Below are 265,178 nucleotides of genomic sequence, written 5' to 3' on the forward strand. Positions count from 1 at the left end.
AGGCCGCAGCAACACCTCAGTGTGAACGCAGAGACCATGAAACCCACACACCATCCTCAGAAAGGCCTTGAAGGCACTGAATACCAATAAAGCAGGAAGTAAGAGTGCAGATCTTTTTTTCTTCTTAAACAGTTTCAAATCGTTACGAAGGACTTCTGCTGTGGCTCTGCGTCTGTGACAATGTACCGAGACGTGGGACAGGCTATGGAGCAGCTTTGTCGAGGTGGCAGCATCCCGGGTTCAAAAGAGTGGATACGTCAGTAACCTGAAACTGAGTCCGCCAGAGGACTGGCAGCGTTCAGTGCATCTACTGCCGACCTCGATGGCTTCCTCGTGGGAACATAAAGCCCTACATGTGACGCTGTGTTACTGTCTGCGGTGGATTTCTATAAAAAAATAAAAAATAGAGGGATGACTGTGCCTGCCCTCTGTGTGCGCGTTACATAACTAACAGCCAAAAATTCTCCCTGAGGATTAGACTCAGTAGTGTGATATTCACGCTTTAATGTGGCTGAAAATGAAAGCTACAAGACTGGGAGAGGCTCATTTCTGTTAATCAAAGGGACTAGGGAAAATGTAATATTTTCTGCTCCATGGCGACGCGGCGTATCATTAGATTACATTCGGTCACGCTGTGAGTGACGACTCACAGGGAGCGCCACAAAAAAGCAGCACCGCAGCACCTGACAGGTTGAGTGCAGCTCTTGTATGTTTGTGGTGTGTGAACCTGTGCGTGGATGAAAGTTGGAGCGTTGAGCAGAGCAACAGAGCAAGGACAGTGTGTGGGAGACGCTAAATGAATGTGTGTGTGTGTGTGTGTCTGCAGGCTGTGTAAGACCCCACTGAGCCCAGTGGGTTTGGGAGGGCGGGGTGACTCATCTCACCTTCGGGCTCTGCTTCTCAGAACACATCTATTTCTCTTTCACTTTCTCACCTTTTGTCCACTGCCTGCTCATTTTCATATCCTCTCAACAAACTCCGCCGTGACTTTTTTTTTTTTTTTTTTTTTTACGTGGAACCGATTCTGAAATCGTCTCTCCACGGCGCTGTATTAAGTGGGCATCCTCAGTGTTTGAAGGCAGAAAGAAAAGAGAAGGGGGGGTTGCTGATGAAGAGCGAGGGAGACAGGCAGACAGGCTGACAGACGAGCAGCGACGAGGGCAGAGAATAGAGCAAATGCTAAGGGCTCATTCATCCTGACAGCGTTCGTGGCACCAGTCAGGGGACCCAAAAGACAGAGTGAGGACAGACCAGACCACTAACACACACACACAGTCTATACAAGCAGCAACACACATCATCTGAAGGGAGGACTGCTTTTACAATCGTTCCTCTCTGCAACTGGATAGTACTAGAAAATTTGCATTAGCATACGACTTGGCTAGCCTGTGCATTTTCATATGGTTTGCATGAATTTTGCCTATCTGGAGGTCATGACAATGTGATATTGCCTCAACACTTTGTCTATCTGCACAGTTACAACTTCTGACTTCTAGTCTCTGTGTAGACGCAGTGGTTGCCTCGCGTAGCAAGAAGACTCCAGGTAGCTGCACAGAGTCACTGAGGCTAGCATGTAACGTCAATTATGTCTTTTTCATTGTTGTTTGTGCAGTGTTTTAATAAATCAGACTTACATAGAGAGGTTGGAGCGTATAACATTTACTGCAGCCAGCCACCAGGGGGAGCTCTACTTGCTTTGGCTTCACTTTTGAGGAGCTGTCATGGCGTCCACTTTTACTACAGACTATGGTAGAAACATATCTAGATAAAACTAGACTAGCTGCTTCCCTCTCCGCTTACAGGTTTTATGCTAAGCTAGGCTAAGCTAAGGTTTGTGAAGATTTTCAGTCATGAAGACAAAGGCAACTGAGCTTGTCTGAGCTTTCAGTTTTCTTGAAGACCTTACCACGCTATTATGTTTTGTCTTTGGATAACCTAAGCTGGTAATTTCCCAAACTAAGGTTACATTAATATGGTTGGTTTCCTGTAAAGAAAAAAAAGGAACATGATATACAAATATGTGACTGTGTGTGTGTCAGTGAGACTTTCAAGAGGACTGTGGACACTAAACGAGCTGCACGGCTAAGATAGGAAACTAGGCGAGCAAAGGTGATTCATCATTCCTAACAACTAGAGCTTGTACATCTTGTAACGCCAAAGAACAAGCACAGTCGGATAAGACAAGCAGAGTCAGATAAGGCATAGTCGGAAGACACACATGACACACACACTGCATGTCGGTCGCGGCCAATCACAGCTCTGTCTGTCGATGTCAACCACCAGAAAAAAAAGAATGCAGACTAACAAGGGTGCGAACGATGCAGGATGTTGGTCTCCTTGAAAGACACGCCGTGGACGTCACCGCATGACTTGATAGAAAAAGGAAAGTCCTGATCTTTCTGCCAGAAGTCACAGTTTGTTGTAGTAAAGTACCATTTAGTTTGAAACCATCACAAACAGCAAGAGTCTGGGAGGAAAAAAGCATTATATAAGGAATGAAAATCACTTTGGGTCACTCCTAAAAAGAGAAAGTTATGATGATGTAACATGTGACTTTTGAGTTTGTTGTCTTTCTATTAACGTTTTTACATTCTTATATTTCAAACGTTTTACATTAAAATTTGACTTTTTTTTTATTATTATCCTTCGTAGCATCAAAATATTATCTGACATTTGACGGCCGTACAATTCAGATCCTATAAACGTCACCTCTCTGTAGCAGGTAAAACAGATTGTGACAGGCTAGTCTGTGTGCAACATTGGTAGTCATCAGCTATGTTGAATTACAAGGCATTAAACAAGCTATTGTCATGTCAAACAGCCATTTTAGACAATTTCCATGTAAAATTGTCTTGTGTTGAGCCCAGCATTAGAGGGGCAGTGGAGATCCCATTTCGTTTGAATTTACATAATTTTAATCATCGCACATCGACACAAGTACAGTGTCAGCTGTGACGGCTCCCACATCTTGTAGCTAGTCTCCTGGAGAAACTCTTCTCCAAAATCTAGTTATAATACCATAACTGTTGTTTGTTTATATTCAGCTCATCTTTGTGCAGTTGTTTCATCAAATTGCTTCCAATTTTGTTTCCAAGTAATTAATACAGAAAGCCTGAGGCAGAATTTTACTATTCAATTTTAGAGATACAATAAGGCTGCAAGCAACAATTATTTTTTTACCATTACTGCTACGAGGAGACCCTGGTATGTTCATGATCACTAAAAATCTGACAGTTAATTCGCAGTGTAATTGTACTTCATTGCAACAGCTCAGTTATTAAAGTATATTTAGTATTCTGTACACACGTAACATTTCCTTTGTAAAGGATAAGATGAGTTTCATTTTGAGTTCTGTCTTTTCAGGAAGACTCGTCCACTGGACAAAGTGACTATTTATCTTCTAGAAAGGAGCTGCGGGGCCTTCGGACCAAAATCCATTTATTGACGACTTATTAACATTTACAGCACAAGACCTTCATCCTCAGCAGCTGTGAGCACCTCAGGATTCTGCCAGTATGTTTTCTTCATCCATTTCTTAAAATGAAATAGCACTATTTATTGCTTGTTCCTTGTTTCACAACGGCATAGATTACAGATTTGTGCATTTAAAGCAATAGTTTGACAATAGTATTCGATTTATTGCCAACAGCTACACGAGTAGACCGAGTTCACTCTTATGCTGCTTTAAACAGGGTCGGAAAAGAGAAGTCCTCGTGAGTGGTGCCCCCTTGTCGTGTTCACAATCTCATGACTGGAAATTTTCAGAAAGGTCCGAGTTCATAAGTTGTGACGAGCTTGCTGACATTTCCAGAAATGGCAGATGTGGATGGCAAGTTAATATGTTGTAATATTGTTGTTTTGGTCATTATAGAAGTACTTCGCTAACCGATTAGCTTTGTCTTGCCCCATGACTGGAAGCAAAGAGAAAACAGCTGGTATGTGTCTGTCCTAAAGTTGCAAAATAAGCTTAATGGCAGATTTCTTGTGGATTTATAAAACAAAATATAACAAGTTTATAGGGGACCTTTTTGCTACTATTGCAGAGACATGCTAGCAGTTCCCAGCTTTCTCGCAAAGCTAAGCTAACTAGCTCCTCTGTTTAACAGAGATATATGAGTGGTATTGGTCTTTTAAAGGGGAACTACTGTTTTTTTTACAACCTGGACCTTATTTCTGGCATAAAATACGATCGTTTACTCACCCATATAACTTTTGTGTCATTTGTAGTTAATCGGGAGATACTTAGATCAGCGTATATCCATATAGTGGGAGTGACTGGGGCACCGAAACGCAGCCTCTAAATAACGCATTATCTGCCACGAAACTCATTCATATCACCAATATTTTGTTATCGTACGCTAGTGCTATTCCCTGTTGAGTCTAGAGTTTCCTGTTATCATCATTCGGGGTCTTTAGATTGACCTACATACCCCGGATGACGTCTTCTGACCTGGACGATGTCATCTCTGAGCGTCGCACGCAACCATGCACCAGTTTACCTGTAATTTGCTACCGCTATGATCCGTCCACAACCTCAGAATCAGAAAAATATTCAGCCATGTTGCAAAATACTAGCAGAAGCAAATTACAGGTCCAGGTTGTAAAAAACAGTAGTTCCCCTTTTAACGCTCAACAACAAAGCAAATAAATGTATTTAAGATAATAACAATTTTAGTAAATATACGTTTTCAGATAGGGTGAAAGGAAGAGATCTAGAAAATAAATGCCAATGAGCCAACATATATAAATGTCAAAGACAAAACCAAAGTAAATGCTGCAAAATGCCATGACAGGAAAAAAGATTTGGGCGGAAAAAAAACAAACGGTGGAGTGAGTCTTCTTTGTCTTTGCCTCGGGCTCTTTTCTGTTGGAAGAGAAATGAGAGTGTATAATCAGCGTCTGAGTTTTTGTATGCATCGAGTGTGTGCGCTCAGTTATGTTCGTGTAGTGCGTGTAGCCAAGGCGAAGCAGATAAAAATGTTAGGGCAACTTGTACCAGTGGCCAGGCAATACAAGCTTGTCTTAAAAGTCTATTTGTTTAGCATTATAGTTTAATCAAGGCACAATTCAATTCAAATGAAGAAATTAGAGGACAGGTGCTCAGTGCATCACTGAAAGTCCCCCAGCAGCTTAGGCCTATTGCAGCATAACTAAGGGATGGGTCAGGGTCACTCTAGCCAGCCTTATTTCTAAGCTTTATAGTAGATGAAGGCTCTACCTCTGAGGGATAGCTTCACAAACACTGTCAACACACTTCACACGCACAAAGTGAGAGAGAAAAATCCAGTGGTGCCAGAGATGATTATCAAGGGAAGGGAGTCCTCACATCATATGAGGACAAAAACGAGCGAAGACGAGGAATGACAAAGAGTACGTGAGATCAGAGTGTGAAAATGATGTGAAGAGAAACACGAGAGGGGACAGAAATAGATGCCGTGTGTGTGCGAATCGTGGGAGACTCCAGCTGTGTGTTTATCCTGCACCAGGGAAGACTGTGTCGAGAAGACAGAGCAGACGAGGCCTGTGGCACGCAACGGTAGGCGACGTCCTAACAGTACACACGCAAAAGGTGTGTTTGTGCGTGTGTGTTCACGTGATTCATGCTGAATAGAATCCTGAAGAGAGGGGGGAGCAATTTCTACCTCACACGTTTGCCTTGTCGTGGTGAAAACGTGGCATTTAGCAAAGTCAGCATCTGCCTCATCACACCCGTGTGACCTTCTGTGAAATACACAAGATCACACACACAGAGAACCACTTGAACCTCATTTTATAGCTCTTGGCAGTATTTCACCTTGGAGGATCTCTATATATCTGTAAACAGACATATAGATATGCGGTGGTAGGTCGGTTGAACTGGAGCATCCAGGCCACAAGAGGTCCCGGAGGTTACAGTTGCAGTAGGCCGTTGATACATCCTCACCCTTTCACCCCTCACCCCCGTACAACCCTGAAGCCACCATCTGGCTTTCTTATATAACTACAGAGTTTACTGTAAAACAGTCCTGTTGGATTATGCAAACTGATGGAACAGACTTGTTCTCATGTTTGTGACCTTTACACACAATGGTACGGAGCTTTTGGTTATTCAGAAGGCAAGACCTTCGTGTTCTCGTCAGCGGCTGCAACCCTGAATTTTATAAAACATGTTGGCAGCTTGTTCAAAAGCATGCCAGTTTCTATTGCAGAGAATGAGAGTATGTCGTGTACTCTTTCTCCCTCTTACAAGTGAAACATAGAAAAGTTATAAAACATCACTGGTCTGTTATGAAAAGCAGCAGCTAATAGCTAATGCTAACCACTGTTAGCAAACTCTTGCTACGCAAATGACATTACAGAGTCAGCTCATGTCTAGGACATGGGAAATCCTATAGCCTACAGTAGTTTGATGTTCAGTTAGTAACAACAGTCTTATGTATTAGAAACAAAGCTGCTAGGCAAGGGTTGATGTCCTGAAGCCACTGAGACTAATGCTACGTTCAAACAACAAGCAACAATGGTTGCCGTTATGGTCGGTTCACACTAGCAGTGAGGGAGCGACTAGCTACAATACATATTCAGTGGAAGCCAGCGATATGAAGCGTCAAGTTGACGTCTGACACTTTCTTTTTGTTTCTTCCATGACGTTGATGCGTCAGCTAATCAAAAAAGATTTGCCTAAAGTTTGCTAATATTAGCAATAATTATCCATAGCTACAGACTATACTATCAGGAAGCTAAATGACATCTTTAAATGTGTGTGTTTATGAATACACATTGGAAAATCGATTCTCTTTCCATGCCTGTATGCTAAATGTGACACTACAAGCAGGAGGTGCCTAGCTTAGGCCAGTTTAGCTTAGCATAGACACTGAAACAGCTATCAAGGTGCTGCTCTGTTTTGGAGAAAACAAACAAACATGGCATATTGTTTTAGTCATGACTTCAGCTTAACTGCATGTAAACATTAAACTAACATGCTAATGAGTAAAACAGGGCAGATAGTCTTTCTTAAATTTGGAGAGGTTAGCTGTTTACCCAACTTCCCAGCCTTTATGTTTATAAAGTTGTTCACAATGCAGTGGTAAGAGAAAGTGTCTGGAGGAGCCTTAAACAAACACTGCATCAGTCAGCCTGATGAATGAGTGTTTAGTTTCAGGATGTTGGTCGTGAATACTGCATTCAGTGTTTAACAGTACACATTGTATTTCTTTCTTGTGTTGATGCTTCTGAGGTTTGGGCCCACGGAGGAAACACATTTTCCTTGAGCCACCATACTTCCTGTTGGCTCACTGCACACACGGATGGGATAAAATCAATCAACCATACAGCCATGCTAGGCTTTCCAAATCAAATATTGATCCCAAGACATTCATTCTGATAGATTGTTGACACTGTTTTACAGATGCTACAAGCAGGAGGTGCTTAGCTTAACACAGATACTGAAACAGCTATCAAGGTGCTAATGTGTTTTTCAAAAAGAACCTTACAAGCATGGTACACTGTTTTAGTCATGACTTCAGTTAAACTAACATGCTAATGAGTAAAACAGGGCAGGTAGTCTTTCTTAAATTTGGAGAGGTTAGCTGTTTACCTAACTTCCCAGTCTTTGTGCTAGCTAACTGCTAGCTAACGTGGTAGCTTTACAGTATTTAAACATAAATCTTTAAGTTCTGTTTTGCTTTTAGGGTACTGGGATGTCACATTTTTCAGTTTCTCATTTCAGTTCACAAGAAAATAATGATTCATGATTGGACTATTTCATTTGTGACCGTTTCTGTTTCTTCTTGCTCAACTGTGGGAATGTGCCATTATCTGTGGACGTGGTGACGTCAGCATGCTCACTGTCATGTTGGCCATTTAGGGTCAAAATGTCACGTCTTTATTGAGCAGTCAGTTTAGAGAGCTGGAATTTAGTATGAGTACACTATTTAAATTCAGTTTTATCACTCTGGACACAACAACAGTTGCTGGTGTCAAGAGGTAGCTCAAAATCAAGGCTGAGCTGATGACGAGGAAGAGAGGAAAAAAAAGAGAAAATCCAGTGTATATGTATTACTTAACCTCCTACTCCAGTATCATGACTGTGATCCATGACAGCAGGCTTTCTCCTTAGAGCCTGTGAAGAGATTAGAGCCCCTCTATCCGTCTGTCAGCCTCCTAAGCACCAGTTCAGCCTCATTCAATGGGCTGAAACCAAAGGCCTTGAATAGAACGGTAGTGGACCAATCACAGGCAGGGGAGGGGTGCTTCCGTCCTTCTAATAAAGTCACTGGGAGAGCAGTCACACATTGTGGGTCAAGCTCGCCATCTAGTGTCGGTAAAGAAAAGTGTATAGGCTGGAGAGGGGATGTGTGTAGCAGAGTATACTGACAAAAGACAGAGATTTGCAGAATAGGGAGATGACACATGAAGCGTTAAAGGAAGCGTTGAAGATTAATGCACCAAATGTATGACATCAATTTCAATTCAATTTTATTTATAGAGCATCAATGAGGATTCAAATTGTCGCCGACCCTGAAAACAAGCATTTCACCCAAGTCTTATGGAGGGACCCATCTGGGAAGGAGAGGGGTGACAGAGAAAGGGATGCACAGCTGGTACACCGTTGTAGCACACACATGCATGGATAATGGGAGAGGAGAAATTAGAGGATAGGTGCTCAGTGCATCATAGAAAGTCCCCCAATAGCCTGGACCTATAGCTGCATAACTAAGGGATGGGTCAGGCTCACTCTACGCAGGCTTATTTCTAAGATTTGTGGTAGATGAAGGCTCTACCTCGGATTCTACTTTTTGAAACTATATAGGTACCAGAAGAAGTAAGCCTGCACTTTGAGACAAAGGGGATCTATCGGGGTTATATGGAAATATCAGGTCCTAAAGATGAAACGGAGCTTGGGCTTTAAAGACCAAGTAATACGATCTCTCTTGATAACTGCTGACAATGCTCTCATTGCAGCATTGTGAATCAGTTGGAGGCTCTTTAGAGAGCTATTTGGACAGCCTATACAATAAACATCACAGCAGTGAAGGGTAAAACAGGACCCCTAGCAGCTAATTTATTCAACACCAGCAAAACGGAACGGAAAATTCTCCATCTGCATGTCTTGTTCATGTCACGTAACATCCAGATTTCTTACTACGCTTTAAAATAGAACCAAGTTGGCTGCAGCACACTTGCAAAACGTCAGATTTTAAGTGTGTAGCAAGTGAATGTTCATAAAGTTGTTCACAATGCAGTGGTAAGAGTGGAGGAGTCTTAAAGAAACGCTCTGTCAGTCAGCCTGATGAATGTTTAGTTTCAGGATATTGGTCGTGAATACTGCATTCGGTGTTTAAACAGTACATATTGTATTTCTTTCTTGTGTTGATGCTTCTGAGTTTTGGGCCCACGGAGGAAACACATTTTTCTCGAGCCCGCCAGACTTCCCGTTGGCTCGCCGCACTCACACGAATGGGATAAAATCAATCAACCATACAGCCATGCTCGGCTTTCCAAATCAAATATTGATCCTAAAACATTCATTCTGATAGATTGTTGACACCGTTTTACAGACACTGCCAGACACGCAATGAACTTAGAAGTCGGAGTAACGTGCTTTGGCGAAACTGTTGCCCAGATCAGTCTACCTTGGATTTCTACCACACTGTCATATTTTACTTGAGACTAGATGTGAATAGAAGGCATAAAAGGTCAGCTGTGATAAACAACCGTACTTCGACCCAAGAAGAGGAAAAGGACCCCAAAAGTGCATCAGAAAAAAATATCAGATTTAAAAAGCTGACAAACATTTGCCCACAAATGTTGCTTTAATTGATTGTTAAAAATAAGTAAGGCTAGAGATGCTGTAGGAGTACAGTAGACCTGGAGGAGAGGGAGCCCCTGCCAAGTTGATGAGAAGCATATGCAGATGAGAGGGGTGACACAGAGGTGGTCTGCAGAGGACTCAAAGTTTCCTCTGCCGCGCTGTGATGGGATGGAGCTGCACAGTCATTGCCTTAGAGTTCAGTTTGACTTTATTTCCCACACTGGAGATGGAAAGTGATTGTGTCTGTGGACAGGCTGCAGGCTCTCCACTTAAAAAAAAAAAACAAAAAAAAAACAACCCATCACCAACTCCTCCGTCCTCAGAGACCTGGTGCATAGCTGAGTAAAGTTACCCTCTGCAAAAACAAATTAATAATTCCAACAGCGACAATAAACCCGAGCCGTGTTTCATACATATATATATAATCATATATATATATTCATATTCAATGTACAAAGATACATCCTGAATTGCAAAGGCTCAATCATTGTAAATAAATACTGTAATGGCTAAACTGCAATATTTCTCTTCTCTCCTGGAGAGAAGGCACGCACACATACACTCGCTCCTCCTCTGATACTGTTCAATACAAAGAGGACAAAACAAATACCCAAAAACATGAGTGCCACAAACACACTCTCAAACACACCCAGATGAACATTTTATGCACTGTCCCCAGAGAGGACAGACTGAAAGACAGGCGTTAAAAAAAAAAAAAGTTCATAAAAAATAGACTTAAAATCTCTGTTGATCGGTTTACCACAGGGAGGAGATCTCAAATAATCAACGTAGCGGGGGGGGAGGGGGGCTGCGGCGGTCAGTGTTTGAGCTCTGACCTCTACATGTCAAGAGAAGGATCAGAGAGGGGCGGGTTAATCGTCAGTGCGGCTGCTCCTTTCATTCCTCTCTTAGTTACAGGCCCGGGACATTCTCTTCTATCACACCCTGAAAATAGTTCAATTTCCAAATATCAAAGTCTAAAAATATATCTTCTCTATACACTAGGATTTCTGTTACAAAAACTTTGCCTGTTATCGACATGGAGGCAAACACCCTGCTGAAAAGTGTTAGCACAGAGACACCGTTATTGTTTCAGCATGCGGCAAACTGTCCACCTATAGTTCTTTAACCTTTGGTAGCAAACAGGACATTCTTCTGAGAAAAAAATAAATACTTTGTCGCGCTTGAAAAGCTTTTCACTCAGACCTTTCAAACCTTGATACCTAAGGCATATTTTAAAGTGTCTAATGAGTGGAGGTGGTGGGTAGAATGAGAGCAGAGGACTGGTAAACATCCTCTTTGTGGATCTAATCCAGGTCAATAGTTGGAGTATTCCTTTCGTAAATCAGGGATTTGTCGATGGGATGTTAAAAAGGTAACCTCTACAGTACCTTTATTACAGCTCCAGTTAGTGAGTCTTGTGCATTACCATAACATTCAAGTCACGCTAGGAAACCTGCTGCGAACCCGTGACACTGTACTTAGAAATCTAAATCTAAATCTAACAGTGATAGTGCTGATGTTTATCATGTATAACGTGCACAATGTGTTAGCATGCTAATCCGTGCACTAAACAAAACAGGCAACTGAAACCAACAGAAAGGTTATTGGCTTTACAGGTATTTGGTCAAAAACCAATACTCTGGACAAACTCTTTACTATTCGTCTTCCACAGCAAACCATCCAACAGATATTACAATGAGCTAAGCTAACCTTCCACCATTTTCTTATGGTGGAAAGTTGGTCTGGAGTCTCTCTGATTCTCTCTGAACTGATCGTGCTCCACTAAATTATCTACTGTGGGATAAATTAAAGGATTATCTTATTTGGTGATGTATAAAAGAGTTACAGTGGTGTAGTTTAATTTCTTTACAACAAAATGGATTAGACTTTTTGTGTGATAACAATTGAGTCCGGATATACCAGACTGCAAAATTAAGAAATTTTGAATTGTCTGACCTGTTGGTGATGCTAGATAGAAGCGGAGTATTTCTTGTTTTCTGCGCACTATGAATATCTGACCAGGATCCATTCTATAGCTACTAGGCGTCATTTATAAATGTTTGGTTGCTGGTGTGAACGTATTTCCACAAGTCTTAAAGAGTTTTGACCGAGTAAAAATATGATTCCATCTGCTGCAAGATTAAAAATGATAGTGCAACTGTATTTTCTGTTCTATATAACCAGAAATTACATATCAGAGTTATTTTTCTAACATAGAAGCAGTCCACTTCATGTTTTCACTGACTATGGACTGTGGACATTCCTTCAGAACATCGATTCTATGGTTTTGAGACATTGTCGGATATTTTGGGGACGGTTGCGTGACTTGAATGCAATGGAAACACAAGAGGCACAAACTGAGCTACTTCAGTTACATAACGAATATTTAGATGAATCAACTCCCTGCTTGAACAGAAACCTACCAGTCGATTAAGGTTCTCGTCTTGCGCAATTCTCCAAGGATGAAAATTAAAATGAGCATGACATGTGATTTGAAACTGATCAGGAATCCCTCACGATTGGCTCCTACGACTGACTGTCTATCCTACATTATTAAAAAGGGCAACAGGGGAGCTCACAGGTATTGAACAACTCATTTAGCATCAACTCCAGCGAGAGCATACAATAACCGGACTGATTGGAGGGAACCTGGAAATGTAGATGGATTTGCTAAGCAGACATAACATAAGAGTGAAGGCTCTGTCCTCAATGACAGCGTGACCTCAAATAATAATAATAAAAGAGCAGGAGGCATTATAACAGATTGTAATACAAATCCATAAAATAAAATTAAATTAAAAAATAAAAAGAGAAAGAAGTCATAATAAAACAAAAACATGCATCCAGGTTATCGCTGAGAAAAAGCTTTGAGCAGTTTTTGCTTGTTTCACTCTTATCGTTCAGGACTGAGGAAGAGAAGAAAGTGCAGATAAACCCCGTGCCTGCAGAGAAGAGTCGCCCACCTCAACTCCTCCACTGTGGCAGTGGTTTGAGAGAAAAGGCAAATCAGGCCTCGACGGGTGAGAGGTCAGTCGTCGTTGACCATGACCTGCCAGACGATGAGGTGGCTGCGCTCGGCTTTAGCCAGGAAGGGCTGCAGCTTCAGGGGGGCGTGCTCTCCCTCCTCTGCCTCGCCGTCCTCGTCACCTGCGGACACGGACCGTTGAGTTCCCTACATCTGCTCCACCGTTTACTGTTCTGTCAGTACCCATTTCACGCTGTAAACTCACCCATTCGAAAGTCGATGTAGCCCTCTCCTCCGCTCATCACCAGCATGGACTTGTTTCCTTCCTGAGCGGTGGCATCTGTCGCCTTGTCACCTGCTGCCTCCCCTCCGCAGGACGCAGATGGATCTGCGTGGCCTGAAAGCACAGAAACGCAAACTGTAAATAACACCAGAGCACTCCAGATTGTGCGTCTGCTCATGCAATGTTTTTCCACATACGACATTTAGACCTTGTTAATTTATCGGTATGCCATTTTTAAATGAGATCTCAGCTGTTTGCTGCACTTATTCAGCTGTTTAGAGGTTATAATAGGCCAACTGAGAAACATAACATTTGTCAACTTAGTCTTTTATTGAATATTTGAAAAAAAATTAAATAATTCAACGTCTGAGTTGTTAAAATTTAAGTATGGTCGAGAAGACAGGCTTGTCTTTTCAGTTGTCTTACCTGGAACAGCTGTGAAGAACTTAACAGCATCCCGGTGACCATGGAAACAGAGCTGAGCATGAGCCATGGAGCAATAGGGCACGAACGTCCCGGCTGTCACTTTGTCACTGCTGTCGTCCCCGTAGACACGAACAACACTTCCTGGATGGTTACTTGCCGCCTTGGTTACCTTGTTAGCCGCTATAGAACAGTAGAGGTGTACGATTCAGACATGTGAGGTTGAATTTATCTGTATTTATCTAATTAGGAATAAAGTGTTTTCATTGTTCTTCGGCTTTAAAATCTGTTTTCCCAGACATGTTATTCAGTGGAGACAGCTTGAGGCTGCAGCTTCAATAGCCGTCAAGAGGATACGGCTGGAGGGGTCCATCCAGAAGTTGAGCTGCTGAGAGCAAACAGTAACTTGTGGTGCCTTTGCTCTCCAGTGCCAACAGAACCATCATTCTGCTGCCATGAATTACAGTGTGACCCGTCGGATGCTAAAGAGCACTGAGGAATATATTGCTTTAGCTGACAACAACTACAATCGAAACTGACGAGGAAGATCTACACCAGTGAGGCAAGTTCTCGCTTTAAAATCCAACTTCACCTACAGTTTTCCCAGACCTGTTAAAAAATAAATGAATGAATGAATGAAACAGCTCCAGCCCTTAAACTTACTCTCCGTCAGAGGGATGGAGATGATGACTCCGTTGCCAGTGCCGATCCACAGACGATTACACGACACCATGAGAGCCGTGATCCTCACGAACGAGAAGCCCAGTTTCCCCGTACCTGAGGGAAAGTCAAACGCGGCGATGAAAACCAGGTCCGAGTTGAACGACATCGCCGTACAACATCAGAACTGTGAACTGACCCAGCATCTTGCTGACGTAGGGCTCGATGTCAACGTCCTGGAGGTGCTGGTAGGTGTGAGCGTGGAACAGCCTTAGAGTGGAGTCCAGCCTGATGGACACCCAGATACCATCACCGTCCCAGGCCAGCTGACGTACCTGACTGTCCTTACGTGGGTGGGCATCAAAAGATTTCTGCAGAAGATGGAGACATGCAGTTTAAGTAGAGGATTCAACTTTGCCAATAAACTAGTGAGGACTTAATCTTCCTGTACCTCTATCTTCATGGCTTTGGGCTGCACCACATAGATCTTGTTCCTGTAGCCACACCACACCCTGTCATGCACTACAGTCATGCAGCGGATGGAGTAATGAGGCCTCCCCAAGTCTAACAGGTGGTAGTTTGTCAGGTCCCACTGTCCATCTGACACAATGCAAAGCAAAGTTTACATGGATTGATTGACTGATTAATGTCACATCAAATGATTCTGTGTAGAAATATTAAAAGAGGAAGTAGTAAAGTTTCTATCCTCACCTACTCCTCTGTGGAAAATGGCTAACGTGCCATCAGACAGGCCGACCAGCACTCGCCCTTTTACGTGCCTGCGGGAGAGAACCGCACGTTTAAACGAGCGCATGAAAGTGAAATGACAACCTACAGCTGCTATTTGTGTGAATGAACTTACACTATGCCGAGCACAGAGTCCTTCAGCTTTATTGAATGCAGACACTTCTTCCACTGGGCCACGGAGGAGTGGACGTACACACTGGAATCACGACAAGCGCATTTAATTAGCCAACAGTGGGTTTTTAAAAATCTGGTTCATGCGTGAACACGAAATCTCACCATCCGTTCTGCGCCCCCAGCCACATGGTGGGCAGGACGCTGCTCATTTTCTGAGCCTCTTCTATCATCAGGTCCTGCTCCTCTGCGCTGGGGTTCGAACTCACGCCGTCTTTCAGCAGATCACTCTCCCTGCAAATCAGAGACAACAGTAAAAACTGAGGATTATTATCATCAGAGATTTCACCACAAACAGTAACAAAGTCCTGAATTTAAACAGTAAAATTAGCCTTTATCCAGAACTGCCAATAAACCATGGGTTTCTTCGATGGTGTAAAGTAAATAAAGATTCATTATCATACCGTGCAATGCTGCTGAGACTCAAAGTGAGATATTTTAGAGGAAATATAATTTAGAATACCCCATTAATTTGCTTATGTTTATGATAATCTCTCTTGGAAGACACGGGCAGTGTTGCACTACCAAGGTCGTACACAACAAAATGCAGTTTGGCATCTAACCAGAAGTACAAATGGCAGAAAGCGAAAGGAACTCAATAATAGGGAACAAGCTACAACTACTGTACAGGTTCTGACTGTTGTATTAAGTAAGTAAGTAGTTTACAATTAGAAAATTGTGTATATGCAGTATGTATAGTCAGTATATCCACACATATACAGTATGCCTATGGATATAAATACACTCATAGTGTATCATCAAATGTATCATGGCTGAAGATTTGTGGTCCAAGTGTATGTTAAGACCCCATCATTTTCTCCAAATCAGAATTAAGCGGAGTTTATACTTCTGCAGGACATAGACGGTGTTAATTTGTGTTTCTACTTCCTGGTTCACTTTCAACAATGGCGACTGAAACTTTCGTCGCACACAAGTCATACAAATGTTTGTATCTCTGAACCTCCTTAGTTAACCTTTCCTCCATGTGTTCCATCTTTATTGATCCAAAACGATCAATTTGAAAAATTGTGGAGATAAAGAGGGAAACAGCTGGAAATACCAAAGCGGAAACACGCTACTACCAAGCGGACCAATGACATCTCTCGCGTTCTGCGTCACCGTGGAGCGTAGTTACATTTCTGGGGAGGTGCACGTCAGTTACGGCGCTAGGGTCTGCGAAGGCTCTGCCTAGGTGTCTGCGTTGTCGCCGTAGCGACGAAGTATAAATAGCCTATTATAGTCTGACCATTTAAAGCATCCACTTGGGTGAGTGGTAAAAAAAAAGTCTTCCAAGTACAGACGTTGTTTAAACCTTGTTTTAGATAATCAGACCATTTAAAAAGATTACGTTGTTCCAAACGTGACTTTAGTGTTGACTTGATACAGTTTTCTGTCTGTGTCTTAACACCCGGAGCTCCACGACAATGCAGCAAGCCATCACAGGACACCTCGTCAGATCTGGTTGCGGACACGGCCCAACGCTCATATTACAGCTGGAGAGGGGAACTCTGGAGCTGTTTGTTGCACATCTACAGATGCTGTTTAAAAGGGTACGCGTGGATGTTTGCTATGCATGCATTCTGTTTTCATTTATATTACGTTACATAATTGTTTGGTTGTTATGTATTGAGTATATTTGGAGCTCCCTCTTATCCAAATATGGTCACTTCTCCAAAAACAAATAAAAACATTAAAAACTAATCAGTGTTATATACAGTAGACATGAAAATAATCGTAAAATTGCTGAGTGACAAATAAAATCATTATCACAGCTATACAACCACCTGGCATGCACTCAGATTTACCAATCCCACATCAGTGACGTGGACTGACGACAAAACACCAGAGACGTGCCAGGATTGACTGGACCTTGGCTACGTTGGAGTGGCTGATGCCCGAGCCAAGGCAAATCAATCCAGCTTTAGAGTAAATGGTTATTTTCCACAGCTGGCTTGCTTTCATAGTTTTTTTTTTTTTAGTGGTGCCTGAAGTAATTTTTTTTTCAAGGCATATAACACACACAGCCAATAAGCAATGTAGACACAGCGCCTGACTTTAATGTGCGATCATTTTTTACCACTATACATATATTTAAACACCAGCTTCAGGAACAAACAGTAAATGGTTTTACGGTGAATTAATGTTGTTGCTCTGCAGTTTCTTTATGGGCGTCAAGATAAAACTGACACATTTATTAGAGCTATAAGATCACCGTGTCGGGTAATGCGCCTCCTGATGTTACCTCTGAGAGTAGTTGGCCGGAGCCTCTGCAGTCAGCTGAGCTCCTAATGGATCGGTGAAGACGTGTTCGGTGTAGACCCCCCTCAGGCTTCCTCGCTGGTCAGCGGGTCCTGCACTGGTCTCCGTCGCCTCAGTGGCTTCCTCTGCTGGTCTGGATTCTGTAGAGGAAATGCTCTCTTAGTGGAACGAATCAAATGTGTGAAGGTTTCTGTTTAGGTAAATATAAGAGAGTTGTGTTGCTGCATGAGAATGGCAGTCATCTGGATCGCTCTTACCTGTTTCTCCGTCTTTTCCTGGACTATCTGCCGTCTGAGGAATAGCCGACACTCCCTCAGCTTCACAGCCCACCACCGTGATGCCTTCAAGCACGCTGTCGCCACCCACCGAGCTGCTGTTGGTTTCTGCCGAGCCGCTGTCTCCCACTGGCCCGGCCTCAGAGTTTGAAGACACTTCTTCTCCAGCTGGGTAGTCCGTCTCTCTCGCACCTGAACAATAAGATAAAAGGAAATTAACTGACAAATCATGCTGTGCCTTACATATGATGTGAATTATTACTGGCACGCAAATGAATGATACAGCGTTCATTCTCCACTGACCCGGTACGCTAGCGATGCAGAGGACGTGGGAGTTACAAACAAAGAAGCTCTCCAGGATGTTTCCAGGCTGGTTGGCGTCAATGACAACGGCTTTAGTGGTGGACTGGGTGCTGGTGCAAATCCACACCAGGGACGACATTTCGTCCTGATGCCGCAACTCCTTCTGCTGGTCCTGCAATGACAACGCAACACAAACAAAGATGAGTGAAGCAGGATTTGAATCACTGTGTGTCCCTGTGGGGTTACTTGATGAAGTGTGCACCTTGAGTTCTTGATCCAGTTTTTCCAGGCTGCTCTGAGATCCTATCTTCCTTTTAGGGCTCGCCGGTCCCGTTACGTCGCTGTAAAACACACTGGCTCCCACTATCGAACCTCCGTCTCTGGTTTTACCTCCAGAGAGGTTCACACCAGCAGCACACCACAACTGAAAACACAGTAAAATGATGTAGCTAAAACACATTTACTTATTTATAAGACATTAGACCTGGTTAAAAGACTAGAAATATGACCATATCTTTATTTCATGATGAGATTTTAATCTACAAAGTCGGGGGAAACACCTTCATAGAAGCATCTTTCTCATCCAGTGGTCTGAGGAAGACGGGAACAGGTAGATTCTTCATCTTACTCTCTGCCTGACCCCCGTTGGCCTGAAAAGTCAAAGACACGGCATCACCGGATTACACACTTGCTTCCACAATAAACACAACAACAGGCTGAGGAGACAGTAAGTGCAGCTGCAGCAGGATTTGATTGATCGACTCCTTACTTTGTATTTCTTCGGCAGGCTCCAGCCGTACGCCTGCACTCTGCCGTCCTCCTTCCTGACGTGGGCTTTGACCTGCTCGTACTGAGCCCTCTTTTGTTCTCGCCTGGACACCACATTGTCAGTTGCCACTCTGTGGGACAAAAAAAATAAAAAAGACAGCTGGATGAAAAACATGTCTACTCTGGGGCATTATCCAAAATAAATGAAAAGATGCTTCTACATTGGAAAAAGTCTGTAAAATAAATTTTTCTGACGACATCATTTTAAATAATTCCTGCAGGTCACATCAATTAAACATGAGCCGTTGTTTTTTTCCCAAACAGTTAAATATGCTTGAGTGTAAGATTTAAATATCAACCCTCTAAAATTGAATGGGTTGCTGGCGTCACGTTTGTGAAAGCGCACTTTGGATTATTGTAATTATGTCATACGGAAAAGTGGTTTCTAAAAGCTGAGAGGTTGCGCTTTTACAGCTAATATGGTGCCATTATGGTAATTGCATTTGGGCCTCTCCCAGGTTATTACACTCTTATAACATGCAGTAAATTGTAATTAATTGCTGGATATTGAAAGTTCCAGGTATTCTTGAAAAACAGGCAAAAGCGCTTACTCACAGGACATTTTCTGACCTTTTTATAGTCAAAATAAACGAAAAAAGTGCAGGTGGACTTTTTGAGGCTTAGGTGTTAAATGGTTAACCAGGAATACCAACATGAAGAGACTAGCAGCAATGCAACGAGAACACGACGAGATTGGCAAAATAAGATGCGATGGGTGCTGGGCGGCTACCAAGGCGAAAAAACGTCAACTCTGAGTTGACGCAATTGAGGCGCAGAGAGCAGTGACGGTAAGGAGAACTGTTGTACAGCTGGTTGAGTCCATACACATTGTTTCTATATTTATTATCTGCTTGTTTCACTGTGAAAAATCTGTGGTGTGAAATAAACAAGAGGTGAGACATTCGTCCACAAGCTACTTGCTTTATATGTGAATATTATTAATTAGAATATTCATTCATTCCACCTTCGCTAATGCAAATATTTGATTTTTATTGTTTTATTCTGCTTAATTTTTTTGTTTAAGTCTGTTTTTTAAGAAGATGTACAGACTATTTAACAACAAACTACAGCATCTTTGGATTCTGGGCTTTTGGTTGGATGATACAAGCTACTTTTTATTATTAAATGAGAGAATAGCAGACAAATGAAGCAATTACAGAAATAATAGCTGTAGGATTTAGGAGTGTTGTCTTGTAGCACATGAGTAGGCTGTAATCTCAGCAGGTATACATCATGTAAACTTCCCCATCCTGACTTACTCCTCATTAAGGAAGTCGAAGGCTTTGCTCTTGTCGCTGGGCAGCTGCTGCAGGGTGCTGCTCTTCTTCTTGACAGACGGCTGGATCTGAGAGGTGGGCGCGTTGTACTTGACGTTCACCGGGGCCTCCGCCGGCTTCTTGGCTGCTCCGCCCGACGAGCTAAACAAACGGCTGAAACTGGAGGTGTAAGGGCGGGGAAGTGGGAGGAAGAAAAGGGGTGGGTGGGGAGGGAAGGAAGGAAGGAAAGAAGCAAACAGACAAAACGTATAGAGGGGTGGACACAACCGGGAGCTCCAGCAGCAGAAGTAGGGTTCAACATTTAAGGGTAAGAAGGTTCCCTGTCCGTGCCGACACACCAAGATAGCGTTCATACAGGCAGCTGCCACACTGAGACACATATTCCCATTAACTTCCGTCAAAATCAAACGGGTCCATCTCCCAATCAGCAAAGCATCAGAGCAGCTGTCCACTAAGAGTGTTAGAGGGCAGGGACTGCAGCGTTAGTACTGTTAATGACTAGGACGTTAGTCAACAACACAGAGCAGAACAGGCCTGACAGGAAACAACTTCACTTCCCCTTAACTCCACATATAGTATTTATCATTTTTGTTTAAGATGCGTCTAATTTACGCTTTTCTAACACATACTACAAGTCTCAACAATAACCCCGCAGCAACACACCTCCTACACACAGACATCACAACATCAGGCAGAATAAAGAGGGACACACAGAAACAGGGCAGAGAATGTGGATGTATCAGATGATGCTTCTCTTACATGCACAGCTGTTCCAATGCCATTACCAAAACACCAGGTAACACCCTTCAAACCAAACCCATTCCTTATGAAACTCAACAAAGGAGAGCCTGGACACATGAGAAGAACAATTAATAATCCAACATCAGCTCCCACAGAGGCTCCTGTCAAGACTGATGTTTACGACTTCCTTTAACTTGAATTAAAGTCTACTCTCACAGCTGAGGTCAGCCGAGTTACTGCCTCCTGGCTCGCTCTCCTCTGTTAAGAGTTTGTTATCAGGATGATAACGTCAAAAAGTCAGTCAAGGTAGACACGGTTACAGTGTCAGAGATTTACCTACATCCTGGAGAACACAACCATTTAACATGGAATACAAAAGAAACAAAAGTAGGCACATAAATAACACGGTGATGTCAAGGTAGTTGATATGTAGGACCTGGAATGAAAAGAAAAGAGGAGCTTACAATTGCCAGAGACTGGATTTCTTCTTCTCTGGAAGAGCTGGGTTCTCCTTTGAAGCGCTGAAAGAATCAAATAAATAGTTTTAAATGTTTTATTTTTTTTTTCCAAACTGCTCTAACTTTACTTTATACACCGATCAGGCATAACATTATGACCACCTTCCTAATATTGTGTACGTCTCCCTTGTGCCTCCAAAACAGTTCTGACTGACTGTGTTAGTGGGGAGCCTTTGGGTCCTATGGGGCCTCTGTGGATCAGGTTTGTTCCAGTGCATCCCACAGATACTCGATCAGTTTGGGATCTAGTGAATTTGGAGGCCAGGTCGACACCTTGTGCTGTTCTTCATGTATTTTTTAGTTGTTCCTAAACCGTTTTTGTGTCTGTGTCAGGCTGCATCCTGTTGGGGATGGCTGCTGTCATCAAGGAGTGTCATTGCTATGGGGTGGGGGTGTCTGGTCTGGTCTAGTCTAGGTGGGTGCTACATGTCTAAGTAACATCCACATGAATGGCAGGTCCAAAAGTTTCCCAGTAGAACATTGTATTGTCACAAGATGGTCAATGTCATTTACTTCTCCTGTCAGTGGTTTTAATGTTATGCCTGATCGGTGTATAACTTCGGAGAACATAAAAAAGGTGTATGCATTTGATGATTAATTAGTACTGCGCATATTTTATCAAATAAACAGTGTGCGGTCAATGTTATGGCTGATCAGTGTATGAATGTTTCACATGTGTTTTTTTGGAAACTCGTCGCCGCTCCTCTTATCTTACCGGATCATCTCCGTCCATCTTACAGCCTCCTGAAGCTCCATCAGCCTCTCCTTATACTGATTCCTCTCCATCAGGACTCTGGCCATCTCCACCCTGGTGAAGCGCTTCCTCTGGGCTGTCGGCACGTCGCTCTGCAGGCACGACACAAGACCAACGAGATGATATGCAACACATTCAATTGCAGATTCGTCCAGATTGAACCTTGAATCTACTGCTCCCATTCATAAATGAGTAAAACCACAACAAATATCAAGCACTCACATCGTCCTCGTTGTCGTTCTTCACCTTCTGTTTGGCATTCTCCAGTTCTGCTCGAAGTCTGAAACACGGCACACAACAGCGCACGTTAAAATGCAGTTTGTTGACCGGTATGTTTTGCATGCCGTGTTTTGAAACCAGCTCACTTCTTGAGTTCGTCTTCCAACTCTTTGTTCTTCTCCTCCAGTTTGGTCTTGGCCTGAGTGACGGCATCCAGCTCTCCTCGCAGGACCTCCTTCTCACACGCCAGCTCATCCACTTGCGCTATCAGATCGTTCTTCACCACGTTCAAAGCATTTCTGGAAACCAACAGGCAGTGATTTCTTTACTAAACACAAGGTGGCAGCCCCTGACACTGAATCAAGATGGATATTTCTATAAACCACAAAATAGCAGTCCTTCTGAGAAAAAGATTTTAACTTTAATTGTAAAAATCACAAACATTGCTTGAGTCGTGGGTCATGTTACACTCTATGTCAGTTAACAGCATTTGTTTGCCATCAGTCATGTCTATAAATCTACGCTGAGACAATGACAATGATCTAAATTGTCAGTGCATCAGTAGACACTCACAAAGCTGCAAAAATGATGCATAAAATATTTAACTTTTTGCCCTTTTCTTAACAAAAAAAATCCAACTAAACTCTTTACAAGGCTACTAATATCAATATTAGACCAATAGCCCCATTCACAGCAGGATTTATTCAGACTGGATGTGCCAGCACAGCCTCGCTCTCCTCTGTCCTTCAACCACATTAATCCTGTTTGCACAAATCCAGATGTACAGTATATCCAAGTCTTTCGTAATGTTTACTGTAAAAGTAGGCGTGTTTCTTATTCAGAGCAGAAATGTGGGCTTTTACTTTAGGAATCAATCTTTAACCCGGCCTTGCAAACAGAATGTAAGCAGACGAAAACCCCAGCTGAGATAGATAATCTGAATACACTGTGTACATGTGGAAAGAATGCTTCTTAAAACAGTATCTACTGAAACATACTGTCTAAATGATCCGTGACTACAGTGAGAAATAAGTGTGCGTGTAAACATATTAAAAGCTAGGATCTGCCAAACACAAATATGCACCAACAAATTAAATAAAAAACAGCATAAATAAAATAAAAAGATGAATGCTGGTGAGTCTATTTACAAGCTCACAACAGAGAGATGAATACTAACTTGGTCTCCAGCAGCTGGGTGTTCTCATGGATGAGATGTTCGACTTCCCGACCCATACCTGAAAATGAATGCTGATGTCATGAATCCAAACATTATTAAATATATTGCCATTACATTTTTCTATATTTCTATGGCTACCCTACACTCTAACATAAAACTCTCAGTCTTACCTAGAAAGTTGTAGTCTGAGAGCCGTGCAAAGGGGCAATCAGAAAGAGCTTTATGAGACTGTGTGAGTTATATTCTTATTTGAAGCTTTCTAGTTTGTACCTTTGTAACCTAAACTGCCACGTCGGGAAAGGAAATTACACACAATCAGGGACACAAACTAAGACTGGCTACGAGATCTGGGGTGGAATTTATTAATACACACCAGAAAACTCATCTGTAACGATCACAAGGCCCCGAAAGCCAAAGGAAAGACAATTCAGAGAACACGAGAAGAGAGTAAAACCGTTTGTAAAGGTGAAGCCGGTGCCCGAGTCATCTGTGGTTGAGGAGGAGTGAGGCTGCTTCTTACCCAGCAGGTCAGCGCCTTCATCCACGTCTGCGATGAGGTCGTTTCCCGCGGACGACAGCTCCTCGAACAGAGACTCGGTGTTGCGGTCGAACGCTAGGTTCTCGATGCCGCCTTTAGTTGGTGTGCTGGGTGTACAGGTAGGACACGGGAGGAAATGTGAAACGAGAGAGGGAGAAAAAGGAGGATTGTGTTGGGTCATTGTTTAACACTGATTATACACTGATACCAACTGGAATTTGAACATAATCATTTTATACACTGGGGAAAAACTGACGTAGAGTGGTGAATATTCATGTTTTTCTTTTTCCTCTGAGCCCACTTTATCTGAAACCTATTAAAACACATCTGTGGACCACGCTGTTGCTCTGGGTTACATGTTCCTTTCGCCGCATGAAAACACACCCCACCCTTATTACTCAATCCCACGTCATCCATCCTGCCGCTGTAGATACTCAGCAGAGCATGAAATGTGGATTAATACACAAATGCATTATTAATCCTGTTTGAATTTCCAGCTGCTTTAGGAAATTACAAACATATTTTACATAATTTCTCACAACTTATAACCTCATTCAGTATCACACTGTACACAAGCTACTGAACAGTTGGTTCTGGTGTTTTAATGGATATATTTATAGTAAGAGATCATTAAGGATGTGCAGATTACTCCTGTTTTGTAGCATGATAGTTAAAGTTTCACTTTTAGAAGAATTCCCAGATTATTATGTGATTGTAAATTTGTGTGTCAGCCTTAAGTCAGTCCTGTACCTTGTTCCTCTGCACCCCTCGAGGTCCATGTCCAGTTCAGGAGTGGACTCGATGATCGCCTGCACCTCAGACTTCTCCAGGTTCTCCGTTTCATCTACTGGAACCAGCAAGAAGACACAGTTACTGAGGATTTATTCACTGTCAACAAAGGTTGGGGTGTACAACGTTAACGAGGCAGACAAGTTGCTATGACTACAACACTGACCGTCAGCTATAAGAGGTGTAGTAGCCGACTTCTGACCAGGCTGACCCTGCTCTTCTCCCTGGACTGCTGCTATGTTGTTACTGCTCTCCGGCTTTCCTCTGTTCCAGTCCAGGTTCTTGTTGAGCCCCTCCAAAGACTCCTGTTGCTGTAGGGATGTGTCCACGGACTCCATGGTGACATCAGAAGCAGCGGAAGACAGTGGAGTAGCGTAGACAGACCCACCGCCAACACTGGACATGGGGCTCATGCCGCTGGACGCTCCGTCGCGAGGAGACAGTGGCGTGGTGGACTGAGAGTTACCGCTGTACGCCGATGTGGGGGTGTTTGATTTAGAGGTGCCACCCTGAGAGGACGTGGAAGTGTTGGATTTGGACCCTCCATCTTTTAAAGATGCAGGAGTTCCACTTTTGGAGACACTTCCCTGGTTGGTCGGCGTGCTGGACTTAGAGCCGCCACGGTTCACATGAGCCAACTCATCCTTAGGGTGGAGGAAGACGAGAGAGAGAGAGAAGGAAGACAGTTAAAATGACTGGTTTATAGGCATGAATGATGTACTGGCACTCAGAGGAGGATGCAAGGAGGACCATAGACTGTATATAAATATGGACAACGTCTCCCCACTTCCTTGCATTGCTCCTCTGTACCAGCAGTGAGTCTGTACGTATGTATTTTTCATTAAAGAAGCCAACCCCATTTTTTCTCCCTCTTTGTTGTTTTGCAGTTTAAGATCGATATAACTGGTTGAACAGATATAATCGTAACATCGTTGGTGCATCTCTACTTGTTTTGTTTCTTTTAAAGAATCATTTCAGCATTGCAAGTGGGCAGTTCATTGACATATATATATGCAAACCAAGCACACAAACATATCAAATAACACCATTAACACATTCAAGTACAACTCCAAAGAAAACTCCACTAGCACATACGAATCAACATTCCCTCCGTTTACAGAAAATTAGGTGCACACATTGGGATGCAGCTCAACCCCACACAAACCAAACACAACATGCAGCCAGGGAGTGAACATGAAACAACAACAGTGGGCTTATCCGTCTACAGTGTATTTTCTGTTAGATAAGGTTTTCTTATTTCACAAAGACAACTTTCAACAGGGGTAGATCAACCCTCTGACTTATGACTGCATGCTAACTGACTCATTAAATCAAAACTGCCAAAAGCAAAACCACTGACCAGTCAGACCACTCGAAAATTATTCCTCCATGAACAAGTTATGGAAGGCAGTAAGTCAATCTTTTTATAACATCAATAAATTTACTTATAATGTTGATTATATTTATCATGGTAGAGACTGAGGAGGTCTTGTTGCATAAGTGTAGCACTAGATTAAAACAGATCCTTACAACATAGAGGTAAGAGTATCCCTAAAATAACAGCCGCTCACCACTGGATATATTATCTTTCCTTTCAGTAGATATATCTTTACACTGTTATTGCATCGCTGCAAGCCTGGAGACTCAAGAAAAACAACTGAAACATCACTTTCTGTGAGAAATAAGACCCACACGGGTAATTAGATCTGTACATTACTAACTGAATATGTTGTCCAGACATTCTCAAGCACAATTTCTTTTATTGTATTATAAGAGTATGCAACTGTCTTTGTGGTTGTCCCGATTATATTTCACCTGACTTCTTAGTAATTGCTGCCGTCAGTGATCAAACGTCCATTTGAGCCTCTACTCGTGGTTTTAGGGTTGTTACTTGAAGACCAAGCTGCACTAACTTCATGATACATTTCCCAAAAAAGTCCTGCGTCTTAACAAATCTCCTCCACTCTAGCAAAATCTAACGATAATAAAATGTCAATAAACCCCTAATAATAAGTTCCACGGACCCATCTAATGCAAAGATGACAAGCGAGCATCATGCATTGTCACCAAGATACGAGGCGTCGTCGGTACGTTAGTACGGTCTAATATAATCACACAGGCAGCAAACTCTGCACCTCAACCACAACAAGAACACAGGGCACAGGACTGTGTTAGTCTGGTGGATGCCTGGATTATAGTCTCTCTATGAGAAACTGGTCTACCTGGTCCTGATCAGCCTCCTGGCAGGGACAATTCTCCTGTGAACTTTGACCTTCCGCTCTGATTGGGGAAAACAGTTCCTCAAGCTGAGGGATATTAAACACCGTGCTCATTAATCTTTCAATTGACAAATAAAGCTGATTTTCATTGTGATTGTACAATAATAGAGGAGTTAAATCACTCAAAGGAGGCTTAAAAGCTTAAATAATAATATTAAGGGGGTAAATGGTATATTGTGATGTTGTTTTAGAACAGGAAATTGTGATTAAATATTACAACTTATCTAAATTTATCCAAACAAAACTGTGGGAAGAGTCTGAACACCAGAAGCGCTATGAATTCTGGACCCTGTTTACAATTCCTTTGGCACAGAAGGTGACCCGCTTGCCAAAGGCCGCTTGCGTAAATAAATACAAGAACTGAAGTGGAATTTACAGTGCCTATCCGTGACTCTCAGGTTTCATCAGCTCTTAGCAACCTGCCAGATATTTCCAACTCTTGTTTTGATCTGCCAATACCAGCAGCCTTGGGGGCTATAAATAGCACAGAGCTGATGGAAAAGAATCAATGAGGACAATAACAAAGCATCGCTGTGTCACCTTCAAAAACTCACAAGAGGTGTTTCACCACTCGAGTAAAAAGAGGAGACGTTAAAGCTTTCACACACACTGAATGAGCTAATATCAGGGAATAAAAGTTTCTCTACACCGTCTGTGAACACCTATTCTCCTCCGTCTGCCCCGGTGGAAGTATTTCCTTTCACACGGCTCATCTGCATGCTGGCGTCACATTATTGTTGCTATAGTAGCGCTGCCGATAGTAGCTGTTGTCTGGCCCTTTAAAAACACAGACACGAGCACGCCCCTGAACATCCTGAGAGGGGATGATTAACTGTAATGTCTTGGAAATGTCAAGTCAGAGGACAAAACACAAAGGTTTTGCTGTGTAGCTGAGGGTAAAGTGTAAAACTGTCTTACAGTGTTGAATCTGAATAAATAAAACAAATAAAACAACATCTTTATTGTCCTCTAGGACGATGGGAAAGGTTTTCAAAATCTGTTTACTATTTGACCCTGTACTAGTGTAATAACTACAAATGAATACTTATTAGATGCTCATCAATATTCATGAAGGAGCCTTCCTGGAAGCAGGGTTTCCAACAGCAACAATGTGAAGACACTGTGTCCTTTCCACCCTCCCTTGAGGTTAAAGGCAGGCCCCCGAATGGTACCACTTCCCCTGCTCCCTGGGCTCCAAGCCACCCCATCACACTCACACACAAACAAGCTGCTAAAAATTCTGGACACACTGAGCCATCCTTTCTCTCCGAATAGAAATGTACTCTTTCTTTTGGCGTTTGCTGTCGGCATTTTGTTTCCACCGACTCTTTTATGTGGACTGGGGGGGTGATGTCATCCGTCTGAGCCGTGGGAAGCTCAATGAGTTTACACCTTTGAGCTGCTGACATGAAGAGGAGTCTTTACTTTAAATGAATAGAGACTTTAAAGTGGGACCTGCTAGCATCATACCTTGAGGCTAGTGTTGGACCGTGGATGGCTGAGGTTGTTGAATCTCCACGGTTCGGCCACGTCGCCAGGTTCCCTCTGGAGGTCGGGGGTCATACCGTCAGTCCCAGGAAGTTGGAAGATGCCCATGGAGATGGGACGTTCCTTTCTGGAGACGCAAAGAAACAGCGAAAGATGGATATTAGTCGAGTTACTTTTATGCAATTGTGCTAGTGGTGAATGTTAATGTTGACCCGCCAACAGCCTCGTAATGAAGAGGCAGATTTTTACCAAGTTCTCCACCTTAATTGAGCAAGTTAGGGTTGTCACACGACACAAAAAAAACAACGGATACTAAAAAGAACGTCATTCCTCTTGCTGATATTTGCTATTAATCAAGTTGCAATAATTTATCCTGAGAGAGGCAAGAAAACATGTACATATTGCAATCCGTTGCAATCCAGCCCATATTTGTCAAGACTTTTTACTTAATATCACCAACACCAGCTTTAATTAAGGTACTGCAGGACTAGGCACTGTAACCTAGGCACCGTAACCTAGGGACTGTAACCTAGGGACCGTAACCTAGGGACCGTAACCTAGGGACCGTAACCTAGGCACTGTAACCTGCACTCGTCAGTTTGGCTCACTCTGTAAAAACGCCACCCAAGCGCTAGTCGGTGCTGTGTCTTTTTTGCCAGTTGTCGGGTAAATTTCTGGTTCTACTTCCTGCTTCGCTTTCAACAACAGTGACTGAAACTTTCGCAGAAATTTCACTGTCATAAAAATGTTTGCATCTCCGAACCTCCTCACTTAAACTTAGCTCGATGTGTTCCATCTTTATTGATCCAAAACAATCAATTCGTTTGGCGATATAAAGAGGATTCATTTGCTCGGTATTATGAGCAACAATCCCAAATTATGCGGCAATCCATCCAATGGCTTCTGAGATGTTTCAGTCCGACTGATATTGCCAGTACTATGCTGCTGGCACTGCTACATAATAAGAATTTAGTAGTAGCAAAGGACATATTGGAAGAACATGTAATTTGTAGTGTCCAATAGTGAGTTCATTACATGGATACTACGGGGCACCTTCATAAAAAAAGGCTAGTGTGTGAAGTTTTCTTTAATAGCTACTGTAATTCCCTGATCCCGAGGCCACTCACATAACAGAGCCTACATTTAATTTGCATTTGCTAAATTACACAGGGATTAATGTTTCCATTCTCCAGCAGAGTGGAGACAAAAACAAACTGTGTGACTAAACTGAGGGGAGATTTCACAGAGAGGTGTTGTAGCAAAGAATTCCTTGGCTCTGAAGTAGGTGGGAGGAGAAATGAAGCTGATCTCCAAATAAACTCAATTACCTCTCACCTATTAGCTCAGGCATCAACATTAAACCCATTTGTATCAGCCTCTATAACAGAGATGTATTTTGTGATGTTTGTCATTAGAAGGTCAGCTGAAGGACGAACAGCGGCTTGAACAAATCAGCAAGAACAGACCTCTAATTATCTTTGGCTCTAATAATAGGACTTGCTCACTCTTGCATGGATGTGTATGCAAACTTTACCAACAACAACTTGAAAGAGCAATAATATCCAGTAAGACACTGCAACGTTGAAATAAACACAGTGCAACCTTCTCTTCATCAGAGCAAATGCACACCAGCAGCGTTTCTCACTCCAGCAACCTGGCATGAAAGAAATAAAGTGCCTAGTGGGGAGAACAATGGCTGCCATGGGGAATACAGCAGCCGGCAAGCAGAGATGAAAAGCAGCAGCCCCCAAAAAAACAATGGACACACCACCATATTGAGAAGAAGAGGTCACGTGCAGGCCACTGGACAGTTCTGCCTTTTGTCTTTTGAACTGAGCCGTACCAGGTTACTCTGAAAAGATTTGATTGAATTAAAGAAAGATACTGAAATTTCTAAGGTGATGCTGTCGAGATGTGACTCAGGAAACGCTTTCTCCTGACCTACTTTTAATGTGCAGCCTCACACTGTCTGACTATAACACACCCACATGGCAGCAACACTGCAAGTGCCAGGCTACAAGCCGGCTCTGGCTACAAAGATAGAAATTATAGCAGGAAGTACGAATTAAGATGCATCGATTTCACACACACACACAGTACCTGCTGGGTCTGGGTAAGGTGGGCAAGGAGGGCAGGGCAGGTAAGCCACCAGTAGAGACAGAGTAGTGAACGAGCAGCAGCACTGACAGAGAGACCAGTACAGCAGAGTTGATGACCACTGCTCCCCCGACAAAGCCAAAAACAAACAGCAGCATACACCCGGGGCTCATGGCCCCCCCAAATCATGGCCGAGTGCCTCACCGGGCACCAAGAAGTTAGGGGTGGAGGGGGGGGGGGGGGGGGGGGGGGGGGGGCTGTCGATAAAAGCGGGTTCACCAAATTCGCTCTGCGTTTTTGGCTGAACCACCGTAGGTAAGTCTACAGCAAAGGTAGAGATGCTGTATGCTAGCCGAGAGTCACCAGAGAGTGCAGAGCAGTGGGCTCTGACGTTGCAGCTCAGCGCCGAGAGAGTGGGATCAGGTCAAAGGCAGAACAATGTGTCAGCAGCAGTCACAACAACAGTAATCCCAGTGGCTTCAGCAGCAGGGACTGATTAAAGCAGCGGTAGCAGCAGCATCAGCAGCGCACAGCAGACCAGTAGATCATCCTCAGGGAGCTGGGAGAGGCTGGTAGCAGCAGCAGCAGCAGCAGCAGCAGCAGCAGCAGCACTCGTCCTCCTCCACTCTACTCCTCTGGCAAGTGATTCTGCTTTCCTTCCTTCTTCACTCTTCCTCCACCGAGATGCGACACGGCTGCCGCTGTGCAGTCTAGAACACTCTGACGCTCTCCCTCACTCACTGTGATCGCACCCACCACCCCTCCCTCCCTCTACGTCTCTCTCTCTCTCTCTCTCTCTCTCCCCATCTCCCTCGCTCTTTTGGATGCTGAGGCAGCTCGTTCCGTATGCCTCTTCTCACGCTGCTGCTTATTGGCTGCGGAAAGGGGAGTCTGATCAAAAAGTGTGTATTTGTGAGTGTGGAAGGGAGGTTGGCAGTGTGTGTCCCTTAACTGAAGGCATGGTGAGGGGCCAAGGTAATAAAGGAAACTGCCAGAATGCACAGACTTAGCCAAGGATACATTCAAATGCTAAACATCACACTATCTATTTAACGATTCTCACCTCTTGTACACTTTTTTGTTATTTCACAATAGAAATGATCAGTAGATGTAAAACATGACTAAAAAAAAAAGCCTAGGTGAAGACAAACTTTACAACTAAAAGTCAGACTTGTTTGTTGAAAGTGTGACTTTGCTGCGAAAGGAAAATCTGCCCTCCTCAAAAACTGTCTCTGTGACAACAGCACAAGATAAAGCCCCAGAGAGACATGTGGACATTGAATGGACCATAGATGGGAAACTTAAAAAACAACTGTTGCACTGCTGTTTAGAGACAAAGGAAAAGAAACTTGGGAAAAAAGACATCCAGAGCCAACTGGTAGTGTTTGAGACAAAAGGCCAAAATAACAGATGTGGTTAGACTTGTATAAACCATCTACTGCATGCAAAGCAGATACTGTGAACTTAATGACAATGGACCTGAAGAAGTTACTCGGATGAGTGGTGAAACGTCTTCTCTAAAAATCTACAAGTCCAGTTGCCTTTTTTTGAACCCTTTTTTGGATATACCATGACCTGGATGACTGAGAACCTTCACAGACAATGGAAGCTGATGCTCTTATTAGCTAAGGAGGTCTTTTGACCTGCAGGCTTCCTGCGGCGTGGCGCTCAGTCACAATCTGCTCTTCAAATGAGCAATAGACCACAAAGCTCATCATCCCATCGAAGCAGATTACTCTGACAACTACTGCCCTGATTAATACGACAACCACAGCAACCACAGTCCGTGCTGCTGGAGTGAAAGTGGAAAGCTGTGGGACAGACCGTCTTCCATATGGTCTCCTCTTAATGTCATCTAAAAACATGCAGCAGTTTTCTTTTCAAACATTGCTTCTGTTTTTTTGCGAAAACATCCAGGAAATCTGAAAATTATTGAAGTGAAAATGCAGCGTCAGCAGAAGGTGTGGGAACTGGCATTTGTTGCTGTATACGTAAAATGTACATGCTAGTCCTCTGAAGGACAAGACAAGTTCTGGACACATACAGCTGCTCAGTTGGTCCATGGGTAACGGACTGAGACCGCCTTCTCTATCCGGTCTCAGCTTGGTTGATTTGTTTACAGCAGCCCAAACGAACCAACTCAATCAAACGTCCTGGTTTTGAAATAAAAAAAACTAGGTATGAATGCACCCTCATTCTTTCCCTGCCGAGACAGGTTCTCTGACCTATTTCTGCCTCCTGCCTGTAGGGAAGATATGCTGTGTGTGTGGGAGTGGAGCTTGCAGTGTGTAGAGCTGCTCCACTATGGGCCTGAAAACCTTCACAATCACTCACATAAGCAAATGCATAAAACACAGCAAGCGTTCATCTTCTCCATGTTGAAATGCAATTTGTAGTGAACTATAAATTCTCTTACTGACGGAGTGGGGGGGGGGGGGTATGGCTGAAGTGCACTTTAATTAGAGGGAATTGCATCAACATGAATGACAAGAGTCAATATCTACAACATAAGGGAGAACATGGAAATCCACTCTACAAGATGTGAAGCAAAGACGTGAAGTAAACCAGTGTGGTTGTCTAACCGTGTTCTGACTGATGTGCTTGTATCAGACGTCTCTGCCGGCATCGCTGCATGCTGGTGCTTAGTCCGCTCCAGGTGCTCCATGTAGCTGTGGATCATCTGGAGGTGTGTGACAGAGAGAAGCATACAATTAGCGGCGCTAAACCCACCTCGCAGATGTCATTGTTGTTTATTTTTGCAATATGTAGGAGATAACAGTGACACGTGCAGCCATACACTGATGAAAGGCTGCAAATTAGAGCCAGAGAGTAGCCCTACCATCTTCTACCATCATCTCCAGCCACAACTGTGATGGTCAGGCTCACACAAAAAAAATAAAAAATATGATGTAGATGTGGTAACAGTGTGTGGGTGACAGCTTTCATGTCCTCCATTCAACATGATTCACATCTCAAGCCTGAGAGGTTTGTTTGGACACGGAGGCATCTGTTAGTGATACATAATGGATAACATGCAGAGAGAGACCAATGGCTCAGCAGAGGCATAAATCATCTTCAGATCCTTCACGTTTTAATCATCTTCTCATGGCCTGCTTCTCTAAAAGCTCCAAAAGCCTTTGATTTGCTGTAATGCAAAGGCCAGCTCTATACTTTATTCTGTTTCTCTTCAGCCTTTTATTTTTACTCTGCTTTGTTCAGTTTAAGACACTTAAAAGTGTCTCTTTCCTCAAGGTCTGTAGTTTTGAATGTTCTGCAAAGAGAGCATCGTGGCAACTAATGATTTATTATTTAATTTATAGTTTCTTTTGTGTTTTATTTAAATGACTCAAGAGCAACACAGTTAAGTTCCTGTTGTGTGCTTTTATGCACGTCTCTAGCCGATCATAAATATTTATATTGATGTCAATTAGAACCAGTTTAATTAAAGAATCTTTATTGATCTGCTCTGATCCTTTTTATACTGGACGCTTGTGATCTGTCCATTCTAGCTGGTAAGTATTTAAGTGTGTTGCTCTCTGATACCACAGCCGGGGCCTTTAATGTGAGAATCAATGTGAGCATTAATGTGAGAATTCTGGCTTCATTTTGTTAAAACGTGACCAAAACATTTGAGTGTATACAGCAGTTTGCGTATACAGTTTAACAACTAACACATAGTTTGATCTAATGGTCTGGAGGCGAGCTTGTCTGTGGTAAAATGCTCATCTGGGCTCATTTTAATATACAACAACTGGGATGAAAATGACTGAATATGCTGCACCTAGTAGCTTTTTAAGATTACTTGTAGTTCATTTATGCTGATAAGGCTACCAGGTAGAGTAAATACTAGTTCATGTGGAGGTAATGTGCAGATTTTGTCCTTCATCTAATCACTAGATTGAAGTGTGGATACTATTTCTTTCAACCAACATTTGTTTTGGATGACTACAGTCCTATTTGGACGATGTAGCGTCTGGCTGAATGTTTAATTGAACAGTCCGTATCAGCTCAGGTTCACTATCAGCAGATAAGGACCAAAAAACAGGATCTTAGTACATGTTTACAGAAATAGAAAATGGTACTCTTTGACTCCAATGTGCATTCCAATCAATTTACAGATGTCGCATCATGTAAAAAACTGATGTTGTTTAAAAAAATCCCTATACACAAGGACTCCTCATATGCGTTTTAGATGTTTTTTTTGTCATTATTATTTCTTCCAGACCAGCCTACCTCAGTGTGTCTCTGATGAAGGGCATTGTACTCCTTCTTGAGGTCTGCTTCTCTCTCCTCCAGTCTGCTAACTGGATAAGAAAGAAAACGTTCAAAGAATTAGAGACAGATTTCATGATATCCATATACCCACTGGAAAGTCCAGTGTTTTTAACATGTTGTATTATTCAGTGAGTTGATGCAAGAGTTATTTGCTGCAATAATGTCCTGGAGCCAGGAGAGGGCCACCATGCATTAACCAAACACTCCTGAGCCAACTGAGAGGACAAGACTCTTTTCACAGCTCTGACATAAATACATATCATCATAAATAATGATTCTACCCAGTTTGACATTTCAGTCAAAAACATTCATTCAACTTGATCAAAAGATGGCGTAATTGCTGCTCCCTGGGTCTCCTAGCAAACTCTAGAAGGAGAATGGTGATGACATTACTTTAAACATTAAGATACTAGCTAAAAAAAATTAAAACCATATTAGGGATTTAAAAAATGGGTTTAAAATATTAAAGCAAAGCGTTATATCCAGCTGGTGGACCGCAACATCTTACCACTGCTTACTGGTTCCAGTGTTTGTGGCTCTGCTTATTCGTAGGCAAAACAGTCGGACAGTTGTTGAGCGAGCTATTCAGATGCCAGCCATGCATGTGCACTCTCTCAGAGGTGGACACTAAAACGTCCCTTGTAGCCCGCCGCAATGAGGGTCCACGGAGAGCTGCCGCGACTAAATCGTAACACCTTCGATCACTTGACGCTTCACAGCACAGGATTTAAGTCCAAAAGAGAGCATTGTGGAGGAATTTAACACCAATGCGATGAACGAAGACCAAAGGATCAGAGAGCAGCTGTATATTGTGATGAACACTGTGGTTTTGAGAGGGCTTATAGAGGAAGTGAAGGTAAAAGAGTGAAGCAGAAATAACTCAGGTCTGAAACAGAGGTGTGCGGAGAAACATGAAGTGACCCGTAAGGAAAGACCCATATGCAAATCCTGAATGCCTAAAATAAAAAATCATATCTCGACATGAAATATAAAAAATGCATGATGTTGTGCAGACATCATAGTATGCTGAGATTTACAGAGTCAGACTGTAGGTGTGTCTTTCAGTAACACATTCAGACAGTGTCTAATCGTGTTAAGTGTGGCGAGGTCCGCAAATGTAATTACAGACATAGGGCAATAGTATATAAAACAAAAAAAAAAAAAAAAAAAAGAGGAAGTGTTACGAAAGAAACAAAAAAAAGAAATTAGAAGTTTCAAATCTCCCCTCAGGATGAAAGAGGCGGGTGCTGCGGTGGAACAAACAAGCCGTCACACACACCGTCACAGTGCAGTCATGCACGCATCATGAGGGGTTTCTTTTCATGCCCTGGAAACACGACCACACTCTGAGGCTTAAGGACTACACAAAGTTTTTCCTTCTTCAGAAAAAGAGTTTCTTTTGTTTGTTTGTTTGTTTGTTTTTTTATCCTCGCACATGCAGCGGTTTTTATCATCTGAAAACACTGATAAATGCAAATAAAACAAAAACCTCGCCACGCCATATTTAACTCTCTGAACCGTTCTGGGTTTGGAACACATCTGCTTTGTTCTATTAGAAGTTGTGTAACTCGCTAGGCAGGCAAACATTCACAGTATGTTACTAATGGCTTTTATTCACGAGGGACACGGGAGTCCATCTGGCCTCTGGCACATCAGGCTAACAAACAGTCATAAGACCTGCAGACTGTAAAAGCTGCTCACAGGTTATCCGACCTGGGCGTGCGTTAGAACCATTACAGTAATAACCATGTAAGAGACAGATGTTGAACGCGGCGGACTTACTCTGGTCTGCATAGTTTTTAGTTTTCAGCTCCAGCTGCCGTGTGTGAGACTCCAACGTCAACACTCGACACTGGAGATCCTTCTTCTCGCCTTCCTGGGAGTCTTCAAAGACGATGTACCTCTGCAGATAAACAACAGTGAGAGCAGACGTTTATTATCAGAGCAATGACACTGGTTGATGATTTGTTTATGACAGCGTTATGACACAGAAATGTCACACAAGCTTGTGAGAGGTCATGTCCTCTGAGCCGGTCTGGCGGCAGCATAGCTTTGAATGGGATCACAATCATCACCATCTATGACACGGGTGTAGATGGAAAAGAGTTACGAGTGAAAAGGACATCATGTGTGGACTAAATCCTGCATTACCAGGGGAAAACAGAGCATATGCTAGCTGTCTTCGGTTCATTATGAAAGTCATCCAATCTCCCTGCCCGACAGGTGCGCAGCGCCAGCTTCCCCGCCAAAAAAAGAGAAACGCTAACAGCTACGGCACAGTTTCCTGGGCAAGTCGGCAACAGTTGATATCAGAGTCAAAAACAGCCGTTACTTACTTGGCTCAGTGGTTCTCTCAGGGGATCCTGGGCCAAGACAAACGCGCACAACAAAGCATTACAAGAACACTGTATACAACATTACTGATCCCAACTGGATATCAGACAGAAAAATAATTCAACCAGCTCTTCAAACCACAACCCACCACCAAATCTATTCAATTTAACGCAGATTCAACCGCTGCTTGTTTGTAAATACGTTAGACTAGATTAAACTATGACGTGTGACGGGAAAGTGGGTCTCTGAACAAAAAATAGCAACATGATGAAGAAAAGAACGGGAACAAACCAAGTGGGGATCATAGTACACGCTCAAAGCACAGTATCAAAATTTGAGAAAGCGTGTTAGAGTGAGCCACAGAAGAATATAGTGACACTGTACATATGTTTAAGCATTGAAAACCTTTCTAATGCTGTTCTGAAGTGGGCTACGTTGCTACATGTAAACCCCTTTAACCACACAGCGCCTCTTTGAGATTAAGGCAAGCCTTCTTTGAGAGGTATGCGCAAACAATCCTGCAATTTAGCTACAGACCTCTCCCTTTACCTCCTCCCTTTTTGTTTTTTAAACCCTTGTTTAAACCCCTTAAAATTGCCCTCACACTAAGAGCCACAATGTCAGTGGCTGAACTGGAAGTCAGTCAAGGAGTATTTAACGGCTTCACACGGGCTCTTTCTCCAACTACGCGTCTACTTAAATCTGCTTTCAATCGAACACTTTTCTCACTCTCCATATAAACCGAGAGGGTGTTCCTGTTTGAAAAGAACACAGTTGGACGCATCCTTCAACATGGTCACAGTTTAGACGAGCAGATTTGAACCAGGGGTCAGCAAACTCCTTATTTCCTTGGCAAATAATCTGACAGTAATTTTCTCATTCAACTGGAAAATAATTTGGATTATAAAATCAGCAAACAGGATGCTAATGGTTTTGTGAGAGCATACTTAACGCAGCAGTGAGCTAAACCTGAATCAGCATAAACGTCTACAAAATGCTGTTTCAGTTCATTCGAAACCACAAGCAGGTACCTCTTGGTGGCACCAGAGAGAAAGGTCAGGGGATCACCAGAGTCACCTGGTTTCACCCTGTAGGCACCATGAATAAATAGTTATAGCTGAGATATATCAAGCCAGATGGTGGGCAAGCCAAATGATTGACGTTGCCAACCCAAGAGTAACACTGTAAAACTTCAGTTATGGTTCAGTCTTTCTAATCCCCTCTAGGCTACCACAAGGAAGTGACAAACAAGTAAACCAGTACTGAGTAAAACCAGCTAAGAAGCATGGCTTTCGATCTCATTGTGCAATATGTTTTATGTTTTTCAGTTAGCATGAGGCCATTGCTACTCTGGGACTGAAACTGAATTAGCAGCACACTGTGAATAAATGAATGAATGAATGAAGCTGGCAGTAGAAACATGGGTTGGTGCAGGCACAACACTATATTCAACAAGGATCGCTCACATCATGGTTGATTCAAACATGGTTAATAAGGCAACAAGGTCAGCGTCTGTGCAGATAATTATCTGGTGTATCAAATCGGGCCGTCTTAACAAAGGCCTCTGACGCCCATAAAGCTCTGCTGCTAGCAAGGCCAACAAAAATCTCCAATCGGTGCTTTTTTCATGTAAATATTTTAAAGAAAGACACGTTTTAAGTCGAGGAACAAAACAAAGTGTGAACTGTATTTCTATTCAAACATGTGGGAAGTAAGAAAGCATTCAAATTTAAAGTTTGCATTTACAACAGGACTTACTGAGATAAAAGATGAAAATCCCCTCACTATAGGTCTATTGTTAAAATACAATATGTGCTCCACTGTGGAACAATGAAAGACCGTGGAAGGCGTTAGCATTCAAACTGTTTTGACAAGCCAATGTTAAAGACTTTTGCCTTGAATTCTAATAATAGGATTTTTTACAGGGCCCCTAATCGGTTAGTTTGATACTTCAGCTAATCAGCTGAGTCAGGCGTCTAATGCCATGCCTGTAAACATGCAGTCTTGTGACTCTGGCTTCTCTATGAGGATAAGAGACCCTGCAGTCGGGCCCTGGGCTGGTGGTGGATGTCATCTGTTCAGAGATGAGTGTCACCTGAGCTCCTTTTTATGTATTTTTTTTACAAGCAGCCTCTTCTTCACACACACACGCATCACATTGAGACCAGCGTTGTCTAACCAAGGTATTTTTTCAATATGTCTTTGTGAATAAAAATAATAATAGTTCAGCCACTGATGAACTGTGTGATCTCTATTTGCCTGTGGATTCAAACTATTTCAGAGTAGAGCACTTGATGCTGCTTGATAAAGAGGGTGTTTAAACAAAACAGAGTCAGTAGATTTGGCATTATCGTAAAACTACAGTTAATATGCATGACATGCACTTTTACATACACCGATCTGGCATAACATTATGATGTGTAGGTCTGCCTTGTGTCTCCAAAACAGTTGTGACTCATCAGAGAATGGACATGGGCCTTCTGAGGGTGTCCTGTGGTGCCTGGCAACTAGATGTTGATAGTGGGGGCCTTTGGGTCCTATGTGTTGAGGGGAGGGGCCTCTGTGGATCATCCCACAGATACTTGATCAGTTTGGGATCTATTGAATTTGGAGGCCAGGTCAACACCGTGTGCTGTTTTTCATGATTTTTTGAGTTGTTCCTAAACCGTTTGTGCGTCTGTGTCAGGCTGCATCCTGCTGGGGATGGCTACTGCCATCAAGGAGTGTCACTGGGTGCTACGTCTAAGTAACATCCGCATGAATGCCAGGTCTAAAAGTTTCCCAGCAGATCATTGTATTGTCACAAGATGGTCAATGTTATTTACTTCTCTTGTCAGTGGACATAATGTTATGGTTGATCTGTGTATAACCAATTGTTTAGAAGAAGCCTAAACCGCCCATTACTCAGGGCCCAGTGGGACGTAGCGAGCCAAGTGAGCATCTTAAGAACTTAAGTATTTGTAGTAAAGCAGCATTTTCCATGTAAATCTATTAAGAGCATTAACATAGCATACGGCTAGACCACGGACTGGGGAACCTAACCTGCAAATGTACATAACTATAACATGGACACAAGATAAAAGAGTTAATGGACATGGTTTGTGATTGTTTAAAAGCCTGTTTGTCCTTCTTAGACTTTCAAAACTCAAAAGAAACACTATCTGACATGAATGACACATAATATTACACGTCCTCCCACTACATCAACGCATTCATTAGAACATTCCCAGCATCTTCCTCTCTCACCCTGCTGCTCCTCATATGACCCAGGAAGGAGGCTTGCGCATATGACAACGCTCCAGAGAATAAGTGTTCCAGCGTTTTAGCATGCTCTCTTCCCCCTGCGCTGCATGTATAATGCCCTCTTTGTCCCCGAGCGCCAACACACACTCTCACACGCACAAACACATGTGGATCCAGAACAAGTGTCCGCACACCCAGACAGACAGCGCTCCACTGTATCTGCACTCAATTGACAGAGGCTGAAATCAGCTCCTTTTCTGGTGTTTTTGGCCGAGGATTGCCACTGGGACATTTAGGAAATCTGGGGCGTGTGAGGCCATGGCCACCAGACACAATAAACTGACCGCTGCAGTGAGTCAAGAGGGATAACATCATTATGAATGTAACGACGAATCACTTGTCATTGAGACTGCACCATTTTGGTGGGAACATATTGTACGAGCCAATTGAACATAACAGCATAGTCATTAGCTGGACGTTCTGAATGCTATAAAACTGAAGAATGAGTTTCCCTTAGAGCTGCAGTATAATGGTAAGTTAATTAAATGACTAGTCTATCAAAACAATATTAACAAGCAATTATTTTCATGATGTATTTAAGATGTGAAACTATAGATTAGATAAGATTGTTCCGTGCTCTAATGAAACATTAGGTGAACTGATTATTAATGATAATAAGAAATAATCACTGGTTGCAACCCTAGTCTCTGCGAGGTTGTATTTATCACAGACACAGAAGTGCTTTGAGCTGAAAAGCTAAGGACAGATAGCTAAAACTTGCTACATACGCTGAAAAAATTTGTTGGGCTGCGAGAACAAGAAAAAAAGTTTGTTCTGGCCAGGTAATTAATACTTCATGAGAAACTCGAATGCCGAATTCCAGGGAAGTCCTCATAGGGTCTTAACACTGCTGCATAAGTCACACACACTATGCATTATGGGAAATGCAGGAGATGGACGATGAGAAGCACTTTTCTTATTATTTTCGGACATTGGCCAGTTGTGTTGACGACCGCATTCATCGAATCACGCCATTCGTTCAGCATTCACACTACGAATATTAGCATCTGGGAGCTCACAGAGTGGCCGCTAGTATTTAAGATTTTCCGAATTAACCACGCCCACTTCCAATTTATGACCAATCACACCAAACTGCGAGAACTAGATGCAAGAATAAACTTCTTGCTTCTCGCGGAGTATGTAACAGCCTTAACCTGTTGACGTTTTGAACAGATAATGACAAATATCGATTGAAACTGTTACCTGATGATGTTTCGAGATGAATTACACAAGCACCTATATTTCATCCTGATGTGTGGAAAATGTCATGTCAATCCATTCCACTGTCGTAGAGGCAGTTCACTGAGAACCTAAACTTAATGGTGGTAACACAGAAAGGGTCGGGCGATCACTAATGTCAGAAAGGTACAGGAACATGAATGTCACAAAATTCAGCAGCAGTTTAAAGACAGTAATATGCCCGATATGTATGGATAACTGATAACTTTGGCCTTATGGTGGCACTAGAAGGGATCACTAAAGAATGACCACTAAGAATAGCACTAGAGGAAAGGCTAGGAGATCACCAAAGTCAACAAGGATTAATCCAATGGAGACCATGACTGGCATCCATCCAATATTTATTGTAGTATTTCTCTCTAGACAAATGTGATGGACTGGTCATCCAACGATGTCATGTCATGTCATGTCACCAAAAGCTGCTCAATGAGCTCAAGTGAGGTTAATCTACACTACTCTGACATGAATCAGTCTGTCCGGTGTCTACTCTACGAGATGTTAATGATTCATGGTGATCAATCAGCTGGCATTATTTGTGTGTAGGATGTGGTCTTTTGCAGGTCAGCAGACAACCCTGACTGGACAAAGAACTGAGGGAAGTGCCGTTTTTCCCCAAGAATTTCCTGCCTTGCCTTTTCCTCTCCTCTACTGAGACAAACCAATAAGAGGAGGTATTCCTCTGGGCTTGATGCAGGGAAAACCAGGACTTGGCCCATACAGTGTGTTTGTTTGGTAAGATTAATCTGCTTCTTTGCTTCAAGAGTGACTTGTCGCCCAAATGAGCAGCTTAGTAACCGAATCTGTGCCACGTTATTCATTAGCTTCCTTTGAGCCGGCATTTGCTTTTGGAGGCACTTTGCATTTGAACAGAGGGAGGGATGTAATGAAATGATTCTTTAGTTGTGTCAGTTTAACCATGTGATATGCAACCAATATAGACTTAGTCACAGCAGTCGGAGTGACCTGGAGAAACGAGGGAGATGTGGGAGCGGTGGGAGAGGTAGTATGTTAGAAGTCATGGAGGTAACAACATTTCAACTGTTTTCTGCAAATCCTTCTTGAAACCTTGGTGGGTGACGTGATAAGGGCTGGACAGTCCCAAAGGTAGCTTTGTGTTAACCGAAGACTTTGTTGGTGCTTTAAAAGAAGCAGCTGGATCCATTGTTGATGGATGAAGAGGAAGAATAACAATTGCACCAACAGAAGTTCAAACTTCAGCAGCACGTCCAAGAGGAAACATCACTGAAACACTGGGTGTACTGTTGAGTGACTTTCTATTTCTCCCTTCCATATACGCAATTAGAAGTGAGGCAGCCAACATTTTTAAGCTGATTTTGTTAACAACTTCTATAGCTAGGTGTGCGCAAGCAACATGTCTGTAATCACTAAGATTTCATTAAGAGTTCAAGGAAAAGGTTTTGTTTAGAAAACTTATTTAAATCATCATCAAAACAGGAAGCAAAAGTTGTCTGTAATACGTCAGTTGCTCAGAAGGACATGGGCGGTTAGTGATCAAAAATAAAATTTACCATAAAGATTGAAGTCCTGTCCAAACACAACCAATTAGATGGGCTTTGGCATCAGCTGGTCATGTTTCTGTGATAATGGTTCCCTGTGATCAGATCTTTTGTACTATCTTCACTACAGGACCTGAGAACAACCAAAGCTCTTAGAACCAAGTTTATAGGGTCTTTTTAGCTCCTACTTGAAAGTAGGACTTTCTAAGCAATAAGAGGAACCTTGGGTGTTATCAGTTATGTTGAATAAATGCAGTGTGACATGGCAAAGCCGAAAAAATAAACCTTTAAAGCAGTCTGTGTGAACTAATTGACCTTGTTGGCCTTTTAAATTGGTTGCTGACCCACCAACCAGAGTGTCAACAACCAAGTGCTAGCCTAACAAGCCAGACTGAAGTCTGTAACACCACATATTAGCTTTTTCAAAACAAGCACCATGTCGATGGCACCGCAAGCAAACAATATCCAATAATACTGGATGTGGAGTGAGAATTTGAGAATTTTCTCTGTTCTCATGGATCGGTAACATTAATGAATTATAGATGTAGAATATCACATTATGTACGTAACGCTTCACAGCATATCGAAGACCTTGTTGTCTAACTTTAGGAGATATTTGACACCCCAGAAGGTGATACACAGAACATTAGCAACCGTGCTAATGTTAGAAGACATTGGAAAAATGACTAGTTTTTATGTATGGTTATTTCCTCCGCTGTACACATAGACTTTATGTTTTTGATGCAATAGTAACACTGGGAGATGGAGCTACACAAAAGGTTAATTAGACTTTGGACAGACGGCTTTCAGGTGACAACAGTAACAAAAAGTTATAGGCAACACCAGCAATGCCATAAAAGCTGCATAATGAACTATAAACAAGCTAAGCTCTCCAACAAAGAGGAAGTAACAGGGCAGGACAGATGACCTCACTCAAACATAACAACATAACTAATCACACCTACATGACGGCTAACTGTCTGTCTGTCTGAGTAAAGAGCTACTTTTGTCGTGATGAGGGATTTCACACTTAAGCCAGATGGAACCAGTCTAACATAAGGCTGCAACATACTCACGGAAAATCCCATGTGCACTGGTCTATCTGAATGGTCTAGCAACATGTTACGACATGACATAAATTATTAACACACTGCTTTGTGAACTGCTGGGCTTGTCAAGACGAGTGTCAACAACTAGGAAAATACTGTTAACTGGCAAATACAACACTGGACACACATGGTATTGTGATTTCCTAAACCCATCTCAAATATACAGTTCATTCTTTGTGTTATTTGTAACTGAATACTATAATTGTTGCTACACGTTCTGGTCTGTAATATTTTAATCCCCTTTCCAGTCTAAACCATGTTGGACACCAGTAATTTTGCAGGGATTATTAGCATGCTCTACAGGCTGGAAAAAATCAAACAGATTAAGATCAAACTCCTGCAGAAGATCAGGGTTGTTACAGATTAAAGAGAGAGACCATGTGTATGAGGACTAGGAAGGATTAAGAGGAACAATGTTGTGTGGTTTTAGGTTTTATATTTTTGTCTTGTAAAGTCTATTAGCTTCAAGTGACCAGAAGATGAAAAGAACAAATTGTCCGTCTGTGGTTTTATTGAACTGGAAAGTTTTTTGGGTTTTTTTTAGAAATAAATTTTAAACATGACAACTTGTGAGCTTGTGCCTGCAAATAGTGGATAATCACCACTTGATTCACATTTTGTCACAGTTCTGGCAATAATTCACAGAACCACATTAAAAACACAATCCAAATACAATTTATCAAACTAAAAAGCAGCATCAAATGTCTACAGGTGATGGATGTTTGGGTACATTTTCTAAGAAACAAATATCAACAGTTATCTGTCACCATGGCAAAGCACTTGAATCATTCACCGTCTGAATCCTAGGGAACTAAAAATGATTGCAATTGCAAATCCCATAATATGCCTGGTCTAAACCCCACAAAAATCCAATACTCTGTAATCTTTCTGTGTATTTTTTTATATACATCTAGACAGATAGATGATTACAATACATGCTAAGTTTTGCTGCAGGGCATAAAACACAGCTTTGCTCACGTACTAATATTCGTATTTGTTAAACAGCACCAACACAAGTGCACTCAATATCACTTTACAGTAATATACTACTACTCTACACTCGTTGAATCCGGGGTTATAATACATAACCAATGTTAACTGTACAGGTAAGTGCTGGTAGGTAGGTATGTTAGCCAACTGTTAACAAGGGTCTTTTGGCTCAAAGAAGTGTTGTCAATATGGTGGCAGTTGAACGAACAATGATATACCGTACATCAATCATGGCATAACATTATGACCACTGACAGGTGACGTAAATAACATGTTGTGACAATATAACATCCTGCTGGGAAACTTTTGGACCTGGCATTCGTGTGGATGTTACTTAGACGTACCAACACTGAAACCAGACCAGGCACCCCCACAGGTGTTAAACAGAAAAGTGCTTCAAGGACTTTCTTTTACCAAAGAAACAAAAAGAACGGCCGAATCAAAAGACCGAAGGCAATATTAGCTGCAGGTGTCACAAGATGATTCGCCGACACAGAAAAGAAAAACAACCGCTACTGCACAGCACTGCAATCCACAGCTGCAACGCTGTAGACCCGACCCACTTTGCATCCCCGCTGCTTTGACAAATGAGATTTCATTATCACCCCAGTCTCCCTGTATCATCACAACACTGTTATGCAGGCAAAATAAACATGTAGATCTGCGCGATATACTCGCCGTGTTTGATAATGACACGAATTCAACACAGACTTGCTGTCTGGGCGTTAAATTATTATGGATGCTTGTGTAGAGAAGCAATGACGTTCCAGCAACAGGTATAGCGGCAGATTCGCAGTGTGTAAACGTAAGGTCACGTCAAACAGACTGCAAGGAATTACTAGCGCAGAAGACCGGCTGTGACTTCACATCAAGTCGCCCGTGTCCAGACAAAAAAAGTTGAACTTGAAGACACTGCAAAGACTACAGCTAACAGCACCTGCGCGAAAGAAAAGAACTCTTCTTGGGGGAAACTGGAAAAGCTACTGTTAGCTGGAGAGATTGAAGATTCAAGTTGTGTTTATCGTCACTCCCAGAATATGTTGATGAAAGCATACAGAGCTGTGAAATAGTGATTCTCCTATAGTCCCACTGTGGAAGATGTATGCCGACAAGAGACACTGATATCTATTTCTACTACTGCTACTGCTTCTGCAACTCCAACAATACGTTTTCTAACTAGGAAGAGTCACAAACTTTTCTACAGACCTGGTCTCTCCTGAATCATGCAAATCAGTCAGTTTACAATTTATTTATTCGAGATCATCATGTCATTGTGAAAACATTCATCCGTTTGAGTGCTCAGCTTAGACGAACAAAACGAGACTCTCCTACGCTCACATTTGAACTTCACTATTTTGTTTACTTCCCGTTTTACTTCTCATGCAGCGGTTAACTAACTGAACAGCTGATCAGAGTCGATTCAACATGCTGATTTGACTGCAAAGACAGCAACAGGGGTCCGACTAGTGCCAACGGTGCAGGACACACCGGAAAAACCAGGGCCTGAGACGCTCACCGTCACCAGTACCGGCTTGGTGTGTCACAGCCCTAAGTCGCGGCGCACCGTCTCCACAATGAAACAGTCATAACATATGACACAGCTAAAGATTTACGCTCTCTACCGTGAAATTAGAAGACAGCGGTGAGTCAGCTGAGCAGAGGAGATGACATTATTGCTTTAACTCCGGCTCAGAACTTGAGAAATTCCTGCCGTACTGTACAACAGCGCTTTAAAACTACATTTTTAATTTTCAGTACGCATATGGCTCTTGAGCACCTGTGTGACTGTTGACAAGAGAAACCCTCCTGCAGGGACGGGGAGCACGGCAACTGGGCTGTCACTTGCGTGGAATCAAATGCAGGAGGTCCAGTCATGAAGCCGAGTGCGATCACTGAGATTCAGACTTGGAATTTAAAGGTGCAGCCACCAGATAAACAAATTCCTAGCTGGTTTTGCATTGGTTTGAGGCATGACAAACTACAGTGGTGCAGAAAACGAGCATTCACTGGAGCCAAGACTGTCAAACATGGTGACACAAACTTGAATCCCTGAGTACAGTTAAGTGGCTCTGGACTGACTGTCAAAGCAAGACTGTCTTATTGATACGTCCCCTTATAGTCTAAACTTTTAGGATATTATTATTTGAACAAAATCAGAGCAATCAGAGAAAAAAAACTTCTGTTATTCCCTAAGGTTTTCGCCAAATTGCCAGATATTGGGCTGTGGCATTTATCAACAAGTTATCAACAAGTTTAAAAGTGTAATTATTCCTCAAAAGTGTAGTCTGGAAGTATGCCGAATAAAATAATGCACTATGTGGTTCATAAAAGTACTAAATTGCAATAAATAAGATCTTATGTGTGCTTTAAGAATAGAAATATAGTTAATTTGGCGTTTTTTTCTACGGAGTTCTGCATTTAATCGCACCAGTTTTTAATCTATAATCCTGGTCCTACATGATCGCCCACCTCTTCTGTGTGTTTCCTCAGTGCCTTCTCTCGCTCGTACTGGGTGACGAGCTGCTCGTTGTCCTCCTTCAGCAGCTCCAGCTCCACTTCGTGCTCCTGGTTGACAGCGAACACCGAGTCCAAGTTCTCCAGCACGGCGACCACCAGCGGCATCAGCTCCTTCACCACGTCCTCGTCGTACTTCTCGATGAGCCGCTCGAACTCGCGGTATATCGAGCTGGCCAGACCTGAGACCCGCTCGGACATCATGGTGGAGTTGCCCGAGTCGTCCTGATACAGGACCACGTCGTCCAGCTCCATTTTCGCTTGCCTCCGCTTGCACTTCTTTCCCAGCTAACGTCAGTGAGCTAGCCGCAAGCTTCGGCTCTGCCAGAGGCTGTCCGTCCGTCCGTCCGCCTTGTACTTTTTCAGCGCGACAACAAAACCGTGCTCCTAAAACATAGCTTTGGACGTTGTTTCTCGCACAGAGGAGACGCTGTAACCACATAAACAAAGTCCGTGTTCCTCTGTCGTCGGGACGGCTGACTTTAGAGCCTTGCTAGCCGCGTAGCTAGCAGTCCTGAAAAGTCTTTACTTGGCTCCTGATTAGTTTCCCCCGTCCAACAGATGAGCTTCTGCTGCTGCATTCACGTGCAGTCGGAAATATGGAATACACGCACTTCCAACCACTCAACTAAATAATAAACACTGCAAGGGAAAAAAATAAAAAATACCTCAGCAGTTTTAGGATATTCAGCAATGTTGATTGGCAGATGGCAAAAAGTTCACACTAAAAACTACAAAACAGCTACAGAATTGCAATACTGCCCAACGAGTGGCAGCACATATAACTGGTAAAGTTAAATAATAATAATAATAATAATAATTTAATCAAATGTAGTGGTCATTTATAGTTACTGTAAGCTGACGTCTTTAGGGGGCGGAGAGCAAACGAATAACGGCTTAAAGAAATACAAGCCATTTTTTTTCCTTTAAAATGGGTTCAGCTTTGATTTGTCGCATTTAATCACGTCGCAAATTACCTTAAATCCCACGTCGCAAAATACCTTGGCTTACTGCATAGTATGTTCAAGCGTTAATTCTAAGTATTTACGTAGATGTTTGTTCTGTCGTAAGCTGACAGTCCAAAAAAACAAACAAAAAAAAACAATGTTGTTGAGCACTGTACTGTATGATAACAGTGATTGACAGTGTCCGAGTTTTGAAATAGGATCTTACGAGGGACACTTGAAGAGGTCATGTGTCGCTGACGGCGGGACGTCGCGCTGACGTCACATGCTAAAAAAAGGAATAGAGAGTAAAAACTAATCCTTACTGATCTATTTATTGGAAACATGTCATAATTAAGAACCCCCCCGCGTCCCTGACTCACATGGTTCAGTCAACACATTCATTAGTAAGGTTCATAAAAATCTTTTACTGTTTTACTAACATTTCTATTTACTGTCCCACATATCAACAGGTGTCAATGTCCCGTAGTTGTGTACAGTATTCCTTATTCTAAGAGGAACCACTGATAAATAAAAAAAAAAAGGATGTTTCACAAATGCTTTTATTTGCACCAATGAGGCCAATCCATTCCATTGAGGATGGGAAATAATTATGCAGGCATCAGCGGATTCAAATGTTATTATATAGGCCTTTATATATATATATAAAGAAAAAGGATGACTCGTCCATGGCAAGTAAACAGGTTCCCAGCGAAATGATGTGTAAGAACAATCCCTCTACCTCTATCATGTTTATACCAAACACCATGCATTAGTCAAACTGCAAAGAAGAACTTCCTGTAAACACGCTGGACTCAACAGCGCCTGTTCTTTTTTTTTTTTTTTCTCTGTGTGATGCATAGGCACTGATTCACCCTGATGTCTTGAGACATTAAACAACAAGACAGGCTAACTACAGTTGCTATACAATGAAGATGTACACCGATCAGCCATAATATTGTAACTATTTACAGGTGAGGTGAATAGCACTGATTATCTGGTTATCATGTCTCCTGTTGGCGTCAGGTGAACAAATTTGTCCCCAATTTTGATCTGTTAGACAAAAGATAAAGGGGCAAGTGGAAGGATTTGAGTGATTTTGACAAGGGCTAAGTTGTGATGAGTCAGAGTATCTCCAAAACTACAGCAATGGTGGAGTGTCCCTGGTCTGCAGTGGTTAATATCTAATAAAGTGGTTTAAATAAGGACAAAACTGGTGACAGGGTCAGATCCACCATGAGCTACTGCTCAATTTGCTGAAAAGGGTAATACTGGTTCTGAAAGAAATGTGTCGGAACACAAAGGGCATCATAACTTGTTTTGTACAGGGGCTGTGTTAGTATGGATTGCCAAAGCCGACCCTTGTTCACCGTTGAAAGCACCTACAACGGACACGTGAGCATCAGAACTGGAAGAAGGTGGCCTGTTCTGATGAATCACGTTTTCTTTTACATCACATGGATGGCCAGGTGCATGTTCTCGGCTTACTTGGTGAACATATGGCACCAGGATGCAAGGAACACCCCCTTCCCGTTGCCATGACATAGGGCTCGGGCTACAACAATGTTCAGGTGGTGGTACGTATCAAAACATCATCCGCATAAACGTCAGGACCCAGGTTTCCCAGAAGGACAATACTTTGTAAGAAGACCTTCAGTGTTACTCACTTCACACGTTTGTGGTCTTAATGTTTTGGCTGGCGTGTGTAAGTTCAGTTCACGGTTCTGAGGTAAAAGTTACCCTCATATCTCCACAAGGTGAATCACCTTCAAGGACAAGGAAGACAGGAGCGGAAACCAAGGCAGCCTTCTAGCGACAACACACACACACACAAAAACATAAAACGTAGAGCACAGACGTCACAGTAATACTGCAGCACTGTCAAATATTGTACACAACGCACATTCAGCGATCATGGCATGAAGTTGCTCATGGAGTGACTCATAAAGTCAAAATAAATCCAATTATTTAAATTAAATAATTAAAAAGTGCATCTGAACAAGCAAGTCCTTGTGCTCCAATGTGTTTCTCTTTACAGGTCAGGTGCATTCATGGAGATCACAACAGACAAATCTCCGGGTTTCATGTGATCCTTTACAATCGGATGGAAAATGTTGGTATGTTTGAGAAGCCTAATAACAAGGCTCGGGAGCCAAAGAAATATATACATACAAATGCGGAAAGTTTGGGATTGTAGGCCATGAGTCAGGTGTGGAGACACAAACAGAAGTGGGGTTTAGATACTGTGGAGTCTGGGAGCACAGGCGGAAGGAGTCAGTCTCTACAGTGCATTTCAGATAGTGTTGTGCTGGCTGTTGTTTGAAGACGAAGGGCACAGGGTGTAGGGCTTGTCGACGGTCAGGCTGTTGAGTGCTTTCAGCACATTGTCAGGCATGTGATCTGTGAGCATCCTGGGGCTGATCAAAATACTCCTGAACGTGTCGTTGGACCAGTCTGCACGGTATCGGACCTGGGAAAAACAGGATCTGAGGAGGAAAAATGACAGAGAAAAAGGAATTGGACGATCAGTTATGTCAGAACTGTTTTTCAAAGACTCTCTGCGGAACCGATAGACTGTAGATATAGAAGCAGTGAATTTTAAATGCCTGAAAGATGAAAGATAGAAACAACTGAGGCAGGTATCTAAACAATAATTATTGACTGAAAGTCTTAGTTTAAGTGTAACTTAATGAATAAAGCTGAAGCGTCACAGCGGTCAGGAAGTTGAAATGTCGGTCAATGTGTAAGTGACAGAAGCTAGAAAGGGTCCTGTCTAACACGAATAACATTGGAGCGCACTAAAAATCACTTGAAATTAAATCAATCGGAGTAGATTTTATTCAGAGTGTATGATTCAGTGGCATCTACTAGAAGAAATGGAATATAAGATTTATATTTATGCTTTCATGAGTATATATTATGTTTCTACAGAAGCCCACAGCAGGGACAGTAGTTGCAATGAGCAACTTCACCACTAGATGTCACTAAATCATACACACAGGTTCTTTAAATGGAATTTATAGAAATTTGGGTTCCTGTGCTCAGACCTTTTGACTCCATCCACACCACCATTTTGACTGATTTGTGTCATGAAACAGCAGTTTGTCAGTGTCATTTAACCCCTCCCCGTTTTTTACTGCAATACTATCAAAGTCGAGCTTGGAGAGGGCTGTCTGGTATGTACATTTTTAAACGGGCCCTGACATAAAAACTTCAATGAGGACTTGAACAACAGCTAAACAGCAACTCTGCGACTACGTAGCTGCTGCGCTTGGTTGTTTTATAACTTTGAACAAAGCACAGGGATGAGCCAATCAGTCATTAATGTCATTGTCAAGCTGCCTTGTAGTAGTGAGAGATTCGAAACAGAGCCCTTAGAGTCCTAAATCTGCTTTTCACTATTCCACACTGTAGAAGGGAGGCAATGACCGTGGGTGGAAACAAGTTCATAGTTCTGCCTGATATCAGATAAAATAAGCCCCAGAAAGTTGAGACTTTAAGTACAGAAAGGAGTTACGGCGAGAAAGAAGATATCATCTGACATTTGAAATGTCAGCTGATTTGTACTGCACACAGATCCATTGTAATTCACTGCACTTATCTGCTGCCTGTGTCGACAGCAGGAGAAGAAATCTTGGACAATCTGCCAATTCGATTTCATACCAATTTGCGGTGTCGTAATTTGAATCCGAAATTGTTTACTGCACTATTTCCACCGTTTTCCAAACTTAAATTAAACTAAGTGGTTTTAACGAGGGTCACTGTTGCAGGAAAACAAAAGAGAGAAAGGTGTGTGAGAGTGTGCAGCTTTTGAAATTTACTATTTATTTTTTAAGTTATCTAAGCAAATTCAATTAACAGCATTAAGTAGAAACATCTTATGGTCGAGGTTTTCCGTAAAAAGTAAAAGGTGAAGGGGAGATGTAACATTGAAGGGTTGCAATGCGTGTTGTGAACCAAAATCAACCTAAAATCAAAAGGTTGATTTTAAAAAACGCAGCCCATCTGATCAGTGATGGCAAATATAAGTCTACGCCACAGTCAGCATTTATACTCGCGCTGGTGATAAAAGCTGGCTGCTAATCAGATGTGTTGAGTTTCTCTGTGTGCTTACAACAATAGCGACTGGAAGGAAGTGTGTAGATCAATGATAATTATGCTAACAAGTGTTGTAACGGTCATTTTTCCTGAAATCACTGCCACACACAAAAGAGAGAAGACGCCTGAGATGACGCGTAAGAGGCAGGAGGAGGGCACATTTTGCTGCGTCGCCGCAACATGTAGTTATATTTCTGGGTAGGTGTAGATTCGTCTACGCTGCGTTAACACTGTGAGCAACAAAAGCTACAACACGGGCTAACGTGTTGCTAGCTACACTGGGCGTGAGATGGCGTTGCTCAAGGCGATGCTCAAGTGCTCGTTAACGTGAGACGACATTATCTATTTAAAAGTGGGAAATGTGTGTTTACACTGCGACATTAAAGCTTCTGTTAGATTCCACTTCTAATAACCACTGAGGGGCTCTCATCAACTCTTCTTCCTGTTTATGGTGAATCTGTTCGTTAACCGTTTGTTAGACTAACCTCCGTGAAGGTCCATCTTCAGTGATGTGGAGGATGCGTCCAGGCATGAAGAGGGGCAAGTGTGTAGCCGTGTGGACGGGCGAGTCGTCTGATCCGAGGGTCTGATAGGACGATGAGGGGCGAACAATCAGAGACTCCTCCCCCAGCAGCGGCCGGCTAAGCTCCTCCTCCCTCCTGTTGTCCATCTCGGTGGGGAAGTCGTCCGGCTCTCCTCCAAACACCTCGTACCAGCAGCCTCGCAGCAGGATGCGGTACTGAAACGAGTTCAGAAAAACATGTCAAACTACCGACAGCGGCTTCGAATGTTGCCAGACTGCGTCAACGCATAAACCCATGCCAATATCAGGCCTTTAAATGGTTCTTACTTTGGGCTTATTGCAGTTTGAAACTATTTTAAGTATCCGTTTCTTCAGATCCTCCATGTTGGGAATGCTCAATCTGTACAAAAAGAATACAGCGGATTAATTAGAAGAAAAGGTGAGTACTGCAGAAAAAAGAAGAGCGAATAAATGAGCATGTAAGCTGCTCTCATATTCTCCTCCTCTGTGTCTGTAATAACAGGGCAAAGCCAAATATAGAGTCTCCATCATGCAGCAGTCTATAATAGTCTGGTCCCCACAGCACATTCATACTGGCCTGTTTAAATCAAGACTCTGCTGTGTTGCTAACTCACAAACGTGTATCTACCTTTATGGATTCGCTGTGAATGCTGATAATTAGTGCCACAAGGAACTACAAAACATCAGCTAACAATGTTTATACGTTATGAAGATTTTAACAAATTCAAATAGCTAAGAAGTACACACGTTGTTTCTGTCTTACCTGGGTACCAGATCCTTTCCCAGCACCACTGAGACTACAAAGTTCTTGGAGTAATCAGCCAAGGCCTTACTGCACCCAGACAGAAAATACAAAACAGGAATCATACAACATACAAAACACACATTTTACACACAGTTTAATACATGGATGTAAAAATAAAATTGAAATCTTACCCTTAGATTAGTTTTTTTTTTAAAAATATCTGACATTTATATTTCTCATTTTATTATTTTTCTGCCTTTATTGGAAAAACAGAAGAAGAAAATGACAGAAATGAGAGGAAGCAAATGAATGCAACAAAGCACTCATGCTCACTTCCTTGTCCTCTACACCGTCAGTTGTATCCTTACGCATCTACACTATACGTCAAAACCCTTTCCAACAAATATGACCATATATCTCTACACACTGGCCGGGTGTTCACCGCCAGGCTGCGAACAACCCCCGGCCTTCTGCATCTCTTACCTCAGGAGTCCCCCTGGTGGAGAGAACGAGTAGCACTGCAGGGTGGGGAAGGAGTTGCGCAGGAGGACAGCGAGCACCGCGGCCGCTCCAGCCCCCAGACTGTGACCAGTGATCACCAGTTTGTACTCCTACAAACACAGGAAGACGCAAACACAGGGCCAACTTAGAAGGTTAAGAGGATATATTACCCCTGCAAAGTCTGCCTGACTACAAACAGATGTACTAGTCTGTACTGTAACATAAAGATAGATGGTCATTCCTCTCGTTATTTTCATATTCCTGTCTTAGGCAGATGGGTCCCTCCATGTGAGCTGGGTTCTGCTCAAGGTTTCTTCCTGTTAAAAGGGAGTTTTTCCTTGCCACCGTTGCCTTCAGGCTTGCTCTGGGGGTTTCAGGCCGGGTTTTTGTAAAGCGTCATGAGACGATTTGTATTGTTATTGACGCTATATAAATAAAATTGAATTGAATTGAATTGTCACAAATGCATCAGGACTGCACGGATACCCTGAGTCTGAGAAGCAATGAGGGTTGCACTCTAACCCTAAAGAAGCCTTTAGTAATGGCACAAGAAATGGTCAGTTTGCCTGCGTGCACGCTGTCATGAAAAATCATGTGGGCCTTGTGGATGTTGTTGGTCATTTGCAGACTGGTCTGCATCTGAGATGAGTTATCATCTGAGCTTGGAGCAGGTATATAAATTAACTAATTTAAAGGCATTCAAAGCTAATTTTAAGCATATAAATAATACCACAATTAATTCAACAAACAGCCCTGTTAATGGTTTTAAAGTGACAGCAACAGTGATCCATTGTTTTGAGACAGCAGCTGTTTGCAAAATATTTTACTGCAACTTACATCGGTGTGTGCAACTCCGATTGGACACTAGACACATGTGGAGACATATTTTCACGCCCGGCGGGGACACACGTCATTGCAGCTGCCCACATGTGATCAGATCACCCAGGATGAACGTTAACACCTGGGGCCTCATGTACGAAGGTCGCGTGCGTACAAAAACGTTACGTACGTACTCGCTCCCGGAAAAGTTCAGATGTATCAAGAGTGAAATGTCCGGGAACTTTGTACGTGCCTACGCCAACGACGTGGCTGGCGTACGTTGGATTCTACAGATGTCGATCCTTTGGCGACACTTAATTCATCAATGTACAGATCATACGTGATGCGCAAATGCAAGTAACCAACATTGTGGCAGCGTGCCAAAGAGGACATTTTTGCGCATCTCCACTCCAGTGAGTAGCGTCTCCAATTCGCTTTCTGTGAAGTTCTTCTTTTTTCCCCGTCTTATTCATTCTTATGTTTTCATTTTCTGATCGTGCAGAGAGGGGAATCTCAGGTGCAGGGTCAATTTATATATAATTCGCATTTTTAAAAGGGGCGTGGACAGGGAGTTGCATATTTAAAAGGGGCATGGACAGGGAGTTGCATATTTAAAAGGGGCATGGACAGGGAGTTGCACAGTTGCATATTTAAAAGGGGCGTGGACAGGGAGGGGTCGGGTACGCTCGACTGGGATGTACAAAGGTAATGTGCTTCTAAAAATGCTTCTAAATCTGAGCGTGCGCCACGTTTAAGAAGGAAATCCACGTGAGTCTTCGTACATGACGCCCCAGGTCTGAACGGGGCCAGAGACGTCTCAAGAACCGAAACGCAGCCTCTGACTCCTGTTTCGCTTCTTACCGGTGCGATGGAGAACGCCTGGTTCAGGATGCCGTCGTTGATCAGCTTCTTGTAGATGTAACTCGCCGCTTGGCAGATGCCCTGAGGGAGACACACACATCGTCACCTAGTGAAATACACACACTTGGCTCTGGTGGAAAGCTCCACACAGGAAGGCTGAAGAGCTCTGCGATCCGACGGACACCGACCTTGTGAGCGTAGCAGGCTCCAGACACTCCTTCGATAGGCAGGTCCTCGCATTCAGCAGACAGGTCTGTCAGGACGTCCTAAATGGAGAGACAAGCGAGAGGCGAGGAAACTGCATCAAACGACGTCAGAGGTGAAAGGTTGCAGATTACATTAAAGGCTGCGGAATGTTTTTCTGGTGTTCTTTGGAGATATGTGCTCAGTCATGACAAATGAATGAGATACTTCGCAATTGAATCCCCATCAGTTTCACTACTTGTCTGTGCAAACTCGCTTCCAACTTTGCAATTTTTCTCTACGTGACATCATGAAGACGTGGGGCCTATATTTAGCAGTCTAACCTTTCAGTTACTATTTTATCAGCTATTAATACAAACAGGGAAGTGATTCTAACATTAAGAGGAAGCAGGAGGAAAGAGAGTAAAGTGCAGAGATATAATAATCACAGCATCTTCTAAGGTTAAGTGGTGATTCGAAAATGGTCGTAGGCGTGAGTGTGAATAGTTGTCTGTCTCTCTGCGTTAGCCCTGAGACAGACTGGCGACCTGTCCAGGGTGTACCCCCGCCTCTCGCCCCATGACAGCTGGGATAGGCTCCAGCCCCCTTTGCGACCCTCCAGAGGAAAAGCGGTCACAGAAAATGAATGAATGAGTAACTCGGTGCATTTAGACATGTAGACATGATCAGGGCAGTCGGCTGAAGTTCAAACTAAGCATCAGAATGGGGACGAAAGGTGATTTAAGTCACTCTGAAGGTGGTACGGTTGTTGATCGAGCCGATAGAAAGACTACAGTAACAGTTACAACCATTCACAGTGGCTCTTCTGAATACATTAACTCTTTAAACCTTGAAAAAGATCGGCTATCGGGGCATAAAACCACACTGAGTGCCGCTCCCGTCAGAACAGAACAGAAACTGAAGTCAGAATTTGCAAGGGCTCGCCCAAATTGGACAATAGAAGATTGGGAAAATTGAGAATTTTGATTTCTGCTGTGACATTTAAATGGTAGGGTCACAGTTCGGCGTAAAAAACGAAAGCATGAATCCATCTTGTCTCATATCAGCAGGATATACAGTATCAGGATGCTGGCGGTGGTGTAATGGCGCTGGGGATATTTTCTTGGCAAACTGTGGCACTGACGGCTGCTTCCAGGAGGATAACGCACCATGTCATGAAGTTTATCTCAGACTTGTTTCTTGTACATAACAATGTGTTCACTCTAATCAAATGACCTGCACAGTCACCAGATCTCAATGTGGTGGAATAGGAAATTTGCATTTGGGATGTGAAGCAAATGTGCAGCAACTGTATGATGCTATCACGTCAGTGTGGACCAAACTCTCTCCAGCACCTTGCTAAATATATATATGCCGTGAAGGATTAAAGGCAGCTCTGAAGACAAAAAGGGTCCAGCCCTGTACTAGCAAGGGGTAATTTATGAACTGATCAGTAAGTGTACGTACAGGCAAAGATTATTGCGTTTTATTCCCAACTCACCTTCAGTGAGAGCGTCCCTCTGACAGCCACCAGAATAGCCTCCCTCTTATGATCGAGAGCCACGAAGAAAGGGATCTCATAGATCTGCAACACACCAAGAGAATACAAAAGAGTCAGAACCACACGATCACAGAGGAGCATCCTCAGCAGGTGGAAGTGATCGAACTCCTACCTGGTTGTGGAAGCTGACGTGGATGAAGTCTCTGTACTGCAGGCCGGTGGTCTGCAGGATGGACGAGAAATGGCAGCCGAGGTTGTCTCCTCCGACGATTTCGGACTCGGCCGCGCGACTACTACAGCTGACGCACAAATACACATCTGATTTAGATGACTGAACTCCCTGTACCTGAACAAAACTTTTGATTTCCTTTAATGTTTAATGTTTCTGTGAATTATTTTTAGGCCAGTTAATCTTGGGGACAACAGATAGAAACCACACTTTATTCGGGTGCATCCAACTTAAATAAGCTGCTGTCGCCCTTACTTAACATGTCTACCGTAAGAAATACAGCATCTCACCAGTCTCCACTGAGCTTGCAGGGTCCAGTAAGGGGGTTGGAGTAAACGTACAAAGGCCAGCCGTAAGCTGCTGCAGCGAACCGCATCCAGTGGGATGCTTTCTCCAACTCCGTCTCCAAATCTTCTCCCTTCAAATAGTAAGGGACGTACAAGTAAAGCCCCATTCACACTGGATAAGAACACGTTTAACAAACTCTGACTTTTAATCATGTCAGAGGTCAGTATTTTACCTTTAACACCAATACACTTTTTGACAGCTTTGATTACTTGGCAGAAACTCATCCATCTCATCATTTTAGATTTCGCTCCTCTGATAGTTATGACCAAGGAAGTGAAAATAAAATGCTGAATCAGACGGGATTCGTATTATCACCGGACGTCTAATTTGATAATTTGCCGTTTAATTCTTACTTTACAAATCGTGGACATGGCTAATTCACACGGGACTCACTAGAAGTCCCCACGTAACACTAGTCCCGTGCGAAAGGGGCTTTACTTGTTGGTTTTCCCGACATTCTCGTCTACTCGTTGCTCTACAGCACGTGACAGACAACTTACGATTGGAGAGGAAGGGCTGTGAGCGACTACGGAGTCTGGGTCTCTGCTCAGCTCCATCTTGTCCTGCTCCTGGTGCAGCAGAGCCAAGCCAGCTGCTATGTCGCTGGGAACCAGGTCCGTGTCCTGCAACATACACGGTGTGTTACTCGCCTTGAAATTTCACTCATATTCCAGCTCACTTCTTTTCATGCCGTTTGCAGTATTCTGATTAGCGTTATTGCTTCCAGCAGCTCTTGGCAGATGTTAGCCACGAAGGGAAAAATGGTGTTCCTTACAGAGAAGAAGCTGCCGAAGAGTTGCGAAATGCTGGAGAAGGCGGCTCGGTGGCTTTCGTCCTGCGGCAGACAGCAGCACAGGAGCCGCAGCCTGCTCTCCCACACCTTCACAGCCAGGGAGCGAGCGGTGGATAGAAACTGGTTTCCCTCGCTGCTCTGCAGGTCTCGCACTCCCAGCGGCTCCATGGGAGCAGGCTGGGGACGGGGGTCCCCCAGAGGGTCAAACACAATTACCACGCCCAACGCCGTGAACAGCAGGATGACCCAGCTGTAGCGACACAGGAAGAAAAAAAATCGAAGTACGTCTTTGACAAAAAAAAATAAATAAATAAATAACAAAAAACTTGAGCTGTGACGACTCACCTGGCAACCACTGCTGAAATGACAGCACCCACTGTTGCGGTATCACAACCCTGACCGTCATCAGACACCCACATAGCTCCCAGGCAGGCCCACACGAGCTCGGGAATATACAGCAGAGCTCGCAGGTACACCAGCGCAGGCATAGAGCGCCGCGGGCCCGGGTTTGTGATGGTACCTGGAAAAAAAAATTGGAAAATTAATAAAAATATTAAGAAAAAAACAGTGAAAGGTGGAAGTTTAATCAGTTTTAATACAATGTGGTAGATTATGTAACAAAGGATGGCAGGGTAATGTAACTGTTTGATTATTCAACTGTATAAATTTCATCAGAGCAGATTTACACAAGACACTGGGACGCCATGTAGATGTTGCTAAATAAGGCTATTTAAAACTAAAAGGAAATCACATAAGTGAAAACACGCAAAATAAACAGCGTATACACAATATTTGGCAAGCTTGTTTGTCATTGTTCTGGTATTCACAGAAAAGGCACTAGACTATAATAGACATATTAAATCATTTCATACTCTGGGACATACCTGTCAAGTTTTGGATTTGAAAATAAGCAGTCCCACCACCCCAACCAAGCTCCAGTATCCCTTACATTTTAAGACAGGTGTACAAGAAAGCTAAAATCACCGCTTGCCAACCACTTATAAACTACAACTGGCTTTGTGCACAGCTGCACTACTTCCTGAACTTCAGCCAGCTCCTTTGTTTCCTGTCTGCCATTATTTGACAAACTGATTAATCCAGGTGTGCCTGACCACAGTAGCCACAACAACAATGATCAGACACACCTGGATTAATCATATTTACATGAGGGTTTTGTTTTTTTGGCAGGAGGAGTGCCTTCTCTGTCATGTGGCATCCATCATCCATCTGTTTTTTTCTTTATTTTTTCCCCCTCGCGTTGTCACTCATATCATCTGATGTCACTCACTAACCTCGCGACAACTGCCACCTACAGTACCTGTAGTAGTAGTCGGGGTATTATTATTTTTTAATAACGCAGGTTAAAATACGGGATACTTGACAGGTATGCTCTGAGAGGTTTCTCCTTTTTTCTTTAAACAGTTTAGAAAGTTCAGAGCCGTATTTGGGAGGAGCTGAGGACGAGTGGTTAGAGAAGAAGCTTCGGCTCAACCCTCAAACTTAAAAGCGTCAAAACTGCTCTCTGGATGGGTTAAACGCAGAGAACAAATCCCTTGTACGTGTGTACACATATACACTCACTTGCCAATTCATTATTATTACACTAGTGAAAACATAAACTGGACATTAGAACAGTCGTGGAGGAGAATTTAACGCAGGACTGTTACATTCGTTTCCCGGCTGTTTCTTACAGCCGAGTTGTGTTGAGCGGCAACAGTCTTGCTGCTACTTCCTGCGTTGCATATTGGAGAATAAGCTGTATTTCCTCCTCTGCTGCCCTGTTCCCTTTACATATTATGTTCACAGACTTTTGAGGTGAAGAGCAGCAGATTAACAACAGTTCATTTACCTTGGGCACTGACATAGACAATGGCACACTGTGACAAGATGATGAGCCCCAGCACAACCAGCAGTCCAACCAGGTAGCTGTAGAGGACTCCTTTCCCATTACAATCAAAATGATCCTTGTGATAAAAGAACAGGATAATGGTGCCAATCCACCTACGGAGAAAGAAAAACATGTCAGCAGAGAAAGCATGTTGTTACAAAGTAAACTAGGCTTTACGTGTCAGGTTTTTCTCGTTGTAGCATTCACAAAAGTAAGAAACATACCAAAGCACACGGATAAAAAGTTCAAAACACCCGGGGAAAACGAGATCGTCACTGGCTATCCCCCAGCGCCGACCGAACACCACCATTCCAGGCATTTTGCAGGTAAACGAGGCGGATTTATCTCGCTGATGGTGATTGAAGTGAGACTTAAGCAGTGTGCAGGACTCTCTTGAGCAATAGGCACTTCACGTCACGCATGATCTAACCGACAAGGCGGCAGCTACACAAACTGGAGACGATCTTCGCCCATTGTTGTGACATTACACTTCCTGCATTGCGTAATTATCAAACTCCCAAATGTTTTTTTTCCCCTCACAGTGAAAGCTGGCTACAACAAAGCGTTAGCCATGTTCTAGCACATACGTCCGTCCGCCGACGTTTTAAAACGTAACTTTAGCCAATAAAGCTATCGTTTCGATGCCATGTCTGGCAGCTATTGGCATTTGTGCTGACATTAGATAATGTTGCTAATGCGGTTAACGGCACCTGGCAGAATGTGCACGGTTGCGTGATTAGCTTCTAACATTAGCTATCTTGCTAAAAATAACTCTATTCCGAAAAAAATGGTTACAAATCTCTTATGACAAACGCTGCTACTGTTTAGCTAAAAACTAATCAACGTGTTCCTTGTGGCACGACGATGCCTGATAACATAAACAGTTAGGCTAAGACAAAACAGCTAAACGTAGAACGCTGATTTGTTTTGTTTTGCTAGAAAACTAGCAGTGTCCCACTGCTTTTATCACCCGACTGCAAAAGAGCCTACGGAACAGAAGTTCCGGGTTTACAATAAGGACAGCGCCCCTATTTTAGACTTTGATCAACTTTATTGATCCACAAGGGAAATTGCGTAAACACATGAAATTGCTTAACACGGGAAATTTATTTTTCAACACTCTTAACCTCATCACAGACTTTCCACGAAATTATTTTTTTTCCTTTTTTGTTCCTGCTGTGAATAGGAGATTTCATTCAGTCCACACATCCCTATCAAGTAACATTTGTCAGCGTATTAGCATATGGAAAATGTTAAGTTGTAAGATGTGTAAGTTGTAGCCAGCTAATGTGGTCATTTGTATTGTAAAGTCGTGTGGTACTGTCGACCACAATAACAACATGATGTCTTTGACGGTTCATATAGTTAACATTTCAAAATTTGCGACATGTGGTTCCATGGTGTAATGGTTAGCACTCTGGACTCTGAATCCAGCGATCCGAGTTCAAATCTCGGTGGAACCTGACTTTATTTATTTTTTCCTAACTTCTTCCGTGTTAAATACTGCCACTTAAAATATCTGCTACTTCAGAACCGTTCAGAACTCACAAAACAACCACAACTGTCGCCCGGCAACAGATAACGCACGTAAAACGTTACTTCCCCGGTCATTACGACGTCACTCCAACATGGCGGCATGCATGGCACGGCGCTTTTATTTACTTTGTCGTACTACAGGGATAACCTTGATTCCACAGCATGTTTTATCAAGGAGTGTCGTATTAAGACACATTCACAATATTTTTCTGCCGAGGGTAAGCTACGGAACCCGAGGGACAAACGCCACACAGGTCAGTGAAGTAAACAATATAAAGCCCAAGAATGGTTTATTATTTAGGAAGGGATGTCACTAGAAGCTTCCTTAAAACTTTACAACGTTTAAATGCATGTTAACTGCCTCCAACTCGTGAACTCACCTGACAAACTGGACTGCCATTATAAGAGTTTATCTCTCTGACTTCTCTCAGTGTGCACAGTAAAGCAAATCTCTATTTTGACTTTTTTTCAGGATGACCAAGTGCACATTCCAGTAGGTAAATACACACACACACACATCTGTTAAGATGAATAATGTGAAGAACCCATTAACTGCCCAGGTTTTATTCATCTCTTCTTGTCTTGTGTTGCAGACCGTCTGACAGTGTCCTACAGCAGAAGCAGCGGTCCTGGTGGTCAGCATGTCAATAAAGGTTATCAAAGTTCATTTTTATATTAAAGAAATACATTTTGATGCAAACAAATAATAATCTTAATTAATCTTGCCTTTAATCTCTCCTTCCGCAGTCAGCACAAAAGCAGAAGTCCGTTTCCACGTGCGAACAGCCGACTGGATCCCAGAGGATGTGCGACAAAAGATCCTTGAAAAGGTTTGTATCCAAATACAGTGCCATCAGGAAGACGTGTCGTTGATGACAGCTGGTCATTTGTATGTTGTATTCATCTGTCGCTGTTTTATTTTACTTTTTTTTTTTTTTTTTAACTCTGCAAAGAACAAAAACCGCATCAATAAAGCTGGAGAGCTGCTGGTGACCTCGGAGCTGAGCAGGAGTCAGCAGAGGAACCTCTCCGATTGTGTACAGAAGATCTCTGCCATCATAGCTGAGGCCAGTGAGAAGCCCCATGAACCCACGGCCGAAGACGTAGCTCTTAGAGAAGCCAGGTATTATCTAGTAGTAGCACAGGATGACGGTGTTTACATGGACAGTGTTACTTCAACCCGAAGTAACACTGTGTCTCTGTGTGATTGGAAATTCCTTTCGATCACAGCTGTATTTTTTTGCCTGAGGTGGTTACAAGCAGCATTCAGCTAATATCTGTATTACTAGTGGATCACTAGTGTTCATGTAAACGTAGCAACTGTTCCTTGGTGATCCTTTATCAAAAAATGTGTCTTATGTATAACTTTGATGTTGCCCCATGTTTTGCAGGTTACAGAGGAGGGACAAAGAGCGGCTCAAACAGAAGAAGATCCATTCAGCTATCAAGCACAGCAGACGGGTGGATTTTGACTGACCTAACGTTTCTACCTCACATGATTGTTTTGTCAGCTACCTTGTAGATGTAATGTATGTGTTCTGTGTTAATTATTTTGTATTTCCTTTTCCATAAAATAAATGCAGAAATGCTTTTTTCATGCAGAAATATGTCCTGCTTCTTTTTAACGATGAATAATAATAGACAGAGTGGCACCAAAAATGATATGTCGAAAACTGTATGTGGTGAAAAACACTTAGCAGAGGATGGTTTCGATCCATCGACCTCTGGGTTATGGGCCCAGCACGCTTCCGCTGCGCCACTCTGCTCACACATATGACGCCTCCCCCATGTTCGTATTTAAACTCGGCTGGACTCAGGTAATGGTTGCATTATATGGAGGATTGTTTTAAATTAGCACTTTAAAGACATATGTTCTAACGTTATTTGTGTTTATTTATTTTTTTCTGTTAGTATGGCTAAATTGTCCTATAGCTTTTCAGCCTATGTGTAGATTCATTTAGCAGTTAACAGCTAGTGAGGTTAGCATAATATTAGGGGTAGCTCAATGCGTGTTGGTGTTTACGCATTAGAAAAGTGACATGCGAGACATGCGCATGTGCTTCAGCTAAATTGTGGATCGACGTTATCGACCTAAAATGAACCGTTTTAAAACCTTCATTAAAAATGTGGCAAAAAGACGACCACGAAGGGACTCGAACCCTCAATCTTCTGATCCGAAGTCAGACGCCTTATCCATTAGGCCACGCGGTCGGATTGACATAGACGGCGCTGTGTTCCACTGAAATAATACCACATATGTGTATGCTGATTACATTTGCTTGATTATTTGAAGTCAGTTTTTTGGCGTTTTCCGAGACGACTTTCTATTTTCCTTCCTGCCTTTCATTGCTATCAAGGCCTCAACTGCTATGAATTTATTGCTGTAGTCGGTCGTTTTTCCATTTCCCCATTTAGTATAAGTATAATTATAACATTGTAAAAACAACACAGCACGCATATATTCAATGCTTTATTAACAGGGCAAAGTAGGTCTTGGTTCAGTAACGATATGAACTAATATCAGACCAGACTTAACTCATATATCTTACAAACTTATAATGCACACCTTTAAACTTGATAATAAAAGAAATTAAATAAGTTTATTCCGACAATATGTTATCGACATTCACATGTAGGCACTGACAAAGTAAAAAAACAAAAAACAAAAACAAAATACACAAATAAATACACAAGTACAATCTAGCTAAATATGCAAAAGATGAGGCATAAGACATTTTCAAGTGCAATAGGTAAGACATTACAGTATAGAAACCTCATGAGCCTTTAGAAAATAATAATAACAGGCTCTGGTTTGGCATCGTTTCATCTATGCTAACACATACTCCCCTTTCCTTACACTTTAATCACTCTAAAGCCACGAGCGCTGAATTCAAATGCACTTCACACTACAGTTACCCATTATAATTACAATGCTGCAATCTTTACTTCAAGAGACCTTCTCTACGAATCCATCTCTTCTTTGCAGAAATCCATCAGACCTCCATCACACACCTTCCTTTTTTCTTTTTACACACTTGAACACTAGTGTAGGTTCCCTCAGTTGTCAGCTGTGCCACAAAAAGGTTTCAAGCTTGGTTATGTCTTCAACATTACTGTAGAATCGGGTATAAAATATTAGCTGGAACAACATTCATTATAACAAAGGTTTACATACAGGAAGTTACCCAGAAGAAAAGGCATAGGTATTGTATATTGTGAAAAAGGTGCAATATGTTTGCAGGTTAGTTTTATAGTTTGGTAAGACTGCTAGGTGTTAGACAAAGCCCTGGTTCGAAGCCTTATACTGGTTATATTTTCTTTATATGGTTTGTTACTTCAGTTAGAAAAAAAAACTGCCATAACACTTGTATTAAAAAAGCCCCTCAGGTTATTTTATTCAAAACCATTCCGCACAAACGTTCATGTAGTCTACATTAAGTGGCCTTTTCTCGCTCTCCCAATAATGTCAATGACAAAGCTCATTTGCTTTCATATTTCTGCTTTTTCTTATTGTTTGGTCTGTCAGTTGCAGAAACAAAACTGTCTCTAAAATAGTTTATAGTCTACGCTATATATATCCTATTCTGTAGGATGAGTCTTCATAATGCCCAGAAATAGTGAAAACAACTATCTGCAGAGATTGTCCTTTGCATCTTGTCTCTAAGACAGCAGCTTTTAATAATTTACTGGGATAATCACTCGTAGAACTCAACAGCTTCCCTATCTAAAACTACAATAAACTCAGCTCGTATACTATAGATATCACTCACTACTCTATATTAATATCAAAGGCACTTCAGTACTCGTAAGAGAGTTGAAGTGACACACAGTGGAGGGAGACGGTATTCAATTTATAAATGTAAAACCAGTTTCAGTCTCATGCTGCCTTCAAATGGAACTGGTGCACTTGTGGTTTACGACAGGGGGAAGTCACGTACACTGTAAATGCTTGGTGTTCATGGCGAAACCCTCACCATAAATTGTGAGTTGCTAGGCAACTGTCAAAATCTAGGAGCCGCCGAGGCTAACAGTCAACAAGCTAGCAACAGGAGGACTTAACATAGAAAATGCCAAGGCCAAATGCAAGGATGAGGCCGTCTAGAATATCATCGGTTTCATCATACATATTGTAAAATTACAAAGAAAAACGCCATGTGGCTAAATTACAATATACTGTATTAACTATCCACTAAAAAAAAAAAAAACTTCCATGTCCTCCACCAGTTTGTCAATAGCCGTCTGCTCATATGTACACGTCTTGTGAGCATGGTAAAGACGACCCCCATTTGAAGGCATAGTCAGTTAATTTACTAATGTTAGCGTCACAATTTCATGTCACATCCAACAAACGCTGTGTTCGTAAGCTAGATATGAAGCTAGCTTAGCTTAGCTTAGCAGCACTGGGAGTGGGAGTGGTGAGTTAGCCTGGACTATTCCTGCCGAGGCACTATAAATCTTAAAATAAGCAGAAGATGCAAGACTGTAGCAACCTCATACAGACAAAAGGTTTATTAAATTCTCAGCAGTGTTAATGTGAGTAGTGATATAAGTAGTAGGAGGAGAGTTCTTAGCACCTCAAGGTCTTTTTTTTTTTTTGTAGACAGACAGCACTGTGGCTTGAGAGCCAAGCTCAAGCTTTGTGTTGGCGTAATTCAACAAATGTTAGTACAGTTGCTTTATAATAAACACAAGATACAGTTCATGTTAGTATTAGGTTAGATTTAAACTCATATTCTTGTCGGAGATGCAGATTTTTTGTGTTTTTTTTACTTTTAGTGCACTTATGAGTGGCATATTGCTACTGCTGTGGTACTGTAAGTGTAGTGTATAAGGTAATAAGGCAGTGAAGCCAGTATAGATTTAGTTGGAACAGAAGAATATGTGGGGATAGGCCTCAACAAATTCATTAATGTTCTATATGCTTATATGCATCTGAATATCGCAAAAATTCAATCACATGCGAGCCAGATTCTTTTTGAACTGTACTTGAATTTATCAGTTTCTAAAGTAGCACCCTCTATAAGAGTGTTTACCCCGATCACAAACTCGAGCAATTAACACTCAAACGTAGTCATGATCTCTAGAGATAATCAGTGTAAATTTAGTGTTTACTAGATTTGCCTGATTTCCCAGACTTGCTTGCTTTAGCAGCTTTGGTAGCTTTGATGTCCATCTTGGTCTTCTGGATACGAGAGAAGATCTCCTTAAAGAGGGCCTTGTACTCTGGAGTGTTCTGCCCCAGCCGCTTATCCACTGCCTCCACCTGCTTGCTGATGCTCTCAATGGCTTCAGGTGTGGAGGGAGACTGGGTGGGAGTAGGAGGTGGTGCAGGGGTAGAGCCCATGGCACAGTCTTTCATAGAAGGGTCTCGTGAGACGGGCCGGGAGGTCTGGACCCCAGCGTGACACAGGTTCTCCTCGTGGCGCCTACACTTCCCCAACAGCTCCTCGTATTTCTCCAGTAAGGCGTGGTACTGCTCGTCCACCTCCCTGAGGATGGACATCCCTCTCTTCCTCACACTGTTGGCGTGGAGAGCGTAGCTGCCTCTCCTGCGGCCGGACGCATCCCGGGCCACGATGGCGTTGAGCGCCGTGTCGCTGCAACTTTTCCTCACAGGGCTGGACTCGGGCAATGCCTCGCCTCCAACACCCCTTCCACCTTCAGTCTCTTCCCTTACGCCTCCTCCCGTCTCACCGACCTCCACCTCCAGGAAAGTGTCGGTCTCCGGGGTGATGCTGAGGACAGTCTGGGTAAGAGCCACGCCGTCGTCCTCGCTGCTCAGCAGGAAAGTCCGAGCGCGACGTAGCTGCTGCAGCTCCTGCAGTTCCACCTCCAACTCCCGAACCCTTGCCTGGCAGCTCTCAGCATCCTGTGAGAGAAATACAAATAAACAAATTCCGCACAATTAGAAATAGTTTCTTGATTGTTCAGTCTGTCATTATATTCATGATATGTCTTGACAGGATTTAAGTCAAAATAGTTTGGTCTATCATACCTGAACCCGCGTCTGCAACCGAGAGAACTCCCCAATCAGGAGGTTGCACTCCTTCTCCACCACTTCCCTACGACCCCTCTCAGTCCAGACAGCTGCTCGCAGAGCCGACACCGCCTCCCTCAGGTGCTGGTTCTCTTCTTCAAATGGCTGACGCTTGGTTTCCACAGTAAAGCTCTCAGCCCTGCCCACTACAAACTCATCCTCATACCTGTAAAAATGAAAGAATATAATTTAGATGCTTTCTTACTGGAAGTATAAAAGTGGTTTGCCACCTGCTCTCCAGTCGTTCGTACTGTGGATGACATTATAAGTACCTGGGTGCTGTACAAAGCTCCCTCAGGCAAGGGAATGAGTGGATGGTCTTGCGTCGCTCCCTCTTCTCTCTCCTGACTCGAAGCTGCTCCATGGACCGAAGCTGCTCCACCTGCCCTGACAGAGATTCCACCTGGTTCTGCAAAACCTCGATAGTCCCTGTTAATCTGGTGCACAAGAAAGAGCAAAGCCTTATGAAGGAATGTAAGAGTTTAAAGTGACGGAGAAAAGACAACTCCCAGTTAATCTCTCACCTCTCAATCTTTTGCTGTGATGCCTTACTGTCCGTCACCAGTGTGAGATTGGTGCGTTCCAGCTCTCTGGCCGTCCCGTCCAGCTGCTCGTACACTTTGGCGTGCTGCTCATTCATGTCCCGAAGTACTTCCAGCTGCTTCGACAGGTACTGGAGGACAAACACATACATGTATTTGAGAGGAACACCAAAAATACACGCTGTGGACTGAAACAAACACTTTCATATAACTACAATCTTATGACAATATTGTGCAGGTGAAAGAATGCAGTTGTGGGGACTTGTTTTGTGAGAGTTAAGACAAATCATGGTTCTCATTTAGTGCAGAACTCCCACTCTTTTTTTTACCCCTACTTTAGTCAATTTAAATTGGAAGGCTAAATACTTAGTTCGCTAGAGTATGCTTGACTGCACATGCGTGGGGAGATCATCTACCCGCACTACCTTTGCGATCTACCAGTCAATTGCGATAAACGTACTGGGCACAGGTGTTAAGGGCCAAATACAAGTTTTCTGTTTTGTCTGAGCTAAGTAGAAAATTACAAGTCATCCACTCCTTTATGATTTTAATACAAAGCTAAAGTAAATGTATCTGGCTGTCATGTACAAATATATTCTAGCTAGGGGTAATTCGGTAATCATAGTAATGAAAATCCATGCAGTGTTTCCTAATAATATGGCCAGAAGGAAGCATCTATATAGTGAAAAGAGGTGGTCCTAGCACAGAACCCTGTGGGACTAACTTCTGTGTACGTGGAATAATTGTTGTTGACATGAACAAACAAACTATCTCATATATATGACTCAAACCAACCAAGTAAAATGTCTTATTGTTACTAGCTGCCTTTAGAAGACATATGATTTAGCACTATGTAAACTGGATTGGATTTTTTAACACTGATAGGGCTCACTGAGTATACCTCAATCTCCTGCACTTGCTCTTCATTGGTGATGTACATCTGCTGCAGAGAGTCCTCCAGCTCCTTGTTCCTCTCCAGCAGAGTCTTGCCCAGTTCTGCTGCCAAGTGGAGATCTAGAAATCAGAAACAAATTGAGTAAAAAAAAAAAAGAGGACGAGTGTAGAGGGCAGAAATAATGAGGAATAGATTAAGAGAGAATGCATTAATATTAATGCAAGAGGATTGAGAAGAAAAGATGAATGGGAGAAGTTAATCTTCCAGAATAAAAAGTCATACTGCAGCCACACTATTTAGATGACATTTGTCACAACCGATAGAGAGCACTGTCCTATTTTAAGCAAGGTTATAAAAGGGCCAGGAATGATCAAATGGCTAGTTCAATTATAAAGGGAGGAGATCAGGAAGAGAGGGAGACAGTGCTACTTCCTGCAGCCTGTCCCCCTGCAGGTCTCCTCTCTGCTGACTGAAAGTGAAGGTCAGAGATAGGTGCCAAGTTTATTTGAAGAGACACCTCTCCACTGAGATTAGGACAGGAATAGGCTGACATTCAAGACACTGGGGTGCTGGAGGCTTTCACTTACCTGAAGGAAGGCAAACCTACATTTAAAATATTGAGTAAAAGTGCTCGGTGTTCCCTGTTTTTGTTTGGATCTGCAGACTGCTAATGCACCCACAAAGTAAGATGAGTCACTGCCATCACTCTCTGTTCTTCCTGTGCTCTGACTCAGCAGTACTGATGGCCTATGTGGCTGGGTTTGAGTCAGCAAGGTGTGGCTTGTGTGACCTCTCAGAAAACGAGGGACTGAAGCAAACAGCCGATGAAGCCATCTCTCACACAGTCCTCACTCTGACTTCAATAATGAATGAGGCGGATGCCAGGCCACAAGCAACTTACAGCAACTCCTGCATCACTGAAAGTGCAATGTCGGAGTAAACACAGAAATCCTCACTCATTTATACTATGAGGATGTTATTGTCAGATTTTGTGTGAGTTTTTTTCTGTATTTTCTATAATTGTAAGTTTAATGTGGATGCTGGTTGAACACCCGGCAGAGATTTGTAAGCATGGGCTATTGGAACCTGTGACAGGAATTTGTCAGCAAATAATTTAGCAAAATAATCTGCAGTTAAAATAGTAAAACTATTCTTCTCATTTTACAAACTAACACAATTTACACAGTGTCCCAGTGTAGGGAAAAGAAGCTGGTCAATATTAGCATGTTGCTAACTAGCGTACCAGGTACTGCTTTATCAATCTCTCAGTGCTATCTAATTATTTATTCTTCAATCTTATTTATCAGTAGATCACTTAATGTGACAAACCCAAAGAGCGCTACAGAACATTTGTGTTCTTTTTAGCTTTGGTCTAACACTGCTAATAGTTGGTGGAGACCAAAAACAGTGCTAAAAATTTGTGGCCAAAGCAGTGATTGTACATTAATACTGATATTTGCTGCATGTATAAAAAAAATACTCTTTCTTACATGCTTAAATGCTGACATTGGTGTTGGCCTCAAACACCCAACACAGTTCGAGCTCTACTTCTCAGTATTCAATTTTGTGAAACCACACACTCCTCTTCTAATTCACAGTCTTGTCTTAGACTAATGAGTAGCAAGCTGGGCCTGCTGCGCCCAACAGCCCCATATGGACCAATTCACACGCTTCCTTCTGTGCTGATAGCGTAATGAATTCCTGCGGGGCCTTGCTGTCAGGAGCTCAGGTACTACTAAGTGGATGCCTCTTTAACGCTGGAGTCAGTGCTTTCATGAGAACATGAATAGCCCATGGCATGTGATAACAGTAGGCATTAAGGCCTCAGAGGTGATAATAAATAAACACCACAGTAGAATGATGGGGTGACAAATTTATTATATGACTGATTATTGATTTCCCAATTAATTTCCTTAAATGTCCAGTGACTGTCATTGATACAACATGACAACAATCTCGTAATACAACCATGCGATAACAATGGCAGGTGTTTGTATACTTCAAACGCATCAGAAATGTATAGGTCATGTGATGATAACTGGGCAAACCCAATCTACTTAGGAAGACTTGGAGGAGGTTAAAAGTATTTAAGATGACCTTGAGTTAAAATCTTTATCCATTTTTACCTGAAGTAGTTAAAGTTGCTATTCACAACAATGTTATATTAACAATGGATAAAATGAATATATGTATGTGAAAGGGATTGCTGGCAGCGGCAAACGTGTCACCCAATTTTGCAGTTTTCTCAGCTTTTAGAGCTTCACTAGACCTCACATCATTAGCTTTGGGTTTAAAGGTCTGCAATATTATTGTTTTGGTTCAGCCTTATTCACTTTCATCCACATTAATTACAGCACCAGGCTGGATTAGCTGACAGGATGCTATCTGCTAAGTTCAAAAGGCCAGATGTTAAACGTCAGCTAGTTTAACACTTGCTATTTGGAGAAATATATTGGTGGAGACCAAAATATAGCCACAAGGAGACCAAATATTAGACTTTGGTTGCTGGGTGTACAGAAACAAGTTAAAATTGCGTAAATTTGCCAGTGTTGCATTTACAGATTGTTGCGCTGCCCCAACTGGCCAACAAGAATAACACAAGTTTAAAGTGTATATTTGATGTTTTTTCTGATCTTTATTTTGCTGCAAAAAAATCTCCTGACACTAAGAAAAGAAGGAGTAATTACTTTGAATGATGTAGTGTGCAGTTAGCATTGCCAGTGTTAGCAGCCGTGGCAACCAACAGAAGCCATGATTTTGTCACAACAGAAAGTAGTTGATGCAGTAATTGTGTTGCTGTCAGGACAAAGCCAGCCTGGCTAGCATTCCTCTCATAAATAAAAAGAAACTGAATTACATGAGCAAAGGTTGCTGCGGTTGAGGACATCTCAGTAGTTTAAACCCAAATACTACCAAGTAGAAACACGCCAAACACTTTCTCAGTGTCAGCATTCACATGTCGAATTCTCTTTGGCTGCCAGAGTGGGAAAGTGAACACTGCACAGACCAAAGCCTCTCTGAAAAGAGAATAACAGAGGAGGAGGAGGAGGAGGAGGAGGAGGAGGAGAGAAGCTGAGAAGAAGAAAACAGTGAGGACAGAGAGCCAATCGATAGAATTTAATGCACAAGCAAACAACTTTGCAGGTCAATACTCGACAACTGACTGCTGTTTGATCCATGCAGACCTGAAATTGATCCTCACTGGATGAAATCAGCGAGGCTGGAACTCCGGCGCACAGTAATTACATCATGTATGAGGAATACAAGCATTTCCTGCGTGCTCCTTGAAGGCAGCTGCAACCAGCTGTGAGTGTGTTTGTGTGTTTAAATAACTCGGTTGCCCAAAAGACAACACCGTTAATTATTTGCCTTGCAGACAAATATAATAGTGTATGTGGCGGTGGTGGTGACGTCTTTCACAGGCCGTGTTTTTAAGGTGCGTGTCACCCATGGGATTCACTGGAATGTGAAAAACAAGACTTCTCCTTTTGCTCTTTTCCTGCGTCAAATCCCTGACTTCAGAAAAGGCTCTAGAAACACTCAGTGGCCTGAAATTAAATATTTAATGCTACAGCAGAGTGCTTTTCTGTATCATCAGCAGTACTAACTCACAATGTTTCAAAGCACCAATATCTCGCAAGATTTCTTCATTCCTTCCTGGGAACTTTGCTCTTTCATACTATTTCCTCGAATCGCATAAACACTTAAGATGTGACATGAGAGCTTAAACAGTCAAGGAGGCCTATCATCAAATGTGAGTCAAGCCGACAAGCCTCCAGTCTCAGCTGGCAGAGCCACGCATTCACTCCTTGGTCGCGAGCCAGGAGAGGCTCTGGCTAACGCACAATAGGCCCAAACAAAGAAGCATCCCAATTACACGTCTGCATCCCTGCTATTTTTTTCAGCTTTCAGAGTTGAAATGCGAGCTACAGCTACATCGTAACCAGCTTTTACATTCCACAAGAGGTCTCAGCTTTCCAAGTTTGACATCTGCCAAAGAAATTGAAGGAAGCAGTTTATGTTAGGAACTCGTTCATATAACTACATGCTTTTTTTTTTCTTCAATAAAATGTCCGACAATCCCTCTCCTATAGCACTTGTATAGTCCCGATATTAGTGGTTTGCACAGAACTGTACATGGCATCACAATTAAGTTGCTTAAAACATGCTATTATCAAAGCCCAGAGTTTAAGTCCTTGTGCTGGTGCTTAAAGATAAACACACCTCAGCAGCATCTCTTTATGTGGCGTACAAGTATTTGGGTTCCCAGATTTAAACTATAAACTGAGCCATGAGCAACCAAAGACAATGAATTGTATTTGCTGATAACTTGATTTGTCAGTTTGAACTAGGAAGACGGGTCTCCATAATTTTATTTCCTTTATTTATTTTTATTTTTTTTGTTTGTTAACTGATGATAGCTCATTTTTTTGTGGATAGGAAACAGACAAGATAGCAAACAATTTTTCCGGCACACCTTTCCACTTGCTGAACATTCTGTCCCCCTCATGTTTCGCCACAATGCCTTGCACCTCAGATAGAGACACTCCATTCTATTGTCTTTACTGCACATTTGAAGCTAGCGCCAGCAGCTAGTTAGCTAAGCGTAGAGGCTATAACAGCTGGGTTATCAAATTGCGTGCAGAAGTCAGTTTGAACTGGGAAAGTGGTCTGCACTATACAAAAGATCCTTCACTGCTCAATCTTTTAACTGAATTGAGAGATTATTTTATATATTCCATTTTTTCTCTTACTTAGGCTACTAATAAAAAATAAACGACTGCTAGCTTGTGTTTTGTCCTCCTTATTCTCTCCAGATAGAGATAGAAACCATTCTACTGAACCTATGAAGCTAGCAGCTAGTTAGCCTAGCTTAGCTAGCTAGCCTCACGCTCTCCGTACATGACCAAATGTATCTACGCTCCAGTTACATATTGAAAAAAACAGATGTAAAGTGTTAATTAGTCAGATTTATTTGTTTTGTTAGCTTCAGACAAACTCAGCTATATTTATGCTAAGCTGTTGTCGGTATATTAACGTTAGCTGCTTTATGTCAGCAAATTCAAAATTAAGCTGCAAACAGGTTCAGCCATTTCTCTGTTTTTCTGCTGTCTTTGAGGAGGTTTAGAATTACAGCTTTTTATTTGGAATTACTTTTCTTATTGGGTGAGCTCAGATATAGGAATAATTTAAACTTACTGCTAAAAACTACTTAATTTGTAGCTAGCTAAACAAAGGTAAGGCTAATTAAACCAAATTCAGTTTCACCTCTTAGTTTTTGTTACAGTATTCAACATTCGTGATTCCAAAGCAATGAGATGACCTCAATGTTTCGGCAGAATTGCTCTTAATAATGAAACCATGCAAGGAAGCCTCCCGACAGCCCTCAGGTCAGCCTGATCCTATAGAACACCCGCTTCCTAGTGATTCATGCATGACAACAAAGTAATACAATGACAGCGGTGTCTCTCGGTGAAGGACTCGTGGCCTCTAGAAAGGCCACATGACTGAAGACGAGCTGAGGCCGTGGGCCCAGCGCCGCTCAGAGCGCTCTGACATCCTCTCCTCTCTGCTCCATCAAACACAGAGCTCTGTCTTTCTCTCTGTCTCTGCGTGGACACACACATATGAAGACATGGCGCTATTCCTGACACCAGCCATTTTGACTTCCATTTCATTTCTCCACCGCTGTCGCCCGATTTAGGTCCATCTTTCTTCTCTGTCATCTTCACCGTCTCCCAGAATAAAAAGCTAATCAAGAGATTTATTTTTACCCTCAGGTTCGCTGACGTATGACGCTTCGAGCACAGGAAAGAAGTTGGCCCATTAATCCATGACATCATGATGCCAAGTACGTGTGTGCATGTGTGTTTCTAGTCGGCATCAGCACCACTTCCCCACAGCCAAAAAAAAAAGAGGTACCATTATAATTAGATGGTGATCAAAACGGGATATAGAGGGATGAAGAAGACAGGAGATGAAGTAAGGGGTGCAGGGAACATTATGACTCATTAGACACTTTTATGAAATGTAAAAGCGCCTGCAGGAGCCATGCAAATAGAAAATAAGATTATATAACTGGCATTTAATGTTCTATGTCAAGCTGTGCATGATATGAGTTTAACTAGCATGGTTGCAAATTGGTCAATAAATGCCTTTGCAGAAATTTATAGCAATTTACACTGAGTAAAATCATGCAAGATGTTGCTGCCTTTGTAATCAATAGATATTAGTTCTGAAGCCTTATATATGTCCAGTTTGATGATATTGCCTTTAAAAAGTCAAACTATATAAATAGATTAAAACATTAGGACCATTAAGGTTTGTGTAAATCAGACAGATTTACTTCACTGATAAAGTTAATGTTCTGGGCTTTGAACACGGCCCATTAGACAACAACATCCCTCAGCGAATATGAATTCAGTCACAGTACCCCGCTCTCGAGCTGTTAGTTGACACGTTTTTGTCATTTTTGAGAACAAATTTCTGTTCCAAGCTTCTCGAGTGTGAGAATCTGCTGGTTTTCTTGAATTTCTTCTCATCGTTTGCCACTGTTTAGATTATGTGACATGTCTGCAAAGCACCGAGCAGATGAACAGTAACAAAAGTACATTTAAATGTATTCATTCCAATATTTAAACAGCAGCGGCACAGAAGATTTTCAAGTATCTTTAACTGCATATGTCAAGAAGTAAAAAGATGGATTATTTTGACATTAAACCGTTTCCATTTAGGTTAATCTTATGTATATTCCAGCTTTGTGTCAGCAGAAAACTTAGGTCAGCATCACTGAAAATATGAATACAGCACTTGAAAGGGCTCTGTGTACTTCCTGAGCCTCTCCCTAATAACTGGACCTATGAATTTGTGTCAAATAATAAAAAAATATATCATCTGAGGAGCTTTTTGTCCATCAACCAATAATTGCAAGACTACTATACTGATGACTTGTTAAAGCTTCCACAAACCACATGCCTGATTGCAGCCTGATAACATTGTTAATGTGGATAAACCACTCTGTCTGATGCTGACACTTTACAGTAGAGTAAAGGCCCTGCTTGGCATGCTTTCAGTGCATTGTTGTCAAAGAAGCTCAGCCTGCTGCTTGGAAACTGCTTCAGTGTTTAAGGGATTGCAGGATTGAAGTAAAAAAGCTGCAGATGACGTCTCTGTTGTCTCAGAGAGTCTTTGTTGAGAGGAGGCCAGCTGACCGGCCGGCGCCAGCAGCTGACACAAGAAGGGATGCTGCGGGAGGGGAGGATGGTGTCTTGTCTTACCCTGCTCCAGGTCCTGCTGGTCGTACCACGGCTCTTCCTCTTCGGTCACGAATTCCTCCATTCTCACTGAGCTTAGCATGGGGGACCCCCTCCTTTTAAGCCAGAGAAAACCGCAGGGGTAGCCCCTCTCTGTCTGAACAATGAACCTCAAGGAGCAGCAGCAGCAGCAGCAGCAGCAGCAGGCAGGACCCTCCAAAAGGCAGCGCTCGCTCCTTCAGGCTGGAGCCGCTCTCCCGTTGTTGCTCTACGTGTTTCCTCTTTCCCTTCCTCTCCAGTTTCCTCGGTCACTCCCCCTTCTTCCTCTCATCCCTCTACCACCGCCCAGCACCGGCCCATCCCGGCGCTCCGACCAGCCGGCTTGTTTCTGCTGCAGAGGAGCCTACAGACGTGGCAGCGGCGTTGCGATGACAGCACTTCCTTTCTCCCTGCTTCCAGCAACAACACGCTCAGGATGCCTTCAGGTGCTGCTTGTAAACTACGCCTTTATCTCCCAGCTTTCGCTCAACTGCGCCCTCTAGACCGATGCCAAGGCACACGGCAGGATAAGGCACAACTGATTAATTTGAAGGCACTTCTAAAATTAAAACTGAAATTTCGGACGGCACTTAAACGCTGCATTACCTCATACATTATCCAATAACCAAGAAAGCCTGAAAAACTGTAAATACATATAAGGATAAGAATAAATCAAATCATTTTATTATACTATAAGTAGTAGTAAATAATAATAATCAAAACCCCTCTGCTCATTATAATGGATGCACCCCTTGCTGTCTACCTTGCTGTCATTCTGCCTATAATCTAGTGTGCAAGCTACACGGGAGATCCGATGAAGTGTAGAAGACAGTTGCTTCAGGACTTAAACTGAGGCAGTTAACTGAGGGGAGAGGTAATTTATCGCACTAAAGAATGCACCATTCAAATTTTCGCTTGGGTCTTGTGTTGTGCATCCAATTAGACTGGGAAAAAATCTCAATTACTCAATCTAACAGTGTTAGTTCACATGAAAGTTCATGTTCAAATAGCAGATTGTATATATATATATACAGGGTTGGGTCAGATTACTTTGAAATGTAATCCATTACTGACTACAAATTACATGGCAATTTTTGTAATCAGTAACGTAATCAGTTGGATTACCAAAAACATGTAATGTAATCTGATTACTTTTAGATTACTTCAATAAATATGCACCTTAAGTAAAAGACACCGTCACAGAATTGATCAATGAATTCTCTTTTTATTTTTCTCTTTATTATTTCATTACATCTAAGAAAACTTTTTGTTCTCAGTAAATCTGAGAAAGCATTCCTTTGTGAATGAACTAAAAACTGTATTAACTAAAAACTTTAGATTTATTACTAAGTACTTTCTTTACTCTGAACATATCCGTTTTTCAGACCATATCCTCATATCAACCTGTTTAACTCTTTTCTCACATCATACTGAATGTTTACAACTAAAAACATTCCTAAAACATTTTTCTATCTTTTCTCATATTTCTGAACATTTCTCATAACATATCCACAACATGTCTTTCAAAATCTCAAAATAAGTCTGTAAATAAGTCTGTAATCATATCATAGAACAAAAGTGAACATGTTCTTTTTACAACATATTAGGATTTTTTCATGCCCAGGCTGTCATAAACAAGTTGCATTGTTTGCATGATAAAATGTAATCAGGTAATCCCCAACAATGTAACTGTAATCTGATTACACAATTTTTGTATTGTAATCTGGGCTGATTATAGTTACTTGATTTTTGTAATCTGATTACGTAATCCAGATTACATGTAATCCATTACTACCCAACCCTGTATATATATATATATATATATATATATATATATATAGACCAGCAAATTGTGCTGGTGGCCACTTACACCACTAGAGGGCGATCTGGTGTTTCATACTTGGTCATATTAACGCAAGTGGTCCTTTCCGGCACTTGAGCTTAAAATACTCCTGAAATGCTTCTGTTGAGCTCTTTACAAGCCCCAGGGAGTCCCTTGAGTGGTTATTCCATAATACACTGCCTCAAAAAAAAAAAAAAAAAAAGGAAAATTAAAGGAACACTTTTTAATCGGAGTAGAACATCAGGTCAATTAAACTTCTGGGATACTGATCTGGTCAGTGAAATAGAAGAGACGGTTGTTAGTCAGTTTCTGCTGCTATGGTGTTAATGAAATGAACAACAGCTGCACTACAGGGGCAACAATGAAACAGTAATAGTTATACAGTTTAGGCCACTGTCGTTTTTCCCTCCTCATCTTTTCTAACTGTTTTGCATTTGGCCAGGGTCGGTGTCACTACTGATAACATGAGGCAATACCCCGCAGAGGTCTCACAGGCGGTCCAGCTAATCCAGGATGTCACATCAATACGTGCCAGAAGGTTTGCTATGTGTCCCGGCACAATCTCGAGAGCATGGGTGAGATTCCCAGACACAGGCGGTTACTCTAAGAGAGCTGGACAGGGTCATACCCATCAGCAGGACCAGTATCTGCTCCTTCGTGCAAGGAGGAAGAGGATGAGCAATGCCGGAGCCCTACAAAATGACCTCCAGCAGGCCATTGGTGTGAATGTCTCTGACCAAACAATCAGAAAAAGACTTTGCAAGTGTGATCTGAGGGCCTGAACATCCTCTAGCGGACCCTTTGCAACGTGGAACTCGACTGGCATTTGCCATAGAACACCAGGATTGACAGGTCCACCACTGGCTCCCCGTGCTTTTCACAGATGAGAGCAGGTTCACATGAAAGGTCACAGACAAGCCGTGGAGAACGTTACGCTGCCTGTAACATCATGACCGGTTTGGTGGTGGGTCAGTGATGGTCTGGGGGAGGCATATCCATGGAGGGACGCACAGACCTCTGCAGACTAGACAACGGCACCTGCCTACTGATTTGCTTGAGTTGTGGATTTGTGATGTGTTTTATTGCCTTACACCTTTCTTTTATGTTTCTTTTTTGTACTTTTTGTGGCATTTTGTGTAAAAACACTTCATAACTCTCTTTGTAAAAGTACACAGTATCCCAATTTAACTACCGTCCCTACTTCTCAGTACCGCCTTTAGAAAACCACCCAGCTGGTGAACTGCAACTAATAAAAGCCATTTCTGCCTCACATATCTGTGAAAAGTGGGTCATGAAATCTCCTGTAGGAAGTCATCTAAATGACGAGGAGTGGGATGGAGTTAATGTGCGTTAATGGTACCGGAAGATGTGCCGTTTGTCAAAATAAATGAGACATATTTTGTTTCCTGAATTATGAAAACATGCATAGCGTGCTGTACGTTTCTCTGCTGCCGCCACAGAGATGAAAGCGATTCATTTATTTGTCAGAAATCTACTGACACCCATTGTGTAATGTAGTGATACGCATGGCCTGGATGAGACACTTCAGTGCAGATGGTGGCCAGACTCAGACTGGAGTTAGATAGAGGAGCTGTTTTTACTCCTTCTGACAACATGACATTCTGGTGTACTGAGAGCCGACTCATCCTCTGAGGATCGTGGTTGAACTGGGCGAGCAGTTTCCACGCACACACACACTGAAACAGTTGCCTTATCGATAGGGACTGCTGGCGTGACGACTGGAATGGGGAGTTTTTATGGAAAATGTCACTGTGCGTTGATAGCGCATCACATTCACCATAAACAGCAGACTTTTGAGAAGAATCATCATCCTCCGCAGCTTAATCACTTTGTCACACATACATATAAATAATAACTCCGGTTTCACTAAGCAGGAAAAGACTGACTGAGGGATAAAAATGACTGATTAAAAGCAGACATCTGCTCAGTGTTCAGAGCGGATTTCTGTTGATTGAAAGCAGACGGAAAAGGGACGGTTTTGCAACTCCAGTGGATGTTTTGTAAGAAATCAGTGTGTGTTTTTAATTCCTAATCATGAATTATTATGTAGAAAGTGCTGTCAAAATTGGGTAAATAACTGAGAAATATGGGCACCCTGGATGAGACTACTCTGATCGTAACCATGTTGTTAGCAGTGCGTTAACTCTCTCTTCCCTCCCTGAGCACAAAATCTCCACAGGAAACCATGCACCCATAACCACACATCAGATACACATGCACAAATGATTTCTGCACTTGCGCACAAATACACTGCAGCGCAGATCTGTTTTTCTGTGTTCAGCTCTTCTAATGTTGACAGTGATGATGGCACTAGAGGGTAACAGAAAAGGCTGAGATGCAAAAAGCCCTATGTTCCCGACATCTGTTCCATTCCTGCAAATAAAAGAGAATTAAAAACTGAAATAAATACACTCAAAACCCTGGTATGAGGCTGGGATATGGCCACATGTGGTCAAATTATTCACATAAATTATTATTGTCATTTACCGTTAAGTGTGCACTTAGCAACCTAATGCAGTGCAGGTACTTGTGGGATCTCATTTCTGCGAATTTCTTCTGAATTATGCAAAGCCAGCAACCAAGCAGAACTTCATTTAATTTAGATAGCACTGTTTCTTTAAAGTAAATTACTTCACTTTGCTTTGAAAGCAAACATAAGACAGCATACCAAAAAGAAGTTCAAGCAATGACATGCATTATAAAGGACAACCAAAACAAAACAAAGGAGCATTGGAGCAATCGGGAAGCCTCTGTCACATCAGCTTAAGGAGTCTGATGTTCAATCAGGTCAAGAAACAGAGGACAGCTGTCATGTGTGCTGCTGCTTATGAGTGAGTTCAGTGCTATAAATTACCCCAATGATAAGAGCATTTTGTTAGTCTAAGTGAATGCATGAATGCATTAATGAGTTTTTCTCGCATTCATCTGTGACAAGAAGCCGCTTACTTTCCATGCATCGAATTGTCAAAAGCTTTTACGTATGATCACAACTAGGGGGGTACACTAGGTTTTGTCACCAGTGTGGTACTTTCCACATCTGTACTTAAGGTTTAGAATTTTTTTATTTTTTTTTTTTGTCAGTGGTGAGTTTAAGGACATTATGGAGCATCCAGTTTTGTCTTTAGCACATTTAAGACATTACTTACAGTAAGTGATATAGTCAGGCCGAACTTTCCAGAAACAGGAATTCAAGCAGTGTGTTAGTATGTAGTGACATAAACTGTGTCTATGGGTGATGAAACGTGTATAAAACAACCGTGGACCAAGAGTTGATCCCTGAGGGACTCCAGATATCAGCATGTGTTATACAGAAAAAACAGCAACACCAAGAAACAGAAACAAACACTGAGTCAGTCATGCTTCATCACTTCCAAGGCCTTCCAGTTTACATCTTGTGAGAAAGAAATATCTTCAGTATTTACTCCTAAATCACTGATTACTATGGGAGGTGCTGTTTCACACTTGCTGGTATGACATTGTGCTGAAACAAAAGGTTAATCAATCAGTAAATTAACTAGTCAGTAACTTATCCAATCTGTTGGTTAAGTTACTGTTGTTGATCAACTGATTAATTTCATCAAGAAGTCAGTCAACAGAAAATTACAGTGATGCTTCTGTAACTCCTTAATACTTGAATATTAAGTGTAAGAGACCTACTAATGATCTCATGTATATTACCGTAAATTAAACACGTTTGAGATTTGCGGTATTGATTGAACAAAACAAAGAGAATCTGAGAAATTAACACTGGAGCTCTATGTAAAATAATTACTGAAGCCATTTTGTTAAATTTTCAAAACTTTGACAAAAAATTTACTAATTTACTAATTAATTTCTGTGTATGTGTGTCAGTCAAGGTAATGAATGAGGCTGACTTGTTTGGGATGTAGAGGGTGCAGAGTGCGATGTATATCTGACAGCATCAGAGGGGTCACAAGGTTAAAATGCTATCACGTTACTCACTACGTCTGCCTACAACAAAGTTTGAAAGGAAACAGGTTGAGCCAGTAGCCTCTGTTCACAAGACCTCCCCACACAGAGCGTCAATGCAAATCAGCCCATTGTTACACAATGTGCCTCTTATTTACTCCTAAAGAAATTATCCTTTCCATCAATATCAGACATAGCCCTACAATAAAGCAGTCCTGATGAAGTCTTTCCTTCGGTGAGGGTTTTCTCTGTTTGTAGGCTGGAATGCAAACATCACTGCTGTAACAGCTATGGCATGTTTCTAACTTTGTTTTAATACTTGACATATTTTTGGCTGTAACACATTCAGTTCCTTTCAGCGATAAAAATGCTGGAAATAACCTGCACACTCATACAGAAGATGTCAGAGTAGGTGCTACATTACAGTTGGGAACTAAAAAGGGAAAGTAACAATGAAATCTAATATTCTGTTATGGTGTCTTTCAGCTCATCGTTTTGGTTTTCTGGCAGTTTCTTCCACCTTATGGTTCTCAAGCCATTATTTTCAATGACAGCAGTAAACAGCAGACACACAAAAGTAGTTCTAGGAACTCTTTGAGGGTAACTAACTACTGGTGAGTTTGTATTTATTGGTTGGATGTCATAACCAGCCCACTGGTGATGGTGTTGCAACACTGCTTAGCTCTGGGTGACATAAAACAGCCTTGCATATAGGTTCAATAAAGGCTGGACTTCAGTTTTCTTCCTGTTTTGTTTCATGTTTTACACCTTTACCAGTTGTATTCGACCAGTCACTAAAGTTTCCTCTTGTGCTGGCTAAGTACCAAGGTAGGATTTTCAAACACCCTATAAATAAAGCTCTGTGGCCACAGTTGTTCTCAGTTCCTTCAGTGCATACGCACAAAAAGAGGGGTACTTTCTGTCCACCAGGCAACCAGAAAAATAGCATCGCAAGATCAGTAACACAGACCTAGCTACTTATCACTTGTTGGCCAATTGATTTATCAGATCTTGATGTGGAAACACGTTAGTCATATCTGCTTTAAGCCGTGATAATGGGTTTTTGGCTGAGATAAAACACATTTCCAAGATTTATTGTTTAGGTTGCTGAAGCACAACTCTGTAGTTATTAGTTAATTCTTTTTCATACCATAAAATAGACCAACTTTCCAGCACAAACAAATTGTGGTGGAAGTTGGTGTGGAGTCTCTCCACTGGGAACTGATTATGCTCCGCCAGACTCACTCGCATTTTGGTGTAATTAATACTAAGCTCTGCTCTACCTCCACCAGTTATAAGGAAATTTTGGATTATACACCTACCTATTTAAAAAAAATTTTTTTACAACTCTCAAGGTCCCACAGGACCACTTTACTGAGTGGTTGGCATGGAAACTGGTGGTCGCCATTATGTCACTTCCTGTTTCTAAGTAAAACGAAACTTTAAAAAAAAAAGACACTTGAACATGCATCAACATGCATTAACTACCAAAAATGACAGAAACCATCTTTGAAAAAAAAAATAATATTTTATGTGTATTTTAATGTTTTAGTTTGGCACATGCCCCATCCACTAACATGGAGGGGGTGGAGCTTATGACCTATACTGCAGCCAGACACCAGGGGGAGCTCTACTTACTTTGGCTTCTTCGCTTTTGAGGAGCTGTTCCACCTACATCTTTATACAGTCTATGGTCATGGACCTTTCATTTGAGCACCGCAGAGTTGAATTCACTTACAGCAAAATGGCTCTTATTGGTTGTCAGACTATCCAATTGGATGCGGAGGGATTTTTTTCTCTTTATCAGTTGAAACACGCCATACGATGAAATTCAAATGGATACACCAGGCTACCATAAACAAGACATGGGCTTCAAAAATTACAAATTGGGAAAGAAAAAGTAACGTCCAATGTACAGCCCATGAAAAGCAAACACACTATATAATGTGCAGGCAGACGCAACAAGTAACCAAGGATGTATTTATTCGTCCTGGTTATGGCCAAAGGTGAGAAAATGTTGATTCGAAGCTCTCAAAGAAGCCTTCCACCAGGGTTTTCCTAAACATGCAAAACCAATCCTCCTAGATGTACTTTCAGGTTCAAATCCTATTAGTGGCCGCCATAAAGTGTATTACAATTAAGCAGCTGAAACCTGAGCCTCCATTAAACAAAAGAGAATGTGGACTGTATGTGATTCATAACAAAGGAAGCCACGTCATGTCCCCAGTGTGACACATTATTCATTCTTTCATACTCTAAACAAGTCACATGCTAGCCATTCATGTGATGTTTCTATTAAATGCCTCTTTCTTCTGTTACGCAAATTTTCATTTAAGTAACATAAACAGTCAGTGAAACTGCTCTATTGTATCTCTGTTTTTTTATACTGCGCCACAGTAGCAACTCTGACCAAGCCTCGTTGTTTGAGGCTTGACATGAGACATTCGACTTTAACACCTGTTCATTGTGTGACCTCTGCGTCTGTGTTGTGATTAAGTTTTGGGAAATGAGTAACGGCCACTTGTTGAAATGTCGAAATATCCTCTGTTGTGGACACCCACACAAGTGACTTTCATCAGCGCTTCCTACACCAGGCCCATTTTTCCTGAGTAAAATGCTCCCCGGAGAACACACATCAGCCAGGCTGCTATTTTCAGAAAATAAACAACAGCAAAAAGCCTCGCTGTTCTTCCGTTCATTCTCTGAGAGACCCTTTCTGTAGTTAAGGACACCCCACCTACGACACGGATGAAGGGTGAACTCGCAGTAGGATAATCTGCTGCACCCGCCCCAGTCTTGAAAACGTCTCCAACAGCAATTCACATGTGTCCACAAGGAGGAAACATTTACAGTAAATGAATCAACAGCTCCATGGAAAGGAAACGCTCTTAAGAAATATGGGAGTTAGCTGGTGGGGTAGCAGACGGATGCACACAAGGCACACAGACACCACCCCCTGCTCTTTATAGAAGGAGCCTCGTCTCCACGGTGACTGAGGACAAAAAAAGAGGCCCTGGCACAGCTGGTCTGTAGCAACAGAGAGAGAGAGAGAGAGAGAGGGAGGGAGGAGAAAAAAAGCAGTGAATGAGTGTTCAGATGTACAGACAGGACAGAGGGTGAGGGGGAGTGAGAGACAGCGTAAGCAGCAGTGAATGAGTTGATCTGGAAAAAGGTTGGAGGAGGGCGAGAGGGAGGGCGAAAGGGGAGGAGGAGGAGGAGAGGGAGGAGAGGGAGGAGAGGGAGGAGGTGGACAAACTCCCCAAGAAACAGGAGGAGAAAGTGGACGCACTCGGCAGGAGGAACAGTTGCAGTGGCGCAGGAACGGCTGCTGATCTGGAGAAAGAGTCAAATTACCTCCAAACATCCAGCGCTGGTGTCTCTCAAGAGTGAACGGGAGCAGGCTAATTAGATGAAGAGCTGGAGACCAGCAGGCACCACAAACAAACTCAGAGAAACGGAGAGAGAGAAAAGGGGGAGGGTGAAAACAAGAAGGAGTTGAAGGCTGTCGTAAGGGAGAGATTACTGTTCGCTCTGGTTCTCTTTTCATAGAAAACTTAACAAGTGGAAACAGACACTCTCAGAGTGAAGTGAACACTCACTACAGAGGTAAGACAATGTTTTTTGCATGTGTCAATATAAACTATATCATCTTCATACTTTTTGGCATTAGAAGACCCGACTTTGGTTTGCACTATATATGAGTTATAGACGTAATACTTTATTTAGTTATCAGTTTGTAAATCAGAGATGGTAAGAAGGGCAACTAGACTGACAAGAATTCGGTTGCATGTTTTGCTCTCTGGCTGTGTTGTGCTTATGAAACATGATGAGGGATTTCCGTGGAAGGACAAAGACAAGAGGAGACTGCAATGTAAAGAGGGTCCACAGCAGAGGTCACCCATTCTTCAGAGCAACTCCAGCAGGTGGTGGAGGTTTCACAGTCAGCTAGAGGAGCCTCTAGAAACCAAAACAAGTATATATATACAGCACATCCAATGTAAACGTGTATATACACTCACTTACTAGTTCATTAGGTGCACTACTTAAAATTAAATACATTATAATACATAACATTTCTTGTCCGCACGAAGGTTGTAGCATACCAGCATTCGTTTCAAATAGCAGAGAGAGCTGTTGATTCTACTGTGTTCTCATCGTGGAGGCTGTGGTCTGTTGTACCGACACATGTTCCAGTTGTTATTGTGACAACCACATTTTAACCAGTGGGCTAGGTTAAATAACAGAAACAGATTTTAGTGCTTAATTCGATCCAGTTTAACAGCACTACAAACTACAGCCTCTAGAAGTTCTAAAATTACCATCCTATGGCACTGTTTCAACACCAGCTATGGGGTGGGAGTGTCTGGTCTGGCCTAGGTGGGTGGTACATGTAACATCCACATGAATGAATGCCAGGTCCAAAAGTTTCCCAGCAGAACATTGAATTGTCACAAGATGGTCAATGTTATTTACTTCTCCTGTCAGTGGTCATAATGTTATGCCTGATCGATGTATATACACACACCTGTTTAACCGCTCGTTAAAGCAAATATCTAATCAGCCAATCACATGGCAGCAACTCAGAGTATTTAGATATGTCAACATAGTCAAGACTATGAGCCGGAGTTCAAACTGAGCATCAGGATGAGGAAAAAAGGTGATTTAAGGGACTTTTAACCTGCTGATCCACTCAGATTCTCCTGCTCAACGATCTCTAAGATTTGCCAGAACATATCCAGTGATCCAGAGCTGTCTGGGCAAAAAGGCCTTGTTGATGTAAAAACAAAAGTGTGTCCAACTGGGTATTAGCAGGGTGTAGTCAACAAGGTGATCAATGAGTGTATGTGCAGGTAGTTTAAAAAACAACAGTATATCCTGTTTACCTGCCTGTGCACCCCAGTGTGCTATCGGGGCACATGGTTCTTCCTGTAATAACTGCAGACTAGACGGATGTTTCAAAACAGAACAACCACAAGAAAAAAAAAATATATCTTTTTAGGGTGACAGACATGCACTTCCTGAACTGATCAGACATGCACGTCCTTTCTTCAGAAATTCAATTTCAGATTCAGTTTCAGGGGCATGAAAGTGATTGGACAGCTGTTTCATGAACAGCGGGATTGAGGTTGAGCTAAAGATACTGGCAAAAGCAGCAGAGCGAGACATGATTCACACAAAGACAGGAAAACAGTCAGAATATACATTTGAACTAAGGCAAGAACAAAAAGGACAACAACGCCTGTAACGTTAAAGCGCAAACAAATACATAATACAGTGGTGATAAATACACAATTATCAGACACATCAAGTAGAAATGAATGCAAAGTAGATTAAGTTAAAAACCCAACAAAAAAAATAAATAAATTTGATTATTAAATAGAAACATGTATTTTTTGAATTGTATTTATGTTGCCGGGCAACAAGTCGGCAGGAATTCTCAGGTACACAAGCTTCATATCTTAAAAAGTGGGACACTACTAAGTTATTAAGGTAAATGCAAAACTGAATGAATGAATTTAACTACAAACAGGATTTTGTTGGTGATACAAGTAGTTTAACATTAATTTAACAGCTTACTAGCATCTTATGAAGTGAAACGTGCCATTAGCTTAGCAAGTGGCTAGCATTAGCTAAATTTAAATATTGATTTCATGCTGTCGTTATCTGTTGAATCACAATCTCTGTCGTTTGGTTCCTTATTTTACATACTGTAGCAACAGTTAAGTGCAAGTGAAGAGGGAGAATTATATTTTAAACTCTTGTTAAGTTAGCTTAGTCGCATAGGAGCGTAATAGCAGCAACTGCCATCCTCAGTGGAGCTAATTTGGCTTGGTTAAGCTAACTAAAATAAGTTACCAGTTTAAAACATACTTTATCGCAAATATATATGTAGCATATGTATCTATTTTAATGTAGGAAGCTAGCAGAAAATGTGATGGTAATTAGCCAGATGGTAAAGCTATCTATCTATCTATAAAAAGAAAAAATTAAGCATGAAAATTGAAAGAACATTCTGAGCTACCGCGCAGGTTAGATTTATTTTAGGTAAAGTTATAAAAAGTTTTAAAATGAAGCTGCTGTATGTTTAATGCAAATTCACTGTTTCCTGAGTCGTTGCTGACTCTATAGGGAAGTAAAACATTTGTATGACCAAGTGCTCTGTTGAAAATCTTAATTTTGGTTATGAAATATTACAAGGATTGAATCTGATTGAATCGAATGAAATTACTTCCTGTGTTCGTCACTGACACACTAATCACCATTCAGCATTTATCTCTGATGACTGGCTGTCTTCAGTGTCGAGTGCTGGTGCCACTTCACAGCCCTGTGCCCTTACCTCCAGCACAGCCTGTTTAGTATCAGACTTGCGGCATGTCACCCACACACAGCTGCTCCAGTGACGATGACAGGCCTCGGCCTTGAAATGCCAGGCCTGAAATAGTTAGCCTAGTTTATAATTAAACCAAACGTGCAGGATGGTTTGTCCTGTGTGTGGATATAACTGCACCCCGCCCAGAGCAGGGGGCTCCCACTCAAGTCTACCCACTAACATACGCAATGTAGACACCTTGGGTGCCCACACACTAACACGCACGGGAAGTTAATCAGTGTGTGCTGATGTAATAATGAGTGAGTACTCGCAAAGCATAGAGAGTATTTATGGTTCAAGGGCCGTACATTTTGACCAGGCTTGAGGGGTAATTGCAGGGTGGGAGGATAAAATCACAGCAGTGAAGGGTGGAGTTAAAGAACTTTTTAATTTGTACATTCAGAGTATTTTAAACCCTCATTCATCTGGGACATCATTTTGTCTTTTTCAAGTTCTACAGAGGCCATTTTCCTGTGGAAGAACAGCTAATTTTGCATCTCACCTTGATCGCCGGCACCCAAAAGGCACCATGGAAGTGAAAGATGAGATGATGGACATCCTTCAGAAGGCATGGATCAAACTGCAGGATCTCCCGCAAGCGAGCCCGCTGGAGCAGGGAGCCTTCGCCGTGCTCATCCTCTTTGTTGGTGAGTTTTGTCTGTTATTTTAAAGCGGCATTCAGTGCGGCTAAAATTTAGACATTTTGTTCCTACAGTTATAGCTGTCCTAATGAGTTCCTCTAACACACTCCCACCAGCAGCAACTTTTAACCAGCAATGTCTGTGTCATTTCTGCTGGCCTGAAGGTCATTAAATTCAAACCTGTGTTACTTTTTTTCCATTTGGGGGCCACCAAACAAGCTGTACAATCAACCTTGGCATATTACCAAACACTCAACCTAAGTTCTGCTAAACGCTGCTCTGTGTTCACTGTGTTATTGAAGCATTTTTTTTTTTTTTTTTTTTTTAAAACGCTGCTCGTTGCTGAAAAAAAGCTGAGGTAAGGGCAAATAACAACAAAGTTCATCAGATAAAGAATGACTCATCAAGAGGAAGTACCTGCTTTAAACAAAGCAGTTTAAACGCTTCACTGCGTAGTTAGTTACAAAAACGATAAGTCCATTGACGCTAAGCATTTGTTCTCGGACAAAAAGCTTGTGCGTGGAAAAAAGTTACTTGTCTTACTTCATTACATATAGCTCTGCTTTTTTTTAATATAATATGAACACCTGCAGCATAGCGTTGGAGCGCATATTCTTTCACCCACAGCACAGTGCGAGGAAAGTAGAGTGGCAGCGAGAATGCGTGGCTCATCCACGTTATATAAAGGAAAGTTTAAAGTGGGGTCGTGGTTCTTTGTAGGCTACTAACAGTTAAGGCGCTTTTAGAGTAGCCTACTGCGGGACCTAGACGCAGTAACCTACGCACGTAGCCTGCACCGATGCAAGCCATTTATACTTGTGTGCTGGTTGCTCTGTAACAACGCCACTTTCAACAATGGCGACTGAAACTTTCGTCGAAATTTCGCCAAACTCAAGTCATACAAATGTCTGTATCTCCAGACCTCCTCAGTTAACCTTCCTGATTCTTTATTGATCCGAAACAATCAATTCGAAAATTGCAGAGTTCCAGTTGCTATGTTGAAGCAACTGGAAACACTAAAGCAGAAACACACTGCTACCAAGCGGACCAATCACAGCTCTGCGGTCTGCGTCGCTGCGGCGCGTAGTTGCATTTCTGGGGACGTGCACGTCAGCTACAGCGTCAACTTAACGCAGAAGTCTAAACTGCCTGTTAGTGGTGGCTCAGACTAGTCTGACTGAGCTTACGTATAACATCGCTCAATAAGTTAATAAGAGGACAGTGCTATTGTTAGCCAGCATACTGTTTGTACAGCAGGAATGAAAAGTAAAATATTTCACTGCAGGAGAGTCAGTGAGGTAAAACTACTGGTAGGACGCTTCTAGTAAGACGCAGATGTATAGTTGCAGTTCATAAAACTTAAGCAATGAGCACAATGACTCTACAATTCACACGCAAAGCCGCAGGAAACTGCTGAGTCAAAAAACATTTCTCTGTGGGTTTTCACTCAAGCAACAGCTTTAATCCTAAGCACACATTTTTTATCTAAATCTGCTGTAGACTGGTGCAGCTTTAAATTATGCTCCACAAAGCTACCCCGGCATGCGTTGACCTCACCCCGTGTCTCCTTTCTGCCCCGTGTTTCCTGTCTTTCCTCGCAGCCACGTTCCTCTTCATGATCGTGCTGTCCTGCACCCACTGCTGCTACGGCGGGAAGCCAAAATACCAGGCCTCAAGAGTTCAACCTCTGCAGCCCATCTGAAAGGCGACCAACAAATGCAACGTCCGTCCTTTCTTCAGTCCTTCGTGTCGTCACCCGCATGATAAAAGGCCTTCACAGTAACCAAATGGGTGAACAATTCTTTACAAACTCTTTAATTGTTTTCGTTGGGATCACGCGGGCATCAAATGGGATCAATCTAGGGAAGGATGGGGACTCATAGCCGTGATATTTCCAGTACTGGGTTAAAGATCAGCACCCAGAGGATAAGCATCCAGAGAGCCACGCCACTGGAATCCATGCAAGTCAGCAGAGTGGCACGACTCGTCACGATTCATTACAAACCAGAACAATAAAACACTGTGTGGCAGGGTTTTTATGGATGAAAAGATGAAATGTCACAGAGACTCTTGTTATTATGGAGCAGTTTGGTATGCAGCTGACATCCATCAAGAACGAGAAAAACAACGTGGAATAGATGCGTCTCTGTCGTGGACTTGAATTTACTGTACATGTTTTTACCAGCATTTGAGAGAGAGAGAGAGAGAGATCGCCATCTGCTGGCTCAGCGAAGATAATGTGGTTTTTGCAAATATGAGCTGTTTATTTTTTGACATAAATGTATTCCCGTTGACATGTAGGATAAATGCACAGAGATAATGCAATGTGTCATTTGCTTAGGTCATCCAAGCTGTGTGCTAAAATGTTTGTTTGTTCTTATTTGTAATAAATGCCTTTTAAACAAATTAGATGTAATAGGATTCATTGTCAAGACGACGTTTAAACATCCAGCTCTGTGTGACCTCATTCCAAATAAGCTTTGGTCTAAATCCCATCAGTGAAACGGAGCACTGTTGTGTGCGTGCCTTATCATCACATTTCTGTTTTGCCTCTACAGGACGTTAACCTGAGTGTAAACATTAACCAGGAGCTGTTACTTCCCTCTGCCGTGCCCACACAGAACAGGTTTCACTGCCACCCGGAAAACACAGTAGCTGTCGTTGAGTGTTTGGATTTACAAAATGAGCACAAAATGATGGCAAGCTGCAATGTTTGGGCTGTTTAAATAGTCCTGGACAGAGCTGTGGATCAAGAACAGAACAACACACTACAGTATATTCTGTTTGGAACCGCTGAGCCGTGAGAGGATTATTTAGCTGGACATAACCATGGACAGGTGAGTTTTTGAACTGGAGTGAGTTTGGAGACGAAAGCCGTTCACGTCAACAGATCACTATAGAATTTACTGATGAAAACACATCTTTCCTTTCTGAAAAACATTTTATCATTAGCAGATTAACTGCTTCTGGCTCTAAAAAGCATTCTTAGCGGGCAGCTAATGGCACCAATAGCATTAATTATCAAGGATCATGTTGCCATTGAGCTTTTATCTGGTTTATCTCTTCCCATGCAGCATTCAAGATATGCTAAAACCCACTGGGTCGCCTGAGGACTGGCTGGAGTGGTTCCTGTATCGCTTGCACCACGAGCCGTGGGCCCTGGGCGGTATTGTGGTCATGGCGGTGTTCGCGCTGGGAGTCCTGTCTCTGGCGCTCTTTGCGCTGGTGTTTGGATGCTGCTGCAGCCAAATTCAAGTGAAGCAAAGGAAGAAGAAAAGGCCGGCGAATTCAAATAATACAGTGATTTAGATTGCGAAGAGCACTGACACATATACTGCAGAATGAATGTTGACATAAGGGACAATCATGTCATTTAGATGTGGTGGAAAGCGGACTTTGGGAGTTTTTACTGCGACACACCTTTTTTAAAAAATATCAGTTTCTCCAAAGTAACTTTAAATTAAATCAAAAATGTTTGAGACATTGTGTTTGAAGTGAATCACAACATTTCAGCTTGTTGTCTACATGTACTTTAAAACCACAGACAGGTGTATTGTATTGTGTATCAGGTGTGTGGTTAAGTGTGTGTTTCAAACAAATGATTGTAAGTAGTGAAATGTCAACATGGTGCAGATTCAGCTAAATAACACAAACCACAGCTTTCTTGGGCCAGCAAGTTTTTTTGCCAAATTAATTTTAGAATAAAGGATATAACAGTAGTACTTGTTATGGGTTTTAAAAGGCTGCTCAGTGTAAAATAAATACATCAGTAGATGTAGGTGTAGAGATGGATCGGAGCAGGTATAGTCTGCATAAGTGCCAACCAATAAGTGTTCTGTATTTTTAACAACAATGATTAACAGGCTGAATCCAGACTCACTGGTAGGTTTTGATGCTTCATGCTCCAAGGGTTCATTGCAAAAAGTGAAATACAATATATTGTAAAATGGCAAATTATGTGTAAAACAGTCAGTAATGAGACACTGATGTGAAGCAGAAGTGAAATGTCTTAAATGGGATTTATTTAATAAAATGCAAATAACGCAGCAGAAGGATGTGTTAACATTATTTATTTATTTATTTATTTACATTATTTAATATTCACATAAAAATACTACTGTCAGTTTTAGGTCTAAAACATAATTTAATAAAAATTGGGAGGTGATATTTACAGCCTCCCTTTGTTAAGTCTTCGGGTGAAACAAAAGGACTACATCTCCCGTTGCTCTGTCTGTTCCTGCGCACTGCGCACTGCGCAGTAGCGGTTTCACTCACTGACGTTATCACTCTGCGACCAAACGTTTACGCGACTCACACAGCAATGGCGAGCGGTAAAAAGAGCGCCCTACTTTCCTCTTTGGCAGTTTATGGAGACGATACAGAGCCCGACTCGGACCCCGAACCGGAAGAGTCAGGTATAAGATAACACATTTAACGAATTAGCGGCCGTTGAACACTTTCTATAGCTGTGCGAGTCTTTATCCGGAACATCATGTGTTAGCTACCGTTAACCTGCAGCTAACCTAGCTAACCGACATTGTTCAGGATATGTTGACTTGTTGGGTAAAAAAAAAAAAAAAGTGAATATTAAAAGTTTCAGTGGATGTGTTATTGTTTTAAGTCTAACCGGCGTTTATGTTTATTTAACCGTGGTCGTTATATTTCAGTGTTTCATCAACTGACGTCTTGTTTTGCTTGAATTTGCCGGGTTAAGTTCTTGAGTCCGGGTCTCACACGTCAGTGAAATGTTAGCTTTGACTCTCCAGCGCTTTTGTAGACGGTGTGTAGTAAATTTCGTATGGCTTGTTGTTGGTATCTTAGTGTAGCTCTAACTCATTTCATGCCGGGCTGACAGATACACTAAAGCTACTGAATGATGAACCATTATCTGACCTGTTTCTGTCTCATGTCCCCAATCACCAGCGGGCACAGGAAGTGGAGGAGGACTTGTGTATCGCTACAGTGACGATGAGCTAAACCGAACTGAAGACGCGGGTGACAAAGTGTCTCCAGATGAAGACAGCAGAGAGAGCAACTCGGTCAGTATTTCGGTAACGGATTAATCCCTCTTTAAGTTTGTTTTGTTATCCGTATTATAAACCAGTCTACATGCTGTGTGGTGTTACAAAATGTGGCGCTTCTTGACATTTTTCATAACCGAATACAATCTGACACACTGGGTCTTTAGCGAATGGTAGATGTGGCCGGTTGATGGGTTTAACTACATCACTGTACACCAGTCAGCCACAACACTAAAACCCGGTTAAGTGAATAACACTCATGATATCATTATGATTTTAATGTTCCTTCTGGGAAACTTGGGACCGGGTTCCAGCATGAACACCCAGACTGATCGAAAACAAACTGGACCAGCATTTGAGCTGCAGCAGCTCATCTGTTGGATCCGACCACATGGGCCAGCCTTGGTCGTCCATGACTCTGTCGCCAGTTCACAGGTTTTCCTCCGTTGAACCACTTTTAATAGACACTGAGAACGTCTCACAAGGCCCGGACGTTTGGAGATGCTCGGACTCAGTCATCTAGCCATCGCAATTTGGCCCTTGGCAAAGTCACTCAAGTCCTCCCACTTGCCCATTTCCCTGCTCCTAACTCATCAAGGGGCTAATTTATTCGCTAGCTCCCTGATATATCCCACCCTCTGACAGATGCCATGATAGTGAGACAGTCAGTGTTATTCACCTGTTATAGTTTTTAAACTACTGAACATGCCTAGAGTCGTGTATGAAAGTATTTTGCCTTTGAATTCGATGGTTTGGGAAGAGAGTTATAGTTTACCCATTCCCAATATGAATTTAAGATAAATGTCAGTGGTTAATCTTATACAATTTACAATATACAACAGTTTGTTAAATGTTTAAATCTTTAAATGTTAGTGTTCTGTTTTTTTGGGGGGAATGTGCAAAAAAAAAATGGCAAACAGCTGAAACGCCCATATTGAAATCCAAACGACGCATTACCAGCCTCATATTCTGATAAGAGCCGGCTCCGACTAATTTAGCTGTGACTCATAATATTAGTATGCTATGGCTGTATTGTCATTATCATGGCGTCCCTCAAATATAGCTCCGTGTGTGCCAGTTTCGTTTTAATTATTAACGTGTTTATCTTATCATTCATTTTATGTATTTATTAATTCATTTATTTTATTCGTCTCATTTTGTCAAAGGTTAGTTTGAATCGGTAAAACATCGGTGAACCTCCGTACAAATTTCCTGGACTTTTTTTTTTTATTATTTGTTGTCCACCTCGTTGACATATGACAGTGTTCCACGGGTGCGTCTTTTACACTACATTTCACAGATAAGTAGTAATTACGGTGTATATTGGAGCACAGTCTTTCTTTTTGTTCGGTCACTCTGTGTGGATGAGTGAAGAAAACAAGAACTCAGAGCTGATCAGAGAAACAATACAGGCCCAAGCCTTCATAGATGGAAGAGTATTTTAATATGCCTTTTAATCTTCATTTAATGTGGTATTTGTACCTGCCTGGTGTGTCTCATTATGTATCACGGTCCTGTTCAGTTTCAAATTCTGACAGGAGATCATAGGGTTGAGTACTTTCACAGCCTTTGCTTGTTGCTGCTTGGTTTCCCGTCCACGTCTCCTCCTCCTTTTGACCCCTACAGTGTTAACCCTCTGCATTTTTGTTTTATAGGAAATGGAAGAATCTGACGAGGGGAGGGACGCAGATGATGTTGAGGTATTTGAACGCCCACCTGCTGTGGGATGGAGTGGATTTTGGAAAGCCTGTTGAATTTTACGTGACTAACCAAATTCGGAGGGACGGCAGTCACCACGCGCTTCGGAGGAGCACTAGAGGGTGCTGTGGGCTCACACATGTCCCGGTGTGGTGAATGTTCAGCTCGCTAATGAGACACTTGACGTAGGTTAAGACCCGCTGAGTGACCGGTATTTGATGCTTTTACTGGTGCATCTTCATGTGTGTCTCAGCCCTTCTCTAAAACGAATAAAAAGAGCCAGCGGCGTTTTCTAGAGCACACTGCTTGGTTCTTTCACGCCATGCTAACCCCACCCAGCCAGCATGGGTGTGTTTTAAAGCTGTATGAGCCAGACAGCACTCCTGCCAGCTTCCTGCTGCTCTCAGCGAGGTGAGAGTTTCTCACAAAGCTAACAAGCAGAAACAATACATCAGATGTCTACTTAGGCTGACTCTTTGTTTTACAAGCTTTCTTTGATTGATAGTAATCTGATAAGAGTAGTTTTGTCGGCTGAGTGTGCCGTGTAATGAAGGGGAGATAAGACACTGGTAATGTATAGATGGTAATTATAACTTAATGTCATACTGGGGTTTCTCAACACTACATGCATCAACATGCCGAGCATTAAGGTAGTGAGGAACATTTCTAGGAACAAACCGTTTTTGTTTACTTGGTAGCATAATACTCACTACACTGTATATGTTGTGGTGTGTTTTTTTTAGTATTATCTGTAGCACCACTGATGTCAGTTTTCTGGGTTTTTATCCCAGTGTAGACCTGTATGCGTTCAGAGTCTATGGCTTTCACACTGCCCTCCCACTTTATTATTTTTTCTCTTATCAGTTAGCTGTGAAAGGCAGCCGCTCGTTGGTGTTTTGATAAGTTCTGTTTAACTAAAGATAAGAGTTTCGATGTGCAGCCTGGACCTCGTTGAATCAGAGAGACTGAATTGTCAGGAAGTCTTTGAAGTGTTGCTACAGCCCATTTCCAGGATGCATTGGGTAAGAGTCGACCAGATTGCAGATAGTGGTGTAATCTCCACCCTCAAACCAGCAGGCCTTTGTGAAATGTTTGAGTTTTTGATATAGTTGACGCCTCACTGTTTATGTTATAGTTGGCAAGTAGGGCTTCCTAGCAGTAATAATACAACCAAGAGGTTTACGTGATGTGTCTTAGCAAGAGTGCGCAGCTGAGAGACTTGTCTGGCAGCAGCAGCGCGCCTTCTCATCATGTGTATGTAAGCGTAGTTTACTATGTGTAGTCTATATGTCCTAGATCAACCCAAACAATAAATGCCAGTGACCACACTCACTACTAGGGATGCACCGATCCGACTTTTTCAGTCCCGATACCGATACCGATGCCTGGGCTTTGTATATCTGTCGATACCCGATACCGATCCGATACCGTTGAATTAATATAATAAACTGCATACCTTCCACCTTATACCTTCCTTCCACCATGTAGAAGAATCTAAAGGCACCAGACTTTCCTAACTAAGACAAAATAACATAGATGTAATGTATTGAATACTTATTTATTTGTTATTTGAACAATTGTGCATCCAAATTGAAAATAAAATGTAATCAAACTTCTTAAAATAAATTTAAATAAATAAAATGTAGTAGTAGAAACAAAACAGTAATCAAAACAAGTTACCAAACACTGTAAACATGTAAAACATATATTAAGTGCAAAGTACTGCAGGAATTCAAAATACAAAAGCAGCTGAACCTGAGAATATAACCCGTGAAACGCCTCCACACACCCGACTCTTTCGCTCGCTCCATGTTAAACGCTCCAGCTCGTTCTTCTTCTTCTTCTTCTGTTTAATGGCGGATCATATCTTTACGACATACCGCCACCTACTGGACTACTACAGGATCTCCAACTCGTTCCACCATGCTGCTAACGAATGACGAAGGATTTGCTGCGACGGAGGAAAAAAAGAAAAGAAAAGAAAAGAAAACTGGATCGGCCCGTGGATCGGTTAATTTTACCGATACCCGATCCAGCTATTTTTTCCAATATCGGGGCCGATACCCGATACCAATATCGGATCGGTGCATCCCTACTCACTACTGATGCTCCATTTTCAATAAGATTACTTCCTGACATCCAGTTTTCATGCGAAAATTATGACTAACCATAAAAACGCTTGCAAGTGCATCATGTTGAGGGCCTGTTACAACTTTGTCTCGATTGAACACGAACCGAACCACAGTTAAACACAACGTTATAACAGTGTTAAATCAATCAGTCCCTAAATTGGAATGAAATATTGGTGTAAAAGTACCCTTGGCAGAAATATCAGGAGCAGTAAAGCTCCATTTACTTTGATGATAGTGACTTTTTTAACAGGCACCCTTAATTTAGCCTGAAATAATATCAGTGCTCCTCTAACCCTCCTCCAGTAGCACCATCAGGTCACGTAACTAAATGCCTTTCTCGTCAGCCGTAGCTTTGTTTTAGGGCTAATCGTTGGTTAACGCTAAGCAAAGGCTGCTAACATCAGCATGTTAGCCTTTAGCTCAAGGTACCACTGTGTCTAAGTAAATCCTCACAGAACTGATCATGTGCCTGAAGGCTCTTTGTATTTATTTGTGCAGGAACAGTGTTTATCTCTGCATGAATTGAAAATGTATAACCCAAAGTCCTACAAAGATGCACAAAACCCCTCTCTCTTCACACCAGCTCAGACAATTTTGTGTTAAAGTCTAGTCTGTGCTTTAGTTGTGAACTTTCATAAAGTCAGAGGTCACATAACAGTTGGGTAAAAAAATTCTGGTCCAACTTGACGATATCCCATATTATGGTTCAAGCTCCATAACGCTGGTTAGAGTGGAGTCCACGTGGCTGTGTTGTTTATCTAGAACAGCAGGCTAGATGACGTGAGCAGTCTGATTTTAGAAGTGGTTCTTTACTGATAAAAATAGACTATTATTTTTATTAGAAGTTAAATGTCTGATGAGGTTTCATAAGAGGGATGAATTAAAGTTCTGCCTTCAGAAAACCCTTGAAAACAGCTCCAGCTTCGCCGTCTTATTAGTTTCACCGTGACCTTTCTGTGAAATCGGCCAAATGGGGGAAAGAAACGTCGGGTGGTAAATCAATGAACAGTTGACTGTTTATTGGCTCCGTCTCAAACTGTAGGTGTCACTGGTTTGGCTTTTTTCCCAACGAGCTGGGCTGTACTTCACGTCTCTCTCTCTGTCCTCCTCTCGCCTCCTCCTTCAGGCCAATTCTTTGATGGGGCCGTGCAGTTGCTAGGTGACGACGCGATTCCCCGTGAATAACAGCACTGTTCTTTTGTGCTGAACCTGTGTTATGACCACAATGCTGGCACCACAGTCGGCATATTTCAGAGGCTGCGCAAGACTCCTCCTCCTGCCAGGCCAAGGCATTCTCTGGAAACTGCCTAGATTTGATTTGATTTATTTTTTTATTACTTCTTAGAAACTATTCTCCTTTGTGCTTCAGTCAGCTATCATTAGCATCTGTGATTTGTAGGTTTGAGACCCATACGTGGAATGAGATTTTGTCTCCATCTCCACATTGTTCACCAGTTTGCTGGTTTGGACTGTTAATCTCACCAATCTGTCTGTAATCCACCATAATTAACTATACCAATTAACACCTACCACTTGTGCCTTTTTATATTTCCTTATATTTCTTTAATGATTCGATTCTCCTGTCTAGAGGAGACCTAAATATGCCATGTGTCTCTGTTTCTCTCCTCTTCCCCTCTTCTTTTTTTCTTTTACAGATCCCAGAAGCAGAACGGAAAGACCCCAATGAGCTTGTTGGTGAGTACGCCCAAAAGTACACACAAAATTGACCAGCACTTAAAAGATAAGGGTGCTGTTTATTGTCAATGACTTAATCCGTCTGACAAGTATTGTTTGTGTATTCAACACATCATAAATCTTGTTCTTTTGTGCCAGAGAGCTCCATTGTTGTCCAAAAACTATTAAAAACACCAAATGGGTATCTGCAGGTCTGGAAAAGACTTCACTCAAAAAATGCATCAGGTTATCTTTATGCATATTTATATATATCTTTATGTTTTCCGGCATCTGCTGAGTGATTGAGAGTAAAACTATGGCTTTAGGGATGCTGTCCAAGAACAAGATGTCGGCAAACGTGTGAATCACTAACTAGACCTTGTTAAGCTGTAAAGGCGTCTTTGTTCGCTGAGTGATAGGTGAAGGTCTGGCAAGGAGCAGTGGTTAGTGAGTAATGACTGACCAGTATAGGTGTGTGTGTGTGTGTGGTTTTTGAATATCGCATCATACAACATGTGAGTGATAAAGGGAGTGGTGTTTTATTCGCTGCCCTGTTAGATTGTAAACTCTCAGCACTCGCGGCTTCCTCCTGATATTTGCTTATGCGTGCCCCTAGCTGGCTGCACATGATAGCTGAGATTATGTAACGCGCCACTCATCCCCATTCTTTATTTAACTGCAAAAAAACACAAGGAAATGATACATGTGGTAACGTGTTGCAATGAGGGTGATGAGCTGATTCTAATAATGAAAATATGATTCCTCACAGAGAAAATATTTAGCTTTTAAAAGGAATGTCACATTGAATCCAAGTGGAAGATGATTTGTTGGGCTGACTTGTTGCCAAGCTGGATGGAAGTGATTGTCTTTGCATGCTGCTGTTGTGTTCTGAAGGTGCAGCTGCCAAAACGCTTTCCTCTGAAATGACTCCAGCGCGCTCCGTGTGAGAGAGCAGTAGCTTCTCCCCTCAGACTCACTCCCTCCATCATCACAACAGCCACTCTTTTGGTTTGTTGCCGTCGTAAAACGGCAGATTTAGAGGAAAGGGACATGCTGTTGAGCCATTTTTAGCTTTTTCAAACGGCTTCCATTGCCATCAGTGTCCTGTAGTGTCAAGAGTGTGACTCATAGTCTTTGGGCTTGGACCCTTGGCATTCCTGCAGCGGAGCTCGGCTTTTCTATCTTGTCTGTCAGTAAATGTCACCGTGCGTCTGGCAAAAAGCCTCCTGTCAGCAAGCTGAAGACAGCTCTTTGTCTGTTCGCTGAAGGGACGGACACTGTCTGTCTGTCCAAAAAGGACCCTCAGGGCACAGATTGCGACTTTCTGTCTAGATCTTTGGGCAGCCAGATGGTAATTCAGAAACCGAATATAAGCTTTTCTCTGTCCGTTTATTACTGTGTTTCCCCGTGTTCTTCCTGGCCGTGCTGCTATATTGGAATATTCCCCACACTTGGTACAGACTGTGATTTATTCACATGTTACGGCTACTGTGAAGTTACAGAGTTTAAATCAGGGTTTGTCCAACGAGACTTCAAATTGTCAAGTGAATCTAAGGTTATTTTGAGCAGATTATCACTTATCTTCCTCAGTCGTAAACCCGTGTTGAGCCCGTGTGTCTGTGAGAGAGTTTACTGAAATACCAAGCTGCCACTTAATCCCTCTGAGTCATCAGACCTGCCTTGTCAGGTTTTATTTTTATTGTTGGAGGCTACAGTATTTTATGTGTTTGTGTAATATACGGACTAGTGACATGGAGCCCTTCATGTTGGATCTGTTATAGACGTGCTTTGTGTTACTTCTGTGTCTAGTGGCCAGCACAGGCAACGCCCTGCCCCTCCTTTGCCCCGCTGGGGGAGGTTAACCGTGGCCATATCAGCTTTGGTGCGAACTGTAAAAGGGAGTTACTGCTCCTCCTCTGAACTTTCCAGACATAAGGGAGATGAGTGTGGCAAGTGAGTATCCACATGTGTGAATCTGCGGTCCCACATGTTCAGCAGACCAAGGAAAACAGAAGAGATACTGAAGGGAGGGTTCACTGGAAACAGGCTGCCGGTATAGGATGACAATCTGTATGCACATAAACACTTAATAGCTTGAGTTCTGGCACGCCCCCCCACATCCAGGGGTTGCTCTACCGTGGAGCATTGAGTTCTGGCCAAGTTTATTAAACAGTTTTAGAAGAATGTGGTGTGCATGCTTTGATTCCACTGTGCAATTTCTATGGATATATATTTACACACTCTACATTACGTAGTTAATCCACACTGACAAGGAAGAAAGCCCTGCTCAATATTAATCTCCTCTTGCAAGGCTCATGCAGCTGCACCCTCGAGCTGTCTCCACTGCATAAAATAAATACTATGTCTGTCCACAACAGCCATGTGCTGTGAAAGGTTTCTCGTTCTCTTTTAACAGGCAATCCACATGATGTTGACAGTAGTCACTTCAATGGAAGTGGAGTATTTCTTCTGTTTTGTAACGTGAAATGTTCCACAAGACAAACGCATCAGTTCAGAAAATGATCTTCCAGTGTCCATTCAAGTTTTCACTTGCCGTTCACAGCTCCTGCGTTTACGAGCGCACGCATACTTGCAGAACTTATTCACATTGTGACTGACAGCACTGAATGATTGCAAAGGCCGTGCGTCGGAGTTGGGTATATAGAGTGACACTGAAGAATGCTTGGCCTGCAGTCAGAGAAAGCAGAGTGAGGCGAGGAGAGCAAAACAAGGGACAGATCCAAAGGGGTGGAAAGGAGCCTCCCTTCTCCGTACAAGCCCCGACAACAGCCACTCCCTGCCTGAGACGTTCACTCCTCATACCACACTCCCCTGTAAAATACACTGGCACACAATTATGGTTGAGATAAGTAACAGGACGCTCAAGGCTTCACCTGCAATGTTTGCTTACCACACTAACTAAGTTGTTTTCTAGTGCGTAACCATATCCCACCTCCCTTCTAATTTGTCATCTGTCTCGTTCAGATCTCATGTTTCTCTACCTTTGTATCACAGCGGTTTCTTAGTTAATGCTTCTTCTGCATGTAAAGACATGTAGGGCATAGCAGAAAGGGAAAGCCACTGTAGTGCAAACATAAAAGGGCTCATGTTTACGTTTATGTCTTCTTGACAGCTCTATTCTCGGAGAAGGTGAGGAACATGTCACCTGATGAAATCAGGATCCCCCCAGAGCCTCCTGGACGCTGCTCAAGCCAACTACAGGTACACACCACTACTGTTATAGGTTTATTTAAACACATACATTGTTACTTGTTGCACACTATTTATTGAGCACAATATAAAGTGTCTTGTGCAGGCAGTTTTTATATCACCACCAAGGCCACAGTTATGTCTGCTAATCAGACCAGAGGACCGGGAGTGTGAATTTATTTGGGGTTGTGAGTTTTATGAGGGCTTGATGGAATAGTTATGGTGCCCTGTGTTGTGTATTTTAGTGTATCTGAAGGCTTTTTTATAGGGTGGATAAACACTTTCCAGGTATTAAATTCATCTTACCAAAAGATTAAAACTTGCCATCAGCTCCTCGGGCAAGATGTTGGTTTCATAAGCAGACACACAGTCTGCACCCGTTTAGAGTTAGAAATACTAGATCAAGTCTTAATAAAGTGTTAATGGCCAAAAGCTGCCTCATCCATACACAACTCAGATTGGATGTTGATGCACTCAAAATAACTTGTTCTTGACGCCAAGTGAATAATTTAGCAGTTTCACCCGTTCCCTCTGTGGTTGGAAATAAATTCCGGTGGCTACATAAATTCTGGGACTCGCCCCTGTAATTAAAGCAGCACACGGTGTCATCCTCAGTCAGTATAGCATCACCACCGCCACCATGGCTTTCTTTCTGCCTCTCTGTTGTGCAGCGTCTCTTCGAACGGCAACATAGTTTGTTGTGTGAGGAGCTAAGGCAGGTCAGGACACACAGCTGACTTCTAAAGTGAACAGCTCAGCAGTATTCCCTCTAGGCTGGCACTCCCACCTTTCAGATGAACACCTAATGAATCACCATCACCTGAAAAGTCTGGCTATCCCTGGCCTCAGGTTACATTGGAACAGAGGCTCATGTACTTTCCAAATGAATTTTAATTGAATTTCACAAATATTGTGTTTTTTTTGCACTTAATTGCCCCCCTCCTCCCCCTCTTCATTTCACTGTTGCTGGAATGTGTCAGTTTTCTGCCTTTAGCAATCGTTCTCTGACATTAAGATTAAAGCAGCCTGTTGAGCTCAAGCCATACCTTAGATCTGTCTTTAGAAGACTGGAATTCCAAGAAAACGGACTATAGTGTCCAATTTTGTTTGTGAAAGGTAAAGGTGGAAGTAATATTGTAAACAGCCCCACAATAAACCTTTTAACCTACATACAGTTGCCATGAACATAGAAATTAGCTAGAGAGACCAAAATTTTGGGATTGACTCTCTTTTAGAGTCAGCCTCGAGTGGCCATTTGAGGAACTGCAGTTTTGACATTTCCACGCAATTTGTTTCAGGCTTCCTCTCATTTCATTTTAAACATTTAAAGGGGAACTACTGTTTTTTTACAACCTGGAGCTTATTTCTGGCTTAAAATATGGTCGTTTACTCACTCATATAACTTTTGTGTAATTTGTATTCCTTCGGGAGATAATTAGATCAGCGTATATACATGTAGTGGGAGTGAGTGGGGCACCGAAACGCAGCCTCTAAATAACGCATTATCTTCGGCGAAACTTGTTCATTTCACCAATATATTGTTATCGCACGCTAGTGCTGTTCCTCGTTGAGTCCGGAGTTACCTGTTATCATCATCCGGGGTCTGTAGATTGACCTACAGACCCCGGATGATGTCTTCTGACCTGGATGATGTTGTCTCAGAGCGCCGCCGTGACGGTCACCTTATTTACCTGTAATTTGCTACTGCTATGGTTCATCCACAACCTCAGAGTTGGAAAAATATTCAGCCATGTTGCAAAAAAACTAAATCTAACTAATATCTGTAGAAGGCCAGAACGCCGTCGTATCAGTCATGTTTGTGTCATTCATTTATAATGGTTTTAACCTCGTTGGCCAGCCAAGAGGGATGTCTGGGCTTAAATATTGGCTGTAAACATAGTTGGTAATGTAATGACAAATAACAGGGACGTGAAGGAGTTGCTGATGTTACAACAGACCAGCGGGATCAATATCTTCTCATTTTTAGCAGCATTTGCTCTTTCCATGTTGTTCCGTGTCCCTGGAAGCTTCCTGTGGCTTAGTGGTACCTAGTTGTCAAATATTTCTCACATGTTTCAGACACATCATATACAATAGCTCCATTCACACTGACCCTTACCTGGCCAGAACAGATCACATATATATATAAATAGGTTTTGTATATTTGATAACACTGACATTGTGTCCTGCCAAATGTCGAGTGTGCACGTAGCCAAGTCAAAGCAGAGGTGTTGATCTCCTCGCATTCAGGGACTGACCTCCTGTCTGGCCACAACCTTTCGCTGATTTGTTTGTTTTGTAACAGGAGAAGATCCACAAGCTGTACGAGAGGAAGCTCCATGGAGATTTTGACACAAACAGCCACATCCAGAAAAAGAAAGAATTCAGAAACCCAAGGTATGTGGCTCAGCCAGAGAACAAACCCAAACCAGTTCAGATACGCTTTGTTATAGACAACACAAGTAAACAAATACATTAGTATTTCTCAACTAGATTACAGATGATCTACACCAGTATCCAAGTTTCTCAGTGAGGTTTTCTTTGTTTTTCTTTTAGCATTTACGAGAAGCTCATTCAGTTCTGTGGTATAGATGAACTTGGAACTAACTACCCAAAAGATATGTTTGATCCTCACGGCTGGTCTGAAGACTCTTATTACGAAGCTCTCGGTGAGCCACTTTACTCCCTCTTCACATGTCGTCTTTGTGTTTACAGCTCAGCGCTCACTATTGTGTTTTATTCTTCCAGCCAAAGCCCAGAAAGTGGAGATGGACAAACTGGAGAAAGCTAAGAAAGAGCGAACCAAGGTGAGTGTAACAACAAATAAACGTGGATTACTTTGCCGTCAAGTGTTGTTCTCTGTCTGCGTCAGGGGCAAGTCTCCACCAGCTGCACCTAATTTCTACTTTATGTTCTTCATCAGACACTCAGAAATCAGCGCTGCCAAGTTCAGATCTTGTAACATCAGTTCAGGCCCAGCCCCAGGCAGATTTACAGCTCAGCTATGCCCATTCAGCATTTGCACTAGGTTTCTACGCAAACATTAACTTCTGCGGTGGAAGTAAACTGAGCGAATCTTTCTCTCGAACTACTTTTTTTTTTTTTTACCCGTGTACATTTTCAAACATTCTTCCAGAGGTAAATGGCGTGCCAGTGCTGAGACCGAGGAAATGAGTGATTGTTTTCTAACCACACATGCACGTTCCTAAGGGATACCAACGTGACAGATGCTGCCGTCATCATCGGCTCCATTATTCCGGCAGTTTGCACAAAGTGAAAACCTGGACTTGAATGAACTTGTACTCTACATGAGCTATTCTGTGAAATGTCGTCAGTGGGCTTCAGACTGTAATAGTGTCAAGATAAAAAAATACAAGAATTGACTGTGTATGACGTTGTTCTCAGTTGCTATTAACATACATGTTAATAATTGAAAGCCGGGATATTCATGGGTTTCACCAGGTCCCTTTCCACAGGTGTTTAAAATCAAGCACCTAGATTATGAATGTAGACTGCATGGTGCTTGATTAAAACACCTGTGGAAAGGGACCTGGTGAAACCCATGAATAAATCTAGCAAAACTCTAATATATATATATTTAGGTATGTAACGGTTTAATCTTTTGGTTGTTGGTTGTAACAGCTCAAACAGTACAAGGGATTTAAACCACTGTTGGATTCTGTTTGTGTCTTCTCCAGATTGAGTTTGTCACAGGGACTAAGAAGGGCACCAACGCCTCCAGCACAGCAGCCTCTACCACCAGCAACACCACCACCACAGCCACAGGTAAGCTCAATGTTTAGATAGAACCTTTGTAGATCTAAAGTTTGACGCGCTGGATCTGATCCCCGCGTCCTTTTACACCTGCAGACGCCCAGAAGAGGAAAAGCAAGTGGGACTCCGCGATCCCCGTGACCCTGGCGCAGCCCACTCTCCTCACTACCACGGCGACCCTGCCAGCCGTCGTCTCCGTGACAACCACAGCTAGTGGCACCAAGACCACCGTCATCTCTGCAGTGGGCACCATCCTGAAGAAGGCGAAGCAGTGAACAGAGCCGGCAGATACTGGAGTGAGTGATTGAAACAAGCTCAAAGACCCGTGTTGTGTTGCGTTCATTATAACGTGAGAAAGCTGCAGAGACAAATGGGACAAATGACCTGATGGACATTGTCAGAACCAGCCCACCATCACTCTCGGCTACACATGGACTAATCCAAAGACTAAACTGCCTTCTATCTCTGGGATTGTGTCTGCACCTACTGCATCATGAAGCCAAACTGATGCATAGGCCCTCTGTAAATGTGATGCATGCAGATCTCAACACGTACGATTTTTTTTTTATATGTTGGCAACAGCTGTTTAAAACAGTTAAAAGACAATGGTTGAACATGGAAAAAGCTCCTGATAGAAATGTCTGAAAAAAACAGTTTATTTTTATACCTCTCGTTCTGGTGCAGTGTTTTCTTGCTCCCTGTAGTAGTTGTGTGTTATAACTCAATATATTCATACATTTTTGAGCATTCGTTTTTCTTCTGTGGCAAAATGAACGACTGAGGTAAGATGTTTTTGCACTTGTACAATATGTATTGATGATGATAGGGTGAATAAATGGATCAGGTGTTGCCTTTTCACTTGGATTCTTTCCTTTTCTATTTGACAGCGCCTCGTCATGCTGTTGTGATTTAGGAAAACCGTTTATATTGTTTCACATATGGCTGTTTTTAACAAAGTTTTACACCTTTGTGTTTTACTGTGGAAATAAATGGGCACTCCATTTTTACTGGGAGGGGACGTGGTTTATTGAGTGCAGGCACTGACCTGAATCTGGACCAAAGAATCGACACACACAGTTTTTATCCTTTCTAACAGATACAGCATGTGTGTTCCAGGTGGCGCTTTCAATCGCCTACTCTGTCTGTACTCTGGGGTTAAAGTTATCCATAGTCCCCCAAGTTGCTTTGAAGACAAGTGAAAAGTTGTTTAAATATAGAGTCCCATTTATTCACTTTTACAAGCTGCACATATTTTTCATAACCTTTTATACTTTTAAAATTGGGTGGAGTACTAACTAAACAACAAAACTATGCTAAAATGACTTCCTTGTGTTCTTATGGTGTTTATCTAAACCTAACCCTGCATTCTTAGTTGCATAATGGCCACCAACAAACCTGTGGTATTAAAATACAAAAATAGGTTGGCAATAATGCTGGAAATCCATGTATAAATAGAAAAATTATATATTTTCTGTCTATATATAGGATGGAGACGATCGCAAACAACTTATAAGCTTCAGTGAGCCTGAACCCAACAGTTAACAGAGCACAGATTGTGGCTCAGACCTGAGTCATTAGCTGAATCATGCCCACATTGGGCCAGTCATGCACATGGTAGACAGTATTAACAAATGTCCACGTTCTTTCTCCTTGTATCTCAACATGTCTTTACAGAACCTCGAATGCCAAACAGAACAAAAAACTGGTGGCCTCAGGTGGTGTCATAGCATATACAATCAATGTTGTAGACTTGGTTTCTCTTTGGTTTCCACTGCAGAATAAATACCCTCCCAAACTGGAGTGACTGAGAATGGAGAAAATACAACAGAAAGCAATGAAATACATCCTCTTTTAGATTTAATTTGTCTGGGAATTATTTATTTAACAAGGTAAAACATAGCTTAAGTTCCTTTCAAAGTAAATGAAGCTGGAGGCACAAGTTTCTACATCTCCACATAGTTATATTTGGTGAAACACTTTCACACAAATCTACCAGGAGCAATAAAGTATAATAAAGAATAAAACAGGATCAAGTTGCTATATGCAGTCTAAGTGTATACATACTGCAGTGTCATATATAACTTTCAAACGGTAGTATACAAAAAATATACAGACTTTATCGAAATATGGAAGCTATATTTTTAAGATAAATGGCTAGTTCATCAGCTACCATAAAGAGAAAAACTATATAGTATATATATAGTGTATATACATGCGGTGTATTTATACACCAGCATAAACTACACACATATATATATATATATATATGTATGTATGTATACGTATGTATGTATAAACTATAGTTTATACACAATGTATATATAAAAACTATAGTTTATATATAGTTTATATATAAGCTATAGTATGTATACATAACAATGATTCGGGATGATTCACCGTTATGAGGTCCGCGTGAGTGCAGGTGAGCGCGAGCCCACGAGACACACCCAGCGTACAGCGCGTTCCGAGCAGGTCACAACTTCACCTCATCCTCTCAGAGCGAGCTACCGTCACGGTTCCACTGCAAATGTGTCTCCGCAAGACTTTTCTTCAGGAGACACGATAACAAGGTATTCAACTGTATTTATCCACCAGCCCCGGGGCAACAGTTGGGTTTGGTGCATTGTAAACACAGGTAGCCCAGTAGTCACGTTAAAAAACACACTTCTGCATTAGATGTTTGTATAGCATAGCATAGCTTTCTGTTGCCATATAAAATACCGCTACTTAATGGCATTTTTTTTGTCATAATACACATTCAGTTGAAGCCATAATATTTAGCATATAGTCTGGCGTGCTATATAATAGGTCTTTCTTTAAAATTTCTGCCCTCCGTGTGAAATGTCTTGTGTTCAGTAGTCTACATCACTGTGGAAGATTTATTGGTGGGTGACTAAAGAAGGGGGGGGGCGCCATTCTAAGCAGTGAATGAACCCACTGATCCAAAAAAGCGCAGTTTCTTTTTTGTTTTTTTGTCATGTAAATTGGCGAAAAGTTGGGCACACACGGATTGAGATGTAGCTGTGAGAGGGGGAACTTGTCGTTCTTCCGAACTGAAAAACCACAAACTTGTGTTTTTCTTCACTTTTCTGGATTGTTTTGGTGTCCCAGCAGCCTGCGAGGGGAGTGCAGCTCTTTTTTCCTCTTCTGCTGGTGGTGAGTCCGGTTCACTGCGACTGCAACAACCTGCTCCAAGTAAGTAACGTCCTGGGACACGTAGTTTATTAGCTGAATGTAAAATCTGCTGCAGCATAGTTAAGACAAAGTAGCCCACTCCTTTGTGTGTTTGTCAGTCCCAGCAAAGAGTTTAATATGTTTAATAATTTAATATCATTAAATGCAGTTTTAAAAGCAGTGATTTAATATTGTGAGCCCCTTCCCACATGTTCAGTTGTCCCATTTAACTTCTGGGAGCCAGCACCTGCGGGAAGCACGAATATTTATATATATATATGGTGCAGAACTTCATTTATTTCACACAGCAAAAATTAGTCAGCAGGTGAAACACGCCCTTCCGTTTCCTCCTCCGACATGTGTTCAGACTGGCATCAGTAAGTGTCAGCTGTGTTCCCCCTCAGAGAGTAATCCATTGCATCAAACAAGATGCGGTTGTTCGGAGCATGACTGGGCGACTGCTCGGTGTTGCATGTACAGCGCAGTTGGGAGGAGGAGAGCTGCTTTCACCTAATCCAGCTCTGAGTCTGACTCAAATCACGGAAGTGGTCCCGCATGGATCATTATCCTCATAAGGTGATTCACCTTTCACACCTTACGTGTGGTCTGCTGGGGTTCGAGAAGAAAGACCTTTCCAGAGAAATACACTTAAAACTGTTGCACTGACACAGTAGTAATGCATGTCAGGTAAGAACACAACACAATTAAACTTTTAAACAATAAACAGATTGAAGAAGTTTTTAAAGATTTGAAGTTGCAGTAAGAAGGTAGAGGATAGACAAAAAAAAACAAAAAACAGAAACAGATCTGATTATTTGTGCCAACTCTTACGTATAGATTAAGTTTTGTTCACAGGAACAATTAAGTTTTAAAGGAGTGTTTGGATGGAAGTGATAAGCGTTTATCTGATTAGAAGTCCAATATAGAGAGCCACTGTAATGATAGGACTGGGCGGACTTGATGAGTAACAAGCATACAGCAACATGCTTTAAAGATGAGAGGGAATAGCATCTAGTAGGTAATCTTGGTGATAACAGATTGACTCTGGCGACACTAGTGTTATAATTAGAAAAGGCAGTTCAGATTTCAAGCTGGTGTCCAAAGGGCCACGGCTGGATAAACATATCACAAGGCCTCGGGCCAGATTAATTGCTTTTGGGCCCCCCTCCACCCAACCCCTTTCCCTTGTGCTCTCCCATTAAGTATAGAGGAACACTTGACAGCTTCAAGATGCTTTGCTCCAGATCCCAGGAATCAATCAGTACTCATAAGGTAGAATAATACGGAACCTAGTGTGTCATTTATCAAGTTTGATAAAGAAATGTATGCTTTGAATCATTACAATAACAAGGAATACCTGGGATTTTAGTTGGAAAAGTGTCCTGCCCTGACATATTGACAACAGGTATGTTAGCTAGTGTTCATTTAGCATGAAGTGGCCTGTCTGCCTGCACAGAGCACACACACAGCCTTCATGGGGTTCAGCTTGTGGTGACAGATGGGTTGAAACTGTGCGTTGTACAGATTCTGTGTGTGTGTAGAGTGTGTTTCATAGACGGTCCGGCAACTTGGGTAGCATCAGACAAACCTCACACAACTTATAGATCTGCAGTATGTGTGATGGTGATTCATAATAAATGGGAGCACGACCAGAGATGACCTTAGCAGCCATGCGACAACACATCTCTGTAGTTTATACAGTTGTCCGTTTGAGTAAAATGAAGCTAATAAACTCATTTTTTTTGTGGTTTTAAAGCTTTTTCTCTCAGTGATGTTGCCCTAAAAGCCCTAAGTTTCACTTTCTTATACTACCGCTATCACTTTTTATTTTCAGATAGCTAATTTTTCACAATTAGGTTTTTAAATCTTTGAGTACGTCGTCCTGGCTTTACAGTCTGCAGCTTTGATGCTTCGGCCACCGCTCTCTTTGAGTTTAAGCTCTCTCAAGCGTACAGATTTACAATTTCAAATGAATGCTGACGTTACTCCGGGTCTGATGGACGTGAATAATGATGCTGCTGCTGACAGGTTTGCAGCAGCAACTCAAGAAGCGCCATCTTTCTTTCAGCAAACACAGGGATCAATCTTTTCTTAATTCTTCTTTTTACGGTGGGGGGGTGGATTAGTTATTGAGAGTAGCGTTGAGAGGATATTTAAACCTTTCTCCTCCCTCTAGTCAAAACCTGCACAGTGGCTGTGTGAGCTCCTTTGTGAAAGGCTGTAGGAAAACAATTAAACACAGTGCGCACAAGGATCTAGTGTCAGGGTCACTGTTCCATGTGGGTTCCTTCGTCCGGGAATGCACACCCCCTCCTTGGTGGGACTGTACCTCTTCTATCAAACACAGGAAACGGCTGAGTACTCTGGAAAAAAGGAACAACAAACATGTCGCAATCATAATGATATGAAATATTTGCCAAGAAGAAAATGTGCCCGTAAGTACGATTGTGTAAACACGAATCACGGTACTGTTTCCCATAGCCTGCAGGCACTGTTCTGCTCTGCCACTCCCAAGAGCTTGGGAGGAGGCCACTGAAGGAGGGGCCTGACTCCAGTCTCAAGCCCACACAGGTGAACTCCTGTCGGGGTGGAATGCAGCAAGGAGGGGGCGGGGGGGGGGGCATGACACACAGAGGTGTGGAGCTTTTAATGTCTAACAGGGTGGGGACGAGATAGAGGTTGAGCGGAAGGGAGTGAACTTTCTCCGTCAGAGCTCCTCACCTGGATGTGTGTGTGTGCATGTGTGTGTGTGTACACGCAGAGGCTAAAGGAGGGATCAAGTCGCAGCACTCTCAGTCATATTCACTCAGTTGCTCTGAGTCTGACTGCGTCTCATATCCCTGCTCAGTGCACACTTGCAAACTCTCTGAGACACACACACGCACCCGACCGAGCGGACTTTAAGGGCAAAGAAGTCAATGTTTGACCAGACCAGACTGTAAAGGGAAGAAGAAACAAGAAGACCAGAAGAGAGAAATAGGAAGCCTGTACTTTTTTGTTTTTCTTTTTTCAACACATCTGGATACAAAGTTTCCCCAAACACCTGGGTCAAACTAAGCAAAAAAAGGAAATAGTTTTGTTTTTTTCTTATTTGTTGTTGGACTTTTGGACTTGGACTGGGCGCGAGCACAGTAAGAGGTTTGTTTAATCAGTAATCTCCGTCATTAATTTCCTAATTGCTCCATTGTTTACAGTCCACTTTTATCAGGATCTTCAAATCCTTACACTATTGGCTGTTTTGTTTGTTTTTTTGTTTTTCTGCTGGGTTGCGTGTGTATTTGAGCGAGGTGTATGGCTGTAAACTGCGTGGTATCTGACTTTATATGACACCACGTGTGTTTTAGAAGTGCATGCCAGTGTGGAGGACGCATTTGGATTTAGTTTAGTGGTTGTTTTTATTGTCTTGAATCTAATTTTAATTGATTAACGTGGCTGCTCTTTCTGCATGATTGCCCACATAAAGGCACAGACTACACAATGCAATGCAGGTGAAAGTTGCTGTGTCACAACAAACCGTAAAGATAATTTGTTTTTATATAGGCACGTTTTGCAGACATCTATTTATATTTGATACGCACTATTAAATCTACAGAACTGCTTTATTAGTTTGTGTTATTTGGGTTTTTTTAAGGACTAAATGCTAAGATGAATGAAATGATTTTTCTAGGAGGCTTTAGTGGTTGTTCATTTTACTCTTCAAGGTCCTTAAGTGTGACCCCCCCCCCCCCCCCCCCCCAAACCTGTTACGAAAGACCCTGCTGATGATGTCACAACAGGGTCAGACCCACACCCAGTGGAGGTATGTTCACCTGGCAGGCATGTTGTTGTCTGCGGAGAAACGACTGCAGCTTTGAACTCTGGGAAACATCCCCTCTGCTTCAAGCCGCAGTCCCGTTTAGACCAGAGGAAAAGCAGCATGAATGACTCAGTTCTATTTTCTGTCTCTTGGAAGCTGTAATTTGTGTCTCCCAGTTTATTGTTAGTGGCCTACACGCCTGTGTGTCTTTGATTTAGTTTGAGAAGGAGCAAAATGCAAAGTGCTTTATTTATATATTCCTTGGTGGGTAATCACGTTGGAAGAATAAGAGCTTGTTTGATCTTTTTTTCTTCCCTCCCCCACCCCTTGAGCGGTGATTTACAGTATGTGACACCTTCTGCCATAATCTCTCCCACGCATGCACACACCTGTAGCCAGCTCGAGTTCACAAATGGATGCTAAGGTGTCTTTCCCATGTGTTTTCGGGCTGTGTTTTTAACTTGGACGGGTCGTTCTCGCGCCTCAAGGAGAAATTCCTTGTTGGAGTTGTAAATCTTCCGGGCACAAATCGCCGTCTTTTCTGCACTCAAATTGCGGCTGCCTACCGAGACAATTACTGAGACATTTCGTGCCACACAGCGCCCTTTTGTTCACCCTCCACCTCCTGCATTTAGTGGAGATTTTGCGGCTTCCCATCCATCAGACTGTATCCCATCCAAGATTCCAGCATGAAATTAGAAAGCGGTTTTATTGTGAAGAGTCTACGCGGCGTGCTTCTCGGAAATATTTCCCCTCCCACCTTGTGTCAGCCCTTTTATGTCATGACTCCCCCCCATAACACTATCATGCCTAAAATATTAAAACTGTATCAAAGGCGCACTATATCAGATAATGATTAGGATCCTCTGATATCTCTGATGTTTCTACCTCTGCCACATTATAATGGAAGTCAATGTAATGCACAAATATGTTGTGCTCAAATTGTTGGAGGGTCGCATCCATAAATCCAAATCCATAGCAACGGCAGTTTCCAGATTAATCAGTATTCTCCGTAAGAGACATCAGAAGGGACTGTTTTTTTTCCCCCGAGAAGCTAGTTCCAGAGAAATTGGAAATTCCCTTTACCTCCATTAATCCGATGTGTAGCAACATGTTCTCCGATATCTCAAAACCTGAGCACCAAAACCACGTGCATGGCTGAGTGCAACTAGAGCAAATAAAAACAACCCTTGGTATCTGTAATGTGGATGAAACAGTCACTTTAAAACTGTGTATAAGTGACTCATTATGACTATAGTCACGTATAAAAGTAAAGTTTACCTGTTGCTTTTTTTTTTTTTTTTTTTGCTGTTTTCTGAACCGCTCTTAACAGTAAGTTGCCGTCTCTTCACTTTCTCTATGCTTTGGCCAAGTGAAAGTACAGGTGGCTCGAATTACACCTTAGTCTGGAGACATATCCCGAGGGTCTGGTAGCCCTTTTTCTGGCTCCTTTCCCTTTTTTTTTTTTCTCTTTCTCTGTAACAGTGGATTTTAAGCACATTTTTAAATCTGTATGTTTTTTGTTTGCATTGCAGGAAGGAGATGGGGAGATGGACGTTACATCTCTCAGTGGGTCTCTGGCTTCTAGCCGTCCTGTTGACCTGCTGCTGCGCTGAAGGTAACAAAGACAAAGCAATTTGAAAATATCGATTTCTTCTACCTATTTCTGTCACTGTATTGACTAAATAACTTATAAATAAGATATAACTGGCATTCATTAATGTTTAAAATAAGATTTGGATGAAGTTCTACATTTAAGAAAGTTCAGTTAACCCACTATTTAGACAGCGTATGGCATATAGTAAAATGAAACAGGCTGCAGAGTATGACTGCTTTCATCATGCACAACAGGAGAAACAAAGATATGCCAAAATCTGGTTAGTGTTACCGCTGGTATTCTAGCTATGCTTCATGGGTTTAATTCTCTCTTTATTATCCCTTCATGACTCTGACTCTTCTTGACACTGTTCCCTCACGATTTCCCTCTGCCATGCCCCAACAGAGAACTACTGCTTTGCTGCCAGGACCAAGACCTGCTCAGATTGTGTGCAGGCTGGGAAAGGCTGCGCATACTGCTCTGATGAGGTGGGAGCACAAATCTGCAGGGAATATGAAGGGGTTTATTCAGCATGGGCATACTTAGTTCAGATTCTTTAAATTCTGCGTGGTTTGTCAAATGCAAGACGACAAAACTAACAAGTGAAATTCCCTGTTCACTCAGAAATTCAGTGGCCCTCGCTGTGACCTGTACGAGAATATACTCGCCCATGGCTGCAGTTCTGCTGGTGTCATTAGATATAGTAGCTCTATGCTGATAGAGAAAGTAAGTCTTCATCCCTCTCTTTTCTCTTCCATTCAGTCTGCTGTTCTTTCAATTCAGTAAGTGACCGATCTTAATTTTCTCCGGTGCTGCCTCTTCATTACTCTTCTCATTGCTCAGAGCAAAAGCATTAACACGAGGATTCAGCGGTCTCAGGTGACTCCGCAGCAGATGAGCATGACTTTCCTACCGGGAGAGGAGAAACTGGTGGATGTGGAGGTGTTTGCGCCAACCAAAGGCCCTCTGGATCTTTATATTCTCATGGACTTCTCAAACTCGATGGCTGACGATTTGGACAACTTGAAGAGAATGGGCAAAGAGCTGGGTGAGCACATTTCCAACAGCGATGTGTCGTGATGACTGCAAGTCAGGTACTCGTCAGTCGTTGTGATACTGAAGGTGAATGTGTTTTTCCTGTAGCTTCGCTGGTGGAGAGGCTGTCAGATAACTACACCATTGGATTTGGAAAGTTTGTGGACAAAGTGGTCGAGCCCCAGACTGACATGAGACCGTCCAAGTAAGAGGGGAAAATGTGACACATTGAAGAAACTTATACACACATATACCCACCATGCCATGCTCAACATGCACGTGCCGTTTGTTCTCCCTCTTTTGTCCATCTTCCTTTTTACATTCTTAGACTTGCGCAGCCGTGGCCCAACAGCGATCCTCCCTTCTCTTTCAAAAACGTCATCAAGCTGACAAACGACTTGGAATTCTTCAACAGTGAGCTGCAGAAGGAGAGAATATCCGGCAACCTGGATGCTCCCGAAGGAGGATTTGATGCTATGTTGCAGGCCGCAGTGTGTGGGGTTAGTACAAATACAAAACGGATCCTGTTCTGCCTAAATTAGGTTTGAAAAAAAAAAAAAATAGGTGCAGTAGTGTGCATTAAATCCCACATTTAAACTGTCACCCAAACTTGCTAAAAAGCTAAAACTTGTCTTTTAATCCTCCGCACTGTAATAATTAAAAAAAAATGATATACATTTTCCTATTACAAATTAAATGTTTGTTTTTTTAATCAATGTAGTCCACTCAGGAGTCTATCACTCTGATATCATCAGTAGCTGAACTAATGTTGGCGTGCTCCAGATATGCATTGCAGCCAAAATATAGTGACTCGTCTCTGTTTACAGATTAGGATTTCACACATTTGCCTAATTCTGTTGTCATTAATCATCTTTAATTCACATTTTATAACAACATCAAGCATCAAATTGCTGTGATAGACACTCAGTTTTAAGCTTTTTAGCACATTTTCAGCTCATCGTTTTGGTTTTGCAGTCTGCTACTTTAATGTTTCGGTCAAACTGACGGTCAACATCTTCATTGTACTGTACATAGCTGTAACCCCCAAAGAGTATAGAGAGTATAATATATTCTCAGCACCAAACAACAGACTTTTTAGTAGCTTGCTGTATGTTCACCGACTAAATAGCAGATGCTACGTCAGTGCTATGTACACAACTTTGTTTCTGCTACCCCCAAATGCATGATAAATTACAAAGAACAGATTTATTAACTTTGTGAATGACAGGAAATTCAGTATGCTGTCAACTTTGTCCTCATTTTCTGATATAGTGTCTTTTCCCTACATGTCCAAATTTTCAACCAACCACTGTTTTTATTTTACTTGTTTACTAGGATAAGATCGGCTGGCGCCCCCTTAGCACGCATCTCCTGGTTTTCTCCACCGAGTCAGCCTTCCACTACGAGGCTGATGGTGCTAATGTGCTATCGGGAATCCTGCCTCGCAACGATGAGGCCTGTCATCTGGACCAAAACGACAAATACACAATGGACACAAAACAGGATTACCCTTCAGTGCCCACACTGGTCCGCCTGCTGGGAAAACACAACATCATCCCGATCTTTGCCGTCACTAACCACTCCTTCTCATACTACGAGGTTGGTGGACTTTAGATCTTCAGCTTACGTTGAAGTCATCCTCCAGAAACGTGGTGTTTTGGTCATAAACTGATTTTGGTGTAACTCTCTGTCAGAAACTCAAAGAGTATTTCCCCATCGCTGAGGTTGGTCTGCTGCAAGAAGACTCATCCAACATCCTACAAGTCATGGAGAACGCCTTTAAGGTAAAAGCCTACAGGTGCTGGTACATTATAGACACTTAAGGCAAGTGGATCAACTCCTCTCCGTGTGCTGATCTTCTCATTTGCCCCTTTCAGAGTATCCGTTCTAAGATGAGCATCCGTGCAGAGGACAGACCCAAGGCTTTTGAGGCTCAGTTCTTACACACCAGCGGACACGTCGCAGAATATGGGAATTTCAATTTCAAGCCCGGAGCAGTTGTAGGTGGCAGAACAAGATGGAAACAAATGTTTTTACACAGCAGTCCACTGAAGTGACAGAAACATATGTTGATTCTCTCGCTTCTCTCGTGTTTCTCTCTCGCTCATCAGGGCAAGTTCAAGATGCGACTCAAAGCCCAACGGATGATTGATGAAGAGTCTGTCTGCATGAGGGATTCAAAAGAAAAACAGGGGCTGATTAGGGTCAAACCTACGACCTTTAACACTGCCGTCCATGTGAATGCCACAGTTCTGTGTCCCACCTGTGACTGTGAACAGGTTAGATGCACACAACAAAAAGTGAAGTAACTCGCTCATATTTGTTAATGGCAGATTTGTCCCTGACAGTTTTTTATTTTTTAAATTTGCCAGAATCCCATAAGAAATGCAGAGACATGCAATGGCCACGGAGACCTGGTGTGCGGGAAGTGTCAGTGCTATCCAGGCTGGTAAGACTTGAATGATGTAGTTCCTGGAAAGAATAAAAAAAAAAAAAAAAATAAGTAACGTATGTGAACAGTTTTTTTAGTCCTCTAGGTTTAATAAAGTCTTTGCTATTATTTCCGCACTTCTCCTTCAGGCTGAGTACTTTCTGTGACTGCTCAGCGAGTGCTTCAGCTCAGGACACCAACCTGTGCAAAGGTCCGGGCATTGACGAGCCTTGCTCAGGCCGTGGAGACTGTCTGGATTGTGGAACCTGCGTGTGCTACAACCCGGAACAATATGAAGGACCCTACTGTCAGTACGACAAGACACAGTGTCAAAGATTTGGAGGCTTCCTCTGCAATGGTACGACAGACTAGCAGTGTTAATATGGCCTTCTGCATATACTGTACAGTTAGTACTTTCCTGACTTGACTTGACTTTACAAATTATTTTCATCATTCAGCTGTTACAGCAGAGGCTTTAGTTACAGACTGGGATATTTCCCTCAGGATACCTGGTGTACCTGGTGGATACAAAACTGAACTAAAAGCCGGTTAAATATTGTGTGCCTCAGGTGGCCCAAAACAAAAATCTAGTAAATGTTAATATTCTATTTGTTAGTACCACAGATACTACCCATATTAACTTAAAAATGATCAATATATGTTAATGTTGCGTTTACAACTTATATCCACTTGTATTGAAGCTACAAGACGCTGTTCATCTCATTTGACACCTTCCATCCTTTTTCACTTAGTGACAAATCCTGTTATCGCTATTCTTTCTTGTTAAATCTTGTTCTTTCGCTTGTCAGAGCGCGGCTCTTGCATTATGGGACAGTGTTCATGTATGGAGGGCTGGGAGGGAAGTGCCTGCGAGTGTCCCAAGAGCAACCAGACCTGTCTCGACGGCAAGGGGGTGAGCAGAGCCAACAATGTTGGTTGTAGATTAAGTTATAATTTCACTCAACGTTCAGTCTGTGTCTGACAATATCTTCATGTGAACCAGGGTGTCTGCAACGGACGAGGGAAATGTGTGTGCGGCCGCTGTGAATGTTCAAACTCTGGTCTCGAGATGACATCAACGTGTGAACCAAATTTCCAGGTGTGTGGATGTTTAAATATTTGTATTTGTGCCTCTTATGTCTGTATAGTCTTGTCTGACCTTCTTTCGGTGCATGTCCTGGCTAGGCCCAGTTAGGTGTGTGTGAAGGCACAAGGAGCTGTGTCCAGTGTCAAGCCTGGAAGACAGGAGAAAGGAAAGGAGAGGAGTGTGACAAGTGCCCCTTCAAAATTGTCTTGGTGGACGAACTGAAGAAACGTAAGCACACACAAACGGGGCAAAATGACTGCTACTGGCTTTTCACTGAATGGGGGGAAATTCATTTTCTGGAGGACATTATGAAATGTTCAAAAGCAGTTAGTTCACGGTACATGTGCGTGCGTGTATCTGTTTTCAGGCGAGAAAGTGCTTGACTCGTGCAGTTTCCGTGATGAGGACGACGACTGCACATACTACTACACTGTGGAAAACCCTGCAGATCCAACCAAAGACTTGGAGGTTCAAGTGCTCGAAAAGAAAGGTGAGCTGCAGGTTGGACTTATGCTCTGTGCCCTTGTGGCAACAACTGTTGATATGATATGAAATCTCACCTTTGCTTTGTATGATCGTTGTGTTTCTAACTTTATTTATTTTGTCCCTTCAGATTGTCCCCCTGCTAGTCTCCTGTGGTTGCTGCCTCTCATCTTGTTCCTCTTGCTACTGTTGGCACTTCTGCTGCTCTGCTGCTGGAAATACTGTGCCTGCTGCAAAGGGTGCCTTCAGGTATGAGCACTCACATTTGGACCCGCAAATGACAGATATCTCAGTCGCAGATGTTTGTAGGTAACGGCTTCTGTCTTTTCTCGACACAGAGTTGCCTTGCCCTGCTGCCTTGCTGTGCGAGAGGTAATACGCGTCATATTATCATGTTACATGTGACAGCGTTGCTTTAAATCCATCCATTCATCCTCCCACCATCTTAAATATGAGTCATCTTATGTTGTGTACTCTCCAGGTCGCATGGTTGGCTTCAAGGAGGATGAGTATTTGCTCCGTCAGTCTCTGATCACCTCAGACCATCTGGACACACCAATGGTGAGGACCGGCCCGCCCAAAGGAACTGATGTGGTTCACTGGAAGGTCACAGATAACGTGCACCGCGGACCCAATCACCCCCAGGCTCTGATGAAGCCAAACCCAAAAGAGACCAGTGAGTCCTAAATTGTTTTATATGCAGATTTCTGTACAAAATACTAAAGTGAGCTTTTAAAATAAACAAGTTGTTTTTTTTATCTTAACATTTTTTCTCTTTTATCATTTGCAGTCCACTTCCCGATCTCCCTCCGTCTAAACAACTTGTTCTCTGAAAGCCTTTCTCGTCCTGAATCCAGAGATGCAGAACGACTCCGCAATGAAGTGGCTGAAAATGTGAGTGTGTTTTTTTGTTTCTTTCTGGGCACATGTGTAAATGTATGGACCATGACAGTGTTACTAAGTACTGTATTTGTTCTTCCGTTCAGCTAAATACTGTGTACAAGCAGATCCCCGGGGCACAGAGGGTGCAGAAGACCTCGTTCAGGTAGATTAGCACACCGTAGTCATATCACTGTCTTTGTTCTGGTAATAAAAAATGTAAATGAAATGTCTGTTCTCGCACAAATTAATACGTTTCACTTCTTCTTGCAGAATGCAAAGAAATGCCGGAAAAAGGTAAAATTCTGACTGAATAAAAGACACCAGAGTTCATTTTCTTGTTAGGTCCATGCATTCGCTGACTTTTGTGAGTTCTCTGTGCTTTTCAGGCAGGACAACACCATCATGGACACGCTTTTGGCAGCTCCTCGAAGTGCTTACCCAGATATCATTAAACTGACTCAGAAGCACGTACAGTCTGGAAACTTCCATGGCCTCAAAGTGGTGCCAGGCTACTACACCGTGGCCTCAGACAGAGGTGTGTGCTAGCGACGTGTGTGTGTGTGTGTGTTTTCACTTTGTAGCAGTAAAGCTGATGATTTTTCCTTCTCTCTTATTAAATCTGCAGAGGCTGATGGTGCCATTGAGTTTCAAGAAGGTGTGGAGACAGTAGACGTTCACGTGCCACTCTTTGTCAAGGATGAAGATGATGACAAAAAACAGCTTAGGGTGGAGACCATAGATGTTCCCCTGGGCATCGCAAAGATTGGAAAACCTTCGGTTGATATCACCATCATCAAAGATAAAGGTGAGACATCTCAGATTTTATCGGTTTGCTTTTAAAAATACAGTTGTTGTGTATACAAACTTAAAACTTGAATCAAGGAAAAAGACACCTTCAATTCATTAGAATCCCAGAGACTTGAACTAATGGAAAGTGTTTAATCAGTTGACATGGATCACACCAATCTGGTAACCCAAGTGTATTTGTTGTCTGTTGAGAGACAAACCAACAACACTGAACCCCAACTAACAGCACGCAGGCCACATCCGTTGTGCAGAATCCAAATGTCTGGACCATGTATTGTCATGATAAAATAATAACGTGTAACATGTATAATAAAAGACGCACACTGCTTTGCTGTGTTGCTGATAGCTGTCTCTGTAATAGCTGTCTCTTAGGACACTGTTTTTTTTTTTTCCACAATTAGCATTTGTTGTTATTGGTGTTATGCAGAGTTATGTTAAGCCTTTGAAGAAAAGCTGGCATGGTTATCTTTGCCTCAGGCTTCTCCTTTCCTGCTGAAAGAAACAGGATGTATTGGCTTTTGTGGGACCCTGACCTACAGGCAGACAAAAAGTTTAAAACCGCTGCAAGGCACACTTACTGATTCTCACCTCTTTCTCCGCAGCCACCAGCGTCTTCTCATTCCTCCAGCCGGCGTACACCTACAGCAGGCAGGACGGAGTGGCCAACATCCCAATCAGTCGAGAGATCTTTGAAGATGGACGCACACAAGTCACCTACTGCACGCGGGATCTCACCGCCAAGGATACCAAGGTGAACTGAGTGTTGTTCAGCTCTATATTTAAATTTGACTTGGTATTTTTATACCTGTAAAGATTTTTGGGCGGTTTCCAATAATTTATGTGTGCACTTTTTTGGACTAACAAGTGAACAAGCCTTTCATGGGCTGTGGTGTCTTGTAATAACCAGTCAGTGTTGTATCAGTAACCAGTAGTACCAATAATTACAACCCTGTTTGATGTATTGTAGGACTATGTGGGTGTAGACGCAAACATGAGCTATGGTCCTGGTGAGACCCAGAAGACAGTTCCTGTTCGTCTGCTGGAGCTGGGTGAGAAAGATGGCCTTCTGGAAAACAAACAGGTCAAGCAGTTTGTCATGGATCTCAGTAACCCACAGCAGGGTGCCAAACTGGGACGCTACCCAAGAACCACTGTCACTATCGCAGACCTGCCAGGTGAGTGAAGTATTTCGGTATTTCTTACATCCTTGTTTCCCAGACAAAGCGCCGCTTTATTTTATGGAACCATACTAAACGGCTAAACTTGCTTCTCTTTTATCCTCATGATCTTTGTTTGACTAGAATCCAGCGTGGTGGCGTTCAAGAAGGGCACCCAGAACTTCACCACCTCAGATCCAACTTACACCATCCCCGTGGTCCGCACTCGCAACTTAGAGAGTCCCGCCACAGTGAAATGGCGTACCAAGAAGTCCCAGCGCTTCGACCTTTCTGGCGCCCTGAAGTTTGCTCCTGGTGAAACAGAGAAGAACATAGTGATTGAACCAGCCAACTACCCAAGCCCGGTCCAGCCAGAGACCTTCCAAGTGGAGCTGTTTGACCCCAGCAATGCTACTGTTGGGGAGCCGAAGACCACAAATGTCAATGTCACAGGTGAAGAGACTTTAAATAAATTTGTAGTTGAACAAAAACATCAAGCAAAAGGTTTAATGAAACGGCATTTGTGGACTTTCCGGAATCACATGCTATTTTTGCTGAATGCTTGTTTTGTCCTCCAACTTCCAGGATCTGCAGAGATGCAAACGAAGGGCTACATGACCCAGAAAGCCACCTCCCCCGGCGGTCACCTTCCCTCACCTTCAAACGTGAGGGCAAAAGCAACTGGACCCAGAAACATCCGTTTGAACTGGAACCCATCACCTGGTAACGCCATGGGGTACAAGGTACGTCCAATCGGCACGTTCACGAGCGTCAACGCGATCCGATTCCTTTCATTTACGCCGTGCTGTATTTCTCAAACGCTGTAAACTTGTTTTAGGTGAAGTACTGGATCTATGGAGACCAAGAGAAAGACGCCCAGGTCTTAGATGTGAAGACTCCTCAAGCTGAGTTGACCAACCTGTACCCCTATTGTGACTATGAGATGCGAGTGTGCGCCTACAATGTAGTGGGAGACGGCTATGACACCGATGTCGTTTCCTGTAAAACACTGGAGGATGGTAATTACTGACAATCACAGTTCAACCACAGTTCACCTCTACATAATAGCATACAGGCACTGTGCTGTTCTATAATAAGAATAAGTTTGAACTTAAAGCACTTCCTGTTCCTTTTTCCTGCAGCGCCTGGTGAACCTGGTCGTCTGGCCTTCAACGTCATCAGTCCGACTGTGACTCAAGTCAGCTGGGCAGAACCCGCTGAGACCAACGGCATCATTACAGCTTATGAGGTCATCTACACGCCAATCAACGATGGACTGGGTAAGACACCTTCCAAGAAATGGGAACACTCGACATTCGAGGATATAATTGTCATCCTATCCTAATGCTCGTTACTTCTCACAGTGCCAGTGGGAGCGGAAAAGAAAGTGAAGATTGACAACCCGAAGAAACGAATGCTGTTGATTGAGAATCTCCAAAGTGCCCAGACCTATCAGTACAAGGTCCGTGCCAAGAACAGCGTGGGTTGGGGCCCTTTCAGAGATGCTACCATCAACTTGGCATCACAGCCTACCAGACCTCTGTCCAGTAAGTTTGTTTTGAACGCATTCCTTGAATGCTGAGCCTCTGTCTCCTGAAAGAGAGATTTATTCCTCCCTCTCTCTCTTTCTGCTCCTAGTTCCCATCATTCCAGACGTTCCTATCGTGGATGCTGAGGCAGGGGACGAGTATGATGGCTACCTGATGTACAGCAATGATGTGATGAAGTCTCCTGCAGGCTCCAAGACACCCAGTGTCTCTGGTGATGGTGGGTACCCAGAGCCAAAACCACTGTTTGCTCAAAAAGGCTTACACTCAATCTGCCAGTGCTCTTTTCTGACGCATTTTTGGCTCCAGCAAGACGCATGTGCCTGCCAGACTGCAAGAGTGAGATATCACTGTAATATGGATCCAGTTATTTCAATCTCAATGCTCCGGGGCATCTTACTTTGATCCTGTGGCAAATGTGTTTTTACACAGTGCTGTGGTGTCATCGCTTCGTCAGAAGCGCAGGGGATGGAGTCTGTGATGTTCTAAAGTCAGCACGCAGACTATCATTCGTCAACTTGCTAAGATCATCAGGATCTAATCTCCTTTTCTCTTGTTCTCGCTCTCTCTGAGTATTCAGATGTTCTATGTGAAATGCCTGAAAAGGTGGACATAGATATCCTTCCCCACTGTCAGCAGTGACACTAAGGAAAAGCTGCGACACTCACAAATGGCATAATTGTCACGGTTCTTTTATCGCTTCCATCTGGCAGGCGTTTTTCCTGAAGACTACGCCCCAGCAAGCCACAGCAGTAATATGCTTCCAATGCAACCCTTTGTAAACACTGAGTGCTTTACGATCACTAACAGCAGGGCCTGCCCTCGATAAGCCTGCTGTCACTCCTCTGCTTTTTGTGGTCTCACTCTTAGTTTGTTCAGGGACCCAGTGCTGTCTGTCCGAGATAATTTGGACTAGAGCGATATAAAGCAGTATACAGTATATACAGTATATCATATGATCCTTTGAATGTGTTCCAGTCTTTTTGTACAGTAATGTGTAGTAAAACAAGCACTTCTTCCTTACAAATCTATCCTTCGCCTGCTGGCTTCTCCCCCTGTGACCTCGAAAATCAAGGCTGGAAATTTGTCAAGCTGGTGGGGTCCAGCCTGGATCTGCGTAAGGTGTCATGGAAAAAGCGAGTGGACGTCATCCCCAGTCGGCTCAGCACAGACACAGAGATGAGCTCAGATGATGCTCCCCACCCCAGCAACACCCAAACGCCCTTGCCAGGTGAAGACCCCTCCATCAGACCCACAGATAGACAGACAGGCAGACAGACAGACAGGCAGCACGCATGCCCGCTGCAATGCACGGCCAGTCATGTTCCCAGCAAGGCAACAACGTTTCCCTCTACCTTCGTGATTTGATCCGCTCAGAAACTATTTGCCTTAACATTCGGTTTCGGTCTTCAGTCCTTGCCTCCTTGCATCTGCTTGGCATCTATCCCACTTTTCCTCCCACCACCTGCCCAGAGAGGAGCACCGACATCAACTGCCCACCTCCAGTTGATGATCGGCGGCGGGCTTTTTTTCTCCCAGGTGCTACGTCTACATCCCACTGTGGATCTGAACGCTGCTTTTCGGATGTGTGTGAAGGCTTAGTGACGTCACGTGGAAGCGACGGGTTCCTGATTAAATGCAGTCTCATTTCTACAGGGGCGGTTTCAAGGATGACACTTTCTCTTGCAGCCGTGTTTGCTTTTCACCTTCAGGTCGGCCGTTTAAGAAGCGGAACGCCTCGTGAAACTGCTCTGTCGGTCGCAGGCGCTCCACAAGAGGGAGCAGTTTGAACAGTGTTAGAGAAGTTTTCCAAGCAGCAAATGAAGCCATGTGGATGTCGCAACACATGCTGCATATAGACAGAAATTTTTATCTGTAAATGTGTGGCTTAAATATTGTTGATCTGCAGGTTTGTAAAAAAAAAATAAATAATCCAAATAGATAATCTCAGTATTATGTGGCTTGGCTGTAATTTTGGATGTCAGGTCGTGGGCCCCAGGGGATGAATCGTCATGACATTTCATATAAGGCCAGTCTGAGGTTTGTATTACTGGTTTTTAGTGAAGGAACTTGACAATTATTAGATTATCTTGAAAATATATCATCGGCATCCAAAGGACAAATCCTGAGACTCCTTATTATCCTGCGGCACCGGAAAGTTATTCAGTGAAACGTCTCAATATCTCCCAGATGACTAGTCCATATAGCCTAATGACGCTTCTATCAGTCAGTGGACATGCTACTGCATTTAATTGGAGCAAATAATCTAAATCCTTTGCTCTTCCGCAAGTAAACAACAGTAATATTTTACAAAGCAGCTACAAACAGAGAACCTGCGGTTAAAAAGGCCCGCTGCCTGCAGGTTGACAAAAAGTCTCTCTTTGCTTGGAACTAAAACAGAAGCTGCTGGTGCTTCCTCTCCGTAGACAGTCTGAGGCTGGTTTCGGGTGCTTCACATCAAAGTGCACTGTGCCGCCGCTCCGTGTCGGTGTAAGAATGAACGGCGGCTAACTCTAACCGCAACCCCGTCTCTCGTGTGTTTCACAGATTCCATGATGAACGGGCGGTGGGAGCAGAACTTCCTGTTCCCGGGGGGTTCGGGAACGCGCAACCTGTCCACGTCATCCTCTCCTATGTCCACCCTGGGCTCCAACTACAGAGGCGGAGGCGGCTCCTTCACCACTGAAACGACCACCAACTACATGTCCGGATCAGGTAGGACGGACACGAGCGACTTCGCCGAGAGGGACCGGAAGGGTCAGGCCGCTGCGCGTCTTTAACCGCCATCTGCGTGTCTTCTCGTAGGAGGCTCTCGTCGACAGGATTTCATCGGCGGAGGAGTGCACGCATCCGAAGTCATCATGAGGAAGCGCTCAGAGAGAGGTTACGCCGACGAAAACATCCGGGACTCCATCGTCATGGGAAATATGCCGGGCGCGTTCCCAGATCATGGTTAGTGCCTTGCAAAGCTTTGAGTTCATTCCAGTGTAGTCGGTGTAAAAGAATTATTTCTGACTTTCTGGACAAAAAAAGAAAATGTGACTTTGGAGTGGAGTATTTATGACGCCTTGGCAGGTAAACTGCAAGCGCATGAGGTCGATGGCTTGGACATCTGTTAGCAGGGTTGGGGCTGTTGGCTGCACAGCAATCTTATCCACATGGACTTTGCAGGAGCTATGCTGACTATCGCTGTTTCTCCCTCCCTCCCCTTGTTTCCTATACTTTTTTTATTTATTTTTTTTACCTCTTATTTACTCCCTACCTGCCCTCCTCCTCCTCCTCCTCCTCCTCCCCCCCTCCCCCTATTATGCTACTTCCACCATTTTCTTTGCCTCTCTTCCCCATCGTCCCGGCACCCTCCTCCTTTGCCCCCCTCCTGCTCAATGGGCCGTCAGGTGGTTTTGGCTACACTGGGATGCAGAGCAGCTCTCAGAGCCAGTTCAGCTACAGCCTCGCTCAGGGTTCGAGGGCCAGGACCAACTCTTCAGACGTCAATGAAGCCTTATATAATCTGGACAGGGTGCTCCAGGGTAAGTCTGCCGCGTACGAGCATGAATGCACTGGATGAGTGTGCTGGATGTAAGGCAGCCCGCGATGTCATCTTAACTCCCGCTTCTCTGATTGACTGATGCTTTGTGTTCCTCTGGATCTGGTCGTACTTGCTTTTTGGGGTGTTACAGCAACTTCAGAACCGTTACATCACTGCCAGCGTTTCTGCTTTTTTATGTCTTGCAGTATCATAACTCAGTTAGGGACTTTAGAAAACCTCTCATTAGTGTAGAATGGTTTAAGATTTGAGAGTGGGCTACTTGTGAGCTGATTCCTGTGTGGCCCACCGCTCTCTCCAGGCTAGAGCATTTCGCAACTGCAGACCCAAGTATTTCCTGCAGGAGTTGGTGGAGGCCAAACCAAAATGAGACAGAATTATGGACATGTGGGGGTTTTGTGGCCAGGACCGCGACTCTAAATCAATGCCAGCGCCGGTTCTGCGCTCCTCATCTCCGTGAGGCAGGCTTTGCTAATCTCTTTCCCGAAGCAATTTTGTGAGGCTGTCATATTCTGCTTCCCCGCGTGGGCAAATCATTCTCCAGGGATAGCGGTAGAGTCTTCACACGTAAGTCGCGTCAAGTCTGCAGTGTGAAAAAATGGCAGACATCCGACTCAGTATTTCTCTTTCATTTAGATTAAGTCTACACTTCTTTTTGATCCACATAATCTGATTTTAACCCTTCTCTTTTCCCGTCCCATCAGATGCGCGTATCTCTCCTGGGATCCCTGAGACTCCCAGCAGACTGGTGTTTTCTGCTCTGGGACCCACTGCCCTCAAGGTCAGCTGGCAGGAGCCTCACTGTGAGAAAGACATCCTGGGCTACTGTGTCCTCTACCAGCAGCTCAACGGAGGTAAAGACAAAGAATCTGTCCCCCTGCGTCAGTCGTGCGTGCGTGCGTGCGTCAGCGTCCTCTTTAGTCTTTACTCCTCTGTGCCCCGCGAAGGATCCCTCTATGCTGCACGTTCATGTGTGTTTCCAGCGGATCTTTCAGTATTTATCGTCCTGATCGATGGCTTTCTCTTCTCCTGCAGGCGACATGAAGCGTATCAACGTGACGAACCCAGCAGAGACCTCTGTGATCATCCAGGACCTGCTGCCCAACCACTCCTACGTATGTAAGGTGAAGGCTCAGAGCCAGGAGGGCTGGGGTCCAGAGAGAGAGGGAGTCATCACCATCGAGTCGGCCGTCGACCCCATGAGCCCCCTCAGCCCCATGCCAGGTGCCGATTCTGTTCATTCTCTGATCAAACCAGAAAAAACGATGATGATTATGCGTTTCACCAGAAGAGCAACGCTTCCTTCCTCATTGTGTTTTCTGTCCCCTCCAGGTTCACCGTTCACTCTGAGCACTCCCAGCGCTCCAGGCCCGCTGGTGTTCACGGCCCTGAGCCCTGATTCCCTGCAGCTCAGCTGGGAGAAGCCTCGCAAACCCCACGGAGAAATCCTGGGCTACGTAGTCACCTGTGAACAGGTGCAGGGTGGAGGTGAGCCCCTCCCGGAAAGAACAATCTGCCCCTTTTCTGATCTGCGCGTCTCACAGGTCGAATAAAATTCTCAGCTTGTGTCGTTTCCTGACCTCGTCCGCGTCCCGTCTGTTCCAGGTGATTTGCGATCCTTCGAGGTGAACGGCGACAGCTCTGATACCAGTCTGACCGTCACAAACCTGACCGAGAACGTCCCTTACAAGTTCAAGGTCCAGGCTCAAACCACGCAGGGCTTTGGCCCCGAGAGGGAGGGAATCATCACCATCGAGTCACAGGACGAAAGTAAGACCACGCCTATTGGAAAACTGACTTTTAATGCTCCGATATTGTGAGAAATTTAAGTCACATGGAAATTTCAGCCTGTCAGTCTGACCGGTTATTGTTGAGATTTCTTGCGTCAGATCAAACAGATCATCATTTCTGTCCTTCCTTGCCTCCTGTAGGTTCTTTGTCTCAGTACTCCAACCAATCCCTGTCGAGGAGGGAGGTTTACCACATGCCAACGATGCTCGACGAGCCCTTTTTCTCAGGTGCATAAATTAGTTTGTTTCGTTCACGCGCTCCTTAGAAAAACTTGTCATCGCTCGCCACTAACACGTTCTGCCTCCTCTCTTGACAGACGGGATGATGATGACCACACAGCACACAGAGACCAGCGGCATGATGACCCGCCAGGTCACCAAGGAGGTGGTCCAGAGGAGCGTCATGGGAGGAACCACCGTCACAAAGAAGATGTTCTACGAATCTTAAGATCTTATTTAACAAATCAGCATCCGTGGGCCCAACGTGATGAGCAATCGTATCCGAGGATCTCTTTTAAAAAGAGTACTGAATGTTTTTAATGTGTGTGTGTGTGTTTGGGTGAGATGCCGGAACTAAAGAAAAACCTTTCGTATAATATATAGATGGAGATGAGACCGTTTTCTCTTGTCTGTTACACGCTCTCTGAACACTTTCCCGTGAGCACGTAGCTTCAGATTCTGATCTGATTCAGACCTGCTAACAACCACAATGGGGCTTTAAAGCACGGACCAGTAATCTGGCTGCTGTTCACTCATCCAAAGTGACCCCCCTCCTCTTTTCTCCACCTGCATCTTGTTTGACGTGTTCGGATCATTTCAGGTTAAACTCACCACGTTTTAACCCGCGTTTTGACTGAAAACGATGACGCATTCGTTTCCACAGGCTTTAAATGGTTGTGGATGCTCTGATTAACTTCATTCACTGGTGTCCTGTGCTGTGTGATCAAAGTGTCCATGTGGTGTATTTGGGACTTTTGTTCATAGGTTTGTATTATATATATAAGAGTGATAATGTTTTTTTTTTTTTCAAGCGTATTTAATACTTTTTAAGACTTTTACTTAAGCAAACTGATGTTGAATTTAATTCCAAATATAGAGGTCGTTTGACTCACTTACGTCTTGATTTCCTGCTGACGAGATAAGAGCATGGGTTCACAACACATGATCAAAACCTGTTCATTTTAACGTGTTTCCGTATTTTTCATGTGTCCGTTTACTTTGCAAGGGCCATTTCCATTTGAACTGAGGAGAAGTGGTGCGCAGAGACGGAAAGATTGTATTTGCTTCTTACTGAAAGTCCTGCTGTATTCTGGCTTCACATTGAGTCGAAAATATTTTTAGAAAAGCAGATGTTTTTAAATGATAAGGACAAGTGGATGAACATTTCACCAGAAACTGTGTAGTACTTTTCATCGACGTGTATCACATACTTTTAAGCAGTTGAACTATTTTCCTTCATTTCATTTTTCATCACATCTATTGCACTTAATAAAAGATTTTAAAATAAAAAGAAAACGCCCCGTACTGTGTATGATTTAAACAATCTAACCACTGAAGGCACTAGAGATGGGAGTATTTAACATTAATTTATTGACATTTGGGTGAATTTATATTTCACAAAAACACAGTTGCAAAACAAGCTCATGCCAGACGAATGCTTGCAGGAAGCCTGAGACAAAGAATCAAACAGAGTGAGAATCCACTATTGACATGCAACAGCCCAGTCTGCAATTATTTGCCTGCGTGCGTTATTAAGCTCTCATCAGCTCCACTCTTTGACGGCGCTGAGGAAGTAGCTGCACGGCCACACAACCTTAAGAGTGCCTTCAACGCTACAACGTTTGTAAAGTTTGTTTTTCCATTTATAAGTAATACAAATTGTAATAAAAAACATCTCCGTGTCACCGAGTGACGTGAAAACCTCTTAACTTGTGGAGTCAAACCTTACCGACAGTGTGACAAAAAGCTTTTCGACTGAAACTAATCTGATATTTAACGTTTTCACCTGACGCCATTAAAATATTCATCTTTACAATACAAATACCGAGTGTCTCCATGAAGGCAGAGTAACAGAAAGAGTAACGCAGAAGAACGACGGTTCTTGTTCTTGATCTCACGAGGCACCTCACAGAAAGACTTTTAGGTCCAGGACCGGCACACACAATTCAGACTGACTAGAATAAAAGCACACACTCTGTGGGCTGCTGACGATCAGGACTGAGGAGTGATCGGTGCGCGAAGCAGTTCAGTTCCAGAGGCAGGGCCCGGGGCAGAGGCACGGCTGTCTCACATTCGCAGGCCTGATCACCAGGTCTTTGACCACCTCCACAGTCCCAAACACAGGGTACAGTTCCTCTGTGAACTTCTCGTTGTAGGTGTACAGGTGCGAGCGCTTCTCCACGTCGTAGAAGGACACCTGGCCCTGCTCATAGTCCAGATACACCCCAACCTTCCTGGGCACCGGGCTCTGGGGTAAAGCGGTAGTGGGCACCGTGAGGGCCTTCAGATCCGTGCCCCTCTCCAGGCGGAGGGTCAGGTAGCCCGTTTCTGTGTTGAGCGAGCGGTAGCCCTGCCTGACGGCGGACGCCCGGGCCACACCCAGCCGCCAGTCCCGCTCGCCCACCTCCACCTCCCAGTAGTGGCGCCCGGAGGTGTAGCCCTCCCGGCCCACCGCGCACCACCAGCCGTCGAAGCGCCGCTGGCTCCGCGGGACGTCGCAGCGCTCCAGGCCGCACCGCATGCGTTTTTCATCGCTGGAGATGAGCAGGTCTGGGTTGGCGGATTCTGGGTCCAGGCTGACGTCCTCTGTGGAGAGGAGGACGGAGAGATTAGGAAGTGGACAAGTTGATATAAGAGCAGAAAAGAGAAAAGAGATTTTCATACCTGCTGCATCGCAAATCCAATTCCACACTGTGGAGAAAGAGAAGAGAGTTTATTTACTTTTTAATGCTGCTATAATGCTTTTATTTTTATTTTTTTATGAATAATAGTGCAGTCCCTTTCAGCCATAGTGAGTTTTTCTGCTCATTGTTTCGGTTTTATGGCCTGCAGCTTTAATATCATCCAATCAAATCAAACAGAAAATAATAATTTATCAAGCGTGATGCCAAAAATGATCTGATTTCAACTCCTCTGCTGTTTTTAGACAGGAATTATTAAAATTACTTTAATTTACTAAAAAGAACTCCCCGACGACAACCAGTGCTGGACGTCAACTGTTAACCGACACAAAATAAGGCAACATAAAGCAACGGCGCATCACAAAAACAACATTATCATCGTGATCACTGCAGCGTAGATGCAGCGTGCCGTGCGGCAGCATCACGGGGTTTTGATTCAATGTCTGTTCGGTTCAACAACAGTCTGCACTTACCGCCGTGAGGGATGTAGCGGACGGCGTCTGAAAGCAGAGCGAAAGTAAAGTGATTACCGTGGTGACAAGGAGACAATCAAGTGTCACGTCCCCGTTCTACGTGCTACGTTCTCGACACGGCTCCATTAGACACGAACCGATACGTACAAATGGGAAATCAACTTTCACTGCCACTGCACAGATACTGCACACACTCAACTTTAATCAACAGCACTTCACACAGGGTGGGTGCCCTTTCAGCACACTGAAGGGTCAGGATGTGTGACTCCTTTACACTGACGACATCTTTAACACTCACACTCACCGATCCTCTGGTTCCTCTGCTTCTTCACCAGCCACTGCTTTGTTACGTCCTCCTACACACACACACACAGACAGAGACACAAAGGCAGCTCAAGGTGAGTTGAACAATGGGATAAAGAGATTACAATGACTGGATGTCACGCAGCGTATACACAACATGCTTCACAAAAAAACTGATCTGAAGGCATCAGGCGAATGTCTCATCTCATCAATCCCTTGTACTTAATTTAATTAGTGCTCTCTGGTGCTCAATGGCAGTTAACACAAACAGAGACGGGAAAGTTTCCTCTTGATGCAAGATGCGTTATTCGGCACGATCTAATCTAATCTAAAAAAGCATCCAGACCTTCACGGGGCTGTCGGCATTCAGCACGGCCAGGATGACGAGCTCCATGGCCGGGAGGAGGCTGGGCAGGCGGCCCCTCTTCCACTGGAACTCCAGGTCGTCCAGCATCATGAGCACGGGCTCGCCCGGCCAGACGGTGGGCTGGACACAAAAAACAATCAGCGCGGTGAGTGTTTATTCTGTTCCGAGCCTTTAACTTGTGATCACAGCTCCGGCGCACTCTTGAGTGTGACAGCGGTGCTCGTGAAGGGCAGGGTTTAGTCTAATCATCTTTATCAGATGCAAGGAAGGAACTGGGTCAGACTTTAATCACCAAGCAGCCACCACACATATTATCCTCGGCGTCCGCCATCGTATAGTCACCTGTGGCCCGCTTTTAATCTCCCGTGTCCAGTCCATGATGACCCTTTTGTGGGGCCCCATGTCGTATTCGCCCCCGGTCTCCAGCATGCAGAGAAGGTGTCCCTTCCAGTCCCTTTTCTCCTGCTTCTCATACTGGTAGTCAGAAGGGAGGATCTTACACTGGAGGGGGGGAAAAAACAACAACACACATCTCAAAAAACACAGTCCCACCTGGAGTGATTCTGGAGAGAAAGTGAATAAACGGCAGCTATTTTGCACCTGTACTTTTTTCTCCAGCACTGCGGCCCATTCCACGATGAAGTCGCGGCACACGCTAGGCGGCCAGACGTCCTCGCTGGTCCAGATGTGGCCGAGGACGTTTGACCTCTGAGGTGCAAAGAGAGACGCAATTGAAGTGCCTGGGACTGCAAAGGGGCACCAAATAAGACGAGGTAAGAATAAGACCTCACCTGACAGATTTTGTTGAGTTCCCGAGCCAGCTCCATGATAAACAACTGACTTTCCACCAGAGGCTCCTTCTTCTCAAGCTTCACTCTCTTGCGAGACTCCTACAGAGGCGACAAAACACGACTTTAAGCACATTTTTGAGGAAGACGCAGACGTAGACACGAGTCCTGTCAAAAGAGAGCGGGCGTATGTACCTTGAGTCGGATCTTGAGCTTCTTGGCCGGCTCGATTAGGAACTGCAGGCAGTCTTTCATCATGCTGGCAGCTGGATAGCGAGGCCGATGCCCTGTGCTACGATAATAAAACAGCTTTAGCATGCTGGCACTAATTCTGTCGAAGAGCCCGGAGCCCAACTGCGGCTGACCGAGCTCCCGTCGCCCACACAAATCGATGAGGGAGCAGAAAAGGCAAATTTATGAGAGGTGGCAAAAAGGCAGGTACGTGTGTGTGTGTGTGTGTGAGTGTGTGTGTGTGTGTGGAGAGGGGCACTGCAGAACTTTCATCACAGCTCTGCACTCAAAGTCCACAGAGAGCTCATTATTAGACACTCTGAGCTATCATTAGGAGAGTAGGAGGAGGAGGAGGAGAGGATGCACACACTGACAGAGGAGTGAAAAGAGGGAGCTCGCCCACTCCACGCACACGTAGGACAACATAGTGGGTGGAAAACAATGTGGGAACAGGGGAAAAAAAATAAAAAAGAGAGATTATTGCACAGTAACAGGATTTCCTGACGTGCGTGGGTCGATGCATCTCGGTCACGGCCTTGAAAATTGGAAAATTTATTCCCAAGGAGATGTGAGGGAGCACTTTTAAAACACTGCGGAGGGTGTGCGGGGGATCGTTGGACCGGTTTGCTGTTGATTCAGCAGTCCGCCCCGTTTGATGCGATGAGGGGGGATTTGCTGTTCTCTCGGCGGCGATGAGGTGGCAGCTGAGCCAAAAAAAAGGGATGCTGCCGCCGCGTTCCCAAACGCCGGGCGAGCAATTATTGCGTCGGGAGTGAGGGAAACAGCAGCAACGTTTGGGGGAGAGGGTCGATCAACATGTTATATTGTTTGTTTAATTCAATCTATTTTAAAGCGCCACAAAGTACATCCTCCAAACTGATCACGCAGCTGAATGACCTCCTCTCTAACACTGTTTAAAGTGAACATCACAACAGTCATGATTGAGGACTTAGCGCAGGACTGTTACATTTGAGTGCATTAGTTTCCACCTGTGTGCCTAATATACATAGATCCTTGTCTTTATGCAGAGCACTTTTGCATAAAACCACCTTGATTGGATTAATTTGGCTGACACCGATGATCTGTTGACTGCAAACATTCACTGTGATGAGCTCCTTCACACAAATCAAACACAGGAGCAGGAGCCCTAACTCAGCAGCAGCAGCAGCAGCAGCAGCAGCAGCAATGCCCCGTGTTAACTTTAGCCCACGGAGGGCCATGACACGTGCTGGGTAGTGGGAGGACAGGCCGGGCTGTGACACTGAGCCTGTTAACTCATTAAACAGATACACAGCCGGTCAAATCCAAACACGTTTCAGAGACAATAAAGGATCGGGATGGGGTGGAGGAAGGAGGAAGGAGGAAGGAGGGGGCTGCTTGTCTCCCCTAATCAAACTCTGATGGCGTGATAACAGCGCACACTGATGACTTCTCGGTTAGATATTAGATTAGATATATTTCTTTCTGGTCGTGGTGGAGGCTGAGGGTGCACTGTAGGTGGTGGTGGAGGAGCAGGAAGATTAGAGGAAATCCAGGATTACCACTGCTACAAACCCCGGCAGCGACTTTCTATATTGGGAGCGACAGACCAACCTCTGCCTGCAGGTTGGCATCAAAACAAACTGACTATAAAACCCACAGCACAGCGTATAATAAGCGATTAAGTTATTGTGCAATGACAACAACAACAACAACAAAATAATAATAAAAAAACATTCGTCGTCAAAATACATCAGTTTAACGTGAGAAATGTAGAAATTATAAAGTGCCCTCGCGCGCGTGAGGCTACGTTTTTACCAATTATGGGCAACAGCTAGCAAGCAGGCAAATTATTTTATTTATTAATTACGCCCAACACACAAAACAGACAGTATTCGCAAATCTAATGCACGTGCAGTGAAAAATAAAATAAAATAAAAATAGAGTGTTACCTTGTTTAAAGGGTGAATTTTCTTTTCCGCGGCTCCCCTTTGATGTTATTTATTTATTTATTTATTTTTTTTTTTGGTCCAAACTGATTCAGAGCTCCGCCATCCTTCACGCGCCCCTTCTTCCTCTTCTTCTGCCACTCATCCACAACTGCGGCGCGAGCGGCAAGGCGCGCGCTCTTATCCGCCACTGAGCGGCAGTGTGAAGGCGGAGCCGCTAGAGGCCGCCAAAGATGACACCGAGGACAACACACACACACACATACATACACGCAGCTCCCCCGTGTCCTGGGAGATGCATATACACTCACCTGCCAAAACATTAGGCACACTAGTAAAAACGAATGCCCTCTAATATAGGAGTCCTGCACTAAGTTGCTGCTCCACTGTTTGGTTTGTGTGAAAGAACTCGTCATAGTGAATGTTTATAGTCAAGTTTATAGTCAGACATAATCGGTGTCAACCAGTCTGTCCAAATCAAAAGTAGTTTTAGTCAAAGTGCTTCACATAAAAACAAGGATTTGGGTTCATTAGGTACATCCGTGAAAACTAATGTATTCCAATATAACGATACTGGTCTAAATCTTAGCTTCATGACTGCTATAGTGTTCAGTTTATGTTTAAGCAGTGTTAGAAAGGAGGTAATTCAACTGGACGATCATTTTGGAGGATGTAGATTATGGTTCTGTTAAACGCTGAAGTGTTTGTGTTACTTTGCACGGCCTAATGTCAACATAACAGAATCAGAATAACAGAAACATGTGCCATAAAGAATTCATTAATACACAGGATTAGATGTAACAATCCCTTGTGCCTGGGCCTTCTGAGGGTGTCCCGTGGTGGCAACAGGATGTTGTTAGTGGGGGGGTCTTTGGGTCCTATGGGTTGAGGGGAGGGGCCTCTGTGGATCATCCCAAAGCTACTTGATCAGTTTGGGATGCCAGGTTAACACCTTCTATTGTTCTTCATGTTTTTTGATTTTTGTTTGTGTCAGGCTACATCCTGCTGGGGATGGCTGCCTCCATCAGGGTGTATCATTGCTATGGGGGTGGGGGTGCCTGATCTGATCTAGGTGGGCAAGATGTTCAGTGTTATTTACTTCTCCTGTCACTGGTTTTAATGTTGTGGCTGATCGGTGTATGTTGCCTGCACATCAACTCTGCGCGCTTCTTATCTCTGTGTAAACTACGTTTTAATCCCAAAAGCCAGTGAAACAGGTCAATTGGAGGCGACCGCCTTAAGTCTACACGGGAGTAAGTGTCAGTGAAGGCAGCACGGCCGTTTTAATGTTAATAAGCAGGACAGCAGATGTCACTACAGTCAAGCAGGAGGCTGCATCTCTGGCTATTATTTCTGACACATAAAGCGCCTTACAAACCCGCCGCCGCAGCCTTGACAGTGTTTGCTTCACAGATTAAATTAATCACGCGGTGTTTAATCCCCGCTGCGCAAGTAAAGGCACTGAGGAATGAAAGGGTGTCTCGGCATGTAAGCGACGCGGAAGTGCGATTCCCCCGGCGTCTGAATGACCGCAGGAGGCTGGCGGAGCGTCTCTTATCAAGCCCGGACTCTGATCACAGCTGGACGCTCAACATGGCACCCAGAGACCCTCTCCTCGGCACCCTGAAAGGTAAGACTCATCACCGCGGGCTCATCGCGTCCGGATCAACCGGCAGCTGGTTGCATCGCTCGGTTTCGCTCAAACAGACGACGGATGTCAGCGCCGTGTTAACTGGGAGGTTTATTTTTCACCATTTTATATCACCATCCACACACCTTCCATCTTTATGGTGTTGATGGGAGGGAGGGGGGTGTCGATGATCGCTCAGTGCGCATTAAAAGGTGTGGTGTGTACACATTACTGACAGACAGCAGATGTCAAATGCCTGTTGTGTTTTTTTTTTTTTTTTTTTGTCTCTCAGTGTGTGTGCTGAACCTGCAGTCAGATGGAGAGACAGTGACAGACTCCAACCCTCACCTCGCCTCCTGCTGTGAGCTTCTTGAGCTGGTCCTCAGGAAGGGGCTCCAACGTCAGTATTAATAATATGCAGAAACTATGCAATCTATCTTTTTACATGCTGTACACATTCATTCATTTGTTTTATTGCAACCTGGACAATATTTGGCTTTTTTTATATATATATATATAATAATCTGAAGCACCATGTCTGAAAATGCACTTTGCTTTCCCTCTAGAACCAGTTCTCAGTTTGGTACAGAGAGATTACTGGCACTGCTTTGAACAGCTTCCCCATCAAGATGCGTGCGGCAGGTAACAATGTTTAGATCGACTGATAGGACAGAACTTTTTGTTCTCGCAGCAGTTTTTCCACGCCTGACGTCCCCGCTGGTGTGCCTGTCCGCAGGCTGTCCGCTCTGTCGCTGGCGGTCGAGCAGACCAGGGCGTGCAGGAAGCTGCTCTCGGCTCAGGGCCGGGGCCGCTACCTGCTCCGGCTGGCCCTCAGCCGCAAGGCCCTGCCGCAGTTCTTCACGCACCTGCTGCACACGCCCAGAGTCCTGGAGGTCAGCCCACGGGTCATTCCCTCCGCTGTAACATACATAGAGATAGATGTATTTTTGTTTTGAAGTTGTTCACCTGACCTTTTGACCAGTCTTGACCAGATTCGGCTCATTTTCTCCTCCCCCCCCCCCCTCCAGTGGTACAGCCCGGCTTTATCAATCCTAAGGAATGAGGAGTTTGCGGGTGAGGCTTTTTAACTCAGTCAGACTGTTTATACTAAATGCAGACGCTTAAGCAAAGCTGAGGAAATGTTTGTCACCACCGCCGACATCAACAGCAGACTTTAATGGGCTCTGTTCTCCCTCCCTCCCAGAGCCTTTCATGTCGCTGTTGCTGGTCCTCTCTCACATGGAGTTCAAACTGAACATGGATGTGAGGGCTACAAATTCACTGTTCATTTATTCACTCGTTATAAGCCACAAGGGTTGGTTTAATGCCAGTGATTTTTTATTTTTTTTGTTTTCTTTACACAGAATTGCAGTTTTCTGGATGAGAGCTGGCTGCTGCCGGTACGTCTGCTTTCCTTGCATAGATACATGTAGTTTTCAGAAGCAATGCACCAAGCGGAGGTAACTCTTGAGTCTACTGGGGCCCTAGGAAAAAATGTCCACACTGGACTTTATCACAGACGACAGAGCTAGACACACTGCTCTGCTAGTTAAGTTGATCACCGTCATACTTACTGGGTGACCCCTACTGACTTTGGGCCCTATGCAGTGTTAACAAGCTTCACCTCTGGTCTGACGACTGTTTGTGTATGTTTCTAGGTGTGTGACACGTATGAATTAGTGCCCTGTCGGGAGGTAGGGATGGTTTTGAGGTTCGTGTCTGCAACTCCAAAAAATAAAACTGTTTTGAATTCGACCTTCTGCTCATGAATAGACCTGTCTAAACCAACATCCTCTTCCTCCGTCTCAGGTATCTCAGCGGGCGTGTCTTCGTCCTGGAGCTGACGCCCGGGAGCCAGGCTCACGTCGACAAGTTCGTCTCTCCCGGGGACATCATCGACGAGATCAACGGGACGTCGCTGAGGAATTCGAAAAGTGGACAGGTGGGAAAGTCTTGGACAAACAGATAGCTGAATGAATAAAGTAATCAGTGACATTTAATTCATGTTACGGGTTGTAGTTAGTTATTATGAATTTCCCTTCAGAGAACAAATCTCCATGTTACAGGCTTCTTCAATTAGACGTTGCACCACCTGGAGCTTTACATAAAGACTTTTCATGTTATGCTCCTTTGTTATTGCTTACATACTAGCATGGTAGAAAAATCATAGGCGCTGCAAAGCCAGCATGAACAATAGCAAGACCCTGAAACTGTGGCGGCTAAACAGCCATCAGCAATTTTGTTATTTTTTTACACCTGTGCTTCTTTTGTCTTATATAACATGTCTTTAAAGCAAAAGAACAAAAGAAAAAATTTGCCCGATGTTTAAAGTTACTGCATGAAACCTGCACAGGTGTTTTCATATAGGTCACCCGGTTAGTATACCTGCAGTGTGTTTAATATCCTAAGCATGCCTTCACGTAACTGTGAGCTCTTCCCTAATCAGCCAGAGAAACCGCAAACGCCTGCGTGGGTGAGGGGCAGAGACCTTTCTTGTTAGCATGGTAAACAGGACCACACTCGAAGGCATAATAAGGACAAAATCTGCTCCAAAGAGGTGCAAAATGAGAGTTTATACGTTCTTAAATTAGCTAGATGTAGTCACCGGGGAAATAAGAAACAACCCTGGAAGATGTTTCTCCATTTCTGACAGTTAGGAAAAATAGTATTTGACTATGAGTAAACTCAAACCAAAAATCCCTTTTAGCGCAGAGAACCAGTTCAGCATTTCTACAGACGTTTGCAGTGCACACACATAATCCTCTGTTTGAAACCAGTCCCTTGACCTTTGACAACCTTTAATAACGCGCCACTATCAAACTTGTACTTACAATTTGCCACGGCGCAAGCCTAGACCGCAGTCAAAGCAAAGACACGTGTTTCTCCCCCAGGCCGGTGTGGTTCTGTCCCGGCTCAAAGGCAGCCCCCTCTCCATGCGCCTGTTGAGGTGGAGGGCGCAGGATGGGACGGTGTACCGACCCCTCATCAAGCTGCTGCGGGCCCTGAGGATGGAGAACCCCACCCTGCAGCTCGGCCCGGCTCCCGGCCAACAGGCGGCCGGGAAAGAGCGGAGCCCCCCTCCGTCGCAGTGTCTCAGAGAGGGAAGGTACGTGTGCGCCGATCTACCGAAACACATCCTCGTGGTGTAACGCTCTAGACACATGCTACCGACTGAGCAACCTCTCCCCCACAGGATCGTGTACATTGTGGAGTTGTTGGGGAAATCAAACATTGGAATGGTAAGTAATCATCTGCTTTAGACATATATATTTTTTTTTGGTCTGTGTTTAGATCTCCCTTTAACTGATTTCCTTATTGACAATTTCTTCAGTTTGGAGGCAAGGAGGTGTTACAGCATGCAATACCACAAGTGTTGCAGAAAAACCAGCCTAGCAAGGTGATGAAACCATTGTCCTTCCTGGCAATACTTTGCCCCATCACATGCTGGTGAACTCACTCCTTCACTTTGTCTTACAGGAAGTGCTTTTAGATATGAAGGAAACACATCTGACATGCACAGACAGGGACAGTAAACTAGTAAGTAATCACATTTTTTCCACAAGTGTGTGTTTGAGCACCCCTTTGCTTTTTTACTTAAAACTCCCCTGGATGTTTTTTTTCCCCTCCCTCCTCAGGAGCTGTTCGAGCACCACTACCCAGAGATTTCATGTGTGGGGAGACTTGATCGGCCAGACTACACGATATTTGCATTCTGCGTAGCGTGAGTATAATATTTACATATAGAACGGCGGCGTGACAAAGCCGTGACTCTGTTGTAGATGCTTCTCCACCACCCTTGGTTACCTAGGTGTTTTGTGGTTAAGGTCACACCCCTCCAGAGAAAAGAAACGGTGATGCAATGAACAGCTCTGCAGTCATTGGCCGGGGCCCAGGTGTCTTCTAAGCACGTGATTGGTTCTTTCCACAGAGATTCCCCAGAAACCCCCCAGACTACAGGCTTCTGCTGTGTCGTGTTCAAAGCAAGCAGCATCAAGCAGTGTGAAGAGATCGTATGCCGCATTGGTGAGAGACTGCATTAACGCATTTTATATATAAAAGGAAATAAAATTGCTCAACATGTTCACACATCTTCTTTTACAGCTACCGGTTTCAAGCACACAGAGTGGTTTGTATGACACATGCTGTGGTGGACTGTTTTGTAAATAAAAGATGTGTAATAACCAACGTTGAGTTACTGTCTGGGAAATTACAAAAAGTGACCGCAGGACACATTTTTTTTTTCTACTCATAAAGACCTTTAATAGAAAGACATGTGACAACAGTTCATAAATAGTATTAAATGTAGCTGCCAAGATTTTATGTTGGAAAAACATGTAAAAAGCTGTCCAGAAAATACAGAGGGGTCTGTCGTGCTCCGTGTCACCCAATTTATAGAGGTAGCCAATACCCTGACACTGCTGTGAGTTGAGCACGACCGGCTGGCATTGAGATAATGGTAGATGGCTAAAAAGAAACCCCCGTCCCCCTCCCGTGGAAGATGTGAAGACCTCGCGCTCACGTCAAAGACTACTCCACCCCCAGAAGGAGCACCCACGAGTGGTGCAGTAATGTACATCTAGTATAATAATGAGCCATGATGGAATTACGCAGGTACTCTACCCTAAGTGTACTCGGGCGTGTGGAATGGTCGATGTTTTGTCTCGTCTAAAATACAAAAATTCGAGGAGAACTTATAAAAACCCGAAAAATAAAAATGTCCACAAAATGGTTATGCGTGATAAATAGGATCATATGCGGCGGCGATGACGCTTAGGCCCTCTCTCCCCTTATCCTACGTGCCAGCTGGATGTCTTTGGGCATGATGGTGACACGTTTGGCGTGGATGGCGCACAGGTTGGTGTCCTCAAACAGACCCACCAGGTAAGCCTCACTGGCCTCCTGAATGACAGAAAAAAGGAAGGAAGGAAGGAAACATCAGTACAGCTCATGTTGCTCCTATTCGAGATGTATGAAACGCTTTCTTCGCACTTACCTGAAGAGCTCCAATGGCAGCACTCTGGAAACGCAGATCAGTCTTGAAATCCTGGGCGATTTCTCTCACCAGACGCTGGAAGGGCAGCTTGCGGATCAGCAGCTCAGTGGACTTCTGGTAACGACGGATCTCCCTCAGGGCTACAGTTCCTGGCCTAAAAAAAAGGTAGCAATTGTTAGCTACTACACATTTAATGGCTTTGGAAAGAGTGGAAAGCGTAACCGAGCACTACGAACCTGTAACGATGGGGCTTCTTCACTCCTCCGGTGGACGGTGCGCTCTTCCTGGCTGCCTTGGTGGCGAGCTGCTTCCTTGGCGCTTTACCTCCAGTGGATTTACGGGCGGTCTGCTTGGTACGGGCCATCTCCTACAAGCTAAATACGATAACAAAAAAAAAATTTCAGCACCTCGACGGTTACAATTTCAGCTGTCAGCGCAGCAGAGCAACGTCAAGCTAACATGCTAACGTAGCAAACAAACCCGACTCGGCGGCTCCCCTCCCCCAACGTAGTAGCCGACGGTAGGCGTCTGGTTTGTTCCAGAGACGTAAGCTCCTCTCGCTAATTACTGAAGCTACTCAATGTTTACAATATTTCAACGCACGTAAAAAAAATATTTCACACGTGTCATCTTTTTTTTTTTTTTTAAACTGGCGATTTTGACCATTTCTCGGGCGCCATTTCCACAATGGCGTCAAAAACACCAGGCGCCCGAACCAGCTATTCAAGCTTTGACTTCGCCATTTTCCGTTTCTCGTTTCATCTAAAGCGACACTGCCTCGATTCGGCTCCAGCGTCGTTAGCTCACACTTTAATTAGCTTAGCTGGCCGGTTTTTGACATCGACCCCAATTTTACGACAAATTCAGAACAAATTCCCTGTGTGTGTGTGTGTGTATTTATTTTTTCTTGATTTCACATTAGCGTGTTAACGGCGGCGATCACCGACAAACGTTACAACCGTAGCAGAGACTCCCATTGTTCTATTTTTAGCTAATGCTACCGTTAGCAAGCCGACATGTTAGCCTGACCCAGCCGTTGGGAGAAAAACGGTCGCGGTACACGTGTCACCGAAACGACACTTCATTCAACACGCACATTATCGACACAGTGAAGCAATCACGTTACCTTTAGGATGTTGGTAGATTAAAATAACTGGCGCAAGCGACACTTCGACGGCGACAACCGCTGAGTACGAAGACGACTTCTACCCGAGGGGAGACGAGGCCGAGTATTAATACTTAGTCGTGACGTCATGCTCGTAAAACACTACGCGCTCATTGGCTCGTCGTCAAGGTGACGTACGGAACAGCCAATGAGATCCAGCAGACAAAAAAAACATAAACGTAAACTCAGTTGTTCCTTATTTTCCTATGTTTCCATTTTTACACAACTACTATACGTGGCCCTATCGAAATGTATGATGTAATTTCATGATGATTTTACGGTTTGAATTGTAATTAGTGTAGTTTTAGTTGAACTTCATGTCCCATAGTTCCGCGTTGCCTCCTCGCTACTACTTCCTCTTGCCTTGCGCAAGCTCACATCGTCGTAGAATGCGGATTTCGAAGCTAACGAGAATAGCTAGCTAGTAAGCTAAAAACAATCTTTTCCTTGTACGGCTTTAGACGTGTAAAATGTCTAAAACGCACGCACAGTCCCCGTCGTCCTCGGCAGCGACGGCTACCGGGGCTATCTCCTCGTCCTCTTCGTCCTCGCCCGCAGGGGGCTCGACATCTCCCGCAACCGTGTTGAACGTACAGCCCGAGAAACCTCAACATTACACGTACGTAGCTAGTTAGCTGGATAAGCAAGCTAAAGTGTACACAGCCTCACGTGTGGTTGTGTACTCCAAACAACAGCTGCATTTTTTTTAAATGGTTGCATGACAAACTTAACATTGTTTAAGATGACTGAAGCAAGTCTATTCAGTGTTAATGTGTTTATTAACCGGAGCAGGTATCGATAAAGAGGCCTACTATACTCAGTAACTGTAGCCATTTCTTAGGAGATCTGTTGTTCAGCTGCAATTAAGTTCTGTGCATATGTGTATAACTGGTGCATAAACTTTATGCTAGCTAACCTTTATATAGCAACACTTATAGAGAAATAAAAGCAACAGATAAGTGATCCCAGGAAAATCACTAAGAAAGGCAAAGAAAGAAAGTACTTTCAGTAAATATAAATATGCTCTTGTTAATATCATAGGCTGTAGCTGACTGTAACCCTGTCTACATATATTTCAATTTCTCCTTTTGGTTCCATCTCTCCCAGATACCTGAAGGAGTTCAGAACGGAGCAGTGTCCCCTTTTTGTACAACATAAATGTACGCAACACAGACCCTTCTCCTGTTTCCACTGGCACTTCCTGAACCAGCGGCGCCGCAGGCCCATCCGCAGACGGGACGGCACCTTCAACTACAGCCCAGATGTTTACTGTACCAAATATGATGAGGGATCAGGCACCTGCCCCGAAGGAGACGAGTGAGTGTCAAGCGATGCTTCGGTTTTGTACAAGTCTCCCGCGGGTCATGTTTGCATTATTTACCAAGGCCTCTGAAAATGAAGGACCTGTGGAAAGGGTGTGTGTTGTTTTTGATTTTGTAGTGAATTTGCAAAACTCACCTCTCTCAATACTGAAACCTCTCTACTGAGTTTCGCTTAATGCAGTGGGAGCCTTGTGTTTAAAATTTAAAATGTAAACAGTTTGTTGTGGTTTCTTGCAGCCAGTCTGCGTATAATTTTTTGTTCATATCCAGAACTTCATCTCTGTGCTCTTGAATTGGTCAGACAGAATTTGTTGGTCATAGCATGACAAAGGATCTTTTTCATATGTATGATCCTCACTGTGAGCCTTAGCGCGCAATCACTCTCTTGGTGGATCTCTCTTCCCCTGAGATGTGCTGAGCCATTGTCGCCTTCACAACAGCCCTGTTTAACATTTACGCATAAAGAGAATGCAAGTATAAAGGCTGTCGGGTGAAAGCTGACTTTGAAGCATGCTAATGAACTATTTTGCGGTATGCAGAATGTTCCTGTTGCTTTGTTCATGTCAGCATGTTTAGTTGTCACCGTTACCCAGATGTGAAACCGTACTTTTTTGCACAAATGAACCTTCAAATTACTGCTTGTTATGTCAAAAGGACAGAATGCACACAAAGCTGCAGTTATATCTAAAGTGAAGTGATAGTTTAGCCACTAAACACTCAGCTTTGTGATGTTTTCTGTTGCAAATTGTTGTATATTACTAGCATCATAGAGCAGTGCCAGTGCTTTTCACATAGTTGTTTTGAGCCTCATATCTCCAGCAGTTGTACCTCTGAAGCTAGGTTATATATTATTGTATAGGTATATGTTATTTTACTTATATCCTTATTGGAGTAGCAAATACAGCTGCATTTTAAATAAAAAGAAATAAGCGAGAAGAACTCATTTTGGACCAATTTTATGTATGAGACACTTTCCCTGCAATACTTTCACAACATTTTCTGGTTCCAGCGTCACACTCTTTTATTTTTTTAATACGATTGTTTTAAAGTGGCATACTTTGGGTTTTTGGAGTCAGAGTACTTTTTTTGCATTTTGTTGGCAAAACAGTTAATCAGTAATAAAATCCCAAGTGTTGGTTATATACAGATTGTTTTAAAATGCTTGTTTTTATGTGATTTTTTTCCCAGATGTCCATTCCTACATCGAACAGCAGGCGACACAGAGCGTAGATACCACCTCCGCTACTATAAGACTGGATCTTGTATCCATGAAACAGATGCAAAAGGCCACTGCAGCAAAAACGGCTCCCACTGTGCCTTTGCCCACGGATCGCATGACCTGCGCAGCCCGGTTTATGATATCAGGTGCACAAAATGAAACTTAAACGTGCGAGCAAACCAATTTTACATTTGTTTCTGTGTGTGACTGTGGGCGGCATTTGTTAACGCCGTGTGTGTTTTGCAGAGAAGTGCAGGTGATGGAGACTCAAGGAGGCATGGGGGCCACAGAGGGAGGAGGAGGAGGAGGGGGAGACGGACAGTCGGGACAGGCAGCCAGTACAGCACTGATAGAGAAGATCCTGAGTGAGGAACCACGCTGGCAAGGTAAGTCTGTGCTACAACATTCAAGGAATATCCCCAGGAATCGCATTCAAGGACCTGAAAGGTTCCTTCAGACCCCCTGGTTGTCTGTGTTTACACCGGGCTACAGACACAGGTGAAGATTAGCCAGATTATTCCACTGATGTAGAGAAAAGCAACTACTCTTTTTACTCTTCTTTTTTGTGTAAACATTTAACAACTTACTCCAGTCTAGTCCAGTAGGTGGCGGTAGCGAAGTAGGCTATACAGCAACAATTAAGCTGTATGAACAGCAGACACACATCAATGTGACTCTGCAGCAACAGATTCAGGCCAGCTGCTGTTGATCTCCAAGGGTTATTACAAAGTTTATCCAGTGGAAATGTTCCTTATGGTTTCGGTGCAGGACTAAAGTTGGTCTGAACTTGGCTTTACATTTTCAAAGTTGTCTTTGAGCGTCTCCAATCATTCTGCAGTCTGATAATTCCCCATATGTCCTTTGAAAGCCGTCAAAATCTGCCTGACACAATGTCTCTGTTTTGCCTCTGCACCTCCTCAGATAACAACTATGTGCTGTCCCACTACAAGACAGAGCTCTGTAAGAAACCTCCTCGCCTGTGTCGTCAAGGTTATGCCTGTCCGTACTACCATAATAGTAAAGACCGGAGGCGCAGCCCGCACAAGCACAAATACAGGTGCTCTATGACTGTATCCTAAAGAAGAGATTTACAGATCAGTGTATTATTTTCCCTCAACTGGGGGATATATTTGAGAACATTGTTGTTTGTTGTTGCCACCACAGAGCGTTGCCATGTCCAGCAGTGAAACAAAGCGAAGAGTGGGGAGATCCTAGTAAATGTGAGGGAGCAGAGGGTTGTCAGTATTGCCACACAAGAACAGAACAACAGTTCCACCCAGAGGTTTGTCTATCGCAGGAAACTTTCACTCATTAATTTTCACTCTTAATGACTGAAAATCAATATTAATGTGTTTATTTTTTCACAGATCTACAAATCCACCAAGTGCAATGATATGCAACAATGCGGTAGTTGTCCCAGAGGGCCCTTCTGTGCCTTTGCTCATATTGAAAGTAAGTCCCAGCACCAAAACCTTCATTGCGTCTTAACAACCCTCCAATGATTCTGTTTGTAATTTTATTTTGCTGTTTTTAAACCTCCTCCAGAGCCCTTTGTTTCTGAAGAACCATCATTCCCCAACCCCAGCTCCCCTCCTCCCCCGAGACCTCCCGATCCTCTACCTGTCCAGGAAGCTTCTTCTTCTAGTCCCAGCGGTCACAACATGGGTCCTGGGATGTGTTCTGTGCCAGATCCTTTCTCACCCTCTGCAGGGTCATGTGTAGCAGAGCAGGGATTACTAGGTAGCGTTTTGTCTCTGTGTGAGGACATGAGCGGAGGAGCCGAACCTCTGTCTCCTTGGGCCGGAGAAGGAGGGTACGGCAGAGCACCTGGATTTGAGCGAGAAGATCAGGTAGGAAGGACAGATAAATGAAACGTGGACATCATGAGTTACTATTGAATTAAAGATCCAGTGTGTACAAGTTATAGTGCCAACAATGCGGCCAAGAGAGTACCCCTCCCTTTCCAAATGTGTTGGAGGACATAACTGATATTACACTTTACTACACTATGTTTGTCCTGCATGTATTTGGGTCACAATTTTATTTTTTTTATATTGTTTGTGGTTTCAGGCCAAGCAAAGGAGTTTTGCTCTTGAGCATCGGAGCAGAGAGATGGCATCATCACAAATTAAACAGGTACAATCACTACATCTTTCTTACGGCTCATTTAAAGTAAACTTGTGCGCTGGCTCGCAGATCTTGCTCGCTCTGTAAAAACACCACCCAAATACTAGTCAGTGCTGTGTCTTTTTAGCCAGTTGGGTTAATTTTTGAAGCATTTCCTGCTTCACTTTCAACAATGGTGACTGAAACTTTCGCAACTTTCTGATTTGTTGATGTATACATGTGCACAACAACAGGAGACTTCAAAGAACTGATCACGTTCTCAGGGTTATGTTACGTTTTGGTTTTCTTGTCGGTTGTGAGATTTTGATGCAAGGACACAAAAATAAAGTTGCCGAAAACCTTTCCCTTCTCCTTCAGGACTTGTTGGTGTTTCTGCCAGTTGGCAGCCCTTTGAGCCTGTCCTCCAGCATCCCTTCCAGTCTGGCCGCAACACCACCCAGCCCCGCCCCTCTTGGACCTCCAGGATCTAGCATCTCTTCAGGCATGAACGCTAACGCCCTGCCCTTTTACCCCACAAGTGAGACTGTGGAGTCAGTTGTAGGTAAGTAAAAAAATCAATCCACGTTTAAAGCAGTGGTTATAAAAGTTGAAATTTCTAATTCTAATACGATATGTGTCACAGAGTCAGCCCTGGATGATCTTGACTTGAATGATTTTGGTGTATCTGCGTTGGAGAGAAGCTTAGAGAGCAGCTCTGCTCTGCCCAGCGTGGGAGTTATGCTGGGTAAGTCAAAGCATCAACACACTGAACTATAATCTACATATGAACATGCGCACAACGTATAGTAGTATGCTCATGCACACACACAAAAAGCAAATCAGCTTAAACATTTTTTTCTTTGTCTTTTTCTAGGAGGTAGCCAGCTCCAGAGTTCTGCCCCAGTCAACATCCCAGGATCCTTTAGCAGCTCTGCTCCTTTTAGCTCCCCTTCACCGTCTCCCCCAGTCAGGCCACACACTTCACCATTCTTCTCTACTCATTTGTCACAACCCAGTCAATCAGAGAGCGCCTTCTTGGGACCATCTCACAGCTCATTAGGTTGGTTAAATTTAATTTATAATAGTAAATGGTGTTATGAACGAGTCAAGCGCTCCCCTTCACAAGGAATGTTTCTTACAGAATGAAGCCTCCAGCACACACATTCAAATTTAGTAAGACGTGAACATATTTAGGACTCGTGTCCCTGTAATGTCAAGGTGTCGCTTATGGTTGGGTTGAAATTAAACCATTTATCTTATCTTAATACAACAGTTCATTGAGGATCATTTCTGTCGCTGTGTAGATTCTACAGAGCAGCTGCTGTTGATCTCCAGGGGGTGAGGCAGTTGCAGGAAGTTTTGATGGTTGTTTGGAGAGTTCAGAGTGGGTGTAAGATGTGAAAGTGGGCTGTTCAAATCAACAATAAAACAAACTGCTGTTGTCAGCTACTTGTTGGTCGCCTGCAGAGTTGGGGGTGGATTTCTTTCAGGCCTTTTCATGACCTTGCACTGACATCCAACATGCGCAGTCTGAACGCAAATGTCCGGCTTTAAGTACGTTCGTTCACACTTGACATTAACATGCGTCTCCACATGCGTCCCCGACCAGCACTTCCTGTCCTATCTGAGTTTTGTGCTCTGTATGCAAATAAGCACCTACATAATTTGTGGTGTTGTAGAATATTGTAACCACTACTGCCGTATCAAAACACAAACAACACTGCCGCTTAAAAGTATTTGCACCACTCTGAATTTTACTAATTTCTGCATAAAAATGACTCAAAACGGTGGATTTAACAGAACTGAAATTATACAAAAAGAACACGTTTAAACAAATGAAACAGAAATATTCTAATTGTACATTTATTTATTCATGAAAATTAATCATTTGCACATATGTGTGAGCTGCAAAAGTAAGTAAACCTTTGTTTTCAGTGTGTTTTTTATTTGAGATTTTGCTCCCTCTTCTGTAAACACTTTCTCTAGCCAGACAAATCAATCTGAATTACCAGTGTGAGTTAAAATGATTCAACATATATTTTTTTACTTTTCTCTGTAGGTCTGAATGGAATGAGCTCTAATATTTGGGAGCACTTCCCATCGGGCCAGGGTTCCCCTGGCACACCCCCCACCCTGTTGCCTTCAGGCCCCTGTGCTGAGACGACGAGGCTCAAACAGGAGCTCGAGGAAGCTCATAGGACGCTGAAGCAGTGGGGTCACAGCTGGAGACACACAGCTCAGGTAGGTAGGTAGTGGGGCATGTGTGCGTGCATGTCTGTGAAATGACTGTTAGTATAATGACTGGCATATTTATGCGGTTTGGAATAAATATCACATCATACTCCGCCGTCTTTCTCTTTTAGTCGTGGGCTGCGCTTAAAGCTGATGCCGAGGAGTCTCGTGCTCACGCGGCACGGTTAACCATGGAGGCAGAGAGAGCCAAGCAGGCTGAAGAGGAGGCGCAGAGGCAGGCTTCTCTCCTGCAGGAGGCGCTGGAGAGCTTAAGGAGCGGAGACAATCCCCATCTTGCACTGCACCAACTCCAGCTACTGCACAGACTGCCGTTGGAGTCGGTTCTCAGTTTACAGGCTCAGCTCTGTACCTGCTTACACGCTGTGGAACAGGTAACGCCTCCCACTCAGAGCTTAGCCTAGACCCTCACAGCCCCAACGTGGTTTGTACTGAACTGTGGACCATGCAGCACACTAGGGTCCACGCTAGCATGGTACTGCCAGGAAGCCGTTATGTGTCGATCAATTTTTTTTGTATGCAAAACTCTATTACAGTGACTATACTTGTTAGTCTTAGTTGCTCTGTAAATAGTTCCAACTCATCACTCTCCAGCTGAAGAGACCTAAACGTTTCACTCTTGTGTTTTCCAAGGTGGTGTACAAGAAACAGAGACAGTGCTGCGTGACATGTGGAGAGCAGGGTTCAGTGTCCCTGCCCTGCGGCCATGGACTACAGTGTGAGAGCTGCTCGTCCTCTACAGAGTGTCCGCTCTGTCCCGAACAGACCCTGGAGCAGCAGCTCTCTTGACCTCACAACTCAGTCGGACCACCGCAGATTCCAGACCAGTTAGTCCTGATTCCACAGATGCCAGCCTTTTTGATCCAGACCGCCATTCAAATGTAAACAGAGGTCACTTTGTATCATGGTAACAACACGAGCTCTGATCTGGTTGGGTACTTTTAAAGATGTTTAGTGAGCGCTAGTCACCAAGAGAAAGCTCTTAATGTGGAGTCAGTAACATTTTAGGATGAATAATGTTTCCAGTGTTACACCATACACCAGTACATTTAGCTTTGTATTGCTTCTGACCAGCAACACTGTTCTTTACCTCTGCTCTTGTGTTGTGAAAATAACTTAAAGACCTGCTGTAATTTTCTAACGCAACTATGGAACAATCACACAGATAGTCTGTAGAGTGTTATGCATCCGTTTGGACAGTTTCACAGGTCAAGGTCAATAGCATTTGGATTTTTGGGAGAAAAACATCTTTCCAGAAATTTAGAATAAGTAGAGTGGGTATAAAAACTTTTTGTAATTTAAAAAAAAAACTCAAAGATAGATCGTATCAGGACATTCGTACCTTTGTTTTAAAATTGCATACAATCACATTGAAAACCAGAGAAGAAAATATTTAAAAAAAAAAGTAGAATAACGTAATTGCACAAGTGTGTACACCAATGACCTAATACTTAGCTGAAAGGTCCTTCAAGGATTTTACCACAGCAGCTTGACACTTGCTGGGAAGTCTCAAGTCTCTGACAAAATGTTTCTGATCTGTCTAATTATGAGGCCACAGATTGTCTAGAGTTTTTACGGCTGAGCTCCGCCATTCTAAAACTTACATCTCTTATTGCTGAAGCCATTTTATTTCTTCATTTGCTTGTGTGGTTTGGATCGCTGTCATGCTCAGAGAGCATTTTTTCATTTTCAGTTTTCTAGCAGAGATCAGACGGTTAGTACTTAGGAGCTTTTCACTTTTCACTAAAGCCCCAATCGAAGAAAGCTAGCTCCAAATTGGGATGCTGTTTTTACAGCACAACAATTCCGGGCAAGAAAACTCAATCTTAGTCTCGTGAAACCATAAAACAGTTTTCCATGGATAGTTTAAGGGGACTGGGAATGCTTTTTTTTTTTTTACAAATTTTTCCCGTGCTTGAATGCGTTTTTCACACGTGCAAAAGTCATTATAGAATATAAAAGTCCATATATTTTTTTTTCTCCACTCATTGACCCAGTTAGTCTGGCTTCCAGGCTACTATTTCACACAGTATTATTGAGAATTTGATTCTCAACACAGCTACATAATCACTTATGAAAGGTTGTACACTCTTATGCAATTATGTTATCCCACGTTTTTAAATCTTCTTTCTCTGTAACGTTGGTTTTCAGTGGCATAGCAGAGGTGATTTTTAAAAAAAAAATACATGTACAAAAGCTCTGATAAGACTTGTCAGCAACGATCTCAAAACTGTCTAGATGGATGACTAACAGGCAGGTGAGCATTTGAGGTTTTATTTTTGATGGTGTTGAGCCATCTTAACAAAATCTACAGGTCTGACTGAAAACACTTAAAGGGCATACGTTGTTCCATCCAGACAATGATCCTATGTTGCTACAGCCGACAGGACGCCATCACACCAGTCTTCTGGTAGCACTTATCTAGATAATAATGAATTTGTTGTTTCAATTTTTTTCCATAGTTTTCTTTTAGTAAAGGAAATGTACAATGGTTAATTACTGTTCAGTAGTAACAGAAATATTTAAAAAAAAAAATAATTAGTTATATTTGTTTAAATGTACAACAGATGGCCTCTGTTTAAAACACTCAGGTTTGCTCAAATATTCTTCTACGTAAAACTGGAAGAGGAAGGCATGTCAAAACAGTTGAGGCAAATGTACTAAGTCAACTTGTGTAGTCTTTGAAATTTTTTTTTTAAATCGTTTTTCATGTTTGCTCAAACATTCATATTTTTGTCAAAACCGGCTCTTTTTGCAATGTTTAAAATCAATGTGCGACAGGTTTCTCTGCCAAAATTTTTACATTTGTAGTAATCTTTGACATTGACGGTGTGTCAAATGTAGTCTAATATATATATAAATACATATATATGTATACACACATGGTTAAGTGATGCCGTACTTATCTCTTGCACTGATTAGACAAAGCATCAGGAAGCATACAGATATGTGAAGCTGTGTGAGGTTTAAACACAGGTGTGGAAGTGGTCATGATCACTGTGATGGTCTTTGGTGAACCCATTCTCGGCATACTGTCCACACACAACTCATGCAACACCAGTGTTTCCTTCTGAGTGGATTTTTTCTTTGTTTTTGGTACAGATCATTAAAACAAATTGTATATTTTTGGAGGAAGAACTTGTTTCTGTGTGTTTCGTTACGGCTGGAGGGCCTCCTGGGACTGTTTCTCTCTCTGTCTTCGCTTCTTCACAAAAGCCTGCGCCTCCCGCTCTCCTTTCCTGGACTCCAGTAACTTCAGGATGCTGTCGTCTGGGAAAACGTACACAAAGATACAGAATTGATGTATTAACATGAATATACATATAGTAATTAGAGTGTAGAAAAGTATTAGCACTCGGCTACATCTTTAGAACCACTATTTGTTATCCCATATTTACATGTGTCTTGTAAAAGCATAGCTACGGTGGCTGCCCCCTCCCTAAAAGCCCAGTCTGCTCTGATTGGTCAGCTCAAATGGCCAGAGTTTTTGGAACCATGCAAGCTAGCTAGCTAGCTACTACCTAAACACGGAGAATAGCCGCCTCAACCAACACAGACGCAGATTTTATAACCAACAAACTGGACAGGGATGAAACCGAAGAAGAGCAGTGCCATGACATTGTGTCTGGAGCCAACGCCCATGAGTGCAGGATGAGTCACCAACTTGAAATGACCAATTCTAAAACGTTATTAAAGATACCCGCTGAATATTTTTTGTTATAGTTGGACCAGATATTGATGTACAGGAGACATGCAGTGCAAGACAAATAAAAGCACTTAAACATAGAATTTGATTTCAAGATGACTTTAAAAAATGTCGCAAAAACCTATTAGCGGTGTTATTCATTTGAGTTTTTGGTCACCTGAAAGAACTGCAGACCTCGAGGGAAATATTTGTCTCGCTTTACTTTGTCCAACAAAATAATTACGGGCCACAACACCAAAGCAACAAGCTTAAAGATCCTAAAAAAGCTCCTTAGGGAACAGTGAGTCAATTAGTACGAACCCTAGAAAGAATGTTAATATGGGAATATCAGACACAATGCAGAACCTTTTTGTCCCAAGGTCCTATAACAAATGTATCTGGCCATGGCCTAATTTAAAAATCTATACTCTATACGTCACTGGTCCAAAGCCTCTGACATATCCTACCATTAGGTTTAGGATGCATCAGAGACAGCCGTATCTGAGCAGGTATGACATCTGGCTGTAGGCTGAGTTCGTCTCCTTTCCTTTCTCCAGGAACCCCCGGTATGTCCTTGAGGGCCAGGAAGGCCTCGCCTTCAAAGTCATCTGGCCTCAAATTGTCATGATCCAGGACCGTGATGACCAGGCAAGCCGCCTGAGCCTGGCACTGCTCCAGGGAAACCATACTGCAATATGGAGGGGAAACAAAGGAGGTCAAACACTTCTGGAAAACAAACAGCAGCAGCAGCACGCGCTCGTTTATTAGTGTGGGAACTGAGTATAATGGCAAATAAAAGGGCAACAACTTACAAATCAAAAGACTCTTCAAAGAGGGGATTGAGTTCACAGCGTTTGATTTGAGTGCAGCGAGGCTCGATCTCGGGAAAGACGTGGTTAGGCTCCAGACAGAGCTGCACAAACGGGTCGCTGGAACCTGGAAAGAGGATTCAAGCGTTAGGTCGCACAAGTAAAGGTGATGCAGCGCCGTGGCTCTTCTGTAGTTCCGTCTCTTACAGTGGACAGCTATTTTGATCCAGTTTTACTATATATTTCATGTGATATTCATCTGGAAGAACGAGGCCATGGTAACGACCATGTTGGTAACGAGAGAAAGATGGTTTGAAAGAGGAGTAATGGAAGGCATCTATGTAGAGGTGGTAGAGTGGGATATAATATGCCATCAACAAACACAGTCTTAACATCTGTCTCTAAAATATTTACCGAATAAATACAGATTCCTCCAATTACAGGTAAGTATGTGGTCGTTAACATAGCCATGAGAGTTCCAGGTGGACAACACCCAAGGATGTTCCTGTTTAAACCCCAAGTCTCCTTTTAGAAGCGAAGAAGCGGCCTCGTTTCAGCTTGTTTTTAGGACAAGGAGCAACTGCGTCTACTGAAAGGACATGACTTTTTATCGTTAGCATGGTCTTACCATTATAGTCCATTGGTAAGAGGTTGACTGCATTCAGCACCTCGACTCGGAGTCTTTGGTCTGATCTTTTGTAAGATGCGAGGAGGGTGACTGCGCCGTACTTCTCTCCACTGTTCACTTTCTGTCATGCAGACGGTAGAGAAGGACAGACAGTCTGAACAAAGCGTGAACTAGTGTGAGTTTTTGCAAAAGTCAAAGAAGCGTTTCTTGCGAACAAACCTGCTCCCACATTTTCCTCTCAAGGAACTTCTCCACGAGCTGTTGGCTGCTCAGGGAGTTGTGAGTGAGATGAGCTTTAAGAGCCTAGGGGCAGACAGGAGAGGAGTCAGAGAATGAATCATGAATGAAGTGCGTTCATTCTGCTTTCATTCTCATTTTCAGTCTTGCATGAAAGAGACACAGACGCCTCCGACTGCTGTCGTCCGCAATTTCTCACCTTGTAGTCGTCAGAGTGGAGCGTTTTCAGAGGAAGTCCGTTTCCCTCGCCGTGGAAACACTGCTCTAGGCACTGAAATGAGCAGAACAGGAAATACAGTGTGCCATGAAACTGGGGCTGTTCCTCTGCAAGTGTGTAAACACTTAGCACTGATTAAAATGCTTCAGTCACTTTTTAAAAGTCTTAATTTTAGACTGGCGATCACCAAACATTTGCCAGCCTAATGAGACTGATGCATCCTCAAAGTCTACTCATGTATTGCACGTCTCTATTTGGACTTTTGGTGCCAGTACTTGGTGTAAAAGTATTCCATATTACAATCAGAATGAAATGGGTTTTAATTGGTATTCTTACAGCATTGTGATCACCAGATATGTTTAATGTGTTCTTGATAAGACAACACTGTTCTGCCCTGGAAGTCAAGCCAACTACAGGGCTGTGGACCGACCTGCAGTGTATACAGAAGTCTCTGGCAGAACACCATGAGCCCCTCTTGCATTGGATGCTGAGTAGCCACCTGGTAGAGGATTTTCACTGAGTTATTCCACAAAGGAGTCAAGAGGCTGCACATAGGGGAGAAAAAAAAAAAGAGCAGAGCTTAGTATTAATTAAACAAAAATGCGAGTGAGCCATCGATATCGTGGCTCCAAGTTTCTCCACTCTCGTCCAAAGTCACAAGATGGCGCTGCCCATATCCCCGGAAAAACAGCGTCAGTTTGGCCATTGCAAGGAAGTGGGGGCGCGTCATCCATATTTATATACAGTCTATGCCGTGTACCTGTTGAAGTTCTCCTGGACCAGGTTCTCATTCATATACTGCAGCTCCCGCTCTAGGTAGCGCATGAGAGGGTCTGCAGCCTAAAACAGAGAAGATGTTTGATATCAAGCAAACATAAAACGCTTCTGTATTGTTGATAAAAACTTTTCGTTGGGTCTGATGATCACTTACATCCTCTGTGGACTTGGAGGGAATCCTGCGCCTGGTTGACATGTTTCTAACGTGAGTCTCAATGTCTGTGTTCAGCTGGTGAGACATTTCACAAATAAAAAAGGTTCACAGAGCGTACATACTGCATTATGTATAGGGCTTTTCAAATGCAATAGCTTTTCTTCTTTGCTACCTTCTTCCCAAGAGTGTCTAAAGCGGATCGGATTTCTCGGCTGAGGATGCTTTGGGCTTGCTGAAGCTGTGAGTGCAGCGTGTTGCGGAACTGGCTTTCCCCGATCACGTTCTGGGTCCGATCTCGAAGCCCCGTCCAGTTCAGCTGCGTAGGAAGCCGGGTCAGCACTGACCTCAAGTGCTCCAGGTCGTTCACTACCACACACAGCTGCAGAGGGAGGACAGACTCTTGTGTATCATGTAGCGTCGGAGGGATTTCTCGTTTTCGTGTGCTTGCGTGTGCTTACCATGTTGATGGCGCTGCCGTGGTCAGAGTTCTCAGACAGCACCCTTACCCTGTCCTTAAGGGACTGACAGTAGTTCACCACGATCTTACACACATCCTGAAAACACACAGGAAGCAAAGGTAGAACAACCTCCAGTTTAATCTGAGCTACTCTGGATTAAGACAGCAGCACACAGTACCTCCGTGAGTTTGACCATGAGCATGAAGGCCTCCTCAGGGTCAGGCCAGGACAGCTGCTCCCACAGCTGGCAGATGGGCTGGATGCACGCAACCAAGTCTACTGCTGAGGAGCTGTGTTTTATGGGCACGGCGCCAGACTGCAGAGGCTGGAGCTGAGAGGAGAAAAGAGTTTAACCTTTTCAGGATGAAACGTCCGTTATGACGACAAAACACAAATTCAGGAAGCGTCCAGAGGTACCTGGTCCACCTGCACAGCCCTCTCCACCCTGTCCTGAGTGGTGCTGAACGCCTGGTTGAGCCAGTAAGGAAGGGCATCTCTGAAGCCCTCGTGAAAATTAGTCAGCTGGAGTAATCCCCTGAAAGAAAGGCAGGCATTTAACTTAAACAAAAAACAATATTTTAGCCAAACGTAATGGATGAATACACAGATCGGCCATAACATTATGACTACATTAGACTACATTGCTTCTTAAGAAGGAAGGCTACACTAGCATAAACACTCTGGGTGGCCAAAGTGCTGAACAAAATATCGGTCTAATATTTTGGGTGGTTTTGTGTGCGTTCTTTTGAACAGTTGTTGGGGCTGGAAAACCATCGGCTGTATCTGGCAACGCTGGTCGATGTTATAAGCAGGAAAAAATGGGCAAGTGGAAGGGTTTGAGGGACTTTGTGATGGCTAGACGACCGGGTCAGAGCATCTCCAACTCTTCGTGTGGTGACTAACAGCGGTCCAAGGACAGAAAAGAACATGCAGTCCATTACAGTTTGTTTTTTTATAGAGCTGCGTAGCTGCAGACCAGTCAGGGTGTCCATGCTGACCCCCTGTCCACTGTCTGATAGAACTGGACCGCGGAGCAGTGGAACAAAGTGTCCTGGTCTGATGAGTCATGCAATCTGGGGAACATACGGGAACATCAGGTGGCGATGCATATCAAAGTAACATCCACGTAGATGCCAGGACTCAGGTTTCCCAGAAAAACATTACTTTGTCATGAGACCATCAGTGTTACTTCGTGAGTTGGTGGTCGTAATATTGTGACTGGTGTATGTGGAATTGTTTTGTAAAAGAAAACGGTAAGCTAAATGCTAAATAGAAGGTAGGACATTGCTTTCAACTCGCTGGAAGTAATGAATGAAACGATTGGAAACACCTTCAGTTGAGCCTGACCTTTTCTGTAAGAAAGCCTTGTCTTTGTGGATGGCCTGCAAGCTCAGATAAATGGGGAAGAGGCTGTTGGCTAGGGGCTGCTCCATCTGGCCCTCCATCAAGGCCAGCGTGTTCCTCACTTCTTCGGCCAGCTGCGGAGGCGGAGGAGGAGAAGAAGCGGTGGAAATGCGCTGAGGTGAGTTTTGTCGGGCAAATTACGAGTTGGCGGGACTTCGCTCGCCACTTACCAGAGCGTCAAACCTCTGATAGACGACAGTGAACGCATCGACTTGGACAGCACTGTTGGGATAACAAAAACACATTCGTTGTTTAAAAAACTACTCAAACAAATTGTATTTACAGCCGTCAAAAAAATGTATTTATTCTATTTTTATCCAGAAACCACCAACATGAGTTCTACTAGTAACACTGACTTAGGGTTCTGCACAATATCATGGCCCTCTTGAACAAAATACAGCTGCGATTCATGCTCATTACTTGCAACTGTGTCACACTGGCTAGTCACAGTGAGAAAGGAAGGTCAAAAGTAATTTTAGATTGCCCACCTGACAAATACTCTATTCCAGACATCCTTGTTGTGTTTTATGTCCTCCTGCACCTCCCTAATCAACCTGGAGAGGGCACTCCCAATCTCTGAGAGCTCCTACACGTCAGCAGAAATAACATTAGTGGGGAGAAACCACGTAAGCTTCAAGCTGGAGTCCATTCACGACGTGCTTTACCTTAGTCATTGGCTGATGTAAACCCTTTTTGATGGTAAACCACTCCTGTGTGCCTGTCTGATATAAAAGCCATGTTATGAGTAAATAAAGATGTGCGATATATTCTACACACACAGCCGGAAATGCTCTCACGAGTGTGACGACTGACCTGTATGGCATCGCTGACCTCATCATGAAGCTCAAACTGAGCTGGGTTCAGCTTCTGAAAGGCCCGAGTCTTACAGATCTGGACCAAGATCCTGAAAAACATGCACAGTCAGGTGCGACACGATCGAAGCCAACAGCTCTGTTGGAGCACTTCTACCTCTGTGTACCTGAGCAGCGTGTGTAGTTTTGGAGTAGCACTGGGAGTCGGGGGGAAGATGTCTCTGTATTTGGCCACCAGGCACAGGCCGTACTGCAGGAAACCATGAAGAGAGTCCCCAAGTTCCTGTTTCTGAAAACAGAGCGCAACACCTTTCTCAACGCTCGTCTGCGCTCAAATATCAGCTCCTGTTTTCTGTGTTTAAGGTTTTTATAAAGGGACCAGGAAAATCTGGCATGAGCTGGCTGGTCAGCAGTCGACAGACAAAAACACTCCTAGCATGTGACAGAATCTTTTTGGAAAATTTGACAAGTTTATGAAACAGAAGTGCTGCACGAAGTAGTAAGAAACAATGGAGGAAGTATTCTAAACCTTTGACTGCACAATAGCAACGACCTGATGTAAAACCTCAAATATTTGCTTATTAGTTGCACTCAAGAGCACGAAATAAAAGTAAACAGCACTACTTTTTATAGCCACCAAATCAACTTGCGTCATTTTATTTCTGAATCAATTGCGTAACCGAACTATTTTTAATAATGTTGGACAGCTCAGTGTGTAATGGATTATAATTTTATTATTTTTGATCTGATCACATGTTTACTGTGTCTAGATGCCAAATAAACGTGGTAGAATTTCCTCTGAAATGTCGTACGGTGAAAGTACAAAGTAGCTGGAAATGGAAATTCTCTGAAACAAAATGGTATTTCCTACCGCTTGAGCGCTCGTACCTGTTGGTGAGGCAACTCCTGCTGATGCCAGTGGTATTCTATACTGGTGAGCTGCTGGAGCAGAACAGACGAGTCCACCTCTAAACTCTGGTACAGCTTGCTGTAAGCCACCCACTTACTGTCAGGGGACACATCCACACTTATTGTAAAGAGAAAGTCGGCACAAGGCAACCACACTTGTTACCCAGTGGTTAGACAGGGCTGAGACACAGAACTGAAAGCACAATAGATTATAAAACTGCCTGAGAGTTAAAGCAAGACACATGTGAAATAACTATTAAAATGCTAAAATATTTAAAGGTGCATTGGTTTCCATAACAGTGTAAAGCTAAATGTCTGAAACAACTCATTTGCAAGTTTCACTTCAGCATTTGCTTGGTGTAAATCATTTGAATGCAGAAATATGTTCATGTCACCACTGCACCTGACAAATCATTGACCTGACATTAAACCTATGGTTTTTCAATGTGCTGCCATAGCTTGCCTCACACAGAACTTCAGGACAGGTCAGCCTGCGCATCAGCCCCCATAAACCCTCACATAAAATGCCTCAAGTCCGCGAAACGTAAAACTCACGCCAGGTCTTGCAGAAAAGGTGAGAGGTCGTTCTGCGTGGCGTAGTGCTCGAGCAGAGTCTGAGCCTCGCCACACAGCGCCCCTTTCCACGGAGCGGAACTCTGAGTGGGACGAAACAAGACGAGGGGTTAAAGAGTGAAGACAAAAGAGTAAGGGAGTTTAACGAGATTCTTTAAAGAACTGAAGATGCTTTACCTGTTGTTTGGAGATGTAAGCCTGAACAAACTGCTGCAGAATCCCGCAGTAGTTGATGTAAGCGTTTCGACCGGCGCTCAGCGTCCCGTCTCTCTGTCGAATACAAATCAAGTCTGAAAAAGTGTCCCAAACCGACCCGTATCCCTACAACCGTCCTACAACACACATTTGTTACTCAAACCTGAGCAGTGTGTCGTTACCTCCACTGTTAATGGAGTCCATAAATTTCCCGCTTCCTCTTTTTTGTGAACACTTAACCAAGATATTTCATTCTCAGTTCATTTTAGCAAACGTTTCCCTGCAGGAAATCTTCATAACTTCACGAAGCCGGGAAAGTGTGACAGAAAAGGTGACAGAAGACATTCCTTTACCGATTTATGGATGAACTTGAGGTTGAGGTGGCACTGGCCTCGGTCGGGGTACGTCTCCGTTCTGGGCTCCAGATTATACCAGTTGTCTTCGGTACAGTGGAGATCCTGTGGTGTGATGATATAAACAATAATTAGACTGGGAAGACAACAGAGATCATAATAGCAGGTAATAAAAATATGAATATTGACTACCTGTAGCTTTAAGATAACATTCCCCAAGAAGTCATCTGTGCCTTTTTCCTTTTTGGCGTCCTTGATCATCCTAAATAGGCACAAGTTGAAACATTTATGTGTTCGTTCAAATAATAGTGCATACCAAGAATGAATTGGGAATTTACTACCTTCTTAGACTGTTGAAGTTGGTTTTGATCTCCTCTAGTTTCTGAGTGAGGGACACCTCTTCATCCTTGTCCCTGTGACAGATTCAGATAAGGCACAGCGAAGGTGAACGTAATGAACTTAATTTAAAGAAGACAAAGTGAAGTTCTCTGAGTTCTTCTCACCACATTTCAAGGTGGAAGCTGGAGCCGGCGAGACCTCCAAACTCTCTAAAAAATAAAAAATAAAAGAAATTGTCACAAGCAAAGCACAGTTCAGTCAGATTCAGCTGACGTGACGAAGACTGCCAACTCACAGTATGAAGGTCTGGTTCCAGATGGGGTTGAGGGTCTGCTTCTTTATGTCGGACTGGTAGACTTTGTCATGTGATGCGGCGTCCTTCACGACGGACTTGCAGGGTTTGGCTCTGTGCTGGCGCGTCCGGCTCTCCTCCTCGTCCTCCAGTATGGTCAGCAGGCAGTACGGGTCGCTAAAACCTGTTCAGAAACATGACCAAGGTTTGTGGTGGACTCAAGTAAAAGAGAGATAACGCCACGGGATGACATGGGGGGAAAATGGTTGCTGGACACAGTTCAGTTAAAAAACCCCAAAAAACATTCAAATTACAGCTGATTGTATTTAAATGGACATTGTAATTCCTTCCTGGGCACAGTGTCTGCTATATTCTGTAAGAATAATCAGTTTGAAGCTACTGTTACGTGCTAATTTTAGATAAATTTGTATCCGTCCCCACTTTCCATCCTGCACCACCGGAAGCTCAGTGTTTTTTCAATGTGTCATCATGGAGTGACACCGTTCTAGTCTCCAGTTGCTGAAATGCTGTGAAATCCTGTGTTAAATGTGGTGCTAGCTTCAATTTAATGAGCATACTAAAATCCCCACAGCGCGAACAGGATAATCTTTAGCTTTGAGCTCTTTTTATCATCAAGGGAAACTCTACTGGACAAACCCTTTTTGAAGTTGGCATTTCAACACGTGGAGGCAATGAATATCTGTTTTTGTGGCATTTTGTGTTTCCGTTTTTCATTATGGGAAGTATTTCAACGGATACGGATAATAAAAAAAAAAAAAACACCTCTGCATGTCCTAGTCCCACAACCAATCAGAGTTATAGAATAGAAAGGAGAACTGGTGCTGACCAAGGTTGTGCACCGCTTACAGAGCAGAGATGTTGAGATTTTTTTCTTCTGTTGACAGCACTTTATATCGATTTCATCCATAAACTGATGCTTTAACGTGACTAAAACCCTCTGACCCAGAGCTGTAGTGAAACCAACCAATCGAGTGTGAGTGCAACGGCCATCCTTAGAGACGCTGCGGCCAAAAAGGGTGAAATAAAATGAGCCCCAGTCACCACATGGTCGAAGAGAGCCACGTCTGCAGAGGTGAAGCAGGAACTCACCACTGACGTCTTTTCCCAGGATTCCTTTGGCTTCCTTCACCGTTGCCATCAGACAGTATACTGGGGGCTGTACAAGTCAGTCAGACAGTTAGATACTCGGATAATAATAATAAAGCCACGTACGTGCGGCCTCAAAAATGCAGATTGCATCATTTCCCCCACAGGGAAGGCGGTGGAAAAATTGAGATTCATCGTATGAAATCTATAAATAGAACCTAGGGGTCTCTGTCGGCGCATTCGTTGGAACAAATGAGCGGACATCCTTTTCTCACCTCTGTGCTCTGAACCCTCTCCATCAGAGTGTCGTGCTCTGACTCTGTCATATTGAAAGCCTGGTAGATAGGATGGATAGGAAAGAAATCTCTGTAATCAGTCATACACCAACACAGTTGCAAGGTTGCATGAGTGGCGTGATGCATCAATCTGGCCTTTACCTCCTTTATGTACTGGTGAAGCTGACTGTCTGTGAAGGCCTCGGGTGTCGACGGTTTACCCATCTTATGCGCTATGGTGTACAGCAGCTCCTTATACAGAGGTTTCAGCTTTAAACAGAAATAAACGGAGTGAGAACGTGGCTGGAAAATGACATTTCATATTCGGCGTGGCCAATGAATGACGGTACCTCCATCTCCTTGTGTCTCCTTGCCTTCTCCTCCGGATTTTCATCTTCTTTAAGGTCCTTAGAGAGACAAGCAGTACTTCATGATTCGTATTGGGTGATTATGAAAAAGTTTAAATGATAAATTTGAGGTTTTTAGCGGTCATGCAGCGTCACCTACCCTCCTGTCTTTCAGTTTCCTCGTCCATCCCAGTTTGCGTGTATGCCCAGGTGAAAACTTGCAAGAGAATGATCAATAATAGACTGTTACAAGTTATGAATACGTCACATTACTGTTGATTAGTTTCTAAAACTAATGTACAGTCTCATATTTGTATTTTCTGGGCTGTCATTCTCTCTTTACTCCGGCATTACCTCCATTAATTGCCGTGCAATGTGAAATACGGATTGAATTAGGATGGGTTGCCATTAGATTTTGTGCAGACATTCAGGGTCCTCAGTTTTCCTCTGTGTCTCCACTATGCCTGAACTCCTCTAGTAAACTATCTCAATAAAATCTTGACATTTATTCTCCCAAGAGGATGTATCTTGATGGTCATCCCCTGACTTTTACTCTAGCAACGCCAGCAGGCCATGTTTTGAGGGGAATGTCTTCATCTCTGTTTGTTCACTTGTCAATGGCTGAGCTTGAGGCCTTAGTGTCTGCTAACAGAGGGCAAACACACCTTTAGCTACTAGTGTGGCTTTAGTTAGTCAGTCTTTAGTGTTTAGTTCATGAAGACAAATCTGTTGCAAGTGCAACGCGACCACCCAGCAACTGACATGCTTTACCTGTCTGAATCTTGGTAAGCTCTGATCCTGAAAGACAAAAGAGAAATGTGCTTTAAAGTGTTGAAATACTGGGAAGTTATACATTTTGTCTAAATCTGGTCAAACCAAACAGATAAAAAAAAACAAAAAACAGGAGGTGATCTGCCTTCAGTGCTAGATCACTATACAAAAAATACCCCTCACTGCTCTTGAGATACACGCATGTTTTTTTTAATATCTAATGAGGCCTGTGTAAGGGACTTCCTCTATTGCTGAGAATGAAACTGACCTGGAAGCTACAACCTACTCAATATTCAAAGCAGGAAAATCGCTTGACATGGAATGACAATTAAACCAAGCTGAAAACGTGTAAATACACCTGCACCCGCCCCCACTACATACCCACACACACAAATACGGGCATTTCCATTGCATTTGCATATAGCATGAATGTTACAAATGATACCCTGTGTTTAACGTTTGGAAACAGCAGTCAAAATACGGCACAACGACAACACCGTACGGCTGTGACAACTGTTCTTCATTCTACATCATCTAAGAATACATCCAAGAACAATTGTGAATCATAGTCAGCATCTCGAAAAAAGCTATTTAGAGACAGTGACTCAGTCTCTGAATGAAGACACACTGTTGCAACTGGACTTTTATGTTACTTAAGAAAGCAAAAACATTTGTTTAAGTCTGAGTGTAAATAATGAAAAGACAACCCAGAGTTCCAAGCCTTTCAAAGACAAGTTTAACATAGCTGAGGTCATCATCAGTTTGGTTATCATCCCATCGCGTGGTTCGTAGCTAGTTGAGAGCCAGCACTGAACAAATACTGAGTACATTACAACGTTGCCAAAACGCTCCAGTGGACTGTGGACCCTACCTGTGCAGGTGCCTGTAGTAGATTGTCCCCCGTGCTGATGGGCTCGGTATGACCTGCCATATTGATGATAATATCTGATCATCAGCAGCCTGTCTGGCGAGCCGGAGTGCTCTGCGTGCGTGAGATAGGGAAACTGTGTGAGATGTGTTGCGATGAAATATCACACAGCAGCCGGAAGTCATCACTTCCTGTAGAAGGTGGTACCGTCAAGGACTGTGACTTCTGACTTTTTCTTCATCTAGTGCCCTGTGTGTTTGACTAACAGAACAACAGACCTCGCTATCTTGTATGTGTGCGCGCACAAACCTGAATACGTGCACATTGTTTTTAACCTCAGTGCATCTTTGTTAAAGCTTTGCAGTCCTTGTTGTTGTCTAAGCCTTCTGTTATTATGTTACTGTCAGCGTTATTACATGGAACCCACGTTGTGTCATATAAATACTTGCATACTATATCTGTATACACACAAAAAGGGATAAGCTTGTCCACAAACTTGTTGCATAGAAAAATTAACATTATTATTTATTTCTTGTAAGTTGATCAAACAACAGTTTATGTAATATTATGTGCACTTTTGAGTGGGAAGTTGATTCTGTTTAGATATTTTAGCTTTCGTTTGTTTAGATAGTTTAACTTAGCACACTGTAATAGTAATGTACACAATATACATACATACATAATATGATATGTAGAGGAAAATAAACTTAAACGATTTCTTGAATGTGTACACATCTTTGTATTATGAATTTGAATTAGATTAGCTAGCTAGTTAAGGCAGCCGGTTTAGCTAGAACTTGTGCTGTTTTTACAACAAAAGGTAGTGTATAACAACTTACACTGCCTGGCCAAAAAAAAAGTCGCCACCTGGATTTAACTAAGCAAATAGGTACATGCCTCCTATTGGATAATTACTGCATGGTGATTATCTTTCAGCTGGCAACAAGTTATTTAACCCCAACTGATGCAATGAGTGGCTTCTCATTTCTTAAACAACCATGTCATGTCGAAAGACACATCCCGTGGTCGTGGGTAAGATGTTGATCTGTTTGAGAAGGGTCAAATCATTGACATGCATCAAGCAGAGAAAACAGCTAAGGAGATAGAAGTAACTACTAAAATTGGGTTAAGAACTGTCCAACGCATTATTAAAAACTGGAAGGATTGTGGAGAACTATTGTCTTCAAGGAAGAAATGTGGTCGGGAAAAAAGTCCTGATTGATCGTGATCTGCGATCACTTGAACGTTTGGTGAAAACAGGCTAATCAAAGAAAAACAACAGTAGAACTCAGGGCTATGTTTAACAGTGAAAGTAAGAGCATTTCCACACGTAAAATGTGAAGGGAACTCAAGGGATTTGGACTGAACAGCTGTGTGCAGACAGTTCCAATATTAAAACTCACTGGGTAACTAAACATAATACATTAAGATTACCACACAACTTGTTTTACAGTGTACAAAATGCAACAGTATTGCTGCATCTTGAGTTGGTTGATCAAGTTGGCAATACATGTTAAATTTTGAGTTGTATTTGTGCTATTGATCTTATAATTAGTGCAATAATCTAATATGTCATACTTTTGATTAGCTGAGATCCAGGTGGCATCATTGCTTAATAACATCTTCCCTCCCTTCAGTTGCAAACTTTGACATTAAGGTTAGTTACTTCACATCCTATGCATTGCAACATGGGAAAAGTCATTACATTTGATTCAACTGTTTGCATTAACAACTTTTGGTACTCTGTTGTACCTTCTTTCTATCCTTTGCACAAATAATGTCAGTGCGTATAAGTGTATGAATGTATGTATGGTCAGAGAAAGGACAGTCAAAGACCTCCACTGCCTTATTAACATCATGAATTCTCAGTTTGTTGCATCTTGCACAAGCTTGTCGCTACTTCTGCAACTTGACCACTCTCCTTTCCTGGCTTCATTCTGAGAAATGCTGTTACTTATTTTAAGAGGCGCTGAATTCTGTACAGTCCTGCGACAGACTGGCGACCTGTCCAGGGTGAAACCCGCCGCTCACCCGATGACAGCTGGTATAGGCTTGAATAAACTAATACCAAAGAATTATATTTCGTTTTTTTGTTTTGTTTGTTTGTTTGTTTGATTTGGTTCTCTATGTCTGTTGTCAGGACTTATCTGCTGATGGTTTTGGTCATTTTTATGTCGAAATGTTGAACACATTCCTAGTTGTGTTTTAATATTTATATAGTAGTATAGTGTATATAGAGAAAAATGAATCACCAAGCATATTTAACTAGTGTTGATTTAAGACACAAAACAAAACTGGTGTACACTTGTTAGTCATTTTATGCACAAATGTCCAGTCATTCAGCATGTGGACATTTTCATTATTACAAAACGCATTTTTCTACTATAGTTATGTTAGAACCCCGTAGAAATTTCTACTGTGCCATTTACATCACGCGTTATATAACAGCATCCAATCAGATGTCTGGGCAGCTAATATAAAATACTACTTCCTAATGAATTTCTTAGTAATTTGAGTCAAATGTGCTCCTGCGTTTCGACACGAGAAGTAAAATTTCGTTTTTCATTAAAACTCGCAGTTTCTTTTTGTTGCGACTTGTGACGTCACTACGTGGGCGTTTTTTTCACGCGCATGGCGGAAGAGCAGGTGCGCCGCCGAACCCAGGCCAGCAGCAGCAGCAGCAGCAGCAGCAGCGCTATCACAACAACCGTTGTCTGTGCAGGGTAAAAAGGCCACCGAGGCTGAAGGAAGAAGAGGCCTGCGGATAACGTTTTCCTGACAGAGCAACGACAACTCTTTCATCTACTCTCCGAGCCCGACACAGAGAGAGAGAGAGTGTGTGCGCGGAGGGCCGTCGACATGACTCTGAACCAGAACCACTCGGAGTCCGGCGGAGTCATCATCAACAACAGTGAAAGGTAACGTTAGCTGGGTGTTAACTGGCTAGCTAGCGCCGGCCGTTACTCGGGCAACTAATACCTTACACCCTGCCGCTGCTAACTCATTTAAAAAAATAATGTGCTTTTCAAAATTCATGAAGATACTTTATATACACATTGGCAGTAGTGCGAATGTGTGCTTTCATACTACGTTTATACACACACACACACACACACACAAGACAGTCACAATGTAAACTAACTTCATTGAACTTATTTTTCATACAGTCGTATTCTGTCAACAAATGCCGTAAAAAAAAAAAAAAAATCACTTGTCTTTTATTCTTCAAACAACCCTTTTATTTGTATCTTATGCTACATTAGCCGACTGGTAGAGTGCCTGCTAATCAGTGCAAGACGACACAAACACACACCCAGCTGCTGTCTGACCACAAGTCCACATTAATTGCTATAACGTCGTTTTTGTTGTAGTAAACAAGGCGCCTCGCACTCGCAACCCCAAAACGTGGCCTTCAACCTGTTATATCATCACTGCAGCGTCCCTCGCATGTCATTACATAAATGTTTACACGTTTTAAATGCTATATTCACTCAAACGTGTCGAGGGTAAAACTGTATATATATTTTTTTTTTTGCTTTGCTGCAGTAGCATAGCACATCATCTTCTCAGTAGCCGCGTAGCTCACGTCCTTTGCCATATGGCCTGCTCTCCTGTGAAAGGTCTGTTTAGTCCCATTAAAACACATCTATATGGAAAAAAAAAAACAGATTCTTCTAGAAAATACTGCAGCGAGATGGTAAACCCGTTAGAGCTAACCAGGACCTGCTGTAAGCTCTGTCACTACACGGCATGCCAGCTTAATCCTTTTACTGTAGTAGCTACTATGTGGTGACAGCAGCTGATGGGCCCGTGTTTAGTAACTGGACAGTTGCACAATAACCCAGTGATCTCGTTTTAACCTGTTTAGTCACAGGTTATGAAAGTGAGGCATGAGCCGTATATAGACTGTCTAGATTTTCTTTTTAACGTAAGGTGAAAATGTGTCTTGTGTTTGTTCCTGTGACTAGCGTGTTGATGAACTATGATAACGTGGAGCTGGTGTTCTGTGATGCGGACAGTCTGCCTGAAGCCTTCAGAAAGAGCAAGAAGGGCAGCATCTACCTAACTCCATACAGGGTGAGAGACAAGACCCAGACTCTTTTTTTTTTTTATAGCCACAGCCTTGTGCTAATATGAAGTATAGAGAGCCGAAGTCCCGCCCCCTCTACTTCCGGGTTATGGGACCTATCTTTCGAAAAAATATGAACGGCAGTCTATGGCGAAAGATAAATTATTTTCTGGTCCCGATCGACTTGTGCCTTGGATTATACATATGTTGTTTTTCAGAATAAAAAATGATTTTACATGTCAAGAATGTCACAGTTTGTCGCAAGATAGTTCAGTAAAACGCTATGGAAAATACGTAATTAAACCAACTACAAGTCCCGCATGCTGGCGCGTACAGAACCGACCAAAACTCCCTTGGTGTAACTACAGCTCTCGACATGACCCGATTTATAATGATTGTCACCTCGTTTGATGCTTCTGCCTTCGTCCTGGAAGAAGACGGTAAAGCTCAACAAGGAGACAGCCATAGTTCTCAGACGAGAGATGTAGTTCACTAAGCGATCTCATACAAAACCTAATGTTGTTCAGCTTATTTACGTCAAATAATTTATCTCTTGACGTGAAAAATTATCTTTTAAATTCACACACATCATATGTGAAATTCATGCCACAATTCGATCGGGACCAGAAAATAATTATGATCTCTCCATAGACTGCCGTTCATATTTTTTCGAAAGATAGGTCCCATGACCCGGAAGTAGAGGGGCGGGACTTCGGCTCTCTATTGAGAGTGAGGAGTTGTCGTCATGGTACAGAGCCCCTCCCCTCGATATCGCGGTATCTCGCAGGATCCTCACCCTCTCCGCCATGTTGGCAGGATACCAGCGGCAAAACATGATTGTTTACGTGTGTTGTTAACTCGGTCGTAGAGGAGGTTCTCGCAATTCCGCACTGTTTGACCGTGCCTGGAACTCACTGCTGCGTTAAAAACTGCTCCAGTACCTCACACGATACTTATGGAAAACATAGGAACAATATGGAATACAGTTTTTTAGGTTACCGAAATGGACACAGCATCAGGGAGAGCAAGTCTCTGACCTGACGAGGAGACGCCGGATTGCTTGGTTGGCTGCAATAAGAAGAAAGGACCTTACTTTCGATCTCACCCCTCAGTCGATGAGAGTGTGTTCTCTGCATTTTCACTCGTTCTCTAAAAAATGTCTTTATGTTGGTTGTTAAAGCTACGAAGTGTAGGTTACCTAGCTGTTAATGTTGTTGCAAACCCTGAAGTGCATCTGAAGTTTGCTGCCTAGCTAACTATCTAACAAACTGTTGCCTCTTCGAAAATGCTCAATGGCCAACCATTAATGTTAACTAAAAAGTAGTTGAGATTCTGCTCATGACATTATGCTACCTTGTTGGTAGCATAATGTCATGATACATAATAATACAGTTTTCCTGCGCTGTCTCCCTGCGCTACAGTGTGAGAGCAAGTTATTTGGAAGTTTCACGAGACTGACTGTATGCTGTCCTGCCAGGTACGGCGAATAAATCAACGAAAACAGTGGTTCGGTCTCTGTTGGTCTTAATAAACACAACGCTGTTTTGCGGTAGGTGTAAGCTTGTCCCTGTCAGGTCCATTTTCTTTCGCCTTAACTTTCTCCATTGCTTTACTTTCTTACTTTTCTTGTATTCGTAGATCTGTCCCGCCGAAATAATAAACGCGCAGGAAGAGCTCTGGAATGTTTAGTCGGACTCTGTTAAGTTCTGAAGGCGTTGCCCCTGGCAACCGATAGCGTCTCCTACCATCATGGCCGACCGGCTCAGACCCCGCCCAAATCAACCCAAATCGGCACGTGACTCCTCACTCTCAATTCACTATCCGGGCTGAACACCAAATCTATTAATGGACGTTATTTGGTTTAGATAAGTCTTCAAGGTTTGTACGGGACAGTTGAGAATGCGTTTTATAATTCACTTGCATGTTGTTTTGATCCCAGGTGATCTTCCTGGCTAAGGGGCGGGATGCGCTGCAGTCCTTTATGATGCCCTTCTACCTGATGAAGGGGTGTGAGGTCAAACAGCCCGTTCTGGGGGCCAACTATATCAAGGGCACCGTCGGCGCGGAGCCTGGAGGTTGGTATGAAAGCGTGTGCGGGTACATTCGTGTCATCTAGTGCCGGATGAACGCTCGGTTTTCCTGTGTCGGTCAGGAGCTACATGGGTTCCTCTTTGCGGTGTCTTTCACAGGTGGCTGGGAGGGCAGCGCTACGTTCAAGTTTGTCTTCGCCGCTGGAGGAGCCATAGAGTTTGGCCAGTACATGCTGCAGGTTGCAGCTCAGGGTACGGCCTTGAAGCAACACTGACAAACTCGTGTAATTGTTGTTGTTTTACTAACATCTTAATTGGTTTTCTTTACATTTCAGCATCCAGAGGTCAACCTGTGACTGCAGGCTTTGGCGGGTGTCCCTACATGGCTAACGGGGCCTACACCTACCCTCCTCCACCCGCCAACGGAATGTACCCTGCGGGACCTCCTCCTGGCTATTCCTACCCCAACCCTCCTCCTCCAGGTAGGAGGTGTAATCAATGTTATTGTATAATCAGCGTCACATGGAAAATTGTTAGCAGCCCCTTTAATTGACTGTGGTCCTCCACTCCAGGTGGATTCTACCCGAGTCCTCCAGCGTTTGATGCCTCTGCGGCCTACATACCTCCACCTCCTTATTCTGCTCCTCTGGGTCAGCAGCCACCGCATGACCCTGACCTCCCCTCCTCAGCAGCAGGTGGGTCAGTTGCTTACGATGGGAACAAAAGTCCAGCTATTGGGATTTCACAGAGCACGTTTTGACGTCTTATAGCACAAGTGGAATTGAAAACCTCAAGGGCTTAGTCCATTAAGTGTCCCAGTGAGCCAGCTCGCGCAATAATCGCTTTGTTTTAGTGCTAAAGTGATAATACGATCATGTACCATTCCTTAAACAAATGATTCCAAGCAAACTGAAAACAGAGAAAATTAGTTATTGGATGCTTTATATTGAACCTTCTCTAAGGTTTGTCTAATTTAAAATACAATCTCTCCTTATGGATATTGATCCTCATTTAAACAGAGTAAAGCGATAAACTCGGAAAAAGTACACATAAATAACATTTGGGTTTTTTTCAATTTCACATCCGGGCGGCACAGTGGCTCGGTGGTTAGCACTGATGCCTCACAGCGAGAAGGTCCCGGGTTTGAATCCATGGGCCTACTGGGTCCTTTCTGTGTGGAGTTTGCATGTTCTCCCTGTGTCTGCGTAGGTTCTCTCCAGGTACTCCGGCTTCCTCCCACCGTCCAAAGACATGCTCATTAGGTTAATTGGTGATTCTAAATTGGCCGTAGGTGTGCGTGTGAATGGTTGTCTGCGTCTCTGTGTTGGCCCTGCGATAGACTGGCGACCTGTCCAGGGTGTACCCCCGCCTCTCGCCCGATGACAGCTGGGATGGGCTCCAGCAGACCCCTGCGACCTTTGACAGGAATAAGCGGGTACAGAAGATGAATGAATGAATGAAATTTCACATCCATATGATCAGAATCAGGAGTTTCAGATCATGTGCCAGTGATCTGAGTAAAAATTAGACTGATTGATTATTGACCTCTGACACAGTCCTCTTTACTATTGAAGTGTGCGGCGTCTTTGTGCCAAGAACTAAGAAAAAAAAGACTTGACTAAAAGAGGTCTACAGTAAACCTTAAAAACTCTTGAAGCTTTGGTGCCAACCTGAATGTGTCAATCAAACAATCAAACGGAGATTGCAGAAAACTTTACTCTCCAAAAAGAGCATTGTAGCTAAACTACAGGTTTACCGCATGGATTGGCTCAAATAGAAGAAGTGGGATGTAATGGAATAGGCCAGATTTAAATTCCACTGAATTGTGGTGGACTTTGAAAAAGGAAGCGCACAAGGCAGTCGAGTGGATAGAAATGCTTAATGCCTACAAGAAGTAATTTTTGCTAAATAAGGACGCGCCAGCTTCTGATGCCGAAGGGGAATTCCTTTCTTTACTGTCAAATATATACATGTATTGATATTTCTGTTGAATAGTTTCTTTTTGGTTGTGCCTCCTGTGGAACAACTGAGCGGTATTTGCCCTGCTGACAAATTTGACAGAAGAAAAATTCCTTCACGCCTCACTGTACCAGTTTGATTCATTCAGACCACAGAATGATGCCTTTGTTTCTCGGTGCTCTGCCGCCTCCTCTGCTGACCGCTGTGCTCTCCTCGCTGCACCAGCCGTCGAACCTCCGTCTTGATTAGCTCCGCTCGTCTCGTATATCCCAGGGATTAACGGTAACACCCATGTTTAATTAATGCCCCCGTCCCTTCTCTCTCTCTCTCTCTCTCTCTCTGTCTCTTTCCCAGCGGAGGCCAAAGCAGCCGAGGCGGCAGCGAGCGCCAGCTGTGCCACGCTGCCACCTACACATGTGTACCTGCCCCAGGTAAGCTGAGTTTTTGAATTTGAGGACTCTCTACGAAGACTAGTTTCACTATTTTCTCACATTTTAATCAGTTCATCAAATTCAATAACTAATGAAAACAGGCAGTAGTCAGCAGCGCCGAGCATGTTAGCTGCTGCACAGCAACAGCAGTGGTGGATCATATAATTTTAGTGTCTCAGCTAGTCCTCATTAATAAACCAGCTTTCAGATATTGCTGTCTCAGACCCAGTTAGCAGCACAACACGCGTTCCTATAAATACGGCAGATGCTTTTTGGCGCAAGGTGGCGTGAATGTGCTGAGAGTGGCGCACACAAAGCCACGACGGTGAGCTCAAGTTACCATAACATCATTCTGTGTGATCGAAACTGGTTTGCCATAGCCCCCCTCTCTCGTACAACTAAATTCATAAGCAGCCCAAGGTTATAGTACGTCCTTATAGTGCACCTTAAACCATCTCTTATTAAAAGGCCTTTCACTTTACAGCAGTGTTGTCTCACAACACAACTCTCCTCTCTTTCCAGGACAAGCCTCCTCCCTACTCCCCTCCAGAAGACAAGAAGAACCAGTAGACCTGCTCGATCTCACCCTCGTTCCTCTTTATTCCCATTCCATTAACCGGACACCAGGAGGGCCAAAGTATTCTTTTCCAACATCGTCTCCTCTTCTCTCGTCTTCCCAGTCCTCTTCAAACTCGTTCCTTTTTCTCATTCCATTGCTTTCCTGTGTCAGCCTATAACCCTTTTGCATTCATGTATTGTAATCGGCTTCTTTCTCTTCAAAGCACCTTTACTCGCTGGAAATCAGGAAAGTACAAGTATTGGTAGCAATCTCCAAAGGAGACAAGATTGCTCAGGCCAAAGTTGTCGGGCTATTGGGGGATTTTTGTGATGAAATCTTTGTAACCCGATTAGCTAGTTTAGTCTCTATTGCCTTCCAAGTGTCCCAAGAATCAAACCGCCACCTTAAACTTAGATTCAGCAATGGTGTGAAGCTTATAATTTTCTACGACTGTCTGTTAAACTAGACTAAATCTAATGAAGCCAATTACTTTGCTAAACTGTCCAGAGTCCAGCTGAATGCAGTGTTTTATTTTTCTATTATTTGTGTGTACAGGCTTTTAATATGTAGACTTTTAAAATTAGATATTTTCTCAAGAACACTAACCTAGGGAATAAATAGCTTTTGTAAAGAGAGCAGATTGCGGGGCGGCCTGGTCTGCTGTGACATGTTTTAGTGGACGAGGGGACCACAAAGATTAGAGCAGCGTCAAGCCCCAGCTGCGAATCTCTGATCCTGGATTAGAGCAGAGAGCAAGGGCGGCCAGGGCTTGGAGGGCCGAACCGCCAGGAGGGATTATCTTTATAATGTGCAAGAGCAAAGCAGTCAACCAGTGATGTCACTTCCTGTTTGAGTCGCGTCACTGAACGTTAGAGAGAACACATGATCAGACTCACCGCCAGCCTGCTTCACGTCTCATCCTTCCGACATTATACACACAAGCAGAACCCTCACGCAGTTTCTACTTTCTGTGGTTGTGATCTTAACTCTCTAGTTTGGGGTCCGTCTTTCAATCTGATCTGAGCACCTCAGTATCTGAGCCGCTATTCTTCCTTCCTCCGTGGTCACTAATCTGTATACTGTATCTGTGGCACATCCGTGGCTGATTCTTTGCACTTTTAGAATGCTATGCATCGGGCTCCCGTTTGCTCTGTCATGGCTGTGTGTAAAATAAAAAGTAAAGCTCTGTATTATTTCAAACTAATTTATTGAAGAATTCATGAAAAATGGCTCAAGTAAGAAAACGAAGCATGATCTCAACTAATGCATGTATGCATTGGATAGGATTTTATTAAACGGATCTTGATTCATGTGGAACAGATGTGTCTGTCTTTATTTCTACGCCGGGTACTATGGTCACATGTTTTAAAAGAATGGTTTTTAAATGATCACGTACAGCGTTGTGCATCAGCATATCTGACAGGAACATATTCCAGAGTCAGCAGGAGGGGTGATGTTTTCTTGCATCATTGGGCCCAAACAGCCTGAACATGTGCTTCTTCTTTCTCCAGCAGTCAGTAGTCCTCGTCTGCACTTTCGGACAACTTGTGCAAATCCACAGCAGTTTCCCAAAAGCATGCATGATGTCCTGAGTCTCGAGTACCTCAACTATACATTGCAAGTGCTCACAATGTTTAAAAAAAAAAAAAAAAAAACAAAGCAGCCAAAAGTCTGCTAAAATCACATGGAGCCTATGGCAGATCCCAGCACAACACCGTCAGCATCAGATGTGAAAGGCTGCAGTCCGGGTGATTTGTTTGTGCATTCATGCTCAAGATCCCAAGGTGATAAAACGGCGTTCCATTTTCAGTTGTGTGTTCTCAGTAGTAATGTACAGCTGGTTTATCTACACTGGCTACGGTGGGAGGATTGTGTCTGAACAGGGCAAAGTCACTTAAACTGAGCCGTGGCTTACAGTCCTGTACACATCACATGATACCCCAGCTCACATCTTCCTGTGTTTGGGCATGAGCATAATTGTCATGATACGTACATATTTTATGGCCTGTGTGCCTTAACTTAAAAATGTCAAGCTTGGCCAGGAGAACCACCACATGTGGTTTTTCATAGCGTTTTCTCTTCTCGTTTCCCTGCTTTGACAAAACACATACGGAGTTTCATCAGTTTCTGTCTGGCTAGAAGAGTAAACACACTAGAAAGGGAGCCAGTGATCACAAGCACTGGCAAAAGATATGAGGAAAATAAGACATTTGAAAAAGAAAGAAATGTTATTTGATTGATATCACTCCTTCTTTGCAGTGACAGCAAAACCACAAGTAGTAGCTCATTAGCAAAAAACATTAAAGGCCCAGTGTATAAAAATGTGGGAGATCTATTAGCAGAAATTAAAAGAAGTATTCATACTTATGTTCATTAGTGTATAAGTAAGAGATCCTAATTTAGAATGAGCCATTCACATAAATGTCTTCTTCCACAGGGACACCATGTTTCTACAGTAGCCCAGAAGAAAGAACTTAAATGCTGGGCTTTTCTTAATACCAAGTACACAAGCTAAGGACTTGCATACCTGGTATTTTGGACTTTATAAGTTCCAGCCTCTGGAGGATGGCGTGATGCAGTACAGTCATTCTGTAATTGCAACAGCAGGCGAAATGCATCGTGGGATACCTGGCTGTCCTAAGTCCAAAAAAATGACCTCCCAATGCATCCTCGATAAAATGTCAATGCACATTAAGGAACTGGTTCTAGAGAGGGTCTCTAGATATGGCCTTACATATCTTATTTCCAATACACTTGGAAAGAGAAGGGCATTCACTTGGTTACAATGTGCAACCTCACCACTAGATGTCACTAAATGCTACACACTGGTCCTTTAATCCGTCCAAAAAATTGTGTAGTTTTAGGTTGTTTCTTTACCATTCTAGTATCAGAGTGATAGTGTCGTTTAATCTTTTCTGTCTTTAAAGCAGACTAAGCTCAGGCAGAAACACAAACTGGCAGTGAACACTGTCTAAACTCCCACTCACACTCTAAAAATCTGTGTCTAAAATGCTCCAATATTGTAGTCTGGTTGGTTCTAGTCCTGCAATCCATCAGAACCACAACACACTGGATTCACTGTCAGTGATACTCACTCTCGCCTGCCTGTGAGCTCAACCACCTGTAGTGAGTACGTATTGTGTTTCTGTAAAAAATATTTTATGTAGTGAAAGTACAATAACCTGACATGCTGAGTTGACACTGGTCTTTGTCGACCTGAAAGTGGATATCCGTCTAATAGTAAATGATACGTATATGGAAGATAAAACCAACCAGAATGAAGTCGTGTGAACCAGAACTGTAAGGCCCTTTTAGGAGCAGTTTGTCACCATTTCCTTGGCTACTGTATGTCGTAACAATCCGATACCAAGTGAAAGTTTTTTAGGAAAGGAAAGCTCATCACAGTGAGTTCTTCTGATTAAAACAATGATGGAAGGCAGTTGTTATAAAGGAGAAAAGATTTTGAAAAGCTCCTAAATGGGTAAGAGTTTGTACTCATGGTGCTTCCAGTAATCCAGCTCCCTTCTTCGCCTCTTTTACGAGTCAGCTCATGTGGAGCAGAGGGTGATGCTGACCCCCTCTCCTATCCAGCAGGCGGGAAACAGCTCCTGGGTGAAGGCACAGTGGAAAGCGTGCAGCCTGGTCTGCCCGTCTCCGTAGTAGGTGAGCGTGCCCGCCTCGTAGTCCAGCAGCATGCCGATGCGGCTGTGCTGGGAGTGGCCGGTCAGGGTCTCCCGCCGGCCGTTGTGCCAGGCGCTGAGCTGATGCTCGTCCAGCTGAAGGCTCCAGGAGAGTTCGTTCATACCCACCATGCACCTCTTGCCTTTCTCCTTCCTGGGGATGGTCTCGTAGGTAACCTGATGAGAAGCAGAGCAGAGGATGTGTGTGAACTAGGGGTTGCAGGACTTTAAAAACACAGTAGAAAGTAATGCTATGCAACAATGAAATCTATATTCTTGACCTGAATACATATGCTGAGAACAGACAGCTCATGTGCTACATACTGTGTATAAAAACAGGCTATACATAGGCTACCAGGGTTATACTGTATAGAGCTGAAGCCTATGCCAGCTGGGAGTGGACCAGAGACAATGCTAACACCAACATGTTAGCATTGTCACTGGAGGCATGCTAGTACCGCTGTGCTTAAAGGACCAGTGTGTAATATTTACTACCATCTAGAGGCATAGTTGCATATTGCTACCAAGTGAATATTCCTCCTTCTCCCCCTGGTGGTGTTCAACACTTCAACAAAACAAAAAGTGTAAGGGCCCCGCGTTTGGTTTGATTATTCTGGCCTCATGGAGGCCTCTACGTAAATGGTTTCTTAATATTGTAGCTTTCGTGACCAGCTCATCATAACACGCAGTCGTTACCCCGAGATAGGCCCAGGGCTTGGACACCTCCAGCTCCCAGTAGTGCTGTCCGCGGGTGAAGCCCTGAAAGCAGAGCACCTGCCAGGTGTGATCAAAGCGGGCTTCGTGGGCGGGGACGAGGCGTGGCCCGGAGGTCAGGTGCTCCGCCCTACGGTTCTCCTGGGACAGGAACAGGTGCCCGTTGGCTGTGCGGGGGTCAAAGGTCAGAGAGCAGCGATCTGTAAGGAGGAAGAATGGAATGAGACAGACTGAAGCTGGATCTGAGACCTCCGAAAACATACTAGAGGAGCGTTGTAAGAAAGTCTCTCATGACTCACATGCACTGAGGCCTTCCTTCCCACCGGGGTGGCACGGAACAGCAGGACTGGGAACCACAGCTAGTACTGGCCTCTTATCTTGAGGAGAACCTGGAGACCAATGAGGTGCATGAGAACACGGAGCACACACTGAGGAATAACTTCCTACAGAGGGAACATCATTCCAGGCGGGTTACCGTCTTTGTCCTGACCCACAGCGGTGCTCACAGCTTTCTCCAGGTCCTCGGACACCAGCTTGGAGACTCGGGACAGGACGTCTGTGACGCCACTTAGTCGCTCCTGCAGGTTTGGCGTTAGGCTCGTGGGAATGTCCTTGAAGCGTGGGACTTCTATGTCCATTGATTCCTGTGAAGACAAATCTATTTCAGGCAAGGCCTTGATGACGCTGTGAACGTTTGATGAATCACATAAAAGTGAAAGAGCGCTGACATTTTGACTGATTACTGGAACAACTCTCTACAGTATAAAGGTTGAGTACAGGATGCAGATATAAATCTTCTAGTGTGCGTGTGCTGTTCTGTCATTACGCTGTTGGCCATCAAACCAAAAGTTCACGTACATGACACTTTTTGAAAAGGCACCAGCGAACGTTGGCATAAATAAGAGCTGGGAGATGTATGGATACTGTGTTAATATTTTCATACAGTATGCCTGGATACTGTCACGTATGCTGCAGAGATTTAGGTTCTTGTCTTACAAGCTGCTTTACAGTTAAGTGATAAAAGTCTATTAATATATCTGTCTTCTCTAGCTGGATGAAATAATATGCCTACATGTTTTGTCATAATCCCCATGATTGCTTTACTTAAAACATCTTCTCTGAAGGTAACACAGGTTTTTTTAAACTGTCACAGCATTGATAACACACTCTCACAAGAAAAGGCACAATGACACAAGCACTACCTCTACATTAACAAATTTCAGTGTTGGATGTTGACTGCCTGATAGGACAGGCGTTACAGATTTTTGTGTGACACAAACAAATTAAAATTACACAAGGAAATAAAAATGATTCTGCTGCCATCTAGCAGTTGAAACTTGGTGAAAGCTCTTCTCTGCTCTTGGGTGTGGTTACTTCTTGAGATGCAAGAAAGCCATATCAACCCTTCTGTTTAGACGCCATGACAGCAGAGCTAAGCTAAGCTGAGGATATGGTAAATGCACAAGTACAAACCCTGATGAGCTCCGTGTCAGAGAGGTTACGCAGAGCTGCCATTTGGCCTTGTCTCTCTATGAGCCTCTTGGCCCGCTCTTCGAGTTCGTCGAGGCGGACCTCCGCCTCCCTGATGGCGGCCTCCTTCTGCTCCTGGATGAAGAGCTCCGTCGCCTCCTGCTTCTCAGCCAGGATTTTCATCAGAGAGGAGAATTTGACATTCACCCAGGTTGACGTCTGCTCAAAAGTCACCTGTTGGTTGAAAGTGCTCAGTTAGATGCTTTGTGGAATTTAGGAACACATTGCTAGAGGCATCCTCTCCTCATTCTTTGACCCACACAAAAGCTTTACTAAAGGCCTAAACTAGTCAGGCAGCCATAGTTGTGTCTCTTTGAAGCCTTTACGATTTGTCCACATACAGTACGCTTCAAGTGAGAGTTTACCTTAGCTTGATTGATATTCTCAGCCAAGTCATTTATACTTTTCTGTGTCTCTTCAATGAGCTTCCCCATCTCGTTGTTCTTTCTTTCCAGTAGCAGCTGCAAAGAAAACACATCAAACTGAGAGGACAGTCCCAATAATTTGATGCTGGAGTCAAGTTGACAGCATAAGAACAGACAGTCCGTGTTACACTCTCCACTAAGCATGTGTGGTGGAAAGGTTTTAAAATACCTCTTGGTTTTCCCTTTCCGTCTCCAACAAGACCTTCTCGTGGCTCCCACATTCTGAGATGCCGCACTCGCAGCACACAGACATTTTGTCCTGCCTGCAGTAATACACCAGAGGCTTTTTATGTCTATCGCACAGCAACATGGCTCTCGCCCCTTCATTTCCCCTCACGAGCGTCTCTCTGCAGGAGGGACCGGTGCTGTTTGGAGCCTCAGTCAGGACTGACAAGGACACGTTCCGCTTGAGAGCGGGCCGGGTGGGAAACGGCTCATTGCACATGGGGCATTGGGGGCCGATGTCGGACTTGCTCTTGGTGTCCCAGTGAGTGGTGATACACTCTTTACAGAAGGTGTGACCGCAGGGGATGGTCACAGGGTATCGGAAGCGGTCCAGGCATATGGCGCAGGCTAGAGTCTGTGGCTCCATCCCTGAAGAAAGAGCAGACACCTCTGTGGGGGGGGGGGGGGGGGGGGGGGGGGAGAGACAAAACAAGAGATTGGTCTTGATGTAACAGACTGTAAGATGCCAGTTTTGTATTTTGTCATTTTGAGATATGGTATTACTTCCAGCACATTGAACACTGAAAGCACTCAATAAAATAACTAAGTAAATATCCTTTTACATGCCCTGTATGTGTTACAACGCCAGTTATCAGACTGTGAAACAACAAAGCCACACGGAAGCAAAAACACAACGCTCACTGCAAATGGTAACGTTAGCTAACACACAATAACTTAGCCAAGTGGAAGGCAAAGCTAACGTTAGCTAGTGTTAGCCTACATTCAAGTCATTTAACGTTAGCTAGGATCCTTCGGGAAAAACACCAGTCGCAATATTAAATATGTACCGTGGACTGTCTTTACATTATAACACGTTTACACACACACACGCCACGCAAATGTTACCTAAAACGGTACAATATCCATCCTTACCACTTCAATAGATACATTCGTGCACAGTATCTGTGAACACAGAATAACGTCAGACGGAGCTTCCTTGATGACGACACACGCAAAAATGATGCGTTCACGCGCTGTGGGGAAAGTAATAAACTCGGGACGAACAAACTAGACAGTCTCATTACTACCGTGCAACACATAGAGCTATATGTAAAACTAAACGTTTATAAAGATAATGTATATTTAAGAATAAAAAGTGTAAATGTACATACAATATAGAACTGATAGTGCCCCACTGTTATGTTAGAAGTGACAACGATGCCACAACTCACTTGTGTCAATTTGCTCCTCACATTGTGATGTTATAACAGTTGTTTGCGATGATTTTACCGATGGACAGTAGAGGTCTGTTGAAAATAAACATCGTTTCTCGGTACAAGTGAATTAAGATGTTATTATCCGCCTCTAGTTGTTACTGAACAGAAACAACTCAAAAGCGTACGGAGTCAGTTGGGTCCCTTCGGCCACCGTAGCTTATGAAAAAAACAGGAAGTTGTGCTCATTCCAAGATGGCGCTACGCACAGTTTGTGCTGCTGCCTGGCGAACAGGGACAGATTTAGGGGTCAATAATACGAGGACATTTATCACTACAGGTAATGTAACGTTACAACAAAATTTTGTAATGTTTACATTATGAAAATTTGCGTAGGGCTTCTTGAATGTGTGTTATGAAGGTTATATTAGTTTGATGCAGAGCCTCGATGCATGCTGCCCTGTGCATGATATGTCAGACCCATCGCCAAACCGGATAGATAAAATGTGACAATTAATCACGCAGTTGTGTGCCAAGCTAAGCATTTTTCAGGTTTCAAGTTACGAGAAACAGCTCAATAGTTGTTATATTTTGCTATCCGCCTCAGAGCGTTTACATACACATTTGAAGTTGTATTTTATTTTGACATTGAAACACAGTGTCAAAATAAAATGCGAATATGAAAAGTGAACCGACCCTTATGAAAAATCCTGAGGAGGAGAAATTTCTCACTCAGGCTTAGTGTTGTACTGCGCGACCTCTTCTAAGTTTTACAGATGTAAAACTATCAAAATTTTGAATGGAGTTTCGTGTGCACAGAGGAGCTATCCCGCTGACATAGGGAAGATTGATAACAAAACAATATACGGGAAAAAATGTAAACCACCTTGTTCAAAGGGAATAAAAAGGTCAAATTATACACGGGTAGAATATAATGATCTATAATCCACTGTCAAGTTAGTCAATCAGTATGCATCACCTGAACAAATGGCAAGAATTGATATGTTTCCATTTAAAAACGTTGTGTGTAATTCCAGAACTAAAAAGTCAACATGTCCAACGTGTATTTTTTACTGTGCAACTAACTGTTGGGGTTGTTTCCACATAACAGCATGTCTCTACAAACGAGTGCCTCCTTTGGGTCCAATGCCAAATGAGGACATTGACGTTAAAAAACTGGCATCATTGGAGAAGTACCGCAGCTACAATCGTTACTTCAAAGAAGCTGAGGAGGCAAAAAACAAACCTGTGTGGTGGAAGACTTACAAGAGCTATGTGGAAAAAGCTGATCCAGAGCACGGTGAGAAATAAGTGTGAAAGCTGCTGTTCACAGGTTACGATGGCGTGAATGGCAAACAAAGATTTTATTTTCTGACCCCTCTGCAAGTTCACAGCATCACAGTTTTATTTTGTTTTGTTTTACAAAGGTGCTGAGCTTGTGGATATTGGACTGCCATACGATCAACCCAAAAGAATCAAAGAAGTGAGGGAGAGGAGGCAGGTGATGAAGGACAACAAGAAGAACGTCGAGCTGGAGAGAATTACTCGCCTGCGTACTTGTAAGTCGAATTAAAACTTCAGCTTCTGACAGATATGCGAGTTACGCTGTTTTCTTAACATTTCTCATTTTCTCCAACAGTTCGGATCTCACTGGATCGAGTGCAGGAAACCTGGGAGAAGTGCAGCGGTCCGTTTCATGTAAAGAGACTGGCAGACCACTATGGGGTCTTCAGAGATCTCTTCCCTATGGCTTATTTTCTACCTCTGGTCACACTACGCATCAACTATAGCCAGGACAACAGTAGTTCTGTGCATTATGGGAATCGTCTGACACCTACTGAAGTAGGTTAAAGTAGGAATTCAGAACTGCATTTTAATCACTTTTCATTTCACTTCTTTTTCCCCTTAATACATATTAACACATTTCTTCTTTATCTGTGCCCTTCCTCTAGGCAGCGTCTGCACCCCAGATCAGCTTTGAAGCAGAGGAAGGTTCTCTGTGGACCCTCCTGCTCACCTGTCCAGGTGAGCGTCACCTTTTACAAGAGGTCCTGGGTCATTAGGCTGTTACTTCCAGGGATGAATTGACACAAGTAACAAATGGATTCTCAATGTGTCATCTTTTTCAGATGAGCATCTTCTGGATAATGAGGCAGAATACGTCCACTGGCTAGTGTGAGTACTTTGCATAGTGGCGTGGTGGTTAGCACTGATGCCTCACAGCGGGTACTCCGGCTTCCTCCGACTGTCCAAAGACATGCTCGTTAGCTTAATTAGTGATTCTAAATTGGCCGTAGGTGTGCATGTGAGTGTGAATGCTTGTCTGTCTCTCTGTGTAAGCCCTGCGATAGACTGGGAACCTGTCCAGGGTGTACCGCGCCTCTCGCCTAATGACAGCTGGGATAGGCTGTCATCATGCGAGAGGCGGGGTACACTCTTCACAGGACAAGCGGTTACAGAAAATGAATGAATGAACAGAAATTACATCATTTTACTACTGACATTTTTTAAAATCATTGTAAAAATGTATTTCCCCACTAGAAATCTCCTTATTGTTCCTTCATCTGGTCATAACATCATGGCACCAGTAAACATGAACATAGATTTCAGTGAAAGTGGAGATGGCCTTGTCTCTCTATAAGCATACTACTTTATTTTTCAATAAAGTATTTTTGTGACACGGCCTCACTGCAGAGCCCTCAGCTTCAAATTAATTTGTCTCACATGTGTAATAATGAGCATGGTGTCTAACATAAGACAAACACATTCACTGAGTTAGAAATATGCCCTTATCATAGCACACTGATGTTAATTTTGTTGTACTGAATTGTCACTACACTGTTTAATGGCCTGTGTTTCTTTAGGGGGAACATACCAGGTGGAGCGGTGCAGGCCGGAGAAGAGCTGTGTCAATACCTGCCCCCCTTCCCTGCCAGAGGAACAGGCTTCCACCGCTACATTTACGTCCTATTCAAGCAGGAGGGGCCCGTCAACTTCCAGGAAGATGTCAGACCGTCGCCATGGTGAGCAGCACACTTACAGATACACACAAAGTGGTCTTGTATTTATATAGGACCTTTCTACCTATTGGTACTCAAAGCGCTTTTACAGTCACAAATACACATCTACAGATTTGGTCACACAAGCGCACACACATTCAAACACCAGTGCCAAGATCTGTGAGCAACAGGGGTCTTAATGTCTTGAACACTTTGGCGTGTGGTGCGTGTGCGTTAACCAGAGGGTTAGCTCTAAACAACCCGCCTACCAACTGAGCCAACAGAATTGGGAAAAGTGTTAGTTACTGGGTGCACTGCTAAAAGTCTTAACTAATAAAGCCTTGTGTGAATTGGTAGCTGGTAAACATCTATCGCACTGTCCAATCAAGACATCGTAAACAGGAAGTAAGTGTAGCATGATGAGCTAGCATAAGCTTGAAAAATATATTCCAAAAGATATATCTTTTGATTGACTTTATTAATGTCTGCATGAAGTAGTATGCTGAAATGTAGTTTATGTTTCAAAATGGTACTAGTGCAGTTTAGAATGTGTGAATATGCTAACCTCACAGTTGTTATTAGCATAGTGTTTAATAATGAGAGATTTGGTGTGCTATTGTAGGGAAATATAATTATTATTATTAATATTAATATTATTATTAAGAGAAAAAGTTTTAGGTCTAAAATGTGGACTGTATTCCTTTTTAAATCTTTTATCTCCCACTCCAAACAAGTCATATATTAGCACGCTAATATTAGCTATGTCGGTCAGTTAAGCTAGCATAACATAATTATATAACATAACTGTAATGTGACCAAATGTTAACAGGAAGAGAGATGTTAGCTTTAGCTTTTAGTGTTTATGTTGAGGAAAATTAATCATCTCCTGTCTTGAAATATGTATCTGATGGACACATAGGAGATTGAGGCACAGCATCAACTTGTGTCAGAATAATGTTGGATATAGCGTCAAATACTCTGACAATGTCCTGCCTCTCCTGCCCAGCCACTCCCTGGTGGATCGCACGTTCAAGACGGTGGATTTCTACAGAAAGCACCAGGACAGCCTCACACCCGCGGGCCTGGCCTTCTTCCAGAGCCAGTGGGACGAATCCGTCAGCAACACCTTTCACCACACGCTCAGTGAGTTACACGAATGCTAGCACCCATGCAAGCCCTGCAGGTTTGGGCTTGTGCGGTGGAAACATTTGCTGGTGTTAAAATAACAAATTTTAGTTTCAGTCTGTTGTTAATAATTAGGGCTGTGTCTGTCGGCTTCTTCTCCCTGCAGACATGAAAGAGCCAGTGTTTGAATTCATCAGGCCTCCGGTGTATCACCCTCCGCAGGTCAAATTCCCCCATCGACAGCCTCTACGCTACCTGGACAGATACAGAGATGGGAAGGAGCACACCTATGGAATATACTGAAGAAAAGACACGCATACCTGACAAAATCCCAACACATGTTCTTGCTAATGTGAAATTATATTCAGCATATTTATGTCATAATGGTGAGAATAAAGCATTTTTCAGCAGTGGTGTGACTGCATTATGAATATCTCCTTACATTAGACTTCTAAAGGTGTTTCTTGCTGAGTCCGACATGATCAGGGTTTTATTATTAATCCAGCACAAATCTCCACTGTCAAGCTAAATTAGCACTAAACTAACAATTTGAAAAACTTGATACAATTGTACATTATTTAGTACAAGTGAGTTTGCAGCTTCCACAAAAGAACCAGCTCAATGCTTTCCTATGTAGGGCCTCTGTTTATGCTGTCTGTCTCACCTCCTCTGCCTCTACTTGCCAGAGGAGGGAAATCTTTCCTGTGCAAAAAGTCCATCCCCAGCTCCTTGGCCTTCATCCAGTGTTGTGCTGACGGCGGTTGGTGTTGCACTGTCCCTCATCATGCTCTGTAGATCTTGGAATTTGAAATAGCTTCAGGCCCAGAAATTCCTGACTTGGGAAAATCTGCTTCTCACATCTTTACAGAGCTCTGTAGACTTTTCTCAGAGGAGACGCCAACTGCAGATCATAAGCACTGACAACATAATGAAGTTTAATGACAGCCAAAAAGCATTAATTGCTACAAATGGTTATTAAATGTTGTGACGGTTGCAGAAGACCGAACGTTATTTGTTTTTGTGGTAATAAAGGAGCATGTGAACCTTTTGTCAATGGCTGCACTGTAGCACTCCTGAACAGACTTATTTTATTCATTCATGCCATTTGAGGCGTGATTGAATAAAATCAGAAGTGTGGTTTGGGCCTAGTTAGGAAATGCTGCAACATATTTAACAAACCACCAGATGTCGCTGCTGAGTTGAAATCCCTGAAGCTAAGAGTAGAGAGCAGAAAGTCCCTATGCTTTACCATAGCTGTCACAGGCCCGTTATTAATGATTTGCACATAGAAGTTATTGTTCTCACATAAATCAAGCATAACCTTGTTCTCTGTACCCCTGAGCAGTAATCGGCTGACGCCTGAGTAGACGTGCAGGCCAACAAAAACAGTTTCTTGACGGCCGCCTAAACAATCGTCTCTTATCCCCAAATCCTGAAAAAAAAAAAAAAAAACTGCAACTGGAGTTGTTTCCTGAAGACGTTTCTTCAGTTCTAAAAGATTGGTGAAGCTGGAATTTAAATGTAAACGTGTTTATACTACTCAAGTGTAGTATGAACACCTCAGTGCACTCAAACAGTAAATGTGCTTCACCATATTGAATAGGACAGTGTGATGTGTTGTGCAGAGTCCCACATCACTTTGGAATATGGCCTAAGATACAGTTGACGTCACGAGAATTAGAGTTGGGTTCAGAGATTATATCCTGAGACAGAGCCAGTGGGTGAAATGATAAAAATGTTCAGTGAGAACCTGTCTGTGTGACTAACCCCAGGTTAATGGTAAGCTATTCAAATCACTGAAATAATCAAGAAATGAAAAGTCTTATACATTACTATGAGTTTCAGAAAAGAAAAGTGACTTTAGCCAAGTGTCCGCTTGTTGCCTTGCCTCCTTTGCAATGATAAACACCTAAGTTTTGTCAGCGGCTTAAACAAGTTCTAGAAATCAGCAGCTGTACACAAGATAAGAGACTAATTCTGTAAGTAAAAGCAGCGCACGTTAATATTAACTTTACTTTTCTGAGAACAGGCACCACCGAAACCATTCCTGTTTTAAGACCCTGTTAATATTTAGCAGCCCCCCTCTTTTTAGATTCACGCTTACTTTTTCTCTGGACGGATGAATCAAGTACAATCAACTGGATACAAAGGAGTTTAGTAAAGTGATCGTTTCTATTCCATGCTCTACCACAGGGGTGTCTAACTGATCCGTGAAAGGGCCATGTGGCTGCAGGTTTTCATTCCAACCATGCAGCACCCATGCAGTGGGTGTGGCTGGCAAGTTTTTGTTCCAATCAAGCAAGAGGACACCTGAAATGACTGCGTGAAGGCAGTTCAGTTGATTGACTGAGCCAAGTCAGGTGTGCTGCTGCATGGTTGGAATGAAAACCTGCAGCCGCATGGCCCTTTCACGGATCAGTTCGACACCTGTGTTCTACCAGATCTCTCTTCCTTTCAAGAGAGAGACAATTAGTGGTGATGAGCAACAGTTGTGCAGCCTGCATGATGAGCTTTTTAAACCCAGCATGATGGTTGCATTCATACTTGGCAACTGGAACAATGGGAGCTGTTGGGGCCTTGGTTGTTTGCATGCTGACTGTTTTGCTTGCTAAAGGTTTTGTATGTTCTTTAAATCTGTTTGAAGGTTATGGAGAGTGAACTAGAAATGGGGCAAATGTATGATTAGGGTTGTATGGATTCAGCCAATATCTATAGGGTGAATGAAAGCTTTGGCTTAACTTGGAAAGTTCCTGAAAAGTCATTAAGCTCTAGAAATTAAGTGATGTTGCACAAAAAGTTTCCTTTTTCTGATTAAAGGAAAATGCACTGTCTGCAGGTTACTATGTGGCAGGTGGTGGTAAAAATCAAAGACATTACCAGCAGAGCGAGCAGGAAGGTAAGGACATTGCTGACAAGCTCTTTAGGTGATACTATCTAATGCTAACTCCATATCTTCTGTCTTCTAGATGAGGATTCTGGTGTCTTCTCATGGATCGGTACACTGATCAACTCAATAGGGTCCTTTCTTTCGGATGCTGAAGAAGGTAAGTATCTTCTGTGAAACCTTTTTAGCAAAATGGCAAATCCGTGTGAAGCCTTTGTGATCACACTAGCCACATGGAAACATCCGTTTTTCTTTCAGTAAAACTAGAAAACAAACCCATTAAACCGATGCATCCGAAGAACAAAGCCGAGAATCCAAACTCTAAGAGTGACCTGGCGGCCAGCGACGTCCACCACCTCAACCTGAACGCCACGGCGGCCAGCGACGTCCACCACCTCAACCTGAACGCCACGGCGGCCAGCGACGTCCACCACCTCAACCTGAACGCCACGGCGGCCAGCGACGTCCACCACCTCAACCTGAACGCCACGGCGGCCAGCGACGTCCACCACCTCAACCTGAACGCCACGGCGGCCAGCGACGTCCACCACCTCAACCTGAACGCCACGGCGGCCAGCGACGTCCACCACCACAACCTGAACGCCACGGCGGCCAGCTACGTAGAATAGTTTTAAGAAACCATGCATGCCAGAAGTGCATCAAACTTATTGGCATGTACCTGCTTTGAATAAAAGTCTTGACATACATTTGGTATTTGTGGGTTATTTATCTCAGAGCTAATGTAATTGAGGTAATTGTTTGGTGACAGTCTGAACACAGAATATGGTTGTTGTCTAAAGTGAACCAAGGGAACCATTTCAACACGACGGCTAGCGACATCGTCAGCTATGCAAGACCACGGAGGGCATCTAGAGGCTACACACTGGCTGCAGCCTGGACAAGAAGAGGCACCTTTAGACTCAAAACCTCCCACTATGTCCATGTCATGGTCACATTGAGAGCAAGTACAATGGTTTTAAGAAACCACGCATGTGAGAATTGCATCAAACGTGTTGCTGTGTACCTTCTTTGAATACGATTCTGAACATGTATTTGTGGGTTATACCCAGGGGTGTCACTCAATTTAATTCAGGGGCCACATACAGCCCAGTCTGATCTCAAGGGGGCCAGACTGGTAACACAACAGCGTAATAACCTATGAATAACTCCAAATGTTTTCCTTTGTTTTAGTGCAAACAAGTTCATTATGGAAATACACTACTCACAATAAGCTAGGGATATTGTGATACACTCAGTGGATGTCATACATCCGGTGTTTGTTTCACTTCAGAGATTTTTGGGATAGGGAGGCAATTGTATTGGGGTGATAGACACACCTCATTTTGTGTTTTCCACGTAATGGTCTCGCTGTGTACAGTGTGCCTTACATATTGGGGCCAATACTAAAAGACAACCCTTTTCAATGTGGCATCAATTTCAACATTCTGTGGGTATAAAAAGCCGGTACTGTCAGTAAGTCATTCCAAGTTCATCATTCAAACAGCCATGAACACACGACAGATTTGCATCAAGACACAGAACTACTGACAGAGTTTGTGACACACCCAGGAGTGGAGCCCCACGAGTGACAGACCGCAACAATGACCAGTACCTAAGGACCTATGCACTCAGACGTCGTTATGCAACTGCCACACAGCTGCAGGCCTGTTTACAAGATGTGAGGGGTACTAGGGTTTCCAGACAAACCATTCGCAACCGACTCCACCGCTTTGGCTTGAATGCCACACGACCGTTGCAGGTGATTCCACTGACACCAAGACACCGCCGTGAACGTTTGCAGTGGGCATAAGATCATGTGACCTGGACAATGCAGCAGTGGTCTACCGTCCTGTTCACTGATGAGTGTCGGGTCACCTTGCACAGAAATGATGGTCGTCAGCGTTGCTGGAGAAGGCAAGGTGAGCGATACGCCGAGGTCAACATGGTCCCCAGGGTTCGCTTTGGTGGAGGACGTGCAACAGCCTGGGCAAAACAGATTTGGTTATTGTAGATGGCTCAGTCACTGCACATTCTTACCTCAGAGACATCACAGAACCCATCATCATCCCCCAATTTCGCCAGCACACCCCCAACTTTCTGTTCATGGATGATAATGCTCCACCACATCGTGCCAGAATTGTCACAGCTCGACTTCAGGAAGTCGGAGTGCCTCATATGGTATGGCCAGCAATGTCCCCTGACCTGAACCCCATAGAGCACGTCTGGGACCAGCTGAAGCAGAGACTGGATGATCGTACCCTACCCCCACGTGACCTGGCAGAAGTGCGTGTAGCACTTGTGGAAGAGTGGAACGCATTGCCTCAGAACAACATAACGAGGCTAGTGAGGAGCATGAGACGTCGCTGTCAAGCTGTCATTGCGGCAAATGGTGGAAACACCCGCTACTGACATTGTCAATTTTTGTTATTTGGGGCTATCCTTGTTATTGTCTAAATTTTGGGGGTAATAAATATTAAACTAATGAAAATGGTGTTTCTTCTCATTCATTATTAGTAATATCAAAGGGAACTTTTACTTATTTCATTAAAATTCAGACCAAATAGGAAAAGCACTCATGTAAATAACAATATCCCTAACTTATTGTGAGTCGTGTATTTACACTCAGTGAACTTCTCTGTTGCAAAACATGTAATGAACCACCAGACATTTCTTAAAATGTGCCATTTCTGTATAGTTCTAGGTCTGTGTTTTTCATGTCCACAACTCTTACTAGATCTGTGTGAACCCTTGAAAAAGCAGTTACTTTAAGTGGAAAAATTGCAGTCAATGTCTGTCTTGGAATTTTTGCAAACTCATCCTGTGGGCTGTATGTTTGGCACCTGTGCCCTAAGCTTTACTATAGTTGTCATAGGCCTGTTATTAATAATGCATAGAAGTTCTCACATAAATCAAGCATAACTTTATTCTCTGTACCCCTGAGCAATAATCAGTTAACACCTGAGTAGGTAATGTCAATAACATACACTGCCAGCTTCTCTGATTGGCTGGGTGAAAACCACATGCTTCTAAACTTTACTGGAAGGCATGGGGACGCAATTTAAAATGTGTGCTGAAGTTACCAAATATGGTTCCTCGCCCTACAAAGGGTTACGATCCTTGAAACACTCCTTCCTTGAAAGAAAGGTGCAGGACAGAGACAGCAGCCTGTCAATGAACAAGCTTCTCTGCGGACATTGTTCATAATGGTCCAGATTTTGTTCAAGGTCCTTGCATCTGCCACTGATGTCAGGCTCTGCAACGCATCTGTGAAATATGTCAACATTTGTATTAAGCTTGGTTCCCATTTAATTTAGTCCTCCAGCACCACAGTTTGTTTCAAATGTTATTTTGCAGAACTACACACATTCTCTGCAACCAAACTAAGGCTGTGAATGTGGTAAACGTAACACCTGCTAAACATCTACAAAACATGCTACCTTCACCACTGTGGGCATGTTAGCACCCTGATGTTAGCGTTGGCCCCCGGCAGCCCCTAACATGGCAGTGAACAGTCTAATTTCATGGAAAATGAAAGCGGTGGAGTAAAACCTACAATATTTGTATCTGAAATGTAGTTAAAGTGGAAATACTCAAGTGTAGTATAACCACCTCAGTGCACTCAAAATGTGTAAATGTGCTTTACCATATTGAATAGGACAGTGTGATGTGTTGTGCAGAGTCCTACATTACCTTGGAATATGGCCTTAGATACAGTTGACGTCACGAGAATTAGAGTTGGGTTCAGAGATTATATCCTGAGACAGAGCCAGTGGGTGAAATGATAAAAATGTTCAGTGAGAACCTGTCTGTGTGACTAACCCCAGGTTAATGGTAAGCTATTCAAATCACTGAAATAATCAAGAAATGAAAAGTCTTATACATTACTATGAGTTTCAGAAAAGAAAAGTGACTTTAGCCAAGTGTCCGCTTGTTGCCTTGCCTCCTTTGCAATGATAAACACCTAAGTTTTGTCAGCGGCTTAAACAAGTTCTAGAAATCAGCAGCTGTACACAAGATAAGAGACTAATTCTGTAAGTAAAAGCAGCGCACGTTAATATTAACTTTACTTTTCTGAGAACAGGCACCACCGAAACCATTCCTGTTTTAAGACCCTGTTAACAGTTTGCAGCCCCCCTCTTTTTAGATTCACGCTTACTTTTTCTCTGGACGGATGAATCAAGTACAATCAACTGGATACAAAGGAGTTTAGTAAAGTGATCGTTTCTATTCCATGCTCTACCACAGGGGTGTCTAACTTTTCATTCCAACCATGCAGCACCCATGCAGTGGGTGTGGCTGGCAAGTTTTTGTTCCAATCAAGCAAGAGGACACCTGAAATGACTGCGTGAAGGCAGTTCGGTTGATTGACTGAGCCAAGTCAGGTGTGCTGCTGCATGGTTGGAATGAAAACCTGCAGCCGCATGGCCCTTTCACGGATCAGTTCGACACCTGTGTTCTACCAGATCTCTCTTCCTTTCAAGAGAGAGACAATTAGTGGTGATGAGCAACAGTTGTGCAGCCTGCATGATGAGCTTTTTAAACCCAGCATGATGGTTGCATTCATACTTGGCAACTGGAACAATGGGAGCTGTTGGGGCCTTGGTTGTTTGCATGCTGACTGTTTTGCTTGCCAAAGGTTTTGTATGTTCTTTAAATCTGTTGGAAGGTTACGGAGAGTGAACTAGAAATGGGGAAAATGTATGATTAGGGTTGTATGGATTCAGCCAATATCTATAGGGTGAATGAAGGCTTTGGCTTAACTTGGAAAGTTCCTGAAAAGTCATTAAGCTCTAGCAATTAAGTGATTATGTTGCACGAAAAGATTCCATTTTTATTAAAAGAAAATGCACTGTCTGCAGGTTCTTATTTGCCAGGTGGTGGTAAAAATCTAAGACATGACCAGAAGAGCGGGCAGGAAGGTAAGGACATTGCTGACAAGCTCTTCAGGTGCTACTATCTAATGCTAACTCCATATCTTCTGTTTTCTAGATGAGGATTCTGGTGCCTTCTCATGGATCGGTGCACTGATCAACTCAATAGGGTCCTTTCTTTCGGATGCTGAAAAAGGTACGCATCTTCTGTGAAACCTTTTCAGCAAAATGGCAAATCCGTGTGAAGCCTTTGTCATCACGCTAGCCACATGGAAACATCCATTTTTCTTTCAGTAAAACTGGAAAACAAACCCATTAAACTGATGCATCCGAAGAGCAAAGCCGAGAATCTAAAGTCTAAGAGTAATCTGGTGGCCAGCGACGTCCACGACCTGAACCTGAACGCCACGGCGGCCAGCGACGTCCAGGTCCCCAAGGCCACGGCGGCCACGGCGGCCAGCGACGTCCAGGTCCCCAAGGCCACGGCGGCCACGGCGGCCAGCGACGTCCAGGTCCCCAAGGCCACGGCGGCCACGGCGGCCAGCGACGTCCAGGTCCCCAAGGCCACGGCGGCCACGGCGGCCAGCGACGTCCAGGTCCCCAAGGCCACGGCGGCCAGCGACGTCCAGGTCCCCAAGGCCACGGCGGCCACGGCGGCCAGCGACGTCCAGGTCCCCAAGGCCACGGCGGCCACGGCGGCCAGCGACGTCCAGGTCCCCAAGGCCACGGCGGCCACGGCGGCCACGGCGGCCAGCGACGTCCAGGTCCCCAAGGCCACGGCGGCCACGGCGGCCAGCGACGTCCAGGTCCCCAAGGCCACGGCGGCCACGGCGGCCAGCGACGTCCAGGTCCCCAAGGCCACGGCGGCCACGGCGGCCAGCGACGTCCAGGTCCCCAAGGCCACGGCGGCCACGGCGGCCAGCGACGTCCAGGTCCCCAAGGCCACGGCGGCCACGGCGGCCAGCGACGTCCAGGTCCACAACCTCAACGCCACGGCAGCCAGCGATGCAGAATGGTTTTAAGAAACCACGCATGCCAGAAGTGCATCAAACATATTGGCATGTACCTGCTTTGAATAAAAGTCTTGACATACATTTGGTATTTGTGGTTTATTTATCTCAGAGCTAATGTAATTGAGGTAATTGTTTGACAGTCTGAACACAGAATATGGCTGTTGTCTAAAGTTTCTAAGGGGAAAATCATTCAAACGGCCAGCATCGCATATGCGAGACCAGGATGGCATCTAAAGGCTACACACCGGCTGCAGCCTGGTCAAGTAGAGGCACCTTTAGACTTAAAACCTCGCACTGACTCAACTATGTCCATGTCGTGGTCACATTGAGAGGAAGTAGAATGGTTTTAAGAAAGCACGCATGTGAGAATTGCATCAAACATGTTGCTATGTACCTGCTTTGAATAAAATTCTTAACATGTATTTGTGGGTTGTTTTGGAGCTATTGTAAATAATGTAATTGTAACTCTACTCCCACACATCAGTTGGTAACTTGACAATTTTAAACACTTTATCTTTGGAGGCAGTCTCCAACATACAGTATTTAACCAAATCACCAGATGTTGCAGAGTTGAAATCTAAAGCTAATGTAAACAAAGCCCCTGTGCCAGGGTTGTCACTCATTTTAGTTCAGGGGCCACATACGGCCCAGTCTGACCTCAAGGGGGCCAGGCCAGTAACGCAACACTCCAAATGTTTTCCTTTGTTTTAGTGCAAAGAAGTTCATTATGAAAATATTTACACTTGAACTGCTCTATTGCAAATCATGTAATGAACCACCAGACATTTCTTAAAACGTGCCATTTCTGTATAGTTCTAGGTCTGTGTTTCATGTCCACAACTCTTACTAAATCTGTGTACGGAACGGTTTGGGTGGTGCCTGTTCTCAGGAAAGTAAAGTTAATATTCTTAACGTGTGCTGCTTTTACTTACAGAATTAGTCTCTTGTCTTGTGTACAGCTGCTGATTTCCAGAACCTATTTAAGCCATTTTAAGTCATTTTCTGTCAGGTACCCACACTGTCATGACCTCCTGATGGCAAAGGCAAAAAAGCTTTGTTTCTTTGAACGCGGTCGGATTGTTGAGCTGCATCAGCAAGGCCTTTCGCAGCATACCATTGCTGCTGAGGTTGGATGCAGTAAGACAGTCATTTTAAACTTCTTAAAAGATCCTGAGGGTTATGGGAAAAAAAGTCAAGTGGTAGACCCAAAAAAATTTCACCGGCCCTGAGCCGGAGGATCCAATTGGCTGTCCGTCAAGACACGGGATGATCCTCGGCCCAAATTAAGCTTGTCACTGGTGCCAACTGCAGTCCCATAACCATTAGACGGCATCTGCGAGAGAAGGGTTTTAAGAACAAAAAACGTCTTCAAAGACCTCGTCTCCTTCAACGGCACAAAATTGCCCGTTTGGAGTTTGCACGAGAGCACCAAACATGAGACGTTGAAAGGTGGAAGAAAGTTTTATTCTCTGATGAGAAAAAATTTGACCTTGATGGTCCTGATGGCTTCCAATGTTACTGGCATGACAAGGAGATCCACCTGAGATGTTTTCTACACGGCACAGTGGAGGGGGCGCCATCATGATCTGGGGTGTTTTTCCTTCAATGGAACAATGGAGCTTCAGGTTGTGCAGAGGCGTCAAACGGCAGCTGGCTATGTGGATACGTTGCAGGCGGCATCCCTCACGACTGAAGGCCATCGTCTGTGTGGTAATGACTCGGTTTTTCAACAGGACAACGCTGCAGTTCGCAATGCCCGCCTGACAAAGGACTTCTTCCAGAGAAATAACATCACTCTTTGGAACCATCCTGCGTGTTCCCCTGATCTAAATCCAATTGAGAACATTTGGGGTTGGATGGCAAGGGATGTTTCCAAAAATGGACACCAGTTCCAGACAGTGGATGCCCTCCGTGAAGCCATCTTCACCACTTGGAGCAACATTCCCACTAGCCTCCTGGAAACACTAGCATCAAGCATGCCGAAACGAATTTTTGAGGTGATTAACACGAATGGCTACTACAGCTGCTCATTATTGAGTCCTTTTTTGAAAATTTTATTTCTGTTTTAGGGGGTTTTTGGTTTTTTTTGAGATGTGGTCTTAAACTTTTGATCAGCTGATGAACGGCCTATTTCACTTTAATGGTTGTTTGCAATAAATTGCTTACTCAATTTTTTTCTTGTCTCACTCCCATTTCTTCTTTTTGCATTTTGAAGCACTACTTACTAAGTAGTACTTAGAACCTTCTTAAGATCCAACAGTGCAAAATGTAAATTCTTGCAATTTTTCAACTGGTCTTAAAATTGTGATCAGGAGTGTATACACACACACACACACATACACACTGCCTGGCTAAAAAATAAAGTTGCCACCAAATAAAAAAGGTCAAGCACTCTAATATCTTGGATTACAGCACGCATTCACTGTGCCATTGTTTCGATTGTTGTTGTTGTTGTTGTTTCGATGTCACAAGATTTATTTCCATCCAGTGTTGCATTCATTTTTCACCAAGATCTTGTATTGATGATGGGAGAGTCTGACTACTGCACAAAGCCTTCTCCAGCACATCCCAAAGATTCTCAATGGGGTTAAGGTCTGGACTCTGTGGTGGCCAATCCATGTCTGACAATGATGTCTCATGCTCCCTGAAAAACTCTTTTACAATTTGTGTTAGGAATTCCAAGGTGCTCTTCAACATATCATGGTAGCACCTCCCACTTTACCACCCACTTTAGAAATAGAGGCCTGGTACAGGCCTTCCCCCCTTTTGTCCTTTGTCTCTAAACACTTCCAGAGTGAGCAAATATTGCTGGTGTTTGCCATGTGTCTTTGAATTATCATCAATGTAAGTAACAATCTCTTTATTTTAGGATGTTAATGCATTTAAGGTGTGATGAATAGTAATCTTTAATCCAATTTGTTTGACAGTATTTTGATTTATGATTTGTTTGAGCAAGATGTTATAATTTATATCTTTCTTTGTTTAGAACCGTGGCAACCATCAATCCCCATTCACATCATTCTGGATTAATAAATTAAACTATTAATTTGAACATTTGATTCCATGTGGTTTGTGGCTCCAGTCAGAACCTTATATCCATAACAAATGGTCCTTCGAGCCGGATACTGAGCCACACTCCATACAGTAACTTGAAATGGCCGACACAGATAAGACTGATGGCATTAAACCTATTGATGAGTCCACTAATGAAGGTCAGACTTCTCCTACTGAGCATATGGATGGATCCCATGGTGTTACAGATGCAACCCAGCCTAATGTGGCAACATAGTTAGTCGTCATGGTGACTGTCAGCTGTGCTGCAGTCTCAACCAATCATGGTGGGAGACTGCCACATAAAGGCGGGTGTAAAACACCTGTTGGCCGTTCGCTTGCCTGAGGCTGGGTCACGTCACTCCTGTGCGTCCTCTATTTCCGCTTCCGTGTGGTAACAGGTAGGCTGCCGGCAGCGGCTGCATTTCTCCCTATGTCACCCATCCAGTGCTAATGTCATTGTTTATTAAAGGTTCGCTTGGGTGTTGCTACTGGCTGCGCAATGCTCACTGCTCCGTATGCTACTCACTGCTCGCCGCTGGTTGCTCTTGGGTAGCGCTTATCCTCTGTGTCCACGCCGTGTTGGCCGGGGTTGCCTGACCGGTAAGTAGTGCAGCGGCCTTAGCTTCCTCCTCCAGCCGTTGTATGTTGCTCATTGTTTGTTTGTTTTATTGTAGGGTGACTGACTGCCGGTGGAACCACTGCTGCTTTGCCTTGGATTTGTTTCTAGTTTTCTTTATTAAAGAAATAATTTGGACTAATCGCTGTACCCCCTCGAACTGTTTTGCTTCGCCTAGAGTTGCTATAAGACTAATCGTTTTGCTTGGCTTTGATTAGTCGTACGACGGACACTCACCGCTGCGCCAGGGCCGATTCGGCTTGTGGATCGCCTTGCCTGTTCATTCGGCTGGCGATAGCGCTCGTGCTTCTTCTGTTGCTTCCTGGGCGAAGCGGTGGCTCGGCGACGCGGTCTCTTTTTTATCGTTGGTGCAGCTAAATTTTAATGTGTGTGTGTGTGTGTCTGCGTGAGAGAGGACAGTGTGGGAACATAAAATTGAGTTTGTTCCTTTGTGGTTCTTTCTTTAATTTCTTTGTTTTGTAATTGTTTTTTTTTTTGGTTGCAACCCATAAATAAGATTATTTTGTTACTTTTGTATTTATTTTTTTGGTTATTATGGGTTGCATCTCATAGTTTGCTTATTTGTTATTGTGTTTAATTACTATAGATTCGGAATATTTAAATGTTTTGATTCCTCTTTTGTTATTAGTTATTGTTTTGTTTCATTACTGTTTTCCCTAACCTGAGCTCTCTGGTCTCCCCCATTCAGGTGCTGAGCCTACGGTGGTGGATTGGTGTCCTGGTCACGGTGTCCCCTTATATTGCATTTGTATTTGGTTGATTCTTTTGTTTACTTTTATTTGCTTTGTGTGGTGTTCCTGGGATCCCCCTTTCCTTTGGATGCAGTTCTCTCACAGTAGGTCTCAGCACTGATTGGCCCCCTTTTGTCCCTTTAATGAGTGATTTTCTTATATTGTCTTAAAACAGAAATTTGTATAAATAAAAGCATTTTGTATCATTGAACTGCCGTCTCTGCCTCACTGCATAACGGACCTCAGTGCCTTCCTTTATTTGGGTTGGTCCCCTTAAAAGAAATCCCTGGGTGAAATTCCCAGGGTGGCGTTGTCTGGCAACAAATTAGATATTATCAATACTGCCTTAAAGGGCATTTTTCCATCCCCATACCTCGTGTCGCCACACTAACATGGATGAGGCCACCTTAGATTTTTCACCCAGGCCATCTACACCTGCTCACCACACAGAGCCTGTCCTTTCACCCGAACCATCATTGGCTACCTCTCAGAAAGAGGACCAAACCCCTATGCCATCAGGATCCTGTGAAATATCAGCTAAACCCCTCTCAAAGTCAACTAGTCATGTCCCAGGCCCAGGGACTGGGCTAGGAGCTAGACCTAAAAGGCATAAGCAGCCCCCTGATTACTATGGGATTCATATGCCACAGCAGAAGGCTTCTACACGATCCCATGGCTCACGTAGTTCTCGCAGCAAGAAGACTCATTACACCAAATCGGCCTATAGTCTCCCAACAAGCTCTCAAATAAGTAGGCATTCAAGAAGCAGCCATGTCTCTAATTTGAGCGATCTCCAATCCAGTATCCTTGAGGAAAAGAAAATGAGAGATGAGCTGGAGGAGCTAAGAAGACAGAAACAGGAGGATAAGGAGCTTGATGAGCAATGTCACCTAATTGATAAGGACGCCAGAGCCGCTCAGCAAAGGCAAGAAGATGCACACAGGGAGAGAGAGAGACTCGTCAGACAGGTTGATATGAACCGACGTATTCGTATTAAAGAGCAAGAGCTTGAGTCAGCCCAGCTTGTTTCTAGCTTTATTAGGCAGAACCTTTTAGAAGATGAGCACCCTGGTGGAGCCACTGCTCCTACTCCCCCATCCCTTCATGGGGCAGCCACATCTTCCTTCTATGATTTGCCTCCCTCCAGGATATTTACTCCTGCCCCCTCAAACATGATGTATGCTGACTCTCACACTCATTCTGCTCCAACTCCCCCGCTCTCTCAACTAAGCTATCCCAGAGGACTACATGGAGTCTCCCAAACTCTTCCCATGCTTCAACCAAGCCAGGAAAGTTTAGCTCCTGTTCAGGCTCCCTCTGTTGTAACTCAGTCTGCCATATTGTCCATTCCCGATATGTCTGCTCGGGCTATACCTGCTCCCCGTCACCATGCTAAGGTAACACCCTCCTCTGTTAGTATTCACAATGTACCTTCACCTCCTGTTACTGTCCAAGCCGCTAAGTATACTGCATCCATGTCCGACCCTAGACACCCCACTTTCACTGGTAATTTACCATCAATGCAAGCCATGTCATCCCAGCAGCCACAATCTGTGTATTCACAAGTTCAGCCTGCCAATATTATGGATCTGATCATGGCCTCTGCTTATGGAATACCAAGGCCCTCACTTCCTGTGTTTAAGAGCGGTAGAGAGAGTGATTTTGCCCTCCTGAAAATGGCTCTGAATAACCTAATTGATAATCACCCCCATCTCACTGAGCACTATAAATATCAGATTCTCCTAGAACATCTTCAGCACCCAGGAGCTAATAAACTAGCTAGATCCAGCATGCATGATGCCAGGCCATATGCCACTGCTCTTCTAGCACTTCAAGAGAAATATGGTCAGCCAAGGCTGCTAGTCCAGAGTGAAATTGGAACAATATTTAATTCCCCTATCATTCGTATTGGTGATGTAGAGGCCTTCGATGATTTTGCCCTTTCTGTCCATGCTCTGGTGGGAATGTTGCTGTCACTAGAGGGCCCTGATGGGTCTGAATTACGATGTGGTTCTCATGTTGATAGACTCCTTAGTAAACTCCCTGTGCAGTACAGAGATGGATTTGTTGAACACTGTATCAATCGTGGCATTCTGACTGGGCAGGCAAATCAAACTTACTCTCTCCTTGACCTTTCAACCTACAGTTAAAATCAAGAGCCAAACGCATATCAGAGAGAGCTGTTGAGCTTTACAAACAGGAAAAACCACGAACTCTAAAGGAACGCCAGTCCTCCAGACAAGTCTCCTCTGTCTACTTGTCAACATCTGAGATGGATGATACACCAAGAATCTACACCAAAGAGAAGGTAAATGTTAAGCCCAAGCCTTACTGTCCCCACTGTAACATTCGAGACCATTTCCTTGGCTCATGCACAGAATTCAAAAAACTCTCCAAAACTGACATTATGAAATGGATCAAAGAGAAGGAGAGATGCAGTAAATGTGGGAGAACACACAAAATGGATAAATGCACGTTAAAAAGGCCATGTAACATTTGTAAGGAACTTCACCTGACCATTCTCCATGATGTTAATGCAAACAAATCAGCCACAGTGATGTTGACATCATCCCCCTCAGAGCTCCTTTACATTGATAAACCTAACCGCTCTCATAAAGTCATGCTGAAAGTTGTCGGTGTATGCATCCACAATGGGGAGAAGACCCTCATGACTCATGCAGTCCTTGATGATGGAGCAGATAGATCCATTCTGCTTCCCCAAGCTGTGCAGTATTTGGGCCTCACAACTCGGCCCGAAACCATCTCACTACGTACAGTGAGACAGGATGTAATGCAACTGAATGGAGCATCTGTATCCTTTGAAATTTCTCCTATCAACCATCCAACTGAAAGGCATGTTATCGATGGAGCATTCACGGCAGATAATCTTGGACTGTCAGAGCACACATACCCTGTGAAGCAGCTACAAGAACAATATCATCATCTCAGAGGTACTCCTTTACAATCTATTAGTCAGGTATACCCTCATGTCCTTATTGGTTCAGACTATGCCCATCTAATTACAGCAACAGAGCCAATACGCATGGGGCCCCCTGGTGGACCATTGGCAGTCCGTACTAGGTTAGGATGGGCTCTACAAGGGCCAGCTAGATTAATCCAAACCCAACACACCCTCAACTTCACCCTTACCTGCTTCAAAAGTGAATTGCTCAGGAATGTGGAAAGACTCTGGCAGATAGACACTTTGCCCTATGTGAATGAAAAGACAGCCACAAGGTCAAAACAAGATACACTAGCTCTCGCTTTACTCCATTCTAAGACCATTAGAGTTAAGATAGATGGTGTAATGCGCTATGCCACCCTACTACTTAGAGCTCCTAATATCCCTGTCTTTAAAGCTCCAAAGGAAGCTGCCCTGCCCCGTCTCTGTGCTACAGAAAAACGCCTATCCAAAGATCCCAAACTGTCTGATATATATCAAGAGGAACTGGATAAACTTGTGCAATCTGGCTATGTTCAGAGGATCCACAGTGACCAGGTAGATCAACCAAAGGAAACCTGGTATTTCCCACATCACATTGTTCAACATAACAATAAACACAGAATTGTATTCGACTGCTCCTTTGAATTCATGGGGCAAAACCTGAATAAATGTCTTCTACCTGGCCCAACATTAGGTCCCTCTCTCCTCGGAGTTCTGCTCAGATTCTGCCAACACCCCATTGCCATCTGTGGAGACATCAAAGGTATGTTCCATCAAGTACGCCTTTTGAATGAGGACAAACCTCTGCTGCGTTTCATATGGAGAGAAATGCAGATAGACCAGGACCCCAGTGTTTATGAATGGCAAGTCTTGCCATTTGGAACAACATGTAGCCCATGCTGTGCCACCTATGCAGTCCATAAACATGTCCAAGATCACTGTGATGGGAATGAGGAGGTCCTTCAATCTGTCAAACATTGTTTTTATGTCGATAACTGCCTCCAAAGCTTCCCTTCCTCTCATGAAGCAAAATCTCTTATTGACAAAATGAGACCTCTGCTTGCTGACGGTGGGTTTGACATCAGACAATGGGCAAGTAATGATCCAGCTGTAATACAACATCTCCCACCAGATGCAAGGTCAAAAACCAGTGAATTGTGGCTGTCAGAAAATAGTGACCCCAAAGAACTGACACTAGGTCTCCAATGGAACTGCATCACAGATATGCTGGGCTACAAGAACAGATCCATTGTCTACCATCAACCTACAATGAGAAAGATATACAAGGTGCTGGCAAGTCAATACGATCCTCTAGGTTATCTGACCCCTTTTACAACACGTGCAAAGATCTTAGTACAGGATTTATGGAAGGAGGAAAGAGGATGGGATAACATCATCAAAACACAGAGCTTGTTGGAGAAATGGCAAACATGGGAGATGGAACTGCGAGATCTTCCTGACATTCAGTTTCCTCGCTGTTATCTGCCCGCCTATGCTAATCCAACCACCTCAGAATCCCATATGCATGTATTCTGTGATGCCTCTGAGCGTGTGTATGGTGCTGTTGCTTACCTTCAAACTGAAGACAAACATGACAATAGCCATGTTAGCTTCATCATGGCCAGATCCCGTATAGCTCCAAAACGCCAGCTATCTATCCCACGCCTTGAACTTTGTGCTGCTCTTTCTGGTGCCCAACTGGCTAACCTTATCAGCTCTGAGCTCACTATTCCACTACAGTCAGTGACCCTGTGGACAGATTCAACGACAGTCCTCTCATGGATAACATCTGATTCCTGTCGCTACAAGGTGTTTGTTGGCACAAGAATAGCTGAGATTCAGACCCTGACTGACACGAGGAGCTGGAGGTATGTTAATTCAAAGAGTAATCCAGCTGACGACATAACACGTGGCAAATCCCTCCTAGAGCTTTCTCAACCACAAAGATGGAGTAAAGGCCCTGCTTTTCTCTTGCTGAAACCCAGTTTCTGGCCAACCGATCCACGTGTACCAGCTGAATCAGAGCCTATTGAAGAGATCAGAAAATCCATGTTCTGCGGCACGGTAATGTCTGCTGACACAAAACTCCCTGAACTGAACAAGTACAGCAGCTGGAATGATCTGATGGAGGAAACAAAGAATGTGCTTTACGGAGCAGCAGATCACAACTCAGACATAGCCAAGTGCTATATAAGAGCAGAAAGGCATCTTCTGAAAAGGGCCCAATTAGAATGTTTCCCTGAGGAATTCACTGCTCTCAAAACAAATAAACCTATCCCAAAGAGTAGTAAGCTACTTTCTTTGTCACCTGAGTATGACCCTGATCTTGACCTCATCAGAGTGGGAGGTCGTCTTCGAAGAGCAGAGACCCTTGACTATGATAATATCCATCCAATAATATTGGATCCAAAACATCATATAACCAAACTTATTATCAAACATTATGATGAGAAACTGCTCCATCCAGGCCCTGAACGTGTCCTGGGGGAAATGAGACGGAGGTACTGGATACTGCGTGGCCGTCAAGCCATCCGCCAGCATCAAATCAAGTGTCGAGATTGTCAGAGATGGAGAGCCAATCCAGTCATTCCCAAAATGGCAGATCTTCCTCCAGCCCGTCTTCGACTGTCTAAGCCCCCCTTCTGGTCCACAGGCATAGACTGTTTTGGGCCTTTCACAGTAAAGATTGGCCGGCGCACGGAAAAAAGGTGGGGTCTACTATTCAAATGCTTAACAACTCGCTGTATACATCTTGAGCTGCTTGACAGTATGGATGCAGACACATTCTTAATGGCTTTCAGAAGATTTGTCTCACGCAGAGGGAAACCCTTTGAACTCCTCTCTGATTGTGGGACTAATTTCAGAGCAGGAGAGGTAGAACTGCAAAATGCCTTCCAGGCCATGGCACCAGACTTAAAGCAGCAACTGGCCCACACACAAGTTAACTTCCAGTTCAATCCTCCATCTGCCCCACATTTTGGTGGGAGCTGGGAAAGGGAAATAAAGTCAATTAAAATGGCCCTCCACGTTGCATTAGGGAAGCAAGCAACAACAGAAACAGTCCTAAACACAGTCCTTATTGAAGTTGAAGGCATTTTGAACTCAAAACCTCTTGGATATGTCTCCTCTGACCTTGCTGATCCAGACCCAGTCACACCAAACATGTTGCTGATGGGGCGGCCTGACTCCTCTCTTCCTCAGGCAATCTACTGTGCTAGTGAGCTCCTCGGCAGGAGAAGATGGCGTCATAGTCAGATCCTAGCTGATCATTTCTGGACAGCCTTCATTCGTTATTACCTTCCAAACCTTCAAACCCGACAAAAATGGGAGACTGATAAGGAAAACTTGGTGTCAGGTCAGGTTGTGCTGGTAGTTGATCCCCAATATCCTCGAGCATCATGGCCTATTGGAAGGATAACGGAAACCTACCCTGCAAAGGATGGAAAGGTGCGCAGTGCTAAAGTCATTATTCAAGGGCGAGAATACGTACGTCCTGTTTCCAGATTGATACCTCTTCCTGAAATCACAGATGAAAAAAAAAACTAAATAAACGTATTTGCTGCACAAATCCGGGGGCGGCTGTTAGGAATTCCAAGGTGCTCTTCAACATATCATGGTAGCACCTCCCACTTTACCACCCACTTTAGAAATAGAGGCCTGGTACAGGCCTTCCCCCCTTTTTTCCTTTGTCTCTAAACACCTCCAGAGTGAGCAAATATTGCTGGTGTTTGCCATGTGTCTTTGAATTATCATCAATGTAAGTAACAATCTCTTTATTTTAGGATGTTAATGCATTTAAGGTCTGATGAATAGTAATCTTTAATCCAATTTGTTTGACAGTATTTTGATTTATGATTTGTTTGAGCAAGATGTTATAATTTATATCTTTCTTTGTTTAGAACCGTGGCAACCATCAATCCCCATTCACATCATTCTGGATTAATAAATTAAACTATTAATTTGAACATTTGATTCCATGTGGTTTGTGGCTCCAGTCAGAACCTTATATCCATAACAATTTGAGCCCCATGAATCCTGGCATTGTCAACTTGGAATATACCCGTGTCATCAGGGAAGAAAAAATCCATTGATGGAATAACCTGGTCATTCAGTATATTCAGGTAGTCAGCTGACCTCATTCTTTGGGCACATAATGTTGCTGAACCTAGACCTGAGCAACTGCAGCAACCCCAGATCATAGCACTGCCCCCACAGGCTTGTACAGTAGACACTAGGCATGATGGGTGCATCACTTCATCTGCCTCTCTTCTTACCCTGATGCCCCCATCACTCTGGAACAGGGTAAATCTGGACTCATCAGACCACATGACCTTCTTCCATTGCTCCAGAGTCCAATCTTTGTGCTCCCTAGCAAATTGAAGCCTTTTTTTCGGGTTAGCCTCACTGATGAGTGGTTTTCTTAAGGTTTACAGCTGTTCAGTCCCAATCCCTTGAGTTACCTTCACATTGCATGTGTGGAAATGCTATTACTTTCACCATTAAACATAGTCCTGAACTCTACTGTTGTTTTTCTTCTATTTGATTTCACCAAACGTTTAAGTGATCACCAATCACGATGAGTCAGGAATTATTTTCCCATCAATATTAACTTTACTTTTCTGAGACCAGGCACCACTGAAACCATTCCTGTTTTAAGACCCTGTTAATAGTTTGCAGCCGTCCTCTTCTTAGATTCACGCTTATTTTTTGTCGGGACGGATAAATCAAGTACAATCAACTGGATACAAAGGAGTTTAGTAAAGTGATCGTTTCTATTCCATGCTCTACCAGATCTCTCTTCCTTTCAAGAGAGAGCCAATTAGTGGCGATGAGCAACAGTTGTGCAGCCTGCATGATGAGCTTTTTAAACCCAGCATGATGGTTGCATTCATACTTGGCAACTGGAACAATGGGAGCTGTTGGAGCCTTGGTTGTTTGCATGCTGACTGTTTTGCTTGCCAAAGGTTTTGTATGTTCTTTAAATCTGTTGGAAGGTTATGGGGAGTGAACTAGAAATGAGGCAAATGTACGATTAGGGTTGTATGGATTTAGTCAATATCTTTGGGGTGAATGAAGGCTTTGGCTTAAGTAGGAAAGTTCCTGAAAAGTCATTAAGCTCTAGCAATTAAGTGATATGTTGGACAGAAAGGAAAATGCACTGTCTGCAGGTTCTTATTTGCCAGGTGGTGATAAAAATCAGAGACATGACCCGAAGAGCATGCAGAAAGGTAAGGACATTGCTGACAAGCTCTTTAGTTGCTACTATTTAATGCTAACTCCATATCTTCTGTCTTCTAGACCTGGCTATTGATATTTCCACATTGGCCGGTTCAGTGTTCACGACAATATGGTCCTGGTTTTCGGATGCTGAAGAAGGTGAGCATCTTCTGTGAAACCTTTTTAGCAAAATGGCAAATCCTTGTGAAGCCTTTGTCATCACACTGGCCGCATGGAAACGTCCGTTTTTCTTTCAGTAAAACTGGAAAACAATGAAGTGGATGAGATGTATGTTGCCCACATTAAACTGATGCATCCGAAGAACAAATCAGAGAATCCAAAGTCTAAGAGTGACCTGGCGGCCAGCGACGTCCACGTCCTCAACGCCACGGCGGCCAGCGACGTCCACGACCTCAACGCCACGGCGGCCAGCGACGTCCACAACCTCGTCCACGACCTCAACGCCACGGCGGCCAGCGACGTCCACAACCTCGTCCACGACCTCAACGCCACGGCGGCCAGCGACGTCCACGACCTCAACGCCACGGCGGCCAGCGACGTCCACAACCTCGTCCACGTCCTCAACGCCACGGCGGCCAGCGACGTCCACCACCACAACCTGAACGCCACGGCGGCCAGCGACGTAGAATAGTTTTAAGAAACCACGCATGCCAGAAGTGCATCAAACTTATTGGCATGTACCTGCTTTGAATAAAAAATCTTGACATACATTTGGTATTTGTGGGTTATTTATCTCAGAGCTAATGTAATTGAGGTAATTGTTTGGTGACAGTCTGAACACAGAATATGGTTGTTGTCTAAAGTTTCTAAGGGAACCATTTCAACACGACGGCCAGCGACATCGTCAGCTATGCAAGACCACGGAGGGCATCTAGAGGCTACACACTGGCTGCAGCCTGGACAAGAAGAGGCACCTTTAGACTCAAAACCTCCCACTATGTCCATGTCATGGTCACATTGAGAGCAAGAACAATGTTTTTTTTTTTTTTTTTTTTTTTTTTTTTTTTTTTTTTTTTAACAATGGTTTTAAGAAACCAAACATGTTGCTGTGTACCTTCTTTGAATACGATTCTGAACATGTATTTGTGGGTTATTTATTTTGGAGCTATTGTAACTCTACTCTCTCACATCGGTTGGAAAGTTGATGATTTTAAACACTTTATCTTTGGAGGCAGTCTCCAACATATTTAACCAAATCACCAGATGTTGTGGAGTTGAAATCTGTCAAGCTAGTGTAAACAGAAAGCCCCTATCCCAGGGGTGTAACTCAATTTAATTCAGGGGCCACATACAGCCCAGTCTGATCTCAAGGGGGCCAGACCGGTAACGCAACAGCGTAATAACCTATGAATAACTCCAAATGTTTTCCTTTGTTTTAGTGCAAAGAAGTTCATTATGGAAATACACTACTCACCATAAGCTAGGGATATTGTGATACACTCAGTGGATGTCATACATCCGGTGTTTTCACTTCAGAGATTTTTGGGATAGGGAGGCAATTGTATTGGGGTGATAGACACACCTCATTTTGTTTTCCACGTAATGGTCTCGCTGTGTACAGTGTGCCTTACATATTGGGGCCAATACCAAAAAATACTAAAAGACAACCCTTTTCAATGTGGCATCAATTTCAACATTCTGTGGGTATAAAAAGCCGGTACTGTCAGTAAGTCATTCCAAGTTCATCATTCAAACAGCCATGAACACACGACAGACTTGCATCAAGACACAGAACTACTGGCAGAGTTTGTGACACACCCAGGAGTGGAGCCCCACGAGTGACAGACCGCAACAATGACAAGTACCTAAGGACCTATGCACTCAGACATCATGTCCACAACTCTTACTAGATCTGTGTGAACCCTTGAAAAAGCAGTTACTTTTAGTGGAAAAATTGCAGTCAATGTCTGTCTTGGAATTTTTGCAAACTCATCCTGTGGGCTGTATGTTTGGCACCTGTGCCCTAAGCTTTACCATAGTTGTCATAGGCCTGTTATTAATAATGCATAGAAGTTCTCACATAAATCAACCATAACTTTATTCTCTGTACCCCTGAGCAGTAATCAGCTAACACCTGAGTAGGTAATGTCAATAACATACACTGCCAGCTTCTCTGATTGGCTGGGTGAAAACCACATGCTTCTAAACTTTACTGGGAGGCATGGGGACACAATTTAAAATGTGTGCTGAAGTTACCAAATATGGTTCCTCGCCCTACAAAGGGTTACGATCCTTGAAACACTCCTTCCTTGAAAGAAAGGTGTAGGACAGAGAAAGCAGCCTGTCAATGAGCAAGCTTCTCTGCGGACATTGTTCATAATGGTCCAGATTTTGTTCAAGGTCCTTGCATCTGCCACTGATGTCAGGCTCTGCAACGCATCTGTGAAATATGTCAACATTTGTATTAAGCTTGGTTCCCATTTAATCCCCCTGACCTGTCCTCCAGCACCACAGTTTGTTTCAAATGTTATTTTGCAGAACTACACACATTCTCTGCAGCCAAACTAAGGCTGTGAATGTGGTAAACGTAACACCTGCTAAACATCTATAGAACATGCTACCTTCACCACTGTGGGCATGTTAGCACCCTGATGTTAGCGTTGGCCCCCGGCAGCCCCTAACATGGCAGTGAACAGTCTAATTTCATGGAAAATGAAAGCAGTGGAGTAAAAACTTCAATATTTGTATCTGAAATATAGTTGAGTTAAAGTGGAAATACTCAAGTGTAGTATAACCACCTCAGTTCACTCAAAATGTGTAAATGTGCTTCACCATATTGAATAGGACAGTGTGATGTGTTGTGCAGAGTCCTACATTACCTTGGAATATGGCCTTAGATACAGTTGACATCACGAGAATTAGAGTTGGGTTCAGAGATTATATCCTGAGACAGAGCCAGTGGGTGAAATGATAAAAATGTTCAGTGAGAACCTGTCTGTGTGACTAACCCCAGGTTAATGGTAAGCTATTCAAATCACTGAAATAATCAAGAAATGAAAAGTCTTATACATTACTATGAGTTTCAGAAAAGAAAAGTGACTTTAGCCAAGTGTCCGCTTGTTGCCTTGGCTCCTTTGCAATGATAAACACTGTAGGGTAGTCTACACCTTTAAATTGTCTCGTTAGGGCACCACCTCCTGTTATCGTAGGAAGAACACGGTTTAAATCAATTTATCAGTCTCAGTTCAATAATTTGCATATCTGAAGGAGTGAATCCTTTACTACAATTTGTACCAGTCATTCTCTGCTGTAAAATAACATCACAAACAACTTCTTAAGTGTGAACAAATATTTATTTAATAAAGTGACAACTATGAATAAATGAGGGACTAATAGAATATAGGAGTGTAATCAAATGAACGAATATAATAAGGTATGAAATAGTTAATTTCTGGAGCGATGGTGAGAGATGGAGATGGAGATGTTTAAGTCCTAAACTAAAGGGAAGGATTTGATACCTAATCTAATCAATCTTCTCTAAAAGATGTTAGTAGGGAGTTTCAAAGTAGCGACACCAACTCTTTGTCTTAAGCGGTAGGAACGATTCAAGCCTACTTTTCGTAGAGTCTTCTCGGCGTCGGTGATGGCGGAGCGTCGGTGTGACGAGATGGTGACGAAGCGGCACAGCTGATGCAGGTCTCTCTTGGACCGGTAGATAGGACTTGTTGCTTGATCTGCAACTCCAACACCCAGCTTTTCTTGAGAGCGCTGTAGGTGTTCAGTCAAAGGCAGATGACACTTGGCAATGTGTTTGTGTTTGAAGAAAGAAGTCGGATCGTCACGTCTTCTTGATGTAGTTGCTATGGCAACAGCGTCTTGATTTCTTGATCCGTCGAAGAGATTGGGTCTTTCTCTGATATCCCAGCTGTCTACGCTGGCTAACTTATAAACGATGTTGGTTAGTACTTCGGTTCGTAGAGTATAAAAATGAATAAAGCTAGAAAAATATTTAAGTCACTATAAAAATCGTACGTCGGGGAAAACATCCGACGAGAAACAAACAGAGCTTGAAAAGGACTGGATTGTCAATATTCAAGTTGTTCTTAAAGTTAATAAGTATAAACGTGACTAAGTACGTAAAGAAGAAAACTAAAATAACAGTAAACGTAAACAGAAAGTGGAGAGTTGAAAGTGCGGAGAAAGTGCAAAAGTCTAAAAGTCCGGAGAAAGAGCGGCAGAAAGAGCGGAGAAAGAGCGTCTCTCTGGTTTTATGAGTTAATTATTCAGGGCGTGTTTTGGATCGGGTTTCCATAATCTTCGCGCGGAAAGAGAAGAGAACGCCTTCTCCTTTGTTTCGAGATGTCTTATTGCCTGATCTTCTTAACCTATTTTATATTACTAAATTTAATCGTTCCATCACTCATCATGGCTCGTTAGCAATGTTTTACGTATGCGACAACACTCAACATTACAACATGACAAGATGACGTATCAGAATGACTACATCAAAGTAACTCAAAAGCATCAATAAATTAATAAACTCAAGTTCTCTTTACATTGACATTTTGCAAATAAAAGGTCGGGGTTTCTAAAATATCAACTTCAACAGTTATGATTTCAAGCTACTATTAGTATAAGAACATACCTAAGTTTCAACATTCTTTAACTTCAACAATTGACTAAAAGAGAGAAAATACTTTTAAAGATAGCCACTTGATGGCAATGTTGATCCATCCTTACTGTGACAAATTATGTGAATTTGGGCTAGCTTTATCGTACAATGATCAAAATCGTCTCATTCTGATCGTAAGCACTTCCTGAACAATAATATATAACTTACCAAGTTATTACATTTTCGATAGTCATATTATCAAACTTAGGTGCTTTTCAGAGGAAAAATCAGATCAGAGTCTGGTTCTGGGGAAAGAAAGTTATTTACGACCGGCTTATCAGTGTTTCGCTCTCTTGGTCATTCCAAGAGAGGGGGGCAAAACCTGTTAAAATGGTATGTTTGCATTCGTCTCTGAAAAAGAAAATTAGTACATCAAAAGTTTAAAACATAATTGAACATCACATTAAGGCTTCTAGACTTTGTCCAGAAGAGTCACTTAATTCAATCTTTGTAGTTCCTGACATCGTGTTGATGTTCTTTCGATTCAGGACTAATTAGTCCAGAAACAAGAGTGGGAAATTCCACAAGAAGTGTAAATCTGTCTTTTTGCTCAGATGGCGTCCTCAGCATCAGGGAGGTCCGATAGTCTGGGTCTGTTCAGTGTTTAGACATGGCACCTTTATGGCTAAGGTGTAAAAGGTTGATTTGTTAAAAGAGTTCTTCTGCAAAACAACTTCGTAAATTTAAATTCCAGAGAGGGGGAGAGCTGAGAGGACGACTGGTTCCCCTACAACACCTAAGTTTTGTCAGCGGCTTAAACAAGTTCTAGAAATCAGCAGCTGTACACAAGATAAGAGACTAATTCTGTAAGTAAAAGCAGCGCACGTTAATATTAACTTTACTTTTCTGAGAACAGGCACCACCGAAACCATTCCTGTTTTAAGACCCTGTTAATATTTAGCAGCCCCCCTCTTTTTAGATTCACGCTTACTTTTTCTCTGGACGGATGAATCAAGTACAATCAACTGGATACAAAGGAGTTTAGTAAAGTGATCGTTTCTATTCCATGCTCTACCACAGGGGTGTCTAACTGATCCGTGAAAGGGCCATGTGGCTGCAGGTTTTCATTCCAACCATGCAGCACCCATGCAGTGGGTGTGGCTGGCAAGTTTTTGTTCCAATCAAGCAAGAGGACACCTGAAATGACTGCGTGAAGGCAGTTCAGTTGATTGATTGAGCCAAGTCAGGTGTGCTGCTGCATGGTTGGAATGAAAACCTGCAGCCGCATGGCCCTTTCACGGATCAGTTCGACACCTGTGTTCTACCAGATCTCTCTTCCTTTCAAGAGAGAGACAATTAGTGGTGATGAGCAACAGTTGTGCAGCCTGCATGATGAGCTTTTTAAACCCAGCATGATGGTTGCATTCATACTTGGCAACTGGAACAATGGGAGCTGTTGGGGCCTTGGTTGTTTGCATGCTGACTGTTTTGCTTGCCAAAGGTTTTGTATGTTTTTTAAATCTGTTGGAAGGTTACGGAGAGTGAACTAGTAATGGGGCAAATGTACGATTAGGGTTGTATGGATTCAGTCAATATCTATAGGGTGAATGAAAGCTTTGGCTTAACTTGGAAAGTTCCTGAAAAGTCATTAAGCTCTAGCAATTAAGTGATGTTGCACAAAAAGTTTCCTCTTTTTGATTAAAGGACAATGCACTGTCTGCAGGTTCTTATGTGGCAGGTGGTGGTAAAAATCAAAGACATTACCAGCAGAGCGAGCAGGAAGGTAAGGACATTGCTGACAAGCTCTTTAGGTGCTACTATCTAATGCTAACTCCATATCTTCTGTCTTCTAGATGAGGATTCTGGTGTCTTCTCATGGATCGGTACACTGATCAACTCAATAGGGTCCTTTCTTTCGGATGCTGAAGAAGGTAAGCATCTTCTGTGAAACCTTTTTAGCAAAATGGCAAATCCGTGTGAAGGCTTTGTGATCACACTGGCCACATGGAAACATCCGTTTTTCTTTCAGTAAAACTGGAAAACAAACGCATTAAACCGATGCATCCGAAGAACGAAGCCGAGAATCTAAAGTCTAAGAGTGACCTGGCGGCCAGCGACGTCCACAACCTGAACGCCACGGCGGCCAGCGACGTCCACAACCTGAACGCCACGGCGGCCAGCGACGTCCACAACCTGAACGCCACGGCGGCCAGCGACGTCCACAACCTGAACGCCACGGCGGCCAGCGACGTCCACAACCTGAACGCCACGGCGGCCAGCGACGTCCACAACCTGAACGCCACGGCGGCCAGCGACGTCCACAACCTGAACGCCACGGCGGCCAGCGACGTCCACAACCTGAACGCCACGGCGGCCAGCGACGTCAACAACCTGAACGCCACGGCGGCCAGCGACGTCCACAACCTGAACGCCACGGCGGCCAGCGACGTCCACAACCTGAACGCCACGGCGGCCAGCGACGTCCACAACCTGAACGCCACGGCGGCCAGCAACGTAGAATAGTTTTAAGAAACCACGCATGCCAGAAGTGCATCAAACTAATTGGCATGTACCTGCTTTGAATAAAAGTCTTGACATACATTTGGTATTTGTGGGTTATTTATCTCAGAGCTAATGTAATTGAGGTAATTGTTTGGTGACAGTCTGAACACAGAATATGGTCGTTGTCTAAAGTTTCTAAGGGAACCATTTCAATACGACGGCCAGCGACATCGTCAGCTATGCAAGACCACGGAGGGCATCTAGAGGCTACACACCGGCTGCAGCCTGGACAAGAGGCACCTTTAGACTCAACCTCCCACTATGTCCATGTCATGGTCACATTGAGAGCAAGAACAATGGTTTTAAGAAACCACGCATGTGAGAATTGCATCAAACATGTTGCTGTGTACCTTCTTTGAATACGATTCTGAACATGTATTTGTGGGTTATTTATTTTGGAGCTATTGTAACTCTACTCTCACATCGGTTGGAAAGTTGATGATTTTAAACACTGTATCTTTGGAGGCAGTCTCCAACATATTTAACCAAATCACCAGATGTTGTGGAGTTGAAATCTGTCAAGCTAATGTAAACAGAAAGCCCCTATCCCAGGGGTGTCACTCAATTTAATTCAGGGGCCACATACAGCCCAGTCTGATATCAAGGGGGCCAGACCGGTAACACAACAGCGTAATAACCTATGAATAACTCCAAATGTTTTCCTTTGTTTTAGTGCAAAGAAGTTCATTATGGAAATACACTACTCACAATAAGCTAGGGATATTGTGATACACTCAGTGGATGTCATACATCCGGTGTTTGTTTCACTTCAGAGATTTTTGGGATAGGGAGGCAATTGTATTGGGGTGATAGACACACCTCATTTTTTGTTTTCCACATAATGGTCTCGCTGTGTACAGTGTGCCTTACATATTGGGGCCAATACTAAAAGACAACCCTTTTCAATGTGGCATCAATTTCAACATTCTGTGGGTATAAAAAGCCGGTACTGTCAGTAAGTCATTCCAAGTTCATCATTCAAACAGCCATGAACACACGACAGATTTGCATCAAGACACAGAACTACTGACAGAGTTTGTGACACACCCAGGAGTGGAGCCCCACGAGTGACAGACCGCAACAATGACCAGTACCTAAGGACCTATGCACTCAGACGTCGTTATGCAACTGCCACACAGCTGCAGGCCTGTTTACAAGATGTGAGGGGTACTAGGGTTTCCAGACAAACCATTCGCAACCGACTCCATCGCTTTGGCTTGAATGCCACACGACCGTTGCAGGTGATTCCACTGACACCAAGACACCGCTGTGAACGTTTGCAGTGGGCACAAGATCATGTGACCTGGACAATGCAGCAGTGGTCTACCGTCCTGTTCACTGATGAGTGTCGGGTCACCTTGCACAGAAATGATGGTCGTCAGCGTTGCTGGAGAAGGCAAGGTGAGCGATACGCCGAGGTCAACATGGTCCCCAGGGTTCGCTTTGGTGGAGGACGTGCAACAGCCTGGGCAAAACAGATTTGGTTATTGTAGATGGCTCAGTCACTGCACATTCTTACCTCAGAGACATCATAGAACCCATCATCATCCCCCAATTTCGCCAGCACACCCCCAACTTTCTGTTCATGGATGATAATGCTCCACCACATCGTGCCAGAATTGTCACAGCTCGACTTCAGGAAGTCGGAGTGCCTCATATGGTATGGCCAGCAATGTCCCCTGACCTGAACCCCATAGAACACGTCTGGGACCAGCTGAAGCAGAGACTGGATGATCGTAACCCACCCCCACGTGACCTGGCAGAACTGCGTGTAGCACTTGTGGAAGAGTGGAACGCATTGCCTCAGAACAACATCATGAGGCTAGTGATGAGCATGAGACGTCGCTGTCAAGCTGTCATTGCGGCAAATGGTGTAAACACCCGCTTCTGACATTGTCAATTTTTGTTATTTGTGCCAGTGAAGAGAAGCTAAAACTGGAGTAATATGATCTCTCTTGCTAATTCCTGTCAGTGCTCTTGCTGCGGCATTTTGAATCAACTGGAGGGTTTTTAAAGAGCTATTTGGACAGCCAGACAGTAATGAATTACAATAATCCAGTCTGGACGACACAAATGCATGAACTAGTTTTTCAGCATCACTCTGAGACAGGATGTTCCTAATTTTGACGATATTACGCAGGTGAAAGAAGGCAGTCCTGGTAACTTGCTTTATGTGACATTTAAAGGACATATCCTCATCAAATATAACACCAAGGTTTTTTACGGTAGTACTGGAGGCCAAGGTAATGCCATCCAAAGACACCATGTGATTAGATAATGAATCTCTGAGATGCTTAGGAGCGAATACAATAACTTCTGTTTTGTCTGAGTTTAAGAGTAGGAAATCACAGGTCATCCAAGCTTTTATGTCTTTAAGGCATGCTTGGAGTTTAACCAACTGATTAGTTTCATCTGGTTTCATAGATAAATATAGCTGGGTGTCGTCTGCATAGCAGTGAAAGTTTATGCCATGTTTTCTAATAATCTTGCCTAATGGCGACATGTATAATGTGAAGAGTATTGGTCCTAGCACGGAACCCTGAGGAACTCCATAACTTACTTTTGTATAAGTAGAGGAATCATTATTGACATGAACAAATTGGAATCTGTCAGATAGATAGGATTCAAACCAGTCTAATGCAGTTCCTTTAATCTTGACCTCACTTTCAAGTCTCTGTAGTAAAATATTATGATCAATAGTGTCAAATGCAGCACTAAGATCTAGCAGAACAAGTATAGAGACAAGTCCACTGTCTGAAGCCATGAGGAGATCATTGGTAACTTTAACCAAAGCTGTTTCTGTACTATGATGAACTCTAAAACCTGACTGAAAGTCTTCAAACAGACCATTCTTGTTTAAGTGGTCACACAACTGATTAGCAACAACTTTTTCTAGAATTTTGGAAATAAAAGGAAGGTTGGAGATTGGTCTATAGTTGGCTAAAACATCTGGATCTAGAGTGGCTTTCTTGAGTAAGGGCTTAATTACAGCAATCTTAAAAGACTGAGGCACATATCCTGTTAATAAAGATAAATTTATCTGGTTCAATATGGAGGTGTTAATTAATGGAAAAACTTCTTTGAGCAATTTAGTTGGGATTGGATCTAGAAGACAGGTTGATGGTTTAGATGCTGTAATTGTTGAAGAGAGCTCAAGAAGATCTACTGGGGAGAAGGATTCCAGATATTGATAAGGTCTTACAAAAGTTTCTAATGTCGCTGTACTTGCATCTTTAACAGCTGTTGGAAGGATGCCTTGAATATTTTCTCTAATGCCGACAATTTTATTAGTAAAGAAGCTCATGAAGTCATTACTACTGAGGGCTAAAGGAATAGATGGCTCAACAGAGCTGTGGCTCTTTGTCAGCCTGGCTACAGTGCTGAAAAGAAATCTGGGGTTGTTCTTGTTTTCTTCTATTAATGATGAATAATATGCTGTTCTAATACTACTGAGAGCTTTTTTATAAGTTGTTAAACTATCTTTCCAGGCTATGCGAGCTTCTTCAGAATTAGTGGAATGCCAAATTCTTTCTAGCTTTCGGACTGCCTGTTTTAAACAGCGCAACTGTGAATTATACCAGGGAGCTAGCCTCCTCCTATTTATGACCTTCTTTTTCAGAGGAGCAACTAAGTTTAAAGTTGAACTAAGCGATGCTGCAGTGCCATCGACAAAATAATCTATTAGTGCAGGGGTTAAATTGTGGTTGCTGTCATCCACAACATTGGTACATGGCACTGAGGTAAATAAAGAAGGAATTAATTCTTTATATCTAGTTACAGCATTGTCAGACAAACATCTACTGTAATGAAATGTCTTTTCAGTTCCTGTGTAATCCATTATTGCAAATTCAAAGGTTATGAGGAAATGATCAGACAAAAGAGGGTTATGAGTAAATACTGTTAAACCTTCAGTTTCTATGCCATATGTTAGGACAAGATCTAAGGTGTGATTAAAACTGTGAGTTGATCCGTTTACATTCTGAGAAAAGCCAATTGAATCTAATAATGATGTAGATGAGGAGCTAAGGCTGTCACTGACAACATCAACATGGATGTTAAAGTCACCTACTATAATGACTTTATCTGTTCTAAGAACTAAATCACATAAAAACTCAGAGAATTCAGCTAAAAACTCAGAATAAGGAGCAGGTGGGCGATACACCACAACAAAAAGAATTGGTTTTTGTATTTTCTGGTCTGGATGGGGAAGACTAAGAGTAAGACTTTCAAATGAATTAAAGCTCTCCTTAGGTCTAGGATTAATAGATAAATCAGAGTGGAAGATTGCTGCCACTCCTCCTCCTCTACCTGTGCTTCTAGGAATATGATAATTACTATGACTGGGTGGAGTAGACTCATTTAAACTAACATATTCATCATCCTGTAGCCATGTTTCAGTCAAACTAAATAGATCAATCTGATGATCAGTTATCAGATCATTCACTAAAAGAGATTTAGATGAGAGAGATCTGACATTTAAAAGACCACATTTAATTTTCCTATTCTTCTGTTCTACCAATGAACTTGTACTGATTTGTATCAGGTTCCTATGAGAAACTCCTCTGTTGTTATTTTTTGGTTTAAATAATCTGGGAGCAGACAGAACATCTATAGAGTTGATAGAGTTTAGGGTGTGAGACAGTCCTAGAGAAGCGGCAGAGAAGTGTGTAAGACTACAACTCCGCCTCCTGGTCTGAACTCTGGGTTGTCATGGTTTCGGGGGGTTAATAAAATCGGCCATATTCCTAGAGATGAGAGCAGCACCTGCTAAAGTTGGGTGGATGCCATCTCGCCTAATCAGACCAGGCTTTCCCCAGAAAGTGTGCCAATTGTCAATGAAGGCCACGTTGTTTGCTGGACACCACTTAGATAACCAGCGATGGAATGACGACGTGCGACTAAACATGTCATCATTGGTCAGGTTGGGCAGGGGACCAGAGAAAACTACGGAGTCCGACATAGTTTTAGCAAACTTACACACCGATTCCACATTAAGTTTTGTGACCTCCGATTGACATAACCGGGTGTCATTACTGCCGACGTGAATAACAATTTTACTGTATTGAACCTTAGCCTTAGCCAGCAGTTTGAGGTAAGATTTAGTGTCGCCCGCTCTGGCCCCTGGAATGCATCTAACTATGGTCGCTGGTTTCTCTATCTTCACGTTCCGCAAAATAGAGTCGCCAATCACCAGAGTTGGTTTCTCAGCGGGTGTGTCGCTGAGTGGGGAAAATCGGTTGGAGACGTGAAGGGTTTGGTGGTGATCCACGGGCCTTGTGGGACTATGCTTCCTTCGAACCGTCACTCAGCCGCCCTGGTTTCCCGGCTGCTCGGGAGCTGTCGGGGGACAGCTAACTGGAGCTATGCTAACAGGAGCTACTCTTGGTCGGTCCGCACCGGCTACAGGGCCCTGGCTAGCTGCTGGTTGTTTTTCAATGGTGCGGAACCGTGCTTCCAATTCGGAAAGCCTCGCCTCCAGTGCTACGAATAACTTCTCAGTGAACTTCTCTGTTGCAAAACATGTAATGAACCACCAGACATTTCTTAAAATGTGCCATTTCTGTATAGTTCTAGGTCTGTGTTTCATGTCCACAACTCTTACTAGATCTGTGTGAACCCTTGAAAAAGCAGTTACTTTAAGTGGAAAAATTGCAGTCAATGTCTGTCTTGGAATTTTTGCAAACTCATCCTGTGGGCTGTATGTTTGGCACCTGTGCCCTAAGCTTTACTATAGTTGTCATAGGCCTGTTATTAATAATGCATAGAAGTTCTCACATAAATCAAGCATAACTTTATTCTCTGTACCCCTGAGCAATAATCAGCTAACACCTGAGTAGGTAATGTCAATAACATACACTGCCAGCTTCTCTGATTGGCTGGGTGAAAACCACATGCTTCTAAACTTTACTGGAAGGCATGGGGACGCAATTTAAAATGTGTGCTGAAGTTACCAAATATGGTTCCTCGCCCTACAAAGGGTTACGATCCTTGAAACACTCCTTCCTTGAAAGAAAGGTGCAGGACAGAGACAGCAGCCTGTCAATGAACAAGCTTCTCTGCGGACATTGTTCATAATGGTCCAGATTTTGTTCAAGGTCCTTGCATCTGCCACTGATGTCAGGCTCTGCAACGCATCTGTGAAATATGTCAACATTTGTATTAAGCTTGGTTCCCATTTAATTTAGTCCTCCAGCACCACAGTTTGTTTCAAATGTTATTTTGCAGAACTACACACATTCTCTGCAACCAAACTAAGGCACAATGTAATGAATGTGGTAAACGTAACACCTGCTAAACATCTATAGAACATGCTACCTTCACCACTGTGGGCATGTTAGCACCCTGATGTTAGCGTTGGCCCCCGGCAGCCCCTAACATGGCAGTGAACAGTCTAATTTCATGGAAAATGAAAGCGGTGGAGTAAAAACTACAATATTTGTATCTGAAATGTAGTTGAGTTAAAGTGGAAATACTCAAGTGTAGTATAACCACCTCAGTGCACTCAAAATGTGTAAATGTGCTTTACCATATTGAATAGGACAGTGTGATGTGTTGTGCAGAGTCCTACATTACCTTGGAATATGGCCTAAAATACAGTTGACGTCACGAGAATTAGAGTTGAGTTCAGAGATTATATCCTGAGACAGAGCCAGTGGGTGAAATGATAAAAATGTTCAGTGAGAACCTGTCTGTGTGACTAACCCCAGGTTAATGGTAAGCTATTCAAATCACTGAAATAATCAAGAAATGAAAAGTCTTATACATTACTATGAGTTTCAGAAAAGAAAAGTGACTTTAGCCAAGTGTCCGCTTGTTGCCTTGCCTCCTTTGCAATGATAAACACCTAAGTTTTGTCAGCGGCTTAAACAAGTTCTAGAAATCAGCAGCTGTACACAAGATAAGAGACTAATTCTGTAAGTAAAAGCAGCGCACGTTAATATTAACTTTACTTTTCTGAGAACAGGCACCACCGAAACCATTCCTGTTTTAAGACCCTGTTAATAGTTTGCAGCCCCCCTCTTTTTAGATTCACGCTTACTTTTTCTCTGGACGGATGAATCAAGTACAATCAACTGGATACAAAGGAGTTTAGTAAAGTGATCGTTTCTATTCCATGCTCTACCACAGGGGTGTCTAACTTTTCATTCCAACCATGCAGCACCCATGCAGTGGGTGTGGCTGGCAAGTTTTTGTTCCAATCAAGCAAGAGGACACCTGAAATGACTGCGTGAAGGCAGTTCAGTTGATTGACTGAGCCAAGTCAGGTGTGCTGCTGCATGGTTGGAATGAAAACCTGCAGCCGCATGGCCCTTTCACGGATCAGTTCGACACCTGTGTTCTACCAGATCTCTCTTCCTTTCAAGAGAGAGACAATTAGTGGTGATGAGCAACAGTTGTGCAGCCTGCATGATGAGCTTTTTAAACCCAGCATGATGGTTGCATTCATACTTGGCAACTGGAACAATGGGAGCTGTTGGGGCCTTGGTTGTTTGCATGCTGACTGTTTTGCTTGCCAAAGGTTTTGTATGTTCTTTAAATCTGTTGGAAGGTTACGGAGAGTGAACTAGAAATGGGGCAAATGTATGATTAGGGTTGTATGGATTCAGCCAATATCTATAGGGTGAATGAAGGCTTTGGCTTAACTTGGAAAGTTCCTGAAAAGTCATTAAGCTCTAGCAATTAAGTGATTATGTTGCACGAAAAGATTCCATTTTTATTAAAAGAAAATGCACTGTCTGCAGGTTCTTATTTGCCAGGTGGTGGTAAAAATCTAAGACATGACCAGAAGAGCGGGCAGGAAGGTAAGGACATTGCTGACAAGCTCTTCAGGTGCTACTATCTAATGCTAACTCCATATCTTCTGTTTTCTAGATGAGGATTCTGGTGCCTTCTCATGGATCGGTGCACTGATCAACTCAATAGGGTCCTTTCTTTCGGATGCTGAAAAAGGTACGCATCTTCTGTGAAACCTTTTCAGCAAAATGGCAAATCTGTGTGAAGCCTTTGTCATCACGCTAGCCACATGGAAACATCCATTTTTCTTTCAGTAAAACTGGAAAACAAACGCATTAAACTGATGCATCCAAAGAACAAAGCCGAGAATCTAAAGTCTAAGATTGACCTGGCGGCCAGCGAAGTCCACGACCTGAACCTGAACGCCACGGCGGCCAGCGACGTCCACCTGAACGCCACGGCGGCCAGCGACGTCCACCACCTGAACGACATCCACCACCTGAACGCCACGGCGGCCAGCGACGTCCACGTCCTCAACCTGAACGCCACGGCGGCCAGCGACGTCCACGTCCTCAACGCCACGGCGGCCAGCGACGTCCACCACCTGAACGCCAGGCCGTTCTGCGACGTCCACCACCTGAACGCCACGGCGGCCAGCGACGTCCACGTCCTCAACCTGAACGCCACGGCGGCCAGCGACGTCCAGGTCCCCAAGGCCACGGCGGCCACGGCGGCCAGCGACGTCCAGGTCCCCAAGGCCACGGCGGCCACGGCGGCCAGCGACGTCCAGGTCCCCACGGCCACGGCGGCCACGGCGGCCAGCGACGTCCAGGTCCCCACGGCCACGGCGGCCACGGCGGCCAGCGACGTCCAGGTCCCCACGGCCACGGCGGCCACGGCGGCCAGCGACGTCCAGGTCCCCAAGGCCACGGCGGCCAGCGACGTCCAGGTCCCCAAGGTCACGGCGGCCACGGCGGCCAGCGACGTCCAGGTCCCCAAGGCCACGGCGGCCACGGCGGCCAGCGACGTCCAGGTCCCCAAGGCCACGGCGGCCAGCGACGTCCAGGTCCCCAAGGCCACGGCGGCCAGCGACGTCCAGGTCCCCAAGGCCACGGCGGCCAGCGACGTCCAGGTCCCCACGGCGGCCAGCGACGTCCAGGTCCCCACGGCGGCCAGCGACGTCCAGGTCCCCAAGGCCACGGCGGCCACGGCGGCCAGCGACGTCCAGGTCCCCAAGGCCACGGCGGCCACGGCGGCCAGCGACGTCCAGGTCCCCAAGGCCACGGCGGCCACGGCGGCCAGCGACGTCCAGGTCCCCAAGGCCACGGCGGCCACGGCGGCCACGGCGGCCAGCGACGTCCAGGTCCCCAAGGCCACGGCGGCCACGGCGGCCACGGCGGCCAGCGACGTCCAGGTCCCCAAGGCCACGGCGGCCACGGCGGCCACGGCGGCCAGCGACGTCCAGGTCCCCAAGGCCACGGCGGCCACGGCGGCCACGGCGGCCAGCGACGTCCAGGTCCCCAAGGCCACGGCGGCCACGGCGGCCACGGCGGCCAGCGACGTCCAGGTCCCCAAGGCCACGGCGGCCACGGCGGCCACGGCGGCCAGCGACGTCCAGGTCCCCAAGGCCACGGCGGCCACGGCGGCCAGCGACGTCCAGGTCCCCAAGGCCACGGCGGCCAGCGACGTCCAGGTCCACAACCTCAACGCCACGGCAGCCAGCGATGCAGAATGGTTTTAAGAAACCACGCATGCCAGAAGTGCATCAAACATATTGGCATGTACCTGCTTTGAATAAAAGTCTTGACATACATTTGGTATTTGTGGTTTATTTATCTCAGAGCTAATTGTTTGACAGTCTGAACACAGAATATGGCTGTTGTCTAAAGTTTCTAAGGGGAAAATCATTCAAACGGCCAGCGTCGCATATGCGAGACCAGGATGGCATCTAAAGGCTACACACCGGCTGCAGCCTGGTCAAGTAGAGGCACCTTTAGACTTAAAACTTCGCACTGACTCAACTATGTCCATGTCGTGGTCACATTGAGAGGAAGTAGAATGGTTTTAAGAAAGCACGCATGTGAGAATTGCATCAAACATGTTGCTATGTACCTGCTTTGAATAAAATTCTTAACATGTATTTGTGGGTTGTTTTGGAGCTATTGTAAATAATGTAATTGTAACTCTACTCCCACACATCAGTTGGTAACTTGACAATTTTAAACACTATCTTTGGAGGCAGTCTCCAACATATTTAACCAAATCACCAGATGTTGAAATCTAAAGCTAATGTAAACAAAGCCCCTGTGCCAGGGTTGTCGCTCATTTTAGTTCAGGGGCCACATACGGCCCAGTCTGACCTCAAGGGGGCCAGGCCAGTAACGCAACACTCCAAATGTTTTCCTTTGTTTCAGTGCAAAGAAGTTCATTATGAAAATATTTACACTTGATGAACTGCTCTATTGCAAATCATGTAATGAACCACCAGACATTTCTTAAAACGTGCCATTTCTGTATAGTTCTAGGTCTGTGTTTCATGTCCACAACTCTTACTAAATCTGTGTACGGAACGGTTTGGGTGGTGCCTGTTCTCAGGAAAGTAAAGTTAATATTCTTAACGTGTGCTGCTTTTACTTACAGAATTAGTCTCTTGTCTTGTGTACAGCTGCTGATTTCCAGAACCTATTTAAGTCATTTTCTGTCAGATACCCACACTGTCATGACCTCCGGATGGCAAAGGCAAAAAAGCTTTGTTTCTTTGAACGCGGTCGGATTGTTGAGCTGCATCAGCAAGGCCTTTGGCAGCATACCATTGCTGCTGAGGTTGGACGCAGTAAGACAGTCATTTCAAACTTCTTAAAAGATCCTGAGGGTTATGGGAAAAAAAGTCAAGTGGTAGACCCAAAAAAATTTCACCGGCCCTGAGCCGGAGGATCCAATTGGCTGTCCGTCAAGACACGGGATGATCCTTGGCCCAAATTAGGTTTGTCACTGGTGCCAACTGCAGTCCCATAACCATTAGACGGCATCTGAGAGAGAAGGGTTTTAAGAACAAAAAACGTCTTCAAAGACCTCGTCTCCTTCAACGGCACAAAATTGCCCGTTTGGAGTTTGCACGAGAGCACCAAACATGAGACGTTGAAAGGTGGAAGAAAGTTTTATTCTCTGATGAGAAAAAATTGGACCTTTGTAGGGTAGTCTACACCTTTAAATTGTCTCGTTAGGGCACCACCTCCTGTTATCGTAGGAAGAACACGGTTTAAATCAATTTATCAGTCTCAGTTCAATAATTTGCATATCTGAAGGAGTGAATCCTTTACTACAATTTGTACCAGTCATTCTCTGCCGTAAAATAACATCACAAACAACTTCTTAAGTGTGAACAAATATTTATTTAATAAAGTGACAACTATGAATAAATGAGGGACTAATAGAATATAGGAGTGTAATCAAATGAACGAATATAATAAGGTATGAAATAGTTAATTTCTGGAGCGATGGTGAGAGATGGAGATGTTTAAGTCCTAAACTAAAGGGAATAGATTTGATACCTAATCTAATCAATCTTCTCTAAAAGATGTTAGTAGGGAGTTTCAAAGTAGTGACACCAACTCTTTGTCTTAAGCGGTAGGAACGATTCAAGCCTACTTTTATAGAGTCTTCTCGGCGTCGGTGATGGCGGAGCGTCGGTGTGACGAGATGATGGCGGAGCGTCGGTGTGACGAGGTGGTCAGTGACGAAACGGCACAGCTGATGCAGGTCTCTCTGGGACCGGTAGATAGGACTTGTTGCTTGGTCTGCAACTCCAACACCCAGCTTTGCTTGAGAGCGTTGTAGGTGTTCAGTCAAAGGCAGATGACACTTGGCAATGTCTTTGTGTTTGAAGAAAGAAGTCGGATCGTCACGTCTTCTTGATGTCGTTGCTATGGCAACAGCTTCTTGGTTTCTTGATCCGTCGAAGAGATTGGGTCTTTCTCTGATATCCCAGCTGACTACGCTGGCTAACTTAAACGATGTTGGTTAGTACTTCGGTTCGTAGAGTATAAAAATGAATAAAACTAGAAAAATATTTCAGTCACTATAAAAATCGTACGTCGGGAAAAACATCCGACGAGAAACAAACAGAGCTTGAAAAGGACCGTATTGTCAATATTCGAGTTGTTCTTAAAGTTACTAAGTACAAACGTGACTAAGTACGTAAAGAAGAAAACTGAAATAAAAGTAAAACGTGAACGGAACGTGGAGAGTTGAAAGTGCGGAGAAAGTGCGGCGAAAGAGCGGCGGAAAGAGCGGAGAAATGGGTGCGTCTCTCTGGTTTTATGAGTTAATTATTCAGGGCGTGTTTTGGATCGGGTTTCCAGAATCTTCGCGCGGAAAGAGAAGAGAACGCCTTCTCCTTTGTTTCGAGATGTCTTATTGCCTGATCTTCTTAACCTATTTTATATTATTTAATTTAATCATTCCATCACTCATCATGACTCGTTAGCAATGTTTTTCGTATGCGACAACACTCAACATTACAACATGACAAGATGACGTATCAGAATGACCACATCAAAGTAACTCAAAAGCATCAATAAATTAATAAACTCAAGTTCTCTTTACATTGACATTTTGCTAATAATAAAAGGTCGGGGTTTCTAAAATAACAATTTCAACAGTTATGATTTCAACTAATAGCTACTATTAGTATAAGAACATACCTAAGTTTCAACATTCTTTAACTTCAACAATTGGTTAAAAGAGAGATAGTACTTTTAAAGATAGCCACTTGATGGCAATGTTGATCCATCCTTACTGTGACAAATTATGTGAATTTGGCTAGCATTATCGTACAAGGATCAAAATCGTCTCATTGTGATCGTAAGCACTTCCTGAACAATAATATATAACTTACCAGGTTATTACATTTTCAATAGTCATATTATAAAACTTAGGTGCTTTTCAGAGGAAAATGCATATCAGAGTCTGGTTCTGGGGAAAGAAAGTTATTTACGACCGGCTTATCAGTGTTTCGCTCTCTTGGTCATTCCAAGAGAGGGGGGCAAAACCTGTTAAAATGGTATGTTTGCATTCGTCTCTGAAAAAGAAAATTAGTACATCACAAGTTTAAAACATAATTGAACATCACATTAAGGCTTCTAGACTTTGTCCAGAAGAGTCACTTAATTGAATCTTTGTAGTTCCTGACATCGCGTTGATGTTCTTTCGATTCAGGACTAATTAGTCCAGAAACAAGAGTGGGAAATTCCACAAGAAGTGTAAATCTGTCTCTTTTGGCTCAGATGACGTCCAGAGCATCAGGGAGGTCCGATAGCGTGGGCCTGTCCCGCATTCGGACATGGCACATTTATGGCTAAGGTGTAAAAGGTTGATCTGTTAGAAGAGTTCTTCTGCAAAACAACTTCGTAAATTTAAATTCCAGAGAGGGGAAGAATTGAGAGGACCACAGGTTCTTACACCTTGATGGTCCTGATGGCTTCCAACGTTACTGGCATGACAAGGAGATCCACCTGAGATGTTTTCTACACGGCACAGTGGAGGGGGCGCCATCATGATCTGGGGTGTTTTTCCTTCAATGGAACAATGGAGCTTCAGGTTGTGCAGAGGCGTCAAACGGCAGCTGGCTATGTGGATACGTTGCAGGCGGCATCCCTCACGACTGAAGGCCATCGTCTGTGTGGTAATGACTGGGTTTTTCAACAGGACAACGCTGCAGTTCGCAATGCCCGCCTGACAAAGGACTTCTTCCAGAGAAATAACATCACTCTTTGGAACCATCCTGCGTGTTCCCCTGATCTAAATCCAATTGAGAACATTTGGGGTTGGATGGCAAGGGAAGTTTACAAAAATGGACACCAGTTCCAGACAGTGGATGCCGTCCGTGAAGCCATCTTCACCACTTGGAGCAACATTCCCACTAGCCTCCTGGAAACACTAGCATCAAGCATGCCGAAATGAATTTTTGAGGTGATTAACACGAATGGCTACTACAGCTACTCATTATTGAGTCCTTTTTTGAAAATTTTATTTCTGTTTTAGGGGGTTTTTGTTTTTTTTTGAGATGTGGTCTTAAACTTTTGATCAGCTGATGAACGGCCTATTTCACTTTAATGGTTGTTTGCAATAAATTGCTTACTCAATTTTTTTCTTGTCTCACTCCCATTTCTTCTTTTTGCATTTTGAAGCACTACTTACTAAGTAGTACTTAGAACCTTCTTAAGATCCAACAGTGCAAAATGTAAATTCTTGCAATTTTTCAACTGGTCTTAAAATTGTGATCAGGAGTGTATACACACACACACACACACATACACACTGCCTGGCTAAAAAATAAAGTTGCCACCAAATAAAACCAAGGTCAAGCACTCTAATATCTTGGATTACAGCACGCATTCACTGTGCCATTGTTTCGATAAGTTTCTGCAGTGTCACAAGATTTATTTCCATCCAGTGTTGCATTCATTTTTCACCAAGATCTTGTATTGATGATGGGAGAGTCTGACTACTGCACAAAGCCTTCTCCAGCACATCCCAAAGATTCTCAATGGGGTTAAGGTCTGGACTCTGTGGTGGCCAATCCATGTCTGACAATGATGTCTCATGCTCCCTGAACCACTCTTTTACAATTTGAGCCCCATGAATCCTGGCATTGTCAACTTGGAATATACCCGTGTCATCAGGGAAGAAAAAATCCATTGATGGAATAACCTGGTCATTCAGTATATTCAGGTAGTCAGCTGACCTCATTCTTTGGGCACATAATGTTGCTGAACCTAGACCTGAGCAACTGCAGCAACCCCAGATCATAGCACTGCCCCCACAGGCTTGTACAGTAGACACTAGGCATGATGGGTGCATCACTTCATCTGCCTCTCTTCTTACCCTGATGCCCCCATCACTCTGGAACAGGGTAAATCTGGACTCATCAGACCACATGACCTTCTTCCATTGCTCCAGAGTCCAATCTTTGTGCTCCCTAGCAAATTGAAGCCTTTTTTTCGGGTTAGCCTCACTGATGAGTGGTTTTCTTAAGGTTTACAGCTGTTCAGTCCCAATCCCTTGAGTTACCTTCACATTGCATGTGTGGAAATGCTCTTACTTTCACCATTAAACATAGTCCTGAACTCTACTGTTGTTTTTCTTCTATTTGATTTCACCAAACGTTTAAGTGATCACCAATCACGATGAGTCAGGAATTATCTTCCCATCAATATTAACTTTACTTTTCTGAGACCAGGCACCACTGAAACCATTCCTGTTTTAAGACCCTGTTAATAGTTTGCAGCCGTCCTCTTCTTAGATTCACGCTTATTTTTTGTCGGGACGGATAAATCAAGTACAATCAACTGGATACAAATGTCCTTGCTTGTCAGCAAGGACATTGCTGACAAGCTCTTTAGGTGCTACTATTTAATGCTAACTCCATATCTTCTGTCTTCTAGACCTGGCTATTGATATTTCCACATTGGCCGGTTCAGTGTTCACGACAATATGGTCCTGGTTTTCGGATGCTGAAGAAGGTGAGCATCTTCTGTGAAACCTTTTTAGCAAAATGGCAAATCCTTGTGAAGCCTTTGTCATCACACTGGCTGCATGGAAACGTCCGTTTTTCTTTCAGTAAAATTGGAAAACAATGAAGTGGATGAGATATATGTTGCCCACATTAAACTGATGCATCCGAAGAACAAATCAGAGAATCCAAAGTCTAAGAGTGACCTGGCGGCCAGCGACGTCCACGTCCTCAACGCCACGGCGGCCAGCGACGTCCACAACCTCGTCCACGACCTCAACGCCACGGCGGCCAGCGACGTCCACAACCTCGTCCACAACCTCAACGCCACGGCGGCCAGCGACGTCCACGACCTCAACGCCACGGCGGCCAGCGACGTCCACAACCTCGTCCACGACCTCAACGCCACGGCGGCCAGCGACGTCCACGACCTCAACGCCACGGCGGCCAGCGACGTCCACAACGTCGTCCACGTCCTCAACGCCACGGCGGCCAGCGACGTCCACAACCTGAACGCCACGGCGGCCAGCGACGTCCACAACCTCGTCCACGTCCTCAAGGCCACGGCGGCCAGCGACGTCCACAACCTGAACGCCACGGCGGCCAGCGACGTCCACGTCCACAACCTGAACGCCACGGCGGCCAGCGACGTCCACGTCCACAACCTGAACGCCACGGCGGCCAGCGACGTAGAATAGTTTTAAGAAACCACGCATGCCAGAAGTGCATCAAACTTATTGGCATGTACCTGCTTTGAATAAAAGTCTTGACATACATTTGGTATTTGTGGGTTATTTATCTCAGAGCTAATGTAATTGTTTGGTGACAGTCTGAACACAGAATATGTATCAGCTATGCAAGACCACGGAGGGCATCTAGAGGCTACACACCGGCTGCAGCCTGGACAAGAAGAGGCACCTTTAGACCCAAAACCTCCCACTATGTCCATGTCATGGTCACATTGAGAGCAAGAACAATGGTTTTAAGAAACCAAACATGTTGCTGTGTACCTTCTTTGAATACGATTCTGAACATGTATTTGTGGGTTATTTATTTTGGAGCTATTGTAACTCTACTCTCACATCGGTTGGAAAGTTGATGATTTTAAACACTTTATCTTTGGAGGCAGTCTCCAACATATTTAACCAAATCACCAGATGTTGTGGAGTTGAAATCTGTCAAGCTAATGTAAACAGAAAGCCCCTATCCCAGGGGTGTAACTCAATTTAATTCAGGGGCCACATACAGCCCAGTCTGATCTCAAGGGGGCCAGACCGGTAACGCAACAGCGTAATAACCTATGAATAACTCCAAATGTTTTCCTTTGTTTTAGTGCAAAGAAGTTCATTATGGAAATACACTACTCACCATAAGCTAGGGATATTGTGATACACTCAGTGGATGTCATACATCCGGTGTTTTCACTTCAGAGATTTTTGGGATAGGGAGGCAATTGTATTGGGGTGATAGACACACCTCATTTTGTTTTCCACGTAATGGTCTCGCTGTGTACAGTGTGCCTTACATATTGGGGCCAATACCAAAAAATACTAAAAGACAACCCTTTTCAATGTGGCATCAATTTCAACATTCTGTGGGTATAAAAAGCCGGTACTGTCAGTAAGTCATTCCAAGTTCATCATTCAAACAGCCATGAACACACGACAGACTTGCATCAAGACACAGAACTACTGGCAGAGTTTGTGACACACCCAGGAGTGGAGCCCCACGAGTGACAGACCGCAACAATGACCAGTACCTAAGGACCTATGCACTCAGACATCATGTCCACAACTCTTACTAGATCTGTGTGAACCCTTGAAAAAGCAGTTACTTTTAGTGGAAAAATTGCAGTCAATGTCTGTCTTGGAATTTTTGCAAACTCATCCTGTGGGCTGTATGTTTGGCACCTGTGCCCTAAGCTTTACTATAGTTGTCATAGGCCTGTTATTAATAATGCATAGAAGTTCTCACATAAATCAAGCATAACTTTATTCTCTGTACCCCTGAGCAGTAATCAGCTAACACCTGAGTAGGTAATGTCAATAACATACACTGCCAGCTTCTCTGATTGGCTGGGTGAAAACCACATGCTTCTAAACTTTACTGGAAGGCATGGGGACGCAATTTAAAATGTGTGCTGAAGTTACCAAATATGGTTCCTCGCCCTACAAAGGGTTACGATCCTTGAAACACTCCTTCCTTGAAAGAAAGGTGCAGGACAGAGACAGCAGCCTGTCAATGAACAAGCTTCTCTGCGGACATTGTTCATAATGGTCCAGATTTTGTTCAAGGTCCTTGCATCTGCCACTGATGTCAGGCTCTGCAACGCATCTGTGAAATATGTCAACATTTGTATTAAGCTTGGTTCCCATTTAATTTAGTCCTCCAGCACCACAGTTTGTTTCAAATGTTATTTTGCAGAACTACACACATTCTCTGCAACCAAACTAAGGCACAATGTAATGAATGTGGTAAACGTAACACCTGCTAAACATCTATAGAACATGCTACCTTCACCACTGTGGGCATGTTAGCACCCTGATGTTAGCGTTGGCCCCCGGCAGCCCCTAACATGGCAGTGAACAGTCTAATTTCATGGAAAATGAAAGCGGTGGAGTAAAACCTACAATATTTGTATCTGAAATGTAGTTAAAGTGGAAATACTCAAGTGTAGTATAACCACCTCAGTGCACTCAAAATGTGTAAATGTGCTTTACCATATTGAATAGGACAGTGTGATGTGTTGTGCAGAGTCCTACATTACCTTGGAATATGGCCTAAAATACAGTTGACGTCACGAGAATTAGAGTTGAGTTCAGAGATTATATCCTGAGACAGAGCCAGTGGGTGAAATGATAAAAATGTTCAGTGAGAACCTGTCTGTGTGACTAACCCCAGGTTAATGGTAAGCTATTCAAATCACTGAAATAATCAAGAAATGAAAAGTCTTATACATTACTATGAGTTTCAGAAAAGAAAAGTGACTTTAGCCAAGTGTCCGCTTGTTGCCTTGCCTCCTTTGCAATGATAAACACCTAAGTTTTGTCAGCGGCTTAAACAAGTTCTAGAAATCAGCAGCTGTACACAAGATAAGAGACTAATTCTGTAAGTAAAAGCAGCGCACGTTAATATTAACTTTACTTTTCTGAGAACAGGCACCACCGAAACCATTCCTGTTTTAAGACCCTGTTAATAGTTTGCAGCCCCCCTCTTTTTAGATTCACGCTTACTTTTTCTCTGGACGGATGAATCAAGTACAATCAACTGGATACAAAGGAGTTTAATAAAGTGATCGTTTCTATTCCATGCTCTACCACAGGGGTGTCTAACTGATCCGTGAAAGGGCCATGTGGCTGCAGGTTTTCATTCCAACCATGCAGCACCCATGCAGTGGGTGTGGCTGGCAAGTTTTTGTTCCAATCAAGCAAGAGGACACCTGAAATGACTGCGTGAAGGCAGTTCAGTTGATTGACTGAGCCAAGTCAGGTGTGCTGCTGCATGGTTGGAATGAAAACCTGCAGCCGCATGGCCCTTTCACGGATCAGTTCGACACCTGTGTTCTACCAGATCTCTCTTCCTTTCAAGAGAGAGACAATTAGTGGTGATGAGCAACAGTTGTGCAGCCTGCATGATGAGCTTTTTAAACCCAGCATGATGGTTGCATTCATGCTTGGCAACTGGAACAATGGGAGCTGTTGGGGCCTTGGTTGTTTGCATGCTGACTGTTTTGCTTGCCAAAGGTTTTGTATGTTCTTTAAATCTGTTTGAAGGTTACGGAGAGTGAACTAGTAATGGGGCAAATGTACGATTAGGGTTGTATGGATTCAGTCAATATCTATAGGGTGAATGAAAGCTTTGGCTTAACTTGGAAAGTTCCTGAAAAGTCATTAAGCTCTAGCAATTAAGTGATGTTGCACAAAAAGTTTCCTCTTTTTGATTAAAGGAAAATGCACTGTCTGCAGGTTCTTATGTGGCAGGTGGTGGTAAAAATCAAAGACATTACCAGCAGAGCGAGCAGGAAGGTAAGGACATTGCTGACAAGCTCTTTAGGTGCTACTATCTAATGCTAACTCCATATCTTCTGTCTTCTAGATGAGGATTCTGGTGTCTTCTCATGGATCGGTACACTGATCAACTCAATAGGGTCCTTTCTTTCGGATGCTGAAGAAGGTAAGCATCTTCTGTGAAACCTTTTTAGCAAAATGGCAAATCCGTGTGAAGGCTTTGTGATCACACTGGCCACATGGAAACATCCGTTTTTCTTTCAGTAAAACTGGAAAACAAACGCATTAAACCGATGCATCCGAAGAACGAAGCCGAGAATCTAAAGTCTAAGAGTGACCTGGCGGCCAGCGACGTCCACAACCTGAACGCCACGGCGGCCAGCGACGTCCACAACCTGAACGCCACGGCGGCCAGCGACGTCCACAACCTGAACGCCACGGCGGCCAGCGACGTCCACAACCTGAACGCCACGGCGGCCAGCGACGTCCACAACCTGAACGCCACGGCGGCCAGCGACGTCCACAACCTGAACGCCACGGCGGCCAGCGACGTCCACAACCTGAACGCCACGGCGGCCAGCGACGTCCACAACCTGAACGCCACGGCGGCCAGCGACGTCCACAACCTGAACGCCACGGCGGCCAGCGACGTCCACAACCTGAACGCCACGGCGGCCAGCTACGTAGAATAGTTTTAAGAAACCACGCATGCCAGAAGTGCATCAAACTAATTGGCATGTACCTGCTTTGAATAAAAGTCTTGACATACATTTGGTATTTGTGGGTTATTTATCTCTGAGGTAATTGTTTGGTGACAGTCTGAACACATGTAGCCCGGTGGAAATTCATGAAGAATAAAAAGGGCATATGTTTAAATAAATATGTTAATTGCATAATAAATAGCAGTTAAGATTTAAAAATGTCTAAGTTCATGGTTAATGTCATTTAAGGTTAAAAAGTAAGTTAAAAACATTCAGTAAAAATAAGCATTCAGTAAAAAAGTAAATAGTGTAATGGTATTGGTGTATTGAACTATGCATTTAATATGTTAATTATTTGTTGTTATAAATGTCTGTAACTATGACTAAAGTACAGGAAGAAATAGACACACAAATGGGTTTGAATGTATTTTATTTTGAAAGGTGTGCAAGTGAGCCTTGTACCTGTGGAAAAAAAAATAACAAACAGGAAGTGAAGAGAGAGCGGGAGAGAGAGAGAGGCCGAGGAAGAGAACGAAGTATGGACTGCTCGGTGTGAACAGTGAGGGAAAAGAGACTGTGAGTGAATCACCAGGGTCGAGGAGGTGTTCGACCAGGACTCTTCGGAAGACTTTGAGGTGACTTTACTGTCTGTTTGAGCGGACAGCTCAACTCAAGATAAGTGAAAGAAGTGAAGCTAGCGGCTAAACAAGTGGCTAGTAGTTTGCACGGACTTTGCTAACAGGCTAGCGGCTAGCGACCCGTAGGACGGCAGAGCCTGTGTTACCACGCGTGTGGAGCTGCGGACGACGGAGCCGAGCCACAGCGAGATCGGCGGCGGTGTGTGTCTTCTTCTCCTCCTCTGGGTGGATCGTCTTTCTCCTCTCCTCCTCCTGTTTCGGCCATTCTCCAGCGTGGGTGTGTGAGGCTTCAACACCTGTGGATTAAGGTACCTCTCCTCCTTTTTCTTTTGCCCTGTAGTGGCGAAGCAGCCATTTGTTTGAGGCTACAACGTACCCGAGCTGCATTCAGGCCTGCATCGGTTGAACGGTATATTTGAACAATTGAGTTTACTTTAGTGCCGGCTATTTTATTTTCATGGGGCCCATTTAAATGTCATGGTGATAATTATTGTTTTTGAGAAGGTCTGAAAAAAGTGTGTGAACCTGCTGAACATAACTTGTGAGTAAACCATTCATGTTTTATATACACTAAACAGTTGTGGTCACTGAGTTTAATATTTCAAGTTCATTAAGGTCAAAGGGAATAATTTTATGCTTAAAAAGTGATTAAAAGGTACTGTGATTTAAAAAAGTATTTAAGTTCATAAGAGTAAATTGAGGGTTAAAAACTTGATTTAAAGGGGAAGTTAAGTCAACATTTAAAAATCACTTTTCACACATACTGTTAGGGTATACATTTAAGTTTATTACAGAGACCCAATCTTATTGCTTGATAGCAAGAAAGAGCTCAGGTTAGCCACCTCTCACTATAGTTTCATACACTAGAGAGGCGCTACATAAAATGGAGGCACTGCTGGGATTTTAGTGTGGGTTTCTTGTGTTTTATATATATTCTGGGAAGTTTGAAGTTTAAAATAGTGCTAACTGCTAAGCTAAAATGGCAACTCAAGCTGAGCTAGCATCAGAGTTAAAGGGATGGTGCCGTGGCGAAGCAGTAGATGAGGCTCATGCAGTTATGGTTATCATTAAAGAAGATGTGACCTATGAAGCCATTGAAGAGACAATGCAAACAGTGAAGAGTTGGGGACGTGTGCGTGTCAGAGGCCGAACTTTCAACCTACAGCACAACCGGTACCATGTTTTGTGTGAATGTAGGGAACCGGTTATAGGTGACCTAGTTCCCCAGGAAGTGGCTCCTATTGACGGTGGAGGGCCATGGTCAATCATCCGAGCAAATCAAAATACTGACGACAGTGAACAAGTGTCTGGGTCACCGCCAACAGACAGTCAACACGTGGAAGACCTCCGCACATTGTTCCCGACCGAAGAGGCTGCCGCCAAGTCAACAGAGGCTATACTTCGGGCAGTGAGTGATTTGCTCGACAAGACATTCAAGTCATCAAGTGAACATGGAAGCTATCGCCGCCTACGAGTTTTCTCTGGGTTATCTCCCACGCCAGCTGGAGAAGAGCAGTTCGAACACTGGCTGGGTCAAGCACGGCTCATGGTGGAGGAGTGCGACTGCTCGCCAAAAGAGAAAAGGCGGAGACTGATGGAAAGTGTTAGAGGTCCTGCTCTAGACATTTTAAAAGCTGCACGAGCTAGTGATCCTGACGTGAGCCCTGAAGACTGTTTAGAGGCGCTTGAGCATGCATTTGGGACAGCAGAGTCAGGTGAAGAGTTATACTTTGCTTTTCGGTTACTGCAGCAACAACCAGGTGAGAAGCTGTCTGACTTCCTTAGACGGTTAGAACAGTCGTTGGGCAGGGTTGTGCAGAGAGGCGGTCTTCCCTTTGGTTATGCAGATAGAGCAAGGCTCGAGCAGTTGTTGCGTGGTGCCATAGCCTCTGATCTGATGCTCGTCAATCTTCGTCTGAGAGAGAGGAAGGAAAAGCCGCCAACCTTTCTCCAGCTGTTAAAAGAGATACGCACAGAAGAGGAATACGAGGCATCGAGAAAGCAGATTACACCTGTCGTGCACAGATCATACAAGCAAAATGTGGATGCAAAGCGAATTGAAATCCAGAACTTGAAGTCTGAGATCAAAGAACTCAAGACACTTGTCGCTGCTGTTGTGTCTAAACCAGCTCAAGATGGGCCAGCTAGTGATGAGAAAACTCCCCCAAAAGTTGCGCCCGATGAGTGTAGTTCTGACAGCGAGATAGTAGCTTTAAAAAAACAGTTAAGGCACCTACAGCAGAGGTTCACTAATAAAGTAGCTGAACCTCGAGCCTCTGTTTCAGCTGTAAATGCATCAAAGCCAGTTGCCAGCTCTCCCCAAAGATCCTTTAAAGTCCCAGAGGAACATTTTTGTTATCGATGTGGAGAAAATGGGCATTATGCTGAGAAGTGCCAAAACCCAGAAAATCAGGCTAAAGTTATCAAGAGACTTATTCAGGCCCTGAAGCTGTCAAAAAATAACAAGCCGTCAAGTGATGCCACAGTTAGTAGAGTTAACTGCTTTGTGAAGAAAAGTGCAGCTGACATGTCAGACAAAGTCAGCATACCAGATGGTTTGGTTGGTCCGCCTAGCCTGGTGCCGTTGAAGGTTAATGGACAGCCCTGCACTGCTTTGTTGGATAGTGGCTCGCAGGTGACGATCATTTTTGAGCCCTGGTACCAAAAACACCTACCTGACGTCCCTATTCAGCCAGTGTCTGGTCTTTCCCTGTGGGGTTTGAGTGAGTCTGGAGTTAGCTACCCGTACCGTGGTTACGTGGTGGTTGATTTGGAGTATCCAGCTGAGGTGGTAGGGACCAGTCAGACTGTTACTGTCCTCGCACTCATTTGTCCTAATCCGAAGACAGGAGATGAGACATCTGTTGTGGTGGGCACCAACGCTAGCCATGTGAGACGCTTGGTGAACCAATGCAAGGAAAATGGTGTTGATGTCACGAAAACACTTGGGTTTCGAGTTGGTGTCCAGGAGGGTCAGCCTGCCCTCAATGGGACTGCTGTCCCCACCAGTGAAGATGAGGCTGGCTGGGTCAGATGGATGGGGCCAGGCCCTTTGATCTTACCATCCGATGGTAGCACTCAGGTGGTGTGCAAAGTTGAGCTGAAAAAACCAGTTGGACCAGAAATCCTGATGGTAGATTCGGCACCAGCAGCTGCCTTACCTGCTGATGTGTTTCTCCATCCCATGGTTGTGCCCAGTGGGGCTTTGGATGTTAACAGCTTGCGAGTGTTAGTCAAGAATGAATCTTCGAGAGAGACTTCCATACCTCCGGGAACAGTGATTGGAGGCATGTACCTCGTTGATTCGGTTGCTACTATCCCCCCCAAAGAGACTGTTTCCCCGGAGTTTGATGAGAGTGTGATAAACTTTGGAGACTCTCCTATCTCTGAGCAATGGAAAAACAGACTACGACGGAAGTTGGCTCAGAAGTCTCATGTGTTCTCCATGTGTGAGTGGGATGTGGGTTTGGCCAAGGGGGTGGAGCACCAAATCCGGCTCTCTGACTCCCGGCCTTTCCGTCAGCGATCGCGCCGGCTAGCCCCTGCAGACATCGAAGATGTTCGAAAGCATTTACAAGAGTTGTTGCAAGCGGGGATCATAACTGAGTCGCGAAGCCCCTATGCTTCCCCTATAGTTGTTGTCCGAAAAAAGACGGGAGCTATTAGGATGTGCATAGATTACAGGCTGTTGAATAGCAGAACCATACCTGACCAATATACCACCCCCTGCATTGAGGATGCACTAAATGCTCTCACAGGGAGTCAGTGGTTCTCTGTTTTGGATTTGCGTTCAGGCTATTACCAGATAGCTATGTCCGAAGAGGACAAAGAAAAAACGGCATTTATTTGCCCGTTAGGATTTTTTCAGTTTGAGCGCATGCCACAGGGCATTACAGGGGCTCCAGCAACCTTTCAGAGGTTGATGGAGAGGGCAGTAGGAGACATGAACCTCTTGCAAGTGCTGGTGTACCTCGACGATTTGATCGTGTTCGGAAAGACGCTTGAGGAACACGAAGAGAGACTGCTCAAGGTTTTGGATCGTCTTGGAGAAGTTGGGCTGAAACTTTCAGTGGACAAGTGTCAGATCTGTTTGCCAAAGGTCAAGTACCTAGGTCATATTGTTTCTGCCGAAGGTGTCGCGCCCGATCCCGACAAGATTGAGGCCGTTACCACCTGGCCTCAGCCAACAAACCTGAAGACGTTGCAGTCTTTCCTTGGATTTTGCGGATATTACCGTAGATTCATACAGAATTACTCTGCAATCGTTAGACCGCTGACTGAGCTCACCAAGGGCTATGCTCCGACTCAGAAGAGAAACAAGCATGCCCCAGATTTAGACAAAGTCTACTTGAAGGAATCAGAGCCCTTTGGAGATAGATGGGACAAATCCTGTACAGATGCGTTTCACCAGATCATCTACTGTCTGACCCACGCACCTGTTCTGGCATTCGCTAATCCACAAAAGCCGTACATTCTTCATGTCGATGCAAGCTTCAAGGGTCTTGGGGCTGTATTGAACCAAGAACACCCTGAAGGCCTGAGACCGGTTGCGTTTGCAAGCCGAAAGCTGAGTTCTGCTGAGAAAAATTACCCCATACATCAGTTGGAATTCTTGTCACTCAAGTGGGCTGTAGTCGACAAATTCCACGACTACTTGTACGGGGCAAGATTTACAGTACGCACTGATAACAATCCGCTGACGTACGTGTTGAGTACAGCCAAGCTCAATGCGGTAGGGCATCGCTGGCTCGCTGCTCTATCAACATATGAGTTTGATGTTCAGTATCGTCCTGGGCGACAGAACATTGACGCTGACCTGTTGTCAAGAAACATGCCAGGTGCAGATGGTGATGGTTGGGTGACTATCCCGCAGTCTGGGGTCAAGACGATCTGCCAGAAGGTCTGCGCTTCAGTAGCTGACTGCAGTACGCCTGTTTATGTTGCACAGCTTGGGGCATCCTCCCACTGTGTGCCTGACATGTATGCGTTTCCAACGCACATGGAGTTAAAGTCACTTGAACTCATGAGTAAGTCAAGTCTGAAAAATGCTCAAGAAAATGATGAGGCCATTGGACCAGCCATCAAGGCTCTTAAAAATGGATGCTGGCCAGAGGAGGCCAACATGAGTCCAGAGTTGTCGAGGTTGAAACGAGAGTTTGGAAAGCTGTCCATGAAAGATGGACTACTGTACCGTTACAGTAAAAGACCCTCCGGGGAAGTGGTCAGTCAGTTGGTCCTCCCCAAGGAGTTCCGGGAGATTGTCTTGAGGGCCATGCATGACGACCTTGGGCACCTTGGACAGGAGAGAACGGTTGACCTGCTCCGCAGTAGATTCTTTTGGCCTAAGATGTTGGTGGATGTCGAAGAGTACATCAGGAATTGTGTTGAGTGCATCACTCACAAGACCCCGGTACAGAGAGCTGCTCCATTGCACCAGATCGTTAGCCATGGGCCTATGGATTTAGTGTGCATGGACTTCCTTTCCATGGAGCCGGACTCCAAAGGTATCAGCAATGTGTTGGTGGTCACAGACCATTTTACGCGATACGCGCAGGCTTTTCCAACAAAAAGTCAGAAGGCACCAGTTGTGGCAAAAGTCCTAATGGAGAAATACTTTGTACACTATGGACTGCCCTCGAGGATCCATTCGGATCAAGGAAGGGATTTCGAGAGCCGGTTGATCAGGGAACTGTTGACTTTGATGGGAATACGCAAGTCGCGGACAACGCCTTATCATCCGCAGGGAGACCCTCAGCCGGAAAGATTCAATCGGACGTTGCTCTCCATGCTGGGTACGCTAGGCCGGGAAAAGAAGCGTTCATGGAGCCAACATGTTCTTTACTTGGTCCATGCGTACAATAGTACAAAGTGTGACGCCACAGGGTACTCCCCATACCACCTAATGTTTGGCCGAGAAGCGAGGCTTCCTGCGGATGTATGCTTTGGGACGTCCCCAGATGGCATTGAGGAGGCATGCCACACCCAATATGTCACAAAACTGAAAGAAGACTTGAAACAGGCCTACCAACTAGCCTCAGAGGCTGCAAACAAAAGGCATCAGAGAAACCGGAGGTTGTATGACCGCAAAGTTACCTTTCAGTCCATAGAGATTGGCGATCGAGTTCTGCTCCGGAACTTGGGCCTAAGAGGCAAGCACAAGCTGGAGAGTAAGTGGAATCCTGCCCCCTATGTGGTAATGGGAAAAATGCCAAACCTACCTGTGTTCAAGATCAAAAGGGAGGATGGAACGCCAGGGACAAAGACCATCCACAGGGACCACCTTCTTCCTATAGGGCAGCTTGTGAGAATACCAGCCACCAATCCGGTTGAAGATCCACCTGCTAGGCCCAAGACCAGAGCCGTCACACATAAGCATCGTCAAAGAGAACCAAGACCAGAGACTCAGGAGTTTCAGGAGTTTTCTGACTCGTCCTCTGACATGGAGTATTATGTCCCTCATCCTGCCAAATGGAGGGACTTAGTCCCGAGAGCGACACCTGCCTCCAAGTCAGTAGTTGACGCAGAACCCGACCCCGAACCAGAACCGGACGATGACTCTGAAAACGAAAATGACCATGAATCTGAACCTGCCAATGAGAAGGCGTCTGACCCCGAAGAGGAGGATCACCAATCTGAACTCGAACCTGAGGGTGAGAAGAATGAGAAGTGTGAAAGAGAAATAACATTGGAAGAGATCAGTGAAACTGGATCTGGGTCAGACCAAGAAGAGGAAGTGACTGAGGATCAGAACAGACAAGTGATAACCAAACCTGAGCCTAGACCTAGATCAAAGAGAACTGTTAAGCCGACTATTAGACTTACCTATGATGAACCTGGTAGATCCAGAGATCAGCCACTGACTATTGTTCACAGAGGTATAGTCATTACAATAGGAAAACACTAGTCATACTGAGTTATTACACTCTTAATACTCCTTAGTTAAGTTCATTAGAGTCTGATGAGGACACACAGACATTTAAAAAGGGGGAGAGTGTAGCCCGGTGGAAATTCATGAAGAATAAAAAGGGCATATGTTTAAATAAATATGTTAATTGCATAATAAATAGCAGTTAAGATTTAAAAATGTCTAAGTTCATGGTTAATAAATGTCATTTAAGGTTAAAAAGTAAGTTAAAAACATTCAGTAAAAATAAGCATTCAGTAAAAAAGTAAATAGTGTAATGGTATTGGTGTATTGAACTATGCATTTAATATGTTAATTATTTGTTGTTATAAATGTCTGTAACTATGACTAAAGTACAGGAAGAAATAGACACACAAATGGGTTTGAATGTATTTTATTTTGAAAGGTGTGCAAGTGAGCCTTGTACCTGTGGAAAAAAAAATAACAAACAGGAAGTGAAGAGAGAGCGGGAGAGAGAGAGAGGCCGAGGAAGAGAACGAAGTATGGACTGCTCGGTGTGAACAGTGAGGGAAAAGAGACTGTGAGTGAATCACCAGGGTCGAGGAGGTGTTCGACCAGGACTCTTCGGAAGACTTTGAGGTGACTTTACTGTCTGTTTGAGCGGACAGCTCAACTCAAGATAAGTGAAAGAAGTGAAGCTAGCGGCTAAACAAGTGGCTAGTAGTTTGCACGGACTTTGCTAACAGGCTAGCGGCTAGCGACCCCTATTGACGGCAGAGCCTGTGTTACCACGCGTGTGGAGCTGCGGACGACGGAGCCGAGCCACAGCGAGATCGGCGGCGGTGTGTGTCTTCTTCTCCTCCTCTGGGTGGATCGTCTTTCTCCTCTCCTCCTCCTGTTTCGGCCATTCTCCAGCGTGGGTGTGTGAGGCTTCAACACCTGTGGATTAAGGTACCTCTCCTCCTTTTTCTTTTGCCCTGTAGTGGCGAAGCAGCCATTTGTTTGAGGCTACAACGTACCCGAGCTGCATTCAGGCCTGCATCGGTTGAACGGTATATTTGAACAATTGAGTTTACTTTAGTGCCGGCTATTTTATTTTCATGGGGCCCATTTAAATGTCATGGTGATAATTATTGTTTTTGAGAAGGTCTGAAAAAAGTGTGTGAACCTGCTGAACATAACTTGTGAGTAAACCATTCATGTTTTATATACACTAAACAGTTGTGGTCACTGAGTTTAATATTTCAAGTTCATTAAGGTCAAAGGGAATAATTTTATGCTTAAAAAGTGATTAAAAGGTACTGTGATTTAAAAAAGTATTTAAGTTCATAAGAGTAAATTGAGGGTTAAAAACTTGATTTAAAGGGGAAGTTAAGTCAACATTTAAAAATCACTTTTCACACATACTGTTAGGGTATACATTTAAGTTTATTACAGAGACCCAATCTTATTGCTTGATAGCAAGAAAGAGCTCAGGTTAGCCACCTCTCACTATAGTTTCATACACTAGAGAGGCGCTACACACAGAATATGGTTGTTGTCTAAAGTTTCTAAGGGAACCATTTCAACACGACGGCCAGCGACATCGTCAGCTATGCAAGACCACGGAGGGCATCTAGAGGCTACACACCGGCTGCAGCCTGGACAAGAGGCACCTTTAGACTCAAAACCTCCCACTATGTCCATGTCATGGTCACACTGAGAGCAAGTACAATGGTTTTAAGAAACCACGCATGTGAGAATTGCATCAAACATGTTGCTGTGTACCTTCTTTGAATACGATTCTGAACATGTATTTGTGGCTTATTTATTTTGGAGCTATTGTAACTCTACTCTCACATCGGTTGGAAAGTTGAGGATTTTAAACACTTTATCTTTGGAGGCAGTCTCCAACATATTTAACCAAATCACCAGATGTTGTGGAGTTGAACTCTGTCAAGCTAATGTAAACAGAAAGCCCCTATCCCAGGGGTGTCACTCAATTTAATTCAGGGGCCACATACAGCCCAGTCTGATATCAAGGGGGCCAGACCGGTAACACAACAGCATAATAACTCCAAATGATTTCCTTTGTTTTAGTGCAAAGAAGTTCATTATGGAAATACACTACTCACAATAAGCTAGGGATATTGTGATACACTCAGTGGATGTCATACATCCGGTGTTTGTTTCACTTCAGAGATTTTTGGGATAGGGAGGCAATTGTATTGGGGTGATAGACACGCCTCATTTTGTGTTTTCCACGTAATGGTCTCGCTGTGTACAGTGTGCCTTACATATTGGGGCCAATACCAAAAAATACTAAAAGACAACCCTTTTCAATGTGGCATCAATTTCAACATTCTGTGGGTATAAAAAGCCGGTACTGTCAGTAAGTCATTCCAAGTTCATCATTCAAACAGCCATGAACACACGACAGACTTGCATCAAGACACAGAACTACTGGCAGAGTTTGTGACACACCCAGGAGTGGAGCCCCACGAGTGACAGACCGCAACAATGACCAGTACCTAAGGACCTATGCACTCAGACGTCGTTATGCAACTGCCACACAGCTGCAGGTCTGTTTACAAGATGTGAGGGGTACTAAGGTTTCCAGACAAACCATTCGCAACCGACTCCATTGCTTTGGCTTGAATGCCACACGACCGTTGCAGGTGATTCCACTGACACCAAGACACCGCCGTGAACGTTTGCAGTCGGCACAAGATCATGTGACCTGGACAATGCAGCAGTGGTCTACCGTCCTGTTCACTGATGAGTGTCGGGTCACCTTGCACAGAAATGATGGTCGTCAGCATTGCTGGAGAAGGCAAGGTGAGTGATACGCCGAGGTCAACATGGTCCCCAGGGTTCGCTTTGGTGGAGGATGTGCAATAGCCTGGGCAGAGACATCATTGAACCCATCATCATCCCCCAATTTCGCCAGCACACCCCCAACTTTCTGTTCATGGATGATAATGCTCCACCACCATCGTGCCAGAATTGTCACAGCTCGACTTCAGGAAGTCGGAGTGCCTCATATGGTATGGCCAGCAATGTCCCCTGACCTGAACCCCATAGAGCACGTCTGGGACCAGCTGAAGCAGAGACTGGATGATCGTACCCCACCCCCACGTGACCTGGCAGAACTGCGTGTAGCACGTGTGGAAGAGTGGAACGCATTGCCTCAGAACAACATCATGAGGCTAGTGAGGAGCATGAGACGTCGCTGTCAAGCTGTCATTGCGGCAAATGGTGGAAACACCCGCTACTGACATTGTCAATTTTTGTTATTTGGGGCTATCCTTGTTATTGTCTAAATTTTGGGGGTAATAAATATTAAACTAATGAAAATGGTGTTTCTTCTCATTCATTATTAGTAATATCAAAGGGAACTTTTACTTATTTCATTAAAATTCAGACCAAATAGGAAAAGCACTCATGTAAATAACAATATCCCTAACTTACTGTGAGTCGTGTATTTACACTCAATTCAATTCTATTTATATAGCGTCAATAACAATACAAATCGTCTCAAGACGCTTTACAAAAACCCGGCCTGAAACCCCCAGAGCAAGCCTGAAGGCAACGGTGGCAAGGAAAAACTCCCTTTTAACAGGAAGAAACCTCGAGCAGAACCCAGCTCATATGGAGGGACCCATCTGCCTAAGGCCAGCCGGGTACAGACAGAAGAAAGAGAGAAGAGAACAGCAAAGAGAGAAGAGAAGAGAACAGCAAGATAAACGTACATCTGTCATAGATACACATATCTGACTAAAGTGTACATGTGGAATCTTATGATACAAACTGATGATGTTACATGACAGTTTGAAAATGTAAGAGGAATCATAGGCAGGTTGGAGAATTGTTCATTCAGGTAGGAGTGGATAACTGCAGGATTCCATGAAGACTGGGCAGGCTGATGAGACCACGACAACAGATGTAGTATAGAGCTCCACAGGAAACACACCACTCCAGGCCAGAGATACTCACAAGAAGAGGGGGGAAGAGGGGGGAAGAGGGGGGAAGGGGGGTGGGACACACACAGCAGTAAACATTCTACATAGTAATAGCACAGAATTGTATGACTAGTAGTATATAGGAAATTAGAGGGCAAAGAAAGTGGAGGATGCGAGAGAGGAGAGAGAAGAAAGAAGGAGGACATGTGTTTGGTGCATCGTCCCCCAGCAGCCTAGGCCTATAGCAGCATAACTAAGGGATGGTTTAGTCCAGCCCTAACTATAAGCCTGATCAAAAAGGAAAGTCTTAAGCCTGACCTTAAAAATAGAGAGAGTGTCTGCCTCCCGAACCCAAACTGGGAGCTGGTTCCACAGGAGAGGAGCCTGATACCTGTGTTGGGCCTGGGTACTAAGGCACTCAGTATTGGGGTTTGGCTATCATGAATAATTAATAATTATCAAAATAATTATTTATTATTAAATAATTGGATCTGAATTACTAGATCACCTCGGGGCACCACCCTTCTAGGAAGGGAAAAGATAGCCAATTAATCAAAACAGTCTCATAAATTATACTAAATTGTCAATTTGGAGTTCGGATTAATAATTAACTTAATAACTATAACCAAAATTACCACGTTAACAACTAGTTACAGTTGAAGGAATTTGGAGTTCTTGGCAGTGTAGAGGTTGGCAACATTCACTCTTGTGCAATATTAAACAGACAGGTATGTTTAAAAGACATTTATTAACAAGAATAAAAGTAAACATACAAGCTAACTACAGTGTACTCAATACAGGTGTGTGTGTGTGTGTGTGTGTGTGTGTGTGTGTGTGTGTGTGTGTGTGTGTGTGAGAGCCAAAATGGCCGCTGGTTGTGTGTGAGCCAAAATGGCCGCCGGTTGTGGGCGTGTCAAAATGGCCGCCGGTTGTGGGCGTGCCAAGATGGCCGCTGGGCCTTGAGGTCTTGAACACAAAGGAAACAATGGCTGCTGAGTGGGGGCACTCAGACCATGTGCTGGCCAGTAGATATGTGGAATGTGATAAGGGTTTTATGAGGTGCCAGGTTAGAGGAAGAGTGGTTAGTTAAGCATGCAAGACCCTGAGTCTATGTGTTGCATAATCTAAACTAACATCAAACCACTATACTATAAACAACTCAATAAACACAAATATCACATTCAATCAAAGTTTAAGTTCTATGCTTTGCTTAGCTTAACTAGGCCCAGGTCATACTACCAGATTTGGTGGAAAGTCAATTTCTGGTGTGTTGCTCCTTTAGCTGGCAGTTCCTGATGGAAAGCCAAACCGGGAAAAGTTGAAGTCCTTGCTGTGTTTTCCTGATGGCAAACGTTGGAGGGAAACTGGCCGCTCCTTGAAGTCCTTTGAAGTGGCTTGTTAGCAGCTCGGTGCTAACTAGCCGTGTGGCTCCTGTTGTTTGGGAGTTTAGCCTGCAAACCTTCTGTTTGTTGGCTAAAAGACCTGGTGTAGATTCCTCAGCAGGATCTCGCTTCGCTGCTGTAAGGAGAACAGGCCTGGCACCCAGCTGCAGCCGAGCGGCTGGGGGTCTCCACGTGAAGGTGTGGAGTTGTAGAGGGTAGGAGGATAAGAGAGTAAGAGAGAGAACAAAGGCCAAACGGTGCATTTTATATGACCTGATGACCTCATAGGTCACATGCCACTGTCAGCCAGTGAACTGCTTGGTCAGTTTTTCACACCTGGAGGATTGTGGGACATAGGGTTCTGGTGCTTCCCTTTGTTTCCAAGACAAAGGCAGCCATGTGGTTAACTTGATTATGCGTGGTGAGCTTCCATAGCTCACCACCAGGTTCAGATCCCAACACCTGAAAGCTCTACCTCCCATTCTACTTTTTGAAATTCTAGGAACCACAAGTAGGCCTGCACTTTCAGACCGAAGTGATCTGCTGGGATGATATGGTACAATAAGGTCTTTAAGATACGATGGAGCTAGGCCTTTAAGGGCCTTGTATGTAAGGAGGAGGATTTTAAATTCTATTCTAGACTTTAAAGGGAGCCAGTGAAGAGAAGCTAAAACTGGAGTAATATGATCTCTCTTGCTAAGTCCTGTCAATGCTCTTGCTGCGGCATTTTGAATCAACTGGAGGGTTTTTAAGGAGCTATTTGGACAGCCAGACAGTAATGAATTACAATAATCCAGTCTGGACGACACAAATGCATGAACTAGTTTTTTAGCATCACTCTGAGACAGGATGTTCCTAATTTTGACGATATTACGCAGGTGAAAGAAGGCAGTCCTGGTAACTTGCTTTATGTGACATTTAAAGGACATATCCTCATCAAATATAACACCAAGGCTTTTTACAGTAGTACTGGAGGCCAAGGTAATGCCATCCAAAGACACCATGCGATTAGATAATGAATCTCTGAGATGCTTAGGACCGAATACAATAACTTCTGTTTTGTCTGAGTTTAAGAGTAGGAAATCACAGGTCATCCAAGCTTTTATGTCTTTAAGGCATGCTTGGAGTTTAACCAACTGATTAGTTTCATCTGGTTTCATAGATAAATATAGCTGGGTGTCGTCTGCATAGCAGTGAAAGTTTATGCCATGTTTTCTAATAATCTTGCCTAATGGCAACATGTATAACGTGAAGAGTATTGGTCCTAGCACGGAACCCTGAGGAACTCCATAACTTACTTTTGTATAAGTAGAGGAATCATTATTGACATGAACAAACTGGAATCTGTCAGATAGATAGGATTCAAACCAGTCTAATGCAGTTCCTTTAATCTTGACCTCACTTTCAAGTCTCTGTAGTAAAATATTATGATCAATAGTGTCAAATGCAGCACTAAGATCTAGCAGAACAAGTATAGAGACAAGTCCACTGTCTGAAGCCATGAGGAGATCATTGGTAACTTTAACCAAAGCTGTTTCTGTACTATGATGAACTCTAAAACCTGACTGAAAGTCTTCAAACAGACCATTCTTGTTTAAGTGGTCACACAACTGATTAGCAACAACTTTTTCTAGAATTTTGGAAATAAAAGGAAGGTTGGAGATTGGTCTATAGTTGGCTAAAACATCTGGATCTAGAGTGGCTTTCTTGAGTAAGGGCTTAATTACAGCAATCTTAAAAGACTGAGGCACATATCCTGTTAATAAAGATAAATTTATCTGGTTCAATATGGAGGTGTTAATTAATGGAAAAACTTCTTTGAGTAATTTAGTTGGGATTGGATCTAGAAGACAGGTTGATGGTTTAGATGCTGTAATTGTTGAAGAGAGCTCAAGAAGATCGACTGGGGAGAAGGATTCCAGATATTGATAAGGTCTTACAAAAGTTTCTAATGTCGCTGTACTTGCATCTTTAACAGCTGTTGGAAGGATGCCTTGAATATTTTCTCTAATGCCGACAATTTTATTAGTAAAGAAGCTCATGAAGTCATTACTACTGAGGGCTAAAGGAATAGATGGCTCAACAGAGCTGTGGCTCTTTGTCAGCCTGGCTACAGTGCTGAAAAGAAATCTGGGGTTGTTCTTGTTTTCTTCTATTAATGATGAATAATATGCTGTTCTAATACTACTGAGAGCTTTTTTATAAGTTGTTAAACTATCTTTCCAGGCTATGCGGGCTTCTTCAGAATTAGTGGAATGCCAAATTCTTTCTAGCTTTCGGACTGCCTGTTTTAAACAGCGCAACTGTGAATTATACCAGGGAGCTAGCCTCCTCCTATTTATGACCTTCTTTTTCAGAGGAGCAACTAAGTTTAAAGTTGAACTAAGCGATGCTGCAGTGCCATCGACAAAATAATCTATTAGTGCAGGGGTTAAATTGTGGTTGCTGTCGTCCACAACATTGGTACATGGCACTGAGGTAAATAAAGAAGGAATTAATTCTTTATATCTAGTTACAGCATTGTCAGACAAACATCTACTGTAATGAAATGTCTTTTCAGTTCCTGTGTAATCCATTATTGCAAATTCAAAGGTTATGAGGAAATGATCAGACAAAAGAGGGTTATGAGTAAATACTGTTAAACCTTCAGTTTCTATGCCATATGTTAGGACAAGATCTAAGGTGTGATTAAAACTGTGAGTTGATCCGTTTACATTCTGAGAAAAGCCAATTGAATCTAATAATGATGTAGATGAGGAGCTAAGGCTGTCACTGACAACATCAACATGGATGTTAAAGTCACCTACTATAATGACTTTATCTGTTCTAAGAACTAAATCACATAAAAACTCAGAGAATTCAGCTAAAAACTCAGAATAAGGAGCAGGTGGGCGATACACCACAACAAAAAGAATTGGTTTTTGTATTTTCTGGTCTGGATGGGGAAGACTAAGAGTAAGACTTTCAAATGAATTAAAGCTCTCCTTAGGTCTAGGATTAATAGATAAATCAGAGTGGAAGATTGCTGCCACTCCTCCTCCTCTACCTGTGCTTCTAGGAATATGATAATTACTATGACTGGGTGGAGTAGACTCATTTAAACTAACATATTCATCATCCTGTAGCCATGTTTCAGTCAAACTAAATAGATCAATCTGATGATCAGTTATCAGATCATTCACTAAAAGAGATTTAGATGAGAGAGATCTGACATTTAAAAGACCACATTTAATTTTCCTATTCTTCTGTTCTACCAATGAACTTGTACTGATGTACTGAGGTTCCTATGAGAAACTCCTCTGTTGTTATTTTTTGGTTTAAATAATCTGGGAGCAGACAGAACATCTATAGAGTTGATAGAGTTTAGGGTGTGAGACAGTCCTAGAGAAGTGGCAGAGAAGTGTGTAAGACTACAACTCCGCCTCCTGGTCTGAACTCTGGGTTGTCATGGTTTCGGGGGGTTAATAAAATCGGCCATATTCCTAGAGATGAGAGCAGCACCTGCTAAAGTTGGGTGGATGCCATCTCGCCTAATCAGACCAGGCTTTCCCCAGAAAGTGTGCCAATTGTCAATGAAGGCCACGTTGTTTGCTGGACACCACTTAGATAACCAGCGATGGAATGACGACGTGCGACTAAACATGTCATCATTGGTCAGGTTGGGCAGGGGACCAGAGAAAACTACGGAGTCCGACATAGTTTTAGCAAACTTACACACCGATTCCACATTAAGTTTTGTGACCTCCGATTGACATAACCGGGTGTCATTACTGCCGACGTGAATAACAATTTTACTGTATTGAACCTTAGCCTTAGCCAGCAGTTTGAGGTAAGATTTAGTGTCGCCCGCTCTGGCCCCTGGAATGCATCTAACTATGGTCGCTGGTTTCTCTATCTTCACGTTCCGCAAAATAGAGTCGCCAATCACCAGAGTTGGTTTCTCAGCGGGTGTGTCGCTGAGTGGGGAAAATCGGTTGGAGACGTGAAGGGTTTGGTGGTGATCCACGGGCCTTGTGGGACTATGCTTCCTTCGAACCGTCACCCAGCCGCCCTGGTTTCCCGGCTGCTCGGGAGCTGTCGGGGGACAGCTAACTGGAGCTATGCTAACAGGAGCTACTCTTGGTCGGTCCGCACCGGCTACAGGGCCCTGGCTAGCTGCTGGTTGTTTTTCAATGGTGCGGAACCGTGCTTCCAATTCGGAAAGCCTCGCCTCCAGTGCTACGAATAACTTCTCAGTGAACTTCTCTGTTGCAAAACATGTAATGAACCACCAGACATTTCTTAAAATGTGCCATTTCTGTATAGTTCTAGGTCTGTGTTTCATGTCCACAACTCTTACTAGATCTGTGTGAACCCTTGAAAAAGCAGTTACTTTAAGTGGAAAAATTGCAGTCAATGTCTGTCTTGGAATTTTTGCAAACTCATCCTGTGGGCTGTATGTTTGGCACCTGTGCCCTAAGCTTTACTATAGTTGTCATAGGCCTGTTATTAATAATGCATAGAAGTTCTCACATAAATCAAGCATAACTTTATTCTCTGTACCCCTGAGCAATAATCAGCTAACACCTGAGTAGGTAATGTCAATAACATACACTGCCAGCTTCTCTGATTGGCTGGGTGAAAACCACATGCTTCTAAACTTTACTGGAAGGCATGGGGACGCAATTTAAAATGTGTGCTGAAGTTACCAAATATGGTTCCTCGCCCTACAAAGGGTTACGATCCTTGAAACACTCCTTCCTTGAAAGAAAGGTGCAGGACAGAGACAGCAGCCTGTCAATGAACAAGCTTCTCTGCGGACATTGTTCATAATGGTCCAGATTTTGTTCAAGGTCCTTGCATCTGCCACTGATGTCAGGCTCTGCAACGCATCTGTGAAATATGTCAACATTTGTATTAAGCTTGGTTCCCATTTAATTTAGTCCTCCAGCACCACAGTTTGTTTCAAATGTTATTTTGCAGAACTACACACATTCTCTGCAACCAAACTAAGGCACAATGTAATGAATGTGGTAAACGTAACACCTGCTAAACATCTATAGAACATGCTACCTTCACCACTGTGGGCATGTTAGCACCCTGATGTTAGCGTTGGCCCCCGGCAGCCCCTAACATGGCAGTGAACAGTCTAATTTCATGGAAAATGAAAGCGGTGGAGTAAAACCTACAATATTTGTATCTGAAATGTAGTTAAAGTGGAAATACTCAAGTGTAGTATAACCACCTCAGTGCACTCAAAATGTGTAAATGTGCTTTACCATATTGAATAGGACAGTGTGATGTGTTGTGCAGAGTCCTACATTACCTTGGAATATGGCCTAAAATACAGTTGACGTCACGAGAATTAGAGTTGAGTTCAGAGATTATATCCTGAGACAGAGCCAGTGGGTGAAATGATAAAAATGTTCAGTGAGAACCTGTCTGTGTGACTAACCCCAGGTTAATGGTAAGCTATTCAAATCACTGAAATAATCAAGAAATGAAAAGTCTTATACATTACTATGAGTTTCAGAAAAGAAAAGTGACTTTAGCCAAGTGTCCGCTTGTTGCCTTGCCTCCTTTGCAATGATAAACACCTAAGTTTTGTCAGCGGCTTAAACAAGTTCTAGAAATCAGCAGCTGTACACAAGATAAGAGACTAATTCTGTAAGTAAAAGCAGCGCACGTTAATATTAACTTTACTTTTCTGAGAACAGGCACCACCGAAACCATTCCTGTTTTAAGACCCTGTTAATAGTTTGCAGCCCCCCTCTTTTTAGATTCACGCTTACTTTTTCTCTGGACGGATGAATCAAGTACAATCAACTGGATACAAAGGAGTTTAATAAAGTGATCGTTTCTATTCCATGCTCTACCACAGGGGTGTCTAACTGATCCGTGAAAGGGCCATGTGGCTGCAGGTTTTCATTCCAACCATGCAGCACCCATGCAGTGGGTGTGGCTGGCAAGTTTTTGTTCCAATCAAGCAAGAGGACACCTGAAATGACTGCGTGAAGGCAGTTCAGTTGATTGACTGAGCCAAGTCAGGTGTGCTGCTGCATGGTTGGAATGAAAACCTGCAGCCGCATGGCCCTTTCACGGATCAGTTCGACACCTGTGTTCTACCAGATCTCTCTTCCTTTCAAGAGAGAGACAATTAGTGGTGATGAGCAACAGTTGTGCAGCCTGCATGATGAGCTTTTTAAACCCAGCATGATGGTTGCATTCGTACTTGGCAACTGGAACAATGGGAGCTGTTGGGGCCTTGGTTGTTTGCATGCTGACTGTTTTGCTTGCCAAAGGTTTTGTATGTTCTTTAAATCTGTTGGAAGGTTACGGAGAGTGAACTAGAAATGTGGCAAATGTATGATTAGGGTTGTATGGATTCAGCCAATATCTATAGGGTGAATGAAGGCTTTGGCTTAACTTGGAAAGTTCCTGAAAAGTCATTAAGCTCTAGCAATTAAGTGATTATGTTGCACGAAAAGATTCCATTTTTATTAAAAGAAAATGCACTGTCTGCAGGTTCTTATTTGCCAGGTGGTGGTAAAAATCTAAGACATGACCAGAAGAGCGGGCAGGAAGGTAAGGACATTGCTGACAAGCTCTTCAGGTGCTACTATCTAATGCTAACTCCATATCTTCTGTTTTCTAGATGAGGATTCTGGTGCCTTCTCATGGATCGGTGCACTGATCAACTCAATAGGGTCCTTTCTTTCGGATGCTGAAAAAGGTACGCATCTTCTGTGAAACCTTTTCAGCAAAATGGCAAATCTGTGTGAAGCCTTTGTCATCACGCTAGCCACATGGAAACATCCATTTTTCTTTCAGTAAAACTGGAAAACAAACGCATTAAACTGATGCATCCAAAGAACAAAGCCGAGAATCTAAAGTCTAAGATTGACCTGGCGGCCAGCGAAGTCCACGACCTGAACCTGAACGCCACGGCGGCCAGCGACGTCCACCTGAACGCCACGGCGGCCAGCGACGTCCACCACCTGAACGACATCCACCACCTGAACGCCACGGCGGCCAGCGACGTCCACGTCCTCAACCTGAACGCCACGGCGGCCAGCGACGTCCACGTCCTCAACGCCACGGCGGCCAGCGACGTCCACCACCTGAACGCCAGGCCGTTCTGCGACGTCCACCACCTGAACGCCACGGCGGCCAGCGACGTCCACGTCCTCAACCTGAACGCCACGGCGGCCAGCGACGTCCAGGTCCCCAAGGCCACGGCGGCCACGGCGGCCAGCAACGTCCAGGTCCCCAAGGCCACGGCGGCCACGGCGGCCAGCGACGTCCAGGTCCCCACGGCCACGGCGGCCACGGCGGCCAGCGACGTCCAGGTCCCCAAGGCCACGGCGGCCAGCGACGTCCAGGTCCCCAAGGTCACGGCGGCCACGGCGGCCAGCGACGTCCAGGTCCCCAAGGCCACGGCGGCCACGGCGGCCAGCGACGTCCAGGTCCCCAAGGCCACGGCGGCCAGCGACGTCCAGGTCCCCAAGGCCACGGCAGCCACGGCGGCCAGCGACGTCCAGGTCCCCAAGGCCACGGCGGCCACGGCGGCCAGCGACGTCCAGGTCCCCAAGGCCACGGCGGCCACGGCGGCCAGCGACGTCCAGGTCCCCAAGGCCACGGCGGCCACGGCGGCCAGCGACGTCCAGGTCCCCAAGGCCACGGCGGCCACGGCGGCCAGCGACGTCCAGGTCCCCAAGGCCACGGCGGCCACGGCGGCCAGCGACGTCCAGGTCCCCAAGGCCACGGCGGCCACGGCGGCCAGCGACGTCCAGGTCCCCAAGGCCACGGCGGCCAGCGACGTCCAGGTCCACAACCTCAACGCCACGGCAGCCAGCGATGCAGAATGGTTTTAAGAAACCACGCATGCCAGAAGTGCATCAAACATATTGGCATGTACCTGCTTTGAATAAAAGTCTTGACATACATTTGGTATTTGTGGTTTATTTATCTCAGAGCTAATTGTTTGACAGTCTGAACACAGAATATGGCTGTTGTCTAAAGTTTCTAAGGGGAAAATCATTCAAACGGCCAGCGTCGCATATGCGAGACCAGGATGGCATCTAAAGGCTACACACCGGCTGCAGCCTGGTCAAGTAGAGGCACCTTTAGACTTAAAACCTCGCACTGACTCAACTATGTCCATGTCGTGGTCACATTGAGAGGAAGTAGAATGGTTTTAAGAAAGCACGCATGTGAGAATTGCATCAAACATGTTGCTATGTACCTGCTTTGAATAAAATTCTTAACATGTATTTGTGGGTTGTTTTGGAGCTATTGTAAATAATGTAATTGTAACTCTACTCCCACACATCAGTTGGTAACTTGACAATTTTAAACACTATCTTTGGAGGCAGTCTCCAACATATTTAACCAAATCACCAGATGTTGAAATCTAAAGCTAATGTAAACAAAGCCCCTGTGCCAGGGTTGTCGCTCATTTTAGTTCAGGGGCCACATACGGCCCAGTCTGACCTCAAGGGGGCCAGGCCAGTAACGCAACACTCCAAATGTTTTCCTTTGTTTCAGTGCAAAGAAGTTCATTATGAAAATATTTACACTTGATGAACTGCTCTATTGCAAATCATGTAATGAACCACCAGACATTTCTTAAAACGTGCCATTTCTGTATAGTTCTAGGTCTGTGTTTCATGTCCACAACTCTTACTAAATCTGTGTACGGAACGGTTTGGGTGGTGCCTGTTCTCAGGAAAGTAAAGTTAATATTCTTAACGTGTGCTGCTTTTACTTACAGAATTAGTCTCTTGTCTTGTGTACAGCTGCTGATTTCCAGAACCTATTTAAGCCATTTTAAGTCATTTTCTGTCAGGTACCCACACTGTCATGACCTCCTGATGGCAAAGGCAAAAAAGCTTTGTTTCTTTGAACGCGGTCGGATTGTTGAGCTGCATCAGCAAGGCCTTTGGCAGCATACCATTGCTGCTGAGGTTGGACGCAGTAAGACAGTCATTTCAAACTTCTTAAAAGATCCTGAGGGTTATGGGAAAAAAAGTCAAGTGGTAGACCCAAAAAAATTTCACCGGCCCTGAGCCGGAGGATCCAATTGGCTGTCCGTCAAGACACGGGATGATCCTTGGCCCAAATTAGGTTTGTCACTGGTGCCAACTGCAGTCCCATAACCATTAGACGGCATCTGAGAGAGAAGGGTTTTAAGAACAAAAAACGTCTTCAAAGACCTCGTCTCCTTCAACGGCACAAAATTGCCCGTTTGGAGTTTGCACGAGAGCACCAAACATGAGACGTTGAAAGGTGGAAGAAAGTTTTATTCTCTGATGAGAAAAAATTGGACCTTTGTAGGGTAGTCTACACCTTTAAATTGTCTCGTTAGGGCACCACCTCCTGGTATCGTAGGAAGAACACGGTTTAAATCAATTTATCAGTCTCAGTTCAATAATTTGCATATCTGAAGGAGTGAATCCTTTACTACAATTTGTACCAGTCATTCTCTGCCGTAAAATAACATCACAAACAACTTCTTAAGTGTGAACAAATATTTATTTAATAAAGTGACAACTATGAATAAATGAGGGACTAATAGAATATAGGAGTGTAATCAAATGAACGAATATAATAAGGTATGAAATAGTTAATTTCTGGAGCGATGGTGAGAGATGGAGATGTTTAAGTCCTAAACTAAAGGGAATAGATTTGATACCTAATCTAATCAATCTTCTCTAAAAGATGTTAGTAGGGAGTTTCAAAGTAGTGACACCAACTCTTTGTCTTAAGCGGTAGGAACGATTCAAGCCTACTTTTGTAGAGTCTTCTCGGCGTCGGTGATGGCGGAGCGTCGGTGTGACGAGATGATGGCGGAGCGTCGGTGTGACGAGGTGGTCAGTGACGAAACGGCACAGCTGATGCAGGTCTCTCTGGGACCGGTAGATAGGACTTGTTGCTTGGTCTGCAACTCCAACACCCAGCTTTGCTTGAGAGCGTTGTAGGTGTTCAGTCAAAGGCAGATGACACTTGGCAATGTCTTTGTGTTTGAAGAAAGAAGTCGGATCGTCACGTCTTCTTGATGTCGTTGCTATGGCAACAGCTTCTTGGTTTCTTGATCCGTCGAAGAGATTGGGTCTTTCTCTGATATCCCAGCTGACTACGCTGGCTAACTTAAACGATGTTGGTTAGTACTTCGGTTCGTAGAGTATAAAAATGAATAAAACTAGAAAAATATTTCAGTCACTATAAAAATCGTACGTCGGGAAAAACATCCGACGAGAAACAAACAGAGCTTGAAAAGGACCGTATTGTCAATATTCGAGTTGTTCTTAAAGTTACTAAGTACAAACGTGACTAAGTACGTAAAGAAGAAAACTGAAATAAAAGTAAAACGTGAACGGAACGTGGAGAGTTGAAAGTGCGGAGAAAGTGCGGCGAAAGAGCGGCGGAAAGAGCGGAGAAATGGGTGCGTCTCTCTGGTTTTATGAGTTAATTATTCAGGGCGTGTTTTGGATCGGGTTTCCAGAATCTTCGCGCGGAAAGAGAAGAGAACGCCTTCTCCTTTGTTTCGAGATGTCTTATTGCCTGATCTTCTTAACCTATTTTATATTATTTAATTTAATCATTCCATCACTCATCATGACTCGTTAGCAATGTTTTTCGTATGCGACAACACTCAACATTACAACATGACAAGATGACGTATCAGAATGACCACATCAAAGTAACTCAAAAGCATCAATAAATTAATAAACTCAAGTTCTCTTTACATTGACATTTTGCTAATAATAAAAGGTCGGGGTTTCTAAAATAACAATTTCAACAGTTATGATTTCAACTAATAGCTACTATTAGTATAAGAACATACCTAAGTTTCAACATTCTTTAACTTCAACAATTGGTTAAAAGAGAGATAGTACTTTTAAAGATAGCCACTTGATGGCAATGTTGATCCATCCTTACTGTGACAAATTATGTGAATTTGGCTAGCATTATCGTACAAGGATCAAAATCGTCTCATTGTGATCGTAAGCACTTCCTGAACAATAATATATAACTTACCAGGTTATTACATTTTCAATAGTCATATTATAAAACTTAGGTGCTTTTCAGAGGAAAATGCATATCAGAGTCTGGTTCTGGGGAAAGAAAGTTATTTACGACCGGCTTATCAGTGTTTCGCTCTCTTGGTCATTCCAAGAGAGGGGGGCAAAACCTGTTAAAATGGTATGTTTGCATTCGTCTCTGAAAAAGAAAATTAGTACATCACAAGTTTAAAACATAATTGAACATCACATTAAGGCTTCTAGACTTTGTCCAGAAGAGTCACTTAATTGAATCTTTGTAGTTCCTGACATCGCGTTGATGTTCTTTCGATTCAGGACTAATTAGTCCAGAAACAAGAGTGGGAAATTCCACAAGAAGTGTAAATCTGTCTCTTTTGGCTCAGATGACGTCCAGAGCATCAGGGAGGTCCGATAGCGTGGGCCTGTCCCGCATTCGGACATGGCACATTTATGGCTAAGGTGTAAAAGGTTGATCTGTTAGAAGAGTTCTTCTGCAAAACAACTTCGTAAATTTAAATTCCAGAGAGGGGAAGAATTGAGAGGACCACAGGTTCTTACACCTTGATGGTCCTGATGGCTTCCAACGTTACTGGCATGACAAGGAGATCCACCTGAGATGTTTTCTACACGGCACAGTGGAGGGGGCGCCATCATGATCTGGGGTGTTTTTCCTTCAATGGAACAATGGAGCTTCAGGTTGTGCAGAGGCGTCAAACGGCAGCTGGCTATGTGGATACGTTGCAGGCGGCATCCCTCACGACTGAAGGCCATCGTCTGTGTGGTAATGACTGGGTTTTTCAACAGGACAACGCTGCAGTTCGCAATGCCCGCCTGACAAAGGACTTCTTCCAGAGAAATAACATCACTCTTTGGAACCATCCTGCGTGTTCCCCTGATCTAAATCCAATTGAGAACATTTGGGGTTGGATGGCAAGGGAAGTTTACAAAAATGGACACCAGTTCCAGACAGTGGATGCCGTCCGTGAAGCCATCTTCACCACTTGGAGCAACATTCCCACTAGCCTCCTGGAAACACTAGCATCAAGCATGCCGAAATGAATTTTTGAGGTGATTAACACGAATGGCTACTACAGCTACTCATTATTGAGTCCTTTTTTGAAAATTTTATTTCTGTTTTAGGGGGTTTTTGGTTTTTTTTGAGATGTGGTCTTAAACTTTTGATCAGCTGATGAACGGCCTATTTCACTTTAATGGTTGTTTGCAATAAATTGCTTACTCAATTTTTTTCTTGTCTCACTCCCATTTCTTCTTTTTGCATTTTGAAGCACTACTTACTAAGTAGTACTTAGAACCTTCTTAAGATCCAACAGTGCAAAATGTAAATTCTTGCAATTTTTCAACTGGTCTTAAAATTGTGATCAGGAGTGTATACACACACACACACACACATACACACTGCCTGGCTAAAAAATAAAGTTGCCACCAAATAAAACCAAGGTCAAGCACTCTAATATCTTGGATTACAGCACGCATTCACTGTGCCATTGTTTCGATAAGTTTCTGCAGTGTCACAAGATTTATTTCCATCCAGTGTTGCATTCATTTTTCACCAAGATCTTGTATTGATGATGGGAGAGTCTGACTACTGCACAAAGCCTTCTCCAGCACATCCCAAAGATTCTCAATGGGGTTAAGGTCTGGACTCTGTGGTGGCCAATCCATGTCTGACAATGATGTCTCATGCTCCCTGAACCACTCTTTTACAATTTGAGCCCCATGAATCCTGGCATTGTCAACTTGGAATATACCCGTGTCATCAGGGAAGAAAAAATCCATTGATGGAATAACCTGGTCATTCAGTATATTCAGGTAGTCAGCTGACCTCATTCTTTGGGCACATAATGTTGCTGAACCTAGACCTGAGCAACTGCAGCAACCCCAGATCATAGCACTGCCCCCACAGGCTTGTACAGTAGACACTAGGCATGATGGGTGCATCACTTCATCTGCCTCTCTTCTTACCCTGATGCCCCCATCACTCTGGAACAGGGTAAATCTGGACTCATCAGACCACATGACCTTCTTCCATTGCTCCAGAGTCCAATCTTTGTGCTCCCTAGCAAATTGAAGCCTTTTTTTCGGGTTAGCCTCACTGATGAGTGGTTTTCTTAAGGTTTACAGCTGTTCAGTCCCAATCCCTTGAGTTACCTTCACATTGCATGTGTGGAAATGCTCTTACTTTCACCATTAAACATAGTCCTGAACTCTACTGTTGTTTTTCTTCTATTTGATTTCACCAAACGTTTAAGTGATCACCAATCACGATGAGTCAGGAATTATCTTCCCATCAATATTAACTTTACTTTTCTGAGACCAGGCACCACTGAAACCATTCCTGTTTTAAGACCCTGTTAATAGTTTGTAGCCGTCCTCTTCTTAGATTCACGCTTATTTTTTGTCGGGACGGATAAATCAAGTACAATCAACTGGATACAAAGGAGTTTAGTAAAGTGATCGTTTCTATTCCAAGTACGATTAGGGTTGTATGGATTTAGTCAATATCTTTGGGGTGAATGAAGGCTTTGGCTTAAGTAGGAAAGTTCCTGAAAAGTCATTAAGCTCTAGCAATTAAGTGATATGTTGGACAGAAAGGAAAATGCACTGTCTGCAGGTTCTTATTTGCCAGGTGGTGATAAAAATCAAAGACATGACCCGAAGAGCATGCAGAAAGGTAAGGACATTGCTGACAAGCTCTTTAGGTGCTACTATTTAATGCTAACTCCATATCTTCTGTCTTCTAGACCTGGCTATTGATATTTCCACATTGGCCGGTTCAGTGTTCACGACAATATGGTCCTGGTTTTCGGATGCTGAAGAAGGTGAGCATCTTCTGTGAAACCTTTTTAGCAAAATGGCAAATCCTTGTGAAGCCTTTGTCATCACACTGGCTGGATGGAAACGTCCGTTTTTCTTTCAGTAAAACTGGAAAAAATGAAGTGGATGAGATATATGTTGCCCACATTAAACTGATGCATCCGAAGAACAAATCAGAGAATCCAAAGTCTAAGAGTGACCTGGCGGCCAGCGACGTCCACGTCCACGTCCTCAACGCCACGGCGGCCAGCGACGTCCACCACCTCAACCTGAACGCCACGGCGGCCAGCGACGTCCACCACCTCAACCTGAACGCCACGGCGGCCAGCGACGTCCACCACCTCAACCTCAACGCCACGGCGGCCAGCGACGTCCACGACCTCAACGCCACGGCGGCCAGCGACGTCCACAACCTCAACGCCACGGCGGCAGCGACGTAGAATGGTTTTAAGAAGCCACACATGCCAGAAGTGCATCAAACATATTGGCATGTACCTGCTTTGAATAAAAGTTTCGACATGTATTTGTGTTATTTATGTCAGAGCTAATGTAATTGAGGTAATTGTTTGGAAGTCTGAACATGGAATATTGCTGTTCTCTAAAGTTTCTAAGGGAAAACCATTCAAACACATGATGTGGCAGTCTTGTCCACAGTAACAGGTAACTTTGGCCCATTGGGGGGGGGGGGGGGTATGAAAGTCCTTGCACATGCAGTATTTAGAAAGTTCAATGCTAACATGTTAAGTAGCCTTGTCTAAGGTGAGAAACCACTGATTACAAGAAATGATGTTCATAGACAAAAGGATAGTCAAGTTTTATTTTCTACAAAAGATATGCAAGATGGTAAAACATCTTGCCTTCAAATTGTTTACTTTTTTTTTTTTAAAGGTAAGCATCTAGTTTCTAACATGTGCCAAGGTTACAACATGAATTAAGTACACATTTGGCACTTCATAATACCGTTTCTATTCTGTGCATATTGCTGTAAGTAATATGGTC

At 43.6% G+C, this 265,178-nt stretch overlaps 21 protein-coding genes across 32 annotated transcripts; 14 read left to right on the forward strand and 7 right to left on the reverse strand.

Moving 5' to 3' along the window:
* Nucleotides 1-9,772: 9,772 nt before the first annotated feature.
* On the reverse strand, nucleotides 9,773-48,483 carry LOC311503956 (C-Jun-amino-terminal kinase-interacting protein 4-like). Of its 2 annotated transcripts, none has more exons than XM_084566883.1 (29): nucleotides 47,821-48,483; nucleotides 36,642-36,762; nucleotides 34,818-34,888; nucleotides 33,167-33,264; nucleotides 28,470-28,614; nucleotides 24,887-25,364; nucleotides 24,682-24,775; nucleotides 23,914-24,038; nucleotides 23,394-23,451; nucleotides 22,363-22,515; nucleotides 22,220-22,277; nucleotides 21,959-22,089; nucleotides 21,190-21,246; nucleotides 19,967-20,143; nucleotides 18,649-18,778; nucleotides 18,440-18,529; nucleotides 18,142-18,303; nucleotides 17,880-18,051; nucleotides 17,559-17,768; nucleotides 17,285-17,441; nucleotides 15,148-15,276; nucleotides 14,987-15,067; nucleotides 14,836-14,903; nucleotides 14,576-14,724; nucleotides 14,324-14,495; nucleotides 14,128-14,241; nucleotides 13,468-13,647; nucleotides 13,024-13,155; nucleotides 9,773-12,940 (listed from the first exon to the last, which is right to left on the reverse strand). In XM_084566883.1, exons 1-29 carry the CDS (start codon nucleotides 48,118-48,120, stop codon nucleotides 12,822-12,824), a joined length of 4,131 nt encoding a protein of 1,376 aa, XP_084423009.1. In that variant the 5' UTR covers nucleotides 48,121-48,483; the 3' UTR covers nucleotides 9,773-12,821. The 2 variants fall into 2 exon arrangements, with proteins under 2 accessions (XP_084423009.1, XP_084423008.1); XM_084566882.1 differs by having other exon boundaries at nucleotides 24,682-24,778.
* A 554-nt stretch (nucleotides 48,484-49,037) lies between these two features.
* daglb (diacylglycerol lipase, beta) lies at nucleotides 49,038-62,579 on the reverse strand. Its single transcript, XM_084567462.1, has 15 exons — nucleotides 61,544-62,579; nucleotides 61,281-61,432; nucleotides 59,777-59,951; nucleotides 59,414-59,681; nucleotides 59,139-59,261; nucleotides 58,581-58,708; nucleotides 58,234-58,360; nucleotides 58,062-58,145; nucleotides 56,566-56,643; nucleotides 56,378-56,458; nucleotides 54,680-54,807; nucleotides 54,215-54,283; nucleotides 53,758-53,830; nucleotides 53,393-53,646; nucleotides 49,038-51,295 (listed from the first exon to the last, which is right to left on the reverse strand). The coding sequence occupies exons 1-15, from the start codon at nucleotides 61,636-61,638 to the stop codon at nucleotides 51,103-51,105; spliced, it is 2,028 nt and encodes a 675-aa protein (XP_084423588.1). The 5' UTR covers nucleotides 61,639-62,579; the 3' UTR covers nucleotides 49,038-51,102.
* Nucleotides 62,580-62,903: 324 nt separating this feature from the next.
* mrpl58 (mitochondrial ribosomal protein L58) lies at nucleotides 62,904-65,196 on the forward strand. The gene is made up of 6 exons (XM_084568044.1): nucleotides 62,904-63,109; nucleotides 63,328-63,352; nucleotides 63,449-63,508; nucleotides 63,603-63,685; nucleotides 63,809-63,978; nucleotides 64,247-65,196. The coding sequence occupies exons 1-6, from the start codon at nucleotides 62,948-62,950 to the stop codon at nucleotides 64,329-64,331; spliced, it is 585 nt and encodes a 194-aa protein (XP_084424170.1). The 5' UTR covers nucleotides 62,904-62,947; the 3' UTR covers nucleotides 64,332-65,196.
* Nucleotides 65,197-78,062, reverse strand: LOC311504771 (cerebellar degeneration-related protein 2-like). The gene is made up of 6 exons (XM_084568043.1): nucleotides 77,607-78,062; nucleotides 70,336-70,448; nucleotides 69,417-69,565; nucleotides 69,165-69,329; nucleotides 68,851-69,058; nucleotides 65,197-68,724 (listed from the first exon to the last, which is right to left on the reverse strand). Exons 1-6 carry the CDS (start codon nucleotides 77,683-77,685, stop codon nucleotides 67,957-67,959), a joined length of 1,482 nt encoding a protein of 493 aa, XP_084424169.1. The 5' UTR covers nucleotides 77,686-78,062; the 3' UTR covers nucleotides 65,197-67,956.
* A 16,547-nt stretch (nucleotides 78,063-94,609) lies between these two features.
* sap30bp (SAP30 binding protein) lies at nucleotides 94,610-108,799 on the forward strand. The gene is made up of 10 exons (XM_084566982.1): nucleotides 94,610-94,841; nucleotides 95,350-95,465; nucleotides 97,103-97,147; nucleotides 100,933-100,972; nucleotides 104,085-104,173; nucleotides 106,467-106,558; nucleotides 106,718-106,830; nucleotides 106,910-106,968; nucleotides 107,860-107,947; nucleotides 108,032-108,799. The coding sequence occupies exons 1-10, from the start codon at nucleotides 94,748-94,750 to the stop codon at nucleotides 108,208-108,210; spliced, it is 915 nt and encodes a 304-aa protein (XP_084423108.1). The 5' UTR covers nucleotides 94,610-94,747; the 3' UTR covers nucleotides 108,211-108,799.
* A 5,083-nt stretch (nucleotides 108,800-113,882) lies between these two features.
* On the forward strand, nucleotides 113,883-132,992 carry itgb4 (integrin, beta 4). Of its 3 annotated transcripts, none has more exons than XM_084567873.1 (42): nucleotides 113,883-114,240; nucleotides 116,441-116,523; nucleotides 116,908-116,990; nucleotides 117,127-117,228; nucleotides 117,346-117,550; nucleotides 117,646-117,742; nucleotides 117,866-118,037; nucleotides 118,873-119,136; nucleotides 119,232-119,321; nucleotides 119,415-119,537; nucleotides 119,649-119,816; nucleotides 119,910-119,986; nucleotides 120,118-120,326; nucleotides 120,778-120,881; nucleotides 120,972-121,067; nucleotides 121,154-121,283; nucleotides 121,423-121,545; nucleotides 121,669-121,787; nucleotides 121,877-121,910; nucleotides 122,020-122,214; nucleotides 122,329-122,432; nucleotides 122,525-122,583; nucleotides 122,691-122,714; nucleotides 122,807-122,955; nucleotides 123,046-123,225; nucleotides 123,830-123,978; nucleotides 124,195-124,402; nucleotides 124,529-124,837; nucleotides 124,970-125,127; nucleotides 125,223-125,403; nucleotides 125,527-125,664; nucleotides 125,749-125,931; nucleotides 126,023-126,151; nucleotides 128,479-128,646; nucleotides 128,737-128,883; nucleotides 129,327-129,461; nucleotides 130,183-130,332; nucleotides 130,514-130,702; nucleotides 130,811-130,966; nucleotides 131,084-131,248; nucleotides 131,410-131,496; nucleotides 131,586-132,992. In XM_084567873.1, the coding sequence occupies exons 2-42, from the start codon at nucleotides 116,448-116,450 to the stop codon at nucleotides 131,714-131,716; spliced, it is 5,766 nt and encodes a 1,921-aa protein (XP_084423999.1). In that variant the 5' UTR covers nucleotides 113,883-114,240; nucleotides 116,441-116,447; the 3' UTR covers nucleotides 131,717-132,992. The 3 variants fall into 3 exon arrangements, with proteins under 3 accessions (XP_084423999.1, XP_084423998.1, XP_084424000.1); XM_084567872.1 differs by having other exon boundaries at nucleotides 113,884-114,247; XM_084567874.1 differs by lacking the exon at nucleotides 129,327-129,461 and having other exon boundaries at nucleotides 113,885-114,247; nucleotides 131,586-132,991.
* A 172-nt stretch (nucleotides 132,993-133,164) lies between these two features.
* On the reverse strand, nucleotides 133,165-136,598 carry LOC311504656 (butyrophilin subfamily 2 member A2). Its single transcript, XM_084567876.1, has 9 exons — nucleotides 136,295-136,598; nucleotides 136,103-136,201; nucleotides 135,912-136,019; nucleotides 135,654-135,812; nucleotides 135,291-135,431; nucleotides 134,946-134,997; nucleotides 134,642-134,668; nucleotides 134,152-134,178; nucleotides 133,165-134,073 (listed from the first exon to the last, which is right to left on the reverse strand). Exons 1-9 carry the CDS (start codon nucleotides 136,415-136,417, stop codon nucleotides 133,514-133,516), a joined length of 1,296 nt encoding a protein of 431 aa, XP_084424002.1. The 5' UTR covers nucleotides 136,418-136,598; the 3' UTR covers nucleotides 133,165-133,513.
* Nucleotides 136,599-139,680: 3,082 nt separating this feature from the next.
* Nucleotides 139,681-144,037, forward strand: LOC311504376 (uncharacterized protein). Its single transcript, XM_084567412.1, has 16 exons — nucleotides 139,681-139,888; nucleotides 140,181-140,288; nucleotides 140,455-140,530; nucleotides 140,625-140,781; nucleotides 140,917-140,962; nucleotides 141,093-141,151; nucleotides 141,253-141,288; nucleotides 141,547-141,599; nucleotides 141,698-141,830; nucleotides 142,780-142,994; nucleotides 143,082-143,127; nucleotides 143,220-143,285; nucleotides 143,366-143,425; nucleotides 143,524-143,609; nucleotides 143,817-143,911; nucleotides 143,990-144,037. Exons 1-16 carry the CDS (start codon nucleotides 139,852-139,854, stop codon nucleotides 144,022-144,024), a joined length of 1,308 nt encoding a protein of 435 aa, XP_084423538.1. The 5' UTR covers nucleotides 139,681-139,851; the 3' UTR covers nucleotides 144,025-144,037.
* Nucleotides 144,038-144,121: 84 nt separating this feature from the next.
* Nucleotides 144,122-146,105, reverse strand: LOC311504377 (histone H3.3A). Its single transcript, XM_084567413.1, has 4 exons — nucleotides 146,008-146,105; nucleotides 145,118-145,255; nucleotides 144,882-145,035; nucleotides 144,122-144,787 (listed from the first exon to the last, which is right to left on the reverse strand). Exons 2-4 carry the CDS (start codon nucleotides 145,243-145,245, stop codon nucleotides 144,659-144,661), a joined length of 411 nt encoding a protein of 136 aa, XP_084423539.1. The 5' UTR covers nucleotides 145,246-145,255; nucleotides 146,008-146,105; the 3' UTR covers nucleotides 144,122-144,658.
* A 169-nt stretch (nucleotides 146,106-146,274) lies between these two features.
* unk (unk zinc finger) lies at nucleotides 146,275-153,732 on the forward strand (the record flags this gene model as incomplete). 2 transcript variants are annotated; one of them, XM_084567410.1, is made up of 15 exons in its annotated part: nucleotides 146,275-146,665; nucleotides 147,154-147,363; nucleotides 148,557-148,733; nucleotides 148,834-148,973; nucleotides 149,509-149,644; nucleotides 149,752-149,869; nucleotides 149,955-150,039; nucleotides 150,133-150,437; nucleotides 150,658-150,723; nucleotides 151,072-151,255; nucleotides 151,337-151,438; nucleotides 151,568-151,753; nucleotides 152,753-152,934; nucleotides 153,057-153,317; nucleotides 153,577-153,732. In XM_084567410.1, the coding sequence occupies exons 1-15, from the start codon at nucleotides 146,517-146,519 to the stop codon at nucleotides 153,730-153,732; spliced, it is 2,457 nt and encodes an 818-aa protein (XP_084423536.1). In that variant the 5' UTR covers nucleotides 146,275-146,516. The 2 variants fall into 2 exon arrangements, with proteins under 2 accessions (XP_084423536.1, XP_084423537.1); XM_084567411.1 differs by lacking the exon at nucleotides 153,577-153,732 and having other exon boundaries at nucleotides 152,753-152,938; nucleotides 153,057-153,209.
* A 2,342-nt stretch (nucleotides 153,733-156,074) lies between these two features.
* Nucleotides 156,075-168,674, reverse strand: unc13d (unc-13 homolog D (C. elegans)). 2 transcript variants are annotated; one of them, XM_084567409.1, is made up of 34 exons: nucleotides 168,157-168,674; nucleotides 167,286-167,312; nucleotides 166,675-166,731; nucleotides 166,518-166,574; nucleotides 166,330-166,437; nucleotides 166,168-166,227; nucleotides 165,896-165,962; nucleotides 164,789-164,969; nucleotides 164,658-164,702; nucleotides 164,496-164,567; nucleotides 164,347-164,416; nucleotides 164,155-164,259; nucleotides 163,784-163,876; nucleotides 163,589-163,689; nucleotides 163,013-163,130; nucleotides 162,292-162,413; nucleotides 162,126-162,216; nucleotides 161,978-162,034; nucleotides 161,801-161,898; nucleotides 161,483-161,534; nucleotides 161,256-161,386; nucleotides 160,326-160,443; nucleotides 160,087-160,239; nucleotides 159,909-160,004; nucleotides 159,623-159,829; nucleotides 159,451-159,525; nucleotides 159,280-159,359; nucleotides 158,950-159,064; nucleotides 158,502-158,573; nucleotides 158,285-158,368; nucleotides 158,066-158,186; nucleotides 157,441-157,564; nucleotides 157,096-157,316; nucleotides 156,075-156,213 (listed from the first exon to the last, which is right to left on the reverse strand). In XM_084567409.1, exons 1-34 carry the CDS (start codon nucleotides 168,214-168,216, stop codon nucleotides 156,101-156,103), a joined length of 3,351 nt encoding a protein of 1,116 aa, XP_084423535.1. In that variant the 5' UTR covers nucleotides 168,217-168,674; the 3' UTR covers nucleotides 156,075-156,100. The 2 variants fall into 2 exon arrangements, with proteins under 2 accessions (XP_084423535.1, XP_084423534.1); XM_084567408.1 differs by having other exon boundaries at nucleotides 164,155-164,416.
* A 2,140-nt stretch (nucleotides 168,675-170,814) lies between these two features.
* On the forward strand, nucleotides 170,815-178,518 carry wbp2 (WW domain binding protein 2). The gene is made up of 8 exons (XM_084567741.1): nucleotides 170,815-171,071; nucleotides 172,122-172,230; nucleotides 174,162-174,297; nucleotides 174,412-174,504; nucleotides 174,588-174,734; nucleotides 174,825-174,947; nucleotides 176,566-176,642; nucleotides 177,165-178,518. Exons 1-8 carry the CDS (start codon nucleotides 171,013-171,015, stop codon nucleotides 177,210-177,212), a joined length of 792 nt encoding a protein of 263 aa, XP_084423867.1. The 5' UTR covers nucleotides 170,815-171,012; the 3' UTR covers nucleotides 177,213-178,518.
* A 138-nt stretch (nucleotides 178,519-178,656) lies between these two features.
* Nucleotides 178,657-184,814, reverse strand: trim65 (tripartite motif containing 65). Of its 3 annotated transcripts, none has more exons than XM_084567739.1 (8): nucleotides 184,622-184,814; nucleotides 183,720-184,165; nucleotides 183,491-183,586; nucleotides 183,069-183,299; nucleotides 182,071-182,239; nucleotides 181,895-181,984; nucleotides 181,578-181,795; nucleotides 178,657-181,058 (listed from the first exon to the last, which is right to left on the reverse strand). In XM_084567739.1, the coding sequence occupies exons 2-8, from the start codon at nucleotides 184,140-184,142 to the stop codon at nucleotides 180,750-180,752; spliced, it is 1,536 nt and encodes a 511-aa protein (XP_084423865.1). In that variant the 5' UTR covers nucleotides 184,143-184,165; nucleotides 184,622-184,814; the 3' UTR covers nucleotides 178,657-180,749. The 3 variants fall into 3 exon arrangements, with proteins under 3 accessions (XP_084423865.1, XP_084423864.1, XP_084423866.1); XM_084567738.1 differs by having other exon boundaries at nucleotides 184,649-184,681; XM_084567740.1 differs by lacking the exon at nucleotides 184,622-184,814 and having other exon boundaries at nucleotides 183,720-184,170.
* Nucleotides 184,815-184,934: 120 nt separating this feature from the next.
* Nucleotides 184,935-189,466, forward strand: mrpl38 (mitochondrial ribosomal protein L38). Of its 2 annotated transcripts, XM_084566886.1 has the most exons (9): nucleotides 184,935-185,269; nucleotides 186,041-186,229; nucleotides 186,357-186,488; nucleotides 186,569-186,771; nucleotides 186,882-186,954; nucleotides 187,059-187,104; nucleotides 187,794-187,952; nucleotides 188,935-189,071; nucleotides 189,220-189,466. In XM_084566886.1, exons 1-9 carry the CDS (start codon nucleotides 185,152-185,154, stop codon nucleotides 189,354-189,356), a joined length of 1,194 nt encoding a protein of 397 aa, XP_084423012.1. In that variant the 5' UTR covers nucleotides 184,935-185,151; the 3' UTR covers nucleotides 189,357-189,466. The 2 variants fall into 2 exon arrangements, with proteins under 2 accessions (XP_084423012.1, XP_084423011.1); XM_084566885.1 differs by lacking the exon at nucleotides 184,935-185,269 and having other exon boundaries at nucleotides 185,659-186,229.
* Nucleotides 189,467-191,522: 2,056 nt separating this feature from the next.
* On the forward strand, nucleotides 191,523-192,644 carry LOC311503962 (uncharacterized protein). Its single transcript, XM_084566891.1, has 4 exons — nucleotides 191,523-191,667; nucleotides 191,890-191,949; nucleotides 192,020-192,097; nucleotides 192,196-192,644. Exons 1-4 carry the CDS (start codon nucleotides 191,613-191,615, stop codon nucleotides 192,564-192,566), a joined length of 564 nt encoding a protein of 187 aa, XP_084423017.1. The 5' UTR covers nucleotides 191,523-191,612; the 3' UTR covers nucleotides 192,567-192,644.
* Nucleotides 192,645-196,327: 3,683 nt separating this feature from the next.
* On the forward strand, nucleotides 196,328-197,902 carry LOC311503960 (uncharacterized protein). Of its 2 annotated transcripts, none has more exons than XM_084566889.1 (5): nucleotides 196,328-196,573; nucleotides 196,797-196,856; nucleotides 196,927-197,004; nucleotides 197,103-197,437; nucleotides 197,783-197,902. In XM_084566889.1, exons 1-5 carry the CDS (start codon nucleotides 196,519-196,521, stop codon nucleotides 197,828-197,830), a joined length of 576 nt encoding a protein of 191 aa, XP_084423015.1. In that variant the 5' UTR covers nucleotides 196,328-196,518; the 3' UTR covers nucleotides 197,831-197,902. The 2 variants fall into 2 exon arrangements, with proteins under 2 accessions (XP_084423015.1, XP_084423014.1); XM_084566888.1 differs by having other exon boundaries at nucleotides 196,448-196,573; nucleotides 197,103-197,236; nucleotides 197,522-197,902.
* Nucleotides 197,903-210,064: 12,162 nt separating this feature from the next.
* LOC311504172 (uncharacterized protein) lies at nucleotides 210,065-211,135 on the forward strand. Its single transcript, XM_084567170.1, has 4 exons — nucleotides 210,065-210,151; nucleotides 210,356-210,415; nucleotides 210,486-210,563; nucleotides 210,662-211,135. The coding sequence occupies exons 1-4, from the start codon at nucleotides 210,097-210,099 to the stop codon at nucleotides 211,054-211,056; spliced, it is 588 nt and encodes a 195-aa protein (XP_084423296.1). The 5' UTR covers nucleotides 210,065-210,096; the 3' UTR covers nucleotides 211,057-211,135.
* A 4,668-nt stretch (nucleotides 211,136-215,803) lies between these two features.
* On the forward strand, nucleotides 215,804-217,743 carry LOC311504234 (uncharacterized protein; the record flags this gene model as incomplete). The annotated part of the gene is made up of 5 exons (XM_084567247.1): nucleotides 215,804-216,478; nucleotides 216,701-216,760; nucleotides 216,831-216,908; nucleotides 217,007-217,392; nucleotides 217,672-217,743. The coding sequence occupies exons 1-5, from the start codon at nucleotides 216,424-216,426 to the stop codon at nucleotides 217,741-217,743; spliced, it is 651 nt and encodes a 216-aa protein (XP_084423373.1). The 5' UTR covers nucleotides 215,804-216,423.
* Nucleotides 217,744-224,700: 6,957 nt separating this feature from the next.
* Nucleotides 224,701-227,086, forward strand: LOC311503957 (uncharacterized protein). The gene is made up of 5 exons (XM_084566884.1): nucleotides 224,701-225,058; nucleotides 225,282-225,341; nucleotides 225,412-225,489; nucleotides 225,588-226,432; nucleotides 226,502-227,086. The coding sequence occupies exons 1-5, from the start codon at nucleotides 225,004-225,006 to the stop codon at nucleotides 227,012-227,014; spliced, it is 1,551 nt and encodes a 516-aa protein (XP_084423010.1). The 5' UTR covers nucleotides 224,701-225,003; the 3' UTR covers nucleotides 227,015-227,086.
* A 9,365-nt stretch (nucleotides 227,087-236,451) lies between these two features.
* LOC311503961 (uncharacterized protein) lies at nucleotides 236,452-237,563 on the forward strand. The gene is made up of 4 exons (XM_084566890.1): nucleotides 236,452-236,529; nucleotides 236,752-236,811; nucleotides 236,882-236,959; nucleotides 237,058-237,563. The coding sequence occupies exons 1-4, from the start codon at nucleotides 236,475-236,477 to the stop codon at nucleotides 237,483-237,485; spliced, it is 621 nt and encodes a 206-aa protein (XP_084423016.1). The 5' UTR covers nucleotides 236,452-236,474; the 3' UTR covers nucleotides 237,486-237,563.
* Nucleotides 237,564-256,512: 18,949 nt separating this feature from the next.
* LOC311504614 (uncharacterized protein) lies at nucleotides 256,513-258,245 on the forward strand. Of its 3 annotated transcripts, none has more exons than XM_084567809.1 (5): nucleotides 256,513-256,601; nucleotides 256,825-256,884; nucleotides 256,955-257,032; nucleotides 257,131-257,648; nucleotides 257,682-258,245. In XM_084567809.1, exons 1-5 carry the CDS (start codon nucleotides 256,547-256,549, stop codon nucleotides 258,171-258,173), a joined length of 1,203 nt encoding a protein of 400 aa, XP_084423935.1. In that variant the 5' UTR covers nucleotides 256,513-256,546; the 3' UTR covers nucleotides 258,174-258,245. The 3 variants fall into 3 exon arrangements, with proteins under 3 accessions (XP_084423935.1, XP_084423934.1, XP_084423936.1); XM_084567810.1 differs by having other exon boundaries at nucleotides 256,514-256,601; nucleotides 257,131-257,522; XM_084567808.1 differs by having other exon boundaries at nucleotides 257,131-258,245.
* Nucleotides 258,246-265,178: the final 6,933 nt, after the last annotated feature.

Source organism: Chelon labrosus (genome assembly GCF_963514085.1).
Source record: "Chelon labrosus genome assembly, chromosome: 19".
Lineage (NCBI taxonomy): Eukaryota > Metazoa > Chordata > Actinopteri > Mugiliformes > Mugilidae > Chelon > Chelon labrosus.

What these genes read in the sequence shown, in the direction of transcription:
- LOC311503956 (XM_084566882.1), bottom strand. Translation starts at nt 48,120, where the DNA reads ATGGAGCTGGACGACGTGGTCCTGTATCAGGACGACTCGGGCAACTCC. An exon ending in TTCATCAGAGACACACTGAG is followed by an intron (nt 33,265 to 34,817) that starts GTAGGCTGGTCT and finishes ACACACCTCCAG; the next exon opens with ATGATCCACAGCTACATGGA. An exon ending in CATTTTCCACAGAGGAGTAG is followed by an intron (nt 14,725 to 14,835) that starts GTGAGGATAGAA and finishes GCATTGTGTCAG; the next exon opens with ATGGACAGTGGGACCTGACA.
- daglb (XM_084567462.1), bottom strand. Translation starts at nt 61,638, where the DNA reads ATGCCTGGAATGGTGGTGTTCGGTCGGCGCTGGGGGATAGCCAGTGAC. An exon ending in CTTTTTATCCGTGTGCTTTG is followed by an intron (nt 61,433 to 61,543) that starts GTATGTTTCTTA and finishes CTTTCTCCGTAG; the next exon opens with GTGGATTGGCACCATTATCC. An exon ending in GAAGATGGACCTTCACGGAG is followed by an intron (nt 51,296 to 53,392) that starts GTTAGTCTAACA and finishes TTTCCTCCTCAG; the next exon opens with ATCCTGTTTTTCCCAGGTCC.
- mrpl58 (XM_084568044.1), top strand. Translation starts at nt 62,948, where the DNA reads ATGGCGGCATGCATGGCACGGCGCTTTTATTTACTTTGTCGTACTACA. An exon ending in CCAAGTGCACATTCCAGTAG is followed by an intron (nt 63,353 to 63,448) that starts GTAAATACACAC and finishes CTTGTGTTGCAG; the next exon opens with ACCGTCTGACAGTGTCCTAC. An exon ending in GACAAAAGATCCTTGAAAAG is followed by an intron (nt 63,686 to 63,808) that starts GTTTGTATCCAA and finishes AACTCTGCAAAG; the next exon opens with AACAAAAACCGCATCAATAA.
- LOC311504771 (XM_084568043.1), bottom strand. Translation starts at nt 77,685, where the DNA reads ATGCTAAGCTCAGTGAGAATGGAGGAATTCGTGACCGAAGAGGAAGAG. An exon ending in AGCAAGTGCAGGAGATTGAG is followed by an intron (nt 69,566 to 70,335) that starts GTATACTCAGTG and finishes TTTGTCCTCCAG; the next exon opens with TACCTGTCGAAGCAGCTGGA. An exon ending in TCACAGCAAAAGATTGAGAG is followed by an intron (nt 69,330 to 69,416) that starts GTGAGAGATTAA and finishes CTTGTGCACCAG; the next exon opens with ATTAACAGGGACTATCGAGG.
- sap30bp (XM_084566982.1), top strand. Translation starts at nt 94,748, where the DNA reads ATGGCGAGCGGTAAAAAGAGCGCCCTACTTTCCTCTTTGGCAGTTTAT. An exon ending in ACAGCAGAGAGAGCAACTCG is followed by an intron (nt 95,466 to 97,102) that starts GTCAGTATTTCG and finishes TTTGTTTTATAG; the next exon opens with GAAATGGAAGAATCTGACGA. An exon ending in GGGACGCAGATGATGTTGAG is followed by an intron (nt 97,148 to 100,932) that starts GTATTTGAACGC and finishes TTTCTTTTACAG; the next exon opens with ATCCCAGAAGCAGAACGGAA.
- itgb4 (XM_084567873.1), top strand. Translation starts at nt 116,448, where the DNA reads ATGGGGAGATGGACGTTACATCTCTCAGTGGGTCTCTGGCTTCTAGCC. An exon ending in CCTGTCTCGACGGCAAGGGG is followed by an intron (nt 120,882 to 120,971) that starts GTGAGCAGAGCC and finishes CATGTGAACCAG; the next exon opens with GGTGTCTGCAACGGACGAGG. An exon ending in CGTGTGAACCAAATTTCCAG is followed by an intron (nt 121,068 to 121,153) that starts GTGTGTGGATGT and finishes TGTCCTGGCTAG; the next exon opens with GCCCAGTTAGGTGTGTGTGA.
- LOC311504656 (XM_084567876.1), bottom strand. Translation starts at nt 136,417, where the DNA reads ATGCTAAAGCTGTTTTATTATCGTAGCACAGGGCATCGGCCTCGCTAT. An exon ending in AACTCAACAAAATCTGTCAG is followed by an intron (nt 136,020 to 136,102) that starts GTGAGGTCTTAT and finishes TTTGCACCTCAG; the next exon opens with AGGTCAAACGTCCTCGGCCA. An exon ending in ATGCCGACAGCCCCGTGAAG is followed by an intron (nt 134,998 to 135,290) that starts GTCTGGATGCTT and finishes GTGTGTGTGTAG; the next exon opens with GAGGACGTAACAAAGCAGTG.
- LOC311504376 (XM_084567412.1), top strand. Translation starts at nt 139,852, where the DNA reads ATGGCACCCAGAGACCCTCTCCTCGGCACCCTGAAAG. An exon ending in GAGGTAGGGATGGTTTTGAG is followed by an intron (nt 141,600 to 141,697) that starts GTTCGTGTCTGC and finishes CCTCCGTCTCAG; the next exon opens with GTATCTCAGCGGGCGTGTCT. An exon ending in GGAAATCAAACATTGGAATG is followed by an intron (nt 143,128 to 143,219) that starts GTAAGTAATCAT and finishes CAATTTCTTCAG; the next exon opens with TTTGGAGGCAAGGAGGTGTT.
- LOC311504377 (XM_084567413.1), bottom strand. Translation starts at nt 145,245, where the DNA reads ATGGCCCGTACCAAGCAGACCGCCCGTAAATCCACTGGAGGTAAAGCG. An exon ending in AAGAAGCCCCATCGTTACAG is followed by an intron (nt 145,036 to 145,117) that starts GTTCGTAGTGCT and finishes CCTTTTTTTTAG; the next exon opens with GCCAGGAACTGTAGCCCTGA. An exon ending in CTGCCATTGGAGCTCTTCAG is followed by an intron (nt 144,788 to 144,881) that starts GTAAGTGCGAAG and finishes TCTGTCATTCAG; the next exon opens with GAGGCCAGTGAGGCTTACCT.
- unc13d (XM_084567408.1), bottom strand. Translation starts at nt 168,216, where the DNA reads ATGGCAGGTCATACCGAGCCCATCAGCACGGGGGACAATCTACTACAG. An exon ending in AGGTCAGCGATGCCATACAG is followed by an intron (nt 162,035 to 162,125) that starts GTCAGTCGTCAC and finishes CTTTTATATCAG; the next exon opens with ACAGGCACACAGGAGTGGTT. An exon ending in GGGCTGTGCAGGTGGACCAG is followed by an intron (nt 160,240 to 160,325) that starts GTACCTCTGGAC and finishes TTCTCCTCTCAG; the next exon opens with CTCCAGCCTCTGCAGTCTGG.
- wbp2 (XM_084567741.1), top strand. Translation starts at nt 171,013, where the DNA reads ATGACTCTGAACCAGAACCACTCGGAGTCCGGCGGAGTCATCATCAAC. An exon ending in TCTACCTAACTCCATACAGG is followed by an intron (nt 172,231 to 174,161) that starts GTGAGAGACAAG and finishes TTTTGATCCCAG; the next exon opens with GTGATCTTCCTGGCTAAGGG. An exon ending in GCTGCAGGTTGCAGCTCAGG is followed by an intron (nt 174,505 to 174,587) that starts GTACGGCCTTGA and finishes TTTACATTTCAG; the next exon opens with CATCCAGAGGTCAACCTGTG.
- trim65 (XM_084567739.1), bottom strand. Translation starts at nt 184,142, where the DNA reads ATGGAGCCACAGACTCTAGCCTGCGCCATATGCCTGGACCGCTTCCGA. An exon ending in AGAATATCAATCAAGCTAAG is followed by an intron (nt 183,300 to 183,490) that starts GTAAACTCTCAC and finishes TTCAACCAACAG; the next exon opens with GTGACTTTTGAGCAGACGTC. An exon ending in AGCCCTGGGCCTATCTCGGG is followed by an intron (nt 181,059 to 181,577) that starts GTAACGACTGCG and finishes GCTTCTCATCAG; the next exon opens with GTTACCTACGAGACCATCCC.
- mrpl38 (XM_084566885.1), top strand. Translation starts at nt 185,917, where the DNA reads ATGGCAAGAATTGATATGTTTCCATTTAAAAACGTTGTGTGTAATTCC. An exon ending in AATTACTCGCCTGCGTACTT is followed by an intron (nt 186,489 to 186,568) that starts GTAAGTCGAATT and finishes TTTCTCCAACAG; the next exon opens with TTCGGATCTCACTGGATCGA. An exon ending in CACCTTTCACCACACGCTCA is followed by an intron (nt 189,072 to 189,219) that starts GTGAGTTACACG and finishes TTCTCCCTGCAG; the next exon opens with ACATGAAAGAGCCAGTGTTT.
- LOC311503962 (XM_084566891.1), top strand. Translation starts at nt 191,613, where the DNA reads ATGGGAGCTGTTGGGGCCTTGGTTGTTTGCATGCTGACTGTTTTGCTT. An exon ending in CCAGCAGAGCGAGCAGGAAG is followed by an intron (nt 191,950 to 192,019) that starts GTAAGGACATTG and finishes TCTGTCTTCTAG; the next exon opens with ATGAGGATTCTGGTGTCTTC. An exon ending in TCTTTCGGATGCTGAAGAAG is followed by an intron (nt 192,098 to 192,195) that starts GTAAGTATCTTC and finishes TTTTTCTTTCAG; the next exon opens with TAAAACTAGAAAACAAACCC.
- LOC311503960 (XM_084566888.1), top strand. Translation starts at nt 196,519, where the DNA reads ATGGGAGCTGTTGGGGCCTTGGTTGTTTGCATGCTGACTGTTTTGCTT. An exon ending in TCTTTCGGATGCTGAAAAAG is followed by an intron (nt 197,005 to 197,102) that starts GTACGCATCTTC and finishes TTTTTCTTTCAG; the next exon opens with TAAAACTGGAAAACAAACCC. An exon ending in CGGCGGCCAGCGACGTCCAG is followed by an intron (nt 197,237 to 197,521) that starts GTCCCCAAGGCC and finishes AGCGACGTCCAG; the next exon opens with GTCCCCAAGGCCACGGCGGC.
- LOC311504172 (XM_084567170.1), top strand. Translation starts at nt 210,097, where the DNA reads ATGGGAGCTGTTGGAGCCTTGGTTGTTTGCATGCTGACTGTTTTGCTT. An exon ending in CCCGAAGAGCATGCAGAAAG is followed by an intron (nt 210,416 to 210,485) that starts GTAAGGACATTG and finishes TCTGTCTTCTAG; the next exon opens with ACCTGGCTATTGATATTTCC. An exon ending in GTTTTCGGATGCTGAAGAAG is followed by an intron (nt 210,564 to 210,661) that starts GTGAGCATCTTC and finishes TTTTTCTTTCAG; the next exon opens with TAAAACTGGAAAACAATGAA.
- LOC311503957 (XM_084566884.1), top strand. Translation starts at nt 225,004, where the DNA reads ATGGGAGCTGTTGGGGCCTTGGTTGTTTGCATGCTGACTGTTTTGCTT. An exon ending in TCTTTCGGATGCTGAAAAAG is followed by an intron (nt 225,490 to 225,587) that starts GTACGCATCTTC and finishes TTTTTCTTTCAG; the next exon opens with TAAAACTGGAAAACAAACGC. An exon ending in CGGCGGCCAGCGACGTCCAG is followed by an intron (nt 226,433 to 226,501) that starts GTCCCCACGGCG and finishes AGCGACGTCCAG; the next exon opens with GTCCCCAAGGCCACGGCGGC.
- LOC311503961 (XM_084566890.1), top strand. Translation starts at nt 236,475, where the DNA reads ATGGGAGCTGTTGGGGCCTTGGTTGTTTGCATGCTGACTGTTTTGCTT. An exon ending in GACTGTTTTGCTTGCCAAAG is followed by an intron (nt 236,530 to 236,751) that starts GTTTTGTATGTT and finishes CACTGTCTGCAG; the next exon opens with GTTCTTATGTGGCAGGTGGT. An exon ending in CCAGCAGAGCGAGCAGGAAG is followed by an intron (nt 236,812 to 236,881) that starts GTAAGGACATTG and finishes TCTGTCTTCTAG; the next exon opens with ATGAGGATTCTGGTGTCTTC.
- LOC311504614 (XM_084567808.1), top strand. Translation starts at nt 256,547, where the DNA reads ATGGGAGCTGTTGGGGCCTTGGTTGTTTGCATGCTGACTGTTTTGCTT. An exon ending in CCAGAAGAGCGGGCAGGAAG is followed by an intron (nt 256,885 to 256,954) that starts GTAAGGACATTG and finishes TCTGTTTTCTAG; the next exon opens with ATGAGGATTCTGGTGCCTTC. An exon ending in TCTTTCGGATGCTGAAAAAG is followed by an intron (nt 257,033 to 257,130) that starts GTACGCATCTTC and finishes TTTTTCTTTCAG; the next exon opens with TAAAACTGGAAAACAAACGC.